At 38.8% G+C, this 288,358-nt stretch overlaps 3 protein-coding genes across 4 annotated transcripts; all 3 read left to right on the plus strand.

The window, feature by feature from the left end:
- The first annotated feature begins 13,964 nt into the window (after window positions 1–13,964).
- LOC149263476 (Adaptin family protein) lies at window positions 13,965–214,427 on the plus strand. Of its 2 annotated transcripts, XM_089426337.1 has the most exons (11): window positions 13,965–15,054; window positions 16,173–16,358; window positions 22,559–22,774; window positions 22,947–23,057; window positions 80,774–80,971; window positions 81,099–81,230; window positions 97,258–97,314; window positions 97,478–97,594; window positions 164,281–164,358; window positions 187,082–187,225; window positions 212,505–214,427. In XM_089426337.1, exons 1-11 carry the CDS (start codon window positions 14,488–14,490, stop codon window positions 213,690–213,692), a joined length of 2,994 nt encoding a protein of 997 aa, XP_089282463.1. In that variant the 5' UTR covers window positions 13,965–14,487; the 3' UTR covers window positions 213,693–214,427. The 2 variants fall into 2 exon arrangements, with proteins under 2 accessions (XP_089282463.1, XP_089282467.1); XM_089426341.1 differs by lacking the exon at window positions 187,082–187,225.
- Window positions 214,428–217,552: 3,125 nt separating this feature from the next.
- LOC149263477 (replication protein A 70 kDa DNA-binding subunit E-like) lies at window positions 217,553–222,909 on the plus strand. The gene is made up of 6 exons (XM_089388553.1): window positions 217,553–217,775; window positions 217,933–218,100; window positions 220,968–221,274; window positions 221,390–221,759; window positions 221,905–222,459; window positions 222,619–222,909. The coding sequence occupies exons 1-6, from the start codon at window positions 217,553–217,555 to the stop codon at window positions 222,907–222,909; spliced, it is 1,914 nt and encodes a 637-aa protein (XP_089244679.1).
- A 2,582-nt stretch (window positions 222,910–225,491) lies between these two features.
- Window positions 225,492–226,361, plus strand: LOC149263478 (uncharacterized). Its single transcript, XM_089388555.1, has one exon. It carries the CDS (start codon window positions 225,492–225,494, stop codon window positions 226,359–226,361), a length of 870 nt encoding a protein of 289 aa, XP_089244681.1.
- Window positions 226,362–288,358: the final 61,997 nt, after the last annotated feature.

The raw sequence follows: 288,358 nt of genomic DNA on the forward strand, positions 1-288,358 counted from the left end.
AAGAAAGACATATCTTTGTGATATTTAATGCAAAGGGTGTGAGTGTGACTAGGAGCAGGATGAATCAACATGCTATAAAATAAGGTGGGATGGCATTACAATACGAGTTATCTTGTATATATATAGAGAGAGTTGAAGGTGTTGTCTCAAGCAGTATTGATGGAAAACTAGAAGCGCTTTGAGAGTGAGGAGAATAATTACCACTTAATCAAGTTGCTCTCCTCGGTGGAATTCCTCATTCGTTCAACAAGTAGGCAGGGATAAATGTTATTGTATAAGTATTGAACCCACTATGAGCTATTCAAAAAAACTATGAACTTGCTAGAGGTTAAATTCGATAAACTATAAATCTTCATTGATATATTGCATCACAATTTGGACGCTTTGTCAGTCATTTTTGAACCAGCTGTGCGCAAAGGAGTTGAGGTGGATGATGTTGAGCTTCAGAGAGATGCGAGAGCAAATGCGATGGCAACATCATTGGGGGAGGAATCTCATTCTGCTATGCTTATTCGTGTTACACAAGACTCTGAAGCAACCCTTGTAAATGGAGCGAACCCAGAAGCGACCTCCTCTTTTTATCAAGTTTAAATGTTATGCAAATTTGGATGCATTTCAACATTCTTATAAGCTAATTAGCAGTAGGATAGTGTTATGTAGTCAAGATATTTGGAAAAACATAATTTTTTTGATATTTTGGAATGCATAAAAAGACAAATTGTGATAAATATGTACAAGATTATGGCCTTCAAACTACACTGCATTAATATAAAACCTATAGCCATTTTCTTAAAAATTACCCAATTAAATAAATATTATCATATAGAATAAATTTACTATTTTAAATTATTTTATATATCTATATTTTCGTTACATGTAAATATAATTCCATTGTATTTTGCATGAGATTATAGTGTCAATATAATCTAGATATTAAAGTGCATCATGAACCTAATTAATTGACTTCTAAAGAACTATTATATTTTTCACTTAGATGACTCCTCTAAACTATTATATTTTTTGCTCGAAAAATATGCTGTCAATAAATACTGAAGACAATTTCCCCTTGTTAGTTAAAAGAGACGATGACAACATTCTCCAAAATCAAAAGTAGAAATAAATTATTTTAATGTCTATGAGGCTAAAGATAGCCTATGGGACAAATTGCTTCTTCATATGTTTGATGTATTCGGCACTTTTTCTGTGAAACCTTACAATAAATACTCCTAACTTCTCGACAAACCCCTTGTTAAATAGATTATCCCAAGAGCTAGCTGCCAACATATCTACATAACTTTCACTGTTGTATTTGAAGGCCTCACTTTCTTAAATGAAATGCTTTTATGTTTCCACTTTTCCAGAAGAACAAAAAAAGCATACTCTTTCCTCTCACACTTCTTTTGGCCTTTTCCCGAGAGAAAATGTATCTTATAAATGGCTTTTAACTTTCTCTTCCTATCATATATGTGAGATAGTTTTTTTTATGAGTTGTCTTTAGTGCGACCTTTTGGACAATCCGGTGTCGGAATTCGGTGGAAATTTTTGAGGTGAAATCTTGATTTGTGTTTTTTTTTTCAACTGGAAAAATCGTAATCTTTCATTAACTTGAAAAAGTACATATTGTAGATGTGATATGCATATGTTGTATCTGTCTAGCCCTAGAGGGCTCAGTCAAAATATTTGAAAGTTCAACAAAAAATAATTGTATACTGTCTAGAAGATCACGCAGGATGTTCATAAAAAAGAGCTTTGTATTTTGTTTGTACATTTGCCACGCAGGGCCATACATATATCCTATATAATATATTCAAAAAGTAAAACATTTTTCAAAAATTCCAAAAGATAACCAGATCATGGGCTCTCGGCCCTGTGATAATGTAGATCTATGTAAGGGCGGTGATAGTAGTGGTATTCATTTGGCCCTCGCTATTCCTGGATCATCCACTCTCCTCTAGGTAGTATCGTGGCCGCCTTGGATAACTCGTCAGCACAACTGTTATGTTCCCAGTAAATATGATTACATGTGATATAATTAAATTGAGCCTTGAAAATGTTTATTTCATCCAAAATATTACTGAGTGTGTGTATGTGACAAGCAGTAATATTATTGAACCAATTGATAATGATCTTCGAATCTCCAAATATATTAATGCTCATGCAGTTATGCCCCAAAGAGAAATGCAAGAGATGACGAAGGGTGATGAGTTCAGCGAAATTGTTCGTTCCAGCCCCTAATCCCATCTTAACTTTGAAGTAATGATGATCACTAATGTGTAGGATGAATCCACCACCACATCCCTGCTGTTGTGCTGCGCCATCAAAATATGCCCAAGGGGTATTTTTATCAATAAATGGAGGAGCATGTGGCCTGCGGGCTCGGGGTTGTGGAGGCTCAGGCATCTCATTATATGCCGATATTATACAAGTTGTAGTGTGCGGCCAACACACAGGTTTGTTGTAAAAAATGGAGCGATTCCGGGCCAGCCAGAGATGCCAGCTGATAATCAAAGGGAGACTTTGGAGCTTAGACCCTTTATGTCGATGGTACCAGCCTTCCCATGCTTTGTTAATGTCTTCACCATCCCAAAATCTCGTGAAGAGAATAGTAGAGGATATATTTTTCCAAAGATCAATCAATGCTGGACAATTCAGAAACAGATGTGTAGTCGATTCCGATGATCCTTTGCATAATGTACACCAAGTTGGCCCGTGGAAGGATCGATGCATAAGATTATCACCAGTGGGAACTTTATTTTTAAGAATACACCAGAAAAATAGTCTGGTCCGAGGAGGCGCAGTAAGTTTCCATATAGACTTCCACCAGAAAGTGATCAAATCCGGAATCTTGTGTGAGATCAGGGCTAAATAACCAGACTTTGGTGAGTATATACCACTGTCTGAATGATGCCAAATGAGTTCATTCGGGCCCTCTTTAATCCTGATATGAGATTCAGATAGAGCAGAAGTATAATCATGCCATTCTTGATGCCAACATTGTGGTAACTCGAGCTGTAAAGCGGATTTCCATCTTTGAGCAAAAATGGTTGAATTATGAGGATCTGCAATGTTTGCAAGTACCTTAAGCTCGTGTGAATGGAGATGTTGTATAAGATCTCTGGACAGCTGATATCTTCCTCCACTTCCAATCCATGGATCTAAACCAATGCGAGCCTTAGATCCATCGTTTATTCTCCAGACCAGATTATCCCTGATGAGCGGCAGAGAGTGTAGGAGAGCCTTCCAGACAGATGAGATGCCAGATTTAGGCCAACTAGGCAAACGAATCCAATCCATAATTTGTTGAGGCCAAATGTACTTGTGATATGTGATGGTAGTCTAGAGATTCTGTCCGGTTAACAAGGTCCATCCCATTTTGGCAGCAAGAGCTTGTGCGAATATAGGAAGATCTTTTAGGCCCCAGCCTCCCCATTTTTTGGGCAGTGCTATCTTGCTCCAGCCGACCCATGCAAAAATCCGTTTGTCCTGGTTCCCATTCCAAAGATATCTGTTGCAGACGGGCCAAGATGCTCCTGGGAATCCAAGCGAGTGCCATCCAAAAAACAGGAGTGGCCTCAAGAACAGATTTTACCAGAACAAGTCTACCAGCTCTGGACAAATATCTGTGGCTCCATATGGTAAGCCTTTTCTCCAATTTTGTGACTAGCCAAACCCAATCAGTTGTTTTCTGGCTGATGGGCTTAATCCAAAACCCCAGGTATTTGAGGCCCCGGTCTAGTGGATTGATGCAGTAAGGAAACAACTGATGAGAAAAATGAGTCTCTTAGATGGAGGTTCGGGCAAAAGTGATGGTGGATTTTGAGTGATTTGCTAGCATCCCAGTAGCTGATGAGAAAAGAGAGAGAATCTTGGAAAAGGAGCAGGAATCCCGAATACTACCATCAAGAAAAATAAGTACATCATCCACGAAAAGTAGATGGGTGAGGAAGCAGTCATCAGATATCTTAAGTCCACAAAGATCACCATCTCTCTTAGCCGATGCAATCAATCGACTGAGACCATCCATGACAATCAAAAAAAGGAGGGGTGAGAGGGGGCATCCTTGCCTAAGCCCCCTTTCAGAGTGAAAAAAATGAGATGCAGACCCATTGATGAGAACACTGAAAGTGGGTGAGGTAATGCAGGCCATGATCCAGGTGATGAAATTGAGGGGGAAGCCCAAATGGATAAGAAGCATCTTAATGTAAAGCCAACTGACACGGTCAAAAGCTTTTGCCAGATCTATCTTAAGAGTAATGGCTTTATGGTGTTTGGTCTAGATAGTATGAATGGCTTCTTGGGCCGAGCCAATAGCTTCATGAATCTGTCGATGTTCAAGAAAGGCAAATTGTTGGGGAGCAATATGACGAGAGAGGATAGGGCGGAGGCGATTTGCAATGATCTTGGAGATGATTTTGTAAAGACAATTGCACAAAGAGATGGGTCTGTAGTCATTAAAGGAGGATGGGGTGTCGGACTTTGGGATGAGGGCGATGAAAGTCGAGTTGATAGCATTGTACAGAGATCCAGACAATCTGCACTCCTCCACTACCTTCAACAGATCTTGTCCCAGGAGGTCGAAGAAGGCAAGGTAGAATTCAATGGTCCAACCATCCGGTCCCGGACTCTTGTCCTTTTTGAACCATTTTAGTGTGCCTTCAAGCTCACCAGATGTCACGGGAGCGAATAGTGCCTCTGCCTCATCCTCATTTACAAATCTGGGGAAGTGCCCAACAACATTAATGATATCAGCAAGATTCGAACCAGGAGGGCTTTTGTATAGGTTCTTAAAATGAGTAGAGCCAAGGTGGGAGAGCTTATTGAATGAATCAGCCACACCTCCTTCAGGTAGAGGTAGATTCCAAATGGTGTTTGTAATCTTTCTACCTTTTGCATAGTTCTGAAAAAACCTAGTATTGTCATCCCCTGCTTTCAACCATATGGCTCTACTCCGAAGACAGATGGATTCCTCTCTTTCCTTTAGGATCTGAGCCTTCTGGTTCTCAAGTTCAACCAAATGAGATTTGTCTTCTGTAGTGATAAACCCCAAACTTCACTCATCGAGCAGAGAGCAGAGCTCTGATTCTATATGTAATAGAGTCGAATTCTCCCTCTGATGTTTCTCTCTAGCCCAGTTGATAGAGAGATGCTTGAGCATCGATAAGTTTAAACAGAATCCTTTTGCCATGGAGTCTGATCTATCAATCGGGTTTGCAGCCCAGAAGTCTGAAACCATACGAACATAAGTAGGGTCCTAAAGCCAGACATGATTAAACTTAAATGGGGCTTTTGGCTTGTGGTGAGGCCCCAATATCTCTAGATAAATGGGGGAGTGATCCGAGATACCCCCAGTTCCTACCCATTGTTTATAATGATGCAACTGTTGTATTAGGGGCCCCTTCATGATGAATCTGTCTAATCTTCGAGCAAGGGCAGCCTCACCCACCCTCCTGTTCCTCCAAGTGGGAAGAGGCTTGTTCATAGGGACATCCATCAAATTAAACTGCTCTAGGAGGTCAGTCATAAACCCCGAGATTGAGTCCACTTGTGCCATAGACCCCCATGATTCACCATAACCTAGGGAGAAGTTTAGATCGCCCCCAATAATGATGTGATCAAATGAGAAAATGGATAGGCCAAGCAGGTGCTGCCAGAAATGCTCCCTCTGTTGACAAGGTCCATAGATGTTGACAACCCGTAGGTTGGTGCCAAGTTCTGCCAAAAAGAGATCTAACCCCAGAAAGCCATGACCTCCCCAAGATGCATCAACCCTGATGGTTTTGGGATTATATCCAATGGCAAGACCACCAGATCTCCCCATAGCATCCAATGCCATATAGTGCCATCCCGGGGAGATAGAGTTCAAAGAACTGGTGATGAGATCAGTTGAGCCTAGGGTTTCTTGTAGCATAATGATGTCAACAGGTTCGATCTCAAGAAGTCTGCGTAGGGCTAGTTTCTTGGAGGCACTAGCCATGCCTCGGCAATTAAAGGAAAGGCATTTCATGGGGGAATGCTACCAGGGGTATTCAATGCTCTAAGAACCCCATCAAGAGTAGATTGATGGCCAGAGGCGACTTCAGCTCCAGCACGTCTGATAGCTTTGGATAGATTAGATTTTCTCCCCCGAGATGATAGAGAGGCTGGACCAGGTATAGAGAGACCCAATTCAGCAAGATGTACTGGAGAGCCACTAGGTAGTATACGGGGACGGAGATTGTAATGATGAGATTTTGAAACCCTAGACGAAGATGGTGAAGAGGAGGATGTGGATAATGAATGCAGAGAGGGTGCGGAAGGTGCAATAACAGGGGAGGACGACATAGTGCAATGTGCCACAGAGATGGAAGGTGCAACAAAAGAGGAACAATGAGCAATACAAGAGTTAAGAGGAGTGAGAGGAGTACCCGAAGCTTTGGCGGCTTCAGCAGCTGCCCGAGACCTGGTGATAGGCAGCGAGAGTGGTCTGTGATCCTCGTCCACTGCCTTAGGAGGAGGATTGTTGACCGAGGGAATAGGGCCTGGAGTTGGTGTGCATTGGATGGCCGGCGAATCGATCCTGGATGGTGCTAAAGACGCTTTAGGGATATCCTCTGGTTTCTTATTAAGGGGGCAATCCTTAAATATGTGTCCCACCTTGTGGCACCGTCGACAGCGAAATGGAACCCCTTCGTAGTCCAATATCTGGATCTTGGTATATTTCCCCCATTGAAGCATAATCTTCTCCTCCAAACCCTCGCGAGTGTCTAAATGAACCAGGATACAGGCAAGAGTTCTATTTCTCGATTCCACAAAGGTGCGGTCATGGTCCAGATATGTACCTAGGGCATTCCCAATTCGGATGAAAACCTCCTCGCACCAATACTGTAGCGGGAGCCCTGGAAAGCGCACCCATAAGGGTCCGGCCCCAATTTGTTCTCGCTCAGGATCAAAAAGAGGGCTCCATCTCTTGAGGAGGACCGGAGCCATCTCAATGTGCCAGTATCTGGCAAGAACCAAATCTGTATAATTCTCCTTCGCAAAATGAAGGGAAAACCAACCCCTAGGTAGAACCTGAACCTCAGGCAGGTCTTTGAGTAATCCGCCCCAGATTTCCTTAACCCATAATGTGAGCCTTATGGCCGAGTAAGCCCTTCCACGAACATGTCCGACAAGTATTGTGCTGGCCATAAATGCCGCTTCTCCAATTGTAGAGGTCTCACCGAACCGGATCGTAATATCCTTGGAGGTCGTCTTCACGCACTTAGATTTTCTCTTCCCCGAGCGAGGTGTAGATGGGTGTTCCGTCAAAGGGTCGGGGGAACCTTCCAGCGGGATGGATTTTGCAGACTTGACCTTGACAACCGGAGTCTCGAAACAGCCCGACGGCGAGTGTAGTTGAAAAGAAGGGTTTGGGGCCACCGAGGAAGGGATACCCGTAGATGTAGCAGCGAAGAAAGATGAATGAGGGTCGAATGAAGGCGATGGAGGCATATTCGCAGTCAGAATGTGTAAAGTCCCTGGGGATAAAGGGGGAATATCCAGTGCAGGGGATTCAAGAGAGATAGACCCGGAGAAAGGTGGAGCAGAACAGTGCTCCGACAAGGTAACCACCGGCGACGAGATCGGCGGATAAGGGCTGGACGGGAGACTAGGGCCAGCTGCCGCTGATGAGAAACAAGGGAGCCTGAAAATGACACGATCCGGCTGAGGGTCCTCAGAATAATCGACCTCCTCAGTCTCCATCGAATCCCCCAAAATACAAGCTGGGACTGACATTCTGAAAGTGACGGACGAGGCAGCAACGGGGACAGCGGGCGATACTGTCGGCGACGGGTACGCAGCTCAATAATTGTGAAAGTTTGCAGTAAAACCTAGGGTGTTACCCAAAACCCTTACAGAATCTTGCAGTAATCGACATCCTCTCTCATAGATACACCTTCCTCGACCTTGTCCCTCCCAACATTGATCTGTAATGGATCAACATGTTCCCTTGATTTGTGTTATTTAAACTGATTTTTTGATTGTATATATAGATTCAATGCCCTGAAAAACCCGTGGGGCACTTCTATTGTCCAAGAATACCCATCAAACTTGTGATTTCAATAAATTCCTACCAAATTTTATAAAAATTAAATCAAGAAAAATTCACGAGAAAAACTTTCAAAAAATCACACTAAAAACAACTAAATTTTTTATGACCACACAATGTGTAACCATCATAACTTTTCTTAATCTACGCAAGCCGTTAAGAGTGCCATCATACACACTAAAGGCCTGTGTTATGCAAGGCATTTGTCTTATTCAAAAGTCGTGTTATGCAAGGAATCTATCTTATTGTAAAGTGCTTGAAACAAAATGCCACATATATAACGCTTTGTGTATTTGGCATGGGTAAAAAATATTTAGGTGCCCTAATCGGGACTTACATGTGTGGGAAGTTCACTGTGAATTATCATGTACCTCAATTCATTTCTTATGCTCTATGAGTGGAATGATTATAAGTTTGTTATTCATATTATCCTTGCTTTGATAGGAAGTCAATCTAATAACGAGTTATAATTAAGAAAATAGTTGAGAGATGATTTTTATTTTTATTTTTTTATATAAATTATATATCATGAGTAGATATGGGAAGTACAAAATTAAGATGACAATTTTTATTTTATTTTTCAATTTGCCAAACAATTTATTGTGGGTAATAATATTAATAAATTTCAAACAATTTTTTTGTGACAAAATAATTTATGATAAAAATAATTTAATGTGAGAAACAATATTAATAAATTCTAATTGTTTTTTATTTTAGATTCTAATTTTTAATAACTTGATATTTATTTAGATAATTTATAATAAAAAATTATAAGTACTTAGTAACAAAATCATGAAATTTTTGTTTTATATACTAAAATTATTTTTTGGAAAATTATGTTTAATTTTAACCATGTTATTTTTCAAATTTTGTTATTCATTTTATTGGAATATTATATGATAAATATACAACTGTGTTTTGATAATAATAAAAAAATTATAAGTTGAGGAAATTTCCATTAAGGCAAAAAGTTACATAAATGTTAATACTTTTCAAAATTCTGCCAACCTCGCTTTTATTGGATTTATTTGTCGGGAACTAAATCACTAGGATCTTTATAGTAGTAAAAAAAAAATCGAGAAAGCCAAAACAAAAGAGTATTTGGAAACCAAGAAGCCAACAAGATCTGCACACAACCTCTAGTTATAAGGGATCAAAATAAGTTATTGACATAGGATTTGTCAGATAAGAACCTGGAGGTGGTGGCTGCGAAAATTTGCATTGAATGTGCCACTCCATGTGTTCCAAGCAAGTGCCTAGACAGTTCAGACAAGCCTCAAAATGAGCCAAGGTATCTTGCATCCTCCACTAGTTTCTCTATAAATCATTAAGGAAAGAGATGATCTCATTTCGATCACCATGTTTCTTCGTGAGGACCTGTCCCAACAAAGTCTTTAATTGTAGGTGTAAGGTGACCAAGTGGATGTATTGAGTCTTTCTCCCCCTAGTGTGTCTTGGATTCAAGAGCCAATGAGAAACTTCTCCAATAAGATCGAAGTCAGAGAAATATTGTCTCTCTCGATGCATAATCTACTCCAGTCTGTTAGATTGAGTACAAGGAGTTGTCGCGGTTTGAAATGCAACAACTACTTCTTGGGCTTGAACCTCGACCCGAGATTGGTTGGGTTGATTGCGACTAAGTTTCCCATGTTCACCCCTTCCCCGACGACTACATCCTCATTGTCTAGGCATAATGAACAATGTGACATACATAGTTATGTTCCTCATAAGGGGTACTCGGTATTCAGACTCTGGAAATATCTCTACTTAGGTTCCATTAAAGCTATCTAAGACTGTTCACTCCCAAACAAACTCGCTCTACCAACCTTCCTCCTTAACACTGAGATGAAGAACATCGCCTTGAAACCAACACGACAAGGAAGGATATGACCAGGCCAGGCCCCTAGTAGAAAACCCAGCCCCAGGTAAACTAAGGTCGAAGATGGGGCACCAAGAATAACCTAGAACATGAATTGGAATGGAACTTAATGATACAAATTAATGACAAAAGCTCCAAAAGGGCAAGCCCAAGCCTTGTAAAAATGACAATTCTAGAAATTTACATAAAACTGATAATAGATTGGAACAATGGAGCTAGACCAAAGAAACCAGGCACCCAAAATTACCTTGAAGCAAGTTTTGAGGCGACGTAAGACCTCAATCAGCGACACGTGCTTGTAATTTGGGTGTCTTCCAGGAGCAGTGAGTCCCTGGTTCGAATGCTTTGCAACAACGTCTCACTGGAGCTGAAAGGTTGTAGAGCCTAACACAACCTGCTAGAGAGAAAAAATAATTACACAATAGTGTCACCCTGTCCTCACCTAGCCAGAAAATCCCGTAGAGGATCCCCCCTCGTTCAGGAACTTTCAACATTGATGAATAACATTTCTATTTGCATGCAAGCTTGACCAACACCCTTGTAACCATCTAAACTTCCACTCCTCTTGCCACTACATACCGTCTGTTAAAGAATATTTAAAACCTTGAAAAGTTGATCATTTAAATGGCAATTACCTTGCATGTATCATGCATGGGGGAGGTGTGCCACACCACCTCCCACCTTAATCACCACGAGAGTCAATGGGGTGGCTGGCGCCCCCTCGAGATCCCCTTCATTATGCTTGTCCACCCCCATCGAGGTACTTCATTTTGATAATTATAATTATACTTTTTTTTTTTTTTTTTCATTCAATACATCTTGTTAATATTTTAAGTGGTCATTTTGATTTGTTATTTGTGGATTTTTTACTATAAAATAAGTGTTTTATTTTTTAACAATTTTTTTTAATAGAAATGAGATTTTTGGGGAGAAAATTAGTAATTTTGAACTTCAAAAGATCGACTGTCACTATTACACTAGGTACAATCATCTCATAAATGCCACAAACAAACGAGTTACAACATGTCTTTGGAGACTCGAACCGATGCAATGGGGTAACAATTGTTCACCAAACCACAAGAACTAAGATCCTTTGATTTTTTTTGCATTTATAATTACTATTACATTTATAATTACTAGGAAAAATGAAAAATAATAAATATATAAAGAATCTTTATAACTTTTTCTTTTCTTTTCTTTTATTCGATTAAATATATGTTTTAAGAAATTTGATTCCTCTCATAATTTGGTAAATACATAATTCAAAATAATCTAGAGTGATGTTATTTTTTCAGGGAAAATAATTGTACATATTAAGATGGAAATATATACATATGCTGTTAGCTTGACAATACATAGATATGTTATCATCTCGTCATCAGTGTTGTAACACTTCATGATCCTTACAAAATTGTTTAACAAAAAGACTGCACAATACACCTTCAACACATAAACCAACATTTGACTACAGATCATAAGTCAAGCTAGAGTTAGAATGATGTGTAACCAAATGAGCTAGGATGACGACAACATTTTTAGTGAAATTCATATTTATTTGAAAATTTATGGAACATTTTTTCTTATTTCGAGGATGGTACCCAGGGTAAATTGAATTCTTCGTAATTAAAGTATAATAAAATAAAATAAACACCAATATTTCAACATGTAACAGAAAAGGAAGGATTTTAGAAGGGGAGAAATACACTCTTCCTTTTAATCACTAGAACTACACTCGAGTGTATTTATATATTTTGCCTTTTTACACTTTTTTTTGGTTGATTTATGCCATGTAACAATGATGTTATATTACACATCTCCTTTATATCAGGTTGTACAAGATGCCTTGAAATACAATATATACATCTATTATGTTTGGTGTAAATATTGTAGACACACTGCATACATGTTAGGATTTCATTTGAGTTCATATATACATACATATACATATACATATATATATGTATATATATATATATATATATATATATATATATATATATATATATATATATATACATATATATATGTATATGTATATGTATGTATATATATATATATATATATATATATAATCCCACATTCATAACAATAATAAGGAAAAAATGATTTACAAAAGATTATTTACAAAACTTTGCTAATAAGATGATTTGCATAGTAAAATCTACGATTATTCTATGGGGGATTTGAACCTATGACCTATTGCAAGAAGTGCCTTATCACGTATGATAACTAGTTATGTGTACCATTTCATTTCACAATAAGACATTAAACCATTTTTTTGCTACACTAATATTTCATCAAGTAGAGCAATATAGTAACTGTTGCAAAATTATCTAGACTAGCTTGTTGGTGGCTTGCCAACACGAAAACTAGACCACTAGCAAAATAGTAGATTAGTGGTCTAAAAATAAACAATGAGATAAACCCAACAAGCAAAAAATTGGTAGAGTTCAAAGTGTTTCATGAAGCACCATGATAGGTGCCTAGACAAAGCCTCAGAGTGCATATAAACAAAACTGAAAAGAACTAGTTAAACATAGGCAAATAAGACTATGTAACCAGAGAGACCATAAAACAAGATTCATCATAACATTAAGGAGATGTGGACGTATCCACCTTAATGGGGTTGGTGTGCTCTAATTGTAGCCTCCTTGACTTGGAGTAAGAGCAAGCTAAGCTTTTATGTGCTTGATATGAGCATCCGTATCTTGTTAATGGAGCACCACCTTATCTAGCACCAACAAGATCTCTTATTTGGCCTCATTTCTCTCCATGACAACTCTTCACAACAACATTTTCATCCTCCAATAGATGTCAATTGCAAGAGTATACTTTTTGCCTACTTCGAGTGTGTCCAGGGTTAGGCACCCACTTGGTGATATCCATCAATACTTCAGAATTGGTGAGACATCCCCTCTTTGTGGCAATGTTGGCCTCAAATTCTCCGAGTTCCTCCTAAACTTCAACGATAACATGTTCTTTGAATAAGTGTGCAAATGTTGCTACCCTAGCTTGACACCGAGCATCGCCTGTCTCCCCACAACTATTACTACCACGCCATCCCCTTGCATGTTGTTGAATCATTGTTCCTATCTTAGACGAACCAATCAATGAACCAAATTGACTTATATGCCATAGCCTTGTGAACAGAATGAGGATCAGAGCTCATAAGACCTATAAACACACAAAGTGGAGATAGAAAGACTGACACTGTTCACTCATGGACAACAAGAATGATGGAGGCTAGTAGAGCAACAACAACAATGAGGGAACAACCATGCATACCACATTCTAAAGTTCCTTAATTGAATTGCAAACCAATTTGTGCATAATGAATACCCCATTCGAACTAGTATTGAAAATGATGATGCATATCCCAAATTCACCGCTTGTAGGATTTGTGACCATGTGACATAATTCCCCCATGCCATGAACTCATGGCCTATACCTCCCACCTAATCTAATAAAACCTTGATTGCACTCATATCGAACAATATTGTCATGACAAACAAAACATCACCCTTGCCTATTGCGTGAGGTGATGACACCCTCATAAACTCCCACCCCGCCCAATCCAAATAAAAACATTAAACAAATTTAATTTAAATAAATATTTACAATTAATATAAATATACTATATTTAGCTAAAATATTATGGACACAATAAATAAGTATTTTTTATATTAATATTTTTTCCTATATTAATTATTATTTTTAATTATCATTATTCATACATAATCTCCATGTAAATTTCATCGATAATAATCTAATTAACCATTAAATTACAGTAAATTTTACTATTTAAGAAAAAATTCCGACATTCACAATCTAAACACATAAAAATAAATTTCAAAATTCATATATGTTAAAATCTTTTCTCAAAATCATCACTTTATTAAATATCAACTTATTCTTTAAAATAAATAAATACTTTTATGATAAACTAATAAGATAAATTATCTCATTGATATTTACTGCTTCCCATTCCAATCCCAACTACTATACCATAGCACATTACTCCAAATAGGAATCCCAAACATTTGTAAGAAGGGGGAGGGTTGTAAGAAGGGCAAGGAGAATGCAGATTCCCTTCTCCTTGATGCACTACTAATCCGGACCCATATATAACCCCCCTTCTTCCAACTTCATGTGTACTGCGTAATATCTGCAGATGTATTCGTTGGAAAAAGATAGTCGAAACGCTCTTGCCCACATCTGTACCGTTTTTGGAAGAACATTACCTACGAATCAAGGGTAGATGCCCGAAGCCAGGTCTGTCACTCGATACTCTCAAGGCTTAAAACAAGATAAAATTCTGCAAACTAGCTTTAATAGGGCGCTCTGGTACCCCTCTTTTCCAGATTGGCGTAATTTGAATAGGGTTGGGGTTTTGACGTATCCGGAGGCCAGAATGCATAGAAATTAAGAGAGATCCAGATCAGTTTAAGGGGCGAATTAGGCCCGTTCGTCAAGCTGGAAGGGGGAATTAGGGTGGTTGTTCAAGCTGGAGCAGTTGAAGACGATAGGACGGGAGCTCACCATGGGCTCCCAGGGTGGATGGGGGCAGTCCAAGGAGTTTCTGGACCTCGTGAAGGCCATCGGTGAAGCCCGATCCAAAGCAGAAGAAGAGAGGATTGTTTTGCGCGAGATTGAGACGCTGAAGAAGAGGATCACCGAGCCTGATGTGCCCAAGAGGAAAATGAAGGAGTACATTATTCGCCTTGTCTATGTTGAAATGCTAGGTCACGATGCCTCCTTCGGCTACATCCATGCTGTCAAGATGACCCACGATGACTCCCTGCTGCTTAAGAAGACTGGGTATCTTGCAGTTACGCTGTTCCTGAGCGAGGATCACGATCTTATAATTTTGATTGTCAATACCATACAGAAGGACTTGAAGTCGGATAATTATCTGGTTGTCTGTGTTGCGCTTACCGCAGTCTGTAAGTTGATTAACGAGGAGACGATACCGGCTGTACTCCCGCAAATTGTCGAGCTCTTGGGTCACCCGAAAGAATTGGTGAGGAAGAAGGCTGTTATGGCCTTGCACAGGTTCTACCAGAAGGCGTCCTCCACAGTTTCACATGTTATTCCAAAGTTTCGGAAGGTGAGCTATTCAATTCAGTTCGCCAAACGTATGGAAACACAAACTACTCCCACAAAACAAATAATTGACGCTTTTGTATTAGGTCTGCTTCCTGCATTATTTGATCACCGGTTATAGATCTGCTAGGAAATGCCATTTCCAGGCATTGTGGCAAAACAAAATGGCGCTAAAATGTGTGTGTATTTGTAAGGCTCCCCGGCCTACTAACTACTGACAAGAAGGGAAACTTTTAAGCAATGAAATATACAACAGTGTTATAGAATGGTTGGTGATCTTTTGATCTTATAAAGCTGTGGGTGTGTCTCTATATATATAATCTTTTCCTTTTTAGGCTCTTTGGTGCATTTCTAATTTCAACAATAAAGTAGCTTACAGGAGACACTATGAAAAATTATTTTACTAAAGTAGCTGCCAAACACTCAATTTTACCAAGTCTGATACATGTCAGAATAACTACAGCAATTCACGTCACTTGAAGCAGGGAACCTGCTGGATTTGCAAGAAACCATGCAGAAAAAGCAAAGATTTGCGGAATTTGTCTTTTAATGGATTTTTTTTTGTGTTTTTTTCGTCTGTACTATTCTAATTTTATTATTCAATGTCTTCTTGGTACACAGGACCAGTTTGGCCCAAGTGTACAACTGTGCCATTTACATCTTGGGCAATACACTTGAATAGCCAAACTCAGAAAACTGTCAATAGATCAAACCCCAAACTTACAATTTACTATAATTTGCATGTAAGTAATCCTTAGAGTAAAGAGTAAAACACATGCCGATTTTTCTGCCAGAGTTTACTAGGTAGATTCATCTACTCCATTCAGGTTTAATTGACATTACAGAGCATGTTAGAAACAACTTGTGTCTATTCTATATTCCAATGGGCTCTTAAACCCATGTATTTCGAGGGTATCGGTAAGGTTTGGTTCACTGTTTAAGTGGGTACAACTAATATAGCTTTTAAGAGAATTTTCAAGATTGGATATGTTTTCCTATTTGCGATTCTGCTAAATGTCTGCCTTTATATGAATTTCTACAATGATATTCGTCTCTGCAGTTGTTTATATGCCTGCGTTTTGCAAATTTTCCTAGATTCTTACACTTTTTTGTTCTTGTCAGAGGTTGTGTGACAATGATCCAGGTGTCATGGGGGCTTCTCTTTGTCCCCTTTTCGATCTTATTACAGCTGATGCACAGTCATATAAAGACTTGACGACTAGTTTTGTAAATATCTTGAAACAAGTAGCTGAGCATAGATTACCAAAGAGTTATGATTATCATCGTACTCCAGCACCCTTTATTCAAGTAAGTGACTGTTTCTGTTTTTGTTATATTACGTTTGTTATATAGTATTCATTTAAAACATTTTGCCTTTATTTCATGGACGCATCAACTTTCATTTACTTTATTAAAAGCCTTATGGAGCAAGTGATTCAGTCAGCAGCATATTTTGTTTCATGTTTTGACCTAGCATGATTTGTAATTTTGACATATTTTGACTGGTACACATATGGAGTAACCATATGTGGCTTCTTTAAAATCGACATCTCACATAATGGTTGTAATATTTTCCCCTGTATCTCTACAACGGCTTAGCAGAGAAATGGGATACACAAGAAATGCAGCTGAAATAGAATGGAAATGAGCATTCCGTTAGAGTGCGACTGTTGAGAGTTAACAGTAGCCTTCTATAAAATTATGATAGTTGGGGAACAATTATAGGATATGGTTCTATTATAACTTCCATGGAAAAAAATAGGATTTCGTTCTGACGTTGTTTTCCTTCTATCAGCTTAAAAAACAGAGTAGAGTGGGTTGAAATTTCTTCAAAGAAGACACCTTTGCTTGTGGTGGTTGAAGGAGTTGTTCAGGCTAGTCTCTTGGAGGATTGTACTTGATGAGCTTCAGAGCTAAACTTGAAGGTGAATGGACTCCCACCATCCTCATCTCCTTCTTTGGACTCCGTACAGAATGGGGTTTCCTTCAGTTGGGACACCATGGGTCTTCCAAATTTGATGCCAAAGAGTGTGTGGCTAGGTTTTGAATCTATACTTATTCTCTGTTTTTGGACTTGGATATGGTGGGCCTCAACCTTGTAGGTGATGACATTAACAAACAAGGGAATTCTAGGGTAGCCTAAGAGGTGGGAAACTAGGAAGTTGTCCCAACACTTGAGGATAAAAATGATAGCAACAAAGAACATGATAAATTAGGTGTAAATCCTAGGACATAATCTGAGTGTTAATATAACAAATGGAAGAGGTGGAACTATCAAATTTTAATACGTAATTAGCTATTTGTAATCTCACGAGTAGGATATTGGAATTAGAATCTTAGAACCTAGTATTGAAACAACAAGTTTCATGATGCTAAAATGTTGGAAATTCTTCTCCCCCCAAGAATTCTTTGCATGTGGAAATCTTGGACCTTGAGAACAAGCAATATTTAATCCATTTATAGCATGCCATATTTAAGAAAGAGGTGGACATTCAATAGGAATTCCTCAATTCTTATGTCTAGTTAGTTTAGGGGAGGAACACGACACCCTCTCATGTGGGGGGTATCAAAGAAGTTGTTCAGGCTAGTCTTTCAAATTTGATGCTAGAGTGTGTGGCTAGCTTTGGAATTCACACTTTTTCTTTGTTTTCAGACCTTGGGAGGTAGATTGTGAGCCCTTCTGGCTAAGTAGTTACTCTTTTACGTTGTTGAGCTTAGATAATCTTGGGAACAAGTTGCTACTTTTTAGAAAAATGACAATTGGGTCATGATTAGAGATCTCGGAGCAGTGATTAGATTTCCCTTTCTTGGGGGTAGACTTGATCTAGGCCCACCAAATGACACCCTTGTTAGGGAAAGGGTGGGACTTTGAGGGTCTCTTTTGTGTGATGGAAATGTAATGGAATCATTGTACATTTTCTTCTTAATCAAGACCCACGCGAGCCTTGTTAGGGCCATTTGAGATTACTATGATATCATTGCTAGGAGACCTGGAGCTCCAACAACGTTCGTGGTTCAGTGAGTATGTAGATGGTAGACACAATGTTCGTGGTTTGGTAGGCATGGCTTGCTCATGGCTTGCTTGTTTTGTGACTCTAACTAAAGCAGAGTTTCCATGATAACTTCAAATCATTTTGCTAGCTTCATGTGTGTCAAGGTTTATTTCATGCACCTCCCTGGATGTATACATTGCATTGGGTTCAATGCTTTATTGACTCACTCATTGGTAGGGATCACTACCCTTATGTCGCTCCTTGGAGGCCACTTCCCCTACCAATACTTCCAGTTAGGCTCATTGTTGGTTTGCCAAGACCACTCAACTTCTTTAATCCTTTTATCTCTAGATAGATCACCTCCCTCCATTAAGATACTCTCCAGATGCCCTTGGTTGACTTCTGTCAAGCACTCAGAAGTTGAACATGATTATTAGAGAGGAAATCTGTAGATAGCTCATTTAGGTTACTTTGTTAGATCCACTAGGGAGGGCTACACTGTATGATGGCCTTATATGAATAGCACACTCAATGGAGTTGAGGAATGGCATTATTGTTCAGCCTCCCTACATGCTTAGGCACTAGGTGCATGCTCTTAGGGTCCCTCTTAGATGGTTTCAGGTTGGCACCCATCAGCTTCATGTCAAAATGAACCACCATATGGTGTGTGGGAGGGGGGACGGCATATGATATATCTGCCTAGGATACCAAAATGGAGGAACATTTCATCTTCCATTGCCCCATTTATTCTGAGATTAGAGGATGATTCTATTGTCTCTTCATAGATACTCAAAACTCCCTTTTCGCCTTCTTCCTATGTTCAGACCAAAGATATTTGGTTTGTTTATGAGGGAGGCTCTCAGACTTGGTGCCACTTGCTCTGGCCACCTAGACCAGACACTTTAGGCCAGTTACCTGTTACTTTCCAGTAATTCTAGTAGATACAGGCACCAAGAGGTAGGCAGATAGCAACACTACATCAATAGTTAGATCCTTGAGACCACAGTAGGCTATTTTGTTCAGCGGGTGAAATCCCTATGTACTTGCTGAATCAGATCCTGCGACAGTTCACACAGTGCTAGCAGACGTGTGACTTCTTCTACATCTAGGCAGCGGGTTATAGGTTATGTCATCTAGCCAGCAAGACATTCCTCGGACCAGATCTTCTGGTGCTTCAAGGTCCTCTGATTAGTCATTTATCAAGAGTTACTTCAGTGTGGCCTTAGATGGTAGGAAATACAGATACAAACCTTTTGCTCGACAGAGGGAAGCTGTCCCTTCCCTTCTTCATCCTTAGCAGAGAGCATTAGGGGGCATGAATCTGTGTTTCTTGGATGAGACATCCCCCATAGGGGTTTTGGCTCTCTGCAGTTCTTGCACATATCTGGGTTTCCACCCTGTTTTCTGCTCCTTGATCTTGATACTTTAGGTCTTACTTAGCATAGATTATATATGATTTTATCTTGGTTTTATAGGAATGGCCTAGGCATTCCCCCTCTGCATTGGATACTGTTGTACTTAGCAGTCCTGTTGACCTACTTGTGGTCATTTGTTGGACATTAATAATCTTATCTTACGAAAAAAGAAACTAGGGGACATAAAAATTTCATAGTAACATTTGTGAATATGAAATTTGGAAATATAGCCAAAAAAGAGAGTTATCATTAAGAAAGGCCCAAGTGCTCTATTTATTTTGATTTGCGAAACATTAGTGTTAGCATTCTTTCAAAATATTTTCCATTATCTTTTTCATTTTAGTGGTTGGGATGTTGGTCAAAATGGTCAATATGTTGGCCAAACCAATCAAAAGGTCGGTGGAAACAGTTGGTATATTAGCACCAGGGAGCATTAATAGATCTTAGTGCAGATAATCCTACAAAAGTGCATAGAAAGCATGAGTAAACATTGAATACATAATAATATCCTTAATTCAAGGTCATGAAATGCTTTCAATTCAAGTGTGTATCTGGCTCCACTGTCACTGGAGAAGTCATTTACAAAACGTAAGAAGTATGTTGCACCTAATACATTGGGTGCATGAATAGGTCCATGAGTGTCACAATGGAACAAATCTTTGCTCGCCCTCTTCCCACACCTGTTCATGCACGTTGTGTGTCCTCAATACCCTGATAGTGCCTAGGTGTTATTGCTCTACTTATGCTGTAGGTGTTTGAGACCTGTGCACTGTGGGGCCTTTTGGATCTGTTGTGCGTCAATCTTACAGATGCATGCTGGCCCTTTTCTGTCGCGTGCTCATTATGGGTGACTATTGCTGCACACACCCTGTTTGTTTGCTTCTACTGGATGCATGCTTTTGCTGCCAATTTTCGTCTCCCCCCTCTCATGTGACTTCCTGCAGGTGATGGGATTCTCCTTCTTCCCTTCGTGTGCCAATCAGTTCCTTGTTGGTCTGCCAACGTTCAATCAGTTCTTTAAATGTGGCTCTGATGCACTGCAAAAAATAGCAGAAATTGCATACAACAATAGCAGAAACAATGTACAGCTCAGTGTTTTAAAAACCGTTTTTAAAAACTGGTTACCGGTCTAACCGGCCGGTTAGCAAGCCCGCCGGTCTAAACCGGCCAAAAAACCCGGTTTAAATGCTGATTTCTCTATTTTTTTGCCCTAACCGGTGAAAACCGGCCGGTTTAGGACGGAACCGGCCGGTTTGTAACAAACCGGCCGGTTCTGTCCTAAACCGGCCGGTTTTAGGCACACCCACCATAAAGTTAAAAAAGCATATTTTTGACTGTGTTTGAGGGGTTTTGGGGGGGAACTAAGGGTGTTTCAACTTTCAACCCTAACAATGTTGGCAATTAATGGTAATGTTAAATTCTTAAAGTAAAAGGATGAAAATGAAAACCTTTTACTTAAATTTTTAACATTACCATGAAATGACTCAGGATGTTTGAGAGTGGTTTCGACCTCATTGGATTTCATATGGAGAAACTAGAATTTTAGATTTCACTCAAAATTCAGCAGACTTAATGGTTTTCAGGATTTCATGGTTTGGGGGTAAACAATAAATGCAATTAGAGCTCCAAATGATGAGAAAAACTCCTGATCTAGATCCCATTGTGTTGGACGATATTGATCCAACATCAGAATGGGTGGAGGAGACTGAAGAACCTGTGTTTGAGGCTGATTTTGATATCGACATGGCTTTGGCAGGGGATGAAGCAGATTATGTGGTGGCATCAGAACCAGGATCAATAGCGGCATCAAGGAAAGGCAAAGAACCAATGGAAGGCACTAGTCATGCAGGTCGACAAACTCGTGCTTCCATTAGGTCCACTTCTATTGTCATTGGTGGCATTGATACTGAGGTTGCAGATTAGGCTGAGGCATCCTCAGACTCTGAACCAGATGATGTCTATGTAGCTCCTGATGATGATCTTGTGTCTAGTAGTGGTGATGAACTTGATGATTGATCATGTGTACACTGTAGACTTGTAGTAGGCCAATGGCCTCATAGCTTGCAGCATTGTTTTTGGACTTTATAGGCCATTTAGAGCCTCATGGCTTATGTATTTTGCTATTTTGTTGATGATATGTATTGCACTCAGTGCCATTTTGATATATTCACCTTTACATGGTATATAAATGAGCAAACTTTGCATATTTTGTCTCTATTGGCTTGGAATCATGGTTTTACATCTTAAAAATAGTTTTGTTTCATTAAAAATTAATTATTTAATGTATTTTTTTTAAAACCGGTTCGTTTAGACCAAACCAGTCCCGGTTAGACCGGTTCCGGTCGGTAAACCGGTTCATTAGGTGGACCGGTCCGGTCACCGGTTCCGGTTTTAAAAACATTGGTACTACAGCTACAATAGAGAGGGAACCCTTCAAATAGACACGCTTCGTTTTCCTAAAAATATTTTATTTGAGTACATGAAGGGAATGATTGTTCATTTTCCCATAATCAGAAAATAATTAAATGTCTAATCAACTACAGTCATATTAAATTGACTTTATTCCAAAGTGCACTTTCTATTCTTGAATATCTGAAATACAATATATGAACATTAAATATGTATTTTTACCATGTATCAACCTGTTTGCAGGCATGTTCTTCTATCTCTTTACTAGTCAAAATATTTTGGGCTTTTTTCAAATTTGTATTAATCTGTTTCACCATTCTCCTGGTGAGCACTGAGCACTCTTGGGCTGATTAATTCTTTATTCTCTAAAGATCAATTAGATTGATGTTATATTTGGTCATACCCTACCATCAGGCATGTTCTTCTATCTCTTTACTAGTCAAAATATTTTGGGCTTTTTTCAAATTTGTATTAATCTGTTTCACAATTCTCCTGGTTGAGCACTCTCAGTGGGCTGATTAATTCTTTATTCTCTAAAGATCAATTAGATTGATAATATCTTTGGTCATACCCTACCATTAGATACTCGGGTTTCTTTTATTATGGGCTAGAACATGACAACTGGCAAGCTGCCTCCTGTGTATTTTCACATCTAATTTTTAATTGATTATTCTGTCCCTTACAATTGCAGATCAAACTACTGAAAATATTAGCTTTGCTTGGTGCTGGAGACAAGCAAACAAGTGAGAATATGTATACTGTCTTGGGAGATATATTCAGGAAATGTGAACCAACAAGCAATATTGGGAATGGCATTCTATATGAATGTATATGCACGGTGACATCTATTTATCCCAGTCCCAAGCTACTGGAAACTGCGGCTGAAGTGACATCCAGGTTTTTAAAGGTTTATAATGTTGCAACCTCTATACATATGTTTCAATATTGTTGGAAGTTCATTAAAGGTTAATTTGGACCAGTTCCTAGTTGTCACGTAAGAATGTAATTCCTGCACAAATTTTTCTTTAGTTTCTTGTAATTTCCTTGTATGTGGAGGTGACTGTTTCACTTGTGCACAGAGTGACAGCCACAATTTGAAGTATATGGGTATTGATGCACTTGGTAGAGTCATTAAGATCAACCCTGACTTTGCAGAAGAACATCAATTGGCAGTGATCGATTGCTTAGAGGTCTGTTTCTGTTGTCTGAAATTTGAATTCAATGACTTGAAGTTCTTTATTTGTGTATTTGATAATTGGAGTGTTTTCCTTCCATGCTTTTGAAGACTGATTTTGACTTTTTCACCAATATCTTTAAAACTAACTAATCGCAGTAATATCTGAAATAAGAATGGAAATTGATATAGTGTAATTTTCAAATCTCCATGGATTGTTTACAAAAACTAATTTCTGATCTGTATAGCGTTGGGCATCATGATCTGATCCCTACCTGTAAATTACCTGCTTCATTTTCCACAGATGCTTATGATGTCCAGTCATGTTCAATTTCTCTAAAGAAATTTAATGTGAAATGTAAATTTCTGTTTGTTGCATAGTAAATGTCATTTTGTGAAGCTATTTGTCTGATATCTTTCTATTTATTCATGATCTTGAAATGCTAGTGAAGCTTATAATTCATTTCTTTAATCATTTGAAACCAGCTTACTATTTTTCCCTTGCAAAATGGTTTCTAGCATTATTTTTGTCTCATCATGGAGCATTAGTTTTTTGGTTAATGCAAGGCTAAAGGATTACATGTAGAGCAATCCAATAGAGGATTTACTCGTGTGATTCCCATGATGCACATGTGTGTGTGTCTATAGGGCTGTGTGTGTGGAAAATACACTGAGTAATTGGCAACCCAAGATCTGAAAACCTGAATAGGCTGACAAACTAAGTTGCAGGGAACACCTAGAACCAAGTCCCAGATATGCTAGGAAACACAGAAACTGAGATGAAATGCCATTGGCCATATGTACGTTGTTTCCTGATTTGGAACCGTCATACTGTATGGATGGTGGCATTTCCGTACCATTTCAGTGAATTCAGGCCACGTTTCCAGCAATTTTTGCCTTGTTTCTCAGTCCATCTAAGCATCCGTGAAGGGTGTGGTACCCTTAGATAGCATAAAACTAAGTCATATGGTTCAGGTTTGGCAAATATTAGGTTTCATTTGAATGTTACATTTTTGACGAGCTTTGGATGACATTGGCCATGAGGCTTATCTATAATATTTTCAATATATATATATATCTATGGATTCGACCCTTTTTTTGATGAGCTTAGATGACATTGGCCATGAGGCTCATCTATATAATTTTCTCTCTCTCTCTCTCTCTCTCTCTCTCTGTATATATATATAGTTTCAAATCCCCTCGAGGCTTGGTCTCTTGAGCCTTGGTATAGTAGTGACACTAGTCTATGGATACAACCTTGTGGGATGTGGCCTATGTTACACAAAGCACTGAAACATTTCAGAGTTTCTGAAATGCGTATGTTTAGAAATGTCGCCTCCCAAAAATGGAAACGTCGCCCCCCAAAAATGGAAATGTTGACCAAAATGTCAACTATATATATATAAAGAAATTTATAAATAAGTGAATAACAAATTATCTTGCAAGAAAAAAGGGAATAAAACCCATAGATGACAATTTAGAAGGAAAATTCTCATACATGATTACATGATTGTCGAGTTTCGACCAAGTTTTGGGTACAGGTACAGCCCAAAACGCTGGGTTCCTAGAACTTTCGTGCAACATAGGCTGTGGTATAGGCTATAGTCTATGGCTTGAGTTGTGGACTAGCAAATCTCCGGATGCTCGCCACAACAATGTTGGCAGCCTCATAGGCTCCAACAAAATAAGTCTTTGTGGGTTGTGGGTTGTCGACCTAGCAGCTGTATGGTTTGTGTGCTAGTGGTAATGGCAGATCAAATTGGCATTGAGCAAACAATCAAGACTATAGTGAGCATCTAATGGTCCTAGGGTTCTAGCTAGCAAATGTCGAGGGTTGACAATATGAGCAATCGAGGTGGGTTGGTTGAGTGAGGAGTGAACAAAAAAGTGCAGAGAGGATTATGAGTCAATGGCTCTAGGGTTATCATAATTTTGTTTAGTAATTTATGAAAAATTAAAAAACCAATAAAAAGCCCAAATTTAGGTTTTCCCTTCAGTTTCGAATTTGACTAAAGGTTAAAATTCAACTTGAGATTTGACCATGAGGTTTGACGAACCTAATCAAGTCTGAGAATTTCTTTGTAGGTTCGCCGAATTTCGAACCTCAATGTTGTCATTCGGGAAACCTTGTGACATGGGCATAAATACACTTAATTAATAATTGATGGATACATCTAATCAATCTAGAAGCCTAATTAACTGATTTTAATATCCAATTAAGAGAAAAAACAAAATTAAGAATTCTTTTGAAATACTTCATTCACTCAATCCTCACTCTTTCTTTAGTAAAAAGAGCTTCCTGGAGAAGCAATAAGCATTTTACTTGTTTTGGAGCATTGGGAACAAGCTTTGTTGCAATTCTATAAAGATGATGGTTGTTGGCAGCAAGAAGAGGGGTGTGGGCTGCAGATTTATTTATTGTTTTTGCAGAATTCATGGCTTCTAAAACTATCATTTCTGAAGCCCCTAGAGCTCCTCAAGCAACATGCAACAAGAATACTATCCTCTTCGGAAGTATGTTACCAAGTTCAAGCAAATGGTTGGTGGGGGATAATATGAATGGTGGGGTGCAATTTATGTGAAATGATAGGACCTACAAAAGGTTCTTACACAATAGTCAAGGCTCGCATTTTGCATGAAGGGGTAAAGGGTGTTGATGTGCTGGAAATCTGAAGGTGAGGGCCACATTTGAGAATGAGCATAATGATGCTCAAAAGTTGAAAGAACAAAGAAGCAATATTGGTATTGGTAGCAATACTCTCTTGGTTGCTAGCAGTGAGCCAAGGATTGTCCATGAAGTAAGGAAAATGAGGGCGGCACAACTTGAAGAAGAGACATCAAAATGGCCAACTACAAGTAAATATAGCAAAATGTTGATAATGCTCAACAATCAAGATAGAGAAGAAGTTGAGATGCGTGGCAAGGGCCATCTATGCTTCTTGTATCTTGGTTCCCTTTTAATGTGGTTTGGTCCTATTTGTAGGATTTTGTGAGGGAAATTAACAAAGCCCCTCAAGGTTTCAAGGGCTCAAACTATGAAAAACTCAGAATAGTTTTGCTTATTAAAGAGAGGAAACTTGCAAACAACTCAAGCTCAACAAATGAAGGGTGTTATACTAAATGTGCCCCTTTACAATGCAATTCAAGTTAATTTAAAAAACAAGTAAAAATGGACTATTTGCAACTTGCAACTATTCTAGAGTTGAATTGATCTTCAAGATTGAATGTGGTGATGCTTTGAGTTGATTGGAGTTCCAACTCATTTAGATGTTTAGTTTACAAAGAGAAGAATGTTTTAATGCTCCCAATGTCAAATAGTTTCCATTAAACAACACATAAACAATAGAGAATATCACTGCATCCCAATACCTAAACAAGTTATTGATTGAGATCCAAAAGGCAAAACTTTGGCCAAAAGAAGATGGAATGCTTCCAAATGATGTGCTTCTCCCAAAGAATTTCTCGCGTTTTGATTTAGAGATCCTATTCCAGAGTTCCTTTTATCATATTAATGGCCATCAATTTGTTAATGTTCATATACATACACGTATATGAAATGTACTTAACAAACCTGAAAACGATATGAAAACTTCCAACTTTGCTCCACACATGGAAATTGGGAAGCCATAACTAAAAGACCTTCTCTCTTCTGGGGAAGTTGTGATCTAGAATGACATTATTAATACATCGAAGAGCCAACTGCCAATAATGCAACTTCCTTTGCCAGAAGGTGTAGAGCAATAGTTAACAAATAATCAATGGCTAGAAGTTATATGATTCCAAATAGATGTACATCTCTTTGGCCCTTCGAGGAGCTAGGTCCATATAAAACCAAAACAATCCCTTGAAATCCTTCAAATGCAACAACTTTGGTGACAGGGAAGGGTTCCATATATGATTCATTGGCTTGCCATAGAAGTCCTTATTGACAACATCATGTTCATCATCGAAACTTCATAAAGTAATGTCCTTGAAACCCTTAGGTTGCTGTAAGTGAATGAGATCGAGGAGAAAATGAGGAAGACATCGAAGAGAAACTAGATGTCAAAGAGAGAGGCCACAAATTTCAGAGCTTTCTTCTTAGCTTCAACTAATTATGAGCATTGGACAAGGGCTCCATTTCCCTTTTGTCATAGGTTGTTTGTAACAATGATCATATATCTCTAGGAAGGAAGGCTCAAATGCCTAGTGGGGCCAATAGTTTGTAGATCATGTTCAAAGTAACTAAAGGCTTGGCATTTCTACACAAAATTTCGAAAATGCTCATATCTCACTCCTCCCAGCTCTTTGCTTTTTACCTGTACAAAATGCCAATTGGAAATGTAGTAAGAAGGTGACTCAATTGGATTGAAGTTGCATGTACTGCAGAGGTGCAATCTCATGGCTTGTAGCCTTCTTTAGATATTGGTGACTAAGAGTTGATTCCTTCACATGTGTGAACCCTTTGCTTCCTAATCTTTGGACAATTAAGTTTTATACGCAAGATCCAAAAACTTGAGGCCAAATGTCGATCAGGCAGGTTAGGCCAATGCATAGATTGCTATGGAAAATAGAGGGTTGAGCATGTAGATGGATAGAACATGTGAACGGTGAGAGTGCCTAAGTCAAGGGCCACAAAACTGTGGCTTTGATACAACTATTGGACACATGAGAATGAAAGAGAGATAAGATAAAACTCAATGTTGATAACAATGACAAAAAACGTTGATGTCTCAAAAAATTGACTCAAAACTAATTGTGAATTTTTTCACTAATTAAAAAATCATGTTTTTTACCAAAATTTCACGCAATGATAGGAAAAGTCGTCAACGTAGTGTAACCCACGAGGTTTTAATCTTTTGTGTTTTTTTCCCTCTGTGTTTCTTCGTTGTTGGAGAAGGGAGGAGGAGGGCTTGTGGTCATCATCAATGATTGTGGAGATAGCTAAACAACCATCATCATCCCTGACAAGATGTTTTTAGTGGAGCAAGGGTTCAATTTCTTTTCCCGACTAGTGTTGAATCTTCCATTCACATGTATGTATTTAATTCCCACCATGTTAATGCCTTTTCATTTCATAGAATTATGGATGCTTGCTTGCCTCTTTGTTTGCCTACATTTTTTTTTTGTCATTTTTCCATGGTTTTCAAGCCCAAAAAACAATGTAAGGTTTTATTTTTATTTTTTATTTTACCCCCTTTTTATCTTTCGATAATGGGACAACAAGATTAAATTTTTATCCACCCTCTTATTGTCATTTTTCATTGCTAGTAATCCATTCTAATTCTGTAAAGTTTAATTTTTTAAATCAATAGGTTGTTATTTGTTGATGTTTGTAGCTGAGGCAATTACTTCTGCATAGGCCTATGTGTATAGGCGTGCAGAAGTTGCCCATAGTCTCCTTAGGTACTTGTTCTAGTGTGAGCAAGTTGCTAATGTAACTTATCCTTAGTCTAACTTAAGAAATAACACATATTATATGTTGGCTCATTGAGCTAAAGTAAATTTAGGAACATTAAAGTCAATTACTGATCCAGGTGGATCTTCAGACACATTGGCAAGGGAAAAGCTCAAAATTCAAAGTGGTGGAAAGGTGATAAACTTGACATCAGATTGAAGTGCTCGTCGCCCTGATTCCAACGGTGTGAACGACACTCCAATCCGAGTTCGGATGAAGGAGATAGAGGCAGTCAAAGTTGGGTTGACTTTTGATGACTGGGCAGGTTTAACGAGGACACAATTTTCACTTTTCCAGCAGATGGAATCCGGCCAACTCCGGCCAGGTTCCGGGCGAAATCATGGCTTGTTTAAATTGACCCCTTCGGTCCAAAATCGAATTTCCAAAAATGCACACTTTGTTTTATTTTAACAAAAAATATAAAAAAGGGGGGGGGGTGGTGGGCCACCAACCCTGCCACCCCAACCACACAACCAAATCCGCATGACATATGATATAATTACGGAGGGGTGGGGCATGACCCCCGGCCCCTCTCCACATCCCATGGAACCTCCAAACGACGAAGGTTGGAACTAATGCGGGCTGTTGCCATGGAAGGTGGGTCAGCCCTTGGGGTGCGGGACCCAACCTCCAACCACAACAAACCATCCGCCGATGAAAAGTGAATGCGGGCCGTTGGAGCAGAGCTAGATATGGGGGGCGGGCCTAGCCCAACCCAAAGTTTAATTAAAGAAATTACTATGTAAAAAAAACGGAGGAGGCGGGGTTTGACCGCCCAACCTCCTTCGCAATAAATGAAGCCTAAACCAACTCAGCCAACGGTTTCATTGAGAAATTCGCCACCAGTGTAATATTTAAACGCAGTTTATTAGTGTGCCTAGGCAGAGGAGGCAGTGCACGTAGTTCGAGGCAGAATTTTGCAGGAGGGTCGAATTTTCACTTTGCCAGAATTTGACAAATTTTATATGGTTTCAGCACTTCTCGACGCCACGAACACAATGGCGCTGTCCATTTTCTCCATCAAAGTTCTGCATTTTTCGACCATTTTTCAGTATGGAGGTATAAAACTCCTTTTGTAACTGATGCTTGTACTCTTCTTTCTCATGCCATTTAATGAATGAAGGCCTCCCCAACTATCGAGCAGGGCCCAGAGACGTAGTCCAAGACGGCCGAACTCCGTTATCAAGTCTTGTTGTCTTCTTTCATGCTTTATGTGTTTCTCCTCTTGTCTCATGTGCACATTAAGTTTTCTCTGTTAAGCTACAATTTATGCATGTAATTCTTTAACACATCTATAAGCAAAAGATTTTGGATCAAGTGGTATCAGAGCAAGTCTTTTTAGATGTGAATTGCATGTTTGTATGCTAACAAGAAACATGCTCCAAAGAGGTGAAGGGAAACTAAAGTCTTTCGATCTCGAAGCGGGGCATGCACATCGAAGGAGAAACATGGCAGATGAAGAGGCTTGTCTTGAAGAGGAGCGCAATTTCCGCAAAACCTTCTATTCAATGGCAGAGAATGTCGGTCAATTGCTTTCAAGGCTGGAGAAAGCAGAAGAGAGAAAACCAGAAGAACAAGGTTCAACGCATGGAAATGGTGGAGAAGAACCCCCTCCTTCTCCTTCGACGGGCGAAAGTTCTTCTTCCTCCCATCACCATCATCATAGAAATTCAAGGAAAGCATCTAAGAAACCTTTTTTTAAATTAGATGTCAAATTTGATCTTCCTATGTTTAACGGTGAAAGTAATGCAGAAAAGCTTAACAACTGGATTAGGCAGATTGAAATCTACTGCAGGATTCAACAGATCGATGAGGATGAGGCAAAGATTCAGTTGGCCTCTCTTCGGCTGAGTAGCACCACTCTCGTTTGGTGGGAGAGCAAATTGTGAAGCAGTAAGAGTGTGGGTAATCTTCTTTCCTCATGGCCTAATTTCATTTCTGCATTAAAGGAACAATTCTATCCCTTGGGTTATAAACAAAAAGCCTTAATGGATTGGCAATACTTAAGGCAAGGCAGAGGTCAGGATGTTCAAAGCTTTATAGAGGAATTTAGAAAACAGGCACTTAATTTGGGCATTGCACTTGACTCACCTGAAGTAGTAACTAAGTATATTGGATCATTACATAGTTACCTTAGACATTCATTATTATTGTTTGAACCAACTACTATTGACTCCGCCAGTGTGAAGGCAATCCATCTTGAGAACAGGGGCAAAAATGAAAGAGATGATCATTTCAAGAAACCACCTTTCAAACCTCCAAATGGCAAACCCAAAGTGAAAGGAAAAGGAAAGGAGAAGAGGATGACATCAACCAAGAAAGATGAAGGAGAAAGACCTTATTGCAATCACTGTAAAACGGAAGGTCATGACGACGATCATTGTTGGAAACAGTACCCGGAAAAGAAACTAAAGAAGCATTGATCACAACAGCAGGAACAAAAGGTACTCTTACACCTCATGTTAATTCTGAATCACATGAAGGCACTAGTTCAATAGATGAGTCTCTTCCTAATGAACGAAAGAGAATTGAGCTATTTCATATTAGAGTTATCATAAATCATACAAAAGTGGAAACTCTATTTGATACCGGATCCCAAGCAAACTTAATTTCATCCTTGGTAAAGAAGCTAGGCTTGGAAACCAAACCACATCCAAAACCTTATGCACTTGGATGGATACATGATAAAGCAAAACTAAATGTAACTAAGTAGTGTAAGGTTAAATTTGTGATCGCTTCTAAGTTAGTGGATGAGGTAAAACTTGATGTGATACCATTGGATATATGTGGGATGGTGTTAGGGAGTCCATATCTATATGATAGAAAGGCAATCTTCTTCCGTCATGAAAACAAATACCAAATCACAAAAGATGGGGTAGAATATATTGTAAGGGCTCATCAAACTAAAATCAATGCGAGCCTTGTAAGTGCAGGACAAATGAAGAGGCTGGTGAATTCCAGTAAGGGTTGCATGCTTATGATTATAAGGGGAAAAGATGCAGAATTATCCGATGCTTTCCAGGGTTGTGATCATGTGCATAAAAAGGAATTATGTGAATTAATTTCTAACTATGATGAGATGTTTTAGGAACCAAAGGGATTGCCTTCGAAGAGGGAAATCCAACATAAGATCCATTTGCAGCATGATGCTCCTTTATCGAGTATTGGCATGTATAGGATGTCGACCATTGAGATGGAGGAGATAAAAAAGCAGGTGTAGGAACTATTGAACCAAGGGGTCATCAGACCAAGTACTTCTCCATGCGGCTCACCGATTGTCTTCGTGCCGAAGAAAGATGGCACGTGGAGGATGTGCGTGGATTATCGAGCACTAAACAAAAACACGGTGAAAAATTGTTACCCTCTTCCCTGCTTTGATGACTTATTAGATCAGTTAAAGAATGCTATCTATTTCACCAAATTGGATTTGCGTAGTGGTTATCACCAGGTCCAAATTGCAGAGCAGGATGTGTGGAAAACTGCCTTCAAGACCAAACAGGGGTTGTTCGAATGGATGGTGATGCCATTCGGACTTTGCAATGCTCCAGCCACTTTCATGAGGGTCATGAATGATCTCTTTAGGCCTTTCATTGATGAATTTGTTCTTGTATATCTAGATGATATTCTTGTCTTTAGTAAAATTTGGAATGAGCATGTATGTCATGTGAAGAAAGTGTTTGATGTATTGAAAAACGAAAAACTCTATGTAAAATTGTCAAAGTGTGAGTTTGGGAAAACCTCTTTGGTTTACCTAGGTCATATTGTTGGTCATGGTCAGCTAAAAATTGATCCTTCTAAAGTTGAAGCAATTGTAAATTGGCCTAAACCTACTAGTGTAACCGAGGTTCACAGCTTTTTGGGTGCAGTACAGTATTGGAGGAGATTGATTGCCAATTTCTCTATTATTGTAGCACCTTTACACGCATTGACAAGTGTAAAGCAGCAGAAGTCCTTCGAAACATTGAAAGAAAAGATCAGCACCGCACCGGTCTTGGCCTTACCAGATCTCCAACAGCCATTCGAGATCGAGACAGATGCCAACGGATATGCCATGGGAGCTGTACTGATGCAGCAAAAGAAGCCGATATGTTACCATTCAGAGAAGTTCTCTCAAGCTGTGATAAACTATCCCACTTATGACAAGGAATTATATGCCTTGGTCCAGAGTGTGAAAAAGTGGAAACACTACCTGATCGGCAAGGAGACCATCATCCATACGAATCATCAGCCCTTGCAGTATCTTCAGTCACAAACCAAGTTGCAACAATCTCGTCATTTTAGGTGGATGGGTTTTCTTCAACAGTTTCATCTAGTAATAAAGTATAAGAAGGGCACTAGCAACAAAGTGGCCGATATGCTATCTCGCCCTCCTATTTCTGCTTCTGTTATTTTGCATAATGCTTCGTTATCTTTTGAAAGTTATGCTGAACAATATGGTAATGATGATGACTTTAAGGAGATTTATGCAAAACTAACCCATGGTTAACAAGTGGACAACTATCACTTGCAGGGGAAACTGTTGTATCACCTTGGCAAATTGTGCATACCCACAGGAGAAAGGGTACATGTAATCCGGGAGGCCCACACCTCCCTTGTGTCTGGTCATTTTGGTATTGAAAAAACTTTGTGTCATGTACAAAGATTTTGTTTTTGGCCTCATGAAAAACATTGTGACTCACTATGTAAAGGGGTGTGTGATGTGTTCTGTTTAATAGAAAACTCGGGCTCTACACACCACTCCCTATTCCGAGTCGTCCATGGGAAAGTGTGTCGATGGATTTTGTAGGAGGTTTGCCTTTGTCTAGAAAAAGTCACGACTTTTTGTATGTCGTTGTTGACCGTTTTAGTAAGATGTGTATTTTAGTGCCTTGTAAAAAGCAGATCACTGCAGAGTAGACTGCCCATCTTTTCTTTCAGCATGTCTGGGTCCATTTTGAGCTGCCCACATCGATTGTGTCAGATTGGGACTCTTGCTTTCTCGGAGAGTTTTGGACCAGCGTGTGGAAGATGATATACACCAAGTTGAAAAGAAGCACGACATTCCATCCACAGACTGACGGACAAACCGAGGTTGTCAACCGCACCGTGGTACACTTGTTGCGAGGCTATTGTGGGAAACATCCTAAGTTGTGGGGTGAGCATCTTCCATATGTGCAGCATTCCTACAACCGAGCAGTACACTCATCTACGCCGTTCACCATTTGAGACATGTTTTGGCTACTTGCCAAAAGACCCTTTTGATATGGTCTTTGGAAGGGAAGATGACTCCAGTGGACGTGATGACACAGCGGTTCATTCAGCAGATCCAATTGATTCACCAAGCAGTACAGGAGCAGTTGGAGAAAAGTCAAGCCCGGTACAAGGCTCGACATGACAAACACCGAGTCGACCATCAATTTCAAGTGGGTGACAAAGTGTGGTTCCACATCAGCAAGGACAGGATGAAGGGAGAAGGGAAGAAGTTGCGACCAATCTGGTATGGTCCATTCAACATCTTGGAGAAGATTGGAAACAATGGCTTTCGTCTCGATTTGCTGATATATATGCAGATGTACTCCGTAGTGAATGTGGAGAACTTAAAGCTGTATGAGCCACCATTGATTATGGACACCGAGGAGGTGGGCACAGTTCCTACAGTTGATGACTTTGCACCAGAGTATCTCGATGAGTTACCTGAAGACATCATCCTTGACAGAAGAACCAGGACTTCATGACGGGGAGATGTGGAATAACTTCGAGTTGGTTTCAAGGGGATGCACCCTAGGAAGGCAAAATCGCTGGAAAAAGAAAGAGTGAGGGAACAATTCCCTCACTTGCCAATTGACTGATAAAGCTTTTGGCGGTCGAAAAACTCCTCAACGGGGAGGATTGATCCAGGTGGATCTTCAAACACAGTGGCATGGGAAAAGCTCAAAATTCAAAGTGGTGGAAAGGCAATGAACTTGACATCAGATCGAAGTGCTCGTCGCCCTGATTCCAACGGTGCGAATGACACTCCAATCCGAGTCCGGATGAAGGAGATAGAGGCAGTCAAAGTTGGGTTGACTTTTGATGACTGGGCAGGTTTAACGAGGACACAATTTGCACTTTTCCGGCAGATAGAATCCAACCAACTCTGGCCAGATTTCGGGCGAAATCGTGGCCTGTTTAAAATGACCCCTTTGGTCTAAAACCAAATTTCCAAAAACGCACACTTTGTTTTATTTTAACAAAACATATAAAAAAGGGGGGGGTGGCGGGCCACCAACCCCGCCACCCAAACCACAACCAAATCCGCATGACATATGATATAATTACGGAGGGGCGGGCCATGACCCCCAGCCCCTCCCCACATCCCACGGAACCTCCAAACGATGAAGGTTGGAACTAATGCGGGCCGTTGCCATGGAAGGTGGGCTAGCCCTTGAGGTGCGAGATCCAACCTCCAACCACAACAAACCATCCGCCAATGAAAAGTGAATGCGGGCCGTTGGAGCAGAGCTAGATACGGGGGGCGGGCTGCCCAAGGCGGGCCTAGCCTAACCCAAAGTTTAATTAAAGAAATTACTATGTAAAAAAAGGGAGGAGGCGAGGGTTTGACCACCGGACCTCCTCTGTGATAAACGAAGCCTAAACCAACTCAGCCAACGGTTTCATTGAGAAATCCGCCACCATTGTAATATTTAAACGCAGTTTATCAGTGCGCCCAGGCAGAGGAGGCAGTGCACGCAGTTCGAGGCAGAATTTTGCAGGAGGGCCGAATTTTCACTTTGTCAGAATTTGACAAATTTTATATGGTTTCAACACTTCTCGATGCCACGAACGCAATGGCGCTGTCCGTTTCTCCATCAGAGTTCTGCATTTTTCGGCCATTTTTCAGTATGGAGGTATAAAACTCCTTTTTGTAACTGATGCTTGTACTCTTCTTTCTCATGCCATTTAATGAATGAAGGCCTCCCCATTGATCGAGTAGGGCCCAAAGACGTAGTCCAAGACGGACGAACTTCGTTATCAAGTCTTGTTGTCTTCTATCATGCTTTATGTGTTTCTCCTCTTGTCTCATGTGCGCATTAAGTTTTCTCTGTTAAGCTACAATTTATGCATGTAATTCTTTAACACATCTATAAGCAAAAGATTTTGGATCAATTACTTTAGTGAATAAGTTTTAATCTCAACCCTTGATCTCAATAGAGGTTATCTAATCTCGATCGTCAATAACTTTGGAAATTAGGGTTAGAGATTTAGTTCAATGTAAAGTTATAAAAGCAAAGCTAGGGAGATGGGAAAGACACACTACAACAACACAAGATTGAGAGAGGCTTCTCAAGGAGTGTTGGATCCAAGGAAGGCCTACAAGGAGATTTGGATAAGCCATGGAGGGTTGATCAGCTGGATGAGATGCATGGTTGTAATTAATTCCTCGGTCCATTATCGCTGGACGAGAGACCAAGTAAGTTTGGATTATTAATGAAAAAAATTTAATTGGGCATAATTTGTGTGTTGATTTTTACAACATTGGTTATTTTATTTTTGCTTCTCCTGAATGTTAGGAACCTAACTATGTAAGTTGTTCAGTAGATCTGCAATTTTCTAGGTTAATAATTATTGGGTACTAGATTTAACAGAAATTAACATTATTGTTATTAATTTTTTATTTTTCTTGTGGGGCCTTAATGCCATTTTCTTGTGTTTTTGGTGCATTATATTTGAAATTTAAAGACTATTTCCATTACAAATATGCCAAAGGATTTGGACCCATTTTGGCAACGTGGGCAACCCAAAGATGGGATAAATCGGCCACAATTGAGTTGCAAATTATGAGGGAAGCATATGACAAGAGGGATTAGCAAGTTGGAATGCCATTTGGCTTAAGTCCATGGGCATGATGTTGGGAATCGAGATTTGTCTTGAATATGGTCTAGAAGGTTATGTGAGCTGTGTATGATTAAGTTCTTGCAAAGGATAGAAAGAAAGGAAAGACAGCTGCAAACAGGGATAAACGTTAGCCATAACTTCAAGGCTATCAATATCTACCATTGAGGGTAGTGGGAGGGGCTCCATGGCTTCACCTACCAAGAGGTCCTCATCTCTTTAGTTCCACGAATTACAGTTGGAGTACAACCTTCCATCAAATCAGTGTTAAAGAAGGGAGAAGGAAGAAGCGAGCATGGTTATGGGGTAGTGTCTTTTATGGAGTGGCTTACGTCTCAACATCACCAAAACAATCCATTTTGGAAGTCGATGTGTGATGCCATTACTGTTCTTGGCCCAAGGTATAAAAGTGCTACATATGAGGAATTGTAGGGGCCAATTATTTAAGCAGAAAAGGACATATGATATGTGATGGATGGACATATACGAAGTGTAGGACCCTTCTAAATTTCTTGGTACATTATCCTAGATTTACTTCTCTTTCTTTCTTATTTGTTGTAGATGTTTGGTGGCAAAAATATGGTACAAGGGCACCAAATTTATAGAAAATTTCCATCAGAATTCTCGGTCAAACCTGTATCACTGTGGGATATGAGTGCAGTTGGAGTCTATATGAAAAACTACACTCAAAGAAACACATCAACATGTTAGCACTGAGAACTTCAACAGAGCGATTACATTTATTGTAATTTATGACCCTCTAATATACTATGACCCTTTAATATACTATGACCCTCTTATAGGTTGGAGTTCTCATGTCTCAATGACTTGGTCTATGTTCATTACAATCTTCGACTATGGATGAGGCAAATGGAGAGAATATTGCACGTGGACGCCATTTCCTTAGACAATATTGATGTATTGTCTAAGTGGAGGGTGGAGTCTGAGGTGCCTATCATTGGAGGAACCTACATGGTTAGAGGAACGAGTACAACAACAAGAGGAGCAAGAGGAGGGCGAGGAGGGTGTGTTAGGGTCAACACCATCTTCTATAGAGATTAATGAACATAGTTCTACACCCATTAGTCACTATCAGACATTTGGTCCAGGGCCAGGGCCTTATGTTGTTAGGGATAGGCCTAGAAAACAACCCACGTTCTTTTCTTGTAAAAGTGGGAGAGAGCATCGATATCTTATAGCTAGCCGCAAGCATTTTTTCTTTTATCATTGTACATCATTCTTATGATGATGAGATACATTTATATATGTGATGTCATTTTGTATTGGCTCACCACTTTTGAGTCCTTGATTGGATAACTATCAAGGTTTAGGATTTAGTATCGACTTTGATGTATCATTTTTTTTGGCATCAACTACATCATATATCAATGCTTTCTCCATATTTATGTGTCAATGTGTTTATCTAACGTTGTTGTTGCTTTATATGTTTAAAATTTTGAAAAAAAATGAACATATGAGCACTCTATTGAGACCCTAAACATCACCTTTCTGAATGTTGACTTGAATTTTGATGAGCTATGCAATAAGCTTTCATAGCAGGATAGGTGGAAGAAACAATTTGGTAGTAGTAGTGAGACTAATGGGCTAAGAAGAAGGTCTAGGTAGTGGCGAAGATGCAAGCAAGAGCTTGAAGACCATCACTTGCCATCGTTGTGGCAAGGTGGGCGATATGAAGGTGCATTAGAGAAAGAGGTTGGTACAGTAGAAAACCAATTAGGGAGGGCCTCTATAGAAGGTTCATAATGTAGAGCATATAGAGGAAAAGTAATCAAGTTTTTATGCTTTCATTGTGAAAGAACCACTCAGTTAGCCTAGGGCATCTGCTTTGTATATTGATTTAGGTGCATCATGACACTTCAATAACAGGGAAGATTGGTTCACAAAGTATTTTGTTTGTTCCTCCTAGGATTAAATGCTCTTCGGTTGTGGGGAAGAGTACAAAGTGGTTGGCATAGGGAATGTGCAGATTTTATTTTGGAGGGAAAATGTTGATTTTCCTTCATGTGTATTAAGTGCCATTCATGGAGCTTATTCTATTGTTAGTTACTTAATTATGAAACATTGTCCCCAATTAGATGTCAATTTTAGCCATCACATGCAACCTTGTTAACAAGCAGGCGAAGAAGATTATTGATCTTGGTGTGGAGGATCATGGACGATCCAGGGTGGTTGATATTGGATAGGTCAGAAAAAATGTATTGGTAACGAAAGTTGCATCAAACATCAATACACTTTGTCATTAGTGATACATGCTTCTTAACTTGACCTATCTCTTAGTTATCTCAAGAGAATTTGGTAGATGGACTTCTTAACATCTAACAATATATTTATGGTTTATGTAGAAGCTTGCTAGGCAGGGAAGCTACATTGGGTGCTATTTGATGACAGACAAACTTGGACAACACAATGTGTTCATTAGCTAGTCCATGCAGACGTTTTGGACCAATGAACATGGCATAGAGTACTTCGTTCTATTTTATTGATGACTATAATAGGAAAATGTGGGTGTACTTTTTAAAATGGAGATATGAAATGTTTAATGAATTTCAAAAGTTTCAAGCATTAGTAGAAAAAGGAGACAAGGAAGCTACACTGAGTGCCATTTGATGCAGACAAACTTGTAGAACACAGAGTGTACTTTAGCTAGTTCATGTAGACATTTGTGGACCAATGAACACGACATAGAGTATTTCCTTTTTTTATTGATGATTATAGTAGAAAAATGTGGGTGTATTTTTTGAAATTGAAATATGAAGTTTTTTAATGAATATGAAAAGTTTCAAGCATTAGTAGAAAAAAGAGTCGGGTTGTCACGTACCACTCTTAGAACTTAATATTGTGGGCAATTTTGTTCAAAAGAATTCCATAACTGTGTACTAAACATGGGATCAAAAACATTTTACCATACCCTACACCCTATAGAGAATGGAGTAGTTGAGAGATAGAATTGTACTATATAGAGATGGCCCAATGTATGATGGAGGACATGTGTGTTCCTAAGAGGGTTTGGACAAAGGCGGTTTTTAAATAATATATTTGTTGAATAGATCTTGCACGATGGTGGTGAAGTAGAAGACCCTAGAGGAAGCGTGGTTTGGGAGGAAGCCCAAAGTTAGTGATCTTAAAGTCTCTACTACTTATGCCTAGATTTCAAATGAGAAGAGGACTAAGCTGGATCTTGAGAGCAAGACATTGATCGTCATAGTTTATAGCAGCAATCACAAAACTTGCATATGGATTGATGTTGATAATGCACAATTGAGCCTTAGTAGTGATGCCATATTTGATAAGGAAGTTGGACCTATCCCAACTACTTCAAAGATCAAAATCACAAAACAACCACTTGTTTTGGGTAGGGATTTAGGTATCAAGCTTCACGAAACTTCATTTAAAAGGCAGGATGATTCTGAGCATGAGGAGTTTTTGGGATCAAATTATAATGGTATTGGTATAGGTCCAGCTAGGCCATGCTATGGTGATAGCTTTGATGGGTAAGATCTAAAGAAAAGACCAAGGTGGTGGCACAACACCATTGGAGATGTTAAGGTGGTGAAATTGTCAAGGGATGATCATTAATAAACAAGAGGAAGAAAACTAATATGGTTAACTTTGCTCTAATGACTAGTGTTTAGGAAGTATATGAGCCACAGATTCTTGAGGTTGCAAAAGGAAAACCTGAATGGGAGAAGGCCATGGCAGTTGAACCTGAGAGTTTGATGAAAAATTAGACTTGGAATATCACAATTTTTCCATTAAGGAAGAAATCGATTGGTTGCAAAAGGTCAGGTACAAGGTAGATGGTACAATTGAAAAGTACAAGTAATGGTTGGTTGCAAAAGAGTTCTCTCAGTGATAGACCTTTTCTCCTTTTCTCCTGAAACAAAGGTGAGCACCATTTGATTAGTTCTAGCCATGGCAACACAATTTGGATGGAATCCATAAGATGGATGTGAAGAATGCCTTCCTTAATGGAGATTTGCAGAAAGAGGTCTACATGTATCAACCACATGGATTTCAAGTTTTAAAGACATAAAGATTGACAGGTACTTGGATGAACAAGGGTTCAAGTGGAGTCCTTCATAATACAATATATGCATCAAAAGCATTGGTAATGATACCATTCAATTGCTCAATTATGTAGATGACATCAATATGATAGGTGATGAGGCAAGTGCTATGAATAGATCACTTGAGTAAAGATTTTGACACGATCGATTAGTCCTACATCACTGTTAATGTGTAGAAGTTTTGCAAACATGTAGTATTTATCTCCCATATTGTGACATTAAAGGACACTATTATTGCCACTATGGGAACTCAGAGGGCTCTATCTATACTTTTTTTTGTTTATAGGATTAGAGATGCTTAGCCTTCTTCATTAGGGAAATCTTTAGCTACAGTTCTAATCTCTAGCATGCCATTCCCTACTCTGGGATGACCATGCCAATCACCTCATACTTCCCCGATGATTAGTTAGATTAGAGGCGAAAAGCGCTAGGTAGAGTTTTAGACTGTACCAGACAATTGAATGGTTTGATTGCATGTTTCCCCTCAACCACCTCCTTTGGATATCCAATCCCATGAGTTCCATATTGCTAGTTTATTTAATCATGTGGTATGTTCAGGCTCACGTCCTTGTGGACTAGACACATTTCATTTGATCCACAATTTAGGGAGCAATTTAGATCCAAACAATATCAGACTGTCATGGTGGGTCATGCATTCTCCAAGATTTATGCCACAATCGTACACTAGTGGCTTTTTGAAGAGTGCCAGAGCTATCACCTCAGGGCTAGAGGAAAAACAAGTTTTTGACATTTGTACCAACTACTCACATCTTCACACTCTGAGCCATTGTTGAGTAGGGTTTTTATCACTCTTCAAAGGCTTAAAATTGTTTTGTAGACTTTTAGAAAGTGTTTGACAGTGTTAAGGGAATCATTATTTTAGAGACTCTGTGACATTGGTATATTTAAGACCCTATTGGCAACCATCATGAGACTGTATTACTCAGTTTTGGGACACCTCAAGATGATATGCGACCTTTTTGACTTCATCCATAGAAAGACTGGGGTAAACTAAGGGTGCTTGCTCTTACCGTCCTTCTTTGCGATCTATATCTATGAGCTAGAGTCCTTCCTCCATGAGCATATCTTGGAGGGGGATGGTTGTCACTTACATCATGTGTTGATTTCCTAGCTCGTATTCCCTGTTGATTTCCTAGTTCGTATTCCTAGACGCTTATAGAGATAGATCAATGCATTGGCCAATTTTTATGATCTTCGACAATTGGTAGTTAATTCGGGAAAAACCAATGTTTTAATCTCAACACATCGAAGAAATCTCTTACAAGCATACATTTCTACTACTGGGGATAGAGATCAAGATCACCACAATTTACATTTACTTGGGAGTATAGTTCACAGGCCCCGTTTTGGTCTACTATAGGCCCTCCAGCGTCTGCTTAGTAAAGGGTATGCTTCCCAGGCCCTCATCGAGAGACAATGCTTCTACTAGGAAATAGAAACAAATATGGATCTAGATACAGATCTACCAGATTTTTGAAAAGCTAAGATCTGGATATAGTGGGGAAAGACCACATTTAGAAAAAGCAATAATACATATTTTTTAAAATTTTAAAAAACATAATGAATCACTACATTAGAATTGGAATCATTAGATAATTCATAAATTTGAAGATTGAAATCATAATGCATCATGCTTTATACAAAAAGGATAATTGTTAATACAAAATTGAGTGTCTCATGATCCATCAATGATTACTCTATTGATATGATGATGTAGAGTAGGTCAAACTACATGTCAAAAATGGGTCTACATGCTCATCAATTGAAAATTTCAACTCTACATCATGATCAACGTGTCACAGTCCTTAAAATTTGCCTTGAAATCTAAAAATTCCCATCTAGTTATAGTGGTAAATGAATATTGTACACTATTTGAGAACATGCTATAGTATATGTATCGTAATGTTCTAAGAGGAACCTTCACCTAGAGTTGGAAGAGGTTGATCTAATTAAATTATTAATGACACAACAATCCTTTATACACTATATATTATTATCAATGTATTTGTCTCAAAGCTTTCTTTTTAGCATAATCAAAAATTGAAAATTAGAATTTCGATGTCTTAGACCTTTACTGCTAGCATTATCATGTGCCATACAACCTATATGTGGTTGATAACTTGTGCAACTATACAATTTACATATTAGTAATAAATCAATCTAACTGAAAATCTAAATAGAATATTTGCTTTATAGGATTTCAAACAGGTGGCAAATATCATTTAAAAAGTAAAAAATAAGCCAAAAACTCTAATGTTATTTGCTTGGGATCCGACAAGTGAGGGTGTTTGGCATAGGATTTGTTTCCAGGTTTGAAGGACCCGCTTATGTGATATATCCTACGTGGATCTGTATTAAGAATGTGAATCCACAGATCCAACATCAAGACCTTGCAGATACGGTAACACAACATATCAACCAAACTATATCTCATGGAAGCGATTATGAGATCCACTGTTTTCTATGGCTCTGAGATATGGGAACTAGGTTTGTTGCAGACATATTTGATTAGGCCGAAGAGGTTACAAACCTTGTTTCTCAGCTGAATCATCCAATGTAAGTGGATGGTTCTATAGCCCATCATTCAAGTAGAGTTTGATTTTTACACTTTCTGCCTCGAGATCATTTTGGTCCCTTTTCTTCATAGAGTTTGATCTCTTAAAGATACCCCTACCTTGCTCTTAGCTCACTAGAGGATCTTGCTTCAAATCCTCCTTCAAATTGTGGACCAAAGTTGCGGGGGAGGGCCCCCCCCCCCTTTCGAACCTGCTCCCAATCCACGCTCCCGGCGAGAGCGAGTCGGGAGCGCGCTCCCGATAAAAAAATTTCCGCTCCCTTCCAAAATCAGGATCGATTTCGGGAGCGTCGCTCCCATCGCTCCTGGAGTGAAAATTATGATCGCTCCCGAGCTTTTAATTTTCACTCCGGGAGCGACGCCGGGAGCGAATCGTGCGAAAAAAAATCTGCGGATGCCAAAAAAAATTAATTTTAATTTTTTTTTTGTTTTAAAAGAGTTTGGGGGGCAAAAGATATTTCATTGTGACTTGAATGAGTTGAGGAGAGCCAAGGAGATTGAGCAAAGGAGTGAGGAGAAGCAAGGAGCGAGCGTCGAGGAGCAAGGAGCAAGCCTGCAAGGAGTTTAGTAACTTAGTAATTTAGTAGTTTAAACTTTAGTTACTTAGTAATTTAGTTTAGTTGAGTTAGTAATTTAGTAAATATATAACTTATTTAGTAAATAAATCATGAATCTAATTAACTTAAATTAATTAATCTAAATAAATTAAATTAATTTTTTCATTCCTATTCCCATTCCCATTCCCATTAAATTTTGCAGATTCAAAAGCCTACAAATATCAAACATCATGGACCTGGCTATATTTCTTGGCTTTTTCCTCTTCTTGGTCCCTTTTTTGGTTATTATGGTGCTGGAGAGTAGGAAACGGAGGGGCCAAAATGAAGAGGGGGATGAAGAAGTTGGAGAAAGTGGATTTGATGAAAACCCCGGTGAGGAGGAGCTGGAGGAGTGTGAACATGACTCTCAAAAACTAAACAAGACCAAACCCCATTGTGGAAATATGTTAACAGGCCTGAAGCAGGGAAAGGGGGTGGAACCACTAAATTTCATTGCCCCCATTGCAACAATAATTACACAGGTTCATACAGTCGTGCCAGAAAATACCTCTGTGGGAAAAGGCCATGGGATGGAGATAAACAAATAGGAATCAAAACTTGTGCAACTGTGTCAGCAGTAGATAGAGCCAAATACATAAGGGAAGAGGAGGAAGCCCAATACAAATCTAAAAAATCAAGGGGTTTCTTTGAACCAAGCTCACAATCACAAGCACAAAGAACTCCTTTAGCATCCTCCCAAGGCAGTGGATATGGAGGCACAGGGTCACCAGCTTTAAGGCGTAGAACCATATCAGATTTCCTTGATGAGGGGTGTAGGAATGATGTGGATTCAAAAGTTTACAGGTTTCTCTATGCATGTGGGATACCATTCAATGTTCTTCACTCACCTTATTGGCACGAAATGGTTTCTGCCATAAATGATGCCCCTAAAGGATACAAGAGCCCTGGGTATGACAAGGCAAGAACCGTTGGACTTGATCATGAAAAAGCAAAAATATCACATTCTTTGAATAGAGTGACAAGTTCTTGGACTGACCATGGGGTGTCCATTGTATCTGATGGATGGAAAAATGTAAAAGGCAAGCCATTGATAAGTGTTCTTGCTGTGTCTGTTAGTGGTGCCATCTTTCTAAATGCATATGATTACTCAGACAAGTTCAGGACCGCCATCAACATTGCAGAAGCATTACTTGAAACGATTGACCGTATTGGGCCATACAATGTCATCCAAGTCATCACTGATAATGCTCCTAATTGTAAGGCAGCGGGCACAATTATTGAGGATAAATACCCCAACATATTTTGGTCTGGGTGTTTGGTTCACACATTGAACCTTTTGATGCATGATGTTATCAAGAACAAAAATGCACAATACAAATGGATTGGTGATTTGTACAAGAAAGGCAAACAAATGATAAAATTTATTACAAATCATAGCAATACCCATGGCCTTTTCCACAGTCACTCAAGATTGGAGCTATTGAAGATTGCGAAGACTAGATTTGGTAGCTATTACCTCACCTTCAGGCGCCTTTTGAAGGTAAGAGAGTCATTGGATAGCATGGTATCAAGTCCACACTGGCAGGTATTAAAGGAAAGGGCTACAAATGCAGCTGATAGGCGAGGTTTTGAACTGGTGGAGGAGGCCGCTCTTGATGGTATGTTTTGGTCAAGTGTGAGGCAAGTATTGGATTTCCCCAAGCCCATTTATCACATGTTTCGGTTTGCAGATACAGATAAACCAGTGATTGGCGAGGTGTATGAGCAGATGGATACCATGTTGGGGCAAATAAAAGATACTGTTCATAACAGAGATCCCGACTTGTACAAACTGATTCATGATTGTGTGTGTGTACGGTGGAATAAACTTAATCTTCCACTACATTGCTTGGCATATATCCTTACGCCAAAATACTACTCTACATCTTGGTTGGGCCAACCTGCACCAGGGGGTGGGATTAGGACCAAACCCCATTTAGATGCAGAGGTAACTAGAGGATATTTGGATGCATTAGAAAAGTTGATACCTAACAGGGAGGAATGTGCCGCTGTGCGCCTTGAAATAGGCAGATACTTGTTGTGGACAATGTTGGTTCTCAGAGATGTGTCATCTTCTGTAGTTGATTACTATCTCCCCAAAATGCCTTCCCCTGTTTAGATTCTTCTTTGATGCGTTAATCCATATCTTGCTAACTAGACATGTTCTGATTTAGGCTATCAGAGAGGAGATATACTGATTGTACATTCATGGCACTTGGAGCTCATCTCTGACGAGCATGAGCTCGAAGATGTTATTTTATCTAGAGCACTTTTTGGAGTTGCGTTAAGGCATCATCGTTCACCCCCTTTATATGCGTCAGCATTGGATGCACTCACGAAGGATCCCTTTGGGATAGCTTTGGGTCGACCCTCATTAAATTTATATAGAGATAGATCACCACATACTACAATTTGATAAGATCTGTTGGGTGTGCCACCTTCAGGTCCTAAAGACAGAGACACACCTCGTCTTTAGGTGTCCCCCATACTATGAGATCAAAGGATGTTATCACCGCTTCTATAGGGACTCAGGGGGCTCCATCTTTACTTTGCTCAGTACTAGGACCAAAGATGCTTAGCCCTCTTCATTAAGGAGATCTTTAGCCATAGATCTCAACTCTTGCACTCCATGCTCCCCTTGGATGACTGGGCAATCACCTCATACTTGTTGATTTGTAAGATAATAAGAAAATGGTGACACCCTGGGTTTCTCCTTAGCCTCCCACTTTGGGAGACCAACCGACATTATTGAGATCATCTTGGAGGTGCTGGACTGTGCATCGAGCGACACGTTCTCAGAGTGTTAAAGAGATCGACTCTAGACGAATCTAGTGCAAAGCACGAATCTAATGTAAAGCACCTTTGACGTGTTTGACTACCTCCCACTTCTAAAGGAGCAACGAGAGATCTATTCAGAGTTTATTCTTTCGACCTTGGATGCTAGGAGTCTCCCTTGCTTGTACATCCTCACTCCAAGGATCATACCACTAGATCCCCAATGGTTTTAGAGGACTTTGGTCATGAGATAGTGTCCAGTTTGCCTCCTTGCCCTCAACCATTAGACTCTGAAGATCTTGATTCTTGACATCATTGGCTTCATCATTTGATCTCTCTCTCTCACACACTCTCTCTTGACAAGTTCGTGAGTTGTCCACCTTTATAGTCTTGGACAAATTCATTTAGTATTTTGTATCACAATACCTTTGTCACTATTCTCTATATATGTTCTGATGTTTTACTTATGTACATTTTTTTTCTATATATTATTTTTGGCATTTTCTAGGAGTTGTGCTTGCACTCCCACATTATATTCATATTGGTTCTACTCTTTAGTCCCATTGACCTACATTTGTAGTCATTCGTTGGATAGTACTAAATCTCACAAAGGAAATATGCTAGGAACTTGTTGGATAGGTTTAATATGGCCAATTGAAAGGGCTGAAGCTTTTGGCCAAGATCGAATCTAAGCTAGTTAATAAGTTAGTTTACAAGCAACTAGTGGGAACTTGATATATCTCATAAATAGCCCAAATTTGAGTTATGTTGTGGGCTTCATCTTTAGATTTATGACATTGCCAAAGGTAGAACACTAGATTGTAATAAAGTGGTTGTTGAGATATGTGAAAGAGACACTTGACTTTGGTATTTTGTACGATAGAATCAAAGACCCTGGGTTGTGTAGGTATACACATATGGTTTTGGTAGGTTTTGTGGATGATAGAAAATCAACTTCTAGATATGTTTTCAGCCTTGGCACAAGTGCAATTACGCAGAGTAGCAAGAAGTAGCATGCAATAGTCCTTTTATCGACAAAAATAGAATATCGATGAAAACACAAACATTTTCGACAAGTTTTTGGGTCCTAAAAAGCAAGTAAAATTCTTTGACAAGCTCGGTGCATTTGGTAGATTGACCATTAAGGGAGGGTGTTAAAAGTAAATATCATATTATAATGGTCAATTAGATTTAGACATAGGCATTAATAAGGTCTCTTGGACTACAAGATATTTTGTGTTTTTATGCTTTATTTCACTTTAGTGTGTTTCTTGGTATATCACACGTTTCTTGGTATATCACATATCCATAAAGTGGATTGAAACGCCTACCTTGTAACCCTTTATAAGAAATATTTCACTTTCTCATTAAAAGTCTTGGTTTCCTTTGTGTATGTGTTATCTTTATACAAAGTTCTATTGGAGTTTCTTGTGGAGGTTGCGGGAATGGTGTCTATGTTTTATGGTTGGTGTTATGATTCTTATGAATATATCTAAGGAGTCCTTTTAATGTAAACCCTGAGAAAAATATCAATATCCTTGTCAAACATCCTCTATTAGTTGATTTAGGTTCTACTTAGATGATAGGAGGTGAAGGAGGTGACTTGATGCAATAAAATTCATTTAGTATTTTGTATCACAATACCTTTGTCACTATTCTCTATATATGTTATGTTGTTTTACTTATGTACATTCTTTTCTTTATATTATTTTTGGCATTTTCTAGGAGTTGTGCTTGCACTCCATCATTATATTCATATTGGTTCTACTCTTTAGTCCCATTGACCTACTTTTGTAGTCATTCGTTGGATATTACTAAATCTCACAAAGGAAATATGCTAGGAGCTTGTTGGATAGGTTCAGTATGGCCAATTGAAAGGGTTGAAGCTTTTGGCCAAGATCGAATCTAAGGTAGTTAATAAGTTAGTTTACAAGCAACTAGTGGGAGCTTGATATATCTCATAAATAGCCCAAATTTGAGTTATGTTGTGGGCTTCATCTTTAGATTTCTGACATTGCCAAAGGTAAAGCACTAGATTGTAATAAAGTGGTTGTTGAGATATGTGAAAGAGACACTTGACTTTGGTATTTTGTACGATAGAATCAAAGACCTTGGGTTGTGTAGGTATACACATATGGTTTTGGTAGGTTTTGTGGATGATAGAAAATCAACTTCTAGATATGTTTTCAGCCTTGGCACAAGTGCAATTACACGGAGTAGCAAGAAGTAGCATGCAATAGCCCTTTTATCGACAAAAATAGAATATCGATGAAAACACAAACATTTTCGACAAGTTTTTGGGTCCTAAAAAGCAAGTAAAGTTCTTTGACAAGCTCGGTGCATTTGGTAGATTGACCATTAAGGGAGGGTGTTAAAAGTAAATATCATATTATAATAGTCAATTAGATTTAGACGTAGGCATTAATAAGGTCTCTTGGACTACAAGATATTTTGTGTTTTTATGCTTTATTTCACTTTAGTTTGTTTCTTGGTATATCACACGTTTCTTGGTATATCACATATCCATAAAGTGGATTGAACCGCCTACCTTGTAACCCTTTATAAGAAATATTTCACTTTCTCATTAAAAGTCTTGGTTTCCTTTGTGTATGTGTTATCTTTATACAAAGTCCTATTGGAGTTTCTTGTGGAGGTTGCGGGAATGGTGTCTATGTTTTATGGTTGGTGTTATGATTCTTATGAATATATCTGAGGAGTCCTTTTAATGTAAACCCTGAGAAAAATATCAATATCCTTGTCAAACATCCTCTATTAGTTGATTTAGGTTCTACTTAGATGATAGGAGGTGAAGGAGGTGACTTGATGCAATAAGTAACTTAAAGGGGTATACAGTTTGAAGAGATGACCTTTGTCTAAAGTAATTGAAACCTTTGAAAATCACATCTTATAGGCTAAGGTATTAGTGGCCTTCGCCTTTCAAGAACAAAATGCTAAATTTTCAAAAAATTGCCCAAAGGCTGAGTAACCAAAAATTTGGACTTCAACACATCCAATCAAAGGATGGCTTCGAGGAGAAGTGGGTAGGACTTTAACTTCATTTATTCAGTGGGTTGGGGAATAGTTTGCCTGCATCAGATGATGCACCTGAGGAAGGCATAGTCTCTTTTTGTCTTAGCCAAATCAATTTGAAGCAAACTTAGTCTCTGTTGTCACTCAAATTGTATAGGCACTGTGACAACGACTTAGGTCGGGGGTTGTCACCCTGATCCCCAACCTCTCCGTTCTAGCTGTCTGCCAACAACAAGCTATGGGGGGTAGACCCTATGGAAATGAGATGATGAAGGACAAGTTGGGAATCAACGAGTTCGGGAGACACAGTTGAGTGGCCTAGCTACTTGGTGAAATTTAGCAAGATTTTAGGGATTAGATTATATAATATTCGAGACTAGTGCCTTATGGAGTCAAAGGTCTTGCTTATTGAATTAATACCAGGAAACCGGATGGACAAATGCTGCTTAATGGATGATTGACTAGCCTATATGAGATGCAAACCTTACAACTAAGTGAAATGCAAGAATTTTGGTTTATTTTAGTTAGATGCCTAGTCTAAGTGTATCCCTTGATCTTTATCTATATTGAGTCTAAACCCTGTAGTAAGTGGTAGAGAGAAGTCAAGATGAAGCACACGAAGGTGTGGTTAACGATACCTCTCCTTGAAATCTAACGTACCTGGTGCCTTCGACGCTGCTGAGACCGTGGCTCTGACGACTGCAAGGTCACCCTTTTAATTACTAGAGGGGCTAGACTTTTCAAGTGAAGATGAATGATGTTCCTATCTCTCTATCAACCAAGCTTATGCTTGGACGTCAGTGATTAAATGCACAACTAATTCTAGAATGCAATGCAAGATGAGTGCTTCTTAAGGTGAGATTGTTCAATGTTCCTTTAAGTACTTAGTTATGTTTGATCTTTAGTTATGACAATAAGCACTTAGCAATGACAAACAAGAGACAATCTCAACCACAAGAATATGTGTCAATTTTACAAATGCCAACAAGATACGAAAGGTAACCAAGATGTAATTGCTCGCTTATTACATGACCACACTATGTATGCTCTAAAGAGTAATTTACCAATATGTCCAAAGGAAAGATTACCATCCACAATAGATATCCAATTAATGACAATAATGGCGATAAGAAAACTTATTCACATAGGACAATAAAGCCAATGATCTCTTAGAGGCAATGTAAGATACCAATGTTAATTATGAGATTATTAATGTTATCAGTCAGCACTCCTTATGTTAAGACTTCCCAATGTCAATTAGGACAATTAGATTTCCAACAAGAGATGCCAATTAACAAGATTGCTCAAGAGACTTAATGCTTAATGTTCCTTAAACCAACCAGAAATAACATTTTACCACAATGCCAATGGAATACCAATTGAATTGTTGATGTGAAAGAACAGCAGATGCCAATATGCTCATGTCCAATGGAAATCATTCAACAAGATATTTCTTGAGATTGATGTCAAGTGTTTCAGAGAGTGAATTATTTAGATCTTTAATTATCATTCACAAGTAGAGACCAACAAATGAAACAAGAATGATAATAATAAAAGCACTATTTGCCAAAGAGTGAATTACTTAGATCTTTAATTATCATTCACAAGTAGAGACCAACAAATGAAACAAGAATGATAATAATAAAAGCACTATTTGCCAAAGTTCTTATGCCAATTATGAAAATTAAATCTTTTCCCAAAAGATTAAATCATTTCATACAATTAGCATTTAACCAATGATACATCACCCAACAAGATAGCAATATTCAATAAGCTTATGACAGTATTAAATTAGGACAGCAGTGAGGTATTCTTATGAGAGCAACGAACTAACTGTAAATCACTTTTGTGCCAAATGCATTATACAGTCCCAGAATTGTTTGTTTTCTCAAGAATACATTAAAATGAGGATGCAATGCATGAAAGGTTTCCCAGGTCACAATTATGGGTCAGACCTCATAATGCATTCAGAACAGAGAACAGTCACCAAAATCATGAGATTTTACCGAAACAAAAGTGCCAAGCCTACTCAATTAATTCCTTCAGGTATGAGGTAATTTGTGAACTAATTTTATGTGTGTTTTATCACTGTGATAGGATGATTAGAGTGCTGTAGTACAAGACAGAGAGGGCTTTGAGAGTTAGAGAACCGAACCGATGAACCTAGACCAAATGGAGCACTTGCCCAAGACTTCTTCAGTAGATGGACCACCTGCAAGACACCCAAAGTTGCTCCAATTTTCTGCAACACTACCAACGTCAGCTTCAGAAAATGAAGTCAAAGAGGCTGAGTGGGCCACAGCAGGGGTAAGTGTTATAACAGAAGTGAATAAATCTTCTGTTTGGAGCACTCCTAAATGCAAATTATGAAATGCAAAACCTAAATGACGTGTCCCAAAGTCAGGACACTTAGCCAAGCAAGACTTTTGATGAATTTAGATGTAAATGTTACTTTTATGATCAGATCTGGAAATGCCTATACAAACAGTAATACAGTCATCCAAAGATGATGAAACAAGTTAAGTAATCACAGCCCAATTCTTTAAATGATCATTTGATGAACTCAGGCCTTTTATCAATGATTCTATACCACTTTAGCAGATCTGTTACCACTGTTTATGAGATGATTATCTTACTGTGTTATAATAGTGAGAAGAAAAGGGGTTTAGAAATCAGACACTTATGCTTAAAGTCTTTGAGAATTTTGGAGGCTTGCTCACAACATTCCTTGATGGCTAGATTGCCTGCAATCATGACAAAATTTAACTCCAAATTGCTACAGCACACCAGAAATAGCCCAGAAATCAAATTGTTGCCAAACAGTGAGGGAAGAGGGTACATGGAACAAAGTATGATCAAAGTATGGGCTGCAGAGGCCCTAAGGCCTACCGTTTGTGGCAAGTGAGGGCTGCGGTGATGGGAGAGGGACCTAGTAGTTCTGCCAAGGACGAGAGAGGGCCTGAATAGGCCTGCCGTAAGGCAAAAAGGCCTGTACAGGCCAGTGGGCAGAGGAGAAAACACTACAGGGCTGATGGCAAACAAAGGGAGGACTGCATATAGGCAGCAGAGGAATGGCAGAAGCTCGCGGTGGGTAGGAGAAAGCCTCTAGGGCAGCAGAAGGGAGGAAGGACTGATGCAAAGGGAATAAGGAAATGCGGAGGCAAGGGCAGAGAATGCAAGGGACACGACAGGCAGGAGAGAGCCTCTAGGACCTTCGGCAAGGGGCAGAGACTCTAAAAGAGAAGGAACAGGCCTGCGGCAGGCATATTGGAGGCTCCTTGGAACCACAATAAGGAGAATAAGAGTAGCTTATTACTGGAGGAGCAGGAGGAGACTGCGGTAGGGGTAGATCAGCACAAGATCAGGCCTCAGAGGCCTCAACATTTCGGATTTCTGCAAAACCCCAAAAAGAGTGGCCCAAAAATACCAAAACTTCAGAAAAAATTTACCTCTTCAGGCCAGCGTTTCTCTTCCTTGGCTGAGCGTTCAGATTCTGGCATATGGGTCTGGTAGATCTGGGCTCAAGGAAGGCATAGGCATGCCAAAACCCCTTGTGGCCCCTTTCCTTGGTGAAACACTGGTCAAAATATTGTAAGAAACCCTTAAAACCCTCACTGAAAGAGTGAAGAATTTCAGATTTTCATAATAGGTCGTCCTTTCTTCAGATCTATGGGGTTTTCACCTGCAAAGGAACCTTATGTATAAGATCATAGCAATTAAATCCTAGATCTAGACAACCCACATTAGATTTATACAAGATATGTACAAAAGAAGTCAGATCTATACAAGGGTTAGAAATTTAAATTATTTACAAAATTTTATTTTACAATATACACAATGATTTATGGCTCTTATAAGCAGATCTATTCGTTAAATGCACAATATATAAATATTAAAAATAGATGAGCAAAATAATTAAAATGGGTGAGTAATGGCCAAGATCTCTGCAAAACCAATTGTTAGATAAGCCTTGAGATTTAACAAAGTGGGCTCTTAAGCTTTCTTATCTTAGAAGTTGGCTGGTCCAACCGAAGACTTCCCTTCACGTGCAAGATCTGGATTCCTGTAGTCTCTACCAATGTTTTAAAACTCCGACTCCGGTTCGGAAACGGCCGAGGGTCGGCTTTGACTCCGACTCCGACTCGGTATCAACGCTGCCGGTTTGATTTCAATGACTCGGTCGTTGTAAAAATTACATTAAATATTTATTTTTTTAGAAAAAAACATAATTTTAAAGATTTTTTATGTTTCCAAACACAAAGCTTTAAAATATAGAGAGAAGACAACATATGATCAAAGTAGGCTCATGAATATGTCCATTATATCAAAATGGACCCAGTGCATTGTCCAATACATACATGATATAGAGATCAAAACAAAAACACATAACCAAGGAGGCTCTAAATGGCCTCTACAACAAAAGTAAACTGTAAAACATCACTAGTCACCAGTACTACTGGCTATTGCTAGAGGAGCCAACATCATCTAGCCCAGACTCTGAATCAGAGTCAGACAGGGAAACCCATGGCTCCTCCTCATCATCATCATCTCCAGTTGCAACTGTAGAAACGGTAGCAATAGCAAGCTGTGCATCAGCTGCACGCTGAGATAGATGAGATATGCGATTCTGTCGTGACTGAGCAAAGGAAGTGCCTGCAACTGGAGGACTTGGGGCTGAGCCTGAGGAAGTGGATCTACATTCAATTGGACATTTTTTTCAAGTGATGCCTCCATATGTAAATCCAAATCAAGATCCTCATCAGAATCAAACTTTGCTGGATGACTCTCCAATACCCAATCTGATGTTGGATCAATATCTTCCAACACAATGGGCTCTGAATCAAGTCTTTTGTTCAGCAATTGGTTGCGTCTAAGCCGGAGGTTGTATTGGACATAGACTAGATCATTTAACCGTTTTTGATCAAAATGATTTCTCTTCTTCGTGTGAATCCTCTTAAAGACCAATTGTGCTCACACCCAGTAGCACTGAAAGTTTGACTAAAAATACGAATTGCAAACTTCTGCAATTGAGGATAATGGCTACCAAAAGCCTCTCACCATTGTGCTGCAAAAAACATAGTAGTGTAATGAGTTAGCTCAACAAATTATATCCAACAGTCAACTTTCAAATTATAAGCAATTTAACAAAATAAGAATTTGAAAATTGAAATTTTTGTTTACCTAGCTCATCTGCTTCCCTTGCAATCTTTGCTAGGTTCTTGCCAAAGGTACCTGAGGCCTTACTAAAACAAGTGACTTGTTGGTGTATCTCCAGCTGATCACTCTCCAATCGGATCATGCGATCAATGGAGTCAATCAATCCATCTCTAACCTCCCCACCCAAAGCTCCTGCCTCCAGAGCTTTATAATGATACCTTGGGTTCAAAAAATACCCAGCTGCATGTATAGGGTAATGGAGTTGATTGTTCCATCTTTCATCTATGATTGCCCAAATGGGCCCATACTTAGCCACTTTATCCTTGTATGTTGTCTTTATTTGCTCCTTTGCTTGATCCATAGCCTCATAAATGAAGCCCATAGCCAATCCTTCCCCATCCACCAACCGCAACACCTTAACCAGTGGCTCAACCACCTTCACAATCTTTGCTGCCTTTTCCAAAATATTTCTTCATTAACTTTCTTTTTCAAATCTTTGCCACCCTGTTTGTGAGACCACTGGCTTTGATTCCATTTATCACTGGAAAAAATATTTTGCAATTTTCTATGTTGGGAAAGCATAGATTGCAATGTCAAAAAATGAGTTGCAAATCTAGTGATGGCAGGCCTAATAATATCTCTGCCCCCTGTGTGTCTCCTCATCAAGCTCAAAATCCATGAATGGTTGTAGATACATTTTGTTCTGTTTTTGGCATGATCTACATTGTTCTTGAACCAATCTAATTTGCCAATATTCTCAAGCATGAGGTCTATGCAATGTGCAACACATGGGGTCCAAAAGATGGTTTTGTGTTTTTCCTCTTGTTAGCACTTGAAATTTCACCTCAGGCTGAAAAGGCAAATCTCAAAGCTACATCAAACCATTCAGCTTCGTAGCTAGCCCTACGGGGCAGGAGAAGGCTCTCTCCGGTCGATCTCGGTAGATTTTCAATAGGATGAGATGACCAAACAAGGTAACACTGATATTAGGCTAGTACACTGATTTGAATGTTGATTTGGGGGTTTTTGGGGTTTTTGGTGGCAAATTGAGGAACTGCAATTTAGGGTGCGGGGATTGGACACAGTTTCTGCAGGGGGGTCTTTGGGGCAAGGTAGGAAGCTGTTTTGATGTCTTTAGCTGAAAGGGATGATTAAGAAGAAAGATGAGAGGGCTAAAGAGAGCAAACAATGGGTTTGAATTCTCTTTAGACAACAGAAAACATAGAAATTAAACAAATTTAAAAGCAGAGCATGGCTAGCATGAATTCTAACTTTATCACTTCATTTGTTTAATATGCAGCAGTATAGAAAGGAAATGAATCACATAACAAAGCTTACAATAACATGTAGAAACACACCATCAATACATGAGTCCACAAGAATCCCAAAGGTGACTGCAAAACCCTGGTCTTCCTTAGCCAAAAATTGCAGAGATACAAGTGAAATATACAATGATAGCTCCTCCCTCAAGAGTCCAACCATGAAAATGAGCAAAAGAGTGCATAATATAGATGATCTAACCTCTTTCCCCACCTCTAGGGGTCGAGCTCCCCTTCCTAGGAGCTGTTTCAACTACTTCTAAACTTAGCACTAGATAATAGGCAGTCATAACAACTTGCCTCTATAAGCTAGGAAACCTATCCATACATTAAATATTTACCATTTACATTCAAGAAACTTCTAGAAGAGTTAAAGAAGAGTAAAAGTGTCTTTGAGTCATGATAGTTACATAAAAATCCATCATCTAGAACCCCAAAAAGTCAAACTAGGTGAAAATAGTGATTTTCTGGCCGAACTGGTAAAATCTGGCACAAATTCCTCAACGGGTCGCGCACTTTGGAGCCCTGTTTGGAGGCCTTCCCGGTGTCAGAATGAGGTGCAGGATAGCTCGTTGGAAAGGTCTCTGAGTCTACTTTCCAACCCAACCGGAATTTTTGGATTTGGAGGTCATTTGCCCAGTCAAAAGTCAATTCTCCCAAGACTACTTCGGGGGTGAGACCCGTTGAGAAGCCAAAACCTGTAAATTTCCCAAAAATGCCAAAAATGAGCCAAAACTTCCAAAATTTTTTGTGCTTGGTGCTGTGAAGAGGCTAGTGGGTGTCATGATCCTTGAGGGATGCCTCAACCAAGATACGGAGGGGGTTGGTCTTCTTCTTCCGCCTAAGAGCCTCGGACAACCTCCTTTGGAACATTTTCATCTTGGCCTTGCAAACATGCATCCTCGCCCAATAATGTTTCTTCATGTTCCGTAGCAGCTTTTTCTCTTGGTTGGCCTTAGCCAACAGCCTCTCCAAGTGTGCATTCACCTGGATGAGCATGGACTGTCGTTCCGCAAGCAATAGGTCACCGGGCCTCCTTCTTTTCAAGATTCGGTCTCCTCGAATCCTCCATAGCTCATCAAGGACTTTCTCATATCTCCCCAACATTTGGAATCCCTGTAGCCTGTGCAATCACCTCGGGTGTCAAAGTGAAATCCACCCCGGCAAGGTTGACATGTCCTTCATGCAAGTGCAAGACAAAGAGGCGGGCCAACTCTCGGTGGTGTTGAATCCGAGAGATCCTCTCACAAAACTCATAACAGGACATGTACTGAAAGCAAGAAACTGCCAAAGGACAAGCTTGTAGACCTGCCAAAGAAGTAGGCTCCTCTCTCTTGTGATGGCCTCCCTTACCTCCTCTACGAGGCCTCCTATGTTCCTCAATCTCTGTAGATGATGAATGGTCATCACCTTGCTCATAAGTTTCGGTATCTGACATGGTTTTGGAGCAAGGTGGACAAACTGAAGGATAAATTGAACTGCTGCCTCTGCCTGCAAAAGTACTGAACTCTATGCTGTTTCAAGGGGAAAAAACATGAGGGGAATGTTAGGGGAGGGAACTTCTTAACAAGGAATGGGAATATATGAAAATAATCAGGGAATTTCAAGGGAAACTTTACAAATTGTCATGCATATGGGAACACATTTTAACATTGGGAAATCATTTGCAACAAACATCTCATATGGGACAAGAACATGTATGATAATGAACATGAAAGGGGCATACATGTATCAATAGGGACATAGGGACACCATACACCAAATTTGCTTATAGGAGTTCATGTATATCATAAGGCAAATTTTTTATAAGGAGCACATGTACATTGTTTTAACATAGAGGGAAAGTTTTCATGTACAAGGGGATGTCAAGGGTATATAGGGGTTATGTACATGACTCTAGATATACAACAACATTTATTTTCACATGACTCTTTTCTATATTTGCAAATGCATCTTTTCTTTTTGTTCTATTTTTGCATGTGTATGGTAGAGGAAATTAGGGTTTTTGTGTGCTTGTGAGAGGGGTAGGGTTTATAGTTTAGGGATGGGGAAAAAGTCTACATTTTATGTACAAATAATATGGGACAGAGATGAAAGCATGACTGTGAATACAAGAGGAAAAGAGGGAAGGGACCAAATGGGACAAAATCACTTGAAACAGTCACAAAACCCTAGCATTTTACAAACATTAGCAAGCAGCCATATCAATCCATTCATTTGCAAATTTGGAGGATGAAATCATAGCACACAACCTTATTTTCATCATCAATCTCCAAAACAATGAGTAAAGACCCTACCTCGAGCAATGAAGATGAGTTGAAGGGAAATTGAGGAAATTTGATTGAAGTTTGATGGCAGACAGCTGAACGGGTCGCGCAGGCTCCCCAACGGGTCGCGCCCGTTCAAATTTTGAACTGCGGGAGTGCGCTGGACGGGTCGCGCACCGCCCAACAGGTCGCGCACAGGCCTGGACGGGTCGCGCACCTGCAAACTGCCCGAAAACACTGTAATTTCGCCTCCTTCGCCTATCACTCTCTCACAACCTCTCTTGCAAGCTTTGAAATGCACAATGAGAGTGAAAGGAGGGAAGATGACTTTTTATAATCTCATTTGAAAAAATTTCATCCATAAACCCACTTTATAAAGTCTATTTTGACACTTTTTTAAAACATTGATTTTCTTGGTTTTCTTTATCCTGAAGTTGACTTCTTGAGTGCTTTGACCTGATTCTTTTGCAGGTAGATCATCTGAAGGACTGTGGCAAGGGGACCAGGGTTGTTGCTGCCCTTTTTGAAGAAATTTTGGACATTTATTCTTTTCACAAAATTTATCATGACCTTGGCTTTAAAAACAAAGTTTTTAAATCCAAGGTTAAAAATGAACTGTACATGATGAAAATATCAAAGAAACATTTTACCATCCTCCCTCTGGCTTACTGGTCACTCAAGGACTTTCAGAAACATGACCTTGCAAAGACAAATGACCAAAACCCTAGACCTAGACTTTTGACCCTAAGACCAAACAAGAGAAGCTTGACAAACTCAATGACTGATATGACCTGATCCAGCAAAGCCAAGAGGGGTATGAACAGACCAGCTCCTCCATCAGGGTTATGGCATGCCTAACGGGATGCAAATTTTGACACTGATGAGACACCTACTAATGCAAATGCAAAGAGCTTTGATCACTGATGGAGGGCTTTCAAGACCGACACTAACACCTCTAACAATTTACCATCAAGAACATAGTTAGAGGCATTATTTGTGATGATTTGAACAACATTAGCCTCCCCCACCTCCTCAACAACCTCATCCAATAGCTGAAACAACAATTGTCCATCTTTCACCCTATCAGATGCATCATTTGATTTTAGAAACATGGTTCCCTGTGGGCAAAAGATAAGAAAGTTTATGATGGTACGGTTCCTTTGATCAGTCCATCCATCTGACATGATGGTACACCCTGTTTTTGCCCATGAGTTTTTGAAATCTTTCAAATACTCATCAATGGAGGAAATTTCTTTCTGCAAACGAGACCCCCTTAACTCATACATAGTAGAGCATTTGAAGCCCTTTCCAACAACGAATATGGCATCAAACATAGTCTCATAATATGGTGAACGAGAAGCATTGAAGGGGATATCAACATCATACCACCATCTAGCTATGTAATCACAAGCAATCTCCATCAATTCTTTCTTCCAATGGTCGTCTAAAGTGGGCTGCATATGACTTCTACTGCCTTGAAGACCCCATCTCTGATGGAGAGGAGGGTGTGACAGTGAAATAACTTTTGATATTCATATCACCCTTCTTTTTCATTTTACGCTTACCCTTTTTTTCTTGCATGGACTCCAAAGAGGGAGGAACATGGTGGAAGGGGTTGGATGCATCAGTATAAGGGATAGATGAAGAGCCCTCAAAATCAAAATGGGGGTTGGTATCCATCATTTGTTGTATACTCCTCTTCCTCCCAATTTCAGCCTCTGTTTCTTTTTGCCTAGCTTTTTCTTCTTGAAACTTCTCAAAGCTATTTAACAACTCCTTCCTAATCTCCCCAATTTGTGGTGATTCACATGGAGTAATTTGGCCTCTAATACCTGCCAAGTGTTGTTTCAGCCTATGAATGCCCCCAGGACCCTCCTTAATTTTTCTATGGCAAAATTTGCAATGCATTTGATTATCAACCATTTCAGCGTATACCCAAGCAACTTATTTCATTCTAGGAGCCATTTTTTGATATGGAAATGAAAGGAAAAAAATCTGAAAATGAAAACAAAAAAAATAGCATTGCTTCAATGTTCATTTCTTTTACAAAAAACACTTTTTTCAATTTCCAGATTTGCACAAAAAAATAAATAAGCAAAAACATATTTTAGAAGTGAAAAAAATACCTCTCGGCACAAACTGCCTCCTTAATGCTGCTCTAACAAACCAACTCCTCAATGCTGCGCCAATGGCTGCCCAAGAAGCTCTTCACTGCTGCTCCAATGTTTGCCCAAGACTCCTTACTGCTGCTCCAAAAATAAACTCCACAACTCTTCACAAACTCCTCACAAATTCTCACACAAATGCAATGAGATAGCTGTGAGGAAATGAGAGGGTTGGGTAGCTTTTATAGGGTTGGGAGAGGTAAATGGACCTCAAAATAACCCCAAGCCAAATTAGAATTGGTTGTGGGGTCCATTTCCCCCCCAAAAAAATTTGCAGGCCGTCAATTTGCCACGGTGATCAAGCCAACTGAGTTAACTCGGGCTCTGCCGAGTTGACCGGGTTGTTATCAAGCCGACCTGACCAGGCAATGGCTCGGTCTGGCTTGGCCAAGTCGGAGTTGGCTCAACCGTTTTTTAAAACAGTGGTCTCTACACACTTAAGATCAAGCTATTAGATCAATAGGGGCTAGGTAGACACAATGGCCTCGAGATCTAGAGATACCTGCTAGATCAATCAAGTTAGGGTGCTTCTCTAAACCCTGTAACTAATGCAAGATACCTATGCTAATAGTTAATCCAATCAACGACTAAATAAATAATAACTTATAAAATATTCTTCAATAGAGCATCAAAAAAATGATCCAAAACTTACCACAAGAAGTAGAAGAGGAACACCACCATGAATAAACCCCAAAGTCTTTTGCTTTATTGATAAAAAATATTACAACCGATAGAGCTTGACTTAGAGCTTCTTTACAATTTATTTTTTTTTTTATTTTTTTGAGAAGCAAATAACTTCTAATTTATAGATAAATCCTCAAAGTGGAAAATAATGGCTAGTTGGCTTGATCCTCACCAAAATAATCTAGAATGTTTATAAATGTTTGATCATCTTTTAATCGCCATCGTTGAACATCTTTATTTTTGAGGAATTTTCGAATTCTCATTTAACCCATTTTTTATTAGCTCAAAAATAATTATTTTGAACGAATTTCCTCAAAAAATTGACTTGATTTAACCACCAAGGCCCAAGGGTCCATTTTTTTTGAAATTTCCAATATTCCCTGTGGGGACCTCCAAAAATTAATTTATTTAAACCCACAAAATTTTCCACTCGGAGAATTTAATTTCTCTAGGATTTTAATTTTGACCTTAAGTAATTAAATTTATGGCTTAGGTTTTTAGTATTTTTTTCCAGAAAATTTAATTAATTGACACTTGTAGGGATTAATAATTTTTTCCACCCTCTAATACTTTAGCCATGGTGTCTAAGTATGAGGGAACATGCACCAAAATATTTTTTACATCAAGATATTACAATTTCAAACCTCAAAGGGGAAACACTTGTTCGCTATAGATCACCAATTTATTACCCAATTCTTCGACTCAATATGATCTAGTAGACCAAGTGATTTGTAATAAAACAATTTAGCCAATTAGCTTAAATTATTCCCAAATCACTTTTACAAAGGATTCAACTAAAACATTAGGACTCAACTAAGACCTTGGCGATAAATTCCACCCTAGCTTTGGGGTGAGGCTGGAGGGAAAAACTTTGCCGATGATTCATGTTTAGAAACACAGATGAATCAATGAGATGAAAAACCTCTTAAGATGAAATTCGTCGACAAAATAATAGGCTTACCTAGGTTTATATATACATATATCGCCTTACTAGCATCATTTACATTATACTTCATTATACTTGCAGAGTTTGGGTTTACAACTCTGATAATATGACGAATGATGATGATGAATCCAGGATATCTGATTGCTCGAGCATGATGGAATTCCTTTGAAAAAAGGTGCACTGCTATAGGGTAGTTGACACAGAGTGGTCAACAGTCTCCAAACCTTAGAACCAAAAGGGGATTTACTTATTAAGTGTTATTTGCAAAGCCTAGCAATATGGGCTTTGTAGTGCACCATACAAATTGGAAAGAAATGAGGTATTTGAAGTGAGGACCAACAAATAATTAGCCATCGTCAATGAATTCAAAATCATCAAAAACTTGGTTAAGAGCATTCATATGAGTAGAATATTTGGGGTTGGAAAGAAGTCATAGATGTAGTTTTGTGTTGAATCATTGTTGACAATTGGTTTGCCATTTAAAGATGGTGGCACATATGTTGTTTGTTTTGAAATTGAAATTGTGTTAAGGGCCTTGAAAGATAAATGGGACTAAAAGAACAACTTAACTTGTAGTTACACCAAAGTACGAACTGCTAGGCACATCCCCAGAGAAAAGTATATAGGTAAGCTATGCATAATCTTAATATGCTTGAAAACAAGAAAGAGAAGATAGGGACAAGGAAAATAGAGTGTATCGATACAACAAAATTTTGAATTTCATTGCGCAAGCCTTAGTAGCATACCACTAAAGCAATTTGTAAGCTATGTTTAGAATGGCTTGAGACAGTTTGGTCCACATCTTGTGGGGCATTAGAGCATTAATAGGACCTTTCCTTGTATCAATGGAATCTTTCGGGAAATTTGGTACTTTATATAGGCAAACCTTGTCATTTTCATTGCAATTGTGCTTTATGGAGCTTAGTTGGTGTTCTACATAACTTTCAAAAGCTCTGTAATTACCTTTGTTCATTATTTTTCTTCGTACATTATTCTTCTTGTCTTTCTTATTTGATTACAAGGGCCATCTTCATAATTAGAAGATGATTTGGAAAAAGTTAACATGGGACTTATGCTTTTAAACATTATAACCCATAATTATTGTTATGGTCATTTTTTTGATTTAAATACATATTTATAATAGGGTATTGTTTGTGAACATCATATAGTCCAAATATCTAGTTTTGTTAGGGTTCAAATTCTTAATAGTTTAATGCCCTAGGGTGATTAATGGTTGATGAGTCCCCATTTTGACAATGTTTTGATAGGTAGATCCCTTTTTGTCCTAATATATAATTGTTTTGCTCTTGATCACTTCCACTTGTCATAGTTTTGTTGAGATATACAATTGCCATTGATTCCTCTCATTTTCTTTTTACTTTATCGAGCTTAGTTGGTGCTCTACATAACTTTCAAAAAATATGTAATTACCTAAGTTCATTATATTTCTTTGTACATTATTCTTCTTTTCTTTCTTGTTTGATCAAAAGTGGCATCATCATAATTAGAAGATGATTTGGGGAAAGTTAACACGTGACTTATTATTTTAAACATTATAGCCCATAATTATTGTTATGGTCATTTTTTTGATTTAAATACATATTTATAATTGGGTATTTTTTATGAACATCATATAGTCCAAATATGTGGTTTTGTTAGGGTTTGAATTCTTAGTAGTTTTATGCCCTAGGGTGATTAATGGTTGATGAGTCTCCATTTTGACAATGTTTTGATAGATATACCCCTTTTTGTCCTAATATATAGTCGTTTTGCTCTTGATCACTTCCACTTGTCATAGTTTTGTTGAGGTATACAATTGCCATTGATTTCTCTCATTTTATTTTTATGATTGGAATTGGATTAATGTGCCTCTATATGACTAGCTATGATTCCATGGTTTCATTGCTAATCTTGATTTCCACAAAGGTGCTTGTTACTTTCAGGTATACACTTTGCTTTTGTGTTGAGGTCAATATACCCTTAGCTTTTGTGTTGAAATCAATGTACCCTTTTGCTGTTGTGGTGAAGGTTAAAATGCCAAACCCTAATAGCAGGCTTCGATTAAAGGTTTCTTATGGAGTATGGAAGGGGCTTCACCCCAATCAAAGGTTTCTTATGAAGTATGGAAAGGACTTCGCCCCGATACAATATTCCATGAAGATAGGGCATATGCATCTCCGGGGTTTGTTCTCCAGTTAAGCAATGGCGTGTTCGATACTCCACACAACGTGTACGAATAGGGGATCGAGCTCTGTTTAGGTTTAACCACAATCACATGGAGAAAGACATCGTCACAAGTTGCAACCTATCACATTGGAGGAACTTGGAGAATTTAGTGACATGAGTTAATTCAAGAACCATCAAAAGAGACATCTGCATATGATCGACTAGGTTTCGAACCAAGCACATGCATGAATAGTTTTTCCTTTTGTTCTATGTGTTAGAAATGATTTCGTATTTCAAGGAACCCGTTGTTCAATTTATGGAACATGCAATGTTGCTCATAAGTTATAAATATGTAATGGTATTTGCAATGATGGTTACCCTTTTCTCGTGCAAGACATGAGAGTGTAACTTATGCCGCAAAACCAATTTCTTTTATTACTATAATCATAATACTTTTGGTTTGATGCGTGGAATTCAATTGTAGCTTTGCTCTGGTAACTTTGTGAATTTAGGCCGAACTTGGAGTAGGGCTTGTTACCCACCATTTTGTAGGTGATATCTCTAGGAGATTTTTTTTTCTCAAAGATGGTCCTTAGCTGGCAGCCAGTAATCCCTTGTAGCGACCAACTAGCTCGTCGAGCCACTTATTCGCCACCTGAGCCAACCATGTGGTCCCTCATCCATCTGCCGTGATCGTATGATTGAAGGTGGGCCTCCCGAACCTAAAGGTATGCCTTGTCATTTGGTAATTGAGTATTATAGTTTGTTTATCATGGACACTTCTGAGCATGGATTAATGGGGGGATTTGGCGGAAAGAATGGGCTAGGTCTGTGCTCTTGTCCCCTAGACACCTTTTGGATGTTAACCTTGGATTCTAGTCCAGTGGGATCTCTTTTACTGACCCTTTGGCTTTAGGGATGCTACTTCATGGGAAACCCTGATTTTGGTTGCGTGGTCCCGCTCCCTCATCCACATATACTACCCCCTTTCCACTCATTATAGCCCCATTTATCATTTCTACCACCTGGGTCCACATAAGGATAGTCTTACCCTTCCCCTCGCCCACACCTTGTGTCGGGCCTGGAATGATGCCCCAGAGGTTGATGCAGTTGAAAAGAAAAGGAAAATCATAATTGGCCACATTCAATAGGAAAATGCACCACAAAATGGAAAAGATCGTCAGGACAAACACATTTAGCATGTGGGCAAAAGCCAATACATGAGCTCTACCCCATCATCATGGCCATGACCTTGGTTCCTATAGGCCTTCGGTGAGCCTCCTTTATCATTTAGGAACCCATGATTGTCCCAAACCGTGGTTGGTAATGAACCACCCTACCTCAAAGGGGGTATCCACTGTTATATCTCACACATCATGCTTGTACCCCTTGAGCCCTGAGCAATTAACCAAAGAAAAATCATAAAAAGCAAAAAGCACATAAAGAAGGGTAGAAAAACCAAGGCCGAGGCACCTCCGGTACCACGATTGCTCCCTCTTATACATTATATACCCAAGTTGTGGGCTTCCCTTTTACCAGCTACCCTTGTACCCCAGCGTGTGGCCCAGGGTTACCCCTTTTCATTCCCTAACCCATTCATCTCTTTATCACATGCCACCACGTTTTAAAAGATGTACCTTGGACATATTATCCCCTTTAGAAGTAGAAACCACCTAATGGGATACTTGGTTAACCCCATTTGGAGCTTAGAGACAATTAGCACATGCCAAAACCCATTATGGAAGGGCATTCCATTATGAAGTCTCCACCTATTGTGCATGATTTGTAAGCTCTTTTACTCGATTTCCTTGATGACTTGTTTTTTTTTGAATCTAGGATAATTGGTAACTGGTGAGAGTTATCCTGAACAGACCCAGGATCAAATCTAATTGGCTGCCACTATAAACCTAGGCTACGTGCAACAACCTGCAAGCCGCACAATAGCAGGAAACTTATGCCTCAACAAGAGCCGAGACGTCCTCTATGGGGTCGCCTACTCTTCTAGCCAAGACACAACAGGTCAAATATATACTCAATGAGATTTGAACCCTCATCTCGTGGGTTTCACCCAGCGAAACTCACTGCTAAACCCCATATCACTGTATTCCTTGATGACTTGTTGTAATGGAAGCTTAGGGGACGCATTGGGTCTTATGTAGGATTGCATGTGGTTTCCATCTTGGTTTGGTCTGCCTATATGGGGTCTTGACCCTCTAGAGGGCTACATTGGCACATGTAGGGTGTGTGTTGAGAACCATGGGCCTCCACAACAATAGACAACACTCCATGGATCCCCATAGATGTTCAAAGATTGCTAGAGATTCACCTATTGGACGAGGAAGATGTACCTGGTTCACCTTGCCCAACCAACCCCACAGTGGTACCATGCACTTGGCAGATGACCCAGGACTTGTATGTTGATGTGGCATCACTCACACCATCATTTGAGCCCTTACAAATGATCTAAAGGCATCTTCGACTTGGAGACCCATGAGGTCACTTGTGTGCCCTCATAGCCATTGGGAGCACCACAGGTTTATTATGTGGAGAACAAGGGGCCAATCCCTTGTCCATTACTTTTGGAAGTCCAATTCATCATTATGGACTTCATCAGGCCTCTTGGAGGGCCCTACAACATGCATTATTTATCATTTGACCTCTTGAGAGGCTTATTATTTTATTTATGAGCTAGGTTGGTGGGCTTGTCACCAAAGGTTAGTTACTTTGCACATTATTTTATTTTAGGGGCTAATGCAGCCCCACTTAGGTAATTTGAACTCCTAATGAGTGTGTAAATAGGAGAGACATGAATTCATTTTGTATCATCACCTGGATTGGATCTTTCTCTCTTGAGAATTTCACATTTCCTTCTTGGTGGACGAAGTTGGAGCATCGATGAATTTTGATGTTTGGATTGCATTTTCTTATCTTGGAGCTTCTTATTTGGCAAATGGATTGATGGTTGTATATATTCTCTTACATGTAAGTACGATTTTGATGCTATTTTCTTTTACTTTGTCACATACAATGATCATGGGATTTTCGCTATTTTAGGGCTGATTGTTGCATGCATTTACTGCTTCATTGTGGAATTATGTTTTTATATAGCATATGTCTATGTATGGGCCATGTTTGTTGAACGAATTTTCCTAGAGATCGAAGTTATCTTCATAAGCCATCTTGTTTTGCAAATGAAGTATAAACACTTTAAGGTCACTCTTTTTTTTGCCCTAATGCTAAACGAAGTTTCCCTTAAAGCCTCTCCTTGAGCTAGAAACGAGATCCATTCTTATAATTCTTCTTGACATCATATCCCCAAAGGAATTTGGCATTGATCCACAATAAGATGATCACCTTAAAACCTCTTTTTATTCACCTTTTCCCCTTCTTTTCTAGGTCTAGCCACGTTGACTCACCTAGGGAATCATTTTCCTGACAAAGTAGCCATAGAAAAAGTTCGATCTCCTGGCCTCTACTGCGCTGATGTGTTCTCAAGGTCTCCTCCAAATTTGAAGAAATTATGATGGTGGGAATGTGAGATATCCCAAGCCCTAGCCCTAAGACCGAACTTTGCCCCGATGTTCCCTAGGCTAGTACCTCATACGATCAATTTGGCACCTTAAGTGGAAATTCTTGTTTTGATCCTTTCCCTTTCCTTGTTTAGGTTAAGATCATCATTGGTTGCCGAACTCCCTTCCCTTAACCTAGGCTGGGTCCACTTGGCTCCGTGTGGTTCCATTTCTCATCAAAGACACTTCTTCCAAGACAACTAGGGAATCCAAGTTTTGCAAGGATTTTAGGGATTGGGAGACTCCTTTACAAGTCATATTCCCTTAACCTGGCTCGTAAATCCTCATGTCCTTCTTCTAGAAAGCTTTGTACCTTGCTTAAAGAGCAAGCAAGATCCATTCTTAATCTTCTTCTAGGGAAAGGATCATTGAGGTCACTTCACATCCGTTTGTTGATTCATCCTTTGCAAGTGAATTTTTGTATACCGGGTCTCCTCCCATCGGTGAAAGTGTCCATAAAGAGTAGGGAGTCTTAGTTGAGGTGACAGTGGGCTAAGTCTGCACCGTTGCCCTTGATCTAACAATTGTCCCTTTTAGGCCACTGATGCCTAAAGAAATCGGAGAAGTAAATGGTGTTGCTTTTTCTAAATAGTGTGCATAAAGCAACGATCAACTTTAGCAAAAGAATGCTCTAGACTCTCAGTATGTGTTTTCTAGGTGTTGGCTCAAATTAAATGAAGTTTTGCTCCATAATCTCGCTAATCTCCAATATAGATGCTAAATTACCATACCTGTAACAATATTTTGACGCACTAAAAACTGTAACAACATTGTTACACTTGAGACAAGGTCTGGGTATCTATGAGCATTGTTAGGAAGGTCGTCAAACAGATATGTAAAATACTTCATGCATTTGTATTTCCATATTTTCTCAAGTAGTCAGAAAAAAATCAATACACTCGAGTAATTTTCCTACTTTCATGGTTTCCTTGTAGCGCACTCTTCAAAGCAGCGAACAACAACATGATTTTAAATTAAATGAAGTTTTGCTCCATAATCTCGCTAATCTCCAATATAGATGCTAAATTACCATACCTTTAACAATATTTTGACGCACTAAAAACTGTAACAACATTGTTACACTTGAGACAAGGTCTGGGTATCTATGAGCGTTGTTAGGAAGGTAGTCAAACATATATGTAAAATACTTCCATGCATTTGTATTTCCATATTTTCTCAAGTAGTCATAAAAAAATCAATACACTCGAGTAATTTGCCTACTTTCATGGTTTCCTTGTAGCGCACTCTTCAAAGCAACGAACAACAACATGATTTTAACAAAGTAGTATCTGTGATAGCTATCAGTGCCTATGGAATACACCATTTGCGAGAATAGACACCACGATTTTGCACCAAAGAACATGACTAGAGAATAGAGAGCAATTGCATGCAATATAATTGTAGCCTCTGCCATCAAGCCACACCTGAAATCCCGTCATAGCTTGTAAGTGGAATGCCAGGGGCAAGGAGGGGAATGGTATTAGAAACCACGGAGGAGGCCCCCACTATTAACCTACGCCTGCCACGTCTCTAAAGCAGGTTTGACAAAACAAGAAATCACAGACCCCCTCGCCCTTACTAAACATTGAACATGTAGGGGTTGAATATAAACCGTTGATCATAACTTAAACCATCCAACGACTGCAGATGACGATGTTGTGCCACTCACTGCCTCATGTAGCCCATTTCACTCCATATGCACCCATACACATTGCGCTCCACGTTAGCAAATCCTCTGTAAGTTTAGTTCCCTCACACAAGTCCTATACTCTTGAATCTAGTTCATCGATTGTGATGCCCCTTAAAACGTGAAACCACTAATAGATGTGATTAAATCTGATATTGTCTTGTACTTCCAAATGAATTTCACATGGAATTTGACATTGCCCTGTGTCTTTATCTTTAGTTGCAAATCATGATTTTGGCTTATGACATCTTGATTTCTATTATAAGGCATATCAATATACCTTACTAAGGTGTGAATTTCAGTGCAAACATTTGCGTCTGCTACTATGAATAGAAAGAAATTACCTCTCATATCATAGAACAAGGAAACCTTGAAAGGCATCTTTGAGGTTGAACTAGTAAGATTTCAGTCTTTAGCTACAATATGTGCTTTTGGGCACAACACTTAGCAGTATAACAACATTAACAAAATTTGAGGGTATGCCCAACAAAACCAATCATCAATGCTTTATCATGCCTATAATAAAGTGCTTCCTATTGTAAGTTTTGCAGATAGTTTCCCTGAAAATCATTCCCAAGGGAATGAGAATACTCTATAAGCAAGAAGTTGATGAAGCCCATTTTTTTTTAAATCCGTCATTTTGCCAAGAATATGTTAGAACAGGATGCATTACAATAGATTATTCCAATCCAACAACAAAGAGCCAGATGACACACTATGGTTTGATCATGAAGACATTTCAAGGAGAATGGGCTCTCCTGTTTGAGTCAAGGTACAAATATTTCAAAGGCAAGTTTTGTACTTGATGAATGGGACCATATGAAATAGACAATGCTTTTGATAACAACTTAGTCAAGCTCTGCATCATTGACAACACAAGGATCCCATTGATGGAAAATGGTCATTAACTAATGCTATATCAAAAGCCTAAGTTCAAGGAAGAGTTTATTTAGTTCGTTAGGAAGATTGGGAAGTTGTGTGCAAGGTGGTTGCCACCAACACCCACAACCTCCTAATCTCTCCTTTTCCAGTTCAAAAAGGAAAAAAGAAAGAAAAAGTAAAAAGGAAAAAAAGAAAGAAAAAATATCTAGTAGTGAAAACCTAGCTTTAGGTGCTACCATCTTTGATGCTATTAGAAAACTAGTTATTGGCTGATAACACCAAAAGAGTAGAAAAAGAAAAAAGAAAAATTTCAAGTTGTGAAAACCTTTTCAAGGCACAACTGGACAAACTCTTTTTTGAAAACTAAGCTTCGACAGGCAGGGTTTGGCAAAAAGAGAAAAAAAAAAGAGAGAATAATAGGGAAAAGTAATATATATTTATAATAAAACATCTAATGAGAGGCTCTTAATTCTATCTGATGCCTCCTTTTAGGATAAAAATCAAGGCTCTCTCTTTCCAATTGCTTTGAAATGACCAACATAAGGATCATATTCATGATGGTTATCCAAAGTTGCAAATATTGCAAGGAACTAGCAATGGCATGGAGATCACATTTTATTCTACAATGGTTCAGGGTCAATAAACACATTTTCAATTTTTCTTTATAAAAAAGAATCTAGGAGATTGAGATGGCAATATGTGATACCATTAAAACCACTTATCCTCTCTAAGCTCTATGACTAAAGGCTTGTCAATAACCTTCTGGCACATGAGACTTTTTTTCACATCATTCTACTTCTAGCTATTGCTTCTCTAACGTACATAGCTGGTCAACTTTCAATAGATTTTTGTTTTGAGGTTCTTATATATAGTACATAGGAGGCTTAAAGAGTTTTATTTCGAGGTGCTTAAGATCTTTAGAAGAGTGTCAAGCTACCTCTTATACTAAACTCTGTTAAGATCAAAACCTAATAATAGGTATATAATAAGAGCAATCTTGGTGCTACATAATTGCTTTTTGGGATAAATACAATAAGTCTGCTCATTTTGAAGCTTCTTAAATTTTTGAAAGTTGTAATATAATCCAACACCCTATGCCACCTCCAAAAGATTAAAATAATGAAATATTTTATGGAAACAATTTGGTTAAAATCTTCAAGGGACATTTGGTAGCATAACAATCTGTTAATGATATAAAATGGCTTTGAATTTTTGCAACATACCGCATTTTATAGAATGATGATTATTGTAGCATGAGCTTCTTGATAGTTCTTATTCGATTGAGAGCATTGCCATTTTTGGCATGACTTAAAACACGTGATTACTTTACAAGCTATTTAGCAGCACAAACAGTGATCATTTCACAGTTGAAGGTATAGGATCATATGACCACCTCATGTGAAGAATATGGTGTAATCCGACCCCAATTCCTTATATAGTTAACTGGAAAAGGGAGGATTATTGGTAAATGGACATCTATTGCCCATGAATCGAACTACCATTTGAGTTCATTGGCATACAGTCATGATAGGGGCCATCAACAAAACAAAGCTAGAATTTTTTGAAGAAATCAAGGGAAATTTCACAGAAAGGGCAATCTTTGCCGAGGTTGGATGGCTTGGGATTTTGCAGAGATTTTTGGGCTATGATGTTGAAATCGTATTTGAGTTCACTCAAAATTTTGACGGAATTTGGGTTTGAGTTCGACAATTGGTGATTGGCGTCATAGAGGGGTTTGTTAGTCAGGTTAGAGGACTAAATACTTTAGAAATCCAAATGAAAGCTCAGTGCCATTTTTACAAAACCCATCTTTGCTGCCAGACTTGAGAAATGAGGTTCAGAGGATTGCACTAGTAGAGCCTTGGAGTGAAGCTGCACTGTCCTTGTAGAGGTTTATTACTTGTGAAGGGTGGTACATCATAGTTTATAACTACCATGCCTGCATTCTCATGCACTTGAGAGGAGATAAGCTATTGAATATGCCATGTTATCTCCTCAAAAGTCTAACCAAGATGCCAGAGGGTATGCAGAAAAGGAGGAACACGAAAATAATGCTATACCATAAAGGGTTTATCAAAATGTTAATTGTAGCTAAATTGGAGCAATGAGAGGTCACATGGAACATGTTTTCGAAAGGAATTGTAGCTCAGGGGAGACCAAGCAAACCTAGAGCTAGGGTGTTTGGTCATCGAAGGTAGCCTTAGCCACAGGACGCTGCACCTTCGAGACATCGATATCCAACATAGGTATCAAAAAGGGTTGGAGGAGTGGCAAGGGTAGAACTAGACAACTCTAGTGTAGAGGTAATCTCTGAGCCAGAGGTCGAAAAAACCGTGGAGGGTGAGGAGTTTGAGGAAGTTGAGAAGGTAGAAGATATTGTAATAGGCTTAGAATTTGCCTAGATCAGTGACAATGTGCAATTCGAAGAGGAGTTCAAAGATTCTTCTTGTAGACATTAGTCCCCGCAATACCGATGCTTCAAACATCTTGACTTTATGTCGAAAAAATCATGAATTAGCGATTTTTTGACCTAGCTGATTTTATCAGTCAAAAAGATCGACAACTTTTTTAGGGGCAAAATTATCGTGATTCTATCATATACCATGTGAAAAAATTGTGATTTGATGGAAAAAATCGTGGAGTGATTTTTTTTTGACTTTTTCAAATTTTGTATTTTTTTTTTTAAATTTTGCCGATGTTTGTCGATTTCTTCTGATGTTTTCTTGTTTTTTACGATATTTTGGTTTTGTGGACCCTTGTTGATTTTATCCTGATGTCGATGTTTGTAACATTGCACAAGACCATTCGAGAGACTTCATGGTAGAAGAACATCCACAATTCGTTGCAAGACTAGGAACAACAAAGACCGATCACAGAAGGCAAGATAAGGCTAAGAAAGGTACGCTGTATCTAACCTTGGAGCCATTTAATTTTACTAGCCTGAGTTACCAAGTATTGCTTAAGTAGAATAAAAGGTTAATGCTTCATAATAAGAAATAGAGGAGTAAGCTGCGAACTCGTAAGCCTAGGATGTAGAGAATGTGAGATTTTGCTAAGGGTTATCAAATAGGAGGATACCCATAACTTAGAGCTGATAATTATGCTGAAACTTATGTTAAAGAAGCTCAACAATTTATCAATGCCCTCCTAGATGAGATTATCACTTGACACTAACACCTACGTCTTTCGTCAACTTAAACCTTACCTCCCTCAATGGAGAGCTAAGGGTGAATTATTTGATTTGGGAATTATTGACAAGGAATCTCACCTCCAGAGGGTTCTCGAATTGAAAAAATGTTGGTTTTTGTAATATCCCTTATCAGGAATATTCCTCAAACACAGGCAAACTCCAACCAGAGATGGACTGGGAGGGCATTTACCAGATATGTCGCCTCTCAAAAGAGGACGAGATTTGGAGGCTACCTAGCCCTTTCCAGACTTTGTCTAAGAGTATAGAAGAAAACACACAAGTGGTATAGTAGCCGGGAAGCTCAAAGAGATAAAAATAACAATGGTGCAACATATAACAATATAACAAGCAGGTACTCAAGAAATGTAGAGAGAAATGCTAAGCCATATTATTATACTGAGTTATAGAATGAGTACAGGAGGTGATCATAAAGATGGCACCTCGACTTGCACAAGGCAAGTGAAGAAATACACTCAGAATATCAAAGGATGGCCTCTCTTTGAACTGCGTCCAAGCTGCCGGAGAATTGCTGTGCTGTTGCTGCTGCTAGAAATCAAATGAGGATTTGGGGCTGTTCCCCTCCTCAGAAAATGCTGAAACTTTGGAATCGGATTCTACTAAAGAAACCTAGAAAAACCCAGAAAGCTTTTTTGAAATGGTCGACCCCCGAAAATCGCCCCCTTGAGGACCCACGCAATCCCTCAAGGCTCTGCGTTGCCACTGAAATAAACCCACCACAACTCTGCCTGAAACTCAGCGAAAATCCTCCAAAATGCAAGGGTTGATCCCCTGCTGAACCTCCCAGTTCAAATCCCCCTGCAAAACCTCAATCCAGAATTGCTCCTAGAAAGAACTGTGTCATCCCTCGCAAGACTGCGTAGTCATCCAAGATGCCCAATCCTCCTGCCAAATGCTGATGAAACTACTGCAAAAATACTGACGGAAATACCTTGCCCGAGCAGGCACTCGAAGTCCCCCGGGCTAAGGGTGAGATCTCCGAATGGAGACACCCAATGCACTAAACAGTGCTGCAGACTAGCTAAACAACCAGGGTGCTCTAAGTCGAAGTGACTAGCTCAAATGCTCATAATCGAATGCCAAAATGAGGAGGCTCCTCTCTCCTTTATAGTGTTGGCCTCTCTCAATCCCAAGGCTCACCTCCTCCAACGTAGCTTTCCTCTTGCCACGTGTTTCTCACCATATGCGCAGTCACTCCAAGTGTCTATGTGGGTCCCTCCTCTATGTGGTTCCTTGGCCCGCCTTGGCTCACCTTTTAAGTTACAATGTTGTGCTACTAGGGAGTGTCTTTATTCATGAAGTGAGTATGTCCCCCTCTCCTCACCTTTTTATTTATAACTAGCTATAGAAGGCAAAATTGAGCAAAATTGAATATTCCAATTAGCCATGGCTAATTAGGAATATTACGGTTTTCCATCTTTTTGATGCAAGAGAAAAAATGGGAAGCCAAGATTAAGAATTATAGGGATTAGTTGGAGCAATCCCAAAAATTAACTCAACAGGCTTCTGAATTAGCTTCAAAAACAATCCCTTGTAGAGGGCCTCTAAAGGCTTATCCTATCCAATGACATGATAGGTGGACCTCCTTTAGATTGAAGCAAATAACATCTGGGTAGCCCCATGAGGTGAAGTAGCCACAAGACTTTATAGACATGTTTCTCTTTACTGACACAGGGGACTAAAACTTGTTATGTGAACTTTGCCTCTTTAATTTCTTATTACAGGAATACATAATATGGAATCCTAATCCCTATGTTAGGGATGTCTAGTTGTAGGCATTCTCATCTTATATTCTTGGTCTGGTAAAATGAAAGAAGTTGACTTTTATGGAATAATTGAGTCAGACACGTCTACAGGTTGGGGATGAATACCCTCTACCTCACATAGTTAAGGAACATCTAGAAAGGATGATATAAGATCCAGGTAATGCTATTGCTGCCGGACACCGTCAGAGTATGTCATCACAGAATATTGAGAGACTGTGAGAGCTCATTCAGTAGAGGCACTTCTGATTTCACATGATGTATGGGAGATCCTTCCCAATTACTTGAGGAATGGAAATCCTATTGGTTATCCTTACTTCATCATGGCCCTCAACATGGCAGGATTTTATACTAATTCTCTATTAAGGTATGGTCCCAAATAGATTGGTTCACGTTTTCACATTCCTATCATATGGTGCCTCAACAGACTTTATAGAGCACTTGTTACCTCGAATGAGGGGGAGGAGAGAGTTCATTGGCTACAACTAGAAAGAGCTTTGGGTTACTATGGCCAGGGAGATTATGGGCATCCAACATTTGACTAGCGTGAATTAGATACAGGAACTTCTGATGAGGAATAGCTGGGGTGCATGATGACATGCAACTAAGCCAACTGGGGGGATGATGAACCCCCATTTTGATAGATAAATACTTACCATTTTTGTTGTAATATATAACAAATTTTCCCTTGATCACTTCTACTTGTCCTAGTTTTGCTGAGGTATAAAATTGCCATTGATTTCTCTCATTTTCTTTTTATGATTGGAATTGAAATGTGTTTTAGGGATTAATTGGATCATTGTGTATATTTATGTTCCTCTATGTGACGAATTAAGATTCCATGGTTTCATTGCTAATCTTGATTTCCACAAGGGCGCTTGTTACTTTTAGGTCAATATACCCTTTGCTTTCATGGAGAAAGTTAAAATGCCAAACCCTAATATCACGATCTGATCTAAGGTTTTTCATGAAGTATGGAGGGGCTTCACCTTGATCGAAGGCTTATCATGGAGTATGGAAGGGGCATCCCTTGATTGAAGGTTCCTCATGAAGTATGGAAAGCGATTCACCTTGATCCAAGATTCCATGAAGACAGGGGTACAGGCATCTTGGGCATTTGTTCTCCAATTAAGCAGTGACACATTGGATACTCCAGAGTCCAGACAGTGTGCGTGAACAGAGGATTGAGCTCTGTTCAGGTTTAACAACAATCACATGGAGAAAGCCATCATCACCTTGATCCAAGATTCCATGAAGACAGGGGTACAGGCACCTCATGGGTTTGTTCTCTAATTAAGCAGTGGCACATTGGATACTCCAGACAGTGTGCGTGAACATAGGATTGAGCTCTGTTCAGGTTTAACAACAAGCACATGGAGAAAGCCATCATCACAAGTTGTAGCGTTATCACATTGGACTAACCAGGAGAATTTAGTGACACGAGTTAATCTGAGAACCATCAAAGAGACATCTGCATATGATTGACTGGGTTTTGAGTCAATCATAGGCATGACTAGTTTTCCTTTTTGTTCCGTGGGTTAGAACTAATTTCATATTTCAAGGAATCTTTCATTCCATTGTGGAATAGGTAGGTTCCCTCATAAGATATAAATATGCTGATGCCCACCCTTTTCTCGTTTAAGACATGAGACTGTAACTTACGCTGTAAGATCGATTTTTCTTATGACTGTAATCATTGTACTCCTGGTTTGATGTGTGGAATTCAATTGTAGCTTTGCTTTGGTAACTGTGGATTTAGGCATTAGGCCGAACCTGGAGTAGGGCCCACTCAAGGTATAGCACTGTGCCGTCATTTCTTTTTGTATTTAGTAGCTAGTTTACATTAGATTTACAGTCTTATTTCTTTATTGTTTTGCGTATTTGTTTTCTTGTCCTATGCATTAGCTTTAGAGCTTTTTTTTTGATGTGTTGATCTGCTACAGAATGAGCTGTTTGTGTGAAAATGATCAATCTTTCCTTAATTGATGCTCGGTACACAATTAATGTTAAGGTGTGAATATGTTTTTCATTGACTATAACATTCAAGGCGCCACTAGCCAAGTTATAAATTCAGAATGATATCAATTTTTTTCTTGCAAGTTACTCTTTTTCAGTGTGATGAGTATATTTTAGATCATGTAATAAATGTCCTATTTCTGTGTTTACTGCATTGGGTGCCTTGCAATTTCCCAACAAACCTTGTGTTGACAAACTAAATGGTTGTGTTTCTATTGTTGGGTATGTGTTATATTCTTTGCATGACTATCCCCACGTGAAATACATTGTGCTAGGCTTGGTTTGGGGGGGCGGGGGCAATAGTCCCCCTGCATGGGGTTGGTGGCAGTGCCCGGATATTTTTTTGGCTCAGTTTTGCCCATGGTTTTGTAGATCTGGTCAAAGGAACTACAATTATATTCTAATCTAGGGTTAATGGATTGGGGGTTTATTAATGCTTCGGCATGTATATAATGTATTGTAACATTGAAAGGAATATAATAGAAAGTCAATCCGGTTTTCCCGGTTTTGGGTTCTAGGAGAAAAATATCTGTGCGTATTTTATATGATTGCCATCTATAAATTTATCCTAGATGTAAGAGAACACATAAAAACAGCTTGAAGTGGAAGCATAGTTTATGCAGATTGTTATTGTTCTCCATTTCTATCTCATTCATGTAACTTATAAATATGAAACCATGCTTGAGAATCCTTGATCCAAACTTTAGTCCAAGTTTTTCTTGAAGTGCCAAGGTGACACACAAACAAGTTGGTTTTTTTTGAAGGTTTGCATTATCCCTATGAATAGATCAATTGACGCCTTGCATCAATGGGTGTCCCTGATGGGTGGATGCTCTAGAGATATATATATATAGCAAAGAAGACCTAAAGGGATTGTGTATTAAAACCTCTCCATAGTCTAGTTCTTGTTGTACTTAGATGCTTGTTAAATTATCTGCTATTAAACATCATTCAAGGGACAGGAAATGCAAATGTTTTCTTTTCTAAGTTGCATGAAATGTGGAAATGTCTGCAAGTTTCTGAAACGGGAGTGCTTGGAAATGCCCTCCCCGCCCCCACCCTCCAAAAATAAAAATAAAAAATAAGAAATTGGAAACATTGGGTGAAATGCCATATATGTGTGGGTGATTTCTTTTTTTTTACAAAAGGCACATTGTAAGAAAAAGAAGAATGATACACATAAATGACATTTTAGAAGGAAAACCATGTCTATATTAACTCCCATTGATGATTACATGATACAAAATCCAAATTTATCCTTTATAGATGAGGGCTAAACATCTGAGTGATTAGAGATGAATTTTAGTGGTAGATTAAGTTTTTTCTTTGGCCATAGAAAGGTCCCATGCCCTTCGTAGTCGCTTGAGTAGCCCCCCACAAGCAAAAACAGCTAGTGAAATTCTGGGGATATGTGCCGAAGTAGTGTGGAAAATCGCTATCCTTATCATGTGATGTTTCCAAATTGTGAAATGGCATATGGTACGGTCGTTGGTGCTTGGGCATTTCTGCCTGTTTTCGGTATTGATATGTGGGGTTGAGGCCATTTCCTGTGGCATAGTGTTTTTGGGGGCGATTTTATAGCACTCTGTTGTTACTTCCTTGGCTTAGAGTGATTCTGTGCACTGGAAAGGCATCTCCGTTGCTCATATTCTCATATAGGGAGGTATATTGGGGTTTATAGTTGATGCTGTGGGGGTGTTTTCTGTGTCATCAGGTTGTCTCGATTAACACACTAATAGGGGAATCCTTAATGTATAAGCCTATGGCAGATGCATTGGAGTCAGTGTTCCTGAGTTCATATTGTCTTTGTGATGCAGGGCCGTGCAGACATCCCTTCATCAGTGCAACTAACTTGCACATGCTTCTGAAAATTGATGTTGTGACACAGGTTCGGCTTGCTGAAGATGAATCATATATCGATAACTGAAATCTTGCTGTTTGTAAAATGGTTTTTGTGTGTTTACTTGATACCTTGGTAATCTAACTAGCTTCCACCTTAGCAGGTATCGGGTTTATGCTTTAGTCAAATTTTATTTGTTTTCTGCATACATGCAGTTAGAATTATTAACTACTTAGACATAGGGTCGGGGTGAATTATTTATCTCAGTGATTTAGAACAATTTGTACGCAACTCCCAACACTTGGGGCCTGCGCACATACAGATGTTTTTATTTTTTTTTACCATTTTTTGTTTGCTTTTTTGGTTTCTTTAATTTAATTTTTTATTATATTCCATTTGAGGTATATACATGTTTTGGTCCTTGAGTGACTGCTCAGACAACAAGGTTTGAAGCCATTACAAGAAATACTCATTATGAATTCAACATGTCACATGCAGGATTTGAACCCAGGTGGAGAGGATAATAACATTTCTCCTAACCACCCGAGCAAAGGCAGGTTGACAGGCTCATACAGATGTTAATACCAACCCCTACAATAAAAGCAATGGCCTTTTGGTCATATGCTCACATTTCAATGTCTGAGGGTTTTGTCTCCCTCCAATGAAACATTGATCCTATTTATTACATATCCTTTCGCTGGACCCTCAGTAATAAAGTTGCCCATGTTTATTAGTCATCCAGCCAAGTTGCCCATGGTTAGTCATTCTGACAAGTTGCCTATGGGCCATAGGTCATTCCTTTCACAAAGTAGTTAAGAAAAAACCTTGAAGTACCCAAAGGCCTTCTTCTGCTAGTCACCCTCAGTTATACTGTCACCTACTGTATATTCCTAAGTTGAAGATCGTGACAGGAGCCAACGTGCTTGTTTTGCTAAAATGATCACTTGGAGTGCAAGCTCTGATTTCTTAAAGAAAAGTACCTGTCAGCTCAATCTTCTGCCAGTCATCTGAGCAAAGTGGTCTTGCTTTGAGGACATGCGATTGAATCACCCAAAATCTGTTGCCCATTCCCTGAATAGCCTCTAACTGACTTCTACTTGGTTTATGCTAGTGTCTAATATCACACTAGAACAAGTTGACCTTGCTTCTTTGGTGCAAGACAGCCTAGATCAAAGACATGCTTAAGTGCTGCAGTTATTTTTAGCATCATTTTTATGTGATAAAATTCAAACAGTGATTAGAGTAGTTCTTTATCAAATCTATGCCTTTGAGCATGCAAGTTACTTGACTAATGTAATCTAGGATGTGCCTTATTGGTTCGGATTAAAGGCTACATAAGTTAGTTTGGATTAAATGATTTTCTTCTGTGACATTGTTTTGAATGGCTTGCCTATGCCAGTGTTAAATTTTAATTAGTGAGATACTACTTTATGGAAAGTCCCATTTGCAACCATTGTAAAATTTAGATGGTTTGCTCTTCAATTTTGCTTAATGGGCATTCTACCGCCAATGCCCAATGCCTATTATGTAAACTGAAATTTAGTCATATAAAGTGAAATACTGCCATGTAAATCCTGTATGACCAGTGTGTAGTTGACAAAGAAAAATACTTATTAAATTGGGCATGATTATGTCATTGTCAGCTTTCATTATTGAATTATGTGGGGTGTAACTAGTTTGCCTTAAACAGGATCCAGATGATTCACTTAAACGGAAGACATTGGATTTACTTTATAAAATGACAAAATCCAGCAACGTTGAAGTAATTGCAGAACGCATGATCAGCTACATGATCAGCATCAATGACTCTCACTATAAAACAGAAATAGCATCAAGATCCATCGAACTTGCAGAACGCTTTGCACCAAGCAATCATTGGTTCATTCAGGTATTTAGTATTTACATTATAGTATTGTGTTCAGAATTTGTGCTCAATGTTTGCAACACAAAAACCTTTGTAAGGGTGGAAAAGGCAGTGTCTAAATATGTAAATCTGTTCTTGGACATGCGAGCAGACTATGAACAAAGTCTTTGAGCACGCTGGAGATCTGGTAAATATTAAAGTGGCACATAATTTAATGCGACTGATTGCTGAAGGTTCTGGTGAAGATGATGAGGATGCTGATAGCCAATTGAGATCTTCTGCTGTATGTGTTTCATTTTCTGTTATTTAATCTGCTGTGCTTTGACTAGTTCAAAATATATAATAAAATTCATTTTATATTTTTATAGTGTATGCTATAATGAGTATTTTCTATATTTGCAGAGGATAATTAGAGTATGAACGTGAAATCCACTAATCCATAGAATCTAATAGAGATCATATTTAAAAAGCTACAATAAATAGATCCTCAAATTATAACTTCTCAATTATGATATATCCTTCTTTGAAACACATTGGTTGGAGAATTTATTACTTTTTCAGTCAACAGAATTGCTTTATAATTAGCTAGTCCTTCAAGTAAATCTGTCTTATGTTTAAGAACTTGAAACTATCTTGCCTTGATGTCCTTAATCAGTGAACTTGACTGACTTTTATATTATCTATCTAGTTAAAAACTTGTGTTCTTTTAATCCGCCTTCCTCTAGGTTTGAGATAAATAACCATAAGGTAGTCCCATAACAGGTCTATATCAAGTTGCAACACCTCTTTATAGGATCTGAATACTATCAACAATGTAACAGCAACCACCTCTTTATAGGATCTGAATACTATCACAATGTAACAGCAACGGGACTGTTACCCACCAAAAGTGGGTAACCCCACAGGAGAGAAGTTTTCTGCTATTTTGGATATCCAGCCAGCCAGCAGCCCTATACATTTATCAATTATGATGATATGCCACATTCCTCTGCGATTTGCACTGGTCATACACCTCTCACGATATGGCTTTCCTCTTGAAGGACGGTGGGCTACCACTTGGCAGGTACTTTAACCATTTTGCAATCAAATGCTTCTACTTAATTTTTGGGCATTCTGACATGGATAAAGGGGTGATATGGATGATTGACCAATCTTGACTGTAAACTTGTTCTCTCACCTTTCTAGGGGGGCTAGTCTTGAAAAAATAGGCCGAGGAAAGGGTTAACTCATGCCTCCACAATTTCGCCCTCCATACATCTTATACATTTGGGATGTGGAACTCCATTAGTGATTCACATGGCCATGGCACCTAGCCTTGAAACCTTCCCCCTACATTGCTAATACTATCACAAGTACCTATGAATTTAAGGGTTGACCTTGGGCATGTCACCTTCCCTTAGGGGCTGGAAACACCTAATGGGGTTGATCATCTAGCCACCCTAACAAGGTAGGGGACACTTTTACGACGCTTGGTCTAATTAGATATTTGAAGGTGATCTTAGCTTGAAGTCTTATTATACTTTTAACAATTAAGTATGGTGCACTGTGATGCATCTATGGTCATTGTCTCTAATGAATGGTTACTTTCACATGAGTTTGTGTTAAAATTGGCAACTAGGGCCAAACTCCATGTGGGTCATCTTATTTATGGCAGCTGATATTTTTCTTGGATCCCTCTCATCGAGAGGTGTAGGATTGATCTAAAGATCATCCGATTCCGATAAGTATTCACGGAGTTATGAATTTATTTTTGTTATAAGACAATTCGTCAAGGTCGGCCAACAATAAAAGAAACCCCACACGTGCTCATCATTTTAGTATAAAAGGAGATGACTTGAGAGTCATTTCACACACACTTCTATCTTGATTTCTCTTCACTTGTCTTGGGTTTTAGTGGAAGAGAAATCTAGGAGTGGAAGCCCTAGATGTTGGAGGAAGAGAGGCTGCCTTAGACACACATGGAAGGCTGCCCTAGACGCAGATGGAAGACTGCCCTAGACACACATGGAATGCTGCCCTAAACGCAGATGGAAGGCTGCCCTAGACACACATGGAAGGTTGCCCCTACATTGCTACCACTATCACAAGCACCTATGAATTTAAGGGTTGACCTTGGGCATGTCACCTTCCCTTAGGGGCTGGAAACACCTAATGAGGTTGATCATCTAGCCACCCTAACAAGGTAGGGGACACTTTTACGACACCTGGTCTAATTAGATATTTGAAGGTGATCTTAGTTTGAAGTCTTATTATACTTTTAACAATTAAGTATGGTCCACTGTGATGCATCTATGGTCATTGTCTTTAAGGAATGGTTACTTTCACATGAGTTTGTGTTAAAATTGGCAACTAGGGCCAAACTCCATGTGGGTCATCTTATTTATGGCAGCTGATATTCTTCTTGGATCCCTCTCATTGAGAGGTGTAGGATTGATCTAAAGATCATCCGATTCCGATAAGTATTCATGGAGTTATGAATTTATTTGTGTTATAAGACAATTCGTCAAGGTTAGCCAGCGATAAAATAAACCCCACATGTGCTCAACGTTTTAGTATAAAAGTAGATGACTTGAGAGTCATTTCACACACACTTCTATCTTGATTTCTCTCCACTTGTCTTGGGTTTTAGTGGAAGAGAAATCTAGGAGTGGAAGCCCTAGAGGTTGGAGGAAGAGAGGCTGCCTTAGACACACATGGAAGGCTGCCCTAAACGTAGATGGAAGACTGCCCTAGACACACATGGAATGCTGCCCTAAACGTAGATGGAAGGCTGCCCTAGACGCAGATGGAAGACTGCCCTAGACACACATGGAATGCTGCCCTAAACGCAGATGGAAGGCTGCCCTAGACACAGATGGCTGCCCTAGACACACATGGAAAGTTGCCCTAGACGCAGATGGAAGGCTGCCCTAGACACACATGGAAGGCTTCCATAGACGCAGATAGAAGGCTTCCCTAATGCAGACCTAAAGCAACCCTAACGCTGGATGCCCTAATGTAATCTTAAGGTCTGAAATATAGTGCGAATTTGGAGCAAGGAAGGCTGAGGCAGATCCGAGTTTGTGGACTGTTTTGAGTGCAGATTTTAGAGAAGAAGAGCTGCAACTCTTAGTTATTGCATGAGGCAAGAAGGATGGCTTGAGGTGACACATTGGAGCAGTCTTACCGTGCAAATCAGGCCGCATACTAGTGGTGAGTTTCATGATTGTTTTATGCATGATATTGGGGTGTATATCTCTGTTTATAGGGACGCAGTAAGGGACTTTTACAACAACTGTTGGGAGAGAAAGGACCTCCTAACTAGGCCACAGTCATCTCTAAGGACAGCGAGGCAAACATGGGTATTCTCCCTATACGTTAGGCTTGTTGGTGTGCCCTAACCAGTCAAGTACATGCACAAAACCCTAGGCAGAAATCAACAGTAGCATGCAGTGAATTGAGGGTTGTTTGTGGACTGATAGTTAGATGCATGGGACAACAAGGCAACTAGTACAACAGTGCTAATATATGGGATAGCAAGGTACATAGTGCTGTCAAGATATATCGGATAGCAAGGTACATAGTGCTGTCAAGATATATGGGACAACAAGGTACAGAGTGTTGTATAGATACATGGGACAACTATGACATGGCAGCAAAGGCACATGGACAACAATAAGCATTGGGACAACAGCAAGACATAGTGCTGCAATAGCAATTGGGACAACAACAAGACATGGTGCTGCAATAGCAATTGGGATAGTAGTATGGTAAGCAAGGTGCAACAAACACATGGTGGCAAAATAAGGTGCAACTATGGCACATGAGGGTACATGATGCAGTACAGTGATGGGTATTGTCATGATTGATGAAGCATGATAAGATGCAGCATTGTGATGATGGGTGCAACATGGTGAGGTGCAACATGATGACGAGATGCAGCATGATGATAGGTGAAGGAGTCACCTTGGAGAATCAGTTGAAGCAGCATGTCTTCAACTGATCTCATGTATCATCTTCTTAGAGATGATCTATGCTCTTATCTAGATAAGTCGAAGTGTTGACTTCTGTTGTAAATGTATTATCTCTCTCTCTCTCTCCCTGTTGAACTATTGAAGAACATATAAGAAGAATTGATCAAGGGTTTCCCCACATTGGGGTTTGTCCTTGGCTAGCGGCACATCTTGTGTTTTCTTGTCTTGGTTTGTCTTCTGCGATTTATGTTTATGTTCTATCTGTAGTTTACTTTAATGCTGATGTGATTGCTAACCTGGAAAAGATATTGAGCTAATTGTGAAAATTGAAATAAATTGCTCTAAGCATAGAACATACCTAAACTTAACATGGTATCAAAGCTGAGGTGAAGACAAAGCCCAAGCAAGAGTGAAAGAGCAATCACCAAAGGAGTCACCTTGGAGAATCAGTTGAAGCAGCATGTCTTCAACTGATCTCATGTATCATCTTCTTAGAGATGATCTATGCTCTTATCTAGATAAGTCAAAGTGTTGACTTCTGTTGTAAATGTACTATCTCTCTCTCTCTCTCTCCCTGTTGAACTATTGAAGAACATATAAGAAGAATTGATCAAGGGTTTCCCCACATTGGGGTTTGTCCCTGGCTAGCGGCACATCTTGTGTCTTCTTGTCTTGGTTTGTCTTCTGCGATTTATGTTTATGTTCTATCTGTAGTTTACTTTAATGTTGATGTGATTGCTAACCTGGAAAAGATATTGAGCTAATTGTGAAAATTGAAATAAATTTTTCTAAGCATAGAACATACCTAAACTTAAAATGGTATCAAAGTTGAGGTGAAGACAAAGCCCAAGCAAGAGTGAAAGAGCAATCGCCGAAGATAGTTGGGAAAGGACAAAAGGATCAATGGGTTCTTAATCCCTCTTCAAATTCACCGAGGGTGAAGTCGGAGCAGAGAATATTGTCAGGGTGGCGCAACAGAAGCTTCTGATGGCCTACCTAAAGATCACTTTTATGGGAAGTCCGGATCTAAGGATGGAAGGAAAGGCAGTTCGACCATTATGTGAAGGAGTGTCCGACTGGTAGGGACACATCACTTGATGATGATAAAAATCATTCCAGGGGCATCTTCAATGATTGGAGGAAAGACAGGTAATGCAGGTCATCAAGGATACATCCGACTCTTCAATGAAAGCAAGGAACCCCAGGTATGAAGAATCAAATGTTGTTTCTGATAAGATAAAGAAGCATTATCTTGTATTGGCCCTCTCCTTCAGATTCTTTGGGAATATGGCTTATTGATTGTAGTGCTTCAAGGCACCTCATCGGATAGAAGGGTGCTCTCTCGAATCTGGTAGAGATGGAAACAATCGTGGGATTCTACTTGGAGCCGATGCCACCTATTCTGAAAACGGTGTAGGATGTTACTCCTCAATTAAATGAGGGTAACTCGATTCATTTACAGAATCTCATTTATGTACTTGATCGCAAGAAGAACCTGGTGTCCATTTCGACAATGGAAGTCAAAGGTTTCAGGGTGGCATTCATCGATGGAAAGATGATGACAGGGATGCCTAAATTCAAAAGGAGCATGAAGGTACATGTCTGAGATGTACCGAAGGAAAATCTCACAAGGGGACCATTCCCCTCATGTAGCAGGGCCACAGGTTTGGAACAACCCTAGGAGTTTGAGATTCATGATCGGGAATCTCATGTATACAGGTGGAAGAAATCCGTCTATGGCTTGAAGCAAAACACCTCGGGCATAGTATGAGAGGATTGATAGTTGTCTGATGAAGTTGAGATTCACTAGGAGTGAAACCGATCCAAACCATTGCTCGAATGTTGTGGATGATAGACCTCTCATAATGATACCTTCTGAGGACGACCTATTTCTGATAGGTGCAAACCCTCTCACTTGTAGAAGTAAGAGGGAGTTGGATTCCAGATGTGGAATGGTAAACTGCAAGCCAGTGACTACCTCGAGGATCTTAGCTTTTAGAAGTTATATGGTGGTGATGATGGACCAGATTTGGGAAATGCCTCTGAGTTTCATAAACTCATTTGCATTGATGTTCTTGGTGAACTTCCGTCTGGATATATGTTTTGCAGTTAACATGGTGAGCTCATATTTGGTTGAGTCTCATTGGATTGGTGCTAAGAATCTTCTGAGATATCTTCGGGGTACAATCTCATGGATTGAGATACACTACCGGAAATATGAAACTGCATGATTATTCGAATGCTGACTGGGCAGGCAATGTGGAGGATCACTAGAGCACTTCTCAGTGCTGGTTCTCTTTGGATTCTGCGTCAATATCATGGATGAGTAGGAAGCAGAAGTTGGTTGCTATAAGCACTGCCGAGACCGAAAACATAACTACGAGTATGATACGAGTATGATCTCGTGTGAAGCTGCTTGGTTGCGGAAGCTCTTAAGTGAACTGTTTGTACACATGATGAATATCATTGTGATTCTCTGTGACAACCAGGGGGGTGATTCGATTATTGAGGAATCTCGTATTCGATGATTGCTCCAGTAGATAGACATCAGATGCTGCCTTATTTGGGATATGGTAAGTCGATGAGCGAGGAGGCTCCATCGCATTGAGACTAATGTATAGGTCATAGACATTTTGCGAAAGGCCTAGGGAAAGTTCAAATCTGTGAATATCTCGAACGACTTGGAGTTGTTGAGAGACCTTCTTATAAGAGTCCTGCATGTTGCATGCATTGAGCTCTGGGAGCTTTGGGGGCCTTGGGGTACTTACTGGAGCAACATATGACCACAGCCTGACTCACCCTCCCCTGGTGGTGTGCTATGTACAGGATGACAGGTTCAACCTTCCCCTGTGATACCCCGTGGCGACTGTGGAACAAGATGATTAGTTCTCCTGTGGGCCGGGATGATTAGTTCTCCCGTGGCAATTGTGAAACAGGATGATTAGTCCTCTTGTGTGCCGGGATGATTATTTCTCCTGTGGCATCTGTGAAACAGGATGATTAGTTCTCTTGTGGGCCGGGATGATTAATTCTCCCGTGGCGACTGTGGGGCAGGATGATTCGTTCTCTTGTGGATAGGATGATTAGTTCTCTTGTCGAGGCATCCTACCCATGCAGTCTGGGACTCATGGGAAGTCCCTCTCATCTGATCAATGAGCAGGGAAATGGGGTTAGGGACCATAGTAGTACTAACGATGGACGCATCGTTGTATCTATCGTACTCCCTATGCTAGGATGATCTCCATTGATCTGGGATCAATGAAACTGATCTGAGATTAGTATGAGTGGTTTGAGAGACTCTCTTGTGATATTGATCTAGGAGTGTTAAAATTGGAAACTAGGGCCAAACTCCATGTGGGTAATCTTATTTATGGCAACTGATTTTTTTCTTGGATCCCTCTCATCGAGAGGTGTAGGATTGATCTAAAGATCATCCGATTCCGGTAAGTATTCATGGAGTTATGAATTTATTTGTGTTATAAGACAATTCGTCAAGGTCGGCCAACAATAAAATAAACCCCACATGTGCTCAACGTTTTAGTATAAAAGGAGATGACTTGAGAGTCATTTCACACACACTTCTATCTTGATTTCTCTCCACTTGTCTTGGGTTGTAGTGGAAGAGAAATCTAGGAGTGGAAGCCCTAGACGTTGGAGGAAGAGAGGTTGCCTTAGACACACATGGAAGGCTGCCCTAGACGCAGATGGAAGGCTGCCCTAGACACACATGGAACGCTGCCCTAAACGCAGATGGAAGGCTGCCCTAGACATAGATGGAAGGCTGCCCTAGACATAGATGGAAGGCTGCCCTAGACGCAGATGGAAGGCTGCCCTAGACACACATGGAAGGTTTCCCTAAATGCAGATGGAAGGCTGCCCTAAATGCAAATGGAAGGCTGCCCTAGACACACATGGAAGGTTGCCCTAGACGCAGATGGAAGGCTGCCCTAGACACACATGGAAGGCTGCCCTAGATGCAGATAGAGGGCTTCCCTAATGCAGACCTAAAGCAGCCCTACCGCTGGATGCCCTAATGCAATCTTAAGGTCTGAAATATAGTGCGAATTTGGAACAAGGAAGGCTGAGGCAGATCCGAGTTTGTGGACTGTTTTGAGTGAGGATTTTAGAGAAGAAGAGCTGCAGCTCTTAGTCATTGCATGAGGCAAGAAAGATGACTTGAGGTGACACATTGGAGCAGTCTTACCATGCAAATTAGGCCGCAGACTAGTGGTGAGTTTCATGATTGTTTTATGCATGATATTGGGGTGTATATCTCTGTTTATAGGGACGCAGTAAGGGACTATTACAACAGCTGTTGGGAGAGAAAGGACCTCCTAACTAGGCCACAGTCATCTCTAAGGACAACAAGGCAAACAAGGGTATTCTCCCTATACGTTAGGCTTGTTGGTGTGCCCAAACCAATCAAGTACATGCATAGAACCCTAGGCAGAAATTAGCGATAGCATGCAGTGAATTGAGGGTTGTTTGTGGACTGATAGTTAGATGCATGGGACAACAAGACAATTAGTACAACAATGCTAATATATGGGACAACAAGGTACATACTGCTGTCAAGATATATGGGACAACAAGGTACATAGTGCTGTCAAGATATATGGGACAACAAGGTACATAGTGTTGTATAAATACATGGGACAACTGTGACATGGCAACAAAGGCACATGGACAACAGTAAGCATTGGGACAACAACAAGACATAGTGCTGCAATAGCAATTGGGACAACAAGTCATGGTGCTGCAATAGCAATTGGGTCAACAGTATGGTAAGCAAGGTGCAACAAACACATAGTGGCAAAACAAGGTGCGACAATGGCACATGAGGGTACATGATGCAGTACAGTGATGGGTACTGTCATGATTGATGAAACATGATAAGATGCATCATTGTGATGATGGGTGTAGCATGGTGCAACATGGTGAGGTGCAGCATGATGACGAGTTGCAGCACGATGATAGGTGAAGGAGTCACCTTGGAGAATCAGTTGAAGCAACATGTCTTCAATTGATCTCATGTATCATCTTCGTAGAGATGATCTATGCTCTTATCTAGGTAAGTCAAAGTGTTGACTTCTGTTGTAAATGTACTCTCTCTCTCTGTGTCTCTACTGAACTATTGAAGAACATATAAGAAGAATTGATCAAGGGTTTCCCCACATTGGGGTTTGTCCCTGGCTAGTGCCATAGCTTGTGTCCTCTTGTCTTGGCTTGTCTTCTGCTATTTATGTTTATGTTCTATCTGCAGTTTACTTTAATGCTGATGTGATTGCTAATCTAGAAAAGATATTGAGCTAACTGTGAAAATTGGAATAAATTGCTCTAAGCATAGAACATACCTAAACTTAACAGTTTGAGATGGTTTTTCCAGGTGGTCCTTCATAGATCAACAAAGGCCTTGAGGGCATACATTACACGCTTACACTCCACATGACACCCAGGATGTACTACACTTGTAGAGAGAAGTGATGATCTTGTAGATGCCACGTTGTTGCTCCATAGAAAAACGATGGGCACTTTGAAGATTCTAGCAGTTGATTGACACCTCAAAGCACCCCCAGATGCTGAAATGTTGAGCTCACTTTGCTTTGTGTTGGATATTTTTGATGATGTACCTAGCGGGCACAACATGGCCCCAGGCTGGCCTTGATACTGTTGGATGGGCATGGCTTGATGCAAAAACCAGATGATGATGGTCATTTCCAAGATGACTAGGGAGGACTTGTACAACCTCATGGAGTCCTAATGCTTGAGAGGGATTGCACTATGTTGTCTTGATGGCCAACTTGGAGATGACAAGGGAACCCAGAGCTGGCTTTTGACATATGGAGACATTTTGAGGCTTGATTTGAGGGCTTATTTTATTGCATTGAGCTATTTGGTTGGCTTGTAACCCATTTTCTTCATGTACACCCAAAATTGAACTTGTCAAAAAGCTTCTAGGCTAATAATTAAGAGTGATTGACCTCATATAAATAGAGGATCACTCCTATGCCATTTTTTGATAATCATTCGAGGATTTTGGGCTCCTTTAGTGAGCTCGACTTAGCCTTGTGTAACTCACTACTTGTAGAGATGGGATATTTTTGGAGCTATTGCTATTGGAGATTGATTTTTGTATTGGAGATGTCTTTTTGGGATTGAAAGAACGCTATTTCATGGAAGAATTGTAAGTTAAATTGTAATTTTTTTTTATTGTTTCCATGTGATTAATTAATGCTAGGGTTTTTCTTGTTCCATATCTTAATGCATTTTGTTTATAGAAAATCTTGGTTGATTGTTGTGTTGAGAAATCTAGGGCAGCTAGATTAGGGGGATTTCTCTTACCTTGATAACTACTTGTGATGTTCTTTTATTGCAATTTGATGTACTTGTAGTTAGCTTCTTCTTTACTTGATTATTATTGTGTGTTTATCATCAAACAACTACCAAAACATGAAGATCAATGAAACAAGAGGACACAAGATATAGGCTGCTAGCTAGGGCCAAAACCTCACCCTTTGATAAGAAAACCCTCAAGAATTCTTCTCTTCTTATAGTATCTTCAAATGACGAATTCCAAGACCTAAGACCCAAGACAAAGACACCCCCATTAATCCATGTCCGGAAGTGTCCATGATAAGCAAACTTCAATACTCAATTACCAAATGACAAGGCATACCTTTGGGTTTGGGAGGCCGACCTTCAAACATATGATCATGGTAGATGGGTGAGGTACCACATGGCTGGCTCAAGTGGTGGAGAAGTAGCACAATGAGCTAATTGGTGGCTGCAAGGGGCGGCTGGCTGTCGGTTGAGGACCATCTCGGAGAATTTTTTTCTCCTAGGGATATCACCCACAAAATTGTTGGTAACATGACCTTCTGGAGAGTTTCCCCTATTTAATTTCTCCCCTCACAAAGAAGATATCTAGGGTTGTCAAGTGAAAACTAGGGTTTTCCCCCTTACTCTAAGCATTAATTCATTTTCTGTTAAATTTAGTCCTAAAGAATCCATCACCCATGTAGGAATAGGCACTAGGAATCCTCGTGCTAGTCAAAAAGTACAAAATCTCAAATATTTTCCTTTCTCTTTATTTTCTATTTCCTTTAGTGCAAGGCACTAGGGCTATTTTGTAGGGCCGAGTTCAATTAGGGCCTCCTTGTATGGACTTTGAAGCTTAATAGGCTTTGATTTTACCTTGTTGATCCTTTTCACTCAAAATCTAGCTGACGTCATCCTCCGTAATTAGTTTGTGCCCTAGAAAAACCCTAACCCTAGCTAGGGCTTCAACTTAGGGCTCTATTTGAGGGCTTGCTTTATCCTTTGTTGATTAAATCATTTGTAAACCATTTCTTTGGTGCTTGTAAGCCTAGAAGTTTCGTTGTTGATCTATATACTAAAACCCTACGTCATACGTGCCTCTTTTAGGGCTTGGCATATGATACCCTGCACCTAAACAAAAAGAATTGTGTCTTTATCCGTTGAAGGTTATTTGTACCTAGTTTGCATTTACATCACTTTGAGCCATATAACATAGAATACCTTTTAGGTAATACCTATAGAGCCTCCCTTGTGGTGCAATTCTAGTAAAGAGCAGGAGAAAGATTGCTGAGGTGACAGTGGCAATGTTCGTCATCATTGCAGCAAGGTCTGGCCCTTGCCTTGTGAGCCTCTCACAAGGCCTACTAGATTTTGAGGCAATAGGGACTACCCTATGATCATAGGAAAAGAAGAAATAGAAAGTCAACATTATATTGTATATGTTAATGTCCACCTTAATTTTGCTTCATATTGGTCTCTTAGGTGGAACATATATTAATTGAAAGATAGTTCTGTATGAGATTGTAAGATGGTTCTAGTGTTAAGATTACTTGTACATAGTCTACATTTACATCACTTTGAGCCATATAACATAGAATACCCTTTATGTGATCACTCGAAAGCCTCCCTTGTGGTGCAGTTCCAGTAAAGAGTAGGAGGAAGATTGCTGAGGTGACAGTGGCAATGTCCCTCGTTGTTGCAACAAGGTCTGGCCCTTGTCTTGTAAGGCCTCTCATAAGGCCTGCTAGATTTTGAGGCAACAGGGATTACCCTATGATCATAGAACTTTATTTTGTATATGTTAATGTCCACCTTAGAATGGGTCTATTAATGGAAATTTTACTGCATATTGGGCTCTTAGGTGGAACCTATACAAATTAATTGAAAGATAGCTCTGTATGACATTGTAAGTTGGATCTAGTGTCAATATAAGATTATCTCATGGGTCTTGAGATATTTTTAGAAATTAATGTGAGCTTCTTACTGGCACCTTGAAGTCTGATGCAAGGATGATTCTAACCATTTTGTTCATGATATTACTTTGGTGCAAAGCAGTGGCTTTCCTCTTTTATCCTTTTGCATAATGATGGAGTGATCCTTGATTTTTGTTAGGGTTGATCCCTTTCTGATCACTAATTTTTTGTTTGATTTCATATGTATTGCTTTTCTTACTTGGGAGCTTCCTAGGGACTTCCACATCATTATTGTGGCTGTTGCACTCTGTAGTGTCAATAACTTTTTTCGGTTACTCATGGACATTTATCCTTCAATCGATAAGTAGGTTACCTTTAGGGCTTATTTTCATTAAAATCTTACAAAACATTAAGAAATGCTGTAGAGATGTAATTACACTAAGGAACTACATCCCATCAAATGCTTTTACAAACAGCATTGCAAATATTGACGATATTTCGCCAACACCATGGTATATCACTATTCTCTTAGCTTGGCAATAATATTGCTGGAAAAGGTTGCTATTGTTTTTCCAATTTTGAATATATTGCGATATTTTGAAAATATAGTGATATATTGGCAATATGTTGTCTGAAAATGGAAAATATTGGCTGAGCCGAGAATTTTGGATTTAGATTTTTTTTTTGGCCCAGTTTGAAGAGGGAAAGTAGCGGATTGAGAACAAAAGGGATGCTCACTATTACATTTTCCCATATTAGGGCTAGAGGAAGGGGGGTATCTTTAAATGTTTAAAATTTTAAAAAGGAAGATTTTTTATTTTTTAAAGTTTGTGGATATTTTCCCCATTCACTGCTAAGTTGTTTTCCGGTCCCTCTAGTGAAATATTTCCCGACATGATGTTTGCAACATTGTTTACAAATTAGTCTTTTCTCAGCCTATAACTATCAAGGTGTAATGCTATAATTGGATTTAACATCAAGCAGTGCACAAGTCAGAAACATGTCAGGTGAAAGTTTTGGTTTTTATGTATTTTTGTATGAAAGGGTCTTGACTCTCGGGGATGATACTAGTGGAGTAATTGTACTAGTTATTGCTTTGACTTGTCTCTAGTACAAAGGCATGTTTGAATGGTCAGCTGGCCCTTATTGCTGTAGGAGAATTGGCTTGTATGTGAGTTATGACAGTTTCTAAAGACTAAGACTAACTGTGCTTGATGTTCTACGGCAGAAAGGGTATAAATGATATCAGTCACAAGTTGAGAAATTGGATGTTTGTGAAAATTCATTGTCACTCCTCTATCTTTGTAATTGTACAATTCTTTTTAAAATAAGAGTAAACTACAACTGAAAGCTGCTTATTTGATGGGAGGCCTTCATAAATTGCAGAGTGAATAATGTGAATAATTGTATAAAGTGAAGTGAGATACTAAGTGTACAAACTCAACCCATTTCTGGCAGAAAATCTCCCCAAATCTGGTAGGAATTTTGTTTGAAGTTATAGTTTCACCCAATTGATGGGAACTTTGATCACGGAACTTTGCCTGTAGGGGTATATTTCTAAAAGTATTAAAAGGCAGAAACAATGTTAAAAGTACAGAGCCGCAAAAGGACATTGCATATATGCATCATAATTTTTGCTTTTGCCCAGGATCATATGGCTGGACCAACCACTGGTTCCAGGGGATTTCCACAGTGAGCCAGTGCCCAGTTTGCCTCCCTTGCCATTGGTCATCAGACTCAGGGGCCCTTGACACCTTTAGTTCCATTTCCAGGTCTTGCTATCTCACTTACTCTTTCTTGGCAGGCTATTGATTATTTTGTATTGTGCCATGGTCTTTTATGCTTGTTGCAACACACTACCACTTGTTTATTTCTTTCTTATGTTATTTTCAGCGTTTTATAGGAGCTGCACTTCTTTCTTTATGTTATTTTCTGTAATATTCTAGGGCAATTTTTGCACTTAGGTTTTCTTAGGAAACTAGGGTTTCAACAGACACTTTTTAGAACAATCAAATAAACCATAACAGTAAGCATTACAGTCCTTAAATTCACAATGATTATGATTGGCCATCCATCAACAAGAAAAGCAATTCAAGTGCAATACTGTATCAGTGATTCAACAGTTCCAATGTTAAATGAATTCCAACTGAGCAGTAACAATTGCAATTTAATTCTGGACCTTCCTATACTAACCTACATACTAGAAGAGTAGATGTAATTAGACTGGTTACTGTCCTGATGAGGGCTGCAGCTGGTCCCTGCTACAGATATATTCCAAACACCACAGAAAAGGGCTTCTCCAAAGTTCCACCGACTTGCTACGGGTTGACAGAGCTGCTTCAGGGGTGACCTTGCTGTCTTATGGTAATGCCGAATTACCTCAGAGGAAGTTATGTTTCCTTAAAAATGAACTGGCTACCTCAGGAATGCCTTCAATGCTTCAGAGATGGCCTAACTGCCACAGGAACCCTTCCGAATTCTTGCCTCAGGAGCACCAAACTACTTCAGAACATTTTGGTCTTGTCACAGAGTATAGGTAGTCCTTCGCATAACCTCAGGAAGAAACCAACTTTCTACTCAGAATGCTCCCCTGTATTACAGAAATATTACTGTGTTGCCTGTGAGCAAGCCCACAGAGCTTAGGGTGATTTACAGTTGTCCTTGATATCTCTCACCACTTTGCTATCGTTCAGACAGACAATTTCCCTTAGGAAATAATCGAACTGTTCAGTAAGAAGTTCCAGCTCTGTTCAAAAAATGCCCTATTTCTGCCACCGAAATGTCACAGGAAACCCTCTGAATTCTGCACTGATTCTGCCACGGACTGCGACAGGAAACCCTCCGAATTTGGCTTCAGGTTTACTGCAAAACTGTCACAGGATATGTCCAAAGTTCAAACAGCTCTCAGAAGATGCTAATATCCTCAGTAAGAATACCAGCCCTGTCTCATTATGCACTGTCTTGAGAAATCGACCAATGTTGCTTCAGATGACTTGCCTTGCCTCAGAAAAATACCACTGCTGCCTCAGAACACACCAGCACAAGCTGAGGAAATTTTCGGTTGTCTTGCTTTAGGTTTTTTTTTTCCACCAGAACTTTGTTAATGCTCCAGACAGATAAAATCCCTCCTTCCACAACAGAACAGAACAGAAGATAGAAAAAGATTTACTAAGTAGGGTGGAATCTTTCACCACTGAAATTAGTAAAGGGGTCTTAAAACCATCAGAGCCACAGCCCAGGAAAAACAGACGTATTTGATCCAATTTGATGATGCCAAATTGATTTCAACTCTCTTCTATTTATAGATTTCTCCATGGGTTCCCAAATGTGAGTGGTTGTGAGTGCAACCCCCAATTTTGGGTGTTTTTGCCCCAGCCAACCCAACTTTTGCTCAATGTTGCGCCAACATTAGAAAAATTGGGTTTTTGCTACTTTATCAAGACTATAGCCTACAGGGTCGGATAGGGTATTTTGTCCTACAGGCAATCAATTCAAAGGGAACATTACATTTTCAGTGTTTTCTAGGAGCTGCGCTTCCACTTTCAAGTTGTATTCATACTGATTGTATTCTTCTTCAGTCCCATTGACCTACTTTTGTGGTCAATTGTTGGACATTAATAAAGTTTTGTTATCTTCAGTGTTTCATTGGCTTCAATTACCGCAGACCTGGAAACTCTCTTATAACTAGATATCATTAGCTGTGAAGTAAGATACTAAGGGGACAGACAGAACCCATTTCTTGCAGAAAATTTTCTCAAATTTCGTTGGCATTTTGCTGGAACTAATAGTTTCACCTGATTGATTGGTATTCTGATTATGGAACTTTTCCCTTAGGGGTATTGGCCCATTTTAAGATGACCTGTATCACCAAAACTAAAAAAAAAAATAAAAAAATTTGAGTGAATTTGAGTGGAAATTTGCCTTGTCAGAAAAAAAATGGACCCACTGGATGAGTTTGTCCACTTATCAACTCACTCTGTTAGTTGTCTATATGACTTGTAGGGGCAAAAGCCTTCCACAAGCAGTTTCTTCGTCTAGAACAGAGAAAGTTTGTGTGAAACTCTCATCTATTTATATACATCTCTCCTATTCTGTTAACTGAAATTGCATTTTCCTTTTGGTGCAGGTGGATTCATATTTGCAGATACTTGGAGAGCCGAAACTTCCATCTATTCTTTTGCAAGTAGTATTACATTACCTAACTATGAATCAGTTTGAAGCATATTAATTTCTCTTTTCCATTCTTTAGCAAGCTTCAGTTGCTGTTATTGCTAGCGATCTCTGTCATATATCAACTTATGATTACCCTTCTTAGATTTGTTGTGTTCTTATTTATGTTTCTGCAGGTAATATGCTGGGTTTTAGGAGAGTATGGAACAGCTGATGGGAAGTACTCTGCGCAATATATTATAGGAAAATTATGTGATGTGGCCGAGGCTCATTCGGGGGATAATGTGGTCATGGTAGGTTTAATTTTTAGCAATTTTTCTAGTATAGAGTTGGAGATGATCATTTCCAGTTTTCTCCTTCTACGTACTGTGGCATTTGTTATTGAAATAAGTGAAGCGAAGGTTTTGATGTGTTAGACATTGTAATACACATTGTAATGTTTATTTAGTTCCGGGTGGCTGTATTCTAAGGTATATTGTAAAGACATCAAGTTATAAAGTTAGATTATAACAGTCAAGTTAATGTTGTTTTGAGGTGATTTCTATGCTATAGTAGATGAATGTTGGGACATGACATGTTAAGACAACTTTGTAATAACGTGATTAGGTGAGCCATTCCTAACTTGAATAAGAAAATGTGCCTCACATGCCTCCCATTGATAAATATATATATATACAACATCGTTGGAACATTGCCTAAGTGCTATAATATTCACTCTTGCATACATTCTCACAGCATATATGTGCATTGTTTTTGACATGGTATCATAGATCTCTTAGTGATTCACGGGATACAGGATTGTGCCAAGCCAAAGTTTGGTACAAAAAGGGTAGGAGACAAACAAGAAGAGATAACCAGTTTTCTGCTCATTGAAGTTGAAATCATTAGTGAATTAAAGGCTAAAGCGAAAAATAAGGACAACTAAAAAGATAAGTTTGAGGTGAAGTCCTTTAATGTTGAAATAAAAAAGGGAAATGTACACGTGTTTGAAGTTTCTAACTAGAAATTTTAGAAAAGTTGAAACCAAAATCAAGTCAAAGCCCATGAAATGTTTGGAAAGAAGTGATGGCATACAAGTCCTGAAGGCTTGGGCGAATAGTTGACATGTAATGTTTTAGGGCAATTTAGGGCTTAATTCCTAGCTAGGGTTCCTGTTAACCAACAACAGTAGACATAAACTGTAGAATCTCTTATCAAAACAATTATGAGATTCAATGACAGTATAATTCTCCAATAAAATCAAACTGTTGTAGGGCTTATTGCCCACTGCATTGAGTTTGTATTCAATCAGCAATTCAAACCACTACAGTAAATCAGTACTATGAAACTCAGAGAGTCTATCACTAATCTACAACACAGCCTGGTCTTGTTGCCTCAGGGACCCAATGAATCCTGTCTCGAACAGCCTCAGGAGAGCTTCCGAATTATGCTACAGGAGGGGTCTATTATCCACCGAACCCTTCCTCAGTAAAAAGCACAAACTGCCTCAGAAATTGACTGGACTATCTCAGGAAAGACCACCAAAATTCGGCCCCAGGAAATGATCAGTCTTTGCCTCAGGAGGTCCAAATTGTCTTAGAGGAAGACACCGAACTGGGCGTTAGAGAGATTGATCTGCATGAAAGAAAGTCCACTGAATCTGCCTGAGGGCAGGCTGAACTGCCTCAGAGAAGGGAATTCTGCCTAATGGATGCCGAAGTACCTCAGAAAATGTCCACTGAAAATTTGCTGTAAGGAAGAGAGCACCGAAACCTGCCTTCCTATTGCGTTAAATAATATGTTGTGCCAGAAAAGGGGAAAATATTCAATGCTCAGACCAAACCAGAATTGTTCCAATAACCTGTGCCAGAACAAGTGTAAGGTTGACTAGGTAGGCTGAGATCACCTCACCACTGAAACTAGTAAAGGAAGAGAAATGGGTCTTGAAACCCTCAGAGCCTCAGATTCTACTCTATGATGATGATTGGTCCAATTCCATGATGGTAAAAATGATTCTGCTCTCTTGTATTATAGATTTTCTTGTGGGGGTTTTCCTTAATTGATTGAGAGGGGTTCATGGCAACCCCAACTTTAGGCCTTTTTGCACCAGCTGCCCCAAAACTTACCCATGCTGCCCAAACATTTTGGTAATCGGGTTTTCCCCTTTATGAAAGACTATAGCCTATGGGGACTGATAGGCTACTTCGTCGCTTGGGAAATTAATCCATAGGGGACATTACATGACATGGTTTCCAATGGTTGCATTTGTCTGAACTAGAGTAATTAAATTTTGTGAGAAGGCGCTTAACCTCCAAAACATCATTGGTGAACTGTGTGATTGATACCAATTATTATCAAGTAATTGGTTCAAACTCAAAGTTACAAGGTTAGTGTTAAAATGATGAATAAATTTAAAATTAAATTACAACATGAAAGTCAAGAGAAGAGATTGAAAAGTGAAGTTGGCATTAACTTGTGATACTCTTACAGTGCATATTACCTTGGTCAAAAGGTGTTAAAAAGATATATTAGAACGGAAGTATTATTACAAAGTACCCATCACCTAGATATCTAAGGGCAGTGTTTAAGTGAAAGAAGGGTGCAACCTATAAGTTTCCAAAAGATATATTAGAACGGAAGTATTATTACAAAGTACCCATCACCTAGATATCTAAGGGCAGTGTTTAAGTGAAAGAAGGGTGCAACCTATAAGTTTCCAAGAACGTCGTTGTTCACTAAGTGAAAAAAGTATCATGATTGGAAAATGCCCTATAAAAAAGCAATTAAATAGGATATCTTTTAGTGGGGAAATTCTAATACCACCACATATTTTTGGAATTAACCATAGCTCACTCATATGAAGAAACATACAAACAATTGTGACAAGTATGTGAAACTCTGAGTAAAATAAAATGACAAATCCACATAAAAGTCTAGTTTATGATTGGAATCTTTTTCCTCACTTTAGAGTTTGACGAGTTAAAATGCTAAAAGGTAAAATATCAACAAAACAAGCTAGATTATTGACAAACATATTAAGACCTTGAGAAATTTGGACAAATTTGTATTAGAGAAAGACAAGAAAATGAACCATTTAAAATGTCAGTAAAGATAAGATAAGATAGTATTATTAATGTCTAACAAGTGACCACAAAAGTAGGTCAATGGGACTGAAGGATACATCTTGTATGAATACAATGTGGCACTGCAAATGCAACTCCTAGAAAATACCAAAGCTAGCTAGAATAAAGAACACAACAATAGGAGGACAATCTCAAAAACATGTATATAACTAGATCAAAGTCCCCGATGATGTAGAGGACTAGGTGAGTAAGTCTAGGGCTAATGATGTCAAGGATGTCCAAGTCTGATAGCCGAAGGCGAGGAGGGTGACAGTGGCGCTGGCTCACTATTGGAGTTCTCTGGATCCAACGAGGAATTTGGCCGCATGATCTTCGACACCTCTGTAATGATCTCAAGGATATCGGTTGGCCTCCTAAGGGGGGGTGCGGCTAAGATGAAACCCAACGTCTCCCTGCTCTGTTATCCGAAATACTCCATCTCTCAAGTCATCTCTTGTTGTTTCGGTCACCTAGATCAACCTAAAAATATGATTTGATTGTTTGAGTCATCATTGAAAGAGTCGGTGCATGTAGGATTTGTGATCCATATTTGAAAATCTCCCCGATGAAGAGGGCTAGGCATCACTGGTTAGGATAGCGAAAGAAGGTAGAGAGGGATGCTCCTGAATCTCTATACAGGCAGTGATAGCGTCCCTTGATCTTGTAGTATATCAGGCACCTAAAAATGAGGTGTTTCTCTTTCTCTAGCTCTTGAAGGCGACATACCTGACAAATCCTATTGTTGATAAATCTAGGGCATCTAGATTAGGCGATTTCTCTTACTTTGATAACTGTTTGTGATGTATTTTACTAAACTTAATTAGCTTCTTCTTTTTCTTGATTATGTTTTGTGTTCTTTTCATCAAACAACTGCCAAACCATAAAGAACAATAAGACAAGAGGACACAAGATATATGCGATCAACTAGGGCCAAAACCTCTCCAACTGAGAGGAAAACCCACAAGAATTCTTCTTTTCTTATAGAACTTCAATTGGCGAATTCCAAGAGCTATGACACTTAACCCAGACCCCTCCAAGACCAAGTCAAACCTTTCCTCTTTGAAGAGTGTTCCTTCTAGCAACTTCGATCCCAACAGTTTCTTTTGGAACTTCGCCCCAAGCCCCCAACAAATACTTTTGCAATTTTGACCCAACAATTTCTTTTGGAACTTCGACCCAACAGATTCTTATGCAACTTTGACCCGACAGATTCTTCTGCAAGTTCGACCCCAACAACCATCCAACACTTCGACTTGCCCAACAACTGTAGAAACCCTAGCACAAGAGAGAGAGAGGCCCAAAAAATTTGATCTTGCTCTTCTTCTTTTTCGTCCTTTTTCAACTTCTATCTCGAGGAAATAGAACTTGCTTGAGAGTGTGTCCAAATGAGGTCGAGTTTCTTCTTATATATAGGCTTTTGAGGGGTACAAATTGCTATCTTTAGGCCAACTTGTCCCTTCAGGTAGGCCGACTTGTTGCTACTTGTTTGACAAGGTCTTGGAGGATCTTTGACTCTATTTTTGACTTAAATAAATTTTCTTCACAATATGTAACATGCCCAAAAGGGTCCTCAATACACGACAATGACTCAATTGACTTGTAGACTAAATGATAAGCCCTAGAAGCACTCAATGGGTGCCTGACCTAAAAATAATTTTCCTTTGAGCATGAAACCCAAGCCTCGAATAATATTAAATTTATTTTCTCTTTACATCAAATACATAAAATCATGATTACATATGTTATTATGAAGACCAAACCTAGTTGCATATTTCAACACTCCCTCTTAACTAGGGAGGTATTCATAATCCATACAAGGTACTTGGACATTCTCAATTTGAAGAATTCTCATAAGAAGAGTCGGATTGGTAAGCCATCTCTTTTTATCATTCCAACCAACATTGTCACATAACAAGGCCTTGACTAACAAGTTACAACTCTATCTCTCCACAAGATCAAAGCATAATGTTGGTGAGACCAATGATTGATAGACACCATCGTCATTGTCTCTCAAGGCACATACCCCACCCGAGTGTTCACAGGGTATGTCCTTCCAGGACTATTCTTATCTTGGATTCCTAGTTCTCAGATAATACCAATCCTCTTCGACTACTCTTATCTTGGATGCCCTACCACATCCTCAAAGAGTATCAGATGCTTACCCAATCCTCCATTCTTTCTTCACGAAGTGAAGACAAGAATGATGTGTCTATCTCTCCCTCCCAACTAGGTAAGACATACCCATTCCTATAGAAGGAAAGCACCCATTCCTATAAAAAGAATGTTCCCAAGCTCCCTCTTATCTAGGGACTTGTCCAAGCTCCCTCTTAACTTAGGGGCTTACTTCTAGCAACTTTCTACTCTTTGGTGGAGATCATGGTACTATCAACTGCTTGTGGGGCTTCTTCTTTCAATGTCATGAATTTCATCTTCTTCATTATGGAGCCTTCATCTTTTGTAGGGCATCGGTCATCCATCACTTTCCTTCACAAACATATCAGTCATGTCATCCTTCTCTTCATCAGGAAGTGATCTTCCAGTCCACATCTGGCTTTTCTTCATACAACTACCTCTTCCAAGTGATGTTTCCTTCAAGATCTTCCATCCAATCACATGAGTGCTAGTTGTAGGTGACATCTACAACTCTCTTTTGGTAGACCTGTATCAACCCATCATATGTTGTTCAAAAATAAAAAATGAACATAAAATCAAAGTTACCTTTTATGATGGCCTTTCATCATGACATCTGCTTTGTGCAACATAAACATCTCGCACATTAATAAACATATCTCCAAGATTTCCAATGTCAAGGGTCTTCTTCCTTTTCAAACTTTGTCAAAGTCTTCATACCTTCCTCATGGAGATGCCATACCAGATTCTTCTAGTCATCAGATGTTGATAACTTGATTCCTTATCTTATGTGACCATAATTGCAATTTTTCCAAGAATCCTTCTTCTTTTCCTTGCATATTGTATCCTAGGAACATAGTTCCTTTATCTTGTCAATCACCTCATATTCCATATGAGGACATATTATATTGACTTCATCTTATCAATATGTGAACTAGTTCAAGGTGTATACCTTTATGTATCAAGCAGAGATTCTTCTTTTTCCATCATGCTCATATTCAATCATGCTTTCTGCAACTATATGATGACATGACTTAATCTATCAAATACATGCATACATACCTCTTTTCTTCTTTTGGTCATCTAGACTTTCTTTGGCAACTACCTTTCCTTGATTGAAAGTACTTCAATTATCTTGACCTGTTGCACTTGCCTGCCACCATACCATCATCCTTCTAAACAATGTATCCCACACAAGGTGGAATGATCAGCGAGACACTTGCTTCTTCCAAGTAGAGGTGAATATTCTAATGAAGATTCCAACGGAGGATCTAGATTATCCTTATCTCGCAGAAGCTCCTTTCTCCTGATGATGATGTATGATGAATTTCTTCTATCATGATAGATGACTTTCTTTCAACTATATGCACTATATATGCTTTCAATGAGGTTACCAAGAGTTACTTCCTTTATATGATGATTGCTACATCCATGTAGACTTCTACTTCAACTATTCTTTCAAGCTTTTCTAAAGATGTCACGAGCTCTTGCTTCAATGGTATGCTTCCAATATGATGCCATCTTCTACTAAGATGTATCTAGTCATAATGCTTCTCATCTTGACTTCCATGGTGGAGGTTTCTTCACCCCTTACTTCTCCTTGCTATGCATTGGAGAAACCCTAATAGTGAAGATCTATCCCTTCAAACTTCTTCTCATCAGGTTCTACCACTTCTTCAATGACATGAGCTTCGTTTCTTTCTTTCCTCTTGTTGTCCTTCTTGAATTTCGGATAGTCTCTCTTGTAATGCCCATATTCTTGATAGCCATAGCATTAGATCTTTGACATATCATCCTCCTTTTTCTGAGAACCAGATTTCCCAAACTTTCCTTTTCTCTTAGCCATGACAACAAATGGTTGAACTTGTTCACCAGGTCCCACATCGCTATTTGCTTTTAACCTGGTTTCTTCAATCTTACATATGTCATAATGACCGAAGTTCACTGAATGGGGTTGCTTCCTTCTTTCCATAGATGCTTGATATGAAGTTGCCCCATTCATTAGTTAGTGCATTGAGCACAACTCTGGTCATCTCTTTATCGGACATTATTTCCCCCAACTCTTGTAGTTAGTCTCGTATTTCTAACACCCTCGTAAAGTATGAGGCTATTCCTTCTTCCTTTGATATCTTCATCTTGGATAGCTCGGTTCTTAAAGATATGACTTCTCCAGTGGTGCTTATGGATAACGATTCTACTAATTTCTCGTAGATTTCTTTTGATGTCTCCAACTTTGCAACATAAATTATGAGGGGATCCTTGATAGATTCTATAAGGATCCTTTGAGCCCTTCTCTCCCCTTTCATATACTTGGCTAGAGCTTGAGCTCCTTCCTTTGGAGGTTTAGTGATTGAACTCTTAACATGTCCGACAACTTCATTTTCTATGAGGATCAAATCTGTCCTCTTCTTCCATGCAAGGAAGTTTGATGACCCAACCAATTTGTTGCTCTCCTTGCAAAATGTAGTCATTTTAACAGATTCAGACATATATATAAATATACTTGTGAAGATACTCCTTGATGACAGTATCTTCAACTTGATGCCTTCTTGATTTTGATGATGATGTTGATAATAGAAGATGTCTTCCTTCAAAAGTGATCCTTAGCTCAAGGAGAGGGAGATCACCTAGATTCCTTGACGATGACGACCACGCCGCCTCTTGCTTCTTCGGATGATAGTGTAGAATGTGATGGCCTTCCCAAGGTACTTCAAATGTAGGGTCTTTCTTTGGATGTTTGGTCCTTGATGTCTTTTTTCCTTTGTGATGAAGATTGTAAACTTTCCAAGAATGCTTCAGTTGAATAACCCTTCTTCGAATGAGCTAGGGTTTTGAGGTCTTCTCGCTCTTAATTACTTTCTTCAAGACGATGAGAGGGCTAGCCCTTCTTGATGATTGATACTCATGATGTTTCCCGAATGATCTTCTTGTGCTTCAGCCCTTGAGTATCCTTCCTTAAGCTGTCTTTCATTGATGTAGTCACCTTAGCTCTCATACCATGTTGAGAAATCTAGGGCAGCTAGAGTAGGTGATTTCTCTTACTTTGATAATTGCTTGTGATTTATTTTACTTAACTTAATAAACTTCTTCTTTTTCTTGATTATGTTTAGTGTTCTTTTCATCAAACAACTACCAAACCATAAATAACAATAAGACAAGACGACACAAGATATAAGCGGTCAGCCAGGGCCAAAACCTCTCCAACTGTGAGGAAAACCCACAAGAATTCTTCTCTTCTTATAGAGCTTCAGTTGATGAATTCCAAGAGCTATGACCCTTGACCCAAATCCCTCCAAGACCACGTCAAACCTTTCCTCTTTAAAGAGTCTTCCTTCAACAACTCGACCCCACTAACTTCTTTAGCAACTTTGACCCTAGCAGTGTCTTCTGGAAATTCGACCCAACAGTTTCTTTTGGAGCTTTGACACAACAATTTCTTCTGGAACTTCGACCCAACAGTGTCTTTTGGAACTTCGACCCAACGGATTCTTCTGCAACTTCGACCCCAACAACCATCCAACACTTCGACTTGCCTAGCAATTGTAGAAACCCTTACACAAGAGAGAGAGAGAGAGGCCCAAAAACTTCGATCTTGCTCTTTTTTTTTTCTTTTTCGTCCTTTTTGAGCTTCTATCTTGAAGAAGTCGAACTTGCTTGAGAGTGTGTCCAATGAGGTTGGGTTTCTTCTTAGATATAGGCTTTTGAGGGGAACAAATTGCTATGTATAGGTCGACTTGTCCCTTCATGTAGGGTCGTTGACTCTATTTTCGACTTAAATAAATTTTCTTTACAATATGTAACATGCCCAAAAGGGTTTTCAATATATGACCATGACTCAATTGACTTGTAGATTAAATGACAAGCCCTAGAAGCACTCAATGGGTGCTTGACCTAAAAATAAATTTCCCTTGAGCATGAAACCCACGCCTCAAGAATAATAATAAATTTATTTTATTTTTACATCAAATACATAAAATCATGATTACATATGTCATTACGAAGACCAAACCTAGTTACATATTTCAACACCAATTGGACTGTGGTATATGGTGGTCAGTCTCCACTCGGAGTTGGTGAGAGCCAACTTGAAGCTGCCCCAAAGGTATCCTAAGTGAGTGCATCCAATGTTTGCATGTGTATGGGGGACAGATAATGATGCCATCCTATATCTCCAAGAAATGCTCGAGGTAGAAGGACATTTGGGCCCAGGTCTGTCGAGGGGGAGGTCCAGGTGACTTGAATGTACAATTTGAAGATATCCTCTTTGATGTACTTATTAAGTATTTGTTGGGCGACATGCGATGGCTCAGAGAAGCAAGGGAGAATATGAGGGGGGAAGCCACTTTGGGGAGATAGTCAATGTTTGGAGAAGTCGATAAGCATCTTAGAACCACCCTCATGTCCGACCTAAGGAGTGAGTCGAAGTAAGGGCCTTTGTTGAACAAAGTGCAAGATAGGGGTACCAGTCTCTCACGGCCTTTGAATCTTTGAAAGATCTGAGTCTGTGGAGGAAAGAAACTAAGCAAACGATGACCTCGAGTCGTAAGGGATGGGTGCCAAACTTTGCCTGGATAATGGGCTATGGAGTTGTACACTTGCATTTGATGATGCACCTGAGAAGCAAGGTTTGGACTCTCTCCATCTGGGCCCAATTTGTTTGTACCATGCTCGACCCCCAAATCTTGGAGCTGTAGAGAACCTTGGATCTTATAATCACGTCCATGAGGTGGAGTTTGGAAGAGATGCCCTGAATCTAACTCTGGAAGCACTGTCTCTCGATAAGGGCCAGGGAACCATACCCTTTACTAAGTTGAGGTTGGAGGGCCTGCCGCATACTAAAACGAGGTCCTGTGAACTGTACTCCTAGGTAGATGTATGATGTGGTGACCTCTATCTCTTCCCCTCAAAAGTAGAAATGCATGTTTGTAAGCATTTTATTCGAAGCATTGAAGATCATAACCTTGTTTTTACCTAGGTTGGTCATCAATTGTTGAAGGTCACAAAAGTTGGCCAGGGCATCTATTTGTCTTTGCAGTCCCTCGAGAGTAGATGCCAACAATATTAAGTCATCTACAAAGAGGAGCAGGGAGATCAACACTTGATGAGGAAGACAACCATTTCCCTCTTGGGTGTGCTCATGGAGCAAAGATTCTAGCTCATCAATGTAAATCCCAAAGAGGGTCAGCAAGAGGGGGCACCCTTGCTTTACCCTATTGTTACGCTGAGTGAAGTCATAAAATTCATGTGCCATCTGTAGGCGACCCAAAATTGACTCGTATAGTCTCATGATGGCTACTAGGAGGGTCTCTGATATACCGATGTCCCAGAGTCTTTGGAATAGTGCCTCCCTAGGTATAGTATCAAATGCTTTCCGAAAGTCTAAAAAGAAACAATAGACTTTCAAAGAGCAATGAAGTTTTGCTTAACGAAATGAAAAAAATTGAAGAGAAAGGACATAAATATTTTAAATTTCGATAAAGAAATGTTAAACAGGGTGAACAACAGTTGCAAGGTCAAAGAACAAAATGTAAAGAGAGAAACCTTACAGATAAAATTGGAGTGGAAAAGCTGAGTGATACTAATGATGAAAATTTGTCTATTGTTGAAGAAGTTAAGCCATCAACCAAGAAGGAAAAATTTATTATCTAGTTACAATTGAACATCCATTTGACATTGCTTATGAAACTTCATTTCATATCAACAAACTAGTGAATACTTGATAATAAATTTTTCATCTCAATATATCAGAGAGAATTTCATAGATCATGTCATCACCCAAATCAAAGGAATCATTGCATACAACAATCAATGGATCAACATTATTCAAAACAAAACTTGTTCCATATTTTTGAATATTAGGATGCTAATTCCACTTATATTGAGAAGTGCAACTGAGGAAGTTCCAATCAAATGTTTCATTGTTGTTGCAAATGGTGTAAATTTCACTTTTGGGCACGATGAACCTTTTATACCGTAATCATTATTGTATTTCTAGGTTTGTCTTAGGATGACATTGCACACATAGGTCATAAGGAAAGCACCCTACCTTTTGGGTTGCATATATAAATGCAACTCTCATTTGTAATTTATCATCTTGTGATCATTCATTCATTCATTCTTGATATGGTGTTTTGACTAATGTCCCTTATCAATTGCTGTACTCTCTTTTGATCATGTGTTTCTTTTTCTCTCTAACACATTTGTTCTTGGGTTATTTCTCTCTCTTGGGGTGCACCCTCTTGGATTTTTTTTCTTTGAGAGTTGGGCTTCTCTAGTGTTGGTTTATTTTCTGTTGATTGCAGAATTGGGGTTTGTGTTTGTTATTGTTTGATTCTCACACTATCCGTTATGAGTCTCAACATGGTATGAAAGTGGGTTGTAAACTCTATGTACTCAACTTAGCACCTAATCTAAAGATTTTCCACTAGTGGCATTGCCTAAGGATTGAGGAACTAAGGTTTTTGGATCATCACTTCTTAAGGTTTCTTGGGGTTTTTCCTGAGGTTAAACCCTCCTTTAAGGGTTAGTTCACGTCAGTGTTTGATCCAAAGATTTAAAACAAACAATTATGGTGAGCCTGTGTTCTTTTTTGTTCTTGTTTAATCTATCTACTTGGTGAATGCTTTCCTACTTAAATGGGGCTAATTATGATATTTGGGTAGATCAAATAACTACCTTTCTTTGGGGCAAGGGTTTGTATAGGATTTACCTAGAGAAACCCCTTCCTCTTGATGTTTAGGGTATGTCACCGTCACTTTAACATTTTAGATCTTTTGTTTCAAGTACATGAGCCCATATTCGGGAAGATTATCTATATGATCCTTCCCCTCACAAGGTGATTATTGATACAAGTGCTATCTTTAATGGAATTCCTATTCACGATTTGCCAAGATCTTTTTCGTTGCCTCTTACAGAGGATTTTCCTTTAGATGATCCTCAACATGGTTTAGTGGATATCTCTATATCAAATTATGATGTTGGTCCAAGTTGGATGTGCTACATTTTGGTAGTTCCAATTTTAAGGATACATTGTGCTAATATTTGTACCTTTAAGGGAATGACATGTTTTAGGATATCTATCTTTTTCACATTTTGATGTTGGTTCATTCTAGTTGCTATATAGTTGGCAACTCCTTTTTCAGGGTCAACTTGTGCCAATCTTTGCCCTTACTATAGACCAAAATGTTTTAGTGGATGTTAGTCTTTCACTTTATGGAGTTGGTTTATTATAGATGCACTACATTGGACAATGCCATTTTCAGGGGCTACTTATTTCAATCTTTGTTCTTTTGGTGGGCCAACTTCTGGACACTTCCCAAAACGTTTGCTAGAGTCCACCTTCACCAATGTGTGGAATTGCATTGGTGTGGGAGATACGATGCTCAAGGATAATATGGAATGTTCTCTATTTGAGTGTTGCTCAACATTAAGGTGGCAAGTGAATCTTGTGATACAATATCCTCTCTTTGTGGTCACCTTGTTCAAATTGAGTGTGGGATGTTGAAAAGGGGCAATCTTCATTTTCAACCACAATTGACCTTATATTGAGTTGGGCTTTTATCCACTCATTGTCATTCTCAACTATAACTAACATTATATTGAGTTGGACATTTGTTCATCCACTCTCATTCCTGGCTAGAACCAATATTGTATTGAGTTGGATATTTATATGCCCACTCTCATTTTCGGCTATGATCGACCTTATACAAAGTTGGTATTTTATTCACCCACTTTCATTTTCATTTGTATTTCAACCACAACCAATCTTATATTGAGCTAGACATTTATACACCCACTCTTATTTTTGACCATGATCAACTTCATATTGAGTTGTATATTTATACACCTACTCTCATTTTTTACCATGATTTCCTTTATATTAAGTTTGGTATATATACACCCACTCATTTTGTATTCATCAATTTTTTCTACATGTTCCCCAATTTGGCAAAAGGAGGGATATTGAAATTTAAGCTCACTTTTGATGATGATCAACTTTATATTGTAATTTGTAACAAAGAAGGTTCATATACTCACGAATATTTAAAATATCTGGAATATGTGAATATCCATTATAAGACAAGCAATATATTTATACAAAATATATGATTCAATACAATGAGGGTTCCTTGGTATATATACCATGTGGAAGTTCCCTTTCATGAAGAGTAACGTCTGTCAATAGGGACATGTCTTTTCATATGTGCCCCTTTATTAAATAATAAGCTATGATTATTAATGCTCATAACATTGCCTCCCCCCTTAGAAAATCTTGTCCTCAAAGCTTATGATGAAAATGATTGATATCTTTTTCTGTCTCGTAATGTCTTCTCATCTTTCTCAATCCTTGGAACCATCATCTTCGATGGTACAAGACGATATGAACTTCTGAGTGTGGTACATAATTGTTGCACCGTGAAATGATCTAACCATCCCAAATAAATATTTTGTAGAATGTTGCGCTTATAAGCCTTCCAAGATGAAATATTATCATGAGACTTGATGGTACTATCATCACTATTCTTCAAAACTTATGTTGATTGTTTTTCTTCTGATTGAAGCTGATGCACTAGTTGATTAATGTACTAGCTCTTGGGATTAGGATTTTGACAAGGAGTTCTTGTGACCTGCTTTCCTTTTAATGTACTTGTAGCATTCTCTTGACTTATTTTTGGCACATGACCTTTATTGCATACTGGTGTTGTTGATTTGATTACTGGGTCTTCACTTGGAACTCCCATTGCCCGAACTGCTACATTTGAGTATGTCTTCACTTCTATTGGATTAAAATCTTTCTGAATCGTAATACTATTTGAATCAATATTTGTTCCCTTTTCTTCAACTTGGGCTATTACGTCCAAACTACCAGATGATTGACCACATATTTACACTGCGAGCCATCGTTGAGGAGGCTCATCACCGTTCTTTAAGAGTCTCCAACTACTTTGTCAACTTCCGGAAAGCGTTCGACACAGTGCTGAGGGAGGCACTATTTTAGAGACTCCATGACATTGGGATTTCCGAGACTCTCTTGGCAGTCATCATTAGATTGTATGAATTTTTATATCATACACCTAAAGATGGCACACAACCTTTCAGATTTCATTCAGAGTACCATTGGTGTTAAGCAGGGATGCCCTCTCTCGCCTACCCTCTTTGGGATTTATATTGATGAGTTGGAGTCTTTCCTCCAGGAGCATATTCAGGAGGGGGACGATTGCCTTCTTCATCAGGTGTTGATCTCTCTACTCCTTTTTGTTGATGACTTGGTTTTATTGGCCTCTACCCTTGAGTGCTTCAGAGACAATTGGATGCCCTAGCTAATTTATGTGACCTTTGATGGTTGGAGGTCAACCTAGGTAAAACCATGGTTATGATCTCAACACATTGAAGAGCTCTCTTACAGACTTGCATTTTATATTCGGGGATAAGAAATTGAGATCACCACATCTTGTATTTACTTGGGAGTGTTGTTTACACGACGTCGTTTTGGCATGAGATAGGCCCTCCAAGCACGCCTCAACAAAGGATATGGCTGTATTTGCCTCATTGAGAGACAATGCTTCTAGAGTCAATTTCAGGACATCTCATCCAAACTCCACCTCATGGACGTGATTATTAGACCTACTGTTCTTTATGGCTCCAGGATTTGGGGGCCAAGTTTGGTACAGATAGATTGGGCTAAGACAGAGAAAGTCCAAACCTTGCTTCGTAGACTCATCATACGATGCAAATGTATAGTTCCATAGCCTATTATTCAGGAAGAGTTCGGGGACAATCCATTCTGCCTTGAGTTCATCTTCGACCTAGTCTCTTTCCTCCACAGAGTTAGATCTCTCAAGGACTTTGCAGTGGGGAGAGATCATTACCCCTACCTAGCACTTTGCTCCTCAGAGGCCCTCACTTTATAGCAGTCAACAAGCCGTGCTTGAGGGTGTTTCTTTGAGGCATCCCAACTCTTCCAATCCGTGGTCATTTCCCTAGAGCGCCTCCCCCCATTTAGATTCTTCTTGATGCATCGAGCCATCTTCTGCCAACTAAACAAGTACTGAATCAGTCCATCAGAGAGGATATTTGTCAGTAATAAACTCAAGTCACACGAATTTTTCCTCCAACTTGCCTTTGGTCCAAAGATATCTTTCTATTTGGAGCATTTCCTTAGAGTTTCAAGATGGCCTCATCATCCGACCCCTTATGCCAACATTAGATGCACTCACTTAGGATACCCATGGGGCAACGTTGTGCGGGCTCACATCGTCTTAGAGTTGAAACCGACCAACATATTCCTCGGTTAGACAAAATTTGCCAGGTATTCCATGTACAAGAGTTGGACACTGAGTGACACCTCATCTTCATATGCACTGTTTACTATGAGCTCAGAGGACATTTCCATTGTCTCTACAAGGATTCCAAGGGCCCCTCTCTACTTTTTTCCGATACTAGAATCAAAGATTCCTAGCTGTCTTTATCTAGGAGATATTTACATACAGATCACAACTCTTGCATGCCTTGACTCACCTTGTGATTTCTAGAACTATTACCTCTTACTTCTAGGTTGTTTCGTCTAATTGAAACAATAAGCGGTAGGCAAAGCCTTAGTATGTAGAAAATGGGAGAAGGGTGAGACCTCGAGGTTCACCGCAAACACCCTTTGTTACGTGACAAACATGTATCTTTGAGACTGGCTCGTAGAGGCAGTACTATGCTTTAGTTGACCTATCCTCAGAGAGTTAGAGGGAATGTTTTGAGACAAATAGTGCAGTGCGCCTCCCGCTTGCCAGTCCTCCTCCCAACCACAACACAATGGACAAAGAATAATCAACAACTTCTTCCTTTTGGCCTTCGATGTTAGGAGTAGCCCTCATTCCACTAATCCTTTCAGGATCGAGAGAACCTAGATAGGGAGAGATTGCCTTTCTCTCCCTCATCATCAACCATCAGATTTGGGAGATGCTGAACTCATTGGCCTCATCTTCAACCCCCCTTCGCTTCTTTGGGGTTACATAGTCCAACAATAGACGTACTCTGTACTTATTTTTGGTCATTTCATGTGATTTAATACATTATCTAATTGTATCTTTATTTCATTTGTCTTTTTAGCTTTGGGGTTACAATGGAGTGGCATTTCCACTCCCACATGTCTTGTATTCACACCAGATGTATCTTTTAGCCCCATTGACTTGCTCTTGTGGTCACCTTAATAAATTATCTTATCTTATCTTATGGTTACTATTTTATAGTAGAAGATGATCAAAGCAATTTTTTGCTTGAAAGCACATGCCCTACCAAGGGGTTTTTGTAAACATTGTCAAGGAAGAATGCCTTCATGTAGGAAATTATGATGTCTAATACATCAAGTAGACACTATTTCGTCAAGGTCAAGACCAATCTGTGTGGGAATACACAAATGCAATCCATGCCTTGTACTTGAATGATGGCATTTGATATTTAAAACACATTTAGTCTTGATTTATCACAAAAATATACATAGATACAAGAAAAAGGGGATGAATATTTTGGATATCCACTCTTTGGGGGGATCTTACAGATATGTGGTGGAAATTGAAGAGAAGTTCTAGCAAAAAACCAGGAAGAGTTTAGTTTCAGGAAGAAGGCACTAAGAACATGGATAAAGGCGATTCCAACTTTCCTCACAAAGAACAAGGAAAGGGGAAGAAACTATACTGGCCTCTCTGCAAGGAAGGCTGCATAGGAAGAAAAACCCAAAAAGAGAGATACAATGAAGTGATGTGATGTACATATGAGCAAATTGCACTTGAATGGAGCGTCGAGCATGACAAACTCTAATAGTTGAGATGTAGACCTTATACCTACATTAGAGATGGTATCATTGCAAACCCAAGATTGTGGGAAGCAAATCACGAAAGTTGACCCCTACACCACCAATGCCACCTCATAGGGCTTATTGGGAGAGCCTAAGGAGCTAGAAAAGGTCGAGCATCTTTTTCACCCATGGATGTGGGTGAAGGGAACAAACTTGCACTTCATTGTTGACAACAACTATTAGAAGGATTTGGTTTCTATAGAAGTGGTGGAAAGATTAAGACTACTAATGACATCTCACCCTTAGCCATGTACCATCAATTGCTTTAATCAAGGGAGAGATTTGCATGTCATCTAACATTTTTGTCTATCGTACAAGACAAATCATTAAAAAAAAAGTTACTTTGTGATGTTGCACTCCTTTAAGTTTGTGACATTTTTCTTGGTCAACTATACATGTTGAAGCGGCATGATGTATATTAGTGTAGAGCTCGAAGGTCATCATCACCTTTGGAGACCAACTTATAAGATTCTAGAGGTCACAACTTCCACTATGATATCCTTGATTAGCTAAGTAGTTTAGAAAATTGATTGGCAAGATTGGGAAATTTGTGCTCTTTATGGTTAGATCCCAAGGAGAAGGGAACGTTGCAATAACCATCCAAACCATGGTACTTTAACAAAGAAATAAAGATAGTTAGATCAACTAGTGGTTGTGCACTATGACATCTTCATGTCCCCCCACAAGAGCACCATTAGAAAATCAATTGAAGCATTCATTTGATGTATCACTGGGTGTCTCTTTGCTCAACAACCCTATATACATGGTGCTCTATTTTGGAAAGTTATGAGATCAAGCTATATGTCTAAAAATAGATGAAGAAAGGCCACATTCGACCAAACATTTCACTCTATGGAAGGACAATCATGTCGGTATAGAAGAAGGATGGCTCTTGGAGGCTTTATAATGATTACAAAGTTTTGAACAAGATCAAAGTTAGAAACATATACCCCATGCCTCAGATTGAAGACTTGCTTGATCAACTTAAAGGAGCAGATTTTTCAGCAAAATTGAATTAAGATAATGTTACGACTAGATGCTAGTGGAACTAACTTATGTATGAAGACAACATCTAAATCCAAAGAAGGCTTGTTTGAATGGTGAGATTTCCCTTTTGGTTTGACGAATGCCCCCACAATGTTCATGAGGATGATGGATGGCATCTTATGACCTTTTACTACGACCTTTATGATATGTTACTTGTACAATATCCTTGTCTTTAATTGAACATGGGAGAACATTCTCAATAAATTTTGAGAGCTTTGCCCCCACATAACCTATACACAAACTTAGAGAAGTGTATTTTTGGTACTTTAAGCTTCCAACACTTGGCATATGTTGTGGATGAGGACAATGTACATGTGGTTCCAACAAAAATTCAAGTAATTAGAGATTAGCCAATGCCAACAACACATACAAAGCTCCAAATTTTATTGGGCCTTGTTCTTTTCTATCATAGATTTGTGTTGAGGTTCTACCACAACTCATGGATGTCGATTTAGAAAATTAAAGGAAGAGATAAAACCATTTTTACTTGGATCACAACAAAAAAATAACATTGGAAGAGTTGAAGCAATGACTTTGTTAAACACTAGTCCTTGGACTTTTAGATTTGCAACAACCATTCTAGATGGAGACTAATGGCTTAGAGTAGGAAATTAGTGTTGTTCTCACTTAGAATGGACTTATGATTGTGTACAACAATGAGATCATCAATGACATTATCCTCATCTTCAATTGAACATAGGAGGACATTCTCAATAAATTTTGATAGCTTTGCCCCCACACAACCTATATGCAAACTTAGAGAAATGAATTTTTGGTACTTTTAGCATCCATCACTTGGGATGTGTTGTGGATGAGGATAGAATACATGTGGTTCCAACAAAAATTCAAGTAATTAGAGATTAGTCAATCCTAACAACACATACAAAGCTCTAAATTTTATTGGACCTTGTTCTTTTCTGCTCTAGATTTGCTTTGGGGTTTTGCCACATCTCATGGATGTCGAATTAAAGAATTAAAGGGGGAGATAAAGCCATGTTTACTTGGATCATAACAAAAAAATAACATTGGAAGAGTTGAAGAACTGGTTTTGTTGAACACTAGTCCTTGGTTTCTAGATTTGCAACAACCTTTCTAGATTGCAACAACGATAATCCTCAACTTCCGTGTATTAGATTGTTGGTTGGCCTTCATTGTATACTTGACCTTGCTTTTGCTAACATGTATCATTCGTTAGATGTAGGTAAATCAATTTCTAGTTTCCTTTTGTAGGATGAGTTTCTTTCCATTTGGGATATCTTAGTGTTCGTTCAAGCACAACTTGATTCCTTGCCAAGGCAACATTCAAGAAGTAGGAATTGTACACCCCATTGTTCCTCTGTGACAAGCCATGGGAGTCTGTCTCTATGGATTTTCTAACCAGTTTTCCTTCCTCGAAGTGTGGGGATGACTATGCCCATGTAATTGTTGATAGATTCTCTATATTGGCAATCTTGGCACCTTGTAAGAAGAGCATAACGTGAAAAGGCAATACTATTTTTTTTTGAGTATGTCTAGGTTTGCTTTGACTAGAACCATTGTGTCAGATATATATAAGTGCTTCTTAAGTATTTGATCTCTTGGTGAAACATTTGGTCAATGTTGGACACAAAGCTAATGGAGTCTATTTTCTTTCACCCACAAAGAGATAAGAAAATAGAGGTGGTCAATTGGACTATAGTGCATGTCCTTATAATGTACAATTCAATGCATCCATATGCTTGGTATGAGTCTTTGCCTATGTGCAACCAACTACCTGAAAAGTCTTCATTGTTGTATCGTGCACAAGTTACAACACCTTGGATGTGTGTTTTCAGTTCCAACATTCGACCCTTGTTGATGTAGCGCTACCTCTTGCATTAGCATAGGGGTCACTTCATGCACAAAAGAAAGTAGATCGAGCAATGAAGTTGGTGGAGTAGGTTGGACAAATGTAATAATAGGTATGTGACAATTTTGCAGAGGTCCAATGGCAAGTACAAACAATGACACAACCAAGTCGGAGCTCTACATCAATACGAGGTTTTCCTAAAGTTTGGTTGCATTAGTAGGTGGAGAGGTGAGAGGGAACATATAGAGAGATTAGGGCACTTTGATATGTTCCATATACCATCACCAATTAGGTGGGACAAATTGCCTTTGAAATCTAAACTAAATATTCCATCCTTTATTGGCCTTCATCCAATGCTTAATGTGGAATTACTTAGTCCATATTTTCCACCTCTGTTGGATAAGTGGATGTAACAAAGTACTTGGTCCCAACATTTTTTAATCCTAATTGTACAACCCTATCTACAATACATCATGTAGTAGAACTCACAATGAAGATGACCTAGGCATTATCCATTCCATTTTATCAAGTTACTAAGGCAAGGTAACTTATGCTACAAAGGAAGTGGTTCACAAAGAAGTAAGTTATGTTGAAGTTCCCTCACTTTAACACATTTGCGGCTGTAGATAATTTGGTGTAAGCCTGGTTTCAAGTTTTGTGAAATCTCATGAAATTGAATGCCCAACCCACATGTTTTTTGCTGTTGTCATAAAAATGAATATTTTTCAAACTTAGAAACACATGACCTTCCTCTGCTTTTTCACTTTTGCTTTTGCTGAGATTAAAATTCAAGCAACCCGCAAATTTAACACGATATTTTTGGTTCAATGACCTTGGAAAAACCCTGAAGGTAAAACCAGTGAGAGAGAGAGAGATTTTGTTGGACACCTAGTCCTCTATGGGTTGGTGTGGAATGTGAACAACCACCGGAGTCCAAGAGACGTTGGAAGAAGAATCCAACAGTCATGTACAATGTATTATAAATGAACATCTTGTGAATAGTAAAGGCAATCTAATGTTTATCTTTTTATTTGACTATTTACATTCCATGTGAGTTTAACATGGTATCAGAGCGAGTTCGTATTTGCTCAATCTTGTGTGAGCAATTTTTTTGTGGCCTGTGTAAATCTGAGCTTCTCCGTATCAATGAAGCTTGTGGGTTTGTATCTTATTTAAGCGTTTGTCAGGATAAAGAGGGACACTACAACCTTTTGATTACTTAAAATGCTTAGAATCACTCTCGTTCGAATGACTGTGCGTTGAATTTCGCCAAGCCGCTGAAGAAATCTTGAATATCCTGCGTTTGGTGAAGTTATTGGTTTATTTAAGGTACACTTCTGCTCATTTCAAAGCATGTGGTGTTCATTATAATTTCTCAGAAATTATTCTGAGACCGATATCATCATCTTAGCATCATTATAATTGTTTCTCATCTCACTACCACCATTGATCAAGCCTTCGAAAGAGGTAGTATTCGTTGATTCAGTATCTATCTTGGCAGTTTCCTTGGTCATACCTCCACAATCCGTAGACAAAGTTCTTGTAGCGATTGGAAAAGGTTTTGGCGTTCTATCTATTTGGATATGTTACACGTCTGGGCGTAAATGCCACAAGGCAAGTTGCTTCGAGGCTCATGATCAAGTGGTTACAGATCTTGCGTGGGCATTTGATGGACATTGCCTATACAACTGTAGCTAGGACAATTTTGTCCGCAGTTAGATCATACACGGTCCTCCTCTGGCATACAACCCACCAAAATTGTTGCGGTATCCTCCATACCACGTTTGGTCCTCCCAAACAGCGCTTTCACAAATACCACACTGTTATATAACGCTCCTACTCACCGTGGTATCACCTGTCGACCTCCCTTATACAACGCTCCTTTGAAACCACCCTTTGTGGGTCCATTACCAACCGCCCTTCTTTATATCGTAATTGGCATACATATGCTCCACTTGGTTAACGCCTCCCAAATATACGACTACATACTATCATACCTACGCTCCATTGGTGACCGTTTGCCTTCTCTTCTGACAAAAAAAAGGTAGAGGTTTTTTCTGGCAGATAGAGTGCTATCTATTTCAGTGATAATGCTCCCTGCACATGTTTTCAACATTTCAAATCTCTTTGTGCATGTTTGCGACATTTTGAGGACGAGCTCTGTGCACCCATTTCATCTAAGTGACATTCTGAGAGAGGAGCTTTGCATAATCCTAATTTAGGTTTGCATAGTCATTGCCAGTGCTGGGAGATTGCCCAATGGCACGACACTAGGAGACCTATCTTCGTAGGCACAATTAATATCATTTTTCCTAGCACTTTCTGTGCTTTTATTTTGTTGACCTTTAACGGTGATGAAACAACATTGGGAAAAGCAGCAACGAAGAAGGAAGAAGGGGAACTTGGCATATCTGGGAAATTTCATTCATATCCCATTATCAGAAAGAAATTGCTTCATGTATTGTCGGTTGCGCTCTGATTTTGCAATTCAAACAACGGTTCTGGAGCTAAATACGACCCAGGTTCCATGCTCATTGTGATTGTGTCTGATTTGAAGACTTTGGTTTGAAGTCTGTGGATTTCTTGGTTTGCCAGAACTGCACGATTTTGTTGGGTAAGCCGCTGATAGATAGAAACAAACCCAATTTTTGAAGCCGACTTGTGAAAATCGTGGAAGACTATTAAAAAATGTGTGAAGTCGAGGCCGTAGAGGAATGTTGAGAAATGCATTAAAGCATGAAGTTTATAAGTGCGCAGTATTCATGTTTCATTCCTGGTATGAGCGTTGAATGGTGATATATGCATTGAACTTTAAAGTATATGCTTGTGGAACTTTCATTGAACCATGTGAATTAAATACCGTACGTTTGGTCTGATGTCGACTGAATGGTACATGTCATATTGGAGTTTGGTACATAGTTATATAGCAGAGTGGCCAAGGTTTACAGAATAGAATGATTCTTTATAGAGGTGATGTATTCATATTGTGCGCATACAACAATTTTTTTGTGGTTTATTATCCATGTCAAGGTGTTGTATTCCTTTTGACAGTTTCAGTCTTGCATTAAATTGGTAATTTCTCCTAAAAGATCTTCATTAAAGGATGAGTTTAAGCAACGTCAATTATGACTTCGAGTTTGGTGAATTAGTCGATGATGTTTCCATTCTTGACTGAATTCTATAGTCCACAGTTAAACACAAAACAAGTTCTCTGACTGTAATTTCTAGTGAAGTTCGACTCTCCTTTTTTGCAACTTGAAGGAATTTGAATATGTTGAAGTTGTGATAGGTAAAGAGAAAAAAAAGAAGGTTCATCTGTTTCCCTATTGTTGCCTTGATATCTATAGTGAACACTTTTGGACTCTTTCACATTCAAGTTCAAAAGTGGGCAAATTAATTTTCTAAAACCATATATTTTTGGTCATTTGTTGACTTGAATTGTTTAAATAATGGAGTAAATTCATGGATTATTAGAGTTATTAAGCACTCTAATCTTATCTACGGGTGAAAGCACAGTGAAAGTCAGCGAAGACACTCAGAGATATTCAAACCTCTCTACAACATGCACAATAAAACATTGAATTTTTGCAGTTTGAATCACAGTTATAGCGAGAAGAATTACAATAGTGGAGTCATAATTCTGAACCTATTTCTGTTCAGAACATTAAGACAAACTCCCATCAGCTTCAAGAATATAAAGTTGAGGTTGAATCACATTCAATGCCTAGTTTAGAGTAGAGTTGCATGCAGAAGTAGAAGTTCAGTCTGCACTTCCCAAGTCGGTAATCAGAGCTTGGGAAGAGCTTGTCCATAACAAGCACAAAATGGTCTTGGATATGACAAGGACATGTCCTTTCATATTCCAGATTACTCAGAGTGCTGGATTCCTTCATGACAGTTCACCTTCAGGTGTTTCAGATTTTGGTCCTCCTACACAGCAGCCACGACAGATTGTTAAATGGCAACATTGTGATAGAGTTGGCCATGTGAAAGATCATTGTTTTGATCTTCATCCGTGCAAGCATTGTGGTCAATGTACTCATTCTTTAAACATATGCTTCAAAAGCAAGCCTCCTGCAAGAACAAAGATTCATCTTGGATGGATCGCTTCTTGGCAAAGGGCTTCAACAGCCAAGAAGATATTTCAATCATATGTCCGAATTTGTTCTAGACTACTGAATAGTCTTGCAGTTGAGTTTTCTCCATCATCTCACCTTGTATCTGATAGAAGGGGGAGTGATGGTCATCTACAAGCTTGAAAGCCACATCAAGCGAGCTTGAGCCACAACCTACCAATACCATACTAGATTCAGAGTTGTAGCCAGAGACAAAGATGCCCCTGAGCATGCCTTCGGTTGATGATCAGTCTCAAACCATCTATGTGGGGTTGAGACATCTCTTCAAAGAATTGGGGACACTTCCACTAGCAGAAGACTTCAGCGTCTTGCCAGTTTTGGAAGAGTTCCAGGTATTGCATTAAGCATTCCAGAGTTGGTGGTCATCCTTAAACCATCACAGGTTGAGACCTCCCTTTTCAGGTTGAGGTTCTCCCTTTTTATGCTGGGTAAGACCTCCCTTTTCAGGTTGAGGTTCTCCCTTTTTATGTTGGGTGAGACCTCCCTTTCAAGGTTGAAGGTTTCCCTCTTCAAAACATGAGGAGCACTTCCTCTAGCAGAAGACCTCAACTTCAGCCTTCATGCTAGATTTGGGAGAGTTCCGGGAACTGCACTAAGCGTTCCAGTGTTGGTGGTCATCCTTAAACCACCCCCTTATACCAACATTTCAGAGAGCACATTCAGCTAGTGCTGCCATGCATTTTTGCACATTTTGTATTACAGCTCTCTTCTTGGACTCATACATACCCCTTCAGATTAAGAGGGGGAATTTTGGATACCTAATCCTCTATGGGTTGGTGTGGAATGTGGACAGCCATTGGAGTCCAAGAGACGTTGGAAGATGAATCCAACAGTCATGTACAATATCTTATAAATGAACATCTTGTGAATAGTAAAGGCAATCTAATGCTTATCTTTCTATTTGACTGTTTACATTCCATGTGAGTTTAACAGATTTTATTTCTTATTAGAGAAATTATTATAGCAATAAATGACAGCAAACACAATTAACTTATCTCCCTGAATTCATGCGCAGAATTTTTTGGAAACTGTGTTGTAGTTGCTCCTTAAATTTTGTGTCTGATAGCTCCTAGATTTTTGTGCCCAGCTCACTCAGAAAATCTGATAGCAATGAATTCTCTGACAGTTCCCCTCAAAATTCGTGTCACTGCCTTGAAATTTGAACACCAACAGTCCTGAAATCAGCCCTCAATTTCAGTGCTCTGACACCTCGATTTTCATGCCCTGACAGTGCAGTAAATGCCCTCTGGCAGCCTCGAAAATCACACCCTGTCTGCTCAGAAAAATGTGCTTTGACAACCTTGCAGTAAATGCTTGTTAGTCCCCTTGAATTTTGAGACTGTCAGACTGCAATAAATGTGGTTGAGACCAATGTTGAACGACTCGTACTCGTATAAGACTCGTCATGCTATTGAATCGTCGACTCATATAAGACTCAGGAATGACCTGTATAAGACTCGTCAAAATACAAAAGACGTTAAAATATGGTAAATTTTAAGCACAAAAAAGAAACCAATGTCAATTCCAATCCTTATAAGTTCTAAAAACCACAATATATACAATAATTCATAACATAATCTGATATCTATAAAAGTACAACATAACATATTTGATTTTTGTAACCAAAACATTTAGATACTGAATAAGAAAAGGACTCATGATTCCATAATTAAAAATAAAAAATGTCAGCAAGTTCAAAATTCAAATACATGTCATAAATGATAAATGATTGTCTCATACCAATCTTTCCAGCATTTAGGATCACTGGCCATCTAAAAACCAGCAAACAAATCAATGTGAAAAGTGCCCAAAATGCTTTTGGAACACTCAAAATTGTTAGTATACAAAAGCCAAAAAAGCACCAAGTAAAATGAATCAAATGATAGAATGAAAAATATCAGTTTCTACACTATTCAACTAAGGAAAAGCCAAGGTAACTTAACCTTTTCATAGCTGATTTTATTGCTGTTAGAACTTAGGACAACAACTAATTTAACCTTCAAATACTAGATTTAGCAATGAAAATCTTCAAAATCAAACCATGAGATATTGAACAGAATTTTATGTGCAAGAAAAGGAGGAAATATCTTGGAGAAATCTTTGAAGGTTGGAGGTGAAACTTGGTGCAAGGTGGGAATGGTGCAAGGTGACAACACCCCTTCAAAGGCCTATTATAAAATAATAAAGCATTTTATTCCCTCCACCTCATTTCCAAAAAAGAAAAGAAAAATAAAAAAATAAATAAAAAAATGGCCTTTTGAGGGTCAACAGGTCTTATAAGGGTTTGATGTGGGTCTTATGGCAAACCCGCGGGTCTTATATGAGTAGACGGGTTTAATAAAATACCCGCAGAGTCCGGGTCTTAAGCATGGGTTCTATACGAGTGACCCGACTCGCTATAGAACCCACCAAGACCTGCAGGTACTCGTGGGTCTTATATGGGTGCTGCTTCACTGGTTGAGACTGCCTCAAATCCTGTGCTTTGTCTGCAACAATTAATGCACTGAATTTTCTCCTCAAAATTTGTGCCAGCTTGCTCAATATTTGCCTTGGAATTCGTGCATCTAGCCTTGTTGTTGTACTCTCCTTCCTCTGCTGTACTTTGTCCTCTCAACCTCCTCCCACTCTTCTCCAAATCTCATGAAGAAAGTGTGCAAATGGTGCCTTTCCCCCTTTGCTTACCCTTTTTGTTCTCTCATAATGAAGAGTGACCTTTCCCTAAGATCCAATGGCTGAGATTAGATCTTAGCCATTGAGATTAAGGGTGGGGATTTAATTCCTCAATGACCCATAATTCACTTTATCCCCTAAGTCCCTTTTTCGTTAATTAACTCAAAATGGTACTTTATGACTTTGTCTTATAAAGTCACTTTATGACTTTATATCATATAAAGTCGCTTTAACTTATTTTTCATAAAGTTAAGTCAAGGGGTCATGTTAGGACACTTTTTCTTAGGCTAGACACCAAGACTTAGGAACCCTTGTCCTTGGTACTCTTTTTCTAACAATGGCTATTGTTTTTTGGGGGGTGGGGCATTGATCCAGGTAATTTAACATTGTTGGACATCCAACTTGTTAATGACATTGACAACAAATGTCTTATTGAAGGTGTTTACTACAATGAGTTTTGAGTCATCATTCCCATGTGGACAGTAGCTTTTGAGGCTCACCTCTTATTGACAACACCTATATCGATACAACTCATATTGAATCAATCTTTCTCGATGATGCCCTTATTCACATCTCTTGTCAGTGGTGTCTTGTTGGTACATCCCTTGTTGACGAAACCTTCGTCGATGATACCCTTGTTGGTGCAATGCTTGTTGATGTCACTAGTGTTCTCATAAACATCTTTAGCACAACCTCTTGTTGAAGGCACTCTTGTTGACATGTGCCTTGTTAACATAACCTCTTGTCAATGGTGCCCTTGCCGATAAACTACTTGTTGATATGGTCACTTGTTACTCACGATTTGTTGTTAATATGGGCTTTTTTCCCACTTTGTCTCTTCATGTTGTTTTTTTTATTCTTTATTTTCTTACCATAGAAAAATAAATAAGGGTGTTATCCTCTTTTATTTGGCTTAAATTTCTGGCATTTGGCACATAAGTGCTGTAGACATCTCTTCTTTCACTTCTTATACCACTATTGACTTTCATGACAGTTTTATTGACTTATATGCTTCCTTCCTTTATTAGTTGGTCTGGTCTGGTCTCTTCCCATTCCTTGCTACTTTAGACCATTGTGGCCAAGTATGAGCTCCTCTCCAAGGCCATTTAGGATGTTGTCCTTGATCCCCAATCCCACACTATCAACTTCAAGGCACTCTCCTAGGTCCCTAATCTTGCTCCACGAATTGCGAGTATGATGAGTGTAAGATCCTTCATAGGCAATTCCAGTTTGGCTTTTCAAATGTTCCTAATTTTGCTCCTTAGCTTTAGAAAGCTTGACAGTGTCTCCTCTGTTACGAAAACATGAATCTTTTCCATGAGGAGACATAAGCCTTTTAGTGTACCCTTTTCCCTACACAAACCTCTTATTCACATTGCCTCATCCTCTTTTTGTCATATATACTCTCATGGTGACATCAGCAGCATTGTGGGCACTAGTTGCATTGTCTATGAGGAAGGCTTTCAGGCCAAATTCCTCAAGCATGGTGTAATATACATAGAATATATATTAATGACATAATGTTATGAACATAATAATAATAATATAATAAATAATGATAAGTTAATTAATTAATGAAAAGATGTCTTATCAGAAAGACATGTCCATTACTAAAAAGACACCTCACCTAGGCATTTATAATGGTGGCCCTCATTGCAATATTCAATCATTCTTATTCATTCTATCAATTAGTTATATCAATACATATATACAATTACAAATATATTGTCTACACACTTACAGACAGGAAGTGTTTGTTACATTGGTATCAAAGCCAAGTTTTGGCTACCGTTATGTTTTTAGATCCTGAAATTAGGGATCCAAGACACTTTTCGCTGAATTAAAGGAAGTCAATGAATCAAAAAAAGAATTGCTACAAAGTATCAAAGAATTAATTATAAAATGGAGGATCTTAAAATGGTGGATTTGGCACTTGAAATTAAAATTGCCATCGAAGAAGGGGAGTATTCAAGGTAAAGATATTGTATTTGCAAGATTGAATGCTGCTTGCCAAATGTCAGGCAAGGGCAGTGGCGACGACCACAGTAGCCTAGATGGAGAAGTTAGGGGAGGAAGTGTGATTCATGGCCTTGGCATGAGGCCATTTCACTATGGCTACTGCAACCCCTTTGGTCTTAATAATGTTACTGACATTGGCTACTTTCTATGGATAAACAATCTTAGCGTGGTGGATAATCAAGACCTGCTCAACCACGGCTGGAAAAAATCAAATGGTAGAAATATTGAATTACTTGAACCTCAACAGACTTGTTGCCCAATTTACACGATTCGCCTCAGGGCTGATGCATTTGTGGCATCTAAAGATCAAATCATTGTCAAGTGCTGGATGCAAAGATGCTTGGAAGGTACTTATATTCACAAAACCAAACCTAAAACAATTATTACGACTACAGGCCTAGGAAGATGCTTTAATAACTTTTGTGGTGGACTTGAGGGGTTATAATTAAGTCATGAGGGGAAAATGTACTTTTAATGTATTATGTTCCATGTACTTTATTATTAAAGTGATTTGTGTTATAAAATCACTTTGTGAGAAAAAAAATTACATGTGACACTTTATAAAATCAAAATGACTTTATTTATTAAAGTTCACTAGAGAAAAAGTGACACAGGAGAAAAGGCATTATAAAGTACTAGGAAGCTACTTAAAGATGGGGCCAATGTACGAGGGGTCCAGATATTGGGAATTAATCTTAGCGCTCCAATCTAAGATCTCAAGACTAAATCACAACCATCCATTCCAAAGGTTTTCCCCAAGAAAACAAAAGGAGAAAAGAGACCATTTATTTTGCTCATTCGATTCTCATGAGAACATAGGGAAAAGGAGCAAGGGAGAGAGGAGGAGCAAACTTCAAGAAGAAAATGCTACAATAAAACTTCGATTCTCTAGAGGCCAAGTTACAGCTTTTGGAGAGGCACGAATATCCAAGGAGAAGACTTATTATAACTCCAAAACCCAGGTTGAATCAATTTTCTGAGTTAATCTAGCGTACAGGCAACAACGCTTACACCTTTAGTCAGCCACTAGAAGGTTGAACATTTCGGGCCTGAATAGTTTAGATTTCAGGCTAGTCTTAGCTAGGCTCAGCGTAAATTTCGGGTAGCCTGTTAAGTGTTCTTCTGAGTGCACTTTGATTTAGTTTTGGGTGAGAGATGCCTACAAAACAACTATGTATAGTAGTAGTGATAAACCCAAGTTTCCACGAAGAAGGACAAAGTCCGGTGGTTTGCTTTCTGTGCACAGAGAGCTAATAAAGAGGCATTGGTATTTGCTGGAAAGAGAGGCTGTGAGAAGTTAACATCAATCACAAATTTTAGTCAAAGAAGGAACCTCTGAGAAGCAGCTAAAGGGAAGAGATAACCTTTTCCTGTATTTTGATGTACAAATTTCTTTCAATAAGAAAATAAAATCTCCTTCTCCATCACTAGTTTTCCCCAAGAGGCAGTGGAGTTTTTCCAGGGTCAATTTGATAAAAAATAAGAGTGTCAAATTGCATGTGTGCTTGCTATTAGCTGGCTCTGATACCAAATCTGGAGGCAAGATTTTAAATCCTTCAATTATACTAGTCTTTCTTGGGATTTATGTAATTCTTGAATTGCCTGTACCATTATTGTTTGGTACAGAGATGAAGTATCCTAATCTACCATCTTCAAGTCTTGTAGAGCCATGTGGCTCTACAACTGCCAAAAAGGGATTTCCTAAAATGCAGTCAATAGGAATGTTACCTACTGCAAATTTTACATTCATGCAGTATGTATCAAAACATATTGTAGCTTTAGGGACTTCATACTGAAAATTAAACCCTTGTGCCCCTAATCCAATAACTTCACGTATTGCCTTGGACCAATACTTAGCAGGGACAAATTTTTTATTTAGAACATTGATGTCTGCACCAGTATCTAATAAAGTCTTTAAATAAAAAACCTCATTTTGTACTCTAATCTGGAGCATAACATGAAATTGTTGATGTTGCACAGCCATAATCTTCATATTGCCCAAACCTCTGAAATCTGCAGGCTTGGTCTCATAGATTTCTATATTTGGATTTGGTTTAGAGAAGAAATGGGTTGTTTCTTCTTCAAGAGTCTTTCCTTTTTCTAATTTTGAGACCTGGGTTTTGAGCTCAGCTATTTCTTTTTTCAGACTTTGGATTTCTTGGCTAACTTCTGGGAGAGTAAGTGTTCTTTTCTTATCTGCCTGGTGGCTTCTTTGAAAGGATTTAGTATTTTTCTCAAAGGAAGCATCAACAAAAAGGGATTTTGGATTTGAATTTTTACTTGAGGAAGTGGCTGCAGATCCTTGGTTTTTGAGCATCGTTTGTAGAAAAGTTTCCATTAGCTTTTCTTTCATCTCTCCTTTGGGCAACATCTTTATTCCTGCCAAGACTTTGGCTTCTTCATCATCATTGAGATGAGCCATACAAATTTTAATTTTTTTCTGATGGCTTTGTTGGTGACTGTTATTTGTTAGAATTTTCTTCAATATCAATATCTGAGAGGGTGCAGTGACAATCATCATGTTAAATTTGGGAACTAGGGCCAAACTTCATGTGGGTCATTTTATTTATGGCAGCGGATATTTTTGTTGGATCCCTCTCATCGAGAGGTGTATGACTGATCTAAAGATCATCCGATTCTGATAAGTATTCATGGAGTTATGAATTTATTTGTGTTATAAGACAATTCGTCAAGGTTGGCCAGCGACCAAATAAACCCCACATGTGCTCAACGTTTTAGTATAAAAAGAGGTGACTTGATTGTCATTTGGACACACATTTCACTCTTGATTTTTCTCCACTTGTTTTGGGTTTTAGTGGAAGAGAAGTCTAAGAGGAGGAAGCCCTAAATGCAGGTCTAGAAGTAGACCCTATTCGTTGTAAAAGAAGGATGCCCTAGCGGGAGGTCTTGTGAAGGTTTGGCCGCAGTTCAAAGGGAGATCTAGCACGGTGAAGGAGGCCCAACTGCTGACCCTAAACGCAGTCTTATCTACCCTAGATGCCCTAATCTATACGCTGTTTGAGACAGCACTTAGACGCTGGAAAAGAGGCAGTAAAGAGGCTCTCTAACTCGCTGCCCTAACCAGCGAAGAAGGTAGGGACAGCGTGGGTGTTTTAGGGCTGTTAGAACCTCTTGGTGACTGCGTGGAGGGTTGTTCCATGCTACAAAGAGGCCGATTTAGGTAAGGAGAACTGCGGACTGTTTGTGGGCAGCTCTAAGGTAAGGGTGACACTGTTTGGTTGGCTAATAGGTGACAACAATCCCTGTGGCAGGCCTTGCCTAACTAAAATAGGGATGGCGTGGAGGCTTCTTGGGCTGAAAAATACTCAGAACAGTGACACGAATGGAGGAGACCCTCCCTTGACAAGGCCGCAGTTTTTGAGGGATGTTTTAGGTGACTGTTTGAGGGTTGTTGTAGCACATGGGTGCCCTAACCAGTCACAGTAAGGAACAGCAGCAAACACAGTCTTCTACACCTCCTATCTGCTGTAAGAAAGAGACATTGTTGTGTTTTAGGTGCACATCTTGTCCGCTGTCCTAAAGACCAGTCAAATTAAAGAGAGAGGTCTCTTCAGATGAGGAGATCCTATGTGCTGTCACAAAAGGTTCTTATCAGCAGTCTAGATAAAGGAATTGCTACCAATACCTAGCTCCTATAACACACAGATCAGCATTGTGTGTTTCCTAGGACTGTGGGATCATAGTCTATCTAGCTACTAAGGCTGTGTGGCAGCATGACTAAGGCAGTATGGCAGCATGACAGAAGTTATGGAGCAGCATGGTGGTCAATGGTACATGGTGCAACATTGGTACAACAATGGGAGCTGCAAGTACAGTGCAACATAGTGCAATGAAGAGCTCAGTAGTACAGTGATGGGTACAGTCATGGTTAGTGAAGCATGATGAGATGCAGCATAGGTATGATGTGTACAACATGGTCATGAGGTCCAACATTGTGATGATGGGTGCAGCATGGTGCAACATGGTGAGGTACAACATGATGACGAGATGCAGCACGATGATAGGTGAAGGAGTCACCTTGGAGAATCAGTTGAAGCAGCATGTCTTCAACTGATCTCATGTATCATCTTCTTAGAGAAGATCTATGCTCTAAGTCAAAATGTTGACTTCTGTTGTAAATGTACTATCTCTCTCTCTCTCTCTGCTGAACTATTGAAGAACATATAAGAAGAATTGATCAAGGGTTTCCCCACATTGGGTTTGTCCCTGGCTAGCGCCACATCTTGTGTCCTCTTGGCTTGGCTTGTCTTTTGCAATTTATGTTTATGTTCTATCTGTAGTTTACTTTAATGCTGATGTGATTGCTAATCTGGAAAAGATATTGAGCTAACTGTGAAAATTGAAATAAATTGCTCTAGCATAGAACATATCTAAAGTTAACATGGTATCAGAGGTGAGGTGAAGACAAAGCCCAAGCAAGAGTGAAAGAGCAATCATTGAAGGCAGTTGGGAAAGGACAAAAGGATCAATGGATTCCTCATCCTTCTTCTAATTCACCAAGAGTGAAGTTGAAGCAGAGAATATTGTCAGAATGACGCAGCGGAAGTTTCTAATGGCCTACCTGAAGATCAATTCTATGGGAAGTCCGAATCTAAGGGAGGAAGAAAAGGTAGATGCCTTGGTTGAAATAAGTTCGACTATTATGCGAAGGAGTGTTCGAATGGTAGGGACACATCACTTGATGATGATAACAATCATTCCAGGGACATGTTCAATGATCAGAGGAATGACAGTGTAGGTCATCAAGGAAACGACCGACTCTTCAGAGAAAGCAAGGAACCCCAGGTATGAAGAATCAAATGTTGTTTCTGATAAGATAAAGAAGTGTTATCTTGTATTGGCCCTCTCCTTCAGATTCTTTGGGAATCTGGCTTATTGATTGTAGTGCTTCAAGGCACTCCATTGGATAGAAGGGTGCTGTCTCTCTAATTTGGTAGAGATGGAAACATTCGTGGGATCATACTTAGAGCCAATGCCACCTATCTCAGAAAGGGTGTTACCCCTCAATTGAATGAGGGTAAATCGATTCATTTACAAAATCACTTTTATGTACCAGATCGTAAGAAGAACCTGGTGTCCATTTCGGCAATGGAAGTCAAAGGTTTCAGGGTGGCATTCATCGATGGAAAGGTATGTGTTTGAAAATAGAATTTTCAAAGATGCTTTTACTCGTGGGTTCAGGGTTGGCAATTTGTATCAAATTGCAGAAAGTCCATTGGGGACCATGTTAGTTGACACAGAGCACTGGAGGTCTGTGAATCAGATGATGACAGAGATGCCTAAATTCAAAAGGAGCATGAAGGTACATGTTTGAGATGTACCAAAGGAAAATCTTATAAGGGGACCATTCCCCTCATATAGCAGGTCCATAGGTTTGGAACAACCCAAGAAGGTTTGAGATTCATGATCGAGAATCTCATGTGTGTAGGTGGAAGAAAGTCCTCTATGGCTTGAAGCAAATCACCCCGGGTTTGATATGAGAGGATTGATAGCTATCAGATGAAGCTGAGACTCACTAAGAGTGAAGCCGATCCAAACCATTGTTTGAAGGTTGTGGATGATAGACCTCTCATACCGACACCTTTTGAGAACGACCTATTTCTAACAGGTGCAAACTTTCTCACTTGCAGAAGTAAGAGGGAGTTGGATCCCAAATATGGAATGGTAAACTGTAAGCCCGTGACTACCTCGAGGATCTTAACTTTCAAAAGTTATATGATGGTGATGCCGGCCCAGATTTGGGAAATGCCTCTGAGTTTCATAAACTCATTTGCATTGATGTTCTTGGTGAACTTTCGTCCGGATATATGTTTTGCAGTTAGCATGGTGAGCTCATATTTGGTTGAGCCTCACTGAATTGGTGCCAAGAATCTTCTGAGATATCTTCGGGGCACAATCTCTCATGAATTGAGATACATTGCCGGAAATATGAAGTTGCATGATTATTCGAATGTTGACTGGGCTGGCAGTATGGAGGATCAGTGGAGCACTTCTCCGTGCGGGTTTTTTTGGGTTCCGCTTCGATATCATGGATGAGCAAGAAGTAGAAGTCGGTTGCTAGAAGCACCGCCGAGACCGAATACATAGCCACGAGTATGATCTCGTATGATGCTGTCTGGTTGTGGAAACTCTTAAGTGAGCTGTTTGTACACATGATGAATACCATCGTGATCCTCTGTGACAACCAGGGGGGTGTAAAATTTTCTGTTTCCCACCCCGGTTTTCAGTTTCACCTTATTTCTCCCATATAGTTAAATGCCCATTCCCATAGCCATACATTTAACAGACTGAAAAAAATAAATATTGCTGAAAACACAAATTCTGGAAATTTTTCAGAGTGCTGGAAATTGCAGAAATAAAAAATCAGCAATTAAAATAGCCATAAAAACACATTTAAACTCAGTGATTTTTGGTCAACTTGACCCTGGAAAAACCCCCTACAACTCTTGGGGAAAACCAGTTTGAGAGCTCTTCTTTATTTCTGGAAAATGCCTTTTACAGAGAAAATATTTTCAGCAAAAAATCAGCAAAACAGAAATTTTCCAGCAAGCAAAACTTATCTGTTTTCAGCCCAAACGACAATCTGAAAACTGCTGGAAGAGCTGTACGGACCGTACGGATGTACGGACTGTACGGACGTACGGATGTACGGACCGTACGGACTGTACGGACGGCCGTACGGACTTGTACGGACAGCCCTCGGGAAAAGTGCAGAAAATCGCCTCCTCGATATTCGTGCTGAAAAATAAATTTTTCCACTATTTTGCTCACAAAAACTGCCTTTTTCTGCTTGTTCTTTATGCTGTTCAGATTTGCTGAAATGCTGCCTTGGTGTGTGTGCCAAACTGCTGCCTCTTTCTCCTCCTTGTCCAGAAATCTCCCTTGCTCTCTTGCTCTCCTTCTCCCAATCTGCTCATGAAAGAATGAATGATCTTTTGCTCCTTTTCCTCCCTTAACCCAACCCTAAATGACTTTTGGGTGATCCCTAAATCCAATGGCTGAAATAGATTTAGATCAATGGCTGAGATTAAATGCTCATTTAAATCTCACTTTCTATTTTTTAATTCACCCCACTTTAATAAAGACCCACTTAGTCATTTATTTCCAAAGTCACTTTTCCTTTCTAATTTTTCATTGACTTTATAAAGTCACTTTAAAATTAGACTTAGTAACTTTATCACTTAAAGTCACTTTCAAATTAGATTTAACTTTATAAAAATTATAAAGTTACTTTAGGAGAAAAATTAAATTCTTTTGGACACTTTTCCCTAGGCCAAAGATCAAAGCCTTAGGGAACCACCTGTCCTCCGGTACCAAATTTCAACACTCCCTCTTACCGAGGAAGGTGTTCCTCACCACACCCATCTTGTCTCTGAAGTAGACATGCTTGCCCCGTGGTAAGGCTTTGGTAAGAATATCTGCAACCTGCTCATCAGTGGAAATATACTCAAGCTTTACAGCTCCCTTCTGAACATGGTCTCTGATGAAATGATATCTGATCCCGATATGCTTTGACCTGTCATGAAATACTGGATTCTCCGTGAGTTTAATGCAACTCTGATTATCACAGTAAATCACTGAAGGTCTCAACGGCTGACCAAATAAGCCAAACAACATCTTGCGAAGCCAGAGGGCCTCACAACTAGCTAGACTGGCTGCCATATACTCTGCTTCCGCTGAACTCAGTGCTACTGACTGCTGCTTCCGGCTGAACCATGACACTACTGCTGAACCCAACCCAAAACAACACCCTGAAGTGCTCTTCCTATCAGAAGCACAACCTGCCCAATCAGAATCAGTGTATCCTGCCAATCTCACTCCATCTCCCTGCCTGTAGTCCAGACCATAATCCACTGTCCCCTGCAAGTACCGCAAAATGTGTTTCGCAGCCACCCAGTGAACCTTCCTAGGCTCACACATAAACTGACTCATCGTGTTGACTGCAAAACAGATATCTGGTCTGGTGTTGACCAAATACATCAAGGAACCAATCAGCTGCCTGTACAATGTGGGATCCACCAACTCGGAATCCGAAGCATGAAGCTTCTTCCAGTTGGTGATCATCGGTGTCGACATGGGTCTACAATCCTCCATGTGGAATCTGCTAAGGATGTCCACAATATACTTCCCCTGCCCTAGGAAGAAATGCCCCTCCTCCTGCCACACCTCCAAACCCAAAAAGTAATGCATCAAGCCGATGTCCTTCATCTCAAACTCCGCTGCAAGATCTCTCTTGCAGTGCTCTATGAGTCTCTCTGCACCTGTAATGATCAAGTCATCCACATACAGCACCAGAATGAGAGGCTCCTCACCAATCACAATAAAGTAAAGGTTCGGATCTGCCTCACTCTTTGTGAAACCCATCCCCTGCAAGTATGCATCTATCCTGGAGTACCAAGCTCTGGGAGCTTGCTTCAGGCCATAAAGGGCCTTCTTCAATCTGCACACATGGGACTTCTTCCCATGCACCTCAAAGCCCTGTGGCTGCTCAATGTACACCTCCTCCTGTATGAAGCCATTGAGAAATGCGGTCTTCACATCCATCTGGTGGATCTTCCAACCCATCTCTGCTGCTATCGATATAATGGAGCGGATCGAAGTATATCGAGCCACGGGAGCGAAGGTCTCCTCATAATCAACTCCCTCTACCTGTGAGAACCCTCTAGCCACAAACCTTGCTTTGAATTTCTCAATGCTGCCATCTGCAGCATGCTTTACCTTGTAAAGCCATCTGGAAGTAACCACGGATTTGCCCTCAGGCCTCGGCACCACCTCCCAAACATCATTCTTCATGATAGAAGAATACTCCTCCTGCATGGCCTCTCTCCAGACCTGCTGGCTAGCTGCCTCCTCATAGCTAGAAGGCTCAGAGTCAAGGATGCTGGTAACCATCGCCATATAGCTACAAAATCTCTCAGGTGGTCTACTCTCTCTGACCGGCCTCTTCGGCTCAGCAACAGATGTGGCATCTCTCAAGGTGTCCTGAAGCCACTTGGGCTTCCTCTTCCCTGAGCATGCTTCTCCCATAGGAGAATGAAACTCCTCCTCCTCATCCCCATCAGTAGCCTGAACTCCTGACTGTCTGTCTGCTGTCCTCCTGCCTGCACCTGAACCTGTAGAAGCTGAGGTACCGTGTGAACTGTCCATCAGTGGACTCCCTAGTGAACTGCTCTGTGAACTGCTCTGTATGCTGCCCGGAGCACCACCCCTCTGGCTCGGCGAGCCACTGCTCACTGATGGACCTGACATCCTCATAGATGTACCTCCGGATCCTCCTGATCCCTGCCCACTGGATCCCTGCGACTGACTCAACTGCTGCTGAGGGTCTGGCTGATCCAGATACTCTAACTCCCGTGACCTCCTAAAGGCCCTGTCCTCCTCGAACTTCACATCCCGTCTGACAACAACTTTCCTCTGTGCAGGAATGTAAATCCGAAAGGCCTTTGAGGTCTCACTGTAGCCCACAAAGATACCCTTCTCTGCGGTGGGCTCTAGTTTGGTCCTCTCCTCCTTGGGTATATAGGAGTATGTAATGCATCCAAGGATATGAAGATGACCAAGATCAGGCTTCTTCCCAAAGAAGGCCTCCTCCGGAGTCATGTGCCCCAAGGCACGATGCGGACTCCTGTTCTGCAAGTAAACAGCTGTGTTGCAGGCCTCTGCCCACAAGAACAATGGCAACCCCTGATCATATAACATGGCTTTGGCAGCCCCTATGATGGATCTGTTCTTCCTCTCCGCAACCCCGTTCTGCTGGGGGTTGTAAGGAACAGTGAACTCCCTCCTAATGCCTGCCTCTGCACAATAGTCAACAAACTCTCCAAGGGTGTACTCTCCTCCATTGTCCGACCTCAGGGACTTGATCTTTCGACCTGTCTGAGTCTCCACAAGAGCTCTGAACTCCTGAAACCGCTTGAAGACCTCACTCTTGGTCTTCAAGAAATAAATCCAGGTCCTCCTGGAGTGATCATCAATGAATAAGACATAGTACTCATATCCACTCAAGGAAACATGAGACATCCGACCGCTCACATCGGAATGAATCAAATCAAGTATCCCCGTCGCTCTGCTGTCACTGCTGGGAAAAGGGGATTTGGCAAACTTGCCCATCGCACAACCTCTGCAAGTATCATGGTGATCAGTACTGAAATCTGGCACACCTGTAGTGATCTCCCGCAATGTCCTCAAGGCTCCATGAGACATGTGCCCCATCCTGCGGTGCCAAATCTCACATAGCTCAGAACTGCTAGCTCTGCTGTCGGTACTACAGCTCAATGCCAAAGGGGGCTGGAATGCAAACTTGTACACCTTTGCATGGCGTACACCTATCACTCTAGCTGAATCAGCTGGAGAGCCCCTGGGATACATCAACACCTGTCCTTCCCTGAACAGTACCTCATATCCTCTGTCCTCCAACGCTGAGACGGATATGAGGTTCTTCCTCATCCCTGGCACATAAAGAACCTCTGACACCTTCAAGGGAGGTTTGGACTCCCTCTGAAATGTCACTGTCCCCACCCCGACTGCTCTAACAACTCTGTCATCACCGAGTACTACCTCAATATCAGTGCCACTCTCTGAAAGCTCTGAGAAGTACTCCCGGACTCCTGTCATGTGACGTGAAGCCCCACTGTCCACATACCAGATACCTGTAGATGCTCCGCTAATCGAGGGAAAAGCATGCTCCCTCTGAACCTGTGTGGCAGGTGATCCTGCACTAGAGGACTCACATGTAGTGAACGCAAACTCCCGGTCAAAACGACCTGCAAAGTCCTCAATCTCAGCTGACGCTGCCACATCCTGGGTCTTCCCCTTCTTCTTCTTCTTCTCCGGACACACAACTGCATAGTGTCCCATCTTCTGACAATTCCAACACTTCACTTTGGAATAGTCCTTTTGTGAGTTACCCTGTTTACCTTTACCTTTGCCTTTGCCTCCACCACCGCTTGTGGAAGCCTGCTTCTTCCCTTTGCCTTTCTTGCCTCCTGCCACCAGTGCTACGTCCTCATCCTGCTCAACTGGCTTGGCTGCCCCAAGCTGTCCTTTCCTGATCTCTGTCTGTATACAATCATCCCAAAACCTCTCCCATGTGGGAAGGGTCTCACGTGCACAAACCCCATCAGCAAAGTTCAACCATGAACGGGGGAGGCCATTCACTGCAATACGCACCAACTCAGTGGATGGAATGGCCTCTCCAATCGCTGCCAACTCATCTCTCACATTGGTAATCTTTGTGAGATATCCAGCTGCACTATCATTCCCCATCTTAATGTTCTTCAGCTTCTCCTTCAGGACCATCTTCCGGTTCTCATTGGTACTCTGGTAGAGATTGGACAATGCTGTCCACATCTCATGGGCATTGCTCTTTCCTCTCACATGAGGAATGCAATGGTCTTTGATTCCGTCTAGAATCAGCCTCTTACCCTTGTTGTTCTTTCTATTATAAGCTGCCAACTGAGTAGCATCAGTAGGCACAACAACAGGGTGCTGTGCTGTATGCACCATGATATCCCAGACTTCTGCCTCCTCAAAGATATTCTGCATTCTCTCCTTCCAAACGCTGTAATTTGTATGCCCATCCAACCTATCCTCCACCCTCAATCCCAATGACATCTTGCTGTCCTAAAACTGAAAAATAGCACTGCTGTGGTAAAGATAAAACTGCTGTTTATGAAAAATCAGCTTGCTGGAATTTTCTGAGTGAAAAAATCAGCAGCTGTATTTTTTTTCTTTTGCTGTCCCAAACTGCCCTTCAGCGCTCAAGCTCTGATACCATGTAAAATTTTCTGTTTCCCACTCCGGTTTTCAGTTTCACCTTATTTCTCCCATATAGTTAAATGCCCATTCCCATAGCCATACATTTAACAGACTGAAAAAAATAAATATTGCTGAAAACACAAATTCTGGAAATTTTTCAGAGTGCTGGAAATTGCAGAAATAAAAAATCAGCAATTAAAACAGCCATAAAAACACATTTAAACTCAGTGATTTTTGGTCAACTTGACCCTGGAAAAACCCCCTACAACTCTTGGGGAAAACCAGTTTGAGAGCTCTTCTTTATTTCTGGAAAATGCCTTTTACAGAGAAAATATTTTCAGCAAAAAAATCAGCAAAACAGAAATTTTCCAGCAAGCAAAACTTATCTGTTTTCAGCCCAAACGACAATCTGAAAACTGCTGGAAGAGCTGTACGGACCGTACGGATGTACGGACTGTACGGACGTACGGATGTACGGACCGTACGGACTGTACGGACGGCCGTACGGACTTGTACGGACAGCCCTCGGGAAAAGTGCAGAAAATCGCCTCCTCGATATTCGTGCTGAAAAATAATTTTTTCCACTATTTTGCTCACAAAAACTGCCTTTTTCTGCTTGTTCTTTATGCTGTTCAGATTTGCTGAAATGCTGCCTTGGTGTGTGTGCCAAACTGCTGCCTCTTTCTCCTCCTTGTCCAGAAATCTCCCTTGCTCTCTTGCTCTCCTTCTCCCAATCTGCTCATGAAAGAATGAATGATCTTTTTCTCCTTTTCCTCCCTTAACCCAACCCTAAATGACTTTTGGGTGATCCCTAAATCCAATGGCTGAAATAGATTTAGATCAATGGCTGAGATTAAATGCTCATTTAAATCTCACTTTCTATTTTTTAATTCACCCCACTTTAATAAAGACCCACTTAGTCATTTATTTCCAAAGTCACTTTTCCTTTCTAATTTTTCATTGACTTTATAAAGTCACTTTAAAATTAGACTTAGTAACTTTATCACTTAAAGTCACTTTCAAATTAGATTTAACTTTATAAAAATTATAAAGTTACTTTAGGAGAAAAATTAAATTCTTTTGGACACTTTTCCCTAGGCCAAAGATCAAAGCCTTAGGGAACCACCTGTCCTCCGGTACCAAATTTCAACAGGGGGGATTCGATTGTTGAGGAATCCCGTATTTGATGATTTTTCCAGCAGATAGACATTAGATACTACCTTATCTGGGATATGGTAAGTCAATGAGCGAGGAGGCTCCATCGCATTGAGACTGATGTACAGGTCGCAGACATTTTGTCAAAGCCCCGGGGAAAGGTCAAATTTGTGACTTTCTTGAACGACTTGGAGTCGTTGAGAGAGCATGTTGCATGCATTGAGCTCTGGGGGGCTTGGGGTACTTACTGGAGCAACACACGACCATAGGGCGACTCACCCTCCCCTAATGGTGCACTGTGTACAGGGTGAATAGCTTAGGCTTCCTCTGTGATACCTTAAGGCGACTTTGGGATAGGATTATTCGTTCTCCTGTGAGCCAGGATGATTAGTTCTCCTGTAGGATAAGATGATTAGTTCTCTTGTCGAGGCATCCTACCCATGTAGTCTGGGACTCATGGGAAGTACCTCTCATCTGATCAATGAGCAGGGAAATGGGGTTAGGGACCATAGTAGTACTATCGATGGACGCATCGTTGTATCTACTGTACTCCCTATGCTAGGATGACCTCCATTGATATGGGATCAATGAAATTGACCTGGGATCAATATGAGTGGTTTGAGACTCTCTCTTGTGATATTGATTCGGGATCAATGGAACTAACTTTGGGTTGGTAAGAGTGGTATGACACACTCTCCTCATATGAAACTGATTTCGGGTCAGTAGAGAATGGTATGAGACATTCTCGATCAATTCTTTTTCTTCATGGTTTAGCAGAGCAGAGCTCAACAGAGCAGAGCAGAGCAGAGCAGTGTAGTGTAGGGCACTAATGGCAGAGATAGTACAGTCGGACAGATGGATCAGCGGATGGAGTTCTCCCTCGTTGAGAGGGAGTGTTAAAATTGGCAACTAGGGCCAAACTCCATGTGGGTCATCTTATTTATGGCAATTGATGTTTTTCTTGGATCCCTCGTCGAGAGGTGTAGGATTGATCTAAAGATCATCCGATTCTGATAAGTATTTATGGAGTTATGAATTTATTTGTGTTATGAGACAATTCGTCAAGGTCGGCAAACAACCAAATAAACCCCACATGTGCTCAACGTTTTAGTATAAAAAGAGGTGACTTGATTGTCATTTGGACACACACCCTATTTGCTGTAAAAGAAGGATGCCCTAGCCACAGGTCTTGTGAAGGTTTGGCCGCAGTTCAAAGGGAGATCTAGCACGGTGAAAGAGGCCTAACGACTGACCCTAAACGCAGTCTTATCATACCCTAGATGCCTTAATCTATATGCTGTTTGAGACAACGCTTAGGCGCTGGAAAAGACACAGTAAAGAGGCTCTCTAACTCGCTGCCCTAACCAGCAAGGAAGGTAGGGACATCGTGGGTGTTTTGGGGCTGTTAGAACCTCTTGGTGACCGTGTGGAGGGTTGTTCCATGCTACAAAGAGGCCGAGTTAGGTAAGGAGAATTGCGGACTATTTGTGGGCAACTCTAAGGTAAGGGTGACATTGTTTGGTTGGCTAATAGGTGACAACAATCCCTGTGGTAGGCTGCAGGCCTTGCCTAACTAAAATAGGGATAGCTTGGAGGCTTCTTGGGCCGAAAAGTACCCAAAATAGTGACGCAAATGGAGGAGACCCTCCCTTGACAAGGCCACCGTTTTTGAGGGATGTTTTAGGTGACTGTTTGAGGGTTGTTGTAGCACATGGGTGCCCTAACCAGTCACAGTAAGGAACAACAACAAACGCAGTCTTCTACACCTCCTATCTGCTGTAAGAAAGAGACATTGTTGTGTTTTAGGTGCTCATCTTGTTCGCTGTCCTAAAGACCAGTCAAATTAAAGAGAGAGGTCTCTTCAAATGAGGAGATCCTATGTGCTGTCACAAAAGGTTCTTATCAATAGTCTAGATAAAGGAACTGCTACCCATACCTAGCTCCTATAACACACAGATCAACATTGTGTGTTTCCTAGGATTGTGGGATCATAGTCTATCTAGCTACTAAGGCTGTGTGGCAGCATGACTAAGGCAGTATGGTAGCATGACAGAAGTTATGGAGCAACATGGTGGTCAATGGTACATTGTGCAACATTGGTACATCAATGGGAACTGCAAGTACAATGCAACAGAGTGCAATGAAGTGCTTAGCAATACAGTGATGGGTACAATCATGGTTAGTGAAGCATGATGAGATGCAACATAGGTATGATTTGTACAACATGGTCATGAGGTCTAGCATTGTGATCATGGGTGCAACATGGTGCAACACGGTGAGGTACAACATGATGTCGAGATGCAACACGATGATAGGTGAAGGAGTCACCTTGGAGAATCAGTTGAAGCAGCATGTCTTCAACTGATCTCATGTATCATGTTCTTAGAGAAGATTTGTGCTCTAAGTCAAAATGTTGACATCTGTTGTAAATGTACTCTCTCTATTTCTCTCTGTTGAACTATTGAAGAACATATAAGAAGAATTGATCAAGGGTTTCCCCACATTGGGTTTGTCCCTTGCTAGCGCCACATCTTGTGTCCTCTTGTCTTGGCTTGTCTTCTGCGATTTATGTTTATGTTCTATTTGCACTTTACTTTACTGCTGATGTGATTGCTAATCTAGAAAAGATATTGAGCTAACTGTGAAAATTGAAATAAATTGCTCTAGCATAGAACATACCTAAACTTAACAGAATCTGTACAATTACAATCTTCAACAAAGAACATGTTATCTTGATCAGATAATTCAGAGTCAGAATTACTAAAACTGGAGGTTTCAGTAGAATCACAACAATTTTGTCCTAATATGTGTACTTCTTCCTTAATATGAAAATTAGGACAGTGGTCTGTTTTGTGCAGTTTGGATCCGCATTTGAAGCATTGAAGATGTACCAATGTCTTCTTCTCCCCGTGTTTTCTGTTTTCTTGTTGGAACTTTTGTGCTTTTTCTTGGGATCTTTTCCCTTTCTGCAATTTGGATTCTTCTCCAACATGACATCTATTTGAAGTATGGCCTTGTTGGCCACAAAGCCAGCAAGTAAGCTTGTTCCATGCTTCATGTTTATGTGTCCTAAGATGAATATCTTGAGGACTGTAATAATGAGTTCGGGGAACTCTTTTGTAATATCCTTTGGCTGTGTTTTTTCTATAATTGTTGTTTTGGCTTGAATATCGTCTGGGCTGATGAGAATGACTGATCCTTTGTTTAGAATTTTTCTTTATGGCCTTCTTTGTCCTTTTTCTATGTACAATAGGATCATCTAGATTTAAGCCATATTTGTTGCAAATTGATTTGCTGTCAGGAAGCTTAGACAATTTTTGGATGGACTTATTCATTTTTAAATTTGTACATAGGCCAACTAAGGCCTTGGTTATAATACAATAGATCTCACCCCATGTATAGGATTCATATGGCTGCGGGAAAAATTCTTGAATTCTTAAATAATCAACAAATTTGGAAGGAAGAGCAACAAGGTATACCTGTTTCCATAAGAGATTCTTACTGTCCTTGACTTCATAAATCCGCTGCACCCAATCTCTATGGAAATCTTCATACTGAGACATTTTTTTTCACTTTAGATTTATAAAAATCTGGGAATGTTTGTCTGATATCTCAACTTCAAAACCGCACTAATGTTCAAGAATCATTGATGTGAGAGCACCGATCATGTTGCTCTGAGCACTTCCATCTTCATGAAATACAATATCTCCTGCCTCATCTTTTACAAATTCTTCAGCCATTTTTTCTAAAGTTGCGGGAGAAGACTCCACTTCCCACCACCGTTGAAGAGTGCCAGTAAAACATTGGATTAATGTTTTACAGGCTTCTATTTCAGTTTTTCCCTTTATGCACATTAGTTTGTATTCAGTAAACATCTGGTCAATCATCTGCCTGATTTGGCCAGAACTGAGATTATCAACATTCCACTCTCTATGGGAATCGGGTTGGAATGTCTGGACAACTTATATCACCTGTTGTCGCCTAAGGTGTACACCTAAGTGTGGGAAAAGTTTCCAACGCCACAAGGTATCAACTTATATCACCCGTTGTCGCCTAAGGTGTACACCTAAGTGGGAAAAGTTTCCAACCTCACAAGGTATAATTTTTACGGCGCAATGCTCAGAGCAAGGGCTGTCACCTATTCCCTACTCAGTCCATTTAAGCTCTCTCCTAAACAAGCTATAGTGGGTTAGTTCCTAAAGATGACTAGAAAGGAAAAACTTGTTGGAAACAACAAGTTCTAGGAGACTAATGGAAACATAATTACTTTTAAATAACTTGAATTTAGGGATTATTTAGCAAGTGTGATGATTTAATTGAGCAATGTAAATATTACTGAGATGGATTCCAATAAGATCAATATGACAATGACGGGATAATAATGATAAACTAGTGCCTTAAAACAATGCTCAATAAAGAAATGCCACTTGCAAAATGGAATTGAAACTTCAAGCCACATCGATAAGCAATTGTTGCAGGACAATGTTAGTACAAGAAACCAAGAGATTATAAATAATTGAAAATATGAGCAACATGACTTGAAATATAACTTGAAAGAAAAGAAGGCTTGTACTTGCATTGGACAATGCTCAACAATGATATACATAATAGACACGTACAAGAGTATAAAGTAAAACTTGCAAGTAAATGAATTAGCCCCCAATTTCTATGACAATAACCAACTTAAAGATGATGCTAGATGAATGAATGCAAGATCTATCTATGTGTGATGCAATGATCTTGGTTAATTTTAATTAAAATGCCTAATTTAAGGTGAAGGCCTTCTCCTCAATTGTCGAAACATGTCTTGAAACAATGCTTCAAAGAGACAAAATTAAATCAAATGCTTCAAGATAAGATACTAATCCGCAAGATAATGACAAACACTTAAAAGAAGATAACATAACCAATGAAGCATATAATGACTACTCAATGAAACAAGAATGACAATTAGAATTAGATGTTAGAGCAACAACTCAAAATTCCTTTAAATAAAAGTGCTTTTAGGATGTTCTTTACTTATGTTAGACAATGAAACCAAGTAAGATTTATATGATGAAAGCACAATTAGAAGATGACAAATGAGATTACTACCCAAAGAAGAGAAAGACTGCTTTGAATCTACAATTGCAAGTGAAACAAAGACATGAAATATTTCAAATGAAATAGATCAAATATCCATTTAGAGAATGCAACTTAAAAGATTATATTTAGGATGCAAAATGAAAGCAAATTAGAAGTTATGAGTTAGATCTATGAGCTAGGTTAGTGAGAGCAAGAAACACAAAAGAGCCTTCCTTTCAAATAAGGAGGGATACCATGGAACCAAGTTCCAAGCCCCCTTAAACAAGAGGATCAATTTACAATGAGAAGAACCCTTTGATAGTGAGAAGGGTCCTAAAACCTTGAAGAGGGATTGAAAATGATGAATCTTTAGATAATAAAGGAGATCCTCTTCAAGTTAAAGAGTAGCAAATGAATTATACAAGAAACCTGCTCCAAATCTAAATATGGTCCTCACTCGAATAAAAAAAAATCCTCCCTTTGCTTTTGGCCTAAGTGACAAAAAGACATCAAATTTGTCAAATTCGAACTTCAAATAGTGTGATAAGCCCCCTCAAGGCAAAGGCTTGAAACTTGATGATAAATCCCTGCAAAACCACAATGTTAACCTCAAAGGGAACTCACCAGGTGAGAGAAAAACTCTCGGCCTAGAGGAAAATAAAATTCAGATGCTCACGTTCTTGGAGAAAAGGCATTTAAAATTTAAAAATTTTTTTAAAGGGAAATTTATTAAGGTTCCAAGTCTTGAGGCCTTCAAAATTTTGGCTCTTTGGCAAAACATTCAAGCCTAAATGAAGCTCTCGAACCAATGGAAGAAATTTGCCGTTTTAGGCCCTTGGCAAAAAACTCCAAATATACATGTGGCCCTGCCAAAATATGCAAGCTATCAAACAATGAATTTCTAGCCAAAATTTTGATAAGAAACCCCTTCAAAATGAGCAAAATTTCTGCAAAACAATGAAGGGTTAGTTGATCAGTTCACCAAAAGAAAATCAGGCCCTCCTAGGCTTGCGGCCTAGAGGAAAAATGATTTGTGGCCTTCCTAAAAAATTTTCAATTAAATTAAGCCTTCACGAATGAAATTTTTTGCCCATAAAAAAATTTATGGAACCCCAGCCAAAAAAATATGTTATCACTGCAAAACAACGTTTACAAGATAAAAAACATGGACAAAAAGAAAAAGCGTTTTAGAGAGCTTGTGGTCTACCAAAGAGGAGCAAAAATGAATGTGGCCCTCAGTAAAATATTGCAAGAATTTTTTTGAGCCATAAAGTTATGCCAAGCTCCTTGTCAAACAAATGTGAGGAGGCCTTCAAGCTAGCAACCTCTTTTCAAAAAGAAATGGGCCTGCAAAAAATGATCAAACCCTAATCGAAACCCTTTAAAAAAATTTGCAAAACAAATTCTAATTTGAAAACCCTTGAAAAAATTTCAATCTAGAGGCAAAAAGGGCCTCCCAAAGCTGCGGCTTCAGAGAAAGGCTAGGATTTGATGGACAACCTCTCAAAATAATTCGTTTTTTTTCAAACCCTTATTCCTCCTCTTTAGATCTGTAGATAAACTATATACTCAAGACAAAATGTATACAAAGGTTATGCAAGTAAAAATATTATTTACAAATCTACAAAGGCTAAATCGATGAAATATGAGCACAACTCAGTTCCATGATTAGCAAATACTAACTCTATATTAGCAGATCTATTCAATTTATAGCACAATAATAAGAGAATAAGTGAAGATTAATAATTTTTTTTTTCAAGCAATGACTAGGAAGTTCCCGCCACACTCATTAGATAAATATTTGGGGAAAGACAATGTAGCCTCTTCAATCTTTGTCCTGAGAGTTGGCTGGTCCAACCAAAGACTTCCCCTCACGCCCAAGATTTGAAAGTGATTGATCTCTACACACTTGAAATTTCAATTGTTAAATCACAGGAGTTAAATAACAAAATTGAAAGAACAAATCTAGAGATACCTGCTAGACCTATTAAATTCAAAATTGATTCTCTAACCCAAAAACTAATGCAAGATACCTGTGCAAATAGTTAGTCCACAACTGGCTAGTGAAATAACAATATATCAATTTAGATCCAGTAGAGCATTAAGAGCATTATTCAAAATACATTACCATAGAGGAAAGAAGAGAAACACCACCATGAATGAACCCCAAAGACTTTTGCTTTATTATTCCAAGAAAAATTACAGATTCCAACAGAGCTTCGCTAGTCAAGAGCTTGATTACAATGTATTACAATGAGGAGCCTTGAGCTCAATTTATAGAAAAATGAGAGATCTAGATCCCTCTCCAAGTGAAAAACTACTAGGTGTACAAAGTTGACTTGATCCTAGAGAAAAACGGCTAGTTGAAAGGCTGCTCCATGTCAAATTAATCTTGACCCTTGATTGCCTTGGGAAAAAAATTGATCTCCTTGATGATGAGCTAGATGGACCAAAAAAATAAAATTTCTAATTCCTTTTCTCAAAATCCCATTATTCAATTTAACCAACTTGGTCCACAAATTTGATTTTCCTAAAAAAATCATTTTTTCTTGGGAATTAAGTCCCTTTTTTTGGCCCAATGATTTTTTTTGGGGCTTTTCGTTGCCTGATCTGTGGAGATTCCTTTCTTGGAAAATGCACATTAATTTTTTAATATTTTTCACTTGGAAAGAATTTTATTTTCTCTCAATTTTATTTTTTAAACATTTTCTGGCTAGTTATTTCGCCATTTTTTGCAGGAAAATAGAAAATTTGACTCTAGAGGGTTATAAACATAATTTTCCGCGCTCAAAGTGTGTCTAAATAGAAAGTTTATGCGATGAGGTCTAATTATGATTACTCATACCACCTATAATGTTATAAATAAATAATCCTTAATAAATAATTGATAAATAATACATATAATAATAAATAAATAAAGAAATAATTAATTAATTATTATAAATAATTTAATTATTATTATTATGAAAGGTCACTATCCAAAAGGCATGGCCCATCAAAACTTGTGACCAATCACTGCCTATTTAGGCATACTGTCCGAGTGAATGTAAATCATCATTCAAGTACTCAATTATTAATAAAATATTACATTTTAGTGTAAATCTACAAGTGATTTCAGTGTGTTTATGCCTAGTTCTTCTACAGTGGTATCAAAGCAAGTAGATCCTCTGCGTGGAACCGTACAAATCATTGTCCTGCGGGCACCTTGTTCCATTGTAGTGAGCTCCGCTGGTTTCTTTGTCGTGTTCCATCTACTCGACGTCCTAACTCTTGCTGTTGACACCCCCGACCATCATTCAACATCCAAACCCTCCCTTTCGCGTGTCCGACCAGCCGAGGCGCTTCTCTGTTCGTTGTACCACCTTCCGACTACCTATGCTCTCTCCCGTTGACGTTTTCCTCCCTACAACAGTGCCATACATCCACGGATTTGTTCCGTGTCGCCAAACTTGTCAAACGACTGATCAACCGTTGTGACAAATTGAACCGTTCATCGTCCAATTGTGACTTAATAAGTCACGTGCTCCCTTTCGCGTGTCCATTCGTTCCATTTCTGAGTTTTGATAACAGTACAAAGTTTATATATCTTAAGTTATATAGTGACCCAAATTATATAACTAAGTTAATTAGCTATATAGTTAATTATATAACAAAGCTAAGATGGGGAATAATAATGATGACGCAAAAAAATATCAAGAGGAACTCAATAAAGAATGACGATGCTTTGATAATGTCGAAAAGAAGTAAGCAAAATTAGGAGAGGGTCAAAATAGGCTACTTGCGACTTAGGAAGGAATGCCAAACGATATTAAAAAAATAAATAACATTGAGAGAATGTTGCTAGGCATACAAACCCAGTTAATGGGAGGATTTAATCTAGTTTTTAATCCTTTAATTACTCAAGAACCAACATAAAGGGCAAAGATTTTCCAAATCAGGAAATTCCGCAAATGCTGCAAATACACTTCTCAGGAAGTCAGTGGTATACAAAATTTCTAGAAATAGACTATCAATGAATTAAAAGAGGATTACCTAAGTACGATGGTAAAGATCATATAGGCGCTATTGTGTGGGTTAATAAAACAAAGGCCATTTTTGAGTCAAACCCACCAATATTTGAGCGAGAAAAGATCATGACCGATCCAACAACTTTGAAGATGAAGCATATGATTGGTTTCTATGGTTGTCCAACAAATGTGAAGCTCATTCATTCCTTTGGAAAATTTTTGTGGATGGCCTGCTAAAAAGGTTTCATGACGAAGAAGAAGATGATATCTACGAAAAATTCATTCATCTCCAGCAAAAAGGGTTTGTAAGCGAATACACTCATGAATGGAAAGTATTCGCTGTAAGACAAAGAGGATTTTTTGATGAAGAATTGCTAAAAATGTATAGATGTGGACTTAAGGAGTATATCCGAGCATAATTGAAGTTGTACAAGCCCCAAACTATTGATGAAGCCAGAGACACAACAATACTTATTGAGCGAAAATATAAATTCCATAAAACACCATATGCCAGTAATGAAAAGTTAAGTAATTACTCTAAAGGGAAGTCAAGTAAGGCTTCTTCAGAAAAGACTAGCAAGTACATTCCACATAAGCGTATAAACCCATGAATGGGAAGTATTCACTGTAAGACAAAGAGGATTTTCTGATGAAGAACTGCAAAAAATGTATAGATGTGGACTTAAGGAGTATATTTGAGCGGAATTGAAGTTGTACAAGCCCCAAACAATTGAAGAAGGCAGACATGCAACAATAATTATTGAGCGAAAATATAAATTCCATAAAACACCGTATGCCAGTAATGAAAAGTCATACAATTACTCTAAAAGGAAGTCAAGTAAGGTTTCTTCAAAAAAGACTAGCGAGTACATTCCACTCCCGTTGTGAGGAGGAAACTAGTAGTCAAGTTTTGAAAAGAAAAAGGATGGCAAATGCTGGAAGTGTGGAGATAAATATTCACTAGGACACAAGTGCAACACATAAAAACTCTACAATTATGAAGCAGAACAAGAAGAGGAATCTTTAGATATTGACTCAGACAAAGAAACTAACGAAGAAAATGAGATTACTAGTCGAGGTTTCGAAGAAGAAGATATGCCGAGAATCTCCCTAGTTGCAATCATGGGAATAACACCACAAACCCTAAAGTTGAAGGGTCATATTAAGAAGGAAAATGTCATTGTACTAATAGACACAGGAAGCACCCACAATTTTATAGATGTTAATGTAGCAAAGAGGCTAAATCTATTTGCATATCCTGTAACAGATATAAAGGTTATGGTGGCAGATGGTAAAAAAATAGATGGAGTGGGGAAGTGCCACAAGGTTAAATTGCAACTAAGCAATTACGAAATGGAGTCTAGCTTTTACACAGTTCCCTTGGGAGGTGTAGATGCTGTCTTGGGAATACAATGGTTGCAAACTCTACGAATGTATTCTACAAACCAACATAAGTAGTTGATCAAGTTTAAATGGGTTGGAAGGAAATACGCACTGTTTGGTTTTTAAGCTCCGCCTACTCAGATAATCTCTGCACAACAAATGAAGAAGCTTATTCGAAAGGGGGCTCCAGTATTCATCGCACAATGTCAACAATTAGAATTGTTATCTACAGAAGGAACTCAACAACAACCTGAGGTTACAACCTTGATCCAAAAATATAACAAGGTATTTCAGTCAAGCTAGATGCAGCACCCGTGAATGTCAAGCCGTATCGCTATTCTCATCATCATAAAACAAATATAGAAAGGTTAATCCAAGACTTGCTAAGGTGTGGAGTCATTACAAAAACAAAAGTCCCTATGTAACCCCGATAGTATTAGTCTGGAAGAAAGACGGATCCTTCAGATTGTGTATAGATTATCGAGGATTAAACAAGATAAACATCAAAAAAAAGTTCCCCATTCCATTTATAGATGAACTGTTAGATGAGCTTCATGGCACGAAATACTTCTCAAAATTAGACTTGAGATCAGGTTATTATCAAATACGGGTAAGGTTAGAGGATATTGAGAAGACTGCGTTTAGGACACATGAAGGACATTATGAGTTTAAGGTGATGCCATTCGGATTAACGAATGCTCCAGCCACATTTCAAGCAACCATGAACGAACTCTTTTGTCCACAATTGTGAAAATTTGTATTAGTCTTCTTTGATGATATCCTCATCTATAGCAAGACTTGGAAAGAGCACCTCAAGCATTTAGAAGAAGTACTATCTATATTAGAGAAGAATCAATTCTATGCTAAATTTTCAAAGTGCACCTTTGGCAAAAAGGAAGTTGAGTACCTCGGGCACATCATATCCAAGGAAGGAGTCAAAGTAGATCCCAACAAGATTAAAGCAATCAAAGAGTGGCCCAAGCCAAAGAATGTATCAAAACTTAGAGGATTCCTTGGATTGACCGGATACTTAGAAGGTTCATAAAAAATTACGCACATGTGATTGCTCCACTAACAAATCTACTAAAGAAAAATTCATTTCAATGGGACAATAAGGTAGACAAATGCTTTGAATCCTTAAAAGAGATAATGTCATCTACCTCGATACTAGCATCCCTAGATTTCTCTAAACCTTTTGTGGTAGAATGTGACACTTTAGGATTTGGGATTGGAGCAGTACTAATGCAAGACAGTCGCCTTATAGTTTACGAAAGTCGAAAACTTAATAAAAGGGAAAGCTTAAAGTCTACCTACCACAAATAAATGTTGGCCATTATTTAATACCTATTAGGAAGCAAATTCTCAATCCGCATAGATCCCAATAGTCTGCAGTTTCTATTACAACAAAAGACCTCATCAACAGAAAAACAAAAGTGGATAGAGAAACTAGCTGCATTCAAGATGGAAATTTTACACAAAAAGGGAAAATATAACGCTGTTGCCGACGCTCTCACAACATGCTCCACAATGGTAGTAGTTCCTGATTGGTTGGACGGGATTCAGATTGAATATGCCAAGGATCCAGACTCTTGCTCAATAATTGAAAACATCAAGCAACATCCCAATTTTGAATGGAAAAATGACATACTATGGTATAAGGGCAGAATTTATTTAAGTCCTTCATCCAAATTTAAAATAAAGGCTCTAAAAGAATCACACAATTCCCTTGCAGTTTGGCATGTTGGGTTCTTCAAGACATACACCAACACACGTCAATCATTCTACTGGAAGGGAATGAGTAAGGAAATTCAGAAATACGTCGCCAAGTGCGACATCTGTCAGAGAAGTAAAAGCAAAAATGTCCCAACTCCTGGATTGTTACACCCCTTACATATCCCAAATCAGAAATGGGAGGAAATTTCAATGGATTTCATCGATGGTTTACCTATCTTTGATGGTAAGGACAAGATATTTGTTGTAATAGATAGACTCACTAAATATGCACACTTCATGGCAGTCAAGAAAACAGACTCAACCAAGCAAATTGCAGAAGTCTTTTGCAAAAAACATTTACAAGCTATATGGTCTACCCAAAGTCATTGTTAGTGATAGAGATGTAAGATTTAAGGGAAATTTCTGGAAGGATTTTTGCAAACAAGTTGGGATAACCCTTAACATGAGTTCATCATATCATCCACAAACATATGGACAAACATAAATAGTAAATAAGTGCTTGGAAACGTATCTATGGTGCTTCATATTGTTGATTTTTTGGGTAGCATCAGATGTGCTCTAGCTCTGAAATTTTGTGGAGGGGCTAGAACACATGAGATCTCCAAGACCCAGAAATAGTTTGGAGAAATTCCACCCGGAGTGCATGTTATTCAAATAATTAATTATTTTTAATGGTGCCTATGTTAAAACTTAGGAAACAAAAATAATTAAAGTGAATTAATATAAATGTGGGTGAGAGCTTCTAAGAGATGAGGATCAAGTCTATTTTAATCTTAGCTGTTGATGAGAGAATTGATCACGACCGTTGATATCTCAACAGGAAAAGTATAAATGAAGACTTGAGGGTCATTTGGAGACACACCGGGGAAATACTCAGTAAACCAAGGGAAGTCGATTCTCCAGAAGTAAGAGCTCGATTTCAGAGGGAGAGTTGCAGGGTGAAGGAAGAGGAGTGTATCAACATCAGTCGGAGACAGAGGAGGAGACGCAGTGCATTAGAGGGACAACGCAAAGGGACAACTTAGAGAGGCAGCACAGTCCTCATGCAGAAGACGACGCAGAGATGATGTAGTGGAGGCTGGAGGGTCTCTTGAGTGTTAGAATTTCTCCAGTGATTGGAGGAAAATTATCTCAGATGTTTTCGCAAAGGTTTCTTTATGTTCTGCAAATCATTCCTTGTAAAGAGATTGTTGCTGAAGAATAATAAATAAACCCTCATCCGCTGCATCAATTTTTCCGCATTGGGTTTTTCCGGGGAATACTGTCCAAAAAACAACTGTGTTGATGTGATTGATTCTTGTGCTTGTACTTCACTGTTCTTTTCTCTATGCTATTATGTGACCACTGCAGTAGAATTTATTTTGATGTTTGCTGAAGGGTTTGTAAATAACTTATTGTGGAAAATAAGTAGGAGAAATAAATCAATTGTTGCATTAGAATTTCATGTTAGAAATTTCCACATGGTATCAGAGCTGAGATTGGGCAACAGGATTAGAGAATCTGCAATGAGTCATGGACATGATGCTGTTAGAGCAACGACTCAAAGGGGCTCACACAGTTCTCCCAGGAAAGAGGAAAGCACGAAGAATATAATGGATCACGACAGTTTTGTGTTGGCGTCTAGACTGGAGGAAGAAGTCGCATGCTTGTCAAGTTCTACTTCCACTTTTGTTTGGTATATTGATAGCGGGGCTTCTATGCACATGACGAGAATACGAGAATGTTTCTCGAGCTATTAAGAAGAACAAATGAACTTCCAAATAACCATGGGAAACAAGACAAAATGTACCCCCATAGGAAGAGGTGCTGTAGTTTTTCAAACAGAAGTAGGGGATCGACTTCGAGCTACCAATGTGCTGCATGTGCCTGGATTGGGATAGGACTTACTCTATGTATCTCACCTACATAACAAGGGCTATGATGTATACTTCATTGGACAGAAAGTATATGTCAAACATTTGAGTTGGAAGAAGAAGGCGCAAATTGGAGTCAGAAGCAACAAACTGTATAAGTTACAGCTAGAGTCTCCAATGTCACTAATAGGCAACAATGATGAAAAAGATTTGAATGGACTATGGTACAAAAGGATGGGGCACTTACACCATGGGGCTCTAAGAATTCTCAGAGAAACCGTCACAGGAGTTCCAGAATTAAGTACCAAACGAGACAATGTATGTAGAGGTTGCGTACTTGGCAAGTATGCCAAAGGGACTTATTCCAGAAGTAACAATAGGGAAAAGAGTGTTCTGGGATTAATACACTTAGATATCTGTGGACCAATGTCCACAAAAGCTCTTAGTGGTGTCGAATACTTTGTCATCTTCATTGATAACTATTCTAGGAAGACTTCGATCTACCTTCTAAAAACCAAGGTTGAGGTTTTTGATCGATTCAAAGAGTTTAAAGCTCTGGTTGAGAATCTCAGGGAAGAGGATAAAAGTGTTGTGCTCAGACAATGGTGGATAATATATTGACAAAGACTTCGCTAAGTTCTGCGCAAGGGAAGGCATCAAAAGAGAATGGATAACTCCATATAATCTGGAGCAGAATGGAGTAGCAGAGAGGAAAAACAGAACTATTGTTGAAGCAACGAGGGCAATGTTGTATGATTAGGATATGCCCAAATTTCTATGGGCAGAAGCATGCAGCACAATAGTATATGTTTAGAACATGACTCCTCACAGGGCATTAGGAAGGATTTCTTCGGAGAGTATCTTCACCGAAAAGAAGTCTGAAGTGAGTGACGTCATTTCAAGATATTTGGGAGCTTGGCATACTGCCATATCCCTGAAGAAAAGAGGAATAAGTTGGATCAAATTGCAGAAAAATGATATCTTATGGTATATAGTGAGAATGCTAAGGCATATAGAGTCTACCTTCCGGGCAATAGAAAGATCGCAGTACGACGGGACGTAAAATTCATGGATGACAAAGCTTTCAGGAAATCCCGAGAAATGCCTTACGAAGATCAGTCAAAGGATGATCCGTTGGTCCAATCACTTCAACCAGCAGAAACCAACACCAATATTTCTCCAGGGCACAAGAATCCAAAAGCATCACATCAGGTGGAATCTCAGGAGGAGGAGAAAATACACCACCCACTACCAGTGGAAGAACGAGCCAGGAACTTCGACAGATACTATGGGACGCAAAGGATTTCATTGGAGCTTCTAGGAACAAGAAAAGGGAGCGAAGACAACCAAACAGATACCAAGCCTTTGTGGCTCAAGTTGGAGAACCCTCTAGTTTTCGAGAGGCCGTTAAACATCAAGTATGGGTAGATGCTATGGTGGAGGAATACAGTTCTATAATGACCAATGATGTCTGGGAAGTGGTACCTAGACCTCAAGACAGATCAATTGTAGGTTCGAGATGGATCTACAAGGTCAAGGATGTTGGAAATGACAACGTGGAAAAATACAAAGCCAGGTTCATGGATAAGGGGTATGCTCAGAAGGAAGGGATAGACTATGAAGAAACCTTCACCCCAGTAGCCAGATATACTTCTATTAGATCCGTGATATCCCTTGTAACACAGATGGGGTGGGAGATTCACCAGATGGAGGTCAATACTACGTTCTTGAATGGGGTGATAGAAGAAGTATACATTGAACAACCAGAGGGCTTTGAGACACATGAGAAGAAAACTCATGTATGTAGGCTGAAGAAAGTCTTGTATGGGCTTAAATAAGCGCCTAGAGCATGGTATGGTCGAATTGATGGTAACTTGCAGAAGATGGGATTCATTAAGAGTGACGCAAATCCCAACCTCTACTATCTGACTGTAGAAAATGAGCCTCTAATTTTGGTGTTATATGTAGATGACCTTTTTCTGACAAGTTCATCTAGGCTCATCAAAGATTGCAAGGAAAACTTAGCTACATAATTTGACATGAAGGATTTAGGACAGATGCATTATTTTTTGGGTTTGGAAGTTTGGCAGTAGAAGGGTGAGATTTTTCTTGGAGAAGGGAGATACTCTACAATTTTTTTAAAGAAGTTCAAAATGCAGGACTGTAGACCCATGGCTACTCCAATGATTACCAACTAGAAGGAGATTGATGCGTCTGATGATAAATAAGTAGATCCCACCTTGTACAGGCAACTCATAGGATCCCTAATGTATCTGGTCAACACCATGCCAAACATTTGTTACGCTGTCAACATCCTCAGTTAGTTCATGGTGGAACCAAAGAGGGCACATTGGGCAGTAGCCAAGCATGTTCTCATATATATACGAGGAACAATCGAGCATGGATTAATGTACACCCGAGGCAATGATATCAGACTGAGTGGGTTCATTGATGCAGATTGGGCTGGAAGTTCAGTAGATCGGAAAAGTACCGCTTGGTACTGTTTCAACATTGGATTAGGAATGACCTCCTAGTGCAGTAGGAAACAAAAGTCCGTAGCTCTGAGCTCAGTTGAAGCTGAGTATATGGCACCTAGCACAACATCGTGTGAAGCCATATGGCTTAGAAAGTTGCTTGTGAATCTTATTCAGGAGAAGGATGGAAGCGACCAACATTTTATGTGATAACCAGAGTTGCATCAAGCTCTCTGAGAATTCAGTTTTCCATGAGCGGTCGAAGCACATTGACATCATGTGTCACTTTATTGGAGACTGTGCCTAGCGAGGTGCAGTACAATTATAGTACACTCCGACAGGAGAACAGGTGGTAGACATTCTCACTCACTAAGGCTTCAGGAAGAACAAAGTTTGTTTATTTAAGGGAGAAGATGGGGATGATTGAGAATCTGTTTCAGTAGCAGAAACAGATAGTGCAGTACTTAAGAGGGAGCTGCAGCAGTGACAACAATAGTGTCATGGGCAACAGTACAGTGGCAACAACATCGCAATAGATGAAGGGCAACAGACCGAGCATTAGCAACATAGAGGACCGATGCTAGGAAGTATTGCTAGAGCACATTCCTCGCTAAGAGGGAGTGTTGATTTTTTGGGTAGCATTGGATGTGCTCTAGCTCCAAAATTTTGTGGAGGGGCTAGAACACATGAGATCTCCAAGACCCATAAATCGTTTGGATAAATTCCATCCGGAGTGCATGGTATTCAAATAATTAATTATTTTTAATGGCGCCAAAGTTAAAATTTAGGAAATTAAAATAATTACAGAGAATTAATATAAATGTGGGTGAGAAGCTTCTAGGAGACGAGGATCAAGTCTGTTTTAATCTTTAGCCGTTGATTAGAGAATTGATCACAACCGTTGATATATCAGTAGGAAAAGTATAAATGAAGACTTGAGGGTCATTTGGAGACACACCGGGCAAATACTCAGTGCCCGAGGGAAGTCGATTCCCCAGAAGTAACAGTTTGATTTCAAAGAGAGAGTTGCAGGGTGAAGGAAGAGGAGGGTATCAACATCAGTCGGAGATCAAGGAGGAGGGGACATAGTGCATCAGAGGGACAGCGCAGAGGGACAACTCAGAGAGGTAGCGTAGCAGAGGACATAGTCCTCACGCAGAAGACGACGCAGAGGTGATGCAGTGGAGGTTGGAGGGTCTCTTGAGTGTCAGAATTTCTCCAGCGATTGGAGGAAAATTATCTCAGATGTTTTTGCAAAGGTTTCTCTATGTTCTGCAAATCATTCCTTGTAAAGAGATTATTGCTGAAGAATAATAAATAAACCCTCATTTGCTGCACCGATTTTTCCGAATTGGGTTTTTCCAAGGACTATTGTCCGAAAAACAACTGTGTTGATGTTATTGATTCTTGTGCTTGTATGTCACTGTTCTTTTCTCTATGCTATTATGTGACAACTGTAGTAGAATTTATTTTGATGTTTACTGAAGGGTTTTGTAAATAATTTATTGTGGAAAATAAGTAGGAGAAATAAATCAGTTGTTGCAGTAGAATTTCATGTTAGAAATTTCCACACATATCTGATAAGCAAAACAAATGGACACAATGGTTGCATCTAGCATAATGGTGGTACAATACCACCTATCATGTTGAAGAATGTAACTAGGTTCGGTCTTCATATTTATATTTGAGTCAAAGAATGAAAAAGATTTTACTATTATTATTACAAAGACTTATTAAAGCATGGGTTTCATGCTTGGGTCATCATTTTATAGGTCAAAGTCCCAATTCAAGACTTCTAGGTTTTATATTGAGTGGTCATTAGAGTCATTGTCCATTTACTGAGACCCTTATTGGGCTTTTGAATCATGTAAAAAGAATTATTATCGAGTCAAAAATGTAATTTGTCAGCTCCACACCAAGTTGGCCCTTGCCCGATGAAGTTGGCCTACAAGATGACAATTTGACCCAGAAAGAGGCTATATATACAAGAGTAGTTCGATCTATTTGGACATCAACGAGTTCAATACACATCAAGGAAGTGCAGAAAAAGTGGGAAATTCAAGGAAAAGGAAGAAGTGCAAGTTGAAGTTTTTGGGCTATCTCTCTCTCTCTCTCTCTCTCTCTTTTATGTGAAGTTACTGGGCTATTTGCTGGATCAAAGTTCTACTACTAGGAAGATCAAAATTCTGAATGTGCTGGGTCGAAGTTCTGCTATTGGGAAGGTCGAAATTCTGAATTTGCTGGGTCGAAGTGCTACTGTTGCAAGGTTGAAGATCTAGATTGAAGTTGATGGAAGGAAGGGATGACTTGGTGGTTCAAGGACGTCTGTGTCTAGGTTGAAGAGTCTTGGATTATCTCAACTACTAAAGGAAGAAGTTTGACTGGGTTTTCCCCTAGATAGGGGTTTTGCCCTGGCAGAGTGCCTACATCTTGTGTCTCTTGTTCATGTGATCTTCATACACATAATTTTGTAATTGCTTGATGAAAGATGATATAATAAAGAAATAAAGAAGCCAACAAAATTCACAAGGAATTATCAAGAAAGAGAAATCTAACCCTAATTCTACTAGCATTGATTTCTCAACATATCATACGTCAGCTAAAATGACACCATTCCAAACCCTCTATGGTTATGAATCCCCCGAAACGGAAGGATTTTGCATTAAATGACTCCAAAGTTCAAGCAGTGAAGAATCATTTTGAAGAAAGTCAAAATATTATCCAAATATTGAAAGAGAGCTTAGCATCCCGCTAGCAATTGAATGAAGCAACAGGCTGATCAACACCGTTCAGAAAGAGAATTCGAAGGAGACTAGTTCTTCATAAGACTACGACCCTACAAGCAGTTATCCTTGATTCAACAATGAAAGAACACACTGGCTCCAAAATTCTATTGGCCTTTTCAAATAATGAGGAAGATGAATGATGTTGCTTATGGATTGAAACTACCAGACAACTGTTGAATCCATAACGTATTCCATGTTTCATGCCTCGAAAAAGTACTAGGTCAAAACCAATCTGCTCAAACTGAGATACTTGAAGTCGACATTGTTTTAAGAAACGGCCGTTTCGAAACCGAAACGGCCGGGTTGATCCGAGCCAATACCTTTTTCTATGACCCGGCCTTTGGAACGGTTCGATTGGCCGAGTCAGCCATGACTTGGCCGAGTCATTGAATGACTCGGCCAAGTCATGGCTGACTCGGCCAACTCGGCCGTTTCCGTTATGACTCGGCCGAGTCACAAAAAAATGCCCAGCATCACGTCAAACTGCGATTTAATAAAATTTTAATGGATTTTTAAATTGTTTTTTGGTTGGTTTGGACTCCAAGTAGTTATAAATTTTCATGGTAATGTTAAATTCTTGAAGTAAAAGTGACATTCTCCTTAATCTTCATTTTCACCCTTTTACTTAAATTTTTAACATTACCATGAAATGACTCAGGATGTTTGAGAGTGGTTTCGACCTCATTGGATTTAATATGGAGAAAGTAGAATTTTAGATTTCATTCAAAATCCAGCAGACTTATCAGTTTTTCAGGGTTTCAGGATTGGAGGATTGCAATGTTTCCATTGAATTTTGTCATGTATTAGGGTATGGATTCTGGAACTCGTATTTAATCAAGAGCACCAATCCCTCTATGTACCTTGATGTTAGTGACATTGGTTGTCGAACTCCTCTGGGATTTGCTCCCAAACCAAGAGCTTCTCAAAATGTCGCTCCCGCTCCCGTTTTCGCTCTCGCTCCCCACTTTCGCTCCTGCTCCCAAGTAACACTAAACCAGATGATGTTGGCAACTCTATCAGTAGCCAGTAGTACTGGTCACAAAGTTTTGTTGTAGAGGCCATTTATAGCCTCCTTGGTTATGTGTTTTTGTTTTGATCTCTATATCATCATCGTGTATGTATTGGACAATGTGCTGGGTGCCATTTTGATATAATGGATATATTCATGAGCCTACTTTGATCATATGTTGTCTTCTATCTATATTCTAATGCTGTGTGTTTGGAAACATGAATGAAAATCTTTAAAATTATGTGTTTTTATAAAAAATAAATATTTAATGTATTTTTTACAAGGACCGAGTCATTGAAATCGAGCCGGCCGAGTCGATACCGAGTCGGAGTCAGAGTCGGAGTCAACCCTCGGCCGAGTCGGAGTCGGAGTCGGAGTTTTAAAACATTGGAAGTCGATGAAGAAGGAAGGATTATCCTAGAACTCGAAGGTATCCTCACAACTCGTGAGAAGGTATTGCGCTCCAAAACCATAAGAGAATACCTGATCAAGTGGAAAAAACTCCTAGAAGAAGATTCATCATGGGAAACAGAGAAGTTTCGACAACAGTTCCCGTTGCTACCTTTGCTTTGAGGACAAAGCAATTTTAAGGATTGGGCAATGTTATGAATAAATAAGCCATAAAAATTACCACTGAAACCAACAGGGGACCTAAAAGGGGTTCCTAAGAGGGCAACTGTTAGGTTAAGGGAAACGGTGGAGGCTTAGCCCATTGTCACCACAACCATGTCTCCCTGCTCTTTACGGACTTTCACCAATGGGAGGAGTCCCGATAGTGTAGGGATCACTTGTAAAGTATATGTCAATGGATAGGTGGAAAGTGACCCTAGGAACCCTTTGCCAAGGATGGAGTGAAGAATGGAATTTGCTTGCTCTTTAAGCAAGGGACTTGGTCCTCCTGGGGTAAGGGGTGAGGATTGGAGGGTTGAGGGAGAAGGAATGGGCTTATAGACGAAGTTATCAATCCCTATAATCCTTGTGAAACTTGGATTCCCAAATAGTCCTTGACAAAAAATCTTTATTGAGAAGTGGGACCACACGGGGCCAAGTGGACACAACCCAACCTCGAGGATGGAATGCAACAACCAATGATGTTCCTATCCTAGACAAGGTGAAGGGAAAGGACCAAACAAGAATATTTACTTCAAAATTCGATCTTAGATCTAGGGCTTGGGATTCCCGACATTCCATTGTTAGAATTGCAAATTTGGAGGAGAGGGAGGGGACCCACCAATGCAGTAGCCTGTAGGAGATCAAAGTTTTTCCTCGGGTCATTTCCTAGGAAACTAATGCCCTAGGCGACCCTTGAGGGCTAGGAAAAAGTGGTAAAAGGTGAAAAAGGTGAAGGAGATGACCACCCTTTTTAGGGATCAGTGCCTAATTCTCTTGGGGATATGGAGTCAAGGATGACGATGAGTAAGAACTTGGTTTTATGATCAAGGAGGCCGGAAAGTTAACTTCATCCAATGTTGAGAGAAAGAAAAGAAATGTGACCTTAAAGCATTTTTACTTAAAAGCAAATGATGCAAGCTTATTGAGACAAATATTCTCTAGGACATTTCATTCATATAACATTGGCCCATATATAAATTAGCTAAAACATGCTTAATTCCACATTTCAATTAAAACAAGAAAAATAGCCTAAATGAAAATCCATACATCAAAATTCATCCATCTCCAAAAATATCCTCCAAGGAAAAAATGCAAAGTTCTCTATGATTAGAGAGATCCCAAGTCAAGTGATGATCCAAATGAATGTATCTAACATCAATATATAGCCTCCTAAGGAGTTCGAATTAGCCTAAGGGCCTACATTAGCCCCTAATGATAAAATAATGAGCAAATAAAACCCCTTTTGGTGACAAGCCCACCAAACTAGCTCACAAGTGTAAAAATAAGCCTCACAAGGGGCTAAATAATAATATGTATTTGTTGGGGCCCTCCAAAGGCCTAATAATGTCCTGAAGTGCCATACTGAGGAATAAATTCCTCAAAATATGATGGACAAGGGGGTGGCCCCTTGTTCTCCAAGTAGTAGAGCTACGATGCTTCCAGCGGGTCTGAGGGCACATAAATGACCCCATGGGTCTCCATATGAATTAGAGATGCTTGTAGATCCTTTGTAAGGGTCCGAGTGGTGGAATGAATGTTGCCATGACATCGTACAAGTCCTGGGACACCTGCCAAGAGTGTGGGGTTCTCGTGGGGCTTGCTGGGCATAATGTACCAAGCATATCACCATCATCCCAAAAGTGGATCACTAGTAGTCTCTGAGCATCAATGAAGATCTGTGGAGTGCTGTCTGCTGCTGTGGAGGCCAATGGCTCTCTATGCACACCGTATATGTGCCAATGTAGATCTCTGGGGGTTAGGATCCCGTATGGGGAGACCAAACCCAAATGGAAACCACCTGTAATCCTGCATGAGATCTAATGCAGCCCCTAGGCTTTCAGTACAAGCAGTCATTAAAATAATTAGGTAAAAGAGTTTACAAATCATGGATAACAAAGTGGGCACTTCATAATGGCATGCCCTTTCGTAGTGGGCTTTGGCATATGTTAGTGTCTCCAAGCTCCAAAGGGTGTTAACCAAGTACCTTATTAGGTGGTTTCAGCCCTTAAATGGGATAGTATATCCAATTAACATCCCTCTAATGGGGGTGACAAGTGATAAACAAGTGGAATGGAATAGGGAATGAGAAGGGCAACCCTGGGCCACATATTGGGGCATAAGGTTAGTTGGATAAGGGGAAGCCCACACCTGGGTATGTAATGTGTAGGATGGAGCAATTGTAGTACATGAGGTGCCCCGACCTTGATTTTTCCACCCTTGTTTATATGCCTTTTGCCTTTTATGAATTTTCTTTCATTAACTGCTCGAAGCTTAAAGGACAAGAGCATGATGTGTAAGATATAGCAGTGATTACTGCCTTTTAGGTAGGGCGGTTCATTGCCCTTCAGGGGTTGGGACAATCATGGGTTCCTGAATGATAAAGGAGGCTCATCTAGGGCTTATGGAACTAGGGTGATGACCATGGATTGGGGTAGAACTCATGTATTGGCCTTTGCCCACGTGTTAATTATTTTTGCCCCGACCATCTTTTGCATTTTGTGGTACAATTTCCTGTTAAATGTGGCCAATTATGCTTTTTTCTTTTTCTTTTAGCTGCTTCAACCTCTGGGGCATTATTTTGGGCCTGACCCAAGGAGGGCAAGAGGTTAGAAAGGCTGGCCCTATGTGGACCCAGAATGGAAATGTGGACCTAGGTGGGAGAAATGATGAATGGGGGTATAGTAAGTGGAAAGGGAGTAATATATGGGGATAAAGGAGCGGGACCATGCACCCAAAGTCGGGTATTCCCAAGTAGCACAACCCTAGAACCAAATGGTCAATAAAGGAGATCCCACAGGACTAAGATCTAAGGGTAACATCCAAAAGAGATCAAGGGGACAAGAGCACAAACTAAGCCCACCCTTTCCGCCAAAACCCCCCATCAATCCATACCCAGAAGTATCCATGAGAAGTAAACCCAATACTCAATTACCAAATGAAAGGTCATACCTTTAGATTCGGGAGGCCCACCTTCAAACATACGATCAATACAGGTAGGTGAGGGACTAAATGGCTGGCTCAAGTGGCAGAGAAATGGTACAATGAGCTAGCAGGTGGCTGCAAGGGGCTGCTGGTTGCTGGTTGAGGTCCATCATGGAGAAATTTCTCTTGGGGATATCACCCACGAAGTGGTGTTTAACAATTACCTTTGCTTTGAGGACAAAGCAATTTTTAAGGATGGGGCAATATTATGAATAAATAATCCATAAAAATTAATTGATAAATAATACATATAATAATAAATAAATAATTAAATAAATAAATAATTATTTTAAATAATTTAAGTATTATTATTATGAAAGGTCACTGTCCAAAAGGCACGACCCATCAAAACTCTTGACCAGTCACTGCCTATTTAGGCATACTGTTCGAGTGAATGTAAATCATCAGTCAAGTACTCAATTATTAATAAAATATTACATTTCAGTGTGTAAGTCTGCAAGTTCTTCTACATATAACTTCTACATGTCTGGTTCTTCTACATATAACTTCTATAGGCAACACCTTTTTACATCTTTACATCAAATGTTACGTAAAAATCCCGTTTAAAAGGGGAAATTTGACAATTAAGAACTGACCCTTAGACACAACTAAATTCTGCAAAACTTTAGGCATGATCTAATATGGTAATTTACATCGATTCTATACACTAGGACTCACTTAATGCTTCATCATCAAGCTCCACTCTAGCTTTGGGGTATGTTTGGGAGAAAAACTCATCCTATTATTTGCAGTTGAAAAACACAAATAATTAGCTGAGGAAAAAAAGCTCCCGAGAATGAAACTCTCTAGCAAAACTCTTAAGCTTACCTAGATGTGTTAGATGGCTTTATAAACATACTAGAATTATTTTTACATAATGGCCCACAGGATTGCAGAATTTGGATTACATTGGAAGACCAGAAACTGCAGATGATGATGAAATCTGAAAAAATTCTGACTTCTCTGACATGTGTTCTGCTGATGGGGTAGTTGTTACTTGGTGGTCAACATCCCCATCACTTTTATAATTTGGAACAGTAAACTTTTTCCCTTTCATACATGTTACATAGTGTTTTGTGGAGTTTTGAAAATAAAAAATGGTGTTTTTTTGATGGGTTTTATTAGTTGTGTTCTCAAGAATTGATTGTGTGATGTATATAATTTAGGCTATTGTGGAGACTATCTTTTGAACATTAGAAATGAAATTATATGGCTGAATTCCTAAAACTTTCAATCATTTTCCTTTCAGCTTTATACACAAGTGATTATGTTGCAAGACATGTTGGTGTCAAAACATTCTCTTTCTTCCACCTTATAACGCTAATAGTCTATGAAATCTGACCAACTTTAATCGAATTAATGGCAGGGTTATGCTACAACTGCCATCATGAAGATCTGTGCTTTTGAAATCACAGCTGGAAAGAAAGTGGAGCTATTTCCAGAGGTATTGAGAATTGATTTTTATCTATGTTATGTCTTTTTCTAGACTAACTATCTGAGAGCATTACAGTATGCAAGAAAAATTGTGACATTGTATTGTTTAGTTCAGGATTCTAGTAATTATTTCAGGATTGTAGTAAAGCATGTGGTTCTAATGATTTTTTGTCACTTCGTTGTGTTCCCAGATACTATCCCTTTGATAGAGGATAGTTTTTGTCCTTGGAAAACCTTTACAGTTTGCTAGCTGTTGTATGTATATCTACTGTTCAAGTAATAGTATGCAGTTTTTATTATATATTTATATATTCGCTTTATCATTGTTCCAACTGTGAGGAGTAACTTTACATTTGTTTGGCATGACGTGGTGATTTGTCAGAGTAGAATTTGGAAAGGATACAAATCTGTGCCACATTTATCTTTTGTTGACACATTCTTTATCCATCTCTGCGGCCTTTGTATGACAGATCAGTTGATTTGTCAAAATGAACTTGTGTTGTTGCTCATTTCTACACTGCTCTAGTGAGTGCCATGGTTGCTATATGATGTGAACTTACCGAGTATGATAGACATGCAACCATCTATGCTGCAAAAATGAAGTATATTCTTCATTTCTGAAAACATGTACAGCCTGGATAACTACCACCATGGTCTACATAGAAGGACAAGCTGCTTATTTGGCAGAAATCAACTCTTAATTATAGCAACTCCTTCAATCTGGATAAATTAGGTAGTGCACTTTCAAGAAATCATAAGTAGCATATTAAACACCTAAAACACTAAGAACCTGGACTGGTGGTCTGCCAAGAAATCCAACTGCTTTATTGTTGGCAGACTTCTGGTATTGAATCACAAGGTGGAACTCCTACAAATAAGCTTTGCACTGCAGATGGACTTGCTGTTAAAGTTTGAACTGAGGGTTCAGGAGCTGGAAAAGTCTGTGATCTGTATGCAAGATTGGTTCATTTCCAGAAAAATAGCATTGCAATTATTTTGATCCCCGGATCAATGCTTAAAACTGTATGTGTTGTAATACAGTTTAGAATGATAGTCAATAAGATGTCCTTCCTGCATAAGAATTGTGCCCATGGCATACTGCGAGGCATCTGTCACAACCATAAAAGGCTTTTACAGATTAATGAAAGACAAAGCAGGAACTTCAACATTTGAAATACAGTTTCATATTGTTGTCCTAGATTTTTTTGACTAGTATGTTTAAGAGAATGAGCAATATGTGAGACTAGCTTGCATGATATGTGGAAACAGGTATGAGTTTTCAAAACAAAAATGTGACCCCTCAAACATTTGGAAACTGGGAAACACAGTGTTTCTGTGTGTGTGTGTGTGTATAGGATGTGCCATTTTATAACACATTATATTGGAACCTTGAAAGAAAGCATTATGAATAAATGAGCAAGAGCAATCAGGTGACAAACATAAATAAGCATTATTCCACTATAGCTTATACTGGGATCCTCATCATTAGAATTTAGTATAACACTTCACCTCTTGTCTAGTCTTTGCCTCTACCTTGATCTTGTGGGACATCAATGAACTCCACTCAATTTTGGTGAAACTGCCTAATCCAAGCCTTAAAATATGGTAGAAAATGTTGGCAAATGTAACTAGTTTCGGTCTTCATAATTGTAATTATACTCATTTTATTATGTATATCTTCTATTACAAGAAAAATAAGAAATACAAATATTATTTTCAAGAATGGGTTTCATGCTTATTTTGATTGGTCAACCAAGTGTGAAAATTCCACAACAGGAACCCCTACTGCAGCAACTAATGATATTACTCCTATTTGTTAAATTTATTTAAACAAATTACTTGCAGTTTCCTACGACAAATATCGTAATACATACACTGCAGCCTTCAATTAATTAAATATTATGCGGAAACAAGAGACTGAGTAAGCAAGAAAATACAACACAATAGACACTGTTATTTTTGGGTAAATGTCCTTGGAAAAACCCAATGTTGGAAAACCAGTGCAACAGTTTTGAGGGTTTATTATTATTAAGCAGTAGCAAATTTTGAATACATCTCTGAATACCTCTCAGGTTATTCAGTTACAGAAAGAGAAATACTGGCAGAAAGATTTGTGAGATTACCTCACACAATCACAGAGAAAATCCCGGCTGATCTGGACACTGAATGAAGTGCCTCTGGCAAGCCCTACGTTGCTCTGCGCAGTCCTCACGCAATCTCCGCGTGAACCTCTCTAGGCTTTGTGTCACTCAGTCTGCGGATCGATTTGCTGCTTAGAGTCTCTGCTCTCAGCCTCCCGGTCTCACACCTCGGCTCTCGGCTTCTGAAACTGACTCTCTTCAGCAAAATCTCGAACTCTCTCTCACCCTCTGCGTGGCCCTTCGTGGCCCTGCGTCTGGGCTAGTGGATCACTCTCTGCCTCTCTCTGCTGATGATTCTCCGGCTGAGAAAATATCTCTCTCCGAATGCTATCCCTGTCCCTTGACTACAAGAAATCTCCTTGATTGAAATTTCCTTCTGAGAACTTCTCACTTCAAAAATTTGATCTCTTGGTCTCTTGGTGTGTTTTCCAAATGAACCTCAAGCCCCTTCTTATATCTTTCTGTTGGAGAACCAATGGCCTAGAGTAACTCCCAATCAAAGGCTCAGATTGTTTTGGCTATATCTCTGTCTTCTTCTAGAAGTTACACCCACAATTAGATTAATACCCATTAATATTTTTAATTTCCTAAGTTTAGACTTCAGGTCCCATTAAAAAATATTAATTATTTTAATAAATTTTTATCTAGGTGGAATTTCCCAAAACGCTTTCTGGGTTCTTTGGAATACATGTTCCCAAGGCTTCCTGCAAAATTTGAGGCCTAGAGCACATCCGATGCTACCCCAAATCAACACTCCCTCTTAGCGAGGAATATGCTCTAGCAATATACTGCTGCTGCATATTGCTCTGGTTTTGAAGCATCGTCCTTTGTGTTGCTGATGTCCGACATGATGTCCACCAACTACTGTGCTGCTGCTGCAACTGTACTGTTGCTGACACTGCCACTGTCAACACCGCATCTGTACTACAACTCCCTCTCAAGTGCTGCATCTGTGCTGTTACTAGCACTGCCACTGCACTGCAAACCGTTGCTTATAGCAACGGAAAAACATCCAAAATTACTGAACTAACTGTGTTCCGTATGATACCGCGTGAATGCTGGAGCTTGATTGCTGCTAGTCTCTACGTTGACCCTTTGAATCTATTGCGCTGCTGCTGACCTCTTCTCTATGCCATTTGCACTGCTGTCAACTCTGCTCTGCGTTGCTTAGACTCTGGTGCTCCTAGCCACTGCAACTGTCTCCCTGAAACTCCTTGGCACCATCTGTCACTAGTCCATCCAGCTAATGCAAAACTGGGCTCTTGTAGCAAGGTTTTGATCCAAGAGGTGGACTCCTTAAGGATCCTACCCATCTGTAGCTCTTTCCAACTACATTTCCAAATCAACCCACCTCCCTCCTGGAGGTGTCTCGGCTGTCATGGCGAACTCCTCCTCTTCGATCTTCGCGGGTGTAGCCTTTGGGTCGTGTTTCTCGTCCTTGTCCTTCTTCTTGAGAGGACACTGAGTAACGTAGTGACCCATCTCACCACACCTGAAACACTTGATCTTTGAGACCTCCTTACATCTCCGCTACTCTTGCTGTCCCTTCGATGAAAGGGTTGCATTATCCTCCTCCTTTGGCTTCGATCCACTGCTGCTGCTGCTTCTGGCAAGTTTCACCTTGACTAAGTCTCTCCTCAGCTCCTCTTGTTTTAGAGTTACTCACATCTCATCCCAATTTGGCCATGCTTCTCTGCCTAGGATACTCTGGACAAAGACTTGCCACTCATCTGAGACAGAATTGAGGGCCAGTCTAACTAACTTTGAATCCTAAGGTGTATGCCCCGCAACAGACAATTCATCACAGGTTTCCTTCAGCTTCGTGAGGAATGGATCCACACGCTCTCCCTTCTGCATCTGAGCAGATCTCAGCTTCTGCTCTAAGTACATCTTCCGCTGCTCGGAAGATCCTTGATATAACGTGGCCAAGGCATCCCACATCTCCTTAGCAGTCCCTCTACTAGCAACGTGACACACCACGTGATCCTTGACTCCATCCAGGATCATCCTCTTGGCCTTCGCCATCTCAGCCTTGTACTTCTTCAGTGGATTTGGATCTGCTGGTTCAACCACCACGCTGTCGACGTATGTCTTGAGGGCATGCTCATCTAGAAGGAATGACATTCTAGCCTTCCAGATGACGTAGTTGGATGCTCCGTCCAACTTGTCATGATCCCTCAAGCCACTGGTTGCCATATCTACCAAAACAAATGTCGAAAATCTCCTCTCTGCTTCTCAGTCAATGAGAAAATGAACTTCTAGGCGAGAAGTCTGTTGAGGAAAGGTTCCCTCATGGTGCTTCTCTTCTCTCTTCTGACATTTTTCAACCCATCAATTTGCATGTTGAAAATTTGTGTCCCACCAGCTCTCCTCACCCTGAGGCTTCAGCGTTGCTCCCTCTACCTTGACAAAAAAAAAATTCGAACTAGGAGTCCTTCTCTCCGTTGACTCACTCAGAGAGAGACTGCCTCGAAAATCTGCCATCCCGGCGTGGACTATGCAAACCCTCTGGAGTTTCGAACTGCTGCTTCCTGCAGCTTTTTGAAATCCCTCTTCTACTCAGCGCTGGATGTACCGACTCTACTCTTCTTGCTTTGCCTACAGCTCTAATACCATGTGAAAATTCCATAACAGGAACCCCTATTGCAGCAACTGATGATATTACTCCTATTTGTTAAATTCCTTTAAACAAATTACTTGCAGTTTCCTACGACAAATATCGTAATACATACACTGCAACCTTCACTTAGTTAAATATAATGTGGAAACAAGAGACTGAGCAAGAAAGAAAATACAACACAATAAACACCGTTATTTTTGGACAAATGTCCCTGGAAAAACTGAACGCGGGAAAATCGGTGCAACAGTTCTGAGGGTTTATTATAATTAAGCAGTAGCAAATTCTGAATACATCTCAGAATACCTCTCAAGTTATTCAGTTACAAAGAGAAATACTAGCAGAAATATTTGTGAGATTACCTCACACAATCACAGGGAAAATCTTGGCTGATCCGGATATTGAATAAAGTGCCTCTGGCAGGCCCTACGCTGCTCTGCGCAGTCCTCACGCAGTCTTTGCATCAACCTCTCTAGGCTCTGCGTCACTCAGTCTGCTGATCGATTTGCTGCCCAGAGTCTTCGCTCTCAACCTCCTGGTCTCACACCCCGGTTCCCGACTTCTGAAACTGACTCTCCTCAGCAAAATCTCGGACTCTCTCTCACCCTCTATGTGGCCCTTTGTGGCCCTGTGTCAGCCTCTGCGTTTGGGCTACTGGATCACTCTTTGCCTCTTTGCTGATGATTCTCCGGCTGAGAAAATCTTTCTCTCTCCGGATGCTATCCCTACCCCTCAACCGCAAGAAATCTCCTTGATTGAAATTTCCTTCTGAGAACTTCTCACTCCAAAAATTTGATCTCTTGGTCTCTTGGTGTGTTTTTCAAATGAACCTCAAGCCCCTTCTTATATCTTTCTGTTGGAGAACCAATGGCCTAGAGTAACTCCCAATCAAAGGCTCAGATTGTTTTGGCTATATCTCTGTCTTCTTCTAGAAGTTACACCCACAATTAGATTAATACCCATTAATATTTTTAATTTCTTACGTTTAGACTTACGGTCCCATTAAAAAATATTAATTATTTTAATAAAATTGCCTCTGGGTGGAATTTCCCAAAGCGCTTTCTAGGTTCTTTGGAATACATGTGCCCAAACCTCCCTACAAAATTTGAGGCCTAGAGCACATCCTTTGCTACCCCAAATCAACACTAGGTTAAGCATGTTCGTCATGCTTATGGGTTTGTCATGTCATAAGAATAATTATCATGAGTTAAAGAGAGTCATTATCAATTGTATAAGACCCTATTGGGCAAGTTGTAATAGGGAAAGAGTTTATTTTTGTGCCTAGAAAGTCAAGAAGACCTCCAAGACCAAGTCGGCCCTAATTGTGAGAAGCCGGCCTAGAAGAGGCTATTCGACATCATGAAAGAGACATATATAGAAGCAACTTCGACCTCATTTGACACACATTCGTTCTGTAATCATAACAAGTTCGATCTGCAGTAGAACAAGAAGAAATTCAAGAGCGAAAGTCAAGGGAGGAAGGACAAATATAGAGCGAAGTTGGAAGACCTAAAATTTGGACCGTATCTGCTCACACGTGCGAAAATTAGGGTTTTCTGGGCAAGTTGCAGGTCGAGTTGCACACCTAAAATTGTAGGACTGAAACATTGACTGGAGCAATTTCACCTTCGTTGACTTTTTTGGAATTTAACTTGTTTGGAAGAGATCTTGTTGGAGGGTTGAGTTGGTGCTTGGAGGAGGTTTTGACTTTGGTCTTGGGGCCTTGGATTTCTCATTTGAACTGATTCTATAAGAAGAGAAGAGATTATTTCTAGGTTTAGCCCTTGGAGGGGTTTTGCCTTAGCTTAGAGCTTACTTTTTGTGTGTATTGTCTTTATTTTTTGTTGAAGTTTGATGACTAAAATGTTTCCTGCAATCCCAACCCGGTTTTAATTTCACCTTATCACTCCCATTCAGTTAAATGCCCTTTCCCATAAACATACATTCAACATATAGAATTCTGGAAATGAAATTTTTAGATTAAAACACATGGCATTGTCAACACATGCTGAAAATAAATATGGACATAAACAGAGAAGCAACGCACATAAAAGTACAGAGATTTTTGGTCAACTTAGACCTAGGTAAAACCTCTTCAATCTTCTCCGAGGAAAACCTGTTAGAGAGCTCTTCAAATTTATTTATCTTTCAAGTTCAGGAAAAATACATTTGCATACAAAACAAAACATCAAAATACAACTTATCTCTTGAGCTCAAACCTCCTTGAAAACCGTGCTCACTTTGCCTCGATTTCTGTGCCCACTTGAAGTTGAAAATATGTACTATACAGATACAAACAATATGGACTGTACTGTATGGATTCTAGAATCTATACAGACTGTATGGATTTCCATAGTGCTGTACAGACTGTACGATTTTTTTCCTTGTTTTTTCTCAATCTTTTCTCGAATGGCTTGCAACTCACAACATTAAATGTTGTTCGTACTATACCTTATGTTGTCTTTGATGCATCGATTTTCGTGCCCATCTTTGCCCATAAATCACTCCTTCAGCTTGCTGCAACAAATTTCTCCTTCAAAACTTTTCTCCAGCTCTCAACCTCCTTTCTCCAATCTGCTCATGAAAAATGAATGCAATCTCTCTTTTCTTTTCTGCAATTTGTTTCTCTAAATGACTTTTGGGCAACCCGAAGATCTAATGGCTCAGATTCATTTAGATCAAGGGATGAGAATAAATGTGCATTTAATTCTCACTTTCTATTTTTTAACTCACCCATTAAATAAAGTACCCACATTGTACATTATGTCTAAAGTCACTTTTCACTTTATAATTTAACATTGACTTCACCACTTATAAAGTCACTTTCACTTTATAAAGTCACACTTAGGAAAATAATTATTTTGGACACTTTTCCCTAGGTAAAGACTAACCCATGGGAAACCACTTGTCCAAGGTACTTTAAAAATCAGCGTTTTTTATGCTCTTGATAATTGTTTGATGAAAAGATCTAAGAAAGAAGAATAAGAAGATAACAAAAGTTCACAAGCTTTTATCAAGGTTAAGGAGAATTGTTTTTTATCGCTGCCCTACTTGATTCTCCATCCAAAAAAACTTAACGTGCATAATCAATGATTTTGGCTTGAGTGAAGGGACATTTTCCTTAAGGCCATCACAGAGGAGTTCAACAGTCAGCATCACCAACATCGAGGTACATAAAGCGCTTGGTGCTCTTGATTAAATGCCAGTGACCCATACCCTCATACGTGATAGAATCCAATGAAAATGCTGCAATCCTGCCAATCCTAAAATCCTGAAAACTATTCAGTCTACTGATTTTGAATGGGATATGAAATTCTACTTTCTCCATATGAAGTCTGATGAGCTTGGAAGCACTCTCAGACATTCTGAGACTATTAATGGTAATGTAAAAAATTGAAGTTCAACTTTTAGTTTAAGAATTTGACATTACTGTTATTTCCTCTCAAATTGCCCTTTCTCAAACAGTGTGAAGCAATATGAGAGTGAAATCCTCTTTCTAAAAATAAATTATGTTTTTAGAAGGCTTCTAGAAGTCCCATTAGGCTTTGGTTAGTAAATCCAAAATTGTGTGTCCGAGTAGTCAAAATCAATCGAATTAGTAATGGAAACCTATTGTATAGATGGGGATATGGCATTATGATGCAGGTCAGAGGCACAACAAAATAAACATACAAAAATCAAAACCTGAGAATTGGAGGCACATAATATCACATGTATTATTATTCCAATTCTTCTTGCTTATTACAATGCATACAACCCCTTATATAAGGCAGACTTAGATCTTGTTGAGACCACCTCAAATCTTGAGAAATCCAAACCACTCCTATTCTTGTTCTAACTTCTAATACCCCTGACCATATGCTAAAACAAAATACATCATATTTATTTAGCTCTTTGCGTCACATTTAGGAAGTTATGTACAACCAATTCCCACCATAAGTATATGAGTCTAGTATTATCTAGAAGAAAACACAACTTCTCTCATGCTCCTGGATTAGACTCCCAAGGTAAAAAAAATTTGACATGGCCTCCTGGCCATGATTCCACTTGGATCCCAAATTTTTTGTTGTTGATGTTCAATTTGCTTGCTTTCACAAGCTCCTTCAGCAAACTGATTCTTGCTGCTCATTTTTGTCATTATCCTTTGACTTTCCCATTGTTTCAAAACTTGTTCAATCTCCCTTTTCTCCTCAACTTATTCAACTATATCATTGTAGTTGTATATCCTTGGATGCTTCCTAACTCGAACTGTGTACAACCCCTGTGTAATCTTCATTAGTCTTGGGATTTGCTAACCATTCTTCCTCAAGATTTGTTGTCGCTTTTAGTCCATATGCGAGAATCTTCTTGATTATGGCCTCTTCTATGCCTTCACGAGGCACTTCTTCATCTTCCTTTATGATAACTTTTTGCAACTGTTCATCTTTGTAAACTACATAACCTGCATACAGACACACATTCTTAGTTTCAAAAGCATGAGTCCTTGGTCTCCATTGATGCCTCTAGCATCTCGGCATTGTGCTAGTCAAAATCCTCCCAACACTTCATAAGACTTTCATCATCTTCTCCAAACATTGCTTTCTGCTCTAGTTCAAAACAACTTCAAAATCCTTCGTCTTTCATGGATCTCTATTTGTATGCTGTTTCACTGAGTTTTTCCTCTGCTTTAACCCAAACTTACACCCTATGTATCACTTTCCTTGCATACAATTGCACAATAGGCCATTTAACTCTTGTTTTAAGCTTCCAACCATAACTTTGGTTTCTTTTTTCTTCTTCCTCTTGTATTAGCTCCATTAGAATACTGAGTCTCTCCTTTAATTCAGGTATCTCTTTTTCTCTGCCCAAATCATTATTCCTGTTATTTACTTTCACCATGCTCTTTATTTTGTTATCCATATTCTACACAATCTTTTGTACCTTCTTTTGATCTCAATATGATCACCACGCTGCTACTGCGCCATGCAATTACCAAAATCACACAAGGGTATCCATATCTTTGTCTTATATCAAAAATATTTCACCATACACACCAACTGCTCATTGCAATTCCAGTAATGACACCTGACTTCAAACCCTAACATCCATCACTTTGATAAATCAAATATATCATTACATTACTTTGACATTCTTTTCATCACCAATATTTTTATAATCATTAAATAAAAACCTTTTTAAGCTCAATTACACTCAAGAACATGGATTAAAAGAATAAAGAACCCTTAATCTCATTCCTCCACATACAATATAATGGAAATAATGTCAACTTTAAATTTTAAGTATTAATTTCAAAGAGTTCCTACCATCACATTTATTGCCATATCTTAAAGAAAAAAATTATTATTATTATTGGTATTTTTTGACTCCTAAAATATATCATATTAAATTTTTTTCTTTCCAAATATGACTTTCCTCCATAAAAGTACACTTTTGAAACATTCCACGTAAATTAAAAAAATACCTTTAGGTAAATTGAAAATATCTTTCCCTCTTTTGTACATCCTTAGAAGCTGTGTGTAGAAAATTGTTTTACTTTCAAGCCTATTTCTCTGTTTATCGCTCTCTAATGAATTGATGCACCATTGCACTTTATCTCTCACTAGTCCCTTACGAGTTGGTTGCTTACAAAAGCTAGGCGACTTATAGAAATGTGAGCGCAGACTGTTCTGCACAGATGCAAGCTCATTCACAAATGTGAGCTCATCGATCCTCTCAATTTGAATTCTCAAAGGGAGTTGTTCTGCAACCTTGAATTGGTTGCATTCAAATTACAAACATGTAGCTCCTTTTTAACTATAATTCTAATGTTCAAAACCCAAATTTCTGGCATCACAAACATTGCAATTTCATGACAATGTAGCTCCAAAACTATAATATCCAACATTAATTATAATAGAATGTGATCACTAATGCAATGACATGGCTCTGCAAATTATAGATCAAACCATAACCAGTGGTTTCACGTTCCACAACCTCCACGTGGATTCTTGCAATGCTTGTACAACATCTCAAGCATATGGCAACATCCAACCTTTGCACATGTTATGTAGCAGCATTCAAACTTTGTCCAAACTCATCCGATTCTTTCTAGCAATATACAACTCATCCAAATCCACATGTACGACTCCATAAAACGCACCAATGCTCTGCACTTAATCATACTATGTCAACTTTGGGACAATAATTCTAATATCCAATACTTGTATAGCATTCAGAACTGCATAAATCTTTCTCTGATAGAAATGATGTAGGTTAGAGGCACAATAGAATAAACACACACAAACCAAACTTGTGAATTGGATGCATATAATATCACTGGTATTATTATTCCAATTCCTCTTGCCTATTACAATGCATACAACCCCTTATATAAGGAAGACTCAGATCTTCTTGAGATCTTCCCAAATCTTAGGAAATCCAAAACACTACTATTCCTGTGCTAACACCCCTAATCATATGCTAAAAAAATACATCATATTTATTTAGCTCCTTACGTGACATTTAAGAGGTTATATACAACCAACTCCCCCCATAAGTGTATGAGTCTAGAATTATTTGGTAGAAAACACAATTTGTCATGCCCCTACATCACCTTGAAGCATGTTTAGTACAAAAGGCATTTCCCTCTAGTGGGACACATCCACGTGACTGAAAATGTGTTTCAAAGCCTACCTACACATTTTGTGTCCTTACAGAAAAGCACAATGTTCGACCAAGACTTCGGGACAGGGGGACGTGGGTTTGGGGGGATGCACAAGGGGGTTGGCGCGTATGAGAGTACCCTCAAATTTTAGTGAAATTTAGGGGGGATAGGAAGATTTATAATGAAAACATAAGTATATTGATCCATACATAATTGAATTAAATAATGAAATACATTGATCCATATTCATCATTCATACTAATACATGCATCATTCATACTCATCATTCATCCATACACCACGAGATTCAATAACAAAATTCAATAAGGAAATACATTGATCCATATTCATTATTCATCATTCATCATTCTAGAATCTACGTTGATTTAAAAATTAAATTCATCATTCATCATTCTAGAATGTAAATTTATTTAATATTTAAATTCATCATTCTAGAATCTAATTAGTACCAAGCAAAATAGACTATAGTAGATACTGAAGTCTGAAGATTGGAATAGTAAATTGATATAACTCAAATTGAAAAGGGGTGCTTGTGGGTCGTCCCCCCCTCAAAAGGGGTGCTTGTGGGCATCCCCCTTGGGGAGGTGCGCACAGAAGCACATGTTTTGAGAAACATGCCCCCCCACATTGGGGAAATACTTTCCCCTGCATCTTCTTGTGTCTCCCCAAAAGGGGGATGTGGGGAAATGTTTCACTAGGCATCCCCTTGTCTCAGGTGTGTGGGAGGCAGTGGGTGCGTGCATCCCACCCTGGGGGATGGATCCTCGTGGAACACTGCAAAAACATGCTTGGTATGAACCTAAAGTGGCATTTTTGGCAACATAGGACTACTATGTAGTATGAACTTACTAAGGTGACGTCTAAAGTCTTCATTTGCGATCTGCAATGATAACTCCAGATGACAACACCAACCACTTGGAAAAGGTTGAACTTGGGTTTGAAAGCAACTTTTCAGGCGTCGTAAAGTTCAACTTGTATGTAATGATAGTCTAATGTGAAGTCAATGTAAGAGATCATCAATCTTGGGAAGTGAATAATGGTTCTCAACTCTTAATCTTGTTCAATTGTATTTTGTGCATGATCTCTTTTCACATTGTTCTTTCTTAGTTATGATATGTGCAAGAGAACCACATGGTGAAGTATTAGGGAAAATCTTACTTGCTGACATCTTTTTGTATGTGCCTCTCAATTTTGTTAAACTCGATAATTATAGTTATGTAAGGAGGTTGATTATGGAAAAAAGAACCAGGAGCAAGCTCAGTAGAATGATGTATTGCCTACATGGACAAAATTCCTTAAGGTTCTTCAAATACATCTATAATAATAATAATAATAATAATAATAATAAAATGTCATAGCCTAACTTGATGCCAAATCAATGACGGGACCCCCTTTGTTTGTGGGACAATGGCCCCCCTTTGTGCAGTATTTTGATTGCTTAGTCTATTGAGATGTACATACTACATATGCTATCCCCTGCACACTTGAATATATGGCCTCCAAGTAGAAAACACATGTTCTTAATTGTTAGGCCCAATCATGCATTTAGGAGGGACTTCATAGCGATAAGTAGTTTCTTCAAATTGTCTTCCTCAACTTCTTAGACACCACAAAGACCATAAACTTGGGCAATTTGACCTGTTTAACAATTGTCCTTCCTAACTTCCCGAGTTAAAAGGAATTGAAAGGTCAAAGGAACATTTCAATTTATATATCTTGCCATCTTTATGAATCCAATATGTATTCTGAAAACCATCAAATATTGCCTTTGTCCCATTCTATTAGGTATGAAGGAGAAGATCATGGCAATCAATATCAATGACATCCCAATCTACAATCATAGGAAATTGCTCCATAAAGCTGTAACAAAACATCTATGTGTAGTAGGAGTAGGTTGTTTTGCTTCTTTGAATTGTTCAACATGATATGGATGGAAATCTATCATTTTAGGACATCAACATGCCATTGAGAAACTAGAAATTCCCAATTTACATTAGTAATGATCATGTTAGCTATCTTGTTCTCAATTCGGTAGCTGTGCATAAAGTGAGATTTTAGATTGTTGGTGGACTAGTCCTCGACCATAAGAATCAGACTGGGATATTGTTGATTTTTAGGATTTTCTAAAATGATAATTACTTCCAATGGTTTTAATCATTAGTTTATCTTATTCTGCTTTCATCATTAAGCAATTATACAAGAAAATCTTAACAGTAAACAAGAATGGCAATACGATCAAGAAGCGGCAGGCAAACACAAGAGACACAAAAATTACCCTGGGAAAACCCCAAACTAGGGGAAAAACCCAACAACCAATCATTATAGAAATTTGTCCATTCAATAAGGAATACATATGTTTTTTCCAATCAAATAAGAAATAAGAATAATAAGAATCAAGTTCAGGTCAAACTAGCATAGTCTCAGAAATTTCATCTTTCTTTCCAACCATAGATTAGGCCTCAAATTTGTCTTCCTTTCTTTGCCTCAGATTAGCCTAAAATTCTCCAGTAGATTGTTCCGAAATTCCCCTAAGATGAGATCCGAAATCTTGTCTTAGATGACTCAAATTGGATGCCAAGATTGGAGAGAATGAACACCAATATGGTTGTGCCCCTTCACTGGGGCTGACTAGAAGTCGACCTAGATTTGGAGGCAAAATTCATAATTTGAAAATTCAAATTCCATTTTTTTTTGGAGTCGACTTGTAGCGTAGTTCGTATTAGAAAATTTTGGAGGGCTAATACAAATTACGACGACTAACTGAAGCTGCAAAACTTCAACAAATATGAAGATTTATGGTAGGTAGTGTTACCCAGTAGTTTGTGTGTAACCTCCAGGGGATATTTTTCCTCATTTTGATCCAACTTGCTAGTCAATAGCCCCACTTTGATCCATAGTTAGCCACTTTTAGTTACCTCTTAGCCACTCTTTGGTCATTGATTTCTTTCATCTAGCCAGTTCACCCAATGAAAGTGGTTCTTCAAATATGAGGTATGCCAACCATTTCTAGTATCAAGTGCTCTCATCTAATGGTTCAAGACATTCTAGTGTGGATTGCAAGATAAATTGGATAATTGAATGCTTTTGAATGTATCCTTGTTCCCTTGCTTCACCTCGGTGGTTATCTCCCACCCCTAGTCCATTATAACGCTCCTTGCAATCTTCTTTCCATTGTCTAGGATACGAATAAGAGGCCTTGATTAATTATGTATGCCCCATGTATTGTCCATGTTTTCCACTTTCTGCTCTTTCCCTTATATCATCTCCCTTGTTCATTTTGATTGCTTATTGCCCACCTTCCTTAGTTTCCCCTGTGTACCTTGTCTTTGAGTAAGAGCCTAACAAATTGGCCCTAAGAGGTTGATGTAGCTGGAAGAAAGATAAAATCCTATGTAGTCACATCGAAAGAAAGATGTTAAATAACAAAAGATGGCCAGGCCAAAATAAAAGTCTGGACAAATCCTAACTTGAGCTCTATTTCACCCCCCTCACCCCCATTATCCCTCACCTAGTTCTGGGCATATCATTATCTATCTAAATGAAAGGAATTTTTGAATGTCCCAACCTCGATGAGCAATGAACCACTACATCTTAAGGGAGTATTTCATGTATCTATTGAAGCTTGTAACCCAATCTATCCAAGAAAAAAAGAATATTATTGAAGAAAAAGGCACACTGAAGGAGTGGTAAAAATAGGACGAGGAAAGGTGTAACTTAGGTCCCATGATTACTCCCTCTTTACATCATATTACTCAATGACATTGGTTGCATAGATGGTACACCATAGTGGCAACTTCCATGAATTCAAATCTCAAACCATTTCTCTTTCATTTACACCTCTGATTGATGGGTCAAACTAGAAATTGTTCCTCCCTTGAGGTTGGAAGCATTTAATAAGGTTCATTGATATCCCTCACATACCTAATCAGGTAATTTGTTTACAAGTTGTAAGCTAGAAAGATGTTTGAATATGATGCCTATGTGATGTACTTTAAGGCCTTGTTCCATTAAATATGACTACTCTAATATATTTGTGGTTTAAGGTACCTTTAATGATGATCTCACTTGATTCCATGAGTTGTGTTAGGTGCTTGCTATAAATTTCATTGGCCATCTTTTTGTGGGATTAGAGCTAGCTTCTTTAGTATTCCAGAGAGAGGACATCTGGCCCACATTTTCACTCCACTAGAGCACTTCTATGCAGGTTGTTTCCCACTTTTTGAGGGACGTTGGGCAAGGTGATGATTTAGTAGCATAGATGATGTCGTCCTCTTTCCCCAGTACCTTGGACATCGAGCATTAGGTTTTGAGACTTTTTCTTCACAAATGTACCCTAGGACCTCACAACATGTCACTATGCTGGCTTTGTACGTTTCTTGATGGATGAAGCCCTTTTGATGATGGCTTGATGATGATGACTCAATGAGACCCGTTTGGAGGGGCATATACACCTTCTGGATTGATGACATTACCTACTTAAGCTAAGACATCACCATTCTTGAGCTTGGAGATAGGATGTTTGCACCGACTAGCATGATGTCATGGAGATGATAGACCATTTGGTTTTGTTGACGGTTTCTTGATGATGGAACACCTTCCTTGGGCCATGGAGATGTCTTATTGATGATTAGCACATTTTGAGGTGCCCCATGCAAGTTTTCATGAGAGAGAGGCTCACTTAAAGCATGACATCACCATTATTTTCATTATTGCTCACACATGTGGGTTAAATAAAGGCTTTATGTTATGTTTTTGAGTTGAGATGACTATTATGTGGGTTGGCATGTGACCTTAGCACCATATTACGTGGACGTATTTTGGGGCTCTTTTAGCTTTCTTAGTGAGGAATTGACCTACCTTTGTATTGTATAAATAAGAGGGCGAATTCCTCCATTGGATCATAACAACACATTCATTTATCTCTTGTATTGATTTCTATTGAGCTAATGTGCAATGGAGGCCTAGTTGAGCGACTAGTTTTATGGTTTATCTCCTTGTGGAATGAGCTCTTCTCATAGTCTTTCTTGATGAATCTTGAATCTTGCATACATTGCAAGTTGGTTTATTTGCTACACTTGGATATTTTTCATGGGAATTGTTCTTGTTAAGTAGGTTAATTTGACATTTGTGTGCATGTTCCTTGTCAAATTTGTCCTCAATTTCTAAAGATTCGAGGAGGAGAGTAGTTTAAATTTTTAATTATTTTTCCTTGAATTTCTAGAGAGCCGAAAACCATTATTTAAACCCTAGGGAAAGTAGGTTAATTTGCCATAGTATGTTGAAATGTAGTGGTTTATATCCTAGACAACATTGCCCCGGGTGGGCAAGGCACTATTCTTCCTTCATCTAGTGGATAGGTTTTAGTTTTAAGGTTAATTTTGTAAACCGTATTTTAATTAAAATGATATTTTATTATTTTGTGGCATTGATTCTAGGGATAATTTTCACCTTAAATGTGCTCTATTGATTTAATAATGCTCTTTGATGAATGCCCTATGGTGTAGAATCATTTTAAAGTGCATTGGAGAAGCATATTATTTTTTTCATGGAATTTTCTTCATTTTATTAGCGCTGACGTCAACATTTGAATTGCATTTATTGGCTAATTGAACTGTGGAAAGTTGTTGAATTTGATTACATAGGGTGTTAATTTTCTAGTCTTTCAATCCATGTTCTTTTCACGCAAATTGAATTGTTAGTTTTGCTGCTGTCATACAATATTGTTTTCTGTCCAAAAGTGCAGATTTTTGTTCTAATTACAGCGGCCTTGTCTCTAGTAAGCTTCGGGTGCGTTTTGGCCACTGTTTTAAGAAATGGCCGAGTCGAAACCAAAACGGCTGAGCCAGACTGAGCCATTTCCTGGCCGGGTCGGCTTGGTGGCTGAAATGGTTCGGCTGGCCGGGTTGTTATCAAGTCGGCCGAGCCGGTGACAGACTCCGCTGGCTTGGTAACAACCCGACCAGCTCGGCTGAGCTCGAGCTGACTTCGCTGGCTCGGTCATCGTGGCTAAATTGCTATTGGGTGTGAGCGCAATTGGCCTGTCTTTGAGAGGATTGACACGAAGAAGAGAAACTGTTTGGATAAAAAGCGGTTAAATGATCTAGTTTATGTCCAATACAACCTCCGGCTTAGACACAACCAATTGTTGAACAAAAGGCTTGATTCAGATCCCATTGTGTTGGAAGATATTGATCCAACATCAGATTGGGTAGTGGAGAGCCATCTAGCAGAGTTTGACTTTGGTGAGGATCTTGATTTAGATTTACAGATGGAGGCGTCACTTGAAAAAATGTTCAGTTGAATGCAGATCCACTTGTACTAGCCTCAGGCTCAGCCCCAAGTCCTCCAGTTGCAGGCACTTCCTTTTCTCATCCACGGCAGAAGCGCATATCTCGTCTATCTCAGTGTGCAGTTGCTGCACAACCTGGTGGTCTACCATTTCTACAGTTGCAGTTGGAGATGATGATGAGGAGGAGCCATGGGTTTCCTTGTCTGACTATGATTTAGAGTCTGAGCTAGAAGATGTTGGTTCCTCTAGCAGTAGCCAGTAGTACTAGTGACTACTGATGTTTTACAATTTACTTTTGTTGTAGAGACCATTTAGAGCTTCCTTGGTTAGGGGTTTTTGTTTTGATCTCTATATCATGTATGTATTGGACAATGCATTGGGTGCCATTTTGATATAATGGATATATTCATGAGCCTACTTTGATCATATGTTGTCTTCTCTCTATATTCTAAAGTTATGTGTTTGGAAACATGAATGAAAATCTTTAAAATTACGTTTTTTTTATATAAAAAAAAATATTTAATGTATTTTTACAACGACCGAATCAAACCAGTCGAGTCAATACTGAGTTGGAGTCGAATCCGACCCTTAGCTGTTTCCGAACCGGAGTTGGAGTTTTAAAACACTGGTTCTGGCAACCTATTTGAGACTCCCTTGGTTTGGATAGCTTTAGGATTGACCCATAGGTCTTGTGAACCCTATTGTTGCTTTTGAGTCAATCTGTAATGTTCCTTCCTAAAATAATTTTTGCGAAAGAAAGATTCACAATTTTGCATTTTTGGCTATTATGGGGGACCTACATGTTTTTGGGAATAATACTCAAGAGAAGGGGAGGTCGAAATCACTTAGCTAGTAGAATGTGGGTGCCACTCCCTCATGAAATACACACCCCTTGGAGAGAAATTTAAATTGCTAAGGAAAGGAGGTCAAAATGCTAGATGGAGGTACCCACATGAGGAGGCAAGGAGAAGATTATAAATAGGAGGATGATGGCATCTAATGGGGCTTTTTGTTAACTCAACTCTTTCCATTGTTGCTCAAGTTGTTCAACTGGGTCACAAGTGCTGCTTAGCACAAAATTTTCCAAGGGGAGAACTCACCCTTCTTTTGGTGGACTTGGAGTGCCACCCTAGGGAGGTAAATTCTACCATAGAGAGAGGGATTTATGGATTCTTGGAGTATTCTTTAGTCAATTCCCTTAGCCAGTTTGTACTCCAGGGAGGACACAGAAGCTAATTTGTGCCACTCATTTCTGCGAGTTCCTAGGGGTGTTTTGCCGGGAGAAATATGGAGAAGTTGTTTCAGGGGTAGGCCAGCATTTGTGGAGAGTTTTGGAGCTGAAGGTAAGTGCCTTTGAGGGAGATGAATTTGTCAAGTTTGGGCCTGCGCAGGGGGTCACTGGACTGAGATTTCGTGGTGTTGGGGCTTAGCCATTCGTGCTGGAAACTCATGGTGGAGTCTCTCTCCTGCATCAGGAGGAATTTGCCGGAGGATTTCTACAGCCGCTTGGGGAGGAATAAGGAGGAATTTTCAGCAGATTGTGCTACTGGGGACACAGTCTTTGGCTAGGAGGGCATAGCTCCAAAATAGGGTAATTCTGGGAGTTCAAAATTAGCCCAAACTGTGGGTTTGGTGAGAGATCGGGACTAATTTTGCAAAATTTTCTGAGCACTAGAAGTGGGTCAAATCTTCAGTTCTTCCAGCCAGCAGTGCAGTTCCACAAGGGCCAGCGCAGACTTCTTGGAGGGGAGCCATTCTACAGCATTTGGGCAGTTGTTATTCATCACCTGAGGCTTGTAGCTTGCTTTGAGAAAGCCCAAGTGCATTCCTTCCATTTCATATTGTACTCCCTCTATTATATAATGAAATTGGCCCATTTTGGTGTGTTTCTGGAGCATTTCTGGTTATCTGATCGTGTGTGCAATTTATTGTGTTGAATGTGCTTTATTTTCTTTGTTTATCACTGTTAATATCCACTAGGAATATTACACAGTCTCCACAATACCCTATCCTTAGTTTGTGGAGTTGGTGGATTAGCTTGTAGAATCCTTGGGGGGCACTTAGTTTTAGCTGTTTTAGGGTTATTTCATCCCTGAATCCTACCAGGAAGCCTTCCTTGTGGTGGCTGGTAGTCAGCACTAAAATAGAAGAGGGGTTGTTGCTGAGGTGACACCCCATCTTGTTGCACAATTTCCTTGCTTGGTGAGGCTTTGCACCAAGGTGCAAAATTTTGCAGCAATAGGTAGCATCAACCTCACCAGCTTTTTTTGGCTGTTCTGAAAATAGAACTTTAGTAGTCTTTGCTTGGAACTTGTAGCACTCATCACTGGAATGCCCATACCTCTCTGATACACACATTACTTCTTATTCAAGCTACCTTAATAAGATGTTAAAACTTGGTTCTGACTATTGTTGCCTTTTCTTTTGTTTGATGGTTGAGAAAAAATAGACTTTGGAAGAAAGCCCTTCTTCTGTGATTGTTGTTGACAGGACCGAGTCTGTTTAGAAGGTGCTTTTAAGAACTTGGATTCTACCTTAAGCCCAAATTTGCCAATGCAAACCAAAGATTTTGTGGCATGTTGGAAATCGCCCTGCGCCCAATTTTGGACATGCAACAAGCTTGGCCTGTTGTGGCCTATATTAATGTTCAATATATAAGCATTAGAAACTGGCCTTCCTTTAGTAAGCCGATACTCTAGAGGGCTTTGCAGATTCTCTGGCACTTCAGAATTCTCAAAGTTCTCTTAAAAAATTTGTTCTTTGCAGCAGCTAGATGGGTCCCATTTTCGAGCATAAAATTAGCTGTAAAGCAAAAATATATGAAAGAAGCAACTGTTTTGGCAAAAACTTAATAATTGACCTTTAATGAGGCATTTGAATTGCATTTGTTTTCCCTGTTCTTTTTGTTGAATTTTGTAACTATGGTCAGTCTTCATAATGTATATTTTCATTATTTGTGTATTTGTTATGCATGTTCTTCATGCTCAAAAGGAAAATTATATTATTTGTATTTGCAAAGAAGAAGTAGAAGACTTGTTCTTCAATACCTTCCAAAAAAAATTGATTTTTGTATTAAATGACTCTGCAAGATGACCAAGTTGGTCCCTCCTGTTCAAGTCACCTTGGCCCCTTGTGAGGCACCCATCTGACCCTCCTGGACGTCTATAAATATGGATTCGTTCCTCCTCCTTGTGAAACACATTTTGACTCACATACAAGAAAGAAAGTATATATCTGCTCCCAAGTGAAGAGAAGAGGCTGAAGTAGAAGAGCAGTTGACAGATCAAAGGAGGAAAGAAAGTAGCTTGTATGTGTGGAAGGAACAGACCGAATTTTCTGAGATGGTTTCTCTGCGATCTTGCCCAATTTCAGTGGAGAGAGAAGGCCAGCTTTCGGCCTTGTATTGCAGACCTTGTAGCAGACCTTTGACAGTTTTTGTAGAGGGCTGACTTGGCATCTTGGTGGCTAGCTGGTCTTGTCATCTTTCTGGACAGTCTGTCTTTGACTTTGATGTCTCTCTTGTTGAATTGATTCTATAAGCAAAGGATTGCTGGGTTTTTACCCCCATGTGGGTTTTCCCAGGGTAAACTCTTGTGTTATTGTGTGGCTCTCTTTATGATCATTATGGCATTTTGCTTTTACTGTTGAGCTCCTCTGTGTAATTGCTTTATGATTAAATTGATCACAAGTAAAAGATTTCAACACTTTTCGGTTGCTTGAGTTGTGTGGGTGTGCATTTTAACTGCATTTGTAATTTCCTTTCTTTTAAGTTGGCTGACTTGCATGGCTGCGAATAATTTAACTCTTTGGGCGCCAGTCTTATGTGGCTCTGATATCTGTTATTGACTGGTTTTGGGCACTATTCATTGGCCCTCTGGTTTCCTAGTTGGATGCTTCAGCTTTTGAGTGCCAGGGAAGATCCTGGTGCTGCTCCAAGGCACTTTAGGTTAAAGTGCATGCTTTCTGGCTAATTTTACTGTGCTTCTTTATTTCAACACCATTTTTGTTTAGTTTATGTAACGACTAACAATCAAGATGATGATTCCTAGATTGTGATCAAAATAGGGTAGAACAGCATGATTCCTAGATTGTGATCAAAATAGGGTAGAACAGCAAACTTTCAAAAATTCACTCAGCCTCATTTGCTTCATTATCATGGTATGGGCCTACTATGATGTGTATTGAACATTGGCTATGGTAAATTATCTTAGTTGAGAATATAATTTAAATGGGATTCATATTATAGTATGAAATAAGAACCAAAGATAGCAGATCCTAAATCTGAATTAAATGGCACACAACCAACATGAATAGTCATTTTCTATTTACAAAGAGCAAACAAGTGATGGAACGTATTAACATAAACTAGCAGAGGATGAGAAAACAATACATCATAAAGAACTGGGAACTTAAAATCAATATTAGCAGAGAAGATCCAATGCACATAAATATGGCATATTGTAAATATTTTAAAGAAATCTTTTTGGCAGTAGGGTTTTTAGGATTTTATTGCTTAAAGAAGCAAACCATGTTCATCAAAGACCATATTGAGCACAAAATCTTTATATAATACAAGGCTGGGATGAACTCTATGTGAAGAGCTGATATATCTGTGTTCTTAACATTATTTATTGAGCGGAAATCATGGCTGGATGTTGATCTCAGTTATAGAATAATGTTATTCATTTGCAACATTCTGTGTTTTCCTTCATGCTCTTTTCCTTGGACTCACCTCCAGAGCATTGTATTTTGCTTTCGATTGTGATGGTTGCACTTAGATCATATAGATTAGCTTTGTTTTTTTCTTTTATAGGAGTGCAAAGCTTCATATTCCACCATGTATTGCGACTTTTGTACTGACCAATCCGGCTGACCCACTTTCAGTCATTTGTTGGACATTGATAAACTAATCTTGTCTTGAAGCTAGTTTCTTAGTAAATGTTGTTTGGAAAATGCATTTGCCATTTATTCTGTCATGTTATTCCGACTTGGTTGATGGTTCATGTTTGAATTATATTGCAGTGCCATTCCTTAATTGATGAATTATCAACATCACATTCGACAGACTTGCAACAACGTGCCTATGAATTACAGGCACTGCTAGGGTTAAGTGCTGATATAGTTGAATGTGTAATGCCATTAGATGCAAGCTGTGAAGACATCGAGGTAAGCTTTTATCTGTGTTTTCTTGATATTTTAAAAATCTTCAATGCAGATCAAGTAATTCAGATTTTAGGCTTCTGCGATCTGAATTCTGTTGGCGATTTGTTTCTGGATCCATCACATGAAATTTAGGATTATCGATGTTTCAAACCTGCTTATGAGGTTTATCATGAGGATGAGAATGTGAAAGAATATGATCCTGCAAGGCAGTAATAAATAGGAAATGGAGAGGGGTTAAGTGTTAAAAACCAATGCATAAAAAACCCTAAAATATAGAAATAAATTTACAACTAATGATTATTTATTTTAGTATTAAAATTAATAATAATATTATTTAATGTTAATAATAACAATATTGATGATTAATATTAGGGACTATTAATCAGCAATATTATTAATATTAACATTAATTAATATATTATTAATTTTAATACTAAAATAAATAATCATTAGTTGTAAATTTATTTCTATATTTTAGGGTTTTTAACTTTTTTATGTGTCGGTGTTTTACACTTTAACACCTTTCCATTTCCTATTTATTACTACCTGGAAGGATCATATTTTTTCACATTCTCATCATGATGATGAACCTCATAAGCAGGTTTGAAACATCGATAATCCTAAATCTCATGCAATGGATCTGGAAACAAATTCCCAACAGATCAAGTAATGTTTAACATGTTTGATTTCATTCCATTAGTCTTTTATTATAGAGTATCTTAACAGTTTGACAATGTCCACTACTATTTAGTATGCTCATCAATATGTATCTTTATGAGAGTGCTAGAACTCAGTATTTGTCGGTTTCCTACCAAATTCTGGCTTGAAACTGCCCCATTGACAATATTTGGACGTTGTAGTGCACCTAATATAAGGTAAATTAACTATATAATAGTATTAAAACATAATATAGTGTCACAACCAATCTACCCTTGAGAATAAACAATAGAAAATGAGAAACAGAAAGAAACGACTATATAGAAATAAGTTGCACAAAACATGGAAATGTCTACAAGTTTCTGAAATGGGAATGCTTAGAGACGTGACACAACCCCCTTCCAAACCAAAAAAAGATATGTTGAGGGAAACACAGTATATAAAAATTACAATCAGTCTTGAAAACATCCTGATTTTATTACGAAAAAAAACATGAAATCACGATTTTTTGGCCTAGCCGATGTTTTCCAATATTTTGGTGGTATCTTAATTTTGTTGATGTTTGCTGATTTTTACCAGTGTTGTTAAAATCGCGATAAAATCGCGATTTTTTCACCTTGCCGATCAAATCGCGATTTTTATACGAAAAAATCGCCTACTTTTTTTTTTGCCGATTTTTACTGAAAAAATCGCGCTTTTTTCAAAAAATCGCGATTTTTTTCGAAAAAAGCGCGATTTTTAACGAAAAAATCGTGGGGGCTCAGGACAACATAGTTTTATAACTTTTTTTTGGGTTTTTTCATGCAATGTTTTTTGAAAGAAACAAATATTTTTTGAGTGGGGTAGCTTAATGATCAAGTCTAGGCCCTAGTATGGATATGCTATTCATGGTAATGTTAAATTCTTAAAGTAAAAGTGACATTCTCCTTAATCTTCATTTTCATCCTTTTACTTAAATTTTTAACATTACCATGAAATGACTCAGGATGTTTGAGAGTGGTTCCAGCCTCATTGGATTTCATATGGAGAAAGTAGAATTTTAGATTTCATTTAAAATTCAGCAGACTTATCAGTTTTTTAGGATTTCAGGATTGGGAGATTGTAATGTTTCCAGGTGACACCACCTGCCCGGTCTACCTCCTATAGCTCCTACTTCTAGTTCTTCAACGTCTAGAGCACATCAGACTCCACTGCCATTTCCACCTGCACGGGCACCAACATCTACATCTAGAGGGAAAGGGAAAGCTGTGGCATTTTCTCGCAAGAGGGGCAGAGGAAATCAATAGGATTAGACTTTCATTTTATTGTATATGACATTATGACATGATGAGATACATTATCATATTTTTTGTTGATATTTTGAGGCTGAGTTGGGACTCAGGAGTCAGGACTTACTATTCAGGACATGATTCAATGTCATGTGTGATTTTAGCGCTAGAAATGATATTAAACATCTTATATATTAGTTTTTTTATCATATTTATGTGTCAATGTATTTATTTTATGTTGTAGATGGTTTAGATATTAAAAAAATTGAAAAAAAATGAAAAAAAATGAATATTTTTGTACCAAACGATTTTTTCCCGCTTTTTTCCGATTTTTTCCTGATTTTTCCGATTTTTTCCGATTCGTTCCCCGCGCCGATTTAATCCCGATCGCGCTTTTAACAACACTGATTTTTACTGCTATTTTTTTGATTTTTACAAATTTTTGGTTTTCTGGACCCTTGTTGATTTTATCCTGATGCTGAATTTTGCAACATTGATTACTATATATATCTATATATATATAACACATTATCTTGCAATAAAATAAGAATGATAAACATACACGACATCTTAGAAGGAAAACCATGTCTATATTAACTCCCATAGATGATTCGCCTTTATATCTGTTAGATACCTGATTTGTTTGGATTATGGTGAGAATATGAGCAGTCAAGAGTCCAAAAGATCTTGGAATATGAATGCAAGTCGCAGGCATGTATTTATATGTCTGTCATTTTAATGATAAAGTATTTCATACTTATCTTTCAATCTGGTGTAGTTTATCAATGGTATCAGAGCAGGTTTTGCTTAGAAATTTCAGATTTGCCATTATGGGCCTGTCTTGACATCATTGTTTTAAGATCTGGTCGGCTTGGAACCGACTCGGCCGAGTTGGTCTGAGCCGGGAAAAAAATTTCAACCCGGCAGAAAATTCGGTTCGGTCGGCCGAGTTATGACTGACCCGACCGAGTCATAGCATGAATCAGTCGAGTCAGTCATAACTCAGCGGACTTGGCCGGATCCATAACTATTCGGTCGGGTAGTTGACAGTGGCCAGTTAACCCTAAAAACACGCCTTTTTTTGATTTTTTTAAGAATTTTTCTAAGTGTAGGGGACTCCAAAGGGGTTTATGAATTAGTTTGCTGGTCTTTGGGGTCCATTCCTTGATCTTCATTTTCATCCTTTTACTTAAATTTTTAACATTACCATGAAATGACTCAAAATGTTTGAGAGTGGTTCTGGCCTCATTGGATTTCACATGGAGAAAGTAGAATTTTATATTTCATTCAAAATCCAGCAGACTTATCGGTTTTTCAGGATTTCAGGATTGGGGGATTGCAATGCTTCCATTGAATTTTGTCATGTATTAGGGTATGGAACTCGTATTTAATCAAGAGCACCAATCCCTCTATGTACCTTGATGTTAGTGACATTGGTTGTTGAACTCCTCCGGGATTCGCTCCCAAATCGGGAACTTCCAAAAATGTCGCTCCCGCTCCCGTTTTTGCTCCCACTCCCCGCTTTCATTCCCGCTCCCAAGTAACACTGAGCCAGATGATGTTGGCAACTCTAGCAGTAGCCAGTAGTACTGGTCACAGACTTTTGTTGTAGAGGCCATTTCTAGCCTCCTTGGTTATGTGTTTTTGTTTTGATCTCTATATCATCATCGTGTATGTATTGGACAGTGCATTGGGTGCCATTTTAATATAATGGATATATTCATGAGCCTACTTTGATCATATGTTGTCTTCTATTTATATTCTAATGCTGTGTGTTTGGAAACATGAATGTAAATCTTTAAAATTATGTGTTTTTATAAAAAATAAATATTTAATGTATTTTTTACAACGACCGAGTCATTGAAATCGAGCTGGCCGAATCGATACCAAGTCGGAGTCGACCCTCGGCCGAGTCGGAGTTTTAAAACATTGCTTGACATTCCCTTAGCCAAATTCATGTTTGTTTCCTTGCTCACCTCTTTTGGCAAATGTGTTCCTCCTCATTTGTGCATATTTCCTAACCAAGAAGCCCTCGCATACCTAAACATTTGTTTCATTTCTCTGCATAACTAATTCATCACTCTCTTGGCATGGAAGAGACTTAGGCAAATGCTTTTTGTGCCTTTCTTTGTAGCTACCTGTCTCTATGTATCTCTAGCGGGTCCAAAATCCGGACCAAATAAGCATTTTTTTCTCATGCGACTCTAAGCCAATGGCAGCCTAGTTCTTGATCTGGGCGATGGCTACTACAAGGGTCCTTGTGATATGATGGAAAAATAGTGGGCCATATGGAAAAGGCTGCCAATGCGGTTGGCACAACTACCAACCAAGAGCTTAGGAAGAAGGTGTTGCAGGATTTGCATGCACTTACTAATCCCAGCGCTACTGGGGACATAGATCTGACAATTTTTAGGAGACGACACTACAATAGGTGGGGAAGTCACAAACACCGAGTGGTGTTACAGAAAGGTCTTTTTCAATCTAGGGGTTTCATGGTCCCCACCACTTCTCTGATCTCACGGAGATGCTAGAGAGTAATGATATCATTCAGTCGCCAGACAAATGGAGTGTGAGTGAAAAAAGACAATTATTTTCTGAACCCCATTCTATAACTTGCAAGTCATTTCTTTTACCCTCCGTTTCATCACATGAAGTATCATAGAAAGAATCAAATCCATTTTCATCTATGGAGGGCACAATAGCTTTATGGAACCTTTGGCCTGTATTGTTGCCTAAGGAGGTTTTGCTTGTGAAGTATTCATATGGGATATTGAAGCAACAACGGGTCTAGTCTCATGGGCTAAGTGAATCAATGCGTATGACCTTTGATCTTGAGCCCAATAGGAAGTGATGCCTATATAAGGATGAGCTTCTTCATGTGATGCCCTAATTGTTTGATGAGCAGTATCTAGATTGTTCGTGTGAACATGATTGGTAGGTTCCATTTGTATTCATTATTGTTAAAGTCTGGTTCTTGTATTGTCCTTGTTAGACACACTAGCATTTTCTCCATGTAAAGAACATGAGCATTTTTATTGCAAAGGCGCGTCTCTAGGGGAACTTGGCACTGTTCTTATATTCACTTCCAAAGATTAATTCAGATTCATAAACAAGAATATTGGTAACTTGCAAATAGTTTTTTTGTAAGTTTACTAGTTAAATTGCATTGTAAATGGGTGCATTTTCAATAGAAGTTGATGCCCTCATTGAGTTAGCCACATGGAGGATCATAGTTTTTGATTTCCATGTTTGTGAGCATTGCGGAAAGATTTTGTCCTCTCACTTTGTATCTTAAGGTGGGAATATGACCAGTGATTGACAGTCAGGCTTCTAGTTTTGAAGCCTTATCAATCAAGCATGTACAAGTGAGCCTAAGCTTGATATTAATAAAATTATCTTATCTTATCTTATAGCCAAAATTAGAGGCTCAAGCCTGAGCCCAAGTCAATGCTGTAACCAGAGTTTGTGCATGAGCATGATTCAATTTGTGGTCTTCCTAAAACCACGATTTAGTACAGGACTTACAACTTCTACTAGACATCAGTTTGCAGTTATCTTCAAACCATCATTTGTGAGCTCTTCCAGTTAGCAGGAGACATCAACTTCCATCTAAATTAGTAAATGTTTCGAGAACTGTTGAGACTTAGAGCTAAGTTCCAATAATTTACTGTCATCTTCAAAATTCCAAAAGTTTGTGGTCATCTTCAAATTGTCATTTGTGAGCACTTCCAACTAGTAGAAGACATTAACTTCTAGCCAAAATTTGGAAATCATTTGGGAACTGCTCAGCCTTAGAGCTGAGTTCCAGAATTTGTGGTTAACTTTGAACCATTATTTAGTAGAAGGGTTTAGCTTCTGCTAGCCATTGGGTTTGTGGTCATCTCAAAACCAACAGATTTAGAGAGCACATTCAGCCCTTAGCAATGACTCTCATCTCTTTTCTTGGTCTCACAAGAACACCTTTGGATTGTGTTAAGGAGGGGGTTGGAATGTTAGACACCTAATCCGTTTGGGTTATGGTGTGAAATATGAATAGTCAAGAGTCCAAAAGTCCTTGGGATATGAATCCAATGGTCGTAAGCATGTATGTAAAGTTTTGTAGATGTTCTATGCTAAGAGCAATTTCACTTTTCTCACAGCAATCATACAAGTAGATAAGCAAAATGCAGATAGAACATATAAGCAGATCTTATAGAAGACAAATCAGAAACAAGAAAAATGTATGTGTTCGTTTCGGCGGTCAGCAAGATGCTTCAACCAGCAAAGTCTCCTTTGGTCAGCCAGCCCAGCATGTGTCACAACAACCCTCTAACCAGCATGTGTCACAACAACACTCAACGCTGGTCAAACTTCTGCGAAACCCTAGCAGCAGAAACCCTAGCATGTGAGTTGTGTTCTCCTCAAATTCTCTACAACTTTTCCTGTATATATATCCATCATTGAGGGTGTGTGACACATCTGTTGGGCATGTGAGCCTACATTACAAAACTGGCTGACCTTGCACATATAATTTATTAAGAATAATAAATTCAAAATATAAGTTCTGCTCATCGGATTAAGACTATTTTTATATGGATTTTACACCTCTCAGAAAGAGGAATCCAACAAAAATATTAGCCTCTTAATCTGAGCATCAGAACATGGAGTTTGGACCTAGTTGTCCAAATTTAACACTCCCTCTCAACTAGGGAGAACTCCATCTATTAGTGCAATTAACATCGTGAGTCATCCCGCCGAAACTTGCTTTGCTGGCTTCTTTATTTCAGAACAGAAGTGGGTCAGTCACAAAGACATCATTCCCCGACTGACATAAACAGTCCAGAGGTCCCAGACCTCACAAATCTTGATCCCAGATCAAGTGGTTGGACCATGCCATCCTAGATAGAGAGTACGGCAATCTCTGATGCGTCCATCAGTCTTTTGCTAATAGTCTCTAGCTTTTCCACACCTCATTGGCCAAATGAGAGGTACTTCCCATGAGCCCTGAACTCAATGGGTAGGATGCATACGGGGCACAGATTAAATGAGTGGCGAACCAGCTCAATAATCACAAGGGTGGGGCAGAAGCATTATGAGTGCTTATAGCTTCGAGAAGCTATCCCCAAAGCCCCCCAGAGCTCCCAGAGCTCATCGTCCAACAGGACCCACATTGTAGGGTCTTTCCACGACACCAAGATTCTCACGGAAGGTTAGGAACTTGACCTTCCCCAGGGGCTTAGTGAGAATATCCGCGACCTGCTCATCAGTTCCTATATGATCGAGCCTTACGGTGCCTCGCTGTACCATATCCCGGATAAAGTGGTACCTGATATCAATATGCTTGGATCGGTCATGGAACACAGGATTCTCAGTCATACGAATCCCACTCTGATTATCACAGAGTATTACAGTGGTATCCAGCACATGTTGGAACAGCTCACTAAAGAGCTTCCTCAACCAAACTGCTTCACAACAGGCCATACTAGCAGCAATGTATTCGGCCTCCGCGGTGCTCAAAGCCATCGACTTCTGCTTCCTGCTCATCCATGAGATCGAAGCAGAACCAAGATTGAAACAACATCCAGATGTGCTCTTACGATCCACCACACTGCCAGCCCAATCGGCATCAGTATATCCCCGGAGTATCACACTCCCGGCAGTGTATCTCAGCCCATGGTTTATCGTGCCCCGAAGATATCTCAAAAGATTCTTGGCACCAACCCAGTGAAAATGATGAGGCTCAACCATCTGTTGACTCAAAGTATTCACTACAAAACATATGTCCGGACGGGTGTTCACTAAGAACATCAAAGCTCCTATGAGTTGACGATACTCAGTAGGATTGGCCAAGATAGGCCCTGCAGTGCTGCCACTCAACTTCTTAAAGTTGAGTTCCATTGGTGTCGACACGGACTTACAGTCCACCATCCCAAATCTTTCCAGAAGCTTCACAATATACTTTCCTTGAGAAAGGAAAATCTCTCCAGGTCTCTGCCAGACCTCCAGGCCTAGGAAATAGTGCATCAGACCTAGGCCTTTCATCTCGAACTCAGCAGCAAGCTCCCTCTTACATTGATGAATGAGAGGGTCATCACCTGTCAGGAAGAGGTCGTCCACATACAGCACTAGAATGAGAGGCTTTCCTTCCACAACCTTAAGGTAAAGGTTTGGATCAGCATTGCTTCGAGTGAAGCCCAGCTTCATCAAGTAACTATCCATCCTCTCATACCAAGCTCTGGGTGCTTGCTTTAACCCATAGAGGGCTTTCTTCAACCTGCAGACATGAGTGTCTCGATCTTGAACTTCAAATCCCAGAGGTTGTTCTACATACACCTCTTCCTTTATTGCATCATGCAGAAAAGCGGTCTTGACATCCATCTGATGAAGACTCCATCCTTGCGTAGCAGCAAGGGCTATGATGGATCGGATGGTGGTATATCGAGCCACAGGTGCAAATATATCGTCATAGTCAATACCTTCCTTTTGAGAGAAGCCACGGGCAACAAATCTTGCCTTAAACTTTTCAGCACTCCCATCAGATCCATGTTTAATCTTGTAGAGCCATTTAGCGGTGACAACAGATTTGTCCTTCGGTCTCGGGACCACATCCCAGACATCATTCTTCATAATAGCCTCATATTCTTCATGCATAGCATCCTTCCAGACTTGATGCTTGATGGCTTCCTCAAAAGATCCAGGTTCAGATTGTATAATAGTACTCATGGCAGCTAGATACCCTTGGTATCTACACGGCTTCTTGCTTTCCCGGAATGTTCCCCTTTGTCTTGGATGACTTCTTCCGTTCCTTTAATATCCAATGAGATTCCCAAGAGCTATGTTCTTCATGATTCCAATACGAGCTCTTGTTTCCATGATGCTATGATGCATCTTCTTATCATGATCATATCTGCAAGGACTTCTGATAGGATCCTATCGAAAGGGATACCATCTCATTCATACTGGAGATTTATTACTTACTCCCTCTTTCCTTAAGATTCCTCTATCCTTCAGATGATATGAATTCTTCTTCATAACCTTCCCATAGCATTGAGTCTTAGCTATACTAAATTGTCTTGTTTGAGTACCAAACCTTTATAACAATGAGGTCTTTATGATAGCTACACCTAGATAGGGATCAGGACCTTACCTTCATCATAGCCAGGATCATGCTCAGGACCTTGTCTTCATAACAGAATAAGATCATGACTGCTTGTTTTACTGTACCATTCTCACTGAGAACTTTACTGTTCTTTTACTGAGATAATCTCTGTGCTTTTACCGATGCCATAGCTATAACACTGAGATCTCAAGATCTTCTCATAATCAATACTAGACCGAGATCATGATACAAACTTATTCTGCCACTCCAAGACCAAGATCATCAATCCCTTTCTCAGACACTGCTGAGACCATCATGACTGCTGCATCATTGAAGTGATCACTCTACTGTACAGCTGAGATCTTGCTTCTTCATTAAGCAACTGAGGTCTTCGCTGTGACTCATACTATGATGACTGATTCATCATATCTCCATCACCATACTCTAGCTGAGATCATATACCAAGAGTGTATTTCATGATCAAGACTGTAAGGATAACTGAGGGATCACTGTGATCCTCCTTATGCTGAGATTGTGAGTCTTACATCTATCAAGACTGTGATAACGTTATGGATCCTTACCATTTCTCTTGATGCAGAGACCGTAGTTGTTACTATTCACAGAGACTGTTTCTTCTTATCACAGTGATATTGTTCATTGCAACGAGATGACAGTGATTAGCAATGTGCCTTTGATCTCATCGATACTGTAGCCAAGTGTGTCACTGCGCTGAGATTTGAGTAGAGTATAGATACACTGAGATTATTAATCTAGACTTCATGCTACAACTGTGTCCTGATCCACAGTCCTTTCTCCATCATCCATCTGAGATCTACTAGGAATGTTGTGTATGAGATCTTTGTACCATCCATTCGAGTTCCATCTTGACGGCACCTACAGGTATGTCGAGACTGTTACTCTCCTTCACCATCATGATTCTAATCAACTATGTCACTGTTGTGACTGTGGTTCTTTAATACGCCAAGACTGTACCTCAGAGACATCTCTATGCTGAGACTGTCTATCCATTCAGAGATCTTGCTACTCCATCAGTAGATCAACGCTTACACAGCCACGTGCTGTTCTCCAATACAGTTCTGCACGATCGCCGTGCTGTCCACGTGCCAGTGTTTAGATACACCAGCGCAATCCAATCTCTATTACACCGTATACCTTAGCCTCACGTCAGTCCTTCGGCAACCTGCTCCACTGATAAGGCAATCGCAGTCTTTCTGCAGCTCTTTAATATTTCCGCGCTTGTGTTGTAAACTTTGACCACATGACAGTCTTCTGCGTGGTATTACAGATCTCTGTCCGCGTGGCTGTTCCCCAACAGTCAACTGTGTAAACTTCGTGCTGTCTATCAGACGTTCCGCGTCCTCAGCGCAATGACACCTTCGCAACTATCCACGCGTCCGCCTTCTAACTTATCAATCTTTGGCTTATCTACGCACCAGCGTATCTAACCCGCATATGTGATTGCTGTCCACGTGTTGATGGCGCAACTTCTTTGCTATTCACACCAATATACCTGCGTATATATAAACCAGTGTGTACAGCCCTGCGCAATCTTTCTACGTGTCCAAACGCACCTCCGCATAGATGTATAACCCTGTACATATATATCACAGTCCACGTGTTGGCTTGGTAGGCATGCGCGTTTTTCCCTTCGCTGTCTGCGTCTTACGTCCTGACGTATATATATAACCCGATGTGTATATTTCTCTGTCCACGCGTCAGGCTGTTAACAACCATTGCTAACTGACCACGCGTCCATATCGAAGACTGGCAGCTCACTTCGTATGCGTTTTTTTTTCCACGTAATGTTTCAACCCGACAGTCAACCATATAAGTAGCCTTGCGTCTGCCCGAGAACTCCAACGCTGCGCCTCTATATGCTGTCCGAGTCTATATAATTGTATTCTGCCCGAAGGCAGTTTTCTCCCTACGTGATTCTTATCGAACCCCGTAATCCTGTATATAGATTACTGCGCTTACTCGAGAATTATTACCCCAGGCATTCTTATTCTCTGCGCATTCATTTAGTTACTGACTGTGTAGAGTCTCCTTTCAAACCCCTCGTGGGTTCACTGTACTTCCAGGATATCTCGGCGCATGCAACCCCGCAAAACGCACGAGAGAGACGCATTAGAACTGTGCTCTTATTCTTCCGGAAGTACTGTGTGAAACTCCGATTGCTTTCCCGCTTCTGCCCACCAGCTACCTTCGCTAGATAACCGACTTCCGCATCAGCCACAGCGCATTCACTTTTCCGCACTCCTGAGCCGTGCGCATTAGAACTGCGCCATCGTTCTCTAGAATTCAGAGCGATGATCTCCGATCCTTCGATGATGATTGCTATAGATAGAGTTTGTCTTCACCTCAGCTCTGATACCATGTAAAGTTTTGTAGATGTTCTATGCTAAGAGCAATTTCACTTTTCTCACAGCAATCATACAAGTAGATAAGCAAAATGCAGATAGAACATATAAGCAGATCTTATAGAAGACAAATCAGAAACAAGAAAAATGTATGTGTTCGTTTCGGCGGTCAGCAGGATGCTTCAACCAGCAAAGTCTCCTTTGGTCAGCCAGCCCAGCATGTGTCACAACAACCCTCTAACCAGCATGTGTCACAACAACCCTCAACGCTGGTCAAACTTCTGCGAAACCCTAGCAGCAGAAACCCTAGCATGTGAGTTGTGTTCTCCTCAAATTCTCTACAACTTTTCCTGTATATATATCCATCAATGAGGGTGTGTGACACATCTGTTGGGCATGTGAGCCTACATTACAAAACTGGCTGACCTTGCACATATAATTTATTAAGAATAATAAATTCAAAATATAAGTTCTGCTCATCGGATTAAGACTATTTTTATATGGATTTTACACCTCTCAGAAAGAGGAATCCAACAAAAATATTAGCCTCTTAATCTGAGCATCAGAACATGGAGTTTGGACCTAGTTGTCCAAATTTAACAATGTATTTATATGTCTATCATTTTAATGGTAAAGTAATGCACACTTATATTTCAATCTAGTGTAGTCTATCAATATCAATAGCAAGAGCAGCAAGACAAAGTTCCAATCTTGGGCATTCTATGTCCACATCCCAGTCTCTATGGGGGTCACTTGTATATTCTTCATCCGAATGAGACATAAGGCATAGTTTTGTATGCACAAATGCAAGATCCTCAACCATTTTCCATTACAACCTCTTGCGCTTCATGGAATGAATGAAACCGTAGGTACTCCAATTTCGTTTCGTTGATTAAAAGCTTGCCACTTGTGATAGAGTACAAGTGACAAGGTTTTGCAAATATACATTGTTTTCCCCATGATAAGTCCACCATTTAATCACGTTGATGCTTATCTCATCCAAAGTTGATATGACTGCAAAATCCTCTAATCTTGCAATAAAACAAGCAAATTCTTCCATCACTTCAATTTGTAAAGAAGCTAGAAACAACCTCAGATGATTTTTTCACTTCATTGGCCACCAGCTTGTTCTTATGTGGGCCCTTCCTCTTCTTATTGCTTCGAGGAATGCGTTCTACATCACAAAATCTCGGATTTAGAGCATGTGCCAAAGTGTGTGATGGAGTATTAAAGCCATTCCACCTTGTAACAATGATGGATCTCACATGCTTTGCAAAAGCAACATCAACAAAAAGAAGAGTGGGGACCTTCCATGTAATAACTTCCATGTTTTTTTCAGCGATTGTGTCCATACTATTATAAATCTCTCCCAAGAAACATTTGTTTGTTTGCTTCTCTTTAACCCTTATGTATCCCTCTTCAATTGAGTGATCTTCAAGCTGCCTCTTCTTGTCACCTTAGCTCTGATACCATGTTGAGAAATCAATGGTTGCTAGATTAGGGTGATTTCTCTTTACTTTGATAATTGCTTGTGATGTTCTTTACTTCAATTTGATGTACTTATAGTTAGCTTCTTCTTTACTTGATTATTATAGTGTTCTTATCATCAAACAACTAACAACTATGAAGATCAATAAAACAAGAGGACACAAGATATAGGTTGCGAGCCGGGGCCAAAACCTCTCCCTTTGGAGGATAACCCACAAGAATTCTTTTCTTATATAATCTTCAAATGACGAATTCCAAGACCTAAGACCCAAGACAAAGACCCCTCCAAGACCAAGTCAACCTCTCCTTTGACGAGCTTGTCCTTCACAAAGTCAACCCAAGTCAAATTGCTTCAAAACATCAAATTTTAGCCTCTTCTTTAGAACTTTGGCTACTACTTTAGGTGTGCAATTTTTGGCCTCTACTATAGAAACCATAACTCACACGTGTGCGAAAAGATGGTGAAATTATCCTTCTCTTTGCTTCGCTGGATCGCTGCTTCCTCCTTAGAAATTTGGTTTGCAAACTTGATCCCTTTAACACTAAATTCAGCTCCTTGATGTGACTGCAATTCAGTGTTGCTGCAACTAAAAGATGCCCTAATTCCTTCATATGTTTGAGAATTTGACCCAAAATTCAGATTTTTAAACTTCGATTTTTCTTCTTTTGTTCTCCTTCTTCGCTCACCTTTTAGGTTTCTTTCTTATCCTTATCGAACTTCTTGGATGATCTCTTCAAATGAGGTCGAGCTCCTATATATCTAGGCTTCTTGTGAGATCAAGTTGCCCATCATGAGGTTGACTTGTCCCTTGTAAGCCGACTTCTCATCTTGCAGGCCGACTTGGTCTTGGAGGGAGACTTTGCACTCTTTGACTTACAATAAATTCTTTTTACATGATACAAAATGCCCAATCGGGTCCTTTACATATGACAATGACTCTTTGACTTCTTTGACTCTATGACAAAGCCCTAGAAGTACACAATGGGTGCTTGAATTGTAAATAAAATGACCTTGAGCATGAAACCCATTCTATAAAATAATAATAATAATTTTTCTTTATCTTTACATCAAATACAAAAATCAAGAGTACATAAGACATTATGAAGAGTGAACCTAGTTACATTTTCCAACACTCCCTTTTAACTAGGGAGGTATTCATAAGACATATGAGGTACATGGACATTCTCATACTGAAGAATTCTCATAAGAAGAGTCGGATTGGTAAGCCATCTCATAAGCTATCTTATCAGCTTAAATCAGAGCATCTTCATCATATCAACCAACATTTCCATATAAAAAGGCCTTGAATAACAACTCTATCTCTCCACTAGATTAGAGCACAATGCTGGGAAGATAATGATTTATAGACACCTTTATAGACACCTTCATCATTGTCTATCAAGGTACATACCCCATCCAGATGTTCAAGGTATGTCTTTTTATGACCATTCCCATCTTGGATTTACCCATCCTCATGGAATTTCCTCTTTGACTACTCTTGCCTATTGGATGCCCTACCTCTTCCTCAAAGAGTATTGGTATCAGCCTCAAATGCTTACCCAAACCTCCATTCTTTCTTCATTATATGAAGACAAGAATGATGTGTCTATCTCTCCCTCTCAACTAGGGAGGATCTACTCATTCCTATAAAAGGAATATACCCAAGCTTCCCCTTAACTAGGGACTTGTTTCCAACAACAACTATCTGCGCTTCGGTGGAGATTATGGTACTATCAACTATTTGTAGGGATGCTCCTTTCCGCTTCATCATGTCATGGATGAACTTCAACTTCTTCATCATGGAGCCATCTTCTACATAACTTCTTTGTAGGGCTTCGACCATCGTCTTCATCACTTCTCTTCAACGAAACATAGTGTTGAACCAGTAGTCATGTCATCCTTTCACTTCATTGGGAAGTGACCTTCTTCGTCATCATTTGGCTATCCTTCATATCGCTACCTTTTTCCAAGTCATGTTTCTTTCATAGTTATCCATCCAATATTGTGTGTAGTATTTGTAGGTGAATTTCTACAATCCTCTTCCGACTGCCCTGTTTCAACCCAACCATATGCTTTCTTTCAAAAAAAAAATGAACATCAAGTCAAATTTAACTCTTTATGATGGCCTTTTGTGATGACTTCAACTTTCACAACATCAATATCCTGCATATTGTACAAATCCATCTCCAAGACATTTACTATCAAGGTTTTCCTCCTTCATCATACTTATCAAGGTCTTAATACCTTTTCCATGGAGATGTCATAACTAATCCTTCTAAAGGTTTATCAGATGTTTGATTACTTATCTTATCTCATGTGACTATAGATACATCTTTCACGGACTCTTCTTTCACCTTCTTCACATATTGCTTCCTCAGGATCTTCTATACTTAGTTCCTTCATGATAGGAACAATGGTTGCCAACCACCTCATATTATTCATGAGGTCATGTAATTTTGATTCCATCTTGTCATCACGTAGAAGAGTTCAAGGCACATTGTGTTCATGCCTTCATTTGTCATCCATAAGGAAGAGTCCCTTCTTCAATAATGCTCATGAGATAAAGCATTCTCACCATTTTATCTGCAATTAAGTGATGACATGGCTTTATCCATATATAAAAATTAACAAATATGTGGATACCTCTTCCTTTATGTGATCATCTAGGCTTCCTTTAGTAGCTTCCCTTTTCTTGCTTGAAGATGAAAATACGTCAACTTGTCATGCCACACTTCCCTTGTACCATACCTTCATCTTTATAGATTGTGGATTCCCCACTAGGTGGAATGTAGACTATCTGTGTGACACTTGCTTCTTCTAAGTAGACGTAAACCTTATAAACAAAGATTCCAATTGAGGATCTTCATGATCCTTATTCTGCAAATGCTTCTTCCTAATGATGATGAGGTGTAACATACTCTTATCTTCCTATCTTGCTAGATGACTTGCTTCAACCATGCAAACTATTGCTTCAGTTATTCTTTCATGCTTTAATGATGTCATCCCAATGCTTCCTACCATTACTTGCCAAATTCTATAAACTGAAAATAAATTAAATGTGTGAAAGACCAATTCAATAGTAGAGTTCTTTTACTTCTTCCTTTGAGTTCTTCTCTTTTGGTTCTTCTACTTCTTCAGTCACATGGGCTTCGCTTCTTTCTTTTCTTTTCTTGTTGCCCTTCTTGAATTTAGGACAATTCCCCTTGAAGTGCCCATATTCATTGCATTCATAGCACTGGATCTTAAACATGTCAATTTTCTTTTGAAATTTCTTTCGAGGCTCAAACTTTCCAAATTTACCTTTCTTTCTTATCATAGATGCATATGCTTGTGTTTGTTCATTTGATCCAACATCTTTCTTCGCCTTTAATCTAGATTCTTCAATCTTACATAATGACCACGTATCACTGAATGGAGTGGTTTCCTTCTTTCCATTGATGAATGATACAAAGTTGCTCTATTCATCTGGTAATGCATTGAGTATAAGAGTGATCATCTCAGGGTCTAACATTGTTTCTCCTAGCTCTTGTAGTTGATCTCTTATTTGAGATACCTTCATGAGATATGAAGCTACCCCTTCTTCCCTTGATACTTTCATCTTGTATAGCCCATTTCTTAATGATATCATTTCTCATGTAGTACTTACAGAAAACAACTCCACCAACTTGTCATAAATTTTTTTAGATGTCTTCAACTTTACTACATAGGGGATGAGAGAATTCTTGATTGATTCAAACCATTTCACACAAATATGCAATGCTTCTCATGCATATAGCAAGTAAGGGTGCACATAACCAAAATAATACTAGTGTAATATATCTGTGAACCAAAATACATCAACATGTTGGAAATTTAGTAGCCATGGTCAGTATTTTCATCAAGAAAGGAAAAGAAAAATTAAATTTGAATTAATGACCCCACAAGTGTCAAGTCAGCCCCAAGTCTGCCAGGCCCCTTTGGAGGCACCCATTCGACCTCCTTTTGAAGACTATTAATCGGAGACCACTTTTCCTCATTTGCACATCGAATGATCTATTGATGATCTCTATTCCAACAAAGATAGGAGGACAAGGCCATAAATCATAAAGAAGAGGAAAGAGGTTGGCTTGATGGCTTGGCACTTGTGGAAGGTCTTGTTCTGGTTAGCTATTATCTTGATGTCTTATTTTGACTGGATGAATTGATGAACTGAATATTCTCTCATAATGAAAGATTATTGGGGTTTCCTGTTGTGAGTTTTGCGTTGGTCATTGACCCAAATTTTGGTGTCTCTTGTCTTACTGTCTCTACTGTGATTTTCTATTGCTCTATTGTGATTAATGGTTGAAATTTTCTTACGTATAATTGCTTGATGATGTGAATGCTATATGGAATTAATAATAATGAATTATTTAAAGTAGTTATCATTAAAAGAAAATTGTTCTAGCTTGTCACAACTAGAAAAATCAACATGGTATCAGAGCTAGGATTGAAGAGTAGTTTGAATTGGGATCGAAACTATCTTTGTTTATTGATGATGCTCCGAGTTCTCTTTAAAGGGCTGCGTTATGATATGAACTATCTCTATTTTATGAGCAAGTTCGAGGTACTTATTCTCTGTGGAACCATGCAAACTTGAGGCACTTATTCTATGTGGAAGTACAAGTCTTTGACATGTGTTTTCGGAAGAAGGACCGAAAAGCCTGCGTTGAATCCAAGGTATTTGAGCTATATGTGAAATTCAAGTTTTCTCTGTGGTAACATTGTTCAAGGCTTCGAAAATATACGAGGCAAGTGTTGTCATATGAATCTCCATGGAAGTATTATTATTTCTGTGAAAATGTAAGTGTGAGATGATGATCTCAGCGCTGAAGAAGATGCCTATATATGATGATTATACGCCCTTTTATCTAAAATGGTCTAAGCCGCCTCCTTAGTATCTAATCCTTTATGGTCCAAGTAGTAGACCGAGTTTGTCATTGCAATGGAACGGTAACAAGTTTGAGTTAGTATACTTTTGTGGAAGGAGACTAGTCCGAACCTATTTATCTTTGAGAAGAATGACAGGTTTGAGCCTTGTTTGAGATCATTTTTTAAAGAAGACCTTTTATAGGCTGAGGCTCTGAGCACAAGTCTGTGGTGACATCCGAAACCTAAGAAGTCCAAAATCATCTCTGTGGTATGTCTAGTAGTCTAAGCTCATTATATTTATGATGTTCAACACAAAGTTTTATCTCTGGGGTTGAAGCTTCAAGTTCGAATCGATGGCATCCGAGTTACAATTGTATTGTTCAAATCAATTTTTAGATGATCCAAACTATGGAAATCCAAAGTTTGTCTGAAGTCTAAGGAAATACGAGTCTTCTTTCTGAGCTAATACCAAGCCTCATCTTTGTGGTATGGTAAGCTGAGCTCCTTGACATGATCTAAAATATAAGACATTTGAACTTTGTAATATGACTTGTGTAGTGTCATTCGAATTTGTCATCTTTGTGGAAGAATGGCAAGTCTATTGAGAAGGATAGATAAGCTATTGTATCAAACTACTATAAGAGACTAAGTTTCTCAAGAAATTTGCATAAAAGAGGAAGAAAGTGCCCCATTATATTTAAGAAATTTGAAGACAGTAAAGCCTAAAGAGGTTGACAAATCCAAACAATGTCGTCAAAGGAAAGAATTTATAATGTCTTAGGATCCAAGAATATGATCCAAATTGTTGTAATGACTAGTGAAGATTCACAAATGATCTCCCACCATGATCATTTTGGTTGAAGATATTATGTGACCCCTATTCATTTGTTGAAAGGTTGAAACAATCCTGGAGTCTCAAGTATTGACCAAGGAGGATCACGAGCTGTCCCTAAGATCGTGATATATCATATTATCATTAAAAGATAGGTCATCGTATTTGAAAAGGTCTGCGAAATATGATAGGGTCCTAAATGACTAAGAACTTGCATATTTGAGTATAAGCCTTAGACTTGAATGGTTGAATTTATTGCAAGAAAATATGTTGCTATTACAATGACCTTGTAACAAGAAGGTAGATATAATAAGAGGTCGAAGCTCCTCTTCAAAACCTGAAGTCTGATCAGATTATTGCTGAGGAATTGAGAGTTGATAAAATTGCAAAATCTAGGGTTTGGAAGACTGAATGTTTTGGCCAGATTCTAGGGATGTTTTGGGTTTGTAAACATTAGAAAGGGTTTAAACAAGAGAGCCCTATGATTTGTGGACAATTCCCTAGGACTGATCATTCATTATGTTGATATTGAAAATGAGAATAATGAAGTTGGAAAAGAATGCAAGGATGAGTGTTACACATCTAGGGTTTGTAAACCCTAGACTAAACTTGAAGAATTATTAGGGTTTGGAGTTAAAACCCTAGCTAAACAATTCTTAACCCTATATAAACAAAAAGGGTTGGAGAAGAAAGCCTAGGGCTTATGGATTGATTGCTTCTGCTTGAAAGAAGAAACCCTAGCTCCAGGAAGAAATGACATCTTGATGATGAGGTTGATTTGCAGGTTGGATGCAAGAAGGCTAAGATTAAGAGGGAGATGACATATTCTCAAGAGATAAGTACTTTATATCTCTCTTTCTTGATTATTACTATTATTACCTTTCTATGTTTTCGCTTGGTTGTATTTGTTCTTCCTTGGCCTCCTTGTGAGGATTGCAGGTACACAATGAAGGTTGCAACTTTCCATAGATATGATAATAGATGAATGGAAGAACAAAGTAAAGCTTATGACAAGAATACTCATATTGGATGAAGCTTTGGACTTAGAGGGAGCAGAAAAATCAATTAGATTGAAGCATGTTTTGATCTAATGACGAAAAGAAGTTAGTTGGGACTTCCAAGAAGAAGATGGCTAGAAGTTTTGAAGAGCAATGCTGATCTAAATCTGTTAAAGATGAGCCCATGATTCTGCTATGTTTCACTGATATGTTTCTAACAAGGACTTAGGATCTCTTTCTCCAGTGTAAGAGGGAGCTGCATGAAGAATTGTAAGATTGAAAGTGTGGCATGAGCCTGGTGAAATCCTTACTGCAATTTGGCATAATGGACTGCGAGTCCATGGACATATCTATGATGGAAAATTTAAAGAAGATGCAAGACTTTGTTGCAGACTTGGTTGATCCTACTGATTGGCTCGTTGAACTATTTGCTGCATGGATTCAAAGATTCTGATTGGGTTGAATGTTATGATGATAGGAAGAGCACCTCTAGATGTTGTTTTAGCCTGGATATCATGGATGAGTTTTGTGCAGACCTTTGTTTCATTTAACACGACTGAAGCTTAGTATATAGTTGATTGTTCAACCTATTGTGAAGCAGTTTGCCATCAAAAGTTGTTTGCTGGTTTGTTTGATCAAGTGTTGGAATCCATTGTGATATATCCAAAACTCTGTGAAGCTTTCTGAGAATCTTCTTTTTCATGATAGGTCGAAGCACATTGAGATCATGTATCACTATTTCTGAGATGTTGTCCAAAGAATAGCTGTGAGACTTGAATACATTTCTGTTGATGTTGTTGATGTTTTGACAAAGCCACTATCTTGGATGAAGTTTGTTTACTTTTGAGAGAAGCTTGAAATGATTGAGAATCCTTCTCTTGTAGAGAGGAAGCATTGATTGATGAATCTTCCTTGGGCTTGGCTGAAAATCCATGATTTATGGTCGGGAAGATTGTTTTGGTTACTTCCTTGGGTCGTTGAGTAACCTTATGCTCGGGGAAGTTTGTTATGAGGCTTGGAGTGTCCCTTAGGTCATTGTGTTTAACCGAGAGACCAGTAAGCTTGGTCAGGGACCATGTGTACTCTCTTAGGTCATTGTGTTTGACCAAGAGACCATTGGTATGGTTGGAGAGTTTGATCCTGGTTACTCCTTTAAGTCATTGTGTTTGACCGAGAGACCAATAGGCTGGCCGTGGAGATTGATGTTGAGTTCTCTCTCTTGGGTCATTGATTTTGAATGAGAGACCAGTGGGATGGTCAGAGAGGTTGACTTTGGTTACTCTCTTGGGCCATTGTGCTTGATTAAGAAACCATTGCTTGATCCCATGGTCAGTTGGGTGCTGATGTTGATGCCATTGGGTTTTGCCTTATGGGATGAGTTTTATGCTATGTATCTTTCCTTATGATGAGACTTATCTCTTCCTTTGGTTATTATTGAGAGACCAATGGATTGATCGGGGAGATTTTTCTTGAGAGAAATTGAAAAATACCTCCTTGGCTAAGAGGGAGTGTTGGAAATTTAGTAGCCACGATCGATATTTTCATCAAGAAAGAAAAAGAAAATTAAATTTGAATTAATGACCCCACAAGTGTCAAGTCGACCCCAAGTTGTCCAGGCCCCTTTGGGAGCACCCATTCGACCTCCTTTTGAAGACTATTTATAGGAGACCACTTCTCCTCATTTGCACATCAAATGCTCTATTGATGATCTCCCTTCCAATGAAGATAGAAGGAGGACAAGGCGAAAATCAGAAAGAAGAGGAAAGAGGATGGCTTGATGGCTTGGCACTTGTGGAAGGTCTTGTTCTTGTTAGTTGTTATCTTGATGTCTTATTTTGACTAGATGAATTGATGAACTGAATATTCTCTCATAAGGAAAGAGTACTGGGTTTTCTCCTTGTGGGTTTTGCCTTGGTCTTTGACCTAAATTTTTGTCTCTCCCATATTACTATCTCTATCGTGATTTTCTGTTGCTCTACTATGATTAATGGTTGAAGTTTTCTTATGTATATCTGCTTGATGATGTGAATGCTATATGGTTTTAATAATAATGAATCATTTGAAGTAGTTATCGTTAAAAGAAAATTGCTCTGGTTTGTCACAACTAGAAAAAATCAACTCAACAAAGAGGCTCTAAATGGCCTCTAGAGTCCAAAAAAAATCATAGTACTAATAAGTAATTATAGTTTAGACTCTAGAATATACAATCTAATAATGTTGTAGAATCATTAGAATCCTCCTCCTCTTCATCCTCAACATTACTAGACTCTACAATGGGATTCTAGCTTGATTCCCTTGGTCTTGAAAGTAGTGGTACTCATCCAACATTCCGATCCCCTAATTGTGCAAGTGGGTCCAAGTCCATCCAAGAAAGGTCTTCATTGTCAAATTCTAGCGCTTGACCCTCCACAATCTACTCTGATGAGGGATCAAATTCATCCAAGAGTGTGTTGCTCGATTCAGGGGTCTTGTTCAACGACTGGTTGCGCCTCAATCTATGGTTGTACTAAACATAAACCATATCATTCAACCTTTTTTGTTCCAAATGGTTTTGCTTTTTGGTGCGTATATGCTCAAAAACGCTCCAAGTACATTCACGCCCAAAGACATTACATGATTAGCTCAATATCCAAATTGCTAACTTTTGTAAATTACGCCACTAGCCACCAAACTGTCCCCACCAGTAGGCTGCAATAAAAGTTGAAGACATAGAAGCTTCAACAAACTATAGCCCCTTGAAATAGATCCAAATTTGCCCAAGAAAATCAGCCCAAAAACTCTCCACATCAACCCTTCAACCAACTCTTCAAACCTACCCAAGAACTCATGAATTTGAAATGGCTCAAGTGAATTATGTGAGTGAAATGGAGGGGGATGTCCTCAATAAATAGCTTTAGCAGGGCCCTGGGGTTAAATATTTGGCTTGCCCTTTGAAGTAATTTATTTATTTTAAAATTTGAGGTTTGGTGGTCCCTAGTGATGTCGTATGGCACCGTATGGAGCTGTTTGATTTGGTGTTTTAAGGCTGGTTTGGTACAGAAATGGCCTTTTTTGGTCTGAAACCCTAAGCCAAACTGGTATGGCACCGACACTGGTTATATTGAAAATATTGTTGCTGCAGTCGGTATTTATGTCAACAAAATCAAAGGAATTAAATGGATATTTTATTCTTCATGTACACTGCAAACTGGACAGGTTGGCCCACCAAGAGAAGGGGCTTGACGCTTGGTCAAAACCCACTTGATATGACACATATAAATTGACAAAGAGACCTCCTCATTTGGCATCATCAACTCGACTTCTCTCAAGCGAATATGATCTTCTATTCACACATACGAAGGAGGAAGAAATCTGAAGTTTGACCAGTCAACCTTGACTTTGACCAGTGACCTTTGACCATCATTGACTTTGATTATATCTGGCCTTTGTTGACTGAGTCTTTGACTGTCCTTTGGAGTGAATACTCTGGCATATTTGACTGAAGAAGTTGACTGAATTTCTGGGCAATTTTTTTTGTGTCGACTCTTTTTGAGTGCAGGTCAAACTGACCTGTTTGACCAAATTGTCTGTGGAGCAGCAGGGCTGAAATTCAGCCCTTTTGACCTCAGTTGATCAGGATCAGAAGCAGGTCCAATTTTGGCCTCTTTGACCAGATTTGACTTGTGAGTAGATGTTTGACATTTTATCTCATTTGACTGGTTTGCCTTGGAATTTGGTTTGGTCAATGGAATTATATTTTGACTGGAAAAGAAGATGTACATATTGATTGAATGGGATAATTTCTCCTAAGAAAATAATTTCTGGGGTTTTCCCTGGTTTGGGTTTTCCCAGGATAAAAGTTTTTGTCTCTTGTGCATCATTGTTTTACTGTGATCTCCACTGCCCTATTGTACTTATGGTTGAAATTTTCTGAAGTTTTATTAATTAATGATCTGGAATGTGCTAAAGACATAATTGTATCATTGGAATTGGGAAGTAATTATCTGACAGAAAAATGTGCTTGTCTTAATTGCACTAAAAAAATCAACAGGTTAGACTGGTCAGTTTTTCGGTTTCCAGTTTGAATAACACTGGCCTAAACCACCTTATGAGAATTTTTCCATTGTGGCATGGTATTTTATTGGCTTTTTCCTATCTTTTGAAAAAAATACAAGGGACTGATTTTTTCCACATTGCAATATTTTCAGCAATATTATGGGGAGGGTTTCACATTGCTATGTTTTCTAATGTTGGTGAAAAATCACTGATTTTTTCAACAATGTTCTATATCAAGCATAATGGTTACTGATTGGTTGCACCATCGCCTCACTTTGTTCATGTCATCATTTCAATTGAACACCTCGTATTTTCATATTCATGTGGATTGTGGATCTGATTGAGCAACTAGACTTCCATCATGAGTTTCTTCTTCTCAACGTCAAATGTTACAGGTTCTTTTGCTCTAGAACTCCCCCCAGGATACACCCAGCTAGACAGTCTTGGCTCCCAGTATCCCCCAGATGATATCATTAGGTTTTGCATCGGGCCAGTATTTCCCAGATGATATCATTAGGTTTTGCATGGGGCCCTTCACATTAATAGATGAATACAGTGAGGCCTATTTTCCCTTTGCTTGCCCTCTAATTTTATGTCAACTTCCTTCTCTGAGCAATGCTTTGCGCCTTGGAATTATGCACTTTTATTTTACCTAGATCAGGTTCTTCTCTTTTGTTTTCTGACATATGTATCTCTTTCACATTGTTAGCTTTTCTTCAGTTTTAATATTGTTCTTGACACTCCCATAGTCGTTGGATTATTCATTGATTGTACTTTCTAGTCACATTGACCTTTTTGCTGGTCATTAATGGACAGTAAGAAAATTAACTTAGTTTCTTGTCTTAATGATTTCCACTCCATATTGTGATTAATAAAATTGATATTAGCCATGAACAAATGAACCTGTTATACTCTTCAGCACTAGTCAAAGAAATAATTGGGTTCAAGATTGATGTTTGAGAAACAACTTATTGGATACTATGACCCTAAAATCCTTAGATTAGAGAAGTGATTTTCTGGTTGCCTCTTTTCCAAACCTACCAGAGATCTATTTTATTTTGTAGTTCAACTCTCTTGGTTATACCAGTAACTAAACGATAATAAAGCAAGCATCCTGACTTTTACACACATTAGGGCCTACGATGATGTAGTGCTATATTTTCATGGAAACCTTTCTTGAACAATATCTTTCTTTCTTATCTCAATGCTTTCTCCAACATATTGTGATTAATGAAATGAATATGAACAAATGAGCCTGTTATAGTCTTCATCACTAGTTAAAGTTCAATGTTGTTGTTTGAGAACCAACTTATTGGCTTCATGACCCTAAATCTTAGATTAGTGAAGTGATTTTTGGTTGCTCCTTTTCCGAATCACCAGAGATTCTTCCCTTACACCAAACGATAATAAAGCAAGCATTTTGAATTTAGCACATGGGACGACCTACAACAATGCATTGCTATATTTTCATGGACAAGTTAAATGATCATTTCTGCTATAATTTTCTTTTTTTGCCATTGATGCAGGTTTTGATGATTGATTATTCTTCTTATGCAGAATGGGCATCATCCTTGAATCATTTGCTAGCTTTCTATCACATAGTGTTATGTTTTCCATTCTGGATTTTTCTAATTGTCACTTTGGCACTTCTCAGGTAGACAAGAGCCTATCATTTTTGAATGATTATGTGCAGTCATCTCTAGAGAAAGGAGCAAGGCCTTATATACCAGAGAATGAACGTCTGAACATGGATAATGTGAATGCTTTCCGCAGTCATCAGGACCAGAATGAAGGTGCTGGTCATTCTTTAAGGTTTGAAGCATATGAAATTCCAAAAGTTCCAGTACCAACAAGAGCTGTCCAAGTCTCTGTTTCAGCATCAACTGAGTTTGAGGCAATGGCGGAGTCTAGTTATGCAAGAGCAATGCAGCTGGCTGCACCTGTTTCATCATCATCAGATACACAGTTTTCCATCACTGATGGTATCAAGCTACGATTGGATGGGGTACAAAAGAAATGGGGTCGACCAACATATACTCCCACTTCATCAGTATCTTCTCCGGCCAACACAGACAAGTCCAGTAATGGGACACATGAAGGTACACTTGGTAGACCCATCACTATGCAAAACAGGGAGAGCTCATATGAGTCGAGACAAATTGATCGAAGGCAACAGGCTGAACCCTCTATAGAGAAGCAGAAACTTGCTGCTTTATTTGGATCATCTTCTGCGAAAACTGACAAGAGAGGTGCAGTAGCCAAAGCTCCTAAACCAGTTGATAAGAAGAATAATCCTGTGCGGTCAGAGAAGAGCCAGACAGTTTCCAAAGTTTCTTCTCATATGATGGACACAGCCATGTCTCAGCAAACTGTTAGAGCTCCGCCTCCACCAGACCTCCTTGATTTGAGTGAAGAAAGCCCTGCTGTAGAAGTATCTTATGACCCATTTAAGCAGCTTGAGGGCCTCCTTGAACCCTCTGAAGATGCTGCAAATCCTAAGCTTGCAGCTTCTGTAGTTACCAGTCCACCAGTGGATCTCATCTCTTTATATACGACCGCACCAATTACAGGCCTGTCTTTAGACCCCACTACCTCTGTGGGACAAATTACTACAGGTATTCTACCAAATGATGGCTTTGGTGGGGCTTCGGTCCTCCAAAATAGTTTTTCCGGTTTGGGCAGCCATGGTGTGGGTGTAGCTGCTACTTCTGGTCAAGCAATGCCAGTTGTGAAAAAGGGGGAATCTTCCCAGGATTCTTTACAAAAAGACGCAGTCTCTAGACAAGTTGGAGTGACTCCAACGGGCAAGAACCCCAACCTTTTCAAAGATCTGCTTGGTTGATTAATAAGGTCCAATACCAGACAACTTGGAGCTACATTTGTGGCACAATAATTGTTCTTTTACATCTTGAGGGTTTAAAAATCAGAGGCAGGTATGTGATTGGAAGAATTATTCTGATTATAAAGGCCATCTCTGTCATATTGCAAGGAAATGCTTATTTTCCTTGTTGAAACACTGTGAGTTGGTAGAATTCTAGAGAATTTTATGGGATGCAACAGGTGGGATTTTCAGAAGCATCCCTATTGAAACGTAAAGTTTCTAGGATTTAGCCATACAAGCTTCTATGTGTCCATCTCATAAATTGTATTCCCTGTGTATTTTTATTCAAGCATAGATAAATTCTCCAAATAGGAGGATGATGGTTTTGGGTCTTTTGTTGGAACATTATCCTTGAAATTCTTCTTTGAGTATTTTTTCTGAGATCTTTGTTGTTCTGGTAGCACAGTGTTTCACGAGTGTAAACTGTTAGTGGATTTTGAAGAGGACAAATAAATGTGCTGAGATGTTGTAAGGAATGCACTCTGCTGTGTCGAGTGGTATTATTTTCCCACTTAGTGTTTTCAACTATTGATTCACCTGGTTCCGCTTTTTTAAATTATCTTATCTATAATTAGATATCCCACTATCGCAACATTACCATTTGACTACATTACCAGGGATCTTATGTATCCTTCGAACACATTTGAGTGTTCCAGTGTTATTAGTTGTATTATTTGAGAACCTTTCGACATTCAACATTGCGGGCAAATAAATGTCTTTTAACGTCTACAAATTGAATCTTGAAATGCTTCTACACTTTCATATTTTTGGTTCTGCAAGGTAGCTGTTTTTATGACGTGATTTAAAGATAAAATTTGATGAGTATCTGAAGATCAAAATCTTCAAACAGAACTTGACAGCACTTGATGAGTATTTGAAGATCATATGCATTTCAAGAGTTGGTGATTCTTAACATATTCGATGCAAAACTTCTTCAATATTCTTCGTTGTCTATAATGCAGTCATGTCAATATCAACTGAATTCTTTTTCTGTCTTGGAGGATAAGCTCACTCCAAAATTTATGATTCAACCTAATACATAAACGAATGCTTGGCATTTGATATTCATTGATGATTTTTCTATTGAAAGATAAGCTTGCCACAATTTTCTTTTGGACTGCACCATGAATACCATACCACACGGGCATACGCAAATCTTGCATGAGTGCGTTCTCACTTCATGGCCTGGATGGATGCACGGAGTGCAGATACATTATTTGGTATTCTAGACATTTGAGTCAACTGAGCGAAAAACCCACTGGTGGAAAAATCTTTTCAGCTTGCTTTTTGGGTAGTGGTATGCTTTAGCGGTCAAGAAGAGGGAATATCCAGATATTTCTCTAATGCATGCAGACAGCATGTGATATTGCATTAATCTAATGCATGCAGACAGCATGTGATATTGCATTAATGGGTTAGCCTCGTAGGCAACTACAATAAGTTATTAATAGACTTAATTTGTTAGCATTGAAAAATATTTGTTACACTAATCGCATTTTAATAAATGATAGCGTACTATTATTGACCAAAAAATTGTTTATGGTTATAATATATTATATTATTATCACATTTTATAACCTGTAATAAATTAGTTAGTTAAGTTAGTGTATGTATATATATATATATATTCTTTTTGTTTGCACATCAGCCAATAACCTGTAATAAATTAGTTAGTTAAGTTAGTGTATGTATATATATATATATATATTCTTTTTGTTTGCACATCAGCCAAAAGATTAGATACTTATCTTACTAAATGTTTTTAGTATCTACACAATGGAATTTTGTTTCTTGTTTAAAGTTGATTAAAATTATTGTTTTTTTCTTTTGGAAAAGAATATAAATAATGAAATTAATTAATAATTAATAATTAATATAATTATATAGAAAAGAATATAAATAATGAAATTAATTAATAATTAATAATTAATATAATTATATAGAAATGATAAAAATGTTTCTTGTTTAAAGTTGATTAAAATTATTGTTTTTTTCTTTTGGAAAAGAATATAAATAATGAAATTAATTAATAATTAATAATTAATATAATTATATAGAAAAGAATATAAATAATGAAATTAATTAATAATTAATAATTAATATAATTATATAGAAATGATAAAAATAAATTTACAATATATTTTAAATAACACTGTTATATACAAATAATAAAATAAGCAATAAATTTAATAAATGATAAATAACATTATTATATAAATAATACATTTATTAAATGATAAATATTATTATTGTGGAAAACTGATAAAATAAATAATAAAAAATAGGAAGTAGAAAGAAGATAAAGGGAAATCTATTATCAAAAGTTCTTTATTTGAGAATGTTTTATTTGAGAATGTTGGTCTTGAGTAAAATGTTAGAATGGTGATTTGTCAAACCCAAGTCTATTTTGTCTTGCCTTTTTATGGAATAAAAATTGGTGTTTAAAATCTGTGTAGAATAGTGAGAATTAATTTTAAGGAAATTTTAGAAATCAGTAATCAATATGATATTAAAATCAAATTATTAAATACAAATTAAAATAATAAATTCAATCTTAATATAAAAAATTACCCTTAACAATGATATATCTTTATATTTATAATTGGTTGTCTTCAACAATTATATTTGAAATTATGTTGGCTATACTTCAACATTAAAACAATGATAGCATTTCAAATTTGTCATGTTGCTAGTTGGATGTTTGTATTTCTGGTACTCGTTTATGATAGGTTGAAATTCTCTATCATTTAATTGTAGGCTTGCACCTTTTTCACTGTTGCTCCCATTGGTATGTTGACCACTACGAATTGTTGGTTCACTAACTTTTGTTCTACTTGAAATTCTCTATCATCTGATTGTAGGCTTGTGCCTTTTTCATGGTGGCTCCCATGGGTATGTTGACCGCAACTACAGTATTGATTCACTAAAACTTGAAATATTTGTTGAAAGTATTGGTAAGAGTTTCGGAAGGATGAAGCATTTCCATCCAAAGGATTTTTCCATGTTTAAGTTGAAATTTTCGAACTTTGTATCCATATCCACCATTTTGTCCATTTAGCTTTGTTTTGTGTGTGTACAGTGAATAATTTTAGTTACATTGTTAACATGAACAACCTAGTAAGGATGAAGGTTAACACCATAATCTAATAGCATTGTTAATGTGAGCAACCTAGTAAGATATGATCTATCACTTCTATACACAATGAACAACAAAACAATAGATATAATAATAATTCAAGTAATATAAACAAAATGGAAAAAAAATACCAGAAATAAAAATGAAATTTAATTAACATGAACCTTTTATTTTGCACAGTATATTTGAAGGTGAATCTATAGTTCAATATACATATAAATTTATAAAATTGTCAAATTCATGATTTATTGGTAATTTTACATAGATTACATATTTGGACTAGAATAAAAAGATAATTTAAAAACTATAAGTTGATCAATCTTTAAGTATATAGTGGAAGCAAGAAACTCATTAAAAGGGAAAATTATACATTAGAAAAACAAAATATAGGAAACAACTAAGTGTAAGGATTTTACATATGGAAAAATTCAAAAGCAAAGAAAATAAGAAAAACAATAAAGGATAAACTCTAATTAGGCCGATAGGCCTTCCTTTGGAATAGACTTTCGTCGTTCCTTTGTCTCCCGTGTTGACACGTGGCATCGGATTCTGAATGGCCCCTTTGTTCCTCATACTGACACGTGGCATCAGATTCTGAATGGCATAACCAGGAGTTTTTCAGTCTCGTGCAGGTAGTGTCAGAATAGAGCGGGACAGTTCTGCGAGGGAGTGGTTCTGCGAGGGAATGACGGGTCGTGTTAACTTCCTGCAGTTATCTTCCACCTTATGCATTAACTGTTTTGCGGTTCCTTTGGATGTTAGAGCAGAACCTGATCCACGGTTTGTTTTCCAGTTTGTTCGACAGCCTCACGCCCTGAAGACAGTCCTCAGATTTTGCAAGCGCAAGGAAAAGTTCATCAGCCTATTTTTAGCTGCAAATTTGGCCATGACAGAGGTGATCTCTCCAGGCAAGTTTTCAAACCTCTTCACCTCATAGCATTTCATATTCAGAAGAACCTGTCTTTTGTTTTCCGAAAAACTGTCGGTACATTCAAAGTGTAAACCTATCAGATTGTCCATGTAAGGAAAACTTAATAAGTTTAGCTATCTATCTATCTAAGGCAGGGGAGTTGCATTTGGATGTTAGAGCAGAACCTGATCCGCGGTTTGTTTTCCAGTTTGTTGGACAGCCTGAAGCCCTGAAGACAGTCCTCAGATTTTGCAAGCGCAAGGAAAAGTTCATCAGCCTATTTGTAGCTGCAAGTTTAGCCGTGACAGAGGTGATCGCTCCAGGCAAGTTTTCAAACCTCTTCACCTCATAACATTTCATATTCAGACGAACATGTCTTTTATGCCGGCCGACTAGAATTTGAATGGATTCTTGATATGAAGAAAAGGGTCGAGTAATTCTGCGAGTGTATAATGTAATTTCTTCCACAAATCTCTTTTAATTTAGCAATGCCAGTTCACATTATAAGAATCAAGGGTTTCTGTAGTAGGATTTCTATAGTTTTATGCTTAATACATGTATAAATTATATAACTTCTAGAAGAGTTACACTATGATGCCTTAACCACCTATCTTCTCTGTGGTTATGGACTGTTATCTTATTCAAACTCTCCGCAATACTAGATTAATACACGCCTTTTTTATAGCCTCCATGAAACATACACAATTGCATATGTTCCCTCTTCTACGAAAGGGTGCAGTTGGAAAGCCATGTCCTGAGGCATGAATGCGTAGCTTTATCCCCAAAGGTTGAATGCTTAATACAAGTTATATTCTTTGTTGAATCCCATATTCAAATCCCAAGGGATAAACTCAGGATATAATCAATGTAGCCCCCTAAATGGTTAACTTCCAGTCACAGTTACTGAGGGTAAACTTTGATCTGTCTAATAAAATAGCAGGTACCAGTTCACATGATGCCAAGTGTATCTAGGGGTTCAGTGCTTTGAGTGGGGTGCTAACTACTAACTTAGGTTAATGAAGCCATTCAAGTGACTTGGAGATCTTCTTTGTACATCATCCATAGAGAGATTATTATACGCATATGAGGACGCTTCAAACCATTCTGTGGGTTTTGACAGGTTATGTAGCTTGCTTGGCATATATGTTGCCCATGCAATTATTAATGTGCAGATGCACAGTGATCAGGATACTAATGCTGAGTAGGCTCCTATCTATGTCTCAACAGTATCTGGGATTTTGTTTATTTATGTTGGAAATCATACCCTGTTTGACTCAGTTGCTCTGAATTTTTCTGGACATACCTAGAAGTTTGGATCTGCCTATTACTCTCTTACAAGTTAGAAGATGTCATTGCAGCTGCAATGATATCCTGTGTGACTTTTGGGGACTCAAGGAGCAGTGTTGAAGGCTCTGTGAATGCTTTCTAAGATGCAATGGAGCTATCTAATATTTGACATTTTCCTGGGGGAAAACTATTGATGATCAATTGTCAGCATCCGATTGTGTGGCTGCACATGCATAAAGTGAATAATCTTGTGGAAATGCATTATGAAAGGCTAGAGCTGATGCAGATGGCTAAGTTTGCTTTTTTATAAAAGTTCTATAATAGGAGATAGTTAAGTCGATTGCATTAGTAGCATTAAAAGTCCTGGAAAGGCAATGTAACACTTGAGCATCAACATTTACTTCAGTGTCAAAATGGAACACTCAGGCTTTATAATAAGCTGGGATGGTGGATATATTGGTGCATGATAATATCCTGTGAGCTTGGATGGGCATACACATCATTCCCTCTTAAAATCTAAAGCTGAGTTGATATTATGAGGAACACAATATTTCTGATAGATTAGGGAGATTATTGGTTATGTATGTGTTCAAAACTTGCTTCATTGCTAGGAAGATAAATTGCTTTACATTGAACAACATATTTTTGTCATGTATTTGAAATGAAATATGCTTTTGGATGATCTATGGTGAACACGTCTCCCACATGAACATCTGCTGGTTTCCAAGGAGAACACAGTCCGTAGTAGGGGCAAGTTCTCATGATCTATCTATTTCTTGGGCTGAGGCTCCTCCCTAATTCTCTTCAACATATGTCATTCTACTCTGAATTCTGCATGTGTGGTGCGTAAGAAACTGACATACTAACAATTCCACACGTAAGGATAGGTAGGAGGTGAGGTCATACTAACAATTCGACACCTAAGCATAAGTATGAGGTGAGGTCATTCAAAGCCCTTCATTTCAGGGCATGAAATTACATGGGTTGGTAAGGCTAAAATTATATTCAAACTGCCCACATTCTTTCTCCTTTCACATCATACTCCATTTCCCTCTTTTTAACTTTGTACAAAAAGAAAATGGGAATTGAATTACTCCTCTTTTCCAGATCGCTGCATTTAGGTGGATTGGTCAGGCTGCAAATAAATAGAAACTGCCCATGATAGTCCGCAATCTGGCCATTGTTATGTGACTGATGGAATCTGATTGTTGGTATGGTCTGCCCGCTGTTTTCAGGGTCCTGTTTCTGATAGTTCTTCTATATGCCTGGACTGAAGGAATGTGTGAACTTTCAGATTCAATAGCTATAGATGGTGTTTGACGAGCGTGTTCACTATATGCAATGCCTGCTTTTCAACATCCCTAAAATGTGCAGAAATGCACAAGCCCAGTGAGTACACCCGAATATAGCATATTAAAGAAAAAAAAATTGTGCATTGTTCACATCATACTTAATATATCATAAATTATTACAAAGCCATATGGAGTCCAGTCAGCCTTTTAGAAGGGTCTGGAAAGGGTAAATTAAGTGAGTGAAATACATGGCAAATGCCTTGATTGAACAACATCTCTTAATGTGTAGGATTAGTATTAGGATTGGCTGAGAAATTTTCCTATTTCATTGATGTTTTGCCGGTACTGTAAGACTATAAGCATTTTTGAACCGCTTGAGGTGCTTCTAAATTCCAACAAAATGTAGCTTTTCCCTGAATCAAATAACAAGCATTTCGTTAACGTGGATTACCTTGGGTGGTTAATATGAGAGGTTATTCTCCTCCCCGTGTAGGTTGTGCCCTTATTATTGTTTAACCATCAACAGTTAGCCTTCTTAGATTAGATTACGCATTCATGTCACATCTTCTTTGACTAGAATTCTGTATTGTGGTGAAATTGATGAATTGCAGGTACTCCTATCACGGGAAAAAGAAACCTCTTGTTCTATTATGGAGACAACCTTGACACCGAATGCCATTCCTCTATTGCTGAATGGTTGCACCGAGATTCAACCATACTTCAGATAATCGATGTAGGTTCCGTTACCTCATTGAAAACAACATCCTCGCACTTCCACATTACTCTATCTGATGGAGCACATCAACATAAGACTTTGCTACCATCCGCATATGGCCCACAAGTTGTCTCTGGAGACATCCAAATTGGATCAATAATTCTGCTCAAAAAAGCAGCTTGCACAGTGCTCCAAAACTCCTCGTAAGGCCCACCATTTGAAATCACCCTCTTTTACTTTTTCCCGCCTAGCCGTTTTTTGCATCAAAAGAAGGAAAATGGAATCTTTATTAATTCATTTCTTACTTGTTTACATAAGGTCCATCCGAGTCGTTGAGCTTGAAGTTGTGAAGCGCTCAGCAACGTTGATGAAGGACACATCGACGCTGCAACATGCACAGGCGGGTTCAGCCCAATTTAGCTCTTCGTCAGCTGAAGATACCTTGCCCTCTTTAGTTACTCCACCACCTTCGGCAACAACTACAACAATTCCATTCACGGCACTCAACCCTTACCGAAAGTATTGGTCTATCCAAGGTAGAGCATCTGCGAAGACATCATTGAAGGCATACAACAATGTGCGAGGCTCAGGAAAAGTTTTCGGATTTGACCTTATCAACCGTGATAAGGAAGAGATCCACCTTTCTGCATTTGCTGAACTGGCCGAATCTCTTTACAATCTAATTCAGGTTGGGCAACTATACATTGTATCAAATGGCACAGTGAGAAGCAAATCCAAACTACAACCACCTCAAGAACAAATGGGAGATTTACTTGTCTGCTGCTTCCACTATCAATCCATGTCCTACAGATGATCCAACGTTTCCCTACCAGAGCTTTCACTTCAAGAATATTGCTGAAGTAAAAAATGCAACTCCAAATACAAATGTAGATGTCATTGGTGTTGTTACTTCCACGTCACCTGCATCAACAATTCGACGAAAAGATGGAAGTGAGACATTAAGGAAAACACTCATACTAAAGGACAGGTCAGGTTTTAGCATTGATGTAACATTATGGGGAGACCACTGTGACTATATCGGACAACATCTTTCTGAATTCTACTCTTTCGACAACCCACCAATTCTTGCAATCAAAGGAGGCCGCGTGTCTGAATTTAATGGCACCACAATAGGGACGATACCAACGAGCACTCTCACAATAAATACACAGGTTGAAGAAACTCAGCAACTACATGCATGGTTCCGTGAAACCGGCTGTAGCTCTTCTTCTCCATCTTTGAGTAGAAACTATGGTGTTGCTTCGAAACGTGCCCTGCCACGAAAGACGTTTCATGAAATTGCTGGCATGCAGCCCTCTGATAAAGCAATCTGGGTTTCAGTTCGAGCAACAATTACTGCTCTTCATATGGATGACTTCTACTTTCTAGCATGTCCACTAGATTTCAATGGAAAACAATGCATGAAGAAGGTTGTGGAGCATTCTAACAATCTTTGGCATTGTACAAAATGTAACGGTGACTTCCCAGAATGTGACTACCGTTACAAACTCAAAATTGAGCTACATGACCACACCGGGAATCTACAGAACGTCACAGTTTTCAATGATGCAGGGAACGAGCTCATGGGCATCATGGCTAAAGACCTGTTCCTACTTTCTATCGAACCAACTGATCTACAGGAAATTTGTGGCCGGATTTCAGGGCACCGTTTCCAGCTAACACTTTCCATTAAAACAGATTACTTCAACGGTGTTCAACGCTTGCAACCAATACTGATCAATTCAGAGGAAATTCAATATGCCTCTGCATGCAAGGAAGCGCTCACTGACATTCAAGCACTGTCTGCTCCAAAACGACCTATTGTTCGCCGCCTGTGAACTTTTTCTTAAGGCTTCATCTACCACGCCTGTTTGTACATAAACAAACATTTCCACACAACTAATTGTCTCATCTTTGTAAATTACACACCCATGTTATTATGATGAAACCTGTAGTTTTCATTGCAAATACTCTCTTCCAGTCATTCCAACATATGTATGTTTGCCATTTACATTTTACGTAATATAAATATCAACATTTGTAAAGAGTCACTACATATGTGTCTCGTTCGTTCTCTACATGCTACACATTGATCCCTTGCTTGCTAAGCTATTCATTTTATCGCTCAAACATGTCAAACAATTTTTTTTTTAAGAAAAGGGAAAGAAATATTTTGAATCTTGTTTCTCTCCTCTCAATGAAAGATACTAAAATAACATATGATTTCATAGCATTCCTAATTGCATGTTTTCCCTTCTACCTAATCTACCTATCTTCACCGATGTTGGACTAAAAAAAATTTAAATCTATGTTCAAAATATAATGTTCCAATTTCACAATGGATGTGCACCCAATAAAATGAGATACCAAACATGCACTACTTGTTTACGAAAACTAACAACTATTACTTGTACTTGTTTAGATATGCCACGAAACAATCAACTTGCGGCCAAAAACAAGCGGCGACGTATTCTTTATGCACAACAAAAGGATCGAATAAATGCACGACGTCGACTACTTTATGAACAGCACAACAACCCTACTACTTCCTCTACATCCCTTCCCACCTCAAATGCTCTCCCACCTATACAAACCAACCCAGCACACATTCATCATATCCAATATAACCCTCCCCTTAACGAAGAACACCGTCGCTTTCGAGAAAGGATTGATGGACTTTCTACCTTGCATGTTTGCACAACATGCAAGGAAGCATACCCAGGAATGAAAACAAAGCTCTTCCACAATAGACTCTCTTGTTTTCGTTGTGCATCATCTAAATCTACCAATCGTTTTTCTGAACTAAACAACATGGACCCTGGAGAACAACCCTGTGTCCTTCACCAATTAACCCAAGTTGAAGAAATGCTCATCGCACGTGTCAACCCCATTCTACAAGTCACTCATTCCCGTGGTGGTCAATATAAATATAGTGGCCATACAATTAGCTTCCCTCAAGATATCACCAGTATTGCCAAATACTTACCCCGGATGCTCTCTGACTTAGACATCCCCATTGTGAAAAGGAAAAATCCATCTGAAAAGGCTTACGAATTCTACGTTTGCAAATCACGTGTCCTTGCAGCCCTTGAATACAAAATAAAATATGACCCTTACTACCATGATGTTCAATTGAATTCATCTACAATTTCTACGCTGCCAGATCTCCCTACAGACATTTCTTCTCTTCTCCACAGTGTAACCACCTCCTCTTTTGAACCCCATCAAACCACTACTGATACCACTTATAATCCTGATGATGTCATGCTACCTCCATTAGAAATCCAACCCTCTTCTTTCGTTCCAATCCTCCCAAATTCATGTACCGAGCGTGACCACATTTGTAACTATTTGCACTCGACCCATTCAAGTTCAACAAGCTCTATCGATTGGCCTCCAATATCTCCAACCGCTATAAATGAATACAACACCATCGACCTCCTTGCCATGGCATTCCCCACACTCTTCCCTACATGCATTGCAATGATCATGCAACCAAGACTTACAAAAGTTGAAATGCATGAATATGCTTTGCACTTGCTTCACTACCATGATAACCGCTTTGGCCAACACCCAAGATTCCGCTACTATCTTTATAACATTCTAATGCGCCATCGTAGCCAAGCAACAGCTAGTGTCTTCGTGAAGAAGTACATTGAGAACAACTTGCCAACAACGGTATCAGACCTACGCCAGTGTCTTCATGACTCTCCGGATTCAAGATTGCCAGAGCAAATAATGAGGTTTGGGTCAGCTCTACGAGGAACACGGTCTTTCTGGAACAAACGCCGATCTGAGCTGACTGACATGATCACACAAATAGGAAGCCCAACATTCTTCTTCACTCTCAGTGCAGCTGATACTAAATGGCATGACTTGCACACGATCATGCCCACAAGTGTTCATTCCACTTCAGTCAACCCCTTCCAATGGAAAATCCAAAACATAATTAAAAACCCACATCTAACAGCCCAATATATGCATTGTAGATTTACAATTTTCCTTGAAGAAATCCTTCAAAAAGGCCTCCATGCAACCGACTACTGGTGCAGGTATTATTTAATATCCATATCCCTCTACATTAATTTTATACATTGCATATACATGTATTAACTAAATGTACCCTTCATGTTATATTCAGATACGAATGGCAACATAGGGGATCCGCAAACATTCATGGCTTCCTTTGGCTACAAAATGCACCAGACATGGACAGACTTGATTGGGACAATGCATTAGAAGTTGCTAATGCACAGAAATATTTCAACCACTACGTAACTGCTTGGAATCCACGTCAGGCAGAACATCGAACTATTCCGCTTCACCAGTCAACAATTCATAACCCGTGTCTCCTTGACACAGCATCAATATTCGCATCCAATCAATTTGAAGACTACACAGAGCTTGTCAACTGCGTTCAATGTCATACAAGTGTCATGAATCTTCCTGTCTTCGTAAGAAAGACAATGTGCTTAGCTGCCGATATGGAGTACCGTGGGAATTGAAGTCCACTTCTTCACTTTTCATTGATGATAAGGGTCATAAAACCTATGTCCCTGCTGGCAATGATGAAAGATTGAATATTCACAACGCCGATCTACTCTCTATTTGGAGAGCAAATGTTGATTTCCAACCAGTCCTTTCTCGCCATGCTGTATTGAAATATATTTCAAAATATGCAACAAAAGCAGAGACAAGATCTGAGAGCTACCGTCAAATGCTATCGCGACTATCACAAAGTGCCCTTCCAGAAGCACCTACTAGTGGTGTCATCCGGAAACTCCTTACAGAAACCATTGCAGATAGAGACATTGGTGCACAAGAAATATGCCATATGTTACAAAAGTTACCTCTCTCTCTTTGCAGTCGTACATTCCGTTCTTTGAATGTCAACAGGGCTATTTTCAAACGTGTTTCGCAAGATACTGAAAATCCTGGTTCGACACCAAACTTTATCGTTGCGTATATGAACAGGCCTGCCTCACTAGAAGCACTGCCCCTCCTTGAAGTTGCTCGCTCGTGGTCATATTCTGCCCAGCGGAGAAGAAACCACTGGAAACACATATTCCCCCCAATGATTGTACATGTCTTGCCCCATTACAATGTCATTCCTTCCTCTACTAATCCTTCTTATGCCACCTTCTGTTGGAGTGAATTACTCTTGTATTTCCCCTTCCGAACACTCCCTGATGATATCGGTTCAAATGATGCAGATATTATTGCACACTGGGAACAAAAAAAGGGTGCATATACACCATGGCATGTCCATCGCGAACCCGAAAACCCATAAAGCCCACCTACTGAAGATCAACCTACCCCACACACCCCCCCTGATTCCATTCAGCTGGATGAATGGCAAATCCTCTCTCAACTACACCCAGGTTACAATATTGCAATTGATGACCTCGACATGATTGGCTACCGCGACTTCGATGTCAACCACAATTGGTCACAAAATACTGTCCCTCCCCCCTTGCAAGAAACTGCCATCAATTTCATTGAATTCAACCGCTCACCCATTCAAAACCAACATCATTCATTTTCCAACCTTCCCCATGAGCATACATTATCCCCTACCCAAAGCATAGCTTTCACCGCTGTTTTTTCACACTTCAAAACCCCTTCGCCAAAATCCCCACGGAAGATCATCGTACAAGGAACAGCTGGCACAGGAAAATCCCATTTGATTAAATGCCTTCACCAAGCATTTGTGGAAAACTCGCCAGCCAACAAAAACCCTTTATTGTTACTTGCACCAACCGGCGTTGCAGCTTTCAACATAAATGCCCTCACAATTCATTCTGCCCTTCATATCCCTATCCAGACAATGCATCCTCTCGAAGGCTAGCCGCTCCTACACCTGCAAGAGCAACTCTGTCATGTAGAATACATCCTCATTGACGAAATGAGCTTCATTGGTCCAAAAATGCTTTCTCGCATTGACGATCGTCTAAGAGAGGCATTCCCTCTTCATCGGAATACACCATTTGGTAATCACTCAATTATCCTTGTCGGAGATTTAGGCCAACTCCCACCCGTGAAAGACATTCCTTTATATGCTGGGACATCGCGTGGCACTGCACTTTGGCGCAGCTTCGACATATTCATAACACTTTCAACCGTTTTCCGTCAACAAGGAGCTAGCTCGTCCCAGGTTGCTTTCCGGTAAATACTTGCAAATCTTAGGAATGGAATATCTACACTTGAAGATTGGCAACATCTAATGTCAAGAACAAGTTCCTCTCTTACACATGAAGAGAAATGCACATTCGACGAGTCCATGCACCTATTCGCAACAAACAACGCAGTTGTCTTGCATAATAAGAAAATGCTCAAACAATTGAACATCCCAGTAGCACTTTGCTCTGCGGAACAACAAAGACAAAAAATTCCTACTACAACAGAAGATGAGCACCTACCTGCAAAGGTGCTCTTATGCAGTGAACAAAAAGTTATGCTCACCAGCAACTTATGGGTACATGCAGGCCTTGTCAATGGCACACTTGGGAAGGTCATCTCAATATTTTATTCAACTGACTCAAAGCCCCCAACATTACCATCCTTTGTGGTTGTTGACTTTCAACAATACAGAGGAACACTGTGGGACATTTCACACCCAACATATGTACCCATTCCTCCCATCACAAGGGGTGCACGCTGTCAGATACCACTTCAAATGGCATGGGCTTTAACGATACACAAGTCACAAGGAATGACATTAGACAAAGCAACAGTGGACATCGGCACCAGAGAACGCCAAGGGCTAACATTCACTGCAATTTCAAGAGTGCGGTCACTAGCGGACATACACATCAATCCAGCATTCCCATTCTCCCGCATTGCACAAATGCACAAGAATCCATATCTTAAGCGTAGACAGCAAGAGGAATCATTCCTTGCATCAAAATCTATCCAGGATAATACACTTTAGCCAATCATACAACCTGCCTTCCAGAATTACCCACATGGTAAACACCACTCACTACATAACGAAGTTTCACATACATTTCTTGCTATTACATTTAATTTCATATGATTTTATACTCATTTGGAATCGTTTAATTTATTTCGAATATTCAAACAAAATCGTCAAACATATTCATTGTCAGTTACAGTGTTTCCTTTTTGGATGCCAACAGGTATGAATACATGCTACCTACGACAGTTGTACGAGTGTTGCGAAGAAATTCAACAACAAGAACTTACATTACAAGATATGCAGACAAGGATCCTGCCACAGCAATCCATGCCACTTTACCGTTTGCGCCCAGCAATTACGTTGTTAAAGAATATAAGGAAACTACTTAAATTTACAATTCACATCCATGAAAGGGATGCACACAGGAAGATGCGACATCAACTGCAGGAACAACTCGCACAACATGGCACCACAATAAACACTAACTGGTGTTGCCGATTCCATGGCCCATCATGCATATATGATTAGCGGCTCATTCTCAATTACATCTCTACATAATGCTTTTATTGTACATATGCTTACAAGCCAACGAATACTTTCATTGTATATATCTTTACTTATATCTGGCATGTTTAGTTATATCTTAATAGAACTGTTCTCTGTTGTATGAACAAAGAGAATTCAAGTACGTGGTCCACTGCTCTTTGTTTTGGGTTTTATGATTCAACCAACAACTTTTTTTTATAAAGAAACACGTTTCTCACTTTAGATAGGTCGATGTTTACAACAACCTATTAGGGAAATTTTCATTCAACTCTTTAATTCTCTCTATTAGTGTTGATAGGGTCAAAATCTGCATATTGTTTCTTATCATTTACCCAGTTGATGACTAGCTCTGTCTCTCCCAGTATCTGGATTTGAGCAGTACCTTTCTTAATTGTTAAATTTTCCAGTATCGAAAATGCACTTAACTCTACCCAGTAGTTGGTACCTTCTGCCACTGCAGCTTTGAAACAGAAACTATGGTTTTCCTTCAGAAATAACACACGTCCAGCACCACAAATCCCTGGAATTTATGGGAATTTTATCTCTCATGCATTTCAGATTCATATTTGCAATTAAAATAGTAGATGAGGATAGTTCTTGACAGTAGAGATTTCTTTTATTCTGGGCTCTTCACATGCTTGGTGATGCATGTTAGAGTGCCAAGTATTGTGAGTTCAGTTATTTTAGTTTCATATTGTCTAGATATGGCTCTTGGGCCTTTACTCCTTGGATTTTAGAAGTGCTATCATTTTCGTTTTGGAGGACAAGTTTGTTCAGTTGACATTCTTTACTGTAGATTACAACTGCTGGCTTATAATGTGGATAAGTTTAGGTCCTGTTCATCTTTTTGAAAGGTAAATGAAATGGTGTCATTGGTTGCCATCTGAAAGTTTTTTATCTCAATTGGATATGTTTCTCGAATGAGTTCTAGAGTTTTACTACGCATTGGTGCTAAATATGTCCTAACATATGTAATATCGTTAGGGTCTAAGATTTGATAAGTCCTACATTGTACAAAAGAGTTCAAGAAGTTGGAAGATATCACAAAACTTTTGTTTCATGAATAGGATAGCAGGAAGTTGCTCATCTAATAATGCACTGCCATAAAATTTAGCAAATACTACTTTGATTAATTCTTCCACTGATTTCTCGGAAGTCATTATTCTGAACTTTTATTTAGATGGATTCTCTCCCACAAAAGTTCAAGATTGTTAGTAAACCCACATGTTAGTATTTGCACCATGTCACACCATGTGATCCTATTCTTAAAGATAGACTTATGGGTTTTGGCCCAAGCATTCCATTTTTGGAAATTCATTAATATTTCCCTTTGATATCTACAATTTAGATTTGTGATTGATGTGGGATCTATGTTGTCATGGGAAATACTATTGAAATCTTCTGAGTTACTAGGACCATAAGGATTTTTTATATTAGATCCAAACTTTGTTTGGCACCATTTTTCCATGCATATTAGAAAGGTTTTACTACTACATCATCCTTTATAGATCTAGGAGGATGATTGATAATAGAAGACTCAAGGAAATCAATATTCAATGTTTTAATGAAAAACGTATTCAAATTATCTACATCGTCTTTCAAATTTTCAAATTGAGATTTCACTAAAGAGGCATTTTCTTTTGCTACATCAGTAGCAACAATTACTTTCTTGCAATTATTTAAGTTGCTTTATAGAGCATTTTCAGCTGCAAATATCTATGTTTTTCTCTTCCATAAGTAGATTTGGTAAATTTAGGAAATTGAGAATCCATTTCCTTTATTGTATGAGGAGACAAGGATAAGGATCTTTCTCCTTTTAAGATTCTTTGTAGTCTGTGTATTTCTTTTAAAATTAGACCAGAGTTTTCATTAAGCTCATGGAATGACCTTTTTAACTCCTGTGTTCTTTCTTCCATCTCAGTGGATTCTACGTGTCTACCAAATATAAATTGTTTCATTTCAAGGATATCTTGTGCCATATCATCAAGATTTTGTGTTAAACAAATATCTTGGTCATTTGACTAATTTTGCAGGCACAAAAGATTTTGAAGCTTAACTGTATTATTTTAATAGCTCAATGGAGACCGCATTCGTAAGTGTTAATCTGAAAGCAGTCATAAGCAGTCATAAGCAGTCATAAGAAATAAACTAAACCTTGATGCCCAAAATCATAATCCTAAAATAATCTGATAGCCAGCACAACCGAACTTCATAAGATAGTATGGCCAAGGTCTACTAAATTTAAGGCATCCACAACACGGTGCATTTTCTGTTCTCTAAATGGTTAAGCAGGTAGTTGAGATGAATTGTTTTTCCATTGAATGCAGTATACCCCAGAACACAAACTTTGTACAGAAACTACATGATTTCTCACAGCTGTCATTTTCTGCAATCCAGTACATGGTCCACTGCTCTGTGCTTTTTGTTGGTTAAATGATCTGTGTTTTGCAATACGAGAGAGCAGGTTGGGCTCTAGAGCCCAAATGGCAAGATTCCTTCTACATTAAACAACAAAAACATGTCAGCATTTTACCCTTCCATCACATTCACAAACTTGAGTTTTATACCATTTGGATGTTCAGCTTTCGAAGATGCTCCAGACACTCACAATGGGTTGCACACTGCTATTACTCTGTTTTCTAAAACTCTCAATTGCTTAGAAATTTGCAGATATGGACATAAATCCAATTCCAATATCAATTTACCATGTCCAATAATCTCAACATTACAAATGATAAGAAGCCATCAAATGCATCTCTTTTGAATTTTCACGACAAAAATATGCATACCATTCAAAAGCCTCTCCATTTCCTCGAATTCTCCATTATAAACTGTCAATAGTTAATTAAAAGGTCAATACTGAGAGTCCACTTGAACAAAATAAGAATTAAGTGACAGAGTTACCATGTGGTGTCAAAATCAATTCATAACTTTACACAGAATTACAAGAAGAATAGCTCCTGTTCATCACTTTACACAGATTACAACAAGCATTGCTTCAAACGCACAAAATGCCCAATCTCTCAGCTATACAATAGATTATAAATCTATAAAGAATTTAGTTTTACTCCACCCCAATAAGGTGTGGAATGTTATATGCACAAGCCAGTACAACTGTTTATAGTTCATCACTTGAGTTAATTGCTCAACGCCATGATTAGTGTGAAATGGATGTTATTGTTAAGATGCTATGCTGAAAGAGTTCACTTTCTTTGGTGTTGCAACCACAAGTGGAGCTCCTGGAGAATTTGTAATAGCAATTTGCTATCCACACTGGATTCATCTTTTGGAACAATCTTGTAGCAATAGCAGCTTTTTAGCCCATTCTGGCCCTTGTAACACACATGTCGCTGTTTTTTACTTGCCGGGAGTTCCAGATGACAGAAAATTTACCAACAGTGGCAACTAGATGGCACTCCTGCCTTCCACTCTCAGTAACCTGCAGTGATGAAGAGAATAGATGTCAGAAATTAGTACACTTGAAGAGCTAATAAAGGTTATATTGCAGGCCAACGGTCCTGTAAGGTTCAATTGCTACATGTTATGAAGTTGAAGTCATTTTTTGTGTACCTTATCCCTTCATATACAATTGCTAACTTTTAATACATTATTATTTGTTTATAGTGGTGATATTCAAGAAGCATATGGCCAAATTTTTGTGTATCTGTAAGGCCATGTTTGGAATTTGTGTTTGGGAGAATCGAATGAAGTGGAAGTTAGAGACATAGAAACTTTGTACAAAAAATAAATGATTTCTCACAGCTGTCATCTTCTGCATTCTCTGATTATCGCTACTTATACTCAACATTCAATGGTTATGGTCAGCTGCTTGATGTGGAGTAGTCTTTTCATGACGGTACAGCTCCAACACTTCCACTGTCGAAATTGGTTGGCGATATTTCTCTTTTGAAAGGATATACGCAGATTACATAATTGATCTTAGTTAATTCGAATCTATATTATCTGGATTCGTAAGCCCAAATACAAGACCTAATTGCTTTTACGGTAATTTGAATCTACAATTCCTGGAGTAGTATTTGGCGGTTATGAGGTTATCTCTGTTTGCAATTTCATGACTAAGCGTTATTGCTGTCTACAGATACTTGTATGGTGTGATGTTAATAATTATTGCAGACACGTTGGTTATACTACCAATTGCATTCCTTATTTCACAAGATTTCCCAAAATACTTTGAAAAATATAATACATGAATTTAAAATCGGTTTCAAAATTTTAATAACGTTAATGTTTTAGTTGTAGTGTCAACTAGTAAAATAAGTGATTTGTTTTAATATTTGCAAATCACAAATTTCTTCACTTTTCATTTACCATGTACAACGTTGTAATTTACTTTTTACTTAAAAAAAAAGCATGTTGCCAATAATCTTAGTAAGTATGAACGCGTTCTACACTTACTATATTGATATGAATGGTTTGGTTTTGGTTTTGTTCTTTTAATATCAAATGTACTGGTACAGGATGGTCAACGTGGTTATTGCCTTCGTCACTACTCAACTTTATATATGCCTGACTATCTATAGAACTCTCTTCCTTTTACTAATCCTATCGGCCTCTCTTTGTACCTTTTGGGACAATTGCTAGTAATTAAAATGATGAAAGTGACAATGATGATGTTTAGATGTAAATAAAATCAGTGCAAAAAAATTAATGTTTTATATAATTTTTTTGAAATTTTGGATGTGAAATGGGAATAAGAAATATACACGGTCAATGAAAAAGTTTAGAACTTAGAATTCATTGAAGCACATGCAATAAATAAAATCTAAGACCTATTCAAGGAAGCTTTTGAGACCATAAACATCAAATATACGGGTGTTTGTTAGCTCACAAGAAGTTAAACAAGAGTTGCACTAAAAACATAATAGATAAACAATTAGTAGATAATTTTAACTATTTTACATATCCATCAAAATCTTTCAAATAATGATAGCTACTACCTATTGGAGCTTTTGTAAATTGTGGAGGAAAATGTTATAATTACAATGAAAATATATAATTTATCAACTACTACGTACCTGTGGGTTTTAACCCCGTACATAAATTACTAGCAAACGAATTCTTAAAACAGAAAAAATATACAATGGTGAGAACATAGAACAAATGTACCCAGAGGTTTTCCCCTAGATCCCAAAATCGAGAATACTAGATTGATTGATTGATTGATTGATTTATTTATTTATTTTTTTAATGTTACAATACATATATATACATGCCAAAACATTCAAAAACCTCAATCCACTAACCTTGGATTAGAACATAAAAATAGCTCACTTGAGTGGATCTACAAATACCATGGAAAAAAACCATCATGCCCAAAAAACTGTGTGCAAAAGCCATGCACATAACCATGGGTAGGTCTGCCCACCATCTTTGGGTCTCCCTCCAATCCTTGGGTCCACATAAAATAATTTTTTTTTCTAGGGCACTATGTCAGACCTCATGGCGTGTGGAAAGAATATAACAGACACGAAAGAGTACCCCATTTCAAATAAGGTGAGTTGATGTTGTGTTAATAGTAGAATGGTTAAAGATGTCGAGAACTTTTGCTATGATTTAAAAGAATGTTTATTAGGTGCAAATCAAACGGTCAAACCTTTCAATTGAATGTATTTATTCCATTGTTCTACCACCACATAGGGATTTATCGGTTGGTCAAGTGGGGGTGGTTATGCTCGTGTGCTTTGTCATGTGAAACAATGGGACCATCATCATTGTTGTGCTAAGCATGGTGATTTCCATCAATTTATAAATGACACCCCACCTCTTGATAAGTCTTGGGTGCTCACACACATTTAGATTAAGCATTTTGCATTTCCTCCTATTACACACAACCTATCAAGTAAATAGCCGACACAATGAGTTAGAAGAAAATGGAGTTCAAGGAACTATAATGTGATGTTCTATGAATAACATGAATGATAAAGCTAAAATAATGGACCCAAAATTACTCTACGTCATGAGAAATCACGAGGGTATTTTAAGATCTTCAAAAATGTTTGCGATCCAAAATGAGGAGTGTTAAATAATTCCCAACCAAGGCAATTGACAAGGATAAATTGTGATACACGACTTAACAATCACCCAAAGTGAGAGGAGTGACACAATTGTTTGGGCAACAATTTGTCCATTAATGAACTATGTACTTGTCATATGATCAATATGAAGCATCTAAACAACCGAGAAACTCATTTTCAATGTTAAGGCCAATATAAATGCCTAGCTAAGGGAAACCAAAGTGTTTTGTCTTTCATTTCCCATAGACACAATATTAGGCATAAATGGATAATACGATGAGACATGATTATTGAAATGGCGCCAACACAAACTTGTACAAAAAAGTAATATGGTGACCAAGTCATGGTGCAAGTTTACTCATCCAAAGTATTGGCACATCTTGTGACAAAACACATCTACTACTTTGAAATGACATAAGGATTTTTCATTATAATAATGCAATACTTGTACCAATTGCTTCTACAAAAATCATCCTAATGAAACACATCCAAAGTAAAGACTTACTGAACCTTTTCTCTCCTTTAGGATCAAACTTGCCCACTTTAGAATTGGTATTCCTTAAAACCTATTCTTCTAGTTAAATTCTTGTTGATAGAATCTAAGTTATGTTACTAGCCAAATTAGATTGATTTCCCTTTGAGACAAAATATTAAGGTTGTCCAGTCCTTGTCTAGAGATTGCTCATTTTTTGGGATGTGAAGTTGTTTCTTCTAGGGATTTTCCATGTCAACAATGAGTTCTTTAGGAAGTTGTAAACTAAATTCCTCTTCATCATCATTACATTAATGGCTTGTAGAGTTGTAGGAGGTTTGTGTTTGATCATGAGTTGGATCCAAATGCGTAATGGCAAATCCAACTTAAATGTGTGCTCTCCAATCTAATCCTTTTTTGTGTAAGAACCATATCTAAGAAATTTGAATTTTCATTCTCCTTGAATTGCTCTTTTGGATGATACACATGGGCTCTATCTCTTGTTCAATATTGGTGATATGATATGAAGTGTTGATCATGTCTTAGACTTGTGTTTTTGTTGATTGTTTTATAGAGATTCATAAAGAATATCATATATGTTCTGGATGTCCTAATTCTTGGGCCAGAAACCAAGGTATGTCAGTGCCTTGCATAATTATAAATATGATGATGTAGGTGATATTGGTATCTCAAATCTTTGCATGTTGATAGTTAAAAATGCAAAATAATTGAATAATGGTGCTATGTACTACCTTAATTGTTTCATTTGTCTATGGATGGAATGAAAAATTCCTCTTCAATTTGATGTTAATCAATCTTCATAATGATGCCTAGAAATAACTTATGAACTCATAGTTCGATATGATTAATGGTGGTAGATAAAAATTTCACTCAATATTTGTAAAAAAAATAAATTGATTGTTTAACTATCTTAGTCTTCATATATGGTATCATGAAAACGATTTTGTTGTAGTGTTTCACTCTACTATAAGTACACTATTACAAATGGGGCAAAAATCCGACATATATTCATTGAAAAAAATAAATTGATTGTTTAACTATCTTAGTCTTCATATATGGTATCATGAAAACGATTTTGTTGTAGTGTTTCACTCTACTATAAGTACACTATTACAAATGGGGCAAAAATCCGACATATATTCATTGACTATTCGACTCATTGTCATTGGCTATTCGACACATTAGAGTCATAATTTTTGTCAGTGGGATTGCATTGAATAATCAACGCTTTACTAAGCGTCGGATATTCAACACCATATATATCAAACATCTGGCACCCAAGATGGCCAAGAATGTGTTTAATCATCCAATGCTTTGCGTTCAAATAGTCGACGTCGATAGGCATCAGATATCTGACGGTCCTAACGTCGAAAATTCACCGCCAAAGATGCCAAGAATGTGTTTCAACATTCGATGCTTTGTGGTTGGATATTCGACACAAACACTTTCGTTCCTTCAGATATTTGACGTCGGATAATCGATGTTATAATTGTCTAGTGCAATGACAATGTTATGGATTCAACGATTTGTTCCATCGTTATGGAGTTAGATATCCAATGGTTCAACATTATATCATCAACATCATAATAGTCTAATGCGATGGGAGTGTTATGGATCCGACCGTTTGTTTCATCGGTATGAAGTCAGATATCCGACTGTTTGTTCCATCAGTATGGAGTTGGATATTCGAGGATTATAACTTAACGCCGAATATCCGGTGGGTACACTAGCATTAAAAAAAAATTATAATTCAAGTCTGGATGTTAAATTAGTGAAGGCGTTAAATAAGCCATTCCAAAGTGTAGTCGATTCTAGTACATTAGTTGACTATCTAGTCAATGATCATGTGTAGTAGTCATTCAATCCAAAGTGCTATAAAATCTCTAATGGATCATTACTAAACAAGTTATAAGAGGAATTCAACATACTGAAGTTTTCTCATCAAAGCCACATTTATCCAACAAATAATTTCATCTTTGATTATATCAAACAATCTATAGGCCTATGACTTGAAAGTAACCCATCATAATACAAGTTTGACTCTTTACATCAAGCTTCTTCCCTTTATCATCTAGAATATGAGCCCACAATATGCATCCAAATGTTCTAAGGTATTTGACTAAGGGTTTTCTCCCACTCCATTTCTCAAAAGGGGTCATAACCCTCACCACTTTGGTTTTAATCAAGTTCAAGAGAAAACTTGAGTAGTAAACAACTTTTGTCCAAAATCTAGTCAACAATTCTTTAGCTCAAAGTAAACAATGTGCTATTTTGACCAAGGTCCAATTCTTCCTTTTAGCAAAACCATATTGTCAAGGTAAGTTACAAATATCTATAAAGAGTTACCATTCTATTACAAGTAGCTTTCAAATTCCTTGACAACATGTTCTCCCGTGTTATTTAATCTTAAGCATTTCACAGGTCAACTGCATTATTTTTCAACCAATGCCCTAAATCCCTTGATTTTTTCAAAGACGTGATCCTTATTATTCAATCAACATAACCAAGTAAACCAAGAAAAGTCATCAATGAAAATCAAAACATAACTTGCACCTCCTAGTGATGGTCTCTTAAGGGAACATAAGTTACTATGGACAAGTTCTAGTTAGGTCTTTGCTTTCCAAAATTTCTATGTTTCAAGGGAATCTCGATGATACTTTCCAAGCACACTCTGTTGAAAATGCAGCAAGAAAATCTAGTTTTGACTTTGCCTTGGTCAAACTAGATTAAAATTCAAAATTCTATTTTAGGAGAATACTTGGAGGTAGTAAACTAAGGTGACATGGCACTTGTTACTCAGTTAATTGAGTAAATTCGAGTTGGAGAATATTGAGTTCAGTTCTACATGATTGATTGCTAATTTTTAGCAATCTATTTAAGTTAATTTGAGTTATTGTCAGTTTAACTAGTTCTAACTGTCAGAAGAACTAGTGGAGGTCAAGTTGTGGAAGTGGAACTTCAACCACACTTAGTGATCAACCAATTAACTGATCAATCAACCCAAAATAATTGTTGCATGTAGAGAATTCGAGTTACCCAGTTGAGATGGAGATTCCAAGGCAATGTACTATCAGTTGTAGCATATTCCCATGTGTACAGGTGGTGCATGCAACCAGAGAATGAAATAAGGTAATTGTGCAATTCCTCTGTGTGAAATTCCTAAAAAATAGGGGCAATTTCCCAAGGGAACAACGCAAGGAAATAGGAGCTTGGGAAGGCTTGAAATTGGCTAAGTGTTGACCAGGTTCAGTCAGTCAGGCAGAGGGATAGACTATACACTTGCAGGGTGTTTTCAAGCTTGAGTAAGCATTGTATTTTTTCTCTATTCTATGATTAATGCAATATAGATAGTAAGGGGGTTTGAGCAGTTGCTTTCCCCTAGATAAATATCTTTGCATGTGTGATGTTTCCTTTTTCATATCTATGATTCTTGTTTTAAATGGTGAATTAACTTAAATATTGTGATTTAGCAAATTTCATGAGCAATATTGAATCTACACATTAATTTCTACATGGTATCAGAGATGGAATCACTGTAGAGCAAAGATTTCGAAGTTGTCATCGCAGGAGGTTTAAAATTGCAGATCAAGGTTGCAGGTTTTATTCAAGACTGAGAATATGGATTTCAATGGACTAAGGCTTGAGTATTCCCTTGAGGGAAGCTCGAATTATGTTGCATGGAAGGACCGCATGGAGGTAGTATTGGAGGATAATGGGTTGAAGGAATTCATTGATAATGGTATTCTGAAACCAACAACTTCTGATGCAAAGGATCTGACATAATGGAAGAAGTGTGTTGCTAAGGCGAGGAGGATAATATTAGAGGGAGTACGAAACCATATTGTCTCAAATATCCATCGGAAAGAGACTCCGTATGCAATGTGGCAAGCGCTGAGATATTTGTTCCAGAAAATTAGTGACCACAGGAAATTGGCACTTAAGGACAAACTTCGAAAAATCAAGGTGCAGAGGAATGAGACCATTCCACAGCACTTGAGCAGGTTCACACAGTGTCACAATGAACTTGGTCAAGTTGGTGTTACTGTAGCAGAGGATGATTTGGTGAGCCTATCCCTTCTAGGCCTTCCCAAGAGATGACACAACTACCAAGATTCGATGAACGAGAGGGAGGAACTACCAAATTGGTAATGGTTGTGGTCCGATTTGGTAAACGAGGAGATAAGGTGGAATACTAGAGACAAGACTTCATCTAAGGGTGAGGATGAGGACAACTGTGCCTTGGATGGAAAGGAAAATAAAGGAAAAGGGAAGAAATCCCAATCCAAAGTAGAATTAAGTCAAGGGTGCAAGAAGAAAGACTTGTCCAGAATCAAGTGCTTTCACTACCATGAATTTAGGAACTATGCAATGAAGTGTCCACATAAGAAGGCAAGCAAGAAAATCGCAAGAGGATCAATGGGTGAACCATTGGCTTCACATTTATAGCTCTATTTTACTCTCATTTCATGCATGACCAACACGGTGATAGGAAGCATGTGGTATCTTGACAGTGGTGCCTCGTTCCATATGACGGGGAATAGATATTGTTTCAGTTATTTGGAGGAGAAAGATCTATAGATGCACATCAAGATGGGAGATGATGGAAAGTACAACACGATCGGGATCAGTACAATCATCTTTCAGAGGGAATCAGGCTCCCCTCTCAAGCTCAAGGGTATGATGTTTATACCGGGGCTAAAGAAGAATCATGTCTCCGTTGCAGTTTTGGAAGATCATGGCTACAATTTGATCTTAAACAACGAAAAGACATTCTTGTGACACATCACCATGGGACAAGTGAAGCAGATTAGGGTTCACGTGAAGAACCTCTACAAGCTAGACGTGGAGGATTATGCTATATTGAGTACAAAGGCGGAGAAGGTGCAGAGCCATGATGTCGACGAACTTTGGCATAAAAGACTTGGCCATTTTCATCACGGATCTTTGAATATAATGCAACAGATTACTGCATGCCTCCCCAAAGGAGCACTAGAGTAGACATTAGAGGAATTTTCATTTTAAAACGTTAACATTGAATTTCCATGTCATAATGTATAAGCCAATAAAAATCCTTTAAAATTTAAAAGAGATACAGGGGTGACTAGGCACTGGGATTTTTTTAATAATATAACTTACCTAATTTAGGTGTGAATGGTGCCCAAGTGACCCAAAACTATATTAAATAGTAAAAACAAAATTAATATCTTAATCTATAAAAGTTAGAATATCGAAAATATTTTTAATGAAGGGTAAATCATGGCGTGTTAAATAAATAAATCTAAATATAAAATCCTAAATCTTAAATTTAATTTAAATTTTAAATTTACTTTTTTAGTTTAAATTTTATTAAACCTTGTATTGATAAATTAATTTAAATATAAAATATAAATATACGGTTATTTTGATAAAAATGCATTTATTTGCTTATTTGGGTAATTTAAATTTAAATTTAAGTTTCCTTTAAATTTTGTTTGTTTGTTTGTTTTTTTTTGTTTTTTGTTTTTGTTTTTTGTTTTGTTTTGTTTGTTTTTTTTTGTTTTTTTATTTTTTGTTATTATTTTTTTAATTTTATTAAATCTTGTGCTAATATATTAATTTAAATATAAAATATATATAGTTACTTTGATAAATGTGACTTTTATTTGGGTAATTTTGGTAAAATAATAATAAAAATGATATATTAAAAAATTGTCTACATGACATTATTTTATTAGTTTCCTAATTTTTTTTTAGGTGGCTATTTTTGAGTTTAAAATTCCTCTAATGAGGACACATCCAAAGGGTGTACCTTGGGGAAGTACACAAAAACCACTTTCCATGATCGTGACATCAGAGCACATGCAATCCTTGAAAGGATCCACTTCGATGTTTGTGGAACTTTCTCAATAGCCTCCACTGCGAGGCACAATTATTTTGTTATCTTCATTGATGAATTTTCGCAGAAGTGCTGGATCTTATTCATGCGGAAGAAGGATGATACTTTCTGCAAGTTCTTAGAGTTTAAGGCGCTGGTGGAGAAAGAAACTAGAAAGAAGGTGAAGGCTCTTAGGAGTCATAATGGAGGTGAGCGCGTGTCGAATGAGTTTAAAAATTTCCATGAAAAATAAGGCATTTGACGAGACTTGACAACACCCCACAACCCACAGTGGAATGGGGTGGCTAAGAGGAAGAACCGAAGCATTGTGGGAGAAACACAAGCGACATTGCATGAACAAAGCCTACCTTTGCACTTGTGGGCTGAAGCATACAACACAATAGTCTATTTGCAAAACAAGAGTCTTCATCGGATTCTTGGCATGATCACACCGTAGGAGGATTTCTTGGGGAGGAAGCCGAATGCGTCACACTTCAAGATCTTTGGAGCCTCTGTCTTTTTCCATGTCTCCAAGGAATCAAGGAAAAAGTTAGAGCTGACAATAGAGTTAGGGGTATTTGTGGGATACACAGAGACTATCCACAACTACCGTGTGTATTTTCTATCCCTTAGAATGACATTTGTGTGATAGGATGTCAAATTTGATGAAGACAAAGCCATGTGGTGCTCTCTTGAGAGGAAGCTTTAGATCCTACTAGAGGAGGAGCCTCATGATGTTATGTAGTAGCCACAAGTTGAGGAGTAGAGAGTGGAGACATACACTCAAGAAGAATCATCTAGAGAAGGCATGAAGAGAACCAGAGAATCTAAGAGACTTGTGCAGGATGCGAGGGAGAATGTGGGTGATCCTTCAAATTAGCACAGGTAGAGAAGGTCACTAGATCAGTACACTGGCTACACGGATCTTATGACTGAGATAGTAGAGACTGAGCCATCCTCTTTCGAGGAAGCAATAAAGAAACTGATATGGTTTTGATGCAATGGCAGAGAAGTACGAATCCATTGTGAAGAAAAGTGTTTGGGAAGTGGTCCCAAGACTAATAGATAAAATAGTTGTGGGTTCAAGATGAATATTCAAGGTGAAGCATGCAGTAGACGGAGGAATATAAAAGTACAAGGCTAGAATTATGGCCAAGTGGTACTCTCAGGTGGAGGGGATTGACTATGAGGAGACCTTTTCTCCTATAGAAAGGTACTCATCCATCAGATCAATCCTTTCTTTGGCTGCGCAGATGGGGCAAAAGATCCAGTAGATGGATGTGAAAACAACATTTCTCAATGGATTTATTGAGGAGGAGGTGTATATTGAGAAACCAGAAGGCTTCAAGACTTATGATAGAGAGTCTCATGTGTGCAGACTCAAGCGAGCATTGTATGGTCTCAAGCAAGCACCCTGTGCTTGGTACACCATGATCCATAGTTATCTCACCCATTTGGGCTTCACCAAAAGTGTAGAGGATGCAAACTTCTATCATATTTTGGTAAAAGGTAAATTATTGATTATTGTTTTATATGTTGACGAATTGATCATTACTAGTGATGAGAAACTGATTAGATCTTGCACAGAGGACCTTGCAAGAGAGTTTGAGATGAAGGACATGGGCTCGTGCACTACTTCCTTGGATCGGAAGTATGGAAAGGTGATGGGGAAATGTTTGTCTCTTAGGAAAAATATGCCAATGATATACTTCAGAGGTTCCACATAAATAGGTGCAAACCCATGGAGATTCCTCTAGCGACCAATTGGGGGAAAGAGGATGCTACTTCAGGTGAGGAAGTGGATGCGACTATTTACTGACAGTTGGTGGGTTCACTCATATATCTTGTGAACACACGACCAAACATGTGTTATGCAGTCAACTAGATTAGTCAATCTATGGTTAGGTCAACCAAATTGTTTTGGAGGAAGCTAAACATGTTCTAGGTACCCCAAAGGCACTACCCAATTTGGAATTTGGTACAGATGGATAGAGGGAGTGAAGTTGTGTGGCTTCAGAGATGCATATTGGGTGGGAAGTCCATCAGAACAGAAGAGACATCAGGTGGAATTTTGAGTGTTGGGTCCACAACAGTTTCTTGGTATAACAAGAATCAAAGATCAATGACACTTAGCTCAACAAAAGAAGGATACACGGTTTCAAGTCAAGCAACATGTAAGACGATATGGATGAGGAAGATACTTTTTGGCTTTTTTGGTCAGATGATGGATCCTACTATGATTTACTGTGATAAATAGAGTTGTATCAAACTCTATGACAACCCTATTTTTCGCGATCGATCTAAGCATATTGATATCCGGTATCACCATATAAAGGATTGTGTGCAGAGGAAGCTTATGTTGTTGTAGTACATTCCGATAGAGGAACAAGATGCAAATATTTTGACAAAGGCCTTGTAAAGAGGAAAATTCGAGTTCCACAGGTGCATAATAGGGGTGGTGGATAAACCCTTTCTTGCTGAGAGGGAGTCTTGAAAATGAAACAAGAAAATCTAATTTTGACTTTGCCTTGGTCAAACTAGATTAAAATTCAAATTTCTATTTCAGCAAAATACTTGGAGGTAGTTAACTGAGGTGACATGGAACTTGTCACTTAGTTAACTAATTAAATTCAAGTTGGAGAAGCTTGAGTTTAGTTCTACATGATTGATTTCTAATTTGTAGCAATCAATTTCAGTTAATTTGAGTTATTGTTAGTTTAACTAGTTCTATCTACCAAAAACCTAGTGGAGGTCAAGTTGTGGAAGTAGAACTTCAACCACACTCAGTGATCAACCAGTTAACTGATCAATCAACCCAAAATTTTTTTTGCATGTAGAGAATTCGAGTTACCTAGCTAAGATGGAGATTCCAAGGTAGTGTACTATCAGTTGTAGCATACTCCCATGTGTATAGGTGGTGCATGCAATCAGAGAATGACCTAAGGTAATTGCACAATTCCTTGGTGTGAAATTCCTAAAAAATAGTGGAAATTTACCACGAGAACAACGAAAGGAAATAGGAGCTTTGGAAGGCTTGAAATTGACTAAGTGTTTTCCAGTTTTAGTTAGTCAGGTAGATGGATAAACTATACACTTGCAGGGTGTGCTCAAGCTTGAGAAAACATTATATTTCTTCTCTATTCTCTGGTTAATGCAATCTAGATAGTAAGGGGTTTTGAGCAGTTGCTTTCCCCTAGATAAATATATGTGCATGTGTGATGTTTCCTTTCTCATGTCTCTAATCCTTGTTTTAGATGGTGAATTAACTTCCACAGATCAATAGTGTAGCTTCAAGTCTTGTGATTTAGAAATTTTCATGAGAAATATTGAATCTACACATTAATTTCTACACAAAGCTTTCACATACACCATTATGGGGAACAACCCTAGGTAGTACGATAACCATACCATGCTTTACCATCAACTCATATTTTGGAAATTTAGACATTTGAGTGTTTTATGCAAAATTTTACATCTATTGTCACTCTTTCCCATGAGTATAGTGTTGGAAAATGTAACTTATCACAACATTCTTTCCTAATGATCTTGCTGGAAAATTTATGTTTTGGGAATTTGATAAACGCGTGAATTCTTACCATCACATTATATCTGAAACACCCTATTCGAATGATTCTATAGTATGCCCTTTTTGGAAGTATTTCCTTAAGACAACCTCATCGCTTTGTTCAAGGCAAATCTGAAATGTTATATGGGAAAAGGAGTTCATATATGAACGTAGCATCACAATAGCACATTAATTTGAATCTACAATATGTGACAGTTCTAGAGGGTTATACACTGGCTTCGTGTGCACACCTCTAAGGCAATACATATTTGAAGCACATTTGTATTCATCCTCCTTGTATCAACTATGTGGTGCCCTTATTAAAACTTGATCAGAAGTTAGATCCCAGAGCATAACGTACAAACAAAACCAACCTCATTTCCATAATTTCATAGTTTACCATAGGGTCAAATTCGATGGAGAAACACCACATTGTTAGGGGAGGAACCATAGATTACTATGAAGAAGCAATAAATGTGAACAAAGGATTGACTCTATTCCATGGAAGCAAGAAACCAACAATACAAAGATCCCCCCAAATCCAAATTGTTACTATGTCTTAGTTGTCACACAATGTCCTTTCCACCCGATATCTCTACCCTCATTTTGCAATGATAGTTCCTCTGGATGAACTAATCCATCACCAAAGGAAAAATCCCACCATGAAACTAGAGAAGGTGTGGGAATGGCTTAAAAATAATTGGGATTTTAGCCATTTGTAACATAGATAACTTGAATTGAAGTTTCCAACTTGATTTGATATTGACATGAGCTTATGAAGAAGATTGATAAGTGAATTATTATAACCAAGTCTCCTCAAATTTATCCAATTTTGGGGGAGATAAAATTTAAGATAACGAGAGTTAATTTTTTCTTTTAATAATGATATTGCATTAATAACAAAAAATTTAGGGGAAACCTTCTCATTATGGAGGATTCCATTGATTTCATGCCAACTAGACCCTCTAGTAATTTTTTTTTTTATGAGGGATAACCATACTCTTTTTAATAAAGGCTTGTATTGAAAAAGTCCCCATATAGAGATTTTTCCAGTTGTAAAAAATATGTGACCTAAATGATGGCCACTAAATTTATGACCAACTCCTTGCAATATAGAGTTCCAAGCCAACCTTGTGAATCACATTCCAAAATAAGGTGAGTAGAAGATACACTAGATGAGAAACATAAAAAACACACCTTGAAGGGCCATGAATGCCCCTTTTGCACAAATTTTCAATTACAAGGATCTTTCCATGAACAAAGGTCCAATAGAAGATGTTTATTTTGACCATCCAAATGGCAGATTTTATTCCAAATTCCATATTTCAATGTGATTTCTTAATAGAAGAGTTAATGTTCATATCCTTGTTTCACAATGTATTCATGAGTTCCTAATGTTTAGAATTAGGTTCTACCATATGTCTTGGTGCAATTCCTTGTAGGTGAAGGACTAAATACCACATAGGATCAAACAAGTACTCTAGAACTACCCCAAAATCACAACTTTTCCAAACACCCAAAAATCTTGACCAAGAAGAGATCTCAAAGAGAGTAGTTTTTCCTTACCTATATAACCATTTCTTAAGTAGAAGAAGGGCATGATCATGATGTAATGGTTCCTTTCCCATATTTCTATCATACCAAATGTTGATTTTCTATCCATTACATGGTATCCACACTAACTAAATTTGAAGTAAGGAGATGGATACACTAAGGAGCATCTAAATTTGTGATCCTCCTTGAATTGACAAAGCCTGACCTAGGAAACAAATTATGTCTCCTTCTAAATATTTTCTATGTAACACCCTCTTCCACCAATTGTATTTCCTAGTTATAAGTCTCCACAAAAATTTGGAACCCAATGCAATATTCATTAGTGTACGGCCCTTCATCCCTAATCCTCCACGGGCCTTTGGGGTGTAAAATATAATCTGAAAAACTAAATGAAACTAGTTTTGGTTGGACATCCCTCCCTACCAAAGAAAACATATAAGATATTGAGAAATGGTAAGCTTAATACCATTTAGAGCTAATAGAGATCAAAAGTAAAAAAAGAGAGATGATAAAATAGATTTAATTAAAACATGATAGCTAGTAAGATTTAACCATTGCGCTCCCAATTGATTAGACTTGACTTTCATTTTAAGGAGGATATTATGACACACCATTTTCATTTCCCCAAAATTTGTGTGTAATTAAATACTTGTAGCCCTTTTTTGGATAGACATGACATGTGGAAAACAAGTCCATGTTTATGTTATTAAAGTGGTATTTTCATGGGTGGAATTGTAGCAAGAAGGAAATTGTAGAAAAAATATGATATTTCTAGCAATGCATTTGATCACAATCATTCAGGTCATTATTAAAAAGGATATTTATTCTTGCCGTTGAGAAGGGTATTGTAAGTGCCAATGTTGTAGTGACCAAATTTAAGATCAACAAAATTGAATTAGGAAGGCCTCCCTTTATAAGCCATGCATGCACATCAAAAGTGGTTCACAGAAATTGTAAGGCCATTTCTATAGTGAAATAATAGAAATTTATGGAGTTCATAAATTCATCACCAGTGATCATGATGGAAACAAATGTTGCAACAAATAGAGGAACTAACCCATACAAATAGAAAGGCATCCAATTATACATGGAGTTGCAAGGAACAAAATGACATTAGCTCATATTTAAAGCTCCAACGTCGAAGAGAGACTGTCTGTTTGTAGAGATGTGTATAAGAGTTAAAGGAATGTGCCTAGATTTATCTGCTATAATGAAATGGACTTAAAACATGCTTATACTATTTCTTTTTTCCCACTATGTACAAAGCCAAAAGTAATACTTCTTGAGAATACAATTTTTGAGCAGTTTCGAAAAGGGAAGAGATTACTTATAGAAATGTCAAGAATCTTTATATATATTGAATCTCTAAACAATGACATCATATATTAAAATAACTAACCCAAGCATACAATGACAAAAATCTAGTTTTATCTCACTTCAATTGGTGTCAACAATTCTAAATGCTTCTCCCAACTTGGCTGGCTTATCTTCTTGTTAAATTAATATCTACCCAAGATCAAAAGATTGCAATTCACTCAAAAGTTCCATTTCAATTTAGGTATTGTAAAAGCTAGAATTAGTAGGTATTAGAATGTACAAACTAAATTTCTTCCTAGTGCAAGCAAGTTCATAAAGCTTCCAGTTTATTAGATACAAAATTTATTTGTTGCATAATATAAAATTATAAATGATTTTAATGCTTGTAGTATTTCTGTTGAAGGTATTAACTAAATAGAAATTGAACATGTAAGCAATGGGAAACACCAAAAGATCAAAACTACATGTATCCCTCATCTTGATACTCATAATATCAACCCTGTTCCATCACTTTTGACTAGATAGTGACAAATAAAAATAAATAATACACCTTTGAATTACCATTGCTCATACCTTCTTCCATTTGTGGTAGTATGTTATTGCGAATCTAAAGAACTTTTTAAGTTGGAATTACCAAGTTGTACAATAAATCCCTTTAAAATACATAATAAATTTCAATTCAGTTCAAATATCTACCACTCATATTACTGCAAATACAATAACTAGTGCAATGCGTTATGTAGAAAAAAAATGCATCAACTTGAAAGTAACTTACCTTGAACATCTTTGGCAATTAAACTGGCCAGATTTCTTGCCAGAATTAGATGTTAAGGTTATTGAATTTTTTGAGTTAGTTAAGGAATAGAATAGGCATTTTTTCATCACTGTCTGTGCTCCAAATTTAGTTCAAAATTTGGCACTAATAGCCTTAGATTTGAAGCCTTGATTCAATGCTACAAGAGGTCCATTTGAGGGAGGAATCCTTGTAATAGAGCGAAGTCTTGGAAGGTGTTTTTTTGCTAAAATTTTATGGCACTATCTAGCCACATTTGTGCGATTGCGTAAGGATTGAGGAACCTGTAGTGAATTTTTTGGGGGAGGCTGAAAGGCCTTAGATAAGTTCAAACCTAGATTATTAATCAAGAGAAGATTCCTTGTAGTAGGATCTAAACTGCTGGATGGAGAAGCATTTTTCTCAAGGTCTATGTAGTGATTATGAAAATCCCTAGTTAGAGGACCAAAAGGCTTCAGTCAGTATCAAGTTTTATGTATAAGAAATAGGTATCAGACCTATTTATGAAAAACAATGAAATAAGGATAAGGAAAAATTTGGTGGAAGCATCAAATATTGGAATCTTATATTAGCCCTTAAGACAATGAAAAAGTCACCTTGAAGAGGATGGAAGACTGAAGTTGGCCAACAAAACTCGAGCTAGGAAAATGAGCTGTTTTGTACTTAAATTTGTGTGGCTTATCTTCCTTGGATAGACTGAATAGATAGTAGATTGTGGTGTCTAGGATGAGCTTCTGAAGCCCTAACATTCAACATCTAGGGTTTGATAAAATAATCTAGGACATGGTAAAGGTAGAATTGGTTGAAATCTAGGGGTTGACATTGAAACCCTAGGACTAATCTTTCCTAAAAAAGGATCAAGGAATTTAGGGTTTGTACTTAAGAACCCTAGGAGTATACATTCTAGGAAAAACATGGAAACCCTACATTGATTCGATTGACATCATGCCCTTGTATTTGTATACTTTTCTTGGTTGTACTTGATACTAAAGATTACAGGTGAAAGCAAGAAAGAATAAAATAAACTTTCATGCTTGATGGTGACTCCATGGAAATGATGAGCACGATGGAGGGAGGGAACTATAAGGACCTTGAAGAGATTAATGCTAACAAGGTCATTAAAAGAGTAATAATACATCATTGTGTGGTTTTGGCATGGCATCATAGATAAAAGCAGGTGATAGTAGCATATTTAAAGTCTACTTGTTTGAATTGCTTGAAATTATCTAGTCCTTTAAGAATGAAAGGCTTGGGGACTATTATCACTCTATAATTTCTGAGGTTGCTAGAGAAACTACAAAGGTAACCACAAAACCACTTTGGAAGCTGGGATCTAGCCCTGCCAGCTTTAGAGAGGGATCTCTCTGTAAAATTTAGATTTGATTTTTTATTTTTATTTTTATATCTTAGTGAATTGGTTTGAATTGTATAGTTGGTTGATGTCTAGATTACCATTGGGATATGGAGTATGTTCCTTAAAACATGGATCTATTTCAATATTTTACAGATAGATTTCACAGGGAGAGGTAGCCAAACTAATTGGATTCTTTAATCTTAAGTGAAATGAATAAGAAGAAGAGAAAGGATTTCAATTAAGTAAATATAAATTAAGAATTATTTTACTTAATATCAATTGAAAACATTAAAATTATTCAAAGCCATAATCATAGTGTACATCTCAACAAATTCTATTCTTGTTATGGAACTAGCGCACAAAAAGATAGAAAAGATAGATCAACGACTTAAAAATCAACCTCTTCGAGGGGGAAACCTCCTTTACATTACAAAAATGAACAATTCTTGGATGATACAAATGACAAGACCTCCTTTCTATATATAGGAGTCTAAGGAGTCCCAATACAATCAAAGCCTACATAACAATAATATTGTAGGGGCACAACAATAACAATAGTTGGCTTCTATGGGGCATAATAATAACAACATGGGGACTATATGGGCACAATAATACAATAAGGGGGTTGCACTAATAACAATAAGGGGTTACACTAGTAGTATAGGGACCTAACATGCCCCTCTCCTTCAAAATGTGTGTCCTCACCGCTTGAGTAGTTCTGGATGCTTATGTATAAAATCATCATCCTCCCATCTGGAATATTTAGTGGGTAAGTTCTTCCACTTGATGAGATACTCTAAAATTGATCGATTTTGTAGTTGTCGATTTCTTGTTTTTGTGACTGCTTCCGGTTCCAATATGATTTTTCCTTCCTCGTCAAGTTTTGGAAATATTGTTTGAACTGGGATCTTCTCACCTATAACCTTCTTTAAGCATGAAACATGGAAAAGTGAGTGCACTCAGGAAGATGCTGGAAGATCCAATTTTTATTCCATAGTACTAATCTTTTGTAACACCTTGTACGAACTATAATAATTTGGTGATAATTTATCATCCTTCTTAGCTTGCTTGAGGGACATTTGTTTGTATGGTTGTAGTCGTAGAAATACCCAGTCAAATTCATCAAAACTTCTTTCATTGAAATGTTGATTTGCCTGCTGTTTCATTGTATTCTGTGCCAAAGTGAGGTTATCCTTTAAGAGTTTGAGAACTTGTTGTTGATGCTCGATGTGATCTTCCATTGCTTGAACCTTAGAATTTTCTTTTAAAGATGATGTGATGGACGATGGATGATATCCATAAAGTGCCATAAATGGGGTCATTTTTGTTGCAGTATGGAAGGAAGTGTTATACCACCATTCAGCCAGAGGCAACCACTTGACCCATTGTGTTTGTTTATCAAATACAAAGCAACGAAGATATCCTTCTAATTTTTTTTTCACTATCTTAGTTTTCCCATCAAATTGAGGATGATAAGATGAGCTATGAGCTAACTGAATACCCAAATATTCCACCTCTTGTACTCCAAAGAAACATTTGGAGCTTTTTGCATATAATTGTTTCTCCTCCAATAGTTTGAGCACCCTGTCAACATGTTGAACATGATCCCTCCAAGACGTGCTGTAGATTAGTATATCATCAAAATATACTAACACAAATTTTCCAAGGAAGGGTTTGAAAATGGAATTCATCAAACCTTGAAATGTAGAATGTGCATTGGTAAAGCCAAAAGGCATGACCAAAAATTCATAATGACCCTCATGAGTTCTAAATGTTGTTTTTGGAATGTCTTGAGTCTTCATTTTGATTTGATGATATCCTAAATGAATATCCAACTTGGTGAAGTAAATTTCTCCATGTAATTCGTCTAATAATTGATCAATGACAAGAATGGGAAATTTATCTTTAACAGTAAGCTTGTTGAGCTCCCTATAATCTGGACACATGCACCATGATCCATCCTTCTTGTGTACCAATACCACTGGAGCAGAGAAATAACTTTGACTAGGTTGAATTATACCAACCTTTAGCATTTTTGCAACCATACGTTCAATTTCAGTATTTTGGGCATATGGATATCTGTAAGGCATGATGTTTGGGGGAACACTTCCTAGAATCAAATGAATAACATTATCATGATCAAAAATGGGTGGGAGGCCTTTGGGAGTCTCAAATACCTTGGAATGATTGTCCAAAACATTTTGAATATCTGGAGAAATAGATGATTTCAATGTGGGAACCTCTAGTGAACATAATTATGCAATTACGCCCTATTGTTATTTATTTAGAAGCTTTGTCATGCTATTAGAGCTGACTATATTTCCCAGTTTCCCTTCAATACCCCTTAATTCAACTTCCTTTCCTTCCCAAAAAAATTTCAAGAAAATTTCTTGAAAATTAAAAGCTATCGTACCCAAAGGTTGTAGCCATTGGACTTCTAGTACAATGTCTACACCACCCATTGGAATGGAAAGCATTGGACTATTCGAGACATATTCTACCATGGATAGCTTGATATTATGGCACTTTCTAGAGAAATTTATGGTTCCTCCATTTGCAACCATTACTTGACACTTTGGTGCTGGATATAGGAAGCAATTCAATTCCTTGGCTATATTACAATGAATAAAATTATGGGTACTACTCGAATGAATCAACACTATTAACTTTTTCTTCTTGATATGCCCTTCTATATTGAGAGTTTGAGGAGTGGTAATTCCTGTTAATGCATTACAAGATATGGTCAGATTCATTTCTTCTTTCTTTGGGATTGGTTCCTAGTGTGTATCCTCTTCTTTTGATGTTTCTTGTTCCTTTTCTTGCTCCTCTTCCCCATCTATGTAAATTAATTTCTTCTGAGCATGCTTATGACCTTTAGTGTATTCTATCATAATTGTAACAAAGCCCTTTTGATTTTTTTTTCTTTCAATTTTTGTGGTGTCAACCTTGTAGGTGGTGAAAGGCTAGGAGAAACAACACTTCCATCTTTATAGTTGTTAGTAGTAGGCTTCCTTGTTGCCATAATTTTGCTTTCCATTTTTCTTGCCAAATTGAATGATTTCTCTAATGAATTGGGTTTCCAAAGGCGAACCTCATGTTGGATGTTATACTTTAAAGTCCCTAAGAACACATCAATCCTATGCTCCTCTAGAATATCATTCACCCTTATATTCAATTTTTGGAAGTCCTCAGTGAGCTCCATCATTGAACCCTTTTGTTTGAGATTTATCAATTGGCTAAAAAATGTGTTGCTTTTTGTATCCTCATAATGTGCTATCATTTTTTCCGTAAAAATTTTCCAAGTGACAAATTTTTTACGAGAGAAAAGCCATCGATACCATACAAATTGATTTGGTTCCAAATATAAAGTTGCAATGCATACCTTTTGTGTGTTATGCACATTATGGAGATCAAAATATTGCTCCATCTGTAGTATCCATGTTACGGGATCCTTGCCATCAAAATTCCTCATATCGATCTTTGGAACATGGTGGGTCATCAATCCAATGTTAGAGTATACGAAATTACGATTAACATTTGTTTTGTTCTCATCATGAGTTTCCTTTACTACCCTTTCACCATTAGTAGGAATTTCTTGTAGCAACTTTGTCAAATCTATCTTCAAATATTCCATGTTTCCTTTAAGTTTGTCTTCTATACCATCCATCTTAGCTTCCACGCCCTTTGAATTCCTTCAAACTAATTTTTCAACCAAACTTATGCAAAACTTAAAAAAGAAATACAAACCTTTTTTCACTTTGTAGGAGATCGATAATGAATATGTTGTATCTCTATAATTTAGAATCTTGAAGTTATGAAATAGCGTCCTGAGGTAGAACTCTGAGTCCTCTTTCCAACCCCCCAAGTTTGACCAAGATTGGATTCTTCAAGGAAGAGTTATGCTAAATCTCCCACGATGACTTGATTATAGACTAGTTCAGTAGAAGAAACTTGTACGAAGTGCCATGTGTGACTGTTTTGACCTTAGAATCTAAAACATATACAAAGAAAACTAAATACCATCCTATTTCTGTAACTTTTTGCTAAATTTCAATCTGATCGTCACAGAGAAAGTTATGACGATTTTCCCTAGGTCACCTGTTTGGGATGTAATTTGGGAGCCTGCAAAACCCTAAATTTCTTGGACCATATCTTCGAAAATATAACACAACAAGATCTGAAATTTGGGCCCGAACTTCATCTCAGTGCAAATGGGTTTTACTTTCAGAGTCTGAACCTTCATAGAAAAACATTATAGCAAAAATTCCACTATGATCTGTTTGCAATGGAATTCTGGAGCTTGCAAAAACCATAACTTCCTTAGATCATATATCCTAAAATATAGTGAGAAAAGAAATGAAATATGGACCCAAGGTTTAGAATGATTTCTGTTCAAATGGGTTTTTTTTTTAGCTTCTGAAATGTTGTAGAGAAAAATTTATATTGAAAATTCCACGATGACCTATTTGGAGCAGCAAAACCCTAGAATCCAAATCTTTGATACCAAATGTTATGAAACTAACGCACAAAAAGATAGATCAATGACCTAAAAATCAGCCTCCTTGAGGGGGAAACCCCTTTTACATTACAAAAATGAGAAATTTTTGGATGATACAAATGAGAAGACATTCTTTTGATATATAGGAGTCTAAGGGGTCCCAATACAATCAAAGCCTACATAAAAATAATATTGTAGGGGCTAAACAACAAAAATAGGGGCTTCTATGGGGAATAATAATAACAACATGGGGAGTATATGGACACAATAATACAATAATGGGGTTTTACTAATAACAATAAGGGGTTACACTAGAAGTATAGGGACCTAACATTTCTTCAACTTTCTATTGAATAATTTGAATTAAGAAACACATGTGTATGGTAAACAAAGAAATATAAACACAATACGATATAGGCACTTCACCAACAATCTAACACAAGAATCCTGTGAAAGAGCTTTCTGTATTCCTGATAAGTCCACTTAGGCTTGAAAAATATACAATATCTTTCTTTTGTAGAAAAAACCAATACCTAATACTTCAAAAGGAGAAGTATTTATAATTTTATTTACAAAATATCCTGTCAAAATTGAACATGATGTAATTCAAGAATTTCTAAACTGAACATATCTCTAATTAAAAAAATATAAGAAAATTTAAACTGCTTGGGTTGCTAGCACTATAGTTGTGGAATATGTGTTGAGGTGGCCTTTGACTTTTGCTGCGTGTCTGTCTTGCTAGCTGGAGAAGAATTGATTGTTTATTCAAGTAACTCACATAGATTTTCCCACATTTCTTCACTTGGAATTGAAAAATTGAGTAACCTCCTGTAAATTTCATCTACCTATGTATATTTAGAAAAGGTAGGCTTGGTAATGAAAATGTATTTGAATTTATGTTGTATGTAGAAATCAAATTCTAATGCCTGTAAGAAAGATCTCCTTGTTATAGTCCCCTTTATTCCTACAAATTTAGTGTTTTCCCTGCCAATAGCCATCAATTTTTGAGTGTAATCACGCAATGCCATTAACTTGTGATTCAATAACAACAAACTTGGAAGTCCCTTTTGATTGAGGAGCTTAATCTTGGTTAATACTTTCTTAACCTCCAATATGGTCTCGATTCCGTCTTCTATTTGCAACTCTTCCAACTCATATCTTTTTCTAGAATTCAAAAACTAGATGAGCTTTATGGCTTCAATAGGCTTGTATGCCAACTTTCCTCTAATTTCTTGAATGACTTCTTTGGATTTCTGAATCAACTCCTTCTACTAAAAAATGATCTATATCAATGGCCAGATCTGTGTCATTGAATGGTTGATATCAATCCACATATTTTCCTTAGCCTGAGCTAAGGTATGATCCATGGAATATTCCTTTTCCATTTTCTGTATCCTTTGCATCAATCTCTGAGATTTATGTATCTCTGTTGATTGAGAACTTTGAATTCTCTCTTTTCGTTCCTGTAGAATCCTGGCCCGTGCTTGCAGTTTCTTGATTTCCACCCCTTGTAAAGACATGTATTCCATGGCTTTTACCAGTTTGTTTGGGTCATTAGAAGTTTGTGCAGGGGGTAATGTAGGTGTAGAAACTATGACTGTGGTTGTTGTAGTTGTTTCTATTGTAGTCGATGTAGAAGCTCCTGTATGCACTATGGTTTCAAGGGGTACTACATCAAGTGGGATAATAGCTAATTGTGCAATTTTCTCTTTCTCTTTGATCAGTTTATCCATTTCTACTTCCATGCCCCGTATTTGTGCATTTTTCTCCATAATTAATCTCAACATATCTTCTTTTTGGCTCTCTGTCTCCCCTAGTTCTTTTGCTTATGGATTCTTAGTTACTGATATTAATTTCTTTCATAGTGCTGCTATGTCAGCGTTATTCTTATTGACTACCTCTTCTGCTGCTTTAACATTACTTGGGTCATATCCTATCGTAATGACCAAGTCTTCCAAGGATTTTATTTTATTATCCTTTGCTAAATAAGAATCCTTTTCCAACTTTAATTGGGATTGAATATTAGTAAGGGACACCTGCAATTTGGAAGAAATCATTGTAGTACATGTCAATGTGGAATAAATCATCTCCCCAGTCTGCCTGTGCATGTCCATTTGATCTACAAGATGGGCATCTTTTGTATCAAACTCAAATGTAGTTTGTTTGTAGTTTGCTGCAGATTTAGGGTGGAGGAACTATACCTCCAAGAATTCCATCTGCATTGTTATGCTCTTGACCTGCGAGAAGATACCAGAATACCAAATATGCGAGTAAATATACCCAGAACACAGAAAAATAAGAAATAATAGCATGTATTTTATTATTCAGAAAGGAAAGCAATGTTCACTTGCCTCTTCGAGGGGGCAACCTCCAATAGAGCTGGGCTCAATTAAAAAATAAGACATGACGCTCCTCAAGGGGAGTCTCTATCCTTTATATATGATTCATACATGCAATACCATGGGTCAGTACCATGGTTCTTATTAATACCATCTATCTAATACCATGGCCCATTTGCAACTAACTATGGTCCCTTCTTTAAATGTGGGTCAACCACTTACAATTATTAATATGGGCTCTATTGACTCTTTAACTAACTATAACTATGACTCGACCCTATTACATAAATAAGGGGGTTAGTGTTGGATCCTAACATGCCCTCACCCATAAAAATATCCTTGTCCTCAAGGCTGAAGTTGTGAAAATTGCTGACGAACAGTGGCTGGTTCCCAGGTTGCATCTTCTGGAGAGGTGTCTTTCCACTTGATGAGGACTTCCTTGATCATGCGGCCGCGTAGGTGCGGTTCTCGCGTGTCAAGAACCTGTTCAGGTTGGAGCCAGATTGAACCTTCTTCATCCAATTCTGGTAGATTGGTTTAAATTCTACAATGGTTCCCAACCACTTTCTTGAGGCATGAGACATGGAAGATAGGATGGATTTTTGCAGTGGGTGGCAAGGCTAGCTTGTAGGCTACTTCTTCGATGTACTGAAGTATTTGATAGAGTCTGTAGAATTTTGGAGATAATTTATAACAACCCTTGTCTTTGAGTGATGTTTGCTTATATGGTTGCAACCTCAAGAATATCTGATCCCTTTCTTGAAATTGGCGCTCTAAATGATGTTGGTCTGCCTGTTGCTTCATGCGATTTTGAGCTTGATGGAGATTCTCTTTGAGGTGGGCAAGCATGGTTGCAAAGTTTTGTAGGAGTTGATCCACTTCTTGTACCTTCGAGCATCCCTGGATATAAGAAGTAGGTGAAGGAGGGAGTTGACCATAAACTGCTTCATATGGAGTCATCTTGGTGGTGGCATGATTGTTAGTATTACACCACCATTCAGCTAGAGGTAACCACTGTACCCATATATGTTGCTCTTCTGAAGTGAAACACCTGAGGTAGGTCTCCAGACATTTGTTGACTGCTTCAGCTTGACCATCAGTTTGGGGATGATAGGAAGTACTGAGTTGTAGTTGGGTACCTTGTAGCCTGAAGAGTTCCTGCCAAAAGTTACTGGTGAAGATCGGGTCATGATCAGACATAATGGAAGTGGGAATGCCATGCAATTTGAAGATCTGGTCCATGAAAGATTGAGCCACCAAAGCAGGCGTAAAAGGGTGGGGTAGGGCATAAAAATGAGCAAACTTAGAAATTCTGTCCACAACCACCATGACGACTGACTTGTTTCCTGACTTTGGAAGACCAGTGATGAAATCCGTAGAAACCTCCGTCCAGATTGAGGCGGGGATGGGCAATGACTGTAAGGTGCGTGGGGATTTCACTGTTTCTCCTTTGTGGTGCTGACACACATCACACTCAGATACAAAAGTAAGAATGCCCTTTTTCATGCCTGTCCAAAAGAATGAATGTCAAGAGCGAGCATAAGTCTTTTGAAAGCCTGAATGGCTTGCAGTGGGAGATGAGTGCAACTCTACCAAAATGCGACTTTTGAGGGTGGATGTTGGTGATATCACTACTTTGTCCTTATAGCGAAGAATCTCATCCTGCCAAGAGTAGCCCGCTGTGGAATTTGGATTTACCTGCAATTTATTAATGAGCTGGGAGAGCGAAGGATGTGAAAACCATTCCTGGTGAACCTCTTCAATCCACTTTGGAATGGGAAGAGAGATTGCTAGCAGGGTGCTTTCTTCCTCGAAGTGGCGTGATAAAGCATTCGCTACGACATTTTCGCGCCATTTCTTGTAAATTATCTCATAATCATATCCAAACATTTTGGCTAGCCATTTATTTTGTTGTGGCGAGGATAGGCATTGCTCCAAAAAATATTTAAGGCTTTGATGGTCTGTACAGATTTGGAAACACTGCCCCAATAAGTATGGTCGCCAGGTATCCATTGCATGTAAGATGACCATCATCTCCTTCTCATAGGTAGATTGTCCCAGATTTGTCCCAATTAGTTGTTGGCTAGTGAAAGCCAAGGGTTGGCCTTCCTGCATTAAAACAACCCCAATACTCGTACTTGAAGCATCACATTCAATCACAAAATATTTGGTGGAGTCTGGTAGTGCCAATACGGGAGTGGAACACATGGCATGTTTGAGAGTTATAAATGCCTATTACGCTTCATCATTCCAGAGGAATGAATTTTTCTTGAGAAGGTGAGTGAGGGGTCTAGCAGTGCGACCATAATTGCGGACAAATTTGTGATAGTAGCCGGTGAGATGCAAAAATACTCTTAAACTCTTCAAGGTATTTGGTTGAGTCCAATCCTGCATTACTTGGATCTTTTTGGGATCCACCCTGACACCTTCACGCCCCAAAATGTGGCCCAAATACTCAACTTCTTCCATGCAAAAATATCACTTGGACAATTTGACAAATAATTTATGCTTTCGGAGCAACTGCAAGAGCAAATCTACATGTTGAAGGTGTTTTTCCCAGGTGAGGCTGTAGATGAGGATGTCATCAAAGAAAAAAAGGACAAATTTTTCTGAGATATGGTTTGAGTAGGTGATTCATGAGGCTCTGAAAAGTGGATGGGGCATTACAGAGACCAAATGGCATGACCAGGAATTCATAATGGCCTTCATGAGTTCGGAAAGCAGTCTTTGGGATGTTTACTTCTTTCATGCGAAATTGGTGATAGCTCGAGCAAAGGTTAAGCTTAGTAAAGAATTTAGCCCCATTTTGTTCATCCAACAAATCATCAAAAACCAGGATGGGAAATTTATCTTCGATCATCAGCTTGTTGAGGGCCTTGAATTCTGGACACATATGCCATTCCCCATCTTTCTTGAGCACCATGACCACATGCGATGAATAAGGACTAATGCTAGGACGAATGACACTGGCTTCCAAGAGTTCCTTGATGATTTTTTCAATTTCATTCTTTTGGGTGAAAGGATATCTATATGGGCGCACATTTGGTGGTTGTGCCCTTGGTACCAAAGTAATGCTATGATCATGTTCCCCTCTCGAGGGTGGAAGCTCATGAGGCTTGTCAAAGACTTGCTGATGGTTGTTTAAGACCTGTTTCATCTCAGGATGAATATGAAGAGAAGTGGGTTCGAAGGCCTGGATGACATTAAATTGGGCTATAACTCCATGGTGGCCCTTTTTTAACAATTTTTCCATCCTATGCGAGCTGATGATAGAAGGAGCACCTGCCTGGAGTTCATGGAAGGTATGCGTGTGGTTATTCTGCTTAAAACTCATATATAACTCCTCAAAATCCATTGTGATTGGGTCGAGTGTGTGGAGCCATTCAACACCCAAGACAATGTCACACCCACCCATGTTGATGGCAAACATGTGGGTCTTTAGGTGATAAGCCCCCATTTGAAGTTTGACATTTTCATAGTGGCCTTCACATTTCATTGTCCCCCCATCAGCAATTTGGACCTGGAAATTAGAGACACCTATGACAAAACAATGCATTGCTTCGAAAACTCTTTGATGGATAAAGTTATGCGTACTGCCACTATCAATCAAGACTACTACAGGGCGATGCTTAATAAAACCTCTGATTTTGAGAGTTTGGGGAGAAGAAATTCCTGCCAAAGCATGAAGTGAGATAACTGGTTCTTCAGGTGTAGCTGGGAGCTCATTGTTCGGCTGGTTGTCCTCATCTTCCTCCTCTGGTCCCTCAAAGGGTGGGGCTTCCTCAGATGAACTGGATCAATAGCATCAATTTGAAAGAATTTGGGTTTCTTGCATTTATGTCCCGGGGAGTATTTCTCATCATAGTAGTAACACAATCCTTGCTTTCTTCTTTCCGCCATTTCTGTTGGTGACACCTTTTGAACCTTAAGTGTTTGGGTAGTGCTCGGAGCCTGGGTGGGGTGTCCCTTGGCTATGAAATTTGGACGAGTTGACTGGGCTGCTAATGTGCGTTCTACTTCCCCAGCTATCTTGCAAGCTGCCAGGCATGAGACTGGGTGGTGCATTTGGACGTGGGCTTGTATGGCATCTTTGGGACCACTGATAAAAAATTCCAAGTAGAATTCATCTACTATACCTCCTGTGTGGAAGGTTAATGCTTCAAAGGCTTTAATTTATTCTTGTATTGTGCCTGTCTATTGGAGCTTAGTAAGACGACCCAAAAAGTTAGATTCATGGTCAAAGCAATCAGAAAGGGCTTTTGAGAATATCTGCCAAGTCATTAGCCTTGCATATTAACGTTGATGCCACTGCCACCATTGCCATATTTCTTGGTCCAAGTACAGGCTTCCCACACTTAGCTTAGTCGCATCATCTTTGTTGTGATTTAATGTGAAATATTGCTCCATTTGTGCTAGCCATATGGTCGGATGAGAGCCATCAAATTTATACATGTCCAACTTGGGTGTTCTAGGCTGGGACTATTGGTGGTTTCCCTAGAAGTGAAGAGAATGCCTAGACTCGCCCTCAAGGTTTTCATTAGAATCATATGCCTCCAATTGTTCCCCCGACTTTCCCTTGGTGATTGTATCATTTAAGGACTGGATCTACTTCGTTAATGCCTCCAACTTTTGTTCAAGGGTGTCTATCTTCTCATTGGCCATAGCTTGAGCTCTGGTTTGTACCATGCAAAAATCCGATGCACTTGTCATTACTGTGAAATTTTTTTGGGACCACCCGAAATTTCGATGCTGACAAGTGAATGGTACCACCTTGCTCAGTCTGTCAACCTGATTCTTATGGGCTAAGTCTCCTATAAGCATCTCGGGAGCATCTTAGATATATTTTTTTTTATTTTTTATTTTTTTTATTTTTACTCCGAAAAGAGTTTTACTCCTTTCTTAGGAATACTATAGTAGTCGATTCCCAGAAAAGTTAATTCTGCCCAATGTCTTGCGAGAATCACGCCCAGGTATAGGAGCCACATGATTAGTCAGATCTATTGGCGAAACCCTCAACTGCAGAGTATGAGTAGGAATGTGGTAGTGATCGAACCCCTATTGCTAGATTTGAATGGAAGATATGATTGTTGCGACTACTACAGAACCCAACCTGCTAGATATGAATGGCGGATTTGTTAGATTTGAATGGTAGATCTGATAGATTTGAATGGCGGATCTGATTGTTGCGGCTACGACATAACCCAACCTACTAGATCTGATCTGGAAAAGATGATGCATGATCTAGAGAGAGAAAAGGGAACTATGGTCTCAAGGAGTGTTAGGTGCTACAAATCGCAATATACATAAGGGTTAAATAGTAGTGCTCGGCCCAATATTTCAGGGCACTAACCAAGGAGGATCAACCGTACCCTTAGCCGTACAACACGACTACCCTATCATACATGCGATTAATCTCCCTGAGTGTTGTTCTTGGTGTACTGTAGTAGCAAGACGACCAACGGTTTATCTATAGCGAGGTTTCAAGAGAGCCTAGGGGGCTTCCGATATACCCAGAGGGTACTTGGAAGACAGTCTGGTCGCGGTTCTGTCTAATGTGCTACTACGCGAAGGGGTACCCACAGGGGTTACAAGGGAGTCCAACAAGTGTGACCACCTCTTGTATTTCCTGCGTGCATGCCTCCCCAAATTTGCAGGTTTATGCGCTCAACGACAGATCTCGTGGTTTAAAGATGCCAGAACACGTCTCTAGCCAAAAACAATTTTGCTAGAAATGGAGATCCCACCGGCCCTGGAAAGTTCTCTGATACCACTTGTTATGCTCTTGACCTATGAGAAGATATTGAAATACCAAATATACGAAGAAATATACCTAGCACACAGAACAATAATAAATAACAACATGCATATTATTATTCGAAAAGGAAAGCAATCTTCACTTGCCTCTTCGAGGGGGAAACCTCCAATAAAGCTGGGATCAATTACAAAATAAGACACGACGCTCGTCAAGGGGAGTCTTTATCCTTTATATAGGATTCATACATGCAATACCATGGGCCAGTACCGTGGTTCTTATTAATACCATCTATCTAATACCATGGCCCATTTGCAACTAATTGTGGTCCCTTCTTTAAATGCGGGTCAACCACTTACAATTATTAATATGGTCTTTATTGACTCTTTAACTAATTATAACTATGAGTTGACCCTATTACATAAATAAGGGGGTTAGGGTTGGACCCTAACATGCATTCTCCCCTTCTCAGTGTCAAAGGCTGACAAAAGCCTATGCTGTGTAGATGATGTTCGCTTATGAAATTGGTCATAGGTGTTGACCTTGAGAAGCTCATTCCTGTGTTTTATTTCCTTAAACTTGTCAAAAATACTAGTTTCCCTTTACCCTTGGACCAGTTTGAGTTTTATCTGGACTTTCTTGTGAAACTAAAGAGAAGGGAGATCCTATAAAGATGCTATCCCTTGCTGGAAACTGTGGAGTCTCGAGAATTATAGGAGCTTGCCCTACTCCTTCTTTTGTAAAATATATCTTAGGATTACTTCTTGCTTTCTTAGTATACATTTTGAATTCTTTTCTCGAAACCTTTGTGACTGAAGGAGAGAGTCTTCTTCCCGAGGCATTTTATCTACTTTTTCCCGAGGCGTGGGAGTTTGTGAGGTAATAGTAGACAAAAACTCTTCCTTTGCCGCATCTAGAATATTTTATTCCCACTCATTTTGGTTCATGTACTTCTCAATTTTAGGTCTCTGAGTGTGAATATATGGAGTGATTTTTTGTTCCACTCTTTGTTTGAAGATCATACCAAATGGGTCATATGACCAAGTGAAACTTAAGGGAAAGTTCACCTGTTTTAGGAGGATATCTGCCTCCTCTCCTGCTTTCCCACTGTTACAAATAAATGGTCCTACTTGAGCCTTTATCCTAAATAGTGATTACTTTTTAGTGGATACAAACTGGACCTCATATGAATATATAATATGTCTGATGTGTTCTAAGGAAAAAATCCTCATTGGGAGATACCTGGGTAGTTTATAAGGTGCTAGCTCACACCCATATACTCTTATCTCGGTATAATTCTGGTATAAATACCTGTAACTTATTATGGCCTGCTCAATTAGGTATAAAATCATTTTAATTTCTGCACTAACCCTGGGTACTACCTCATTGCTCAACAAACAGGTGGCTGGATGTATGAAATGATCAATAAAATCCTTGAAGCTGTATTCTTATGAGTTTCTTCTTAGCATGGAGGTCCAAAAGATGACTGAGTGTGGTTATCCCTGTTCATTCAGCTTCTGTACTGCAAATGGGAATTTGTCTTCTTGGAAAAATAAAAACATGTAGAAAAGAATTGAGGCATATTTGAACATTCCATCAGTTGGAAGTTTAAGGAATTTTTCATGAATGCTGTCAACAAGAAACTGGCTGAAATTGAAAATCATTGAGGGATTTTCTTTAGTGGAAAAAATGGACAGAAAACCTAAAATAGATTCATCTACCCATTCATCTAAATAATATCCTAGAAAGCATGAAAGTATAGAAATGATGTGCTTGGATTTTTTGGAAAAATGGAGGAGGGATAAGGTGGATTCTTCTTTAGGACCTGGGCATCTTCAAGTAGGAAGATTTCAAAGATCTTGGACCTCTGAGAAAAGGTTAATTTCTGATATAGTTCATTCAGGGCTTCTACTGAGAAAGGGATAGTGGAATCACTCTGAGGGATCTGCAATGTCTGGTTAATTGTCTGAGAGGTAATTGTGAATAAAATTTCACCATTAGGGGCCACAACGACTCTCTGGTTTGGCTGGTAGCAAACTTGGAATTTGAGGACAAATTTAGGGAAGTGATGGGTTTGGGGAAACATATAAAGGGGTAAATTGGATTCCTAGAGGCCAATTTCATCACTCTGGTCAAGGAAGATATCTTTGAGCGAATTGTGTAATTCAAATAAATCAAATTCACATTTAGGCTATGATATTTTGTAATCTGTGTCTGCCAAGGGAATAATATCGAGGTTGACTACTGGGGGAACCATAAGCTTTTTAGAATTAACAATGGTCTTGCTCTTGGGAGCCATATCAGGATCTTCAATGGAATTTGGAAAAAGGTTGATGAGGGATACGATTTACCTAGGAAAACTTGTGACTGGCGGTTTTGTGACGATGGGAAGCTGGTGCTATGGCATCCTGGTTTCTTTCTCAGGGTTTGAAAGAATCCACTTGCATGAAAGGAAATTAATTTGAGCGAAAGGTAATTCAGGAGACCAGACAGAGTGAAAGGCACAACTCGAATGGATGGTGGGAGGTTATAGGCTGGTGGAAAAGTCCAATTGAGGCACGGGGCCATTGGTGGTTAAACGATAATTTAGCGGGGGATTTTAATGCATAACGAATAGTGGCAATGGTTGGATAGGTGCTGGAATGGTGTAGGCGCAAGGATTTTTGGTGGGAATGAGGGAATTCAACAATTTTCAGGGGGGGAGGGTGGTATGTTGTATTGACAGGGGGGGGGGGTTGCGAAAGAACACGGTGGTGACATGTTAGGTGGGGTCGGCACAAAGAAACTACCTTTTCAGACCCCCCCCTGCCAATAAAGGTAGGAAGGGCTGGGGGGGATGAAAGGCCTTATAAACCATCGATCACGATTGTGACTTGACACGTTGCATTATTCGGGTCTGGAATTTATCCACTACATGGCAACCATTTTGTCATTTTGCACTTTTATTTTATAAGTGCCAAACTTAGGCTAAACTTATATGGCTTTAAAAACTTTCACAATACCATTTTAATTGCTTTTTTCTCATAACTTTTAAAAGCAAGGCCTATCTTCTACCAATTAAGGGTGCATTTAAATGAGAAAACCCTTATTATTTTCATTTGAAGGAGAGATTTTATCCTAATCTATATTCTAACCTACAACTTAAATCATTGATCCATCTTAAACAATTGGATCAATTTTTTTTTTTTTACCTATCTACCTACTTTTAACCAAGTTTAGAAAGTTTGGTTGAATTATTCTTTATTTTGAGAACAAAAATTCAAATGTGTTTGACCATGATTACATTGTATGATTCAAAAAAAGATATGTGATTGTGGCATTTACAACAAACTATACACAATCCCTAATTTATTTTTCAAAACAAAATTATTTTTCTCCTTTTGGAATTTGAATTTGCATCACTTTCACTCTTTTTTCTTTTCATGGTGTTCTTTTCATCCTTTTTTTTTATTTCTTTTAATCTATTTTTCTATTACATACCCTCTTTTCATTTTTTTAAACACACACATGGCGAAAGAAGAATATGAATGATAAGGATTGAGTTTCATACATTATTGACATGAGATACATTTATAATACATTGATGTGACCCTTGGATTCATATTCCAAGTGGTATCTTGGAATCCGTTGGATGTTCACATTCCACACCTACCCACAAAGGATTAGCTGTCCAACATTCCCACCCTTAATCCGAAGGGGTATGTATGAGTCCAAGAAGAGAGCTATAATATGAAAGGTGCAAAAAATGCATGGTAGTACTAGGCTGAATGTGCTCTCTGAAGTGTTGGTATAAAGGGGGTTGTTTAAGGATGACCACCAACACTGGAATGCTTAGTGTAGTTCCCAGAACTCTTCCAATTCTGGCATGAAGTTGAGGTCTTCTGCTAGAGGAATTTCTCCTAATGTTTTGAAGAGGGAAACCTTCAACCTTGAAAGGGAGGTCTCACCTCACATAAGAAGGGAGAACCTCAACCTAAAAAGGGAGGTCTCAACCTGTGATGGTTTAAGGATGACCACTAACTCGGGAATGCTTAATGCGATTCGTGGAACTCTTCCAAAACTGGCAAGAAGTTGAAGTCTTATACTAGAGGAAGTCTCTCCAATTATTTGAAGAGATGTATCAACTCTGCATAGATAGTTTAAGGCTAATCAACAACCGAAGGAATGCTTAGGGGCATCTTTGTCTCTGTTTACAACTCTGAATCTGGTATGGCAGGTTGTGTCTTAGGCTCACTTGATGTGGCTTTGAAGCTTGTAGATGACCATCACTTCCCCCCTTCCAGATATAAGGTGAGATGATGGAGAAAACTCAACTGCAATATTGTTCAATACTCTAAAACAAGTTCTAACATATGACTGAAATATCTTCTTGGCTGTTGAAGCCCATTGCCAAGAAGCGATCCATCCAAGATGAATATTTGTTCTTGCAGGAGGATTTTTTTCTGAAGCATTTTTTTGAAGAGTGAGTGGTTTTGTGATAGTGCTCAAATGGATGAAGATCAAAACAATTATCTTTTATATGGCCAACTTGGTCACAGTGTTGGCATTTAACATTCTGTTGTGGAAGAGGACCTGAATCTGAAACAATTGAAGTTGAACTGTCATGAAGAAATCTAGCACTCTGAAACTGGATGGGCTTTGAGTAATCTAGAATGTGAAAGGAGACCTCCTTATCATATCCAAGACTTGGTTTTTTCTTGTTATGGACAAGCTCTTCCCAAGTTCTGATGAATGACTTGGGAAGTGCAGGTTGAATTTCTGCACCTGCATGAAAATATTCTCTTGAACTGGGCATTGAATCAACCTCAACTTCATATTCTTGCTACTGATTATTGTTCTGAATCGCATCTTGCTGGAATTGAGATTCTAGTTGCAAAAAATAAATCTTTTCCTTTGCATTATGTAGGCAGGTTTGAATGTCACAAAGAGTGTCTTTGCTAATGTTTACCTTCCCATCAACAATGGAAAATATTAGGGTGTTTAGTAACTTTAATATATCATCAAATTTGTCCATTTTCAAGTTAACACAAAGAATCAAAGAGAACTAATTCACCTGAGGCACTAACCATACACAGATGATACCAATGTGCATAGAAAGTCCACGGTATAGTTGATTCAATGCACCACAATTAAGAACATACAACATAGTTCGGTGGGATCGTAGCAAGGTGTTGGGAGGTAGGATTTTGGGACAAACTTAAATAAACTCAGAGTAGCTTATGTACACACCAAACATAGCCGCATTGCAAATCACACTATTTCAATGCATTGTTCAACAATCTTCAACAAGATTGTGACTTTAAGCGATACCTCTAAGTTTTACCCTAGATACATGAAAACAATAGCTTTCTTTGATGACATTCCCATGCTCTCTGGATGATAGTTTATGGCTCAACATTATGTCCTTATTGTTCCTTTATTACCAAAATATCCTTGCTCCCAAAAAAAGACCCATTTGTAAATATATGAGATTGTAATCAGATTGAAGGATCTGTCCTCTACGCAACAAGTTCTCATTAACAAGGATATCAAGTTGGTAACGAGCTTATTCTACCTAACTTGTACGTGCATTAGTTGAATTGCGTGGCATGGATTATCTAGAAATCTCCGCCAATGACTTACCCTATTGTCGACACCAAGAAAATGCTAAATTCATGGAAGAATACCAACGCATGCCCATCATATTTTTTGGGTGTCCATTCTGCTTTCTTCAACAAAATGTCAATTTTTGTCTCAAGCTTAAAGGACAACCAAAATGGTATTAGAGCTAATGATGTGGCATGAACCAAGCCGCCTTCCAAATCGTCTACTACACGGTGTGGGATATGCCAAGAATCCCAAGCACACTTAAAAATATGCAAATACAATTCTTCCATTAGGATGAATGACTGCAACACAACCGCCTTCGGCACCTTGGATTTTTTTTCATCCGAGATCAATAGTCATTGTAGGTTTTAACCCCGTACAGAAATTACTTGCATACGAATTCTAAAACACATAAAATAAACAATGTGAGAGCATAACACACAAAACACATATACACAGAGCTTTTTCCCCTAGATCCCAAAACTAGGACTACTAACTTGATTTTTTTCATTATGTTCCTTTCAATGTTATAATACATATTTATACATGCCGAAGCATCCAATACCATGGACTGAAAACCATTGCGTCCAAAACCATGTGTGAAAGACATGCCCAAAACCATAGGTAGGTCCGCCCAACCTAATATAGGGTCCAAAACCATGGACCGAAAACCATCGCGTCCAAAACCATGTGTGAAAGGCATGCACAAAACCATAGGTAGGTCCGGCCAACCTAATATAGGGTCCAAAACCAAAATTTTCCAGGGCGCTGCCTCGAACCCCATAGAGTGGGGTTACTTGCACCCCTCAAACCCCCACTGACTCCCCCCGCTATGCAATCGGTGCAATGAAGGGGGGGCTCCGTCCCCCTTCTAACCCCTTGGTTAACTACGTGGGCTAGTTGTGGAAAGAATATAACAGAACCCAAGATTCTCCCACTTGTTGTTTTCTTTCCACAAGGGGCCACAAGAGAGCTTAGTCATTTATCCAGCCCTACAATGCCCATTGTTTCTCTACACCAAGAGAACTTCTCAGAGCTCACAGATTTTGTCAATGCATCTCTAGTATTCTTCAAAGTGTCCACCATTACCAGCAACACCTTTTTGTCTTATATCATATCCCTTACAAAGTGATACTGAACATCAATGTGCTTTGCCTTTGAATGATATGCATGGTTCTTTGTGAAGAAAATTACACTTTGGCTATCACAGTCTATCCTTATAGCTCCTTGTACTAAACCCATACTTGAACACAATCTCTGCAACCAAACTGCTTCCTTGCTTGCATGAGTGGCTGCCATGTATTCTGCCTCTGTAGTTGATAGTGCCACTACATATTGTTTCTTACTCATCCAACTGAATTCACCTCCAAATAGGTTAAACACATACCCACTTGTAGATCTTCTCTGATCCAGATCTCTAGCCCAGTCTGCATCAACAAAGCCATGAATTTCCAACACTCTGTCCAATCCTAGTTTTCCTTAGTAGCACAAACCATAATCACTAGTGCCACACAAATACCTGAAAACCCGCTTCACTACTGTCCAGTGCTCCTTCCCTGGTTTTGACATAAACCTGCTCAATACTCCCATTGCATGTGCAATGTCTGGTCTAGTACAGAGCATCACATACATCAGGCTACCGACTGCACTTGCATATGGAACACGGGACATGTCCTCTTCCTCTTCTTGTGTCTTGGGACACTGTTCAACAGATAACTTTACACCTAAAGGAATAGGAACCTTCACTGCTTTACTATCCTACATATTAAACCTCTGCAATATTGTCTTGACATACTTCCTTTGGTTTAACCAGAGCTTCCTCTTTGTCCGATCTCTTTTAATTTCCATGCCCAGAATATAGTTTGCAGCACCAAGATCTTTCATGTCGAATTTGGAGGACAAATGGGTCTTCAAATCCTGGATAATTTCTTTGTCATTTCCAAATAGAAACATATCATCCACATACAAGACCAGATAAATAACACGGTCACCAATTAATTTAAAATACACACAGTGATCTGCTTTGCTTCTGGTGAATCCAAGTCCCCATATAAATGTATCAAATTTCTGATACCACATCCTTGGTGACTGTTTTAACCCATACAGAGACTTCTTTAACTCGCATACCAGTTCTTTCTTACCCTTCATCCCAAAGCCTTCAAGTTGCTTCATGTAGATTTCCTCTTCCAGATCCTCGTGAAGAAATGCTGTCTTCACATCCATCTATTCTACCTCAAAATCAAAAGCAACAACAACAGATAAAAGTAATATAATAGAAGTTACCTTGGCAACAGGAGAAAAAATATCACCAAAATCAATTCCCGGCACGTGGGAATATCCTTGTTCCACCAACCGAGCTTTGTATTTCTCCATCTTTCCTTCTGCATTTGTCTTCTTCTTGAACACCCATTTTCTGCCAATGGGTTTCCTTCTAGCCAGCAACTCCACTAGATCCCATGCCTCATTTTTGTGAAAAGATGCCATTTCATCAACCCTGGCCTCTTTCCAGAGTTTGCCATCCTCTGAATCTACTGCTTCCTTCACATTCTGGGATCATCATCAGTAATAGATAAAGAAAAATTTGAACAGAAAGAAGATGAACTATACCTTTCTAGCTGCCTTCTTTTTCGAACTGATCTTCTCACACCTAGAGTTTGTGGCTCTTCATCTTCTGATTCCTCCTCTGCTGTAGAGTCTGAATCTTCCTCCTTAAGCTCAAACTCTATCTTCTCAGGTTCCTTTGGTTGGAATTCATGTTTAATAACATCTTTCCCCTCTCTGAACACCACATCTCGGCTGTACATAACCTTCCTTGTTACTGGGTTCCAAAGCTTATAACCCTTTAAACCATCCTTATACCCAATAAAGATGCACTTTTCAGATTTACTATCCAACTTTGTTCTTTTCTCCTTTGGAACATGTACATATGCATCACATCCAAATACCCTCATATGTGAAAGAGAGGGTTTCTTACCAGTCCATACCTCTTGTGGAGTCTTATCCTCCAACACTGATGAAGGTGACCTGTTGACTAGGCAACATGCAGTATCCACCGCCTCTGCCTAAAATTCCTGTCCTAACTCGGCACCACTGAGCATGCTTCTTGCCCTTTCCATCAACGTCTTGTTCATTCTTTCTGCAACTTCATTTTGCTGAGGTGTATATGGAGTAGTATTCTGCTGTGCTATACCACACTTCTTACATAATTATTCAAATTCATTACTGCAAAAACCTCCACCGTTATCTGTCCTCAACACCTTTATCTTCTTCTCTGTCTAGTTTTCCACTAGAGCCTTAAATTCTTTAAACCTGTCAAAGACTTCAGATTTCTTCTTAAGGAAATATATCCATGTATTCCTTGAGAAGTCATCTATAAATGATACATAGTACACAGACTTACCCAGTGATGAAACCTTCACAGGTCCAAACACATCACTGTGCACAAGCTCTAATATCTATTTCACCCTCTTACCACCAGAGGGGAAACTCACCCGATTTTGGTTCCCATATACACAATTTTCACAAAAATCAAAATCCAAAGAGCTATTACTCATACCTTCTACCATACCTTTACCATGAATTATTCGAAGGTCCTTCTCTCCAATATGTCTAAGCCTTTCATGCCACAACATGGTCTTCTCTCCAGAGACCACTAGATTTTCTGCTCCTCTTTTAGGAACCACATTACTGTTGCACCCATCAACAACAGTGCTACCTTGTAGCTTGTACAGAGTTCCAATCCAAACTCCTCGCATCAATACTAGTGTTCCCCGAACCATCTTGAAGGTTCCTTCTCAAACACTGTTTTTACACTTGCATCATCCAACTTGCTTACAGAAATCAGATTTCTGGCCAATGCAAGAATATGCAGAACACCCGGAAGTGTTCTAACCCTTCCACCTTGCAACTTCAACTTTACTTTTCTACGACCAATGATTCTAGCCTTCCTGTCATCCCCCAAGAAGACCACCACCATCATATTTCTCATACTCGCAGAACCACTCTCTATGAGGAGTGAAGTGAAAGGATGCACCTGAGTCAATCAACCATGCCTCATGATCTACATGTGTACTTGAAGAAACCAAGTGCACATCCCCACCTTCATATGAGGTGGTTTTCACCTCTGCAGAAGGAGCATCATCAGATCCATTTCCTTTATCAGGAGCTTTAGATTTACAGTTCCTTTTGTAGTGCGCTTCCTTTCTGCATTTCCAGCACACCACCTTTACAGGATTTCCTGGAGATTTAGATGCCCAACTCGATGACTTATTTTTGTTTCTATTTTGGGACCGTCCTTGTACAGACAAGACATCACAATTCTAGCTCTCCATATTTTTCCATCTCATCTCCTCCGTTAGAAAGGATGAGACTATTTCATCAAACTGTAAGGAAGTTGCATTGCTACCTACTGTAATAACCAGACTATCCCACGAATTTGGTAGAGAACACAACAAACTGATACAATTATCTTCATCTAAAAATTTAATGTCGACAGATGATAACTGACTTACCACAGTATTAAATGCGTTTAGATGCTCTATCACCGAGTCTCCATCTTTCATCCTCAGGTTATACAATTTTTTTCATAGGAATAGTTTATTCACCAGAGACTTAGATTGGTATAAAGTCCCTAACTTGTCCCACAAATCTTTCGCTGTAGCTTCCCCTGATACATTCAACAATACTGAATTTGAGACACACAATCATATTGTGCTCTTTGCCTTTCGATCCAACTTCTTCCTTTCTTCATTGGACACTCCCGTTGGTTTAGTACCTGGATCTACCGCAATCCATTGACCTTTATCCACCAATAGATCCTGTATCTTGAGTTTCCATAACTCAAAACTCTGACCATTTAATTTCTCGATCTCTATATTTCCATTGCTCGTCGTCTTCTTTCACCACCAGAATCGATCCCGCAGATCTCCCACTGACTAGGGTCTACCAGAGGCCCGAGTGAAACCCCTTAGCAACAAAGGTGTCCCCTTGAAGCTAAAACAACTCTGATACTAAACGCAGGTTTTAATCCCATACAGAAATTACCTGCATACAAATTCTAAAACACAAAATAAACAACAAGAGAGCATAACACATAAAACACATATACACAGAGATTTTCCCCTAGATCCAAAACCGGGACTACTAGCTTGAGTTTTTTCATTATGTTCCTTCCAATGTTACAATACATATTTATACATGCCGAAGCATCCAATACCATGGACCGAAAACAATCGCATCCAAAACCATGGACCGAAAACCATCGCGTCCAAAACCATGTGCGAAAAACATGCACAAAACCATAGGTAGGTTTGCCCAACCTAATATATAGTCGAAAACCAAAATTTTCTAGGGCGCTGCCCTGGACCGCATAGAGTGGGGTTACCTGCACCCCTCAAACCCCCTGTGACTCCCCTCGCTGCACAATCGGTGCAACGAAGGGGGGGCTCCGCCCCCCTTCTAAGCCCCCGCTTAACTATGTGGGCTAGTCGTGGAAAGAATATAACACAACCCAATAGTCATTGTCATCCTCTACATTATCCTAGATTGCGCTTTGCTCCACGTGTTGGAAATAACACTGAGAGGGGGGTGAATCAGTATTTACAAATCAATAACTTTTTCATTTCCATAATTAGGTTTATATACACTATTTTAGAGAAGGGAACTCGCGTGTGCATGCAACTGTTCTTAAGGCAACCAACATATATCTAGTGAACTTATGATTCAGTTAATTCATCATATGCTGATCTTTAATTAGTGCATCAATACTTTATTAAACATTAAACAGTAACCATGTGCAATAATAACACAATAAACAATCACACATAAGCAACACACATGAATGCCAAGATTTAAGGTGGAAACCTAATGTGGGTGAAAACCACCTACTGCTGTCATCTCTGTCTTCTTTTAATAATAATAAAATATGTTTACAATCTTGTACTAGTGCAGACTCATTCCAGTATGCAGGCACCCACCTGCAGAAGGCTACAACCTTCTCTCGTTCTCCAGCTTCTTCTGGAAGGGAGTTACAACCCCCCAGTTCTTGTACTCGCCAATATATTTACTAGTACGTAGGCTCCGATCTATAGAAGGCTACAACCTTCACTCATTCTCCAACCGCTACTGAAAAGGAGCTCTAATCATCTGATCAAATCACCAACAACTACTGGTAGGAAGCTTTGACTTCCTCACTGAAGGCTCCAACCCTCAGTATCCTCCAGGGACTACGTTTCATATATTTTCACACTGGATACTCCTGGTACACAACAACACTATATGTAGGCCACGTTTCATCCAATTTTCCTATTGGACCCATCAAGAACTTTTAAACTTAAACTACATCAACCAACATTTAGTTAATCTAAACAATCAGATCACTAACACCAGAACACTGTGCTGAACCCAGAAACCTACATTATCATTTAGAACTAGCTGTAACCTCAGAAACCATGCATTAGATTGTATACGCTACTTGGTTGAACCCAAATTGCGTGTAAATGTTACTTCCCTTAATCAAACCTATGTATACCTCCAAAGCTACTGCAAACATAAACTTTTGAATCAAGTCTGTACCAACCAACAATATACTGAACATCTACTGTCAACTTACAGAGCTTTACACATGCAACAACATAGATCACTTCTTCTCACTTATACAATCAATCTATCAAATATCAAACTCCTTATTCATTCAATTTTACATTCAGATCTAAGAAGACTTCATTGACAGACAATAGTAAAATAGAAACACTGATCTGATAGATCAGTCATCCTTGAACATCAAGATTTTCTTTTGCATACGCTACTTGGAAGAGTTGAACTAGCGTGTATATGCACCTTCACCAAAGTGAACCAGTGTACAGATCTGCAAATACTTACTTCATAACTTCGCTACACCTCTGGACTTCAGACAAACCGAGATCACGATATTTAAAGAATAAAACAGGTGTACATAATCACAACTAGCCTAATATAAGATCATTCAATAATAAGTCATTTCAGGTCTCATGCTCTTGATCCAATATTGAATTGAAGGTGCACAAACTATTTCAGATCAAATTGCAAACATAGCCCCTTCAACGTAAAATATACTTCAGATAGAAGTATTCCTAGAAACCCATACACTTGCACATAACCCTTCGTAAGATATTCATTACTTCGGTACTTAGCCCTTGATCTTCTCCTTCTTATATACTTAGATCTTTGTCAATACCTTGGACCAAATATCTAGGGTCAATACCACGGACCAAATACCTAGGGTCAATGCCTCAAACCAAATACCTTGGAACCAAAATACCTTGGACCAAATACCTCAAACAAAAACCTTGGTTTTCCAACATGTACGCTCTTTTACTTCTGTGGGAGTGCGTGTATACGTATACGCTCTTTTTGTTCTGTGGACCAGCATGTATATGCTGTTTTGACTAAGAGGACTTACGTATACTTCTTAAACTGCTTTACACCAACCTTTTCCTTTACTTTCTTTATTCTGATCAGTAGACCTAAGTTCCATCTTCCTGTTCTTCTGTACCAATGTCTTGTTACTTCTGAATAGACCTGTTACACTGTAATTTTCCATATTACTTCTGAAATGATTCCTTTGAACTGCCATGCATTCTGTCAGATCTGATATTTCTCCTGTAGATTCATCTAGTTACGCAGATTCATACAAGTGAGTTGTTTTGCTACAAGTGGGTTTCCATCAAGTTCGACACATGTATCATAATGGCAACAATCGCCCCCTTTGGACTTGATGGCAACCATGTTGGTGTTGATTACTGCAAGCTTTAGAAACTGTTAGAGATAACAAGAAACACCAAAATAATCTCCCCCTTTGACATCAAGGGAAAAAGGTGGACCAAGATACTCTCCCCCTTTGATATCAACGGTAAAGGGTTGACCAAAATGAAGACTTTCATATTTGAGCAGCTGAATATGAACATTGATCATGCCCCCCCTAGGCACATGCTAAATTCTCTAATTAAACTCCCCCTTTGTACATGCTGAGATGCACTATACCATCCATGCTCCCCATGAGCACATGTAGAGTATACAAATATATTTTCTAAAAGAATAACATGAATTTATGACTCAACTATGTGAGTATAACCTTCCATGAATCAACTAAGCATATGTCATATCTCCAAGAAAAAATAAAATTCACCTCATATCATATGTATGTGAAAACACCATAGTCATCATCTATGATCATAACATCATCATCAAGAACTGCATGATCTTTCCACAAGAACCCTCAATATATCAACCATGTATCATCACTAGGAAACATCTCACATCTGATAAGCATCAACCATGATAATCAACTTATGTGAGTATCAACCTATCATCATAAGGTAAGAAGTCATCATCATTATGTGACTAAGTAAGCCATGTATCTGAATATCCATGTCTTCAAATAACCATGTCTTCATGAGACCTGCAATAACACCATCCTCTTCGCCAACCAACGATATTTGTCAATATGCAACTTAAGTAATCATCCATGTATCCAACATAATGTGTATCCATCAACTATGTATCTGGAAAACCATGAGATCATGGTAATTTGTTAAGCTTTCTTGCTACCATCAACAAAAACAATCCTCAACCATGTGAGAGCCAAGAACTATAGGAATCCTGCATCATAACTGCACCATGTGAACTTTATGCATCTTTGAAGGCATGATGGCACCAACATCAAATAACGAAGTTGTGTACTCAAGCTTTGTCCTTCCCCTCGTCCTTATGAAGATCACCATGTAAACAACATATATGTACTGTATTATCATCAAAAAGTCATCCACAATCATCCATAAATCTAATCTGAATAACAACTATGTAACAACAAGCAATGCAAATATCATCTTAGATTTCATCATGGGAAACTCATACCCGTAACTTAGCATGATGCATCATTTAAACACTTTAGCCACATAAGCATCATCACCATTGATAAGAATAATTAGGTACCAAATATTTTCTAAACATAATGCCAACAATGCATTATTAGAAGCATAGCATATTCTCCCCTTGAACCTCTGCCGCCTATTCACTGTCAGATTCGATCCTTGCATAAATTAGTAAGAAATATCAAGGCATCATCATGAATAGGATATACATCAAGTCGTCAACAACTTATGAGAATAAAAAGCACTTCTAAATAACATCCACATGCTATAGTCATCAATCATCAAGACATAAAAGATAATTGATAATTGTCTGAATCATTTTTCTGAGTCTGATCCACTGCTTCCTCATCAAACCAACATATACGCGACTATGCAGCTTCTAACTCACGTATATACGCGTCTTGTCTTCATGATAATTGCATATGAGAATCAGGACACTAAAATTTCATATTTTCAGTTCCTTCTGAGTTTGTTTTGTCTGTATAGTAAGCTATTCCACATCTTTCTGTATGTAATTCCTTCTTCTTCCATACCTTGGAGTGTGATGATGTTTGTTCCTTTTGGTATGTTGGCCAAAATTTTCTCCTGCGTTCTTTTTCTATATGCCCAAACTTGTTACAAGAATAACATCTTATATGTTTCATATGTTGGAAATAATACTGAGAGGGGGGTGAATCAGTATTAGCAAGTCAATATGTTGGGAATAATAATGAGAGGGGGGGGGGGGGGGTGAATCAGTATTATCAAATTCTTTTCAATTTATACAAGGATTTGCATATCTGACTATTGAAACTTGCATATACCTTCCAGACTTATAATTTAATTTATTCTTCAGATGTTGATCATTAATCTGTGTGTTAGAACCATATAACAGTAAGCAAGAACAGAAAACTAGAACAGACAGTCACACAAAAGGAACACAAGATATAAGGTGGAAACCCAATGTGGGTGAAAACCACCTGCTGCAATATGTATCTATCTTCTTTCAATTAAAAACTTCTTTTTACAATGATTCTGTACTGGTGCAGTCTTATACCAGCACGTAGGCTTCAACCTGCAGAAGGCTACAACCTTCTCTCGTTCTCCAGACTCTTCTGGAAGGGAGCTACAACCCCCTTAGCTCTTGTACTAGCTGAGCTACTAGTATGTAGGTGCTGACCTACAGAAGACTTCTCTTTTCTTCCAGGGACCACGTTTCATAAATTTTCAAACTGGATCCATGAATATCAATCAAACATCAAATAGATCTGCAATCAACCAACTTCCTTGTGCAAATACTGAATCAATAACTTTTGAGAACACAATACCAGTAACCAGACACCAATTCAGAACCCTGAACACTGCAGTAATAGATAAAAGTAGCTAAAACACATTTCAAGGAAAAGTCCGCAACTTCACCAATAGAAACCTGCGTACGTTCGTGCCTTCTCTGTGGCCAACCTGCGGGTTTCCGCACCTTCACTTTGTCGGTCATGCGGACTTCGTGCCTGCGCTATGTAAAACCCGCGGATATCCGCGCCTGCACTGTGACGATCCTGCGGATCTCCGTGCCTGAAATGTGTCGGACCTGCGGGTATCCGCTCCTGTGCTGTGTTGGACCTGCAGGTATAGATAATTTTTCAGACTTCAATTATACCCTAGACTATCAGATTTACAGATTTGATCTTGCGCCAAAGAGATTTCGCCCCATCAGTAGATTCATCTTGTAATGTTCAGGTTTCTCCTTGGTTTAGGTCCAGCTATAACTCACCAACCGATCACAGAATTTCAGATCTTGCTCTTCTTAAGATATTCAACACATCAGTACCCAAACCAAATGATCTCCTTTCCTTTTTATAGTCTAGGCCTCACTCAAACCATGGTGCAAAACCATAGAGATCCAATACTAGGGACCCAATACCTGGGTTCAACACTTTAGATGCAAAACCACGGACCAAAACCATAGGATCAAGAATGTCAGACTAAATACCATGGACCAACCATAAGATTTCCCACATGCACGTTTTTTCTCTGCATGAAAGTGTGTGTACTTTACGTCCGCACCTTTTGTTTGGAGTACCTGCGTACATGTGCTGCTTTTGTTCGGCGCACCTGCTTATGTCTGCGGCTTTATGAACAGGAACCTGTGGGTATCTTATTTTCTACTATTTTGAGAGCCTGAACTTGTGATCTGCTATTTGAGTGAGTTGCCATCAAGGACAACACTGATGTCATTGAGCCAAACCTATGCCAATCCTGTGTCATAATGCCAACAATCTCCCCCTTTGGGCTTGATGGCAACCCAAAGTCACTCAAAGTCTTTTCTCCCCCTTTGACATCAAGGGCAAAGGGTTATGCACCCCCCGAGTACATGCTAAAATATCTGTGTTGCTTTGCTGTCCAAGCTCTCCCTGACATATAGGCAAGATCTGCAAGAAGATATTCTACAAAAAAAATCTGACATTATACACCATAACAAACCTTCCTATCACCAAAGACTCATACATACAATTCCCAACCAAGTGGGAATATACCATTGACTCATCCACCCAGCCAAATGGGGATACATGATAAGCACATTACATTATCCATCCTAGCCATAGTGGGGCAACCAAGATAGGCCGTTACATGACCTTGACAAAAGAAATATAAGACATAGAGGCAAAACATTAGCAGCATCTGTCAATCATTATTCAGATCAACATCCATGTTCTCCTTCTCCTCCAAGATCTTCTATAATAATGCCAACAATGCATTATTAGAAGAATATATGCTCCCCCTAAACCTGTGCATGCTGGTCTCTGACAGATCCATAGCAAACTCTTCTCATCCTTGCTTTTCCATATAAACCAGCGAATGTACGCATATACCCCATATGAAACTCGCGTACAACCAACAATCTCTAAAACAGATAAGATTCAACAGCAAGATGATGCATCAACTACCCCCAGCTTTTGTCTGAGGTATTCAAAGGTCTCCCTGGGCAGTGGTTTGGTGAGAATATCAACAACTTGTTCCTTAGAGGGAACATACTCCAATTTGACCTTTTGTTCAAGCACTTGTTCCCTGAGAAAATGATACTTGATTGGTATGTGCTTAGTCTTTGAATGCATGACAGGATTCTTTGAAATAATGATTGCACTTGTATTATCACAGAAGATGGAGATAGGTGGAGTACAAGTGATTTTCATGTCTTGCAATGTTTGCATCATCCAAAGGAGTTGTGTGCAGCAAGATGCAACAGCTACATATTCTTCTTCTGCTGTAGATAATGCAATAGAGCTTTGTTTCTTGCTGAACCAAGATACTAATCTAGGACCCATGAAGAATGCACCACCACTAGTGCTTTTCCTGTCATCCACGCTTCCTGCCCAATCCGCATCTATGTATGCATGAAGTGTGAGATCTATACCTCTAGGATACCATAAGCCATAGTTTTGAGTTCCTTGAAGATACTTGAAGATTCTCTTAACTGCCTGAAGATGAGTTTCCTTTGGATTTTCCCGAAACCTTCCAACTATTCCCACTGCATGCATAATGTCTGGTCGGGTACCTATTAGATAGAGCAGACTACCAATCATGGATCTATAGGTTGGTTGATGTACAACTGCTGATTCATCATTTGCGCTGAGGCTGCATCCTATCACCATAGGGGTACATACTGGTTTTGAATCCTCCATCCCATATTTCTTCAAGATTTGCTTGAGATACTTGGTTTGTGATAGAAAAATACCGTCTTTGTTTTGTCTGACTTGTAAACCAAGAAAATATGTGAGCTCACCAAGCATGGACATTTCAAACTCCTTTTGCATCACCAAGGCAAAATTTTGACTCATGTCTTCTTCATTGCTGCCAAAGATGATATCATCAACATACACAACAAGTATTAGCATCTTTTCATTGTCAACCTTTATATATAGATTGCTATCAGTTAATCCTCTTATAAAGCCTTGTTGATGGAGGTACTTATCCAACCGACAATACCATGCCCTAGGAGCCTATTTAAGGCCATAGATAGCCTTTTTGAGTCTGCATACAAGTTTTGGATCATTTCCAAGAATAAACCTATCTGGTTGTTCAATATATACTTCTTCCTCCAAGTCTCCATTTAGGAAAGCAGACTTCACATCCCTTTGAAATACTTTGAACTTCTAAAAGCTAGACAGAGCAAGGAACATCCTTATAGCCTCAAGTCTGGAAACTGGTGCAAATGTTTCTTCAAAGTCTATGCCTTCTTGTTGCACATACCCTTTACAAGCAAGTCTTGCCTTGTTTCTAACCACATCCCCATTTTCATTTAGCTTATTTTTGAAGATCCATTTTGTCCCTATGACATTCTTATCTTTTGGTCTAGGAACCAACTCCCAAGTATTATTCTTTTCAATCTGCTCGAGTTCTTCCTCCATGGCCTTGACCTAGCATTCATCTTTGCAAGCCTCTCTTACATTTTGTGGTTCAGTGGAGGAGAGCAATGCTGGATAACTTGAAGCTTCTGAAATGGTCCTCCTTGTTTGTACACCTGCCTCTTTCTGCCACAAAATTTGATATTCTGGATGATTCTTCTGAACGTATCTGGATGGAGTCTTTTCTTCTATCCTTATCTGTTCTTCTGGAGCCTCATGAGTTTCTTCTTCATTATGAATTTGATTTGATGTTGACGGATAGTCTTCGCCATCTTCAAAATCTTCAGATTTTACCTGCCTAGGAGTGTTTCCTTCTTCATCAACCAATACATCAATACTTTCAACAATCTTACCAAGTCTTTTATTGTAACATTTGTAAGCTTTGCTATGGGGAGAGTAGCCAAGTAAAATGCCTTCATCTGCTCTAGGTTCAAACTTGCCAAGATTTTCATCAGTCCTTTTAATGTAGCATTTTCTTCCAAAAATTTTGAAGTATTTTACCATGGGAGTCTTACCATACCAAATTTCATGAGGAGTCTGAGTGCTGTTTACCCAGACGTTTGTCTTGTTGAGAATAGTAATAGCGGCAAATGCGGCTTCACCCCAGAAGGTTGCTGGAGTTCCAGACTCATCAAGCATAGCACGAGCTATTTGTTGAACCGTTCTGTTCATCCTTTCCACTACTCCATTTTGCTAAGGAGTCCTTGCAGGAGAGAATTCCCTTCTTATTCCATGTTCTTCACAAAAATCGAAGAATTCATCTGAGGTAAATTCCCCTCCTCGATCAGATCTGAGGCATTTGATTCTGCGATCTGTTTCGTTTTCAACCAAAGCTTTGAATGACTTGAACTTTTCGAAGGCTTCAAATTTATACTTCATGAGTCCTATCTAACACATCCTTGAAAAGTCGTCAATGAATAATATGAAATACTCTTCTCCTCGAGGTGACCTTTTCCTAGTTGGACCACATATATCGGCGTGGACAAGTTCAAGTGGCCTGCTAGGTGATTCTTCCTTCTCAGGGAAATTAGTTCTGGTTTGCTTACCAACTTGACATGATTTGCATATTGTATTGTCTGGAATTCTGATGTCAGGAAGATCCCGAACTGCCTGATATTTGCATGCTTTCCTTATCTGAGAGAAGCTAGGATGCCCCAGTCTTCTGTGCCATAGCTAGTGTTCATCATTCTTGCTTAAATAGCATTATTGTTGTCCTCCCTTGAGTACGTATAAGTTATTTGGAGTTCTAATGCCTCTTATCACTGTTTTTCCAGTATCGAGCTCACGAACAATACATCCATTTGATCGAAATATTACCTCAGTTCCCTGATCACACATCTGACTGACACTCAATAGATTATGCTTTAAGCCATCAACATACATAACATTTCTAGCCTTGACCTTTTCTTTCAAACGAACAAAGCCTTTACCTTTTATGAATGTAGGGGTGTCATTTCCGAATGAGACCTTCTTTTCCTTTTCTAAGGCACTATATGACTGAACTTTTTCTTTATCACCTGTCATATGTTTCGAGCATCCACTGTCGATGTACCGTTGATTTTCCTGTCCTTCCGCATATAAGGCTATCCCACATCTTTCCGGTTGCGTTTCTTTCCTTTTCCATGTTTTGGAACTCAATGAAGTTTGCTCCTTCTGAGTTGTTTGCCGAAACCTGCTTCTGCATTCAGAATCTTCATGACCAAAGTTGTTACAGATAGAACATTCTATTTCATTTTCAAGAGAAGAGAAGTTATTGTAGGTTCTTTTAATGATTCTAGTCATACTCCTTTGTTTTTGAGCTTCCCTAGTCATGATGGTCTTGTAGGCAACACATTGAGCAACTTTATGACCAAAGTTATGACAAGAGAAACATTGGCCATTGAAGAAAGTCCTGCGATTATCAAATCTACCAACCATATGATTGTAGTTTCCATCCATTCTTGAGCCAAATTGAGAATGAGTTACCTGTGGTTGGTTGAAGCTTCTGTTCATCCTTGAAGTAGATTGCCCCTAATTTACTTGATGATCTTTGATCATTCTTGAAGCAAATTGTCCCTGATTTACCTGGTGATCTACATTGTGCTTTTGCTGTCGATTGTCAACTTGTTCACTTCTCCTTGCTGCATCATGATAAATTTTGGAGGTGGATGGCTTCTGTGCTTGCTTCTGAGCTTGAGATGCTTCTTCGGAATATCCGAGACCTATCTTGATTAGAGGAGAACACTGCATTTTGATAATCTCATCTGGAGTTTCAGATCCTTTAGCAAATCTGAGATTAAGGGCTTTTGTTTTCTCAATTTCTTTTCTAAGTCCCACAATTTCACATTCTAACTCTTCATTGTGTTTATCTTTTTCAGCAAGTTGGAATGTTAGAGTATCTATAATCATATTCTTTTCTTCTAAACAAACTTTAAGTTTAGAAATTTCTTCATAAAGCCCTTATTCATCTGTAGCATCCAAGAAATCATCATCTTCAAAATCCATCAAAAGTCTATCATCATTACCTTGTTCATCTTCATCACTATTTGACAATCCATCACTGTCTTCATGCGTGTAATAGCTCTTCTTATTTACATTCTATTTTCTGTTCCATCTAATAGGTTCCTTACCTTTGTCTAGTTGATATTTATGAGGACATTTTGTAGCATAATGACCAACTTTTCCACATGCAAAGCATTTGAAAGGCAGCTTACCTCTGAATCTTCTAGTTCCCCATTGAAGGTTCTTGACAAAGTTTGATTCTTCCTCTTCTTCTGACATATGTCCTGACTCATAGTAATCTCCTTTTCCTGAAGCCTTGAATGCAACTTCTCTCCTGTCTGATGGTCCTCCTTTTCTCATTTCGTAAGCAGTTAGAATTTCGTGCAATTGTGACATGGCAAGGCTTTGTAGATTCTGCTTTTCTTCTATGGAAAAAACTTTTGAATCAAACTTAGAGGGCAAAGATCTTAGAACCTTTTCAACCAAAACAACTTCTTTTATTTATTCACCCAAGTTTTTCATACAATTTACGATCTCATCTATACGTAGGAAATAGCTAGCCACACTTTCATCATTATGCATTCTGAGACTTTCATATTGAATTCTAAGAGTTTGTAATTTTGCTCGTTTTACCTGTTCATCTCCTTCGTAGCTCAGAACGATCCTGTCCCTTATTTCTTTTGCGCTTTTGAGCTGCATAACCTTGATGAATTCTGATTGAGATAGACTTCCTAATAGAGTATTGACAGCTTTTGCATTTGTTTCATACTGCTTCTTACCAGCTGCATTTATAGGAGTTGCTGATGGAAATGTGTATCCTGTTTCCATAATACCCCAAACTTCTATACCAAGAGATTGAAGATAAGCAATGATTCTTACCTTCCAATAGATGAAGTTGCTCCCATAAAAAATCGGTGGCATGATAGATGCTTCTTTTTCGTAGTTGCTCATGATGGTAGATCTTCCTTCAAGAGATCAAGCTTTTATTGAAGGAACTGCTCTGATACCAATTGTTGGAAATAATACTGAGAGGGGGGGGGTGAATCAGTATTATCAAATTATTTTCAATTTATACAAGGATTTGTAGATCTGACTATTGAAACTTGCATATACCTTCCAGACTTATAATTTAATTTATTCTTCAGATGTTGATCATTAATCTGTGTGTTAGAACCATAACATAGTAAGCAGGAACATAAAAGTAGAACAGACAGTCACACAAAAGGAACGCAAGATATAAGGTGGAAACCCAATGTGGGTGAAAACCACCTGCTGCAATATGTCTCTATCTTCTTTCAATTAGAAACTTATTTTTACAATGATTCTGTACTAGTGCAGTCTTATACCATCACGCAGGCTTCAACCTGCAGAAGGCTACAACCTTCTCTCGTTCTCCAGACTCTTCTGGAAGGGAGCTACAACCCCCTTAGCTCTTGTACTAGCTGAGGTACTAGTACGTAGGTGCTGACCTACAGAAGACTTCTCTTTTCTTCCAGGGACCACGTTTCATAAATTTTCAAACTGGATCCATGAATATCAATCAAACATCAAATAGATCTGCAATCAACCAACTTCCTTGTGCAAATACTGAATCAATAACTTTTCAGAACACAGTACCAGTAACCAGACACCAATTCAAAACCCTGAACACTGCAGTAATAAACAAAAGCAGCTAAAACACGTTTCAAGGAAAAGTCTGCAACTTCACCAATAGAAACCTGCGTACGTCCACACCTTCTCTGTGGCCAACCTGCGGGTATCCGCACCTTCACTCTGTCGGTCCTGCGGACTTTGCGCCTGCGCTATGTAAAACCTGCGAATATCCATGCCTGCACTGTGATGATCCTACGGATCTCCACGCCTGAACTATGTTGGACCTGCGGGTATCCGCGCCTACGCTGTGTTGGACCTGCGGGTATTCGCACCTGTTCTGTGTCGGACCTGTGGGTATAGATAATTTTTCAGACTTCAATTATACCCTAGACTATCATATTTACAGATCTGATCTTGCGCCAAAGAGATTTCGCCCCATCAGTAGATTCGTCTTGCAATGTTCAGGTTTCTCCTTGGTTTAGGTCCAGCTGTAACTCACCAACCGATCACAGAATTTCAGACCTTGCTCTTCTTAATATATTCAACACATCAGTACCCAAACCAAATGATCTCCTTTCCTTTTTATAGTCTAGGCCTCACTCAAACCATGGTCCAAAACCATAGAGATCCAATACTAGGGACCCAATACCTGGGTTCAATACTTTAGATGCAAAACCACGGACCAAAACCATAGGATCAAGAATTTCGGACGAAATACCATGGACCAACCATAAGATTTCCCACGTGCGCGCTTTTTCTATGCATGAAAGTGTGTGTACTTTACGTCCGCACTTTTTGTTCGGAGCACCTGTGTCCATGTCCGCAGCTTTTGTTCGGCGCACCTGCATATGTCCGCGGCTTTATGAACAGGAACTTGCAGGGGTATCTTATTTTCTACTATTTTGAGAGCCTGAACTTGTGATCTGCTATTTGAGTGAGTTTCCATCAAGGACAACACTGATGTCATCGAGCCAAACCTGTGCCAATCCTGTGTCATAATGCCAACACAATAATATTTCATTTCCATACTCAAATTCATATACGCTACTTCGGTTAATGGAACGTGTGTGTATACGCAGCTTTTATTAAGGAAACCAGCGTATATCCTGCAAACTTATGATTCAGTTAATTTTTCATATGTTGACCTTTAATCAGTGCATCAGAATCATATAAACATTAACCAGGTGCAGTAAAACAGAACAGACAATCACACACACATGAACACAAGATATAATGTGGAAACCCAATGTGGGTGAAAACCACCTTCTGTAATTCTCTCTATCTTCTTTTAATAAGAAACTTCTTTTTACAATTTTTGTACTGGTGCAGTCTTATACCAGTACACAGGCTTCTAACTACATAGGCTACAACCTTCTCTCGTTCTCCAGCTTCTCCTAGAAGGGAGATACAACCCCCTAGCTCTTGTACTAGCTGATGAGTTTACTAGTACATAGGTGCAGGCCTACAGAAGGCTACAACCTTCTCTTTTATTTCAGGGACCACGTTTCATAAATTTTCAGACTGGATCCATTAATAACATCAATCAAACATCGAATTTATTTACATCAACCAATCTCCTTTGCACCAACCAAAATTGAATCAATCAATCACTTCTCAGAAAGCTGTAACCAGAATATAGTAACAGTAACTAGAACCCAAGCCAAAACCCAGAACACTGCAACAACAAACAGAAGTAGCTAAAGCATATTTTATGAGGTATACACTACCTCAATGTGTTGAACCTGCGTATACGCTGTTTTGATATGTAGAACCAGCATGTATATGCGCCTCTGCTAAAGTGAACCTACGTACAGATCTGTAAATGATGATTTAAACTTTACAACAATTCTAGACCTCAGTTATACCCAGATCATCATATTTACAGATTACAACATGCCCCAGTTATTCAGATAAAAGATCAAAACCACACAAAGATACTTCGCTTCAAGCCTTAAGATATTGACCCATAAATAGAACTTATCCTTCATTAAGTGCCCAGGTTCATCCTTGATTCAGATCCAGCTGTGCACCACAACCCAATAACCTGTATTCTAGATCTTTCTCTTCATTCGATATTCAATTCTTGAGTGCCTTTGCCTAATGATCTTCTCTTCCTTTTATAGTCTTAGGCCTTACTCAATACCATGGTCCAAAACCACTTAGAATCAATACCTTGGACCAAATACCTTAGGACAACACTTCAGACAAGATACCTTGGACCAATACCATGGATCAAAATACCATGGACCAAATACCACGGACCAAAACTAAGTTTTCCAACATGTACGTGCCTTTCCTTCCGTGAAAGTGCGTGTGTACGCTATACACGCCTTTTGGTCTGTGAACCCACGTGTACACGCGGCTTGGTCAATGGGGAACCTGTGTATACCTCTCTTCCTTCATTCTGTGAGCCTGAAATGTGATCCGTCATCTGTGTGAGTTGCCATCAAGGACAACACCTGCGTCATAATGCCAACAATCTCCCCCTTTGGACTTGATGGCAACCCCAAGTCACTCTCCCCCTTTGTCATCAAGGGCAAAGGGTTATGCTCTCCCTAAGTACACACTAAATTCTCTAATATGCTGAAGTGTGCTATCCATGCTCCCCTAGAATATAAGCAAGGTCTGCAAAAAGATGACTCTATAAATACATCATAAATGACCTTCCTATCACTAATGACTCATACATACATCCATCTCCCAACCAAGTGGGGATATACCAAGTTTGACTTATCCACCCAACCAAGTGGGTATATACCAAATGTTTATACATGTCAGAACATTACATCATCCATCCCATCCATAGTGGGGAAACAAAATAGGTCGTTCATGACCTTGACAATAAAATAAATACATGACATAGAGATTAAATATCTAAAACAAGACTATGATAGTTATCAGCAACTATCATCAACTGCATCTGTCAATCACCATCCAGACCAACAACCATGATCTCCCCCTGAACTTATTCCACGTAAATAAAAAACAACTGTGAGTTTGTACCAAGATCTTCTAAGATAATGCCAACAATGCATTACTATAAGTATATGCTCCCCCTAAACCTGTGCTAGATGATCACTGTTAGACCCATATCAGACACCTTTCATCCTTTGTTTTTCTTCAAACCAACATATACGCGACTGTATCCACAACAACTGGCGTATGTATGCGGATACGATTCATGAAACTCGCGTACAACCACTTTTCTCTGAAATAGATAAGTTTTAACAAAAAGATGATGCCTAACCTACTCATAGCTTCTGTCTGAGATATTTAAATGTCTCTTTGGGCAGTGGTTTGGTGAATATATCAGCAAC

Source organism: Pinus tabuliformis, chromosome 6 (assembly GCF_031772625.1).
Source record: "Pinus tabuliformis cultivar Carrire ecotype Pingquan chromosome 6, CPIR1, whole genome shotgun sequence".
Classification (NCBI taxonomy): Eukaryota; Viridiplantae; Streptophyta; class Pinopsida; order Pinales; family Pinaceae; genus Pinus; species Pinus tabuliformis.

Bases quoted from the DNA above. Each gene is read 5' to 3' on its own strand.
- LOC149263476 (XM_089426337.1), top strand. From the start codon at position 14,488: ATGGGCTCCCAGGGTGGATGGGGGCAGTCCAAGGAGTTTCTGGACCTC. The intron at 22,775-22,946 runs GTTTATAATGTT...ACTTGTGCACAG, and splicing joins TGACATCCAGGTTTTTAAAG to AGTGACAGCCACAATTTGAA. The intron at 80,972-81,098 runs GTATTTAGTATT...ACATGCGAGCAG, and splicing joins GCAATCATTGGTTCATTCAG to ACTATGAACAAAGTCTTTGA.
- LOC149263477 (XM_089388553.1), top strand. From the start codon at position 217,553: ATGACGGGTCGTGTTAACTTCCTGCAGTTATCTTCCACCTTATGCATT. The intron at 218,101-220,967 runs GCAAGTTTTCAA...GATGAATTGCAG, and splicing joins GACAGAGGTGATCGCTCCAG to GTACTCCTATCACGGGAAAA. The intron at 222,460-222,618 runs GCATGTCCACTA...GGGAATCTACAG, and splicing joins TGGATGACTTCTACTTTCTA to AACGTCACAGTTTTCAATGA.
- LOC149263478 (XM_089388555.1), top strand. From the start codon at position 225,492: ATGTCATACAAGTGTCATGAATCTTCCTGTCTTCGTAAGAAAGACAAT.